The sequence below is a fragment of the Neovison vison genome, chromosome 3, assembly GCF_020171115.1.
Source record: "Neovison vison isolate M4711 chromosome 3, ASM_NN_V1, whole genome shotgun sequence".
In the NCBI taxonomy this organism is placed as follows: domain Eukaryota; kingdom Metazoa; phylum Chordata; class Mammalia; order Carnivora; family Mustelidae; genus Neogale; species Neogale vison.
Window position 1 is genome coordinate 131,097,327 of NC_058093.1, and position 241,296 is coordinate 131,338,622.

A 241,296-nucleotide genomic window follows, 5' to 3' on the forward strand; every position below is an offset into this window, starting at 1 on the left:
TCGCCGGCGTCCCGGAAGGGGGAGCGGGGGCGCGCGGAGGGCGCCGGGGGCTCGGGCGCGTCGGGGGACGCGAGGGGCGGAGAGGCGCGCGAGGGGCGTCTGAGGGCCGGGGGCGCGCGGGGTCTGGGCGCGTGCGGGAGTCGTGCGGGCGGGGTGGGGCGCCGCGGGCCGGGGAGGGGAGTTCGGCGGCCGGAGTCGGGCGGGGGGTCCGAGCCGCGTCCCGACCGGCGTCCCCCCAGCCCTGGGGGCTGCTCTGGCCGCTCGTCCCGCGCTCGTTCTTCGGCCCTGCGTCCCCTCTTCGGGTGGCCGGCGCGGAGAAGAAAATCGCGGCCCTTGGGCGCCGGCCCTCCCTTTGCCTCTGCGGCGGGGGTGGCGGCCGAGGGGCGCCCACCTGGCGCGGCGACCCGGGGGCGAGCGACCGAGGACGGCCGAGCACGCCTGCCGGAGCGGGGCCCCCTCTGGGGCCCTTTCCCCACCCCTTCTCCGGCTTCCTCGTCAGATGTGTTCCCTGACCGAAAACTTACTGCTCGCTTTAAGCCGTCTACTTCTCCATGTGGGACTTTTTAGTGCTTTATACCGTGGTTCGCTATTGTTTGTGCCGCTGAATTTCACGGTAGTGTGATGTAAAAAGTTTCCTGTTGGTAACTTGATTTCTTTGGAAATCGGATGAATGTGCCACAGACGTGTAGCAATACCAGCGGATTTTATTTTTGTCAATGAGAAGAATGAGAAGCCACAGGAAAAAAAATTCATTTCTCTTTTGATGAAAAGCTATTGAAGCTCAGTGTCGTTAAAAGAAGTATTTTTGACTTTAAACGTTGTATTTCTTTAATAGGACCTTTTAAAAAAGAGAAACAGAAGTTCATGTTCAAGTGTGAATTTATATCTGGATTACATCTCAATAAAGCTGTTAGTTTAAAAAAAGCTCAAGTAATTGATCTTAATTACTATAGATATCTAATTACAATATTCATCTAAACAAAATCTAGATTAGTAATTTAAAAATTGGATTATCAGGTAATTCGATCGGTTTTTATGCCTGAAGAGTATGTATGAGACTGATGTCATCTAGTGTGTGTGATTCACCAGACTCGATGTTCTTTTCAGTTCTTACCTGTATTTATGAATAAACCTGCACTGTTACTGTTATCCCGATATAAATGCTACTCAATTCTCAAATGTCTACTTGTAGTGAACGTAAACTAAATAGAATGGCCAGAGAGGTTAACAATAATAACAAGTAATAAGCAGCAAACTTTTCAACGCGCCCCCTCAGAAGGAGAGTGTGTGGTATGGATTAGTGGGGTCTATCATCTGATCCAAAGAACCCAGTAGCCCCCCAGGGACAATGGGCCTCATGAGCACTTAGCCAAGCAATGCACTGACTCCTCCAGCAGATAGGATCAAACCCTGGCCTTCTGAGTCTGTCTGAGCTGGTCAGCATCTTGGCTTTGATAGTTCATACAGTTGTGACCTTAACCAAGGTTCTCAGCTGTAATTTCAGATTCTGCTTGTAAAGAAGCAGGGTGGGGATGGGGGAGTGGCTTTAGAGGTGAACTATGTCAGATAGCTGTGAAGATTACATGAAATAATGCACAAAAACCACTTAATTTGGTGCCTGGTCCAGAAGGATTATCATTACTAGGTAATGTATATTTTATGAGCCAGGCATTGCATTAAGTGCTTTTGAATACATAATCTGCTTTAATTTGAACAAGTATCTATAAGTTGCGTATTATCATCTCCACATTGCAGATGATGAAAATGAGCCTTCTTGTGTATAAGTAGGAAATAACTTTCACACAGTTATTATGGGGCAGAGCTGAAATTCAGACTTCCGTCTCTCTGACTCCAGAATATGAGCTTTCAGCCACTAGATTAAAATAGTAGTAGTAATGCAGCAACAACTTCAGTGTAGAGTTACTAGTGGCTGAATACACTATTAAAATCGTCCTGTTTGCCTGAATTCCAAACACTTCTTGGCTGTAGACATGTGCTCTCATCCAAGCCTTCCTCTATCAGCAGCTCAATCACCCTTTGGGGGAAATCTTATCTTTGCTTATTAAACTCAGCACTGCTGAGAGGCAGGCCCAGGACTAAGACTGCTGTTTACACTCTTGCCCAGGATTCTCACCCTGCAGCAAGCGATGTGAACAAGGAGAGTGGAGGGGAAAAGGGGATTGACCCACCCTAGTTGGGTCCCTGGACCAGATGGTTCCTTGTGCCTGCCCCCTAAAGCCTTCTAATAAACTCCCGTTTTGCTCCTGCTAACCAATTTCCATTTCCTGCAACCAAAAAGGCTATATGATAGATACATGTACTTGCTAAAAGATAATAATAGCAAAGGGTCTTATTGAAACTCTCCTATTGAGGGAGCATGGTTCCACCTTTTCCTCCTAAAGTCATAGCTTCTACAGCCAGAAAGACCTTTCTTGGTCAACAACATCAATATCACCATTTTACGGAGGAAGAAACAAACTCAGAGATGGTATGATCTGTCCAAGATGACAAAGTTAAAAGCAACTGAGTCATGACTTGGACTGCCATCCCCGGACTTCCAGTCTGGTTTGATTTCTAGTATTAAATAAATGTCTAACCTTCCCCGAGAAGGGGGAAAAAAGGAGCCCAGACTTGAGAAAATTGGGTGGAAGCAGGATGGGATACAGTGGCAGCCTTCCACCCTCTGGGCCCCCGGGGAAAGCTGCCCAAGTGAGCAGAATTCCACACCCTTGATTTTCCTTTCTCCTTCCCATGGCCCTTCTGCTGCCTCCCACCTTCCCGTCTTTGAGAATCCTGAGCTATCCCCCACTCATTCAAGTTCCTCATTTGGTACTTACCTGTGTTGAAGAGGACCCCTCAAGATGCATGTCCTTCCCAGAGGCTTGGAATGTGACTTGGTTTGGAAGTGGCATCTTTGCAGATGTAGTTCAGTTAGTATGAGGTCATTTTGGAGAAGGCTGAGACCCTGGTCCAACATAATTGGTGTCTTTATGAGAGACGCAGAGGCAGATGCATGGGGAAGACAAGGTAAAGACACAGGGAGAATGCTCGGAAGGCAGAGATGGCAGTGAAGACAACCAAGGAAGCTAAGGAACTCCAAGGATAAGCGACAGTCAGCAGAAGCTAGGAGGAGGCAAGAAAGGATTCTTCCGGGCCTTCATAGCTAGCAAGGCCCTACCAACACCTTGGTTTTATACTTCAAGCTCTCAGAACCATGAAAGAATATATGTCTGCTGTGTTAAGCACCCAGTTTGTGGGGGCGCCTGGGTGGCTCAGTGGGTTAAGCCTCTGCCTCCAGCTCAGGTCGTGATCTCAGGGTCTTGGGATCGAGCCCTGCATCAGTCTCTCTGCTCAGCAGGGAGCCTGCTTCCCTTCCCACCCGCCTGCCTCTCTGCCTACTTGGGATCTCTCTCTCTGTCCAATAAATAAATAAAATCTTACAAAACAAAACAAAAAAACAGCCCCCAGTTTGTCGTACTTTGGGGTGGTACGTGGGGAATGCATCCAGGACTCCTAGGTCCACCCACCCCAGGTGGCTGTTTGCTGGAACTCTCCTCCCAATTCAAGCTTCTCTTTGCAGAGTCTCCCGGTTACCAGTGTTGACCGTAGGTCCCAGTGTGCCCAGACCAGTACCACATTATAACTGTTGTTTTGTCATCTCAAAATTGTTCCAGCTCAGATAATAAATTCTGTGTTCACCCGGCCTCCGTCCTAATGTGTAAAATAGTGACTCAGTTACACAACATCAAAGCTCCTTGAGAACTGGACCCAAACTGCTTCTCCAGCCTCACAGTCCACTTCTTTATATCATACTTTGCTAGGTCACACTGGGCCACTTCCCTTCCAGATAGTTCCAGCTCTGTGCCTTAACTCATGCTCTTCTCTCTGCCAAGAATGTTCTTCCATTTCACCCACCCCTACCTTCTGATTATCTCTGTTTATTGAAAATCTTATCATCAGTCAAGTTCAGATCTGCCCAGTCAGAAGTGACATCATTCTATTCAGAACCCCCACATTGGGTTCAACCTCTTTTAGAGCACTTCGCCCTAAATTGCAAAAAATCTCTCTCCTCCTTTGAATGCAGATTTTTTTTTAAGGTTTTATGTATTCACTTGACACAGAGAGAGAGCACAAGCAGGAGGAGCAACAAGCAGAAGGAGACCGAGAAGCAGGCTCCCCGCTGAGCAGGGAGTCCCATGTGGGGCTCAGTCCTGGGACTCCAGGATCATGAGCTGAGCCAAAGGCAGACACTTAACCAACTGAGCCCCCCAGGAGCTCCTGCAGATGCTTTATCTTACTCATCACTGCATTATGCTACTAGTGCCTTGAGTAAAGACTTCACACAGTAAAGACTCAAATGTTTGGTAAATAAATATGAATATTCCACTCCTCTCTCCATCTCTTTGGGGATGACTCAGTGACAAATGGGCTTTCAAAATCCCTTTTAAAGATCCACTTCCAGATGTAGGGTGGCTCATTAGACCTTCGGGAAGGGACCAACACCTGCTTTCTGGGGGGAATATCTGTGCTATTTTGATCAGCAACTAGACTCTGCTCGCTGCGAACGGGCTGAAGTCAAAGGAATGATGCCCACTTCCCAGAACAATGAGCTCTGAGGATTTTTAAGACCAGACGGAAGGTCTGTGGACACCTGTTGAGTCAGAAAGGCAGCACTGCGACACAACACCGTTCCTGTGTAACGAGTCCGCGGCGCTGCAGGCCTAGCTTCACACGATTCTATTTCAGATCAAAGATTCCTATTTGTAGACAATTTAAAGAAATACCTCACTCTTTCTTATCCTCTCCACTTCCACGATCCAGGCCCCTCTGACTGCTTAGGAATGTTTCACTGTGTAAGGTAATCCTGTTGATTTAGTGCAAAAAAATTTAGCAAAGTTGAAATTTAGGAGGTATGTTCTGTTACAGAAAATCACCCTGTATTACCCTCACCCCCACTAAGCCACCAATGCAAGAATGTGCTAGAATTCTTCCCTACAGTAGGCAGAGAGCCAGAACTTCTATGGCCTGCTCAGGGTAGTCTGAAACTGCCATCACAGCTCGGGGGGACGTGCTAGCTGTGCAGAATCCCATCTCTTTGGGGCGCCTGGGTGGCTCAGTTGTTAAACACCTGCCTTGGGCTCAAGTCATGATCTCAGGGTCCTGGGATCAAGCCCTGCATCAGACTGTCTGCTTGGCGGGGAGTCCTGGCAAACCATAAAAAGGGAAAAAAAAAAAATACTGTGCCTCCTATGGCATTGACTAATATTCTGTATTAGAATTTTGTTCCTTTAGATGTGAAGGTCTTAAGGTACAAATACCTTCCCAGAAGCAAGAGCACTTTCAAGTATCATTACCCTGTGATCCATGTATTACTATCATACTGTCATTCGATTCTCGCGTCATTTTCAACTTTTTACGTCTAGGTGTTCCCCAATTTACCTTTGCAATTCCATTCTAAGAACTTCTTCGTAATTTATAAATTCATTTTACAGTTCAATGTTTCTTAGGAAAAAATGCAATGTCATAAATGGTCATTAGATTCCCAAATTATCTCCTCTACCCAACAAAAAAGCTTGTAATACAATTCAACTATAGAATGAATATTAAATCTTCCCAGTTATCTAATATGCTATATGTTATTCGAAAGCTACCCTAGTCTATTAGCGGCAGGCTCTTGAGGAATGAGTAGCAACTGGGAACCACATGGTTCAGTGAACACATCAGGACTCAGCCCCCAGGAGGAAGGGCTTTGCAGGACCCACATGCTGGCTTCCAGTCTACGCAGGAAAACTACAGTAGGGGTCAGAGAAAAGTCAAAATTGCAAGGAAAATGTCCCCAGTGTAAGTATTGTGTTAGGTACTGGTGTGGTATTAGGTACTGGGAGTGTGTTAGGTACTGTGAGCCTCTCGTATAAGTATGGTGTAGGGTACTGATGTGGGTTGAATTGTATCCCTCAAGAGATACGACTGAAGCCCTAACCCCCATACCTGTGACTGTAACTTTATTTGAATATAGAGTCTTTGTAGACATAATCGATTTAGTACGAAATCATACTGGATTTGGGTGGGCCCTATGCCACTGACAGATTCTTGCATGAGGGAAATCTGAGGATGTGCACCTGCTCTCATTCAGGAAGGCAGAGACCCAACCACGGAGACCGGTGAGCTGTAAGGAGCCACATGGCAGCTTCGACTCATCCCATATCCAATAAGTAGTTCCTGAGCACCTAAGTCCCAGCACATAACTATGTTCCAGGGGTAGCTCTCAGCCCAGGAGATGTTTCCGCAGACGTTAGCTGAGCACGCACTGTATTCTAGGCATAGTTCTTCATGTGGTCGATAAGGAATAGGGACGTGAAAGTGCTCTTAAAGGGTTTAATTTAGTGGGAATGGGGGAGGGGAGGGGAGGGAAGAGTTGACCCTAAATAATTAAGCAAATAAACAGAAAAGTCTAGATTATAAATGTGCTACAAAGGCAATAAAATGGGTGATGAGAAAGACAGTAACTGGGGGAGGGTTGGCGGCACTTGTGTAAGAGTCAATCCAGGAGGGCTGCTCTGAGGAAGTCATCCTCACTCTGAAACTTGAAGGATGAGGATGAGAAAAAATGTAAAGGTCTCGGCAGGGACACCTTCTGGGAAAACCGCCAAGGTCTGACAGAATTTGGCATATTTGAGGAAGAATGAAGACTGGTGTGGCTAGAACATGGTAACAGGTAGGTGGGAGATAAAGGCGGAATGGGGGGGCATTGAAAATCATTTCAGCCTTGGGGCACCTGGGTGGCTCAGTGGGTTAAGCCTCTGCCTTCAGCTCAGGTCATGATCTCAGGGTCCTGGGATCGAGCCCCGCATCGGGCTCTCTGCTCCTCGGGGAGCCTGCTTCCTCCTCTCTCTCTCTGCCTGCCTCTCTGCCCACTTGTGATCTCTGTCTATCAAATAAATAAATAAAATCTTAAAAAAAAAAAAAGAAAGAAAATCATTTCAGCCTTATAGGTAAGGAGCTTTAGTTTTATTCTAAGAGTGATGGGAAGTAACGAGGGGATTTAATCAGGGGTTGGTGCAAACTGTCTCCTTGCTGCACGGAGAACGGATTTTTCTCCGGACAAGGTTAGAAGAAAGAAGAGTAGGAGCCTGGGTGAAGGGTGATGGCAGTTGGGACTGGGTTGGAGGTCACAGAAGTCAACTGCATTGATGTTTCTGGCCTTAGGAATTTATTTTTTTATTTTTTATTTTTTTAAAGATTTTATTTATTTATTTGACAGAAAGAGTTCACAGTAGGCAGAGAGGCAGACAGAGAGAGGGGAAGGGAAGCAGGCCCCTGCTGAGCAGAGAGCTGGATGTGGGACTCGATCCGAGGACCCTGAGATCATGACCTGAGCCGAAGGCAGCGGCTTAGCCCACTGAGCCACCCAGGCACCCCTGGCCTTAGGAATTTAACAGGAGAGTACAACTAAGCAAAGAGCTAGATGAAGGGGTTTTGGTGATTATAAAACATATCCAGAATTCTTTGACACTCTCCTCCCCTTGAATTTGGGCTAGTATGACTCCCTTTAAACCAACAAGGCAAATTTATTTAATATAAAGTTTAGGCAACGTGGGCATCTTCACAAAATGAAGATGTGAAGAATTGGTGAAACCTGCGTGTTTTCATACGAAGTATGAAGGACAGTGAAAAGTCGTGGCAAGACACCAGAGGACGAAGAGTTTGAGTGTAGCATACTGGAGGAGACTTAGCAAGGTGTTCAGACTTCTCGAAGTGTCCCTTTATCTTTGGAGATAACGATGCGCCTTTCCTCTGGGATACGGAGGACACCTCTGACCTGCTTCACATGTAGGTCAGAAAGTCTTTCCTGTGTTTTATGACCTGCTTTGGGGCAAAGAAAATTCTTCCTGCTTATGCCATTACTCAAATTCCTTCAGCTTCAAATCTTCAGTATGTCAAGTGTCCATATTTTGGGGTAGGATGTCCTGAACCCATCAAGAAAAGCCTAATTCCATCGGTCACCTGGGTGGCTCAATCATTGGGCATCTGTCTGCCTTTGGCTTGGGTTGTGATCCCGGGGTCCTGGGATTGAGTCTCTCTCTGTCAAATAAATAAATTAAATCTTAAAAAGAAAAGAAAAGCATAATTCCTTACCAGAACTTTTGTGTCTCTGCTGCTATCTCTTCAAAGGATATAAGCCCAAAGGGTAAAACAAGAAAAAGTTCTCTACTGACCTCTTAAATTATAATCCTGCAAATTAAACTGACAAAAGACAGAATAACAGGCAAAAAGGCATGTACATTTTTTAAATTAGTGTTAATATTTTTATGGGTATAGGGGCTTCATGGAAAAGAAGTAGAAACCCAGGGGCACCTGGGTGGCTCTGTTGGTTAAGCAACCAACTGTTGATTTCATCTCCGGTCATGATGTCAGGGTCCTGACATGGAGCCCCCAGTAGGGCTCTGTGCTGGGCTTTGCGCCTGCTTGGGATTCTCTCTCTCCCTCTCCTTCTTCCCCACTCATGCGCCCCCCTGCATGCTCTCTCTCAAAAAAAAAAAAAGTAAAAACCCAAAGAAGCATTTAGAGTTAGGCTTACATATAATTATAAATTGTAGAGAAATAACCAGGAATTGGAAGAGGGACTGGGCTCAAGGGCAATAAATTGTGGGAAGGGGACCAAGAAAGGCATCGTCATTAAGAGTAAGGATTTTTACCCAGACTCCTCTCCTGCCCTCCCCTCCCCTCCCCTCCTCTCCCCCCTCCCCTCTCCTCTCAGTGCCTCTTTGATCCTCCTGGGAAGAACACCCTACAAATGGAAATGTATATCACCTTCGCAGAGGGAACATGTGCCCTGCTTTTAGGCAGAAAAAAAAACGAAGGCAAAGAGCTCCTCCTGTGTCTGCCATTTCGGACTACCTTCAGCTCAGAAGCATCTATCGATACGCCTAAGTGGCCTATCGTGGGGTACCACATACCACATACTGACCACCTCCCAAAGTTAAAGCTGCTGCACTGGCAACAATTTTCCTCTCTTAGAATTTACTGTGCAGCTAGATTCTTGAGAATGAGACTAGTCACAGATTACAGAATACCTTAAATGTGCTGAAAGTCAGATTTATCTCAGAGGAAATACTGCAAGGGGCAGACATTGGAACTGTAAAAAAAAAAAAAAAAAAAAGGAGTCTTATATCCCTTAGCAGGCAACCCAAGACAAACACATAGAATGTCAGTAGTAATACATAAGGCCACGAGTCAATGACTAGTAAAGCATTCATACCAATTATAACTTACATGGAAGTAATTTTACTCTTTTCAGCTAACAGCAGACCTGTTTGAAAGGGAGGAGATGTGTGTTCAGGCAGGGGAAAATATCGGTCATGCAAACATCTTGTTGCGTAACAAGAAGGAACATACCTTTGGTATTGGTATGTGTAAGATTTCCTATCCTGAGTCACATCTCAGCAGTGGCCGGTTATTCATGGGACTTGAGATCAAAAGGCACTCTCTTTGAAGGAAGTGTAGAAATGTTTTCAGTGAGTGGTTTCCCCACCAGGATCCATTTTCATGGCCCTTTGGTTCTGAGTTTTGGTGGAGGTTGGGAACAACGGGTGCTAAGTACCCGCACACTGAGTGCTGATCTATGCCAGGCTTGCAAGACGAGTGGCTCCAAACCTGTTTTGCCTGAATTAACCAGCCCACCAGCTTCAGGGTACAAAAGAAAAGAGGCTGTGTGTCCGTCCTTCCACGAGGGAAAAAGGAGTTGTTTCCTCCCCATTTAAAGCCAAATGGTGACAAGCTTCAAGAAAACCAGAGAGTCTGATCTGGAGCCTTGGTAGGGGTTGTTGGGGGCCCGATGTCACATTCACACAAGAAAATGTTGAAGGATATGGACACACTAGGGCTGCCAGACGCAGTAGCAAAACAGAACAAAAGACTCACAACACCTCTGCAGTGTGGCAGGCTAAGGGTATGGGAACCATCTGTGGGCTTTGTGGGCCTGTAGACAGAGCTGGAATCAGGTGACGTACAAAGGACTCTGCCCTAGAGGGTGTTAAAGAGAAAAATTATTGTGATGCTTGTTAAGACAGTAAGGGAGAATTTCTTGTGATCAATGTAAAGACAACTGGAACGGCGGAGAGAGACTGGCTTCACTCTGAACACAGCAAAGACCGCTGAGGCTTTACAGCCCACAAGCAGAGCGAAGGTGGCCAGTGGATGGAAAATTACTCAGTGGAAATAGGACCAAGTGGAGGGAGTCTTAGAGAGTCTTGCTAAATCGTCACCATCTTGTGAGGAGACCCAAGCTACCCCCAAAGAAGCCTAAGTAGGCAAGAACTGAGGCCTCCAGCCGACAGCAAGCACCACATGAGTGCGCCATCTTGGAAACCCTCGCCCCATATTCAGCCTTCAAAGGACCCGCAGCCCAGCCCATGTCTTGCCCTCAAAATCAGAAGAGACCGCACACTAGACCCACCCAACCACACTACTTCTGAGTTCTTGGCCCAAAGAAACTGAAATAAAATGTGTTTATTATTTTAAATCACTAAGTTTTGGGGTGATTTGTTATGGAGGAGAGAAGTAATAATATACCCCATTTTACAAATAAGGAAAATAAGGCACAGAAAGGTTAAATAACTGGTTGGTGTCATGCAGCTCTAAGTGACAAAATCGGGATTTGAACTCACATCATCTGGTCTAGCGTGCCTCCTTGACATACCTATGCCTTTGCCATGGAAAGAAAGTGAGTTGTGCCGCTCAGCATGGAGATGGATGGGACCTCCCGGTGGCCAGCAGGTACGTTGAGTGGGCCCAAGTATATTTGACCACATTCATAGTCTTTTAGTTTTCAGAATTTTGAATAGACTTTTATTTTTAGAGGAGTTTTGGGTTCTCAGTAACATCAAGCAGAAAATACTGATCATGATTTTTTAACCATCAAACCTTTGCACGTATTTGAGCTTACTCGATAGCTGATAATAATTGAGTATTTAATAATAAAGATTAGTCTGTGCTCTTTACACTAAAACTATTTTTGTGAAGGAAATGTTTTCTTTTACCTGATTTACCTCTCTTCTTCATTCATTTTCACCTGGCTTTTATGATTTAATTTGTAATAGGCAGAATGTTTGATTTATTTATTATTTTTAGATTTTATATATTTATTTGACAGACAGAGATCACAAGTAGGCAGAGAGGCAGGCAGGCAGAGAGAGAAGAAGGGAAGGAGGCTCCCTGCTGAACAGAGAGCCTGATGCAGGGCTTGATCCCAGGACCCTGGGATCATGACCTGAGCCGAAGGCAGAGGCTTTAACCCACTGAGCCATCCAGATGCCCCAAGATGTTTGATTTAAATAACTGAATGAAGTACTAACATTTTAAGAAAGTAATATTCAACATCCACTTGTGAGGGTTCAAAATATATAAACTGCTTAATCTTTCAACCTTACTTATGTCCTCATACAAAAACGCTGCACACCCTGATCGTGTTCTTGGGCTCATCTGTCTTCCACATTCTCTCTTTCCGGTTGACTTCAGGGTAATCACCTTGCCATGTCCGTGGTAACCATACTTGGCAAAGAAGAAAGTATGTATAATTACATGGGAAAGGGAGTGAGGGGAGCAAACCAGTTTCCAACACTCTCTCATTCCTAAACTTTTGATCAAGAGGAGCTGGGAAGGTAGAGTTAACTTTTAACTATCTATTAATAAGTATCACAAGACAAATGCTAAGTCAGCCAACTGCATACATCTTTCCCCTTTCCCTTCATTACCCCTAGGTTGTCAACTTGAAAAAGTATGACTTCAAATGAGACCCAGAAATAGAAGAGGCTGTGCACCAGCTTAGGAGAAGCACTCGGCAAAAGACAAGTCTTTGTTATATAAGGAAATAAATGAGCGCTGATCAAGAAACACCAATTTAAATATTATCTTTCCGTCGGGACATAGTGTATACTTCATTACAAGAGCAAACCAACATCTATTAAAAATAAGTAATTTGGGGGCGCCTGGGTGGCTCAGTGGGTTAAGCCGCTGCCTTTGGCTCAGGTCATGATCTCAGGGTCCTGGGATCGAGTCCCGCATCGGGCTCTCTGCTCAGCGGGGAGCCTGCTTCCTCCTCTCTCTCTCTCTGCCTGCCTCTCTGCCTACTTGTGATCTCTCTCTGTCAAATAAATAAATAAAATCTTCAAAAAAATAAAAATAAATAATTTGGGGGTACTTGGGTGGCTCAGTCGCTAAGCGTCTGCCTTCTGCTCAGGTCATGATCCCAGGGTCCCTGCTTGGCAGGAAGCCTGCCTCTCCCACTCCCCCGGCTTGGGTTCCCTCTCTCGCTGTTTCTCTCTCTGTCAAATAAATAAATAAAATATTTTTAAAAAGTAATTTTGACTGAGCTTTTGAAATGGTTTTCTAACAGATCCTCCCTCTACAATATTGCTGAATGTGCATAAACTCAGGAAAAATCTAGCAACTCCGGGATTTAACTTGGAAAGAAAAGCCACCGAAGACCTGGGGAGCTATTAAGGAAACATCAGTGTGATTCAGATTTCCTTCTGTCATTGACTGTTTACAGGTTCGGCTGTGTTTGAAAACAGTTCTGTAGGGATGGGGGGCGGGGGACGATAGCAGCCCCAGCTGTCAGCTCTCCTTTGGCGGGTCTCAGTGAGCTCGGGACAGGTGCCCCCTGCATACAGATGCCCCCGCACACAGAGTATCTCTGGGCTGGGTCGAGGCTGAATGTCGAGTGGCAGCGGGATGAACGTGTTATTCCCAACAAACGGCTTGCGGGGGCGGTGGTTTACTTAAGTCTTTATTTCTAGGTGGTACAGAGAAATAGGCTTCACTTTTAGATAGGCTGAGGACAGACCAGCCACACACACACATAAAAGCAGAAAAGGATCGATCCAAATAGAAGGTCTTCCTATGTGGGCCTGTGGGTTGTCCCACCGTGTTCCTGAGGAAAAGGCCCAAATGCCCCTCAACAACTGACTTTCGCTCTGTCAGACCTTCCTGATTTCAGGTTCCAGGTTCCTTGGGAGTCCCTCAGTGAAGCTGCGACATCCTTAGGTAGGGGCGTTGGGGCCCCTGTGTAGGAGAGATGCTGCCTCGACTTCTCTGCAAAGCGTGCGAGGCCTGCTGGCTTGATGCGGGCGGAGAGATCCAGGGGAGGAAGGGGGCAGCCGGCAGCTGGTGAGATGTACACGCCCCAAGGGAAATGGGGGGCACCTGCCGGGGTCTGCACGTGCTCTCCAAGTGTCCTGGTGTCGTAGGGAGCGTGACATTAAACAGCAAATAAAACACATCACGACAGGTAGAAAGATCCCGAGGGACATCTACCTATTGAGTCATTTGGCATTTCCCCCAAATGTGTCACCTGAGCAGTAATCACAGGATTCTATGACTGACTGCTAACTTCTTCGGTACGGTCTGCAAGAGTCGTTTAAAAACACATCCTTAAAAAAAATGAAAAAATAAAATAAATAAAAATTAAAAAATTTAAAATTTAAAATTTTTTTAAAAAAATAATAAAAACACACCCTGCGAGACGCCTGGGTCGTTCAGTTGGTTAAACTGCTGCCTTGGGCTCGGGTCATGATCCCAAAACCCTGGGATCGAGTCCCGCCTCGGGCTCCTTGCTGGGCAGGGAGCCTGCTTCTCCCGCTGCCTCTGCCTGCCTCTCTGCCTGCTTGCGTGTACTCTCTCTCTCTTTCTGGCAAATAAATAAAATCTTTAAAAAAATATAAAATAAAAAATAAAAACACATCCGGCTTATGAAGAGGCTCGTCTTGGTGCCCAGCGACGACTGGCGCGGCGGAGCGGTCCCCCGGGAGGGGCAGCCTCCGGCCGTGTGTGTCCTGCGCTGTGCGCGGGGAGGCTGCGCTCCGCGGCGGCCCCGCTCCGGCGTCCTCGCCCGCTGCGGTCCTGGCAGGTCGGGAAACCTGCCGCGCGGGGACACCCAGAGCCGAGCGCCGCGGGGGTGCGTGCTCCCTGCCCCCTCCTCGCGGCGCTGCGGTTTCAGCGGGGACCGCCCTCCTTGGCTCTAGGTTTGGGGAATTACTTCTAGGCCCTTCCATCTCACACCGGGGCTGTTCCCTCCTCTTGCCTCGGCCGGGCAGCTGTGGGTGGTAACGGCTCTGTGTGGCCACTGGGTCCCGGGTGTCATCGTCTTGTGAGTCCTGAGCTCTGCCCACCACACCACTCCATGCACCGTCTCTTTCTTAAGCTTTTTTTTTTTTTTGGTTAAAGCCTTTCGGTCCGCCTTCTGTTCTGCCAGCGCTGTGCGATAGCACCTCTTTTTTGCACAGCCTGCAAATGGATACAATTCAGGTCTGGAGCTTGGAGGAGTCGTATTGGAGCACACATTCCAGAACCAGGCTGTCGTTCCATTTTCGGGATGAGCCCTAAGCATACTCTGCTGGCCTGGCAATATGCTCACTTGGCGAGGCTGGACATTTCTCAGAATTCTGGGCCCGGTATATTTCTAGTTGGTGGGGGGGAGGTTGGGGGGAGCCACAGAGACATCCGCAAAAGGGAAGTGGAGTGGCGGTTAGATTATTCCGAGGCTCAGGAGATCAGTGGAGAGGCCCAGGCTTTGGGGCAGCTCGCCCATTTGGTTGCATTTTCCTGCCAGCTCGCCTTGTTGGTCCCGGCGTTCTTCCACACCTCCCCGTGCTGCTCTGATGCCTGGGCCAGGTGTGTGTTTAGCTTGGAGGCGGAAAGTGCCAGATTCCACTGAATAGAGCGATGGGCATCACCAGCATAGAGCGATGGGCACTTAGGTTCCAGTCTGTCTCTGTGGGCTCCAGCTCCTGCCCCCTGACTTCCAGATTCCCTGACACTTTTCCTGGTCTGGTCCTCCCTTCCTGCCTATGGCCCTGAGACTGAAGACCACATAGCAGATAGAAAGACCCGACAGAGACCGACCGCCTAACCAGCTCCCGTGATTGTGCAGCGTCAAGCCATACAATACACCCATGTTTCTATAACAAAGAATATATATAGTGGTTTTGCGACTCTAGTAAAACCCCCACATATTTATACCACCATTCTTTTTATCTGCCCTATTTAGCTTCCCTTTTATCTCCCCTACATGTTAAAATACTTCCTGTTACTTTCTTCTTTATTAATGCCATTTCAACTACAATTTCAGAGCTTCATTACCTTCTAAAATATCTTAGAAATAACACTGTGCAATGGTATTCTCTCTGAGAACATAATTAACTAATTAATGTCAATCCGAATGCCTGCATTGAGGCCATAAGCATCCTCACAGAGGCTAAGATTTGGAAATTGAAATAAAATTCAAATTAGCTATTTTTGTTATTTCTCAAGCCATTTTATGGTCGTTAACAGGTTTTGTGAAAATACTTAAAAAATCATTAACTTATAAATCTTAAATGAGCTGTGCATTTTTCTTATCCATATTAATGCCATTCTCTCTCTCTCTAGTTTATGAATGTCTAAATTGTTCAGAAAATTGGTGTTATCTATCCTTCTATTAAACTACTTCTAGTAAGCAACCTGCTGTGATTCCAGTATTTTATCAGTGGAAGGTAAAGACCTTTTATTGGGCCAGTGAAAATCCCTCCGCAGGAGCTCATCTCTGATTGTGACATTCATTGCAAACACAGACAAGTTTCCTTCTCTCCGTATAGAATCTTTTCCACATATTTGAAACTCATTATTATGTCACACATGTCCTTCATGTGTGTGCATGTGAAACAAAGGGTCTTAATTAGGTGTTTTTTTTTTTTTTTGACGTTTTAGAAGTGGCTGCATTCTTATTTTCTTTCTCTTTTTGGAATTTATTCTTCGAAGTTCCAATTCTACTGCATAGAGTATGTTCATTGTCAATATCCATCTCAGACAGAAAACGTGACAATGCATCAGGTAATAACATTCAGAACAAATTATGTCAGAATTTTCTTTCCTATGAATACCTTTGCTTTTTTATTGTTATTTTTATTAGTATATCATGTATTACTTGCCCCCGGGGCACAGGTCTGTGAATCGTCAGGCTTAGACCCTTCACAGCACTCACCACAACACATACCCTCCCCAATGTCCATAACCCAACCACTCTCTCCCCACCCCAATATCTTTGCTTTTATGGACCACATGCTATTGTGGTCCATAAAATATTTTATGTTTATTTGTGTAAAATATTTGAATATTTTTATATCAGAAAAGAAAAAAATATTTTTGGAAAGATAAGTACGACAAACATGACCAACATATCTAAGAATCACAAGACATTTCATTCATGTCAGAAAGGAGTAAAAGAGAAAAAAAGGTCTAATTTTAATCCATCAGTGTGTGAAATGAACTGCGTGTAACACAGTATTTGGAAGCCAGTTATACCTCAAAAGCTTTTTATATTCCCCAACCTGAAAGACATTATTTAATGTAACAATTAAAATGTGACTTTCTTTACTATGCGAACTCCCTCTTAAGAGATAAATAAGAACATTCATATTAATAAGATATGCATTCTCTTATTTAATTAAATGTCATCCACAATGGAACTCATCAATTTGAAGAGGATAATGGACTTGGGTAATGTTAGAATGTTAGACCATGGCAGAAATGAAGCCCCCAGAAACCAAGAAGAAAGCCAAGACTTTCTTCTAATTTTAAAAATCATTTTCTAAATCACATACATAAATCGGAACCATGCTCATTTTAGTTCAAAGATGTTTATTTTAAAAGTAATTGGCACAGAAACAGGGCAATGTTCTATCCCACTAATTTTATAGTCCTGGAGAGCTCACTACAAACGGGTGAAAAGCATGGTCAGTAAATTCCTGAGCCAGAGCTAAATTTGTAATTAACAGAATTTGTTTAGATGGGGTGAGAGAATGGGAGAGAAATAAGTAAGTGCATAAGAAAGCGACCTTGAACCTTCCATAGTAAGATGTACTTTTAACAAATTGACTTCATTTATATGAGACATATTCCATAATTCCATAAAATATGGGCTAGCTTAATAAATATTAATGTTAATAATCAGTGATTACCAAGATTTTTAAAAATCACTGGAATTTCTGTTTTCAATGTGGATAGAAATGAAGGAATCATTCACCTTATGAATTTTATTTCTTGCCTAATGCAACAATTATTGTATATTTCAAGGAAAAGAAATCAGTATTTCAAGAGAAGATGAAAATTAAAAATTACGAAGTAATACTTAGGTCTGGAATTCCTAGTGAAATTCAAATTAATTAAAGGCAAAATGCTAATTATCTCTTCAGGAAAAGAAAGTAATTAAATTGTCCTTTTAAAAACTAAGATTATTTTTCTATTCCATTTGAAATGGACTTCAGTATTTTCTATTTTTTAAAAAAAATTATTTATTTATTTTAGGAGGGGTGATGGAGGCAGAGGGAGAGGAAGGGGGAGTCTTTAGTGGACTCTGGGACCAGCCCAGAGCCTGTCCCAGGGCTCGATCTCATGACCCCGAGATTGCGACCTGACCCCAAATCAAGAGTCTGTTGCTTAACCAACTGAGTCGCCCAGGAGCTCCAGTATTTTCTGTTTTTTTTTTTAATACTAAAATGAGTCTTTCACATATTGTGATAATATTATACATATTCGTTTTCTTGGATTAGATGCCTAGCATTAGAATCCAATTTTAATATAAAGTTAAAATTATTTGTATATCCACTTTCAATCCCCAATAGCTAAAGTATGCATGTTAGCTCTTTAACTGTCTTAATATCTTAAAATAAACAGAACAGACGCTTAAGTGCATCAGTTTGAGTATATTTGTATGTCTCTACAATTTCAACCTTATTCCTCACTCTTGGTTTTCAGCAGTGCTAACACAAGAGAAATTGTGGGTGTTGCACTAAGTGATTTTCCTACTTGAATTCAAAGACAATGATGGTGTTGTTCTAGGTTTAGGAAAATTTACGACCAGTTTAGTGTTCTAAGTTTGTACAAAAATAGTCATTGGACTTCTCATTGGTGTTTAACTTTATGAAGTAATATTATGTCAATTTTACTGCCTGAATTTTCACTCCAGAATATAATAGCAATGCTAAACTTTTAACACACACCAATCTATTTTCAGGATTGTCTGCCATGAAATTACTGATTGATCCCTTTGGTTGGACCCTGTTCACTGATTCCTTCTCTCTCTGCATAGATTTATAGACCTACCAAACATCACATAGAGCTGTTAATATGGGAATGCTATTTAATGCGGCTGCACAGCCAGTGTTACAAGGTAATGATGTTAAAATTTTAAAAGCAGGTTTCAAGAACAGGGCTAACTTCAACATTTTTTCCTTTAGAATATTGGAAAGCCTTGAAAATAATGACTTATTAAAAATATATAAAAATTCAACTTATAACAGTGCATCAAAATACACATTGTATTATGCACTGAATGTGCACTAAATATGAAAGGCTTCCTTTTAAAATTAATCACTTATTACCATGTATTATATTTTCATGCTTCTACAATACTAATTCATGGTCAGAAAGGACACTAGAAAGTTTAAGAATTTTAAAGAAACAAGCATTACAACTTTGTACTTTATCTGAATTTCAAGATAATTCTCCCTAAATGTACTCCATGTTTACTTTTTAAAAACAGCTTCTTTTGTTACTTTGATGAATGAGTTGCTTGATATTCAGTAGTTTATGAACCTCTTGGAAAGGGAACCAGCATCATGAGGCTAAGGCATGGTTTCACTAATGACAAGTGATGTCACACTAACCTTATTTCTTTCTTAAAAAGTGTGACTAAACGGGTCATTAAGGGCCCCACTGCAGACCCAGAGTATCTGGACTTCAGCAAAGCATTTGACAAGGTCCTCATGTGATATCTTTGAAGATTTGGTAGAGAAATATTAGCTTGAGGCAAGGGTGGTTTGATAGATTGAACTCTGGATGGATGATTATGATCAAGAAATGTCAGATGATCATAATCAAGGGCAAGCTTTGTCCTCAGTCCTTTGCTGATCAGATTTGTTAATGACTTGGATAAAAATATAAAGCCCCTAAGATTGGTAGCTAGTATATAAAACTGAACAGAACATTTGGGCAATTGGATTGAATTTACTAAAATGGCATCAGTAAATTCTTTGTAAGTTCTTGATCCTAGTTTAAAAAATAAAATCGGACAAGTGCGGTTGAAGGATATTTAGCTCAGCAATTTTAGTGAAAATATGAGCCAACAGCAAGATGTGACCTTAGCAAAGCTATGCTGACTTTCAGTTGCATTACTAGCACCAGAACATCCAGAGTGAAGAAGGCAATTGTCTCAGTCCACTCAGTAAGACCCCACTTGGAAAACTGTATTTTCTGGATGCAAACTGGAGCTTATTCAAGAGATAGTGGCCGGAACGGTACAGGAATTTCAAAGCATGTGATACAAGAAATAAAGAAACGGGGGGTGTTTAACTGGGACACAGGAAGACTGAGAAAATCTAAAATCGTGGTTTTAAAACGCTGGAAGGATAGATAGGAAAAGAAGGATTGGACTCATGTGTAGTGCAAAGAGGTAACACAGATCACCCCCTGTAGAGATGCGGAAAAGCTCTTTGCATAGATCGTGAGCTTATCAATGTAGAGGACTGATGGAGGTTGTTGTTTTGTTTTGTTTTTAATTTTTAAAATTTATTTTCAGCGTAACAGTATTCATTGTTTTTGCACCACACCAAGTGCTCCATGCAATCCGTGCTCTCCCCAAAACCCACCACCTGGTACCCCAACCTCCCACCCTCCCCCGCCCCTTCAAAACCCCCAGATTGTTTTTCAGAGCACCGCGTTGCAACTGCTGTTGAAATCATGGAGCCAGGTGGGAATGACTCCTGGATGCTGCAGCCAGGAGAGCAGGACTGGCGGGAATCAGGAGCTTCACAGGCAAAGTGTGGAGGCACAGGCTGCCTCCTGCTATAATGCTTGTTTTGAAGCCACAGTTTAGTTCCAATGTGACTGATGTATTAGGGAACAGTTTGAGCATAACTCAAATTGGGCGTAACACTTGCTTACGCATGACCTCATTTATCAGACCCATGCTCCTGACACCCACATGTGAACCGCAGGCTTTTGGAGAGAAAATGCCGTATTCCTATAGTGTTCATGTATTTCTTATCCATTTAGCATGTGTAAAACTGATTTCCTGCCATTTTCATTGGGTTTCTTTTCTTTCTTTCTTTCTTTCTTTTTTTCTTTTATTTGTGCCTCTAACCCCACGTCCTCATAAACCCTGTGGTTTTTTATCTTGTAATTTTGCATAGCTGATGATTTTTAGGAGAACATTTTCTAAGTTATAAATGACTCACTGTACTTCCCAATCACAAAGTTTAAAAGGAACCACAGTGGAATGATCTGGCTGTCTCTGCCTTATGTGAAATGTCTTAGACGGATCTAACATTATGTACTTCTTGGTGGGATAACTAAGTACACCCATCACCTACAAAATAGCCAGAAATAAGTAAATGGAATCTCACCAAGCCTTTCCACTTAAATAAAATGGAATCTATGTTTCCGTATTCACATTCAAGATCGGCACATCACTGTCAAGTAGCACAAGTAATACATTTCATTTGAAAACACAAACTAAAATAAAACCAGCTCTAAAAAATGCTTGCAGAAATTTGGGGAAAGTCTGGATATTAAGTTATTGTTAATTTTCCTGGGTATGATAATGGTATCCTGATTGTACAGGAGCATATCTTTTTTGGAGCTGCACGCTGAAATTGAACTAAAATGTCACAATGTGTGCAGTATGGTTGTCCATCATATTGTTCTTTCAAATTTATGTTTTAAAACATTAACAGTAGTTGAAAAATTAATATAAATCATGGGAAGCGAATGAGAGGGCTGGAAAGAGGCTGTTATTGAACTCAGGATTCCAGGTTAAATACAGTTTTTATGGTCTACTCCCATTTGAAAGTTCCACGTAAATTCTGTATGTTAGATACATCCAATTTTGTTCACTAGGAGAAAAAAAAAGACTAATTACTTCAAGTCATTATTAAAGTGCCCGGTGTTAAAAAAAAAAATGTAGCCCCCTTCATTGAATAATGAGCTTCAGGGAATTGTACTGGAAGGCAATGGAGAGAAGAAATGATTTATGTGCAACAGGCAATGGTAAAGCAATGTGTAAAGGTAAGAGAGAGATTCTAAAGAATACAGTGTTGGTGTGAAAAAACGAGTAAATGGTTTTAGAAATTATTTTTAAGAAAAACGAAGAGAAAAATCTATGCCTACAAAATACAAAATCTGAGCTCTCAGAGGAGAATTGGGTGGGAAGTGTCGGTGCCTGTTCTGGATCTTCTCTTGGGCAACAATGAGTCAGTCATGCCCCTGCTGATCAGCTCCGGTTGCCTCTCCTTCCAGTGGGATGATGTTAGAGAAACTACGGCCATGGAAGTTGATCTTAAGTAGAAAGAATTTCAGTAAAACAATTTTAATAAGACAGATTCTTCTTGTGCTGACAAAAAAGGACAATGTCATGGGGGAGGCATATCAGTTACGTGGCATGTATTACATAAATCCGACTTTATTCTCGCTTGAGTTTTAGAACCAAGTGTAAACTGCAATCCTAGCCCAGGCATAGCCCATGATTTCGTTACAGTTCCTCACCACTCAGAGAGTTTTGCTTTTTCTGTATTTTGGCTTGATCTTTTTTTCTGTTGATGGGAAGAAAATCTATTTTATTTACATAAACCCACGAACTTCACATTATTTTTTTTAAAAGATTTTATTTATTTGAGAGAGAGAGAGAGAACAAGTGAGCGAGCACGAGTCGGAGGAGGGGCAGAGGAAGAGGGAGACACAATCTCAAGCAGACTCCCCGCTGAGCTCAGAGCGGGACGCAGAGATGCAGGGCTCTATCCCACGACCCTGAGATCGTGACCTGAGCCGAGACCAGGAGGCTTAATCAACTTAACTGACTGAGCCACTTAGGTGCCCCATAAACACATGACTTTGAAATATAAGATTATCTCTCCAACTTGGAAAATGATGACCAATATGTCAAAATTAGGAGACAGACTGTTATGTTCTAATTTTTACTTAGAACAAAATTTTCACCTAATTATCTTGAGTCTCACAGAGCTACAGGCCAGAACTAAATGAATTCATACGGAGAAGAGTGAAAAACCAGGAAGGAGGGCCAGCCCTTGGTTCTCAACAGTGTTGGTGGTGAATTAGAAGGAAGGTGTGGCAGTCAGAATGGCTAAAATTAACAAGTCAGGAAACAACAGATGTTGGCGAGGATGTGGAGAAAGGGGAACCCTCCTACACTGTTGGCGGGAATGCAAGCTGGTGCAGCCACTCTGGAAAACAGCATGGAGATTCCTCAGAAAGTTGAAAATAGAGCTACCCTACGACCCAGCAATCGTACTACTGGATATTTACCTTAAAGATAAAAATACAGTGATCTGAAGGGACATGTGCACCCGAATGTTTACAGCAGCAATGTCCACAATAGCCAAACTATGGAAAGAACCTAGATGTCCACCAACAGATGAATGGATCAAGAAGATGTGGTATATACATACAATGGAATACTATGCAGCCATCAAAAGAAATGAAATCTTGCCATTTGCAATGACATGGATGGAAGTAGAGAGTATTATGCTGAGCGAAATAAGTCAGTAAGAGAAAGACTGATTTTTTTATGATTCAATTATCATATGATCTCTCTGATATGAAAAATTTAAGAGGCAAAGTGGGGGACTTGGGGATTAGGGAAGGAGAAAATGAAACAAGATGGGATTGGGAAGGAGAAAAGCCATAAGAGACTCTTAATCTCACAAAACAAACTGAGGGTTACTGGGGGAGAGGGGTTGGGGAGAGGGTAGTTGGGTTATGGACATTGGGGCGGGTATGTGCTATGGTGAGTGCTGTGAAGTTGGTAAGCCTGACGATTCACAGACTTGTACCCCTGGGACTAATAATACATTATATGTTAATTAAAAAAAAAAAAAAGAGGAAGGAAGGTGTGGGAAGTGTGCTTGGGACAGGACAGGCCCCGTGCCGGCCACATATGAGGCCAGGATGTCAGAGTGAAGGGGGAGGTGATTAGGAGACAATACTGAAAAGCCACAAGAGCAGGTGCATTTCACAAATGGATGCACACTGTATATAGTCAAGATACATCCATAATTTTTTTAAGTACCAAATGACTTCCCCCTTGCTCCCGAAAAGCTATACCTCCCTCAACTCTGACATCTCAGTTATAAGCTGTCCGTGTTTTAGAATTCTTGGTTTTATGCTTGAAGCCATCCTTAGGCCACAGACAGCATCAGTCCTTTGTCTCTAGGGGTCCATTGTGGGACGAGTACGGGGGAAAATAAAGAGGCTTATTCCACCACCACCCCCGCCTCCTTCTCTCCCCTTCGGTTATTCCTGCATTGACAGGCACACACACATACTCCATACTCTTTCTCCAAATTTCTAAAGCAAAAGCGGAAACTAGTCCCCCTCTCCCTTTTTGTGGCTTTTCTTTTTCCTCAAGGGAGACTTTGAAATGTATTTAACTAGATTCCAGCTGGACAAAATTGCTGGTTAGGTAGAGAAGGAAGCATGTAATGTGATTATGCGTGCCCCACTACTTCCTCGAAGTAGTCCTGTGTACCGAATTCCCTTAAGGAGATGTCTTGCTGTTGTATAATCCATAGAGCATCTTCTAATTACACAGCCATTTGTTCCTTCTCCTGTTTCCAATTTCACTGATTAACTTATCTAACAGTGCCATTAAAACCCATATATCATTTTTCACCATTAATCAGTTATTCATGAGTTTTATTCATCTCTGAAGTATGTTCATCAAGGAAAAATAGCCTCAATTTGCATTTTAATTGACCAGCGTACAGTGCTATCTGACAATACAAATGGTGATCTCTGTTTAAGGAGAAGCTTACGTTTAGTAAGATTTAAATGATCTTTATTTTACAGTTCTCTGATGTGATTTTCCTAAATGCATTAAAGTGGAAAGTAGGCATTGCTTGGATGTTCACTGATTTTACCAGCAGGCTTGCAACCAGATTGCAAGATAAAATATAGTAGGCACCGGTGCATGTGAATTTTAGGAAAACACAAAATATTAATTAAATACGTAAGAACATAGACAATATTTCAGGCACATTTATACTATAAATATTCATTTGTTTATCTGAAATTCAAATTTAAGTGTGTGCTCTGCCTTCTTGTTTGCTAAGTCTGGCAACTCTGAATATATACACTTAAAACAGCTACGTACAAAGTGAAAATAACTACACAATTCTCTGTTGTTAACAAAGCTTTCCTTTATTACTGCAAACTTGTTTTTAAATATGTTTTTGCTAACTGTGAAAGTGATTATTCAAATTAGTTGAGTTTTACCAGATATCTTCATCTATAAAATATAAACAGTCTTGTCTCTATATAACCTTGAATAGGGGCGTCTGGGTGGCTCAGTTGGTTAAGCAACTGCCTTCAGCTCAGGTCATAATCCTAGAGTCTCAGGATCAAGCCCCACATCAGGCGCCCTGCTCAGCCGGGAGTCTGCTTCTCCCTCTGACCTCTCCTCTCTCATCCTCTCTCATTCTCTCTCTCTCTCTCTCAAGCAAATAAATAAAATCTTAAAAAAAACCCAAAACCTCGAATAACCATATTAGTAGACCAAGGAAATTCCTGACTTTTATTCTTGCTGTTGAGATCATCAGTTACATCTTTCTGACTTTTCATTGTGTAAAAACCACGTTGTATTTACCAGCTAGTATCAAAAAGACAAGAAATAACAAGCGTTGGCGAGGATGTGAAGGAAAGGGAGCCTCAGGCATTGCTGGTGGGAATGTCTACTGGTGCAACTGGAAAAAATAGGGAGTTTCCTCAAAAAAATTAAAAAATAGAAGTACGATGTTGTCCGGCAAATCTGCTGCCGGGCAGTCACCCAGCAAAAGACTCTTACTCTCCTCTTTCCTGTGCAAAGAAGAGGGTGCATCTGACTCTGCCTGACATGCTTTGGCTCTGTTAGAAATCTGTGGTCTGGAACCCCTCAGTGTCTTTACTGAATAAACCTCTAGTCTCTGCCTCAGATCAAGTGAGGAAATACATGTTTAAAAAAAGAGTTGCAGAACAGTGATCTGCATAATAACATTAGAGTTATCTAAAAATGAGAGTGGAAACATTCTATTTCCACATACCTCCTACGTGCTTCTATAGGCGCACACGATGTCTGGAAAGATGTGCATTGGGCTGTTGACAGTGCCTATCTCTAGGAAATGCTTTGTGGGGAAGAGGCAAGAGACGGGGATTTATTTTTAATTCTTACAATTCTATACTTTTCTTGGCTTTATAATGATTTTCAAAAATAGCTCTCAAGGTAGTTTTCATGCCCAGCAGCCTCGGAACCTACTCACCATTATCTGATTTCTGTGTTTCACTCTCATCGGAATATTGGACCATTGGCTGTGACACCAATTACAGCAAAGGTTGCGTGGCCTGATGAGCAGAATTCTGTTAGCAGTCTTCCGGTGTCACATAAGGGTAAGGCCGGTGCTGCAAAAAGGAAATGGCAAACTAGGAATTCATGTGGGTGTTTTTATTTTCATTGAATGCACTTTTGACACAAAAATGTCTTGGTGTTTTTTTTATAAAGTGCCATGGATATTTGGTAGACATTGATCATACATCAGCAATCTTTCTGTGGCCCTAAGCAATGCACTACAGAATATGATGCCTTACTGCTTTCAGCTGAGTAACTGATTTTGTTTTCAATGTTTTCCCATACTGAAAAGACATACGCGGAAAACCACTGATATAAATCGGGGTTTTGGGTTCTCTATAATTCCTTATCTATATCAGCATATTTGTAAAAACAAAGGAAAACCCTAACTGTTTGACTTCAACACAATGATTATTTTTAAAAAATTTTTTTACGTTAGAGCTTTAAATAAATTCTCCATGTAAATAAAATTGCTTAAGTTTTTGTCTGAATTTTATGATTCTGAAACCTAGAGAATAGCTTCACTTTTCTACAAACTGATTTTTTCCTATAGAAAAACTGCAATACATTTGAAAAGTATTTTTCCATTAAATAAAAAAAATAAAGTATTATGTTTCAGAGTGTCTGCTGTTACTTTTTCCACCCACTAAAAAAACATTCCATTGCTACTCAAAAAATGTCCCACTTTTTTCCCAAAACATTGTCAGAAATTCCTGTGATAGTCTTTTTTTTTTTTTTAATTCTTTGCTAGGGTAAAAGGGTGTGATATGCTATGGACTTTGCCTTATGCACCATTGAATGACATTTTGAGAAAAATATTTTTGAGTAAACAAACAAAAAAAAGCATTACGTGTTTTATTTGTAACCACGGTTAAACCAAGGGTAGGTCTTTTGTTTCTGAATATGGAAGAGGTAAATTTCTTACATCTCTGGGCCAGAGTACATTCCTGTGTGTCCAACCAAGCAAACAATGTCATTTGTTGATATTCACTGTTAATTACTGGTCTTCACACAAGTCCAGCAATTGTATTACTTGGAATTCCATATTCCTTCAAGCCTAGCCAATGTTTTGCTTTGCAATGCTCTACAAATTTATAGAAAGAAATAAACCATTGTTAAACAGAAAAAAATAAAGACTTTAAAAAAAGAATTCCTTCAAAATTCTCAATAAGACTATTTTTTGTTTGTTTCTGGCTCATATCTGAACATCAGAGTAAGTAATGCATGAATTTGTGGGTTTTCCATTGTTTGTGAATGAAGCATACTCTAATGCGTTTGTTTTTATAAGCCTGTAACTTCACACGGACTGAGAGCTGTACCACACCCTAGCTAGTTTTTACTAACAAAGACACACCTTTGGAAAGTATGCAGTACCACTGTCACGCTTCCCTTGTAATAAAATCTTAGCCCTGACTAGTGATGCTCTGTTGTTGACGTAATTAATAAAGCTGTAATGAATAAAAAATAATTTCTTGCTTATTCTAATGAAAGCTCAGTCGTTGAAAATGGCCCTGGGCATTCAAGTAGGAACGGTGCTATGCCTTCATTCATTTATTGAACACACCCTTCAAAGAGATTTTTATCCCAATTCCATTGTTTCCTAATGAGCTGGAGTTCTTGAAGATGGCCAAAGGGACTGGTTTACAAATCAAATCGATAGAGTTTTACTCTCACTTTTTTTTTTTTTCCAATTTATTTATTTTCAGAAAAACAGTATTCATTATTTTTTCACCACACCCAGTGCTCCATGCAAGCTGTGCCCTCTATAATACCCACCACCTGGTACCCCAACCTCCCACCCCCCCACCACTTCAAACCCCTCAGATTGTTTTTCAGAGTCCATAGTCTCTCATGGTTCATCTCCTCTTCCAATTTACCCCAAAGCACATACCCTCCCCAATGTCCATAACCCTACACCCCTTCTCCCAACCCCCCTCCCCCCAACAACCCACAGTTTGTTTCGTGAGATTAAGAGTCACTTATGGTTTGTCTCCCTCCCTATCCCATCTTGTTTCATGGATTCTTCTCCTACCCCCTTAAGCCCCCATGTTGCATCACCACTCCCTCATATTAGGGAGATCATATGATAGTTGTCTTTCTCCGCTTGACTTATTTCGCTAAGCATGATACGCTCTAGTTCCATCCATGTTGTCGCAAATGGAAAGATTTCGTTTCTTTTGATGGCTGCATAGTATTCCATTGTGAATATACACCACATCTTCTTGATCCATTCATCTGTTGATGGACATCTAGGTTCTTTCCATAGTTTGGCTATTGTGGACATTGCTGCTATAAACATTCGGGTGCACGTGCCCCTTTGGATCACTACGTTTGTATCTTTAGGGTAAATTCCCAGTAGTGCAATTGCTGGGTCATAGGGCAGTTCTATTTTCAACATTTTGAGGAACCTCCATGCTGTTTTCCAGAGGGGTTGCACCAGCTTGCATTCCCACCAACAGTGTAGGAGGGTTCCCCTTTCTCCGCATCCTCGCCAGCATCTGTCATTTCCTGACTTGTTGATTTTAGCCATTCTGACTGGTGTGAGGTGATATCTCATTGTGGTTTTGATTTGTATTTCCCTGATGCCGAGTGATATGGAGCACTTTTTCATGTGTCTGTTGGCCATCTGGATGTCTTCTTTGCAGAAACGTCTGTTCATGTCCTCTGCCCATTTCTTGATTGGATTATTTGTTCTTTGGGTGTTGAGTTTGTTAAGTTCTTTATAGATTTTGGACACTAGTCCTTTATCTGATATGTCGTTTGCAAATATCTTCTCCCATTCTGTCAGTTGTCTTTTGGTTTTGTTAACTGTTTCCTTTGCTGTGCAAAAGCTTTTGATTTTGATGAAATCCCAAAAGTTCATTTTTGCCCTTGCTTCCCTTGCCTTTGGCGATGTTCCTAGGAAGATGTTGCTGCGGCTGAGGTCGAAGAGGTTGCTGCCTGTGTTCTCCTCAAGGATTTTGATGGATTCCTTTCTCACATTGAGGTCCTTAATCCATTTTGAATCAATTTTTGTGTGTGGTGTAAGGAAATGGTCCAATTTCATTTTTCTGCACGTGGCTTTCCAATTTTCCCAACACCATTTATTGAAGAGGCTGTCTTTTTTCCATTGGACATTCTTTCCTGCTTTGTCGAGGATTAGTTGACCATAGAGTTGAGGGTCTATTTCTGGGCTCTCTATTCTGTTCCATTGGTCTATGTGTCTGTTTTTACTCTCACTTTTCAGACTTTGGTACCTGCCCTACCTAACTGTTCTTTGAACCCAGAGAGAGGAAGTGGGACAGACGCCGTGCCTTTGGGAAGATGAGCCCAGAATTCAGGTGGTTCCCAAGCCAACACTACACCCTTAAGCCTCTGCTTCTGGCCAGGAGCCGGGCCCCACCCTCCCCTCTACCATTTCATTGTGATATTATATTCTCCCAGCAGTCACGGCCCTGTGCCGCCTCCGCCCTCATGCAGCCGTGGAAGAAAGACAAAGATATCCCTAAAATGTATTTCTCCGTATTTGAGATATATCCCCAAGACCTCTACTGACTCTTGATGAGTATGGTGGGAGTTTCACCAGGATTTGCTTATTAACTAGATGGCCACTTTCTGTCATGAGGTCACGCTCTTTTTGATCATTGCAGGTAGGTTTTACCTTTTTCCTTCATCTTTTTCTCCCACTCGCTTTTTTTTTTTCTCCCAATTTATTTATTTTCAGAAAAACAGTATTCATTATTTTTTCACCACAACGAGTGCTCCATGCAAGCTGTGCCCTCTATAATACCCACCACCTGGTACCCCAACCTCCCACCCCCCCGCCACTTCAAACCCCTCAGACTGTTTTTCAGAGTCCATAGTCTCTCCTCCCCTGGTTCACCTCCCCTTCCAATTTACCCAAATTCCCTACTACTCTCTAACGCCCCTTGTCCTCCATGCTATTGGTTATGCTCCACAAATAAGTGAAACCATATGATAATTGACTCTCTCTGCTTGACTGATTTCACTCAGCATAATCTCTTCCAGTCCCGTCCATGTTGCTACAAAAGTTGGATATTCGTCCTTTCTGATGGAGGCATAATACTCCATAGTGTATATGGACCACATCTTCCCTCCCACTCGCTTTTTATGGGCCCCGGGAATGGAAAAGTCCTGTGGTTTGGTTTCCTCTGCCTATACTTCCTTTCCATTGCCACCTGACTCAAACGAGATTGTGGCTGAAAGACATTAAGTGGTTTTGCCCCCTACTTGCCACTGGCGTGCTACAGAGCTTGTATTTGACTCAGGGTTGACTTCCCAGCCCTGCTTCTTCTGATCCCAGGAGTCACAAACCGCAAGGCCCAGAGGGACTGGGCGGGTAAGTGATCGCAAGCAGCCAGGTGGGGAATCAGCTACTACTCGGGGTCAGGTTCCCTGTTTAAAATCAGAAAGTGGCTTTTCATCCCATTTACATGAAATTCGAATTCCTTCACCTCCCTGGTCAGTCTGGTTATCAGGTCTGAGCAGAAATCCAATCCAGATAAGGGAGGCAAAGGTACAGTTCCAGACATAGAGCCAACATGATCAGCATGTCAGAGGGACACCAGGTCCGCTCAGGATCTGAGTCTGAAACAAGGCAAAAACGAATAGTTGTAAATGACAAATCTACAATTTGGCAGTGACTCCGATGTCCTTCATCCAAGGTCAAATAATGCATGGCTTGGGGGAATGCAGTGCCTCGCCGAGCAGTGGAACGCCGTTCTGCAGCCATCCGGGGCAAGAGGGAGTTTTGTAGTGCACTGGGAGCGGCAGCGCAGAAACGGGCATGATCTGCGCGAGGAGAGCAGGATGTCCTTGGAAGGCAGGCAGGTGCTGTTTCCTGGGTGAGGGAAGCCAGCTGGTGCTGGACTGGGACTGGTCTGCGCGGGAGTTGCTCGACGGCATTTCCGTAGGTGCGGGCTGCCTTAGGTTCGCACGTGGGCCCGTGGATCCCGATATACACGTGAACTTTGTCGCTGGGAACCGGCAGGCGGCCGCGGCGTGGAGAACCGAAGCTGGCGTATTGCGGGAAGAAGCTTCTGCTCAGCACAGGGACAGCCGCGGCGCCGGTGCCCTCCTTCCGCAGTGGCGCTGTCACCACTCCGGGTACCCACGCGCTCCTTAAAGGGCTGGAGAGTTTGGAGGAGGCAGGGGACTGGCAGATGGGAGAAGGCAAAATCCACTTCTACTTCTCTACATCTTTCTGGGGAAGGTTCTGGGTGTATGTCTGTCTACACTGGATTGAGGAGGAAAAATCACCCGCGCTGATATTAGCTTGGGGTCTGTTAGAGCTAAGACCAGGACAGGGTAATGATTTATTTATTTTTTTTAAAGATTTTATTTATTTATTTGAGAGAGAGAGACAGTGAGAGAGAGCATGAGCGAGGAGAAGGTCAGAGAGCGAAGCAGACTCCCCATGGAGCTGGGAGCCTGATGCGGGACTCGATCCCGGGACTCCAGGATCACGCCCTGAGCCGGAGGCAGTCGTCCAACCAACTGAGCCACCCAGGCGTCCCCAGGGTAATGATTTATTAAGTCAAGCTCTGAGCATCCTGGCAGTCAACTCCAAAAATCAATCAGTTAAAGAATCAGTCGTTGGGGTACCTGAGCGGCCCAGTCTGTTAAGTACCACACTCTTGGTTTTGGCTCAGGTTGTCATCTCGGGGTCATGATCTCGGGGTCCTGAGACCCAGCCCCGCATCAGCCTCCCTGCGAACAGTCTGCTTGAGATTCTCTCTCCCCCTGCCCCTCCTCCCCACCCTCTGAGATCTCTCTCTCTCTCTCTCTCTCAGAAAAATAAACGTTTCAGAATCTGAACTGGGTTCTGACAGAAGAGCTAGCTGCACTCCGAGACTCTGGACGATCGGTTTATTTAACCCCAGAGGGCTCAGAGTACAATGATCTTCAAAGGTCTGAGCCCCGAGCACAGACGAAGCGAGTCATTTATACCCTTCTGTTTCTGCATACTTGGTATTTTTGGTGCTCGTGGAAAGCAGGGCAGGGAGAAGAACCTGCAAGAGCCCTGGGGCAGTGGCTGGGACTCCTTTGCTAACTCGGTCAGCCGTCTTAGAACACAGATGTCCCCTTATCAAATAAACCTCGAAAAAAACCCAATCGATTGTTGGGTATATAAGATGTTAGTGGTGATAGTGTTGTCTAACAGTAACAGAACACTCAGCTCAAAAGTTAAGGGGAAATTTCCATAGCCAGCTGTCTGGAGGGACGGTGGTTCCCAGGGTCCTTAAGTCAGAGGCTTAAGACATGTTGGAGGGAAATGATTTCGTCTTTCTGCTCTGCCTTCCTTCCAGCGCTGGGCCACCTCCTGCCGTTCCCCATGGTCACAAGGGGGCTGCCGCAGCTGCAAACATCACGCGCTCCCGCAAACGTATCCAGAGGTCGGATGAGCAGTGAGGACCACAGTCCTGGCGTCCTGCTTTAGAGTGAGTGCCCCTGCAGATCCCCCCTCTCCTGTCACTGACTGGTGGTGTATCCACCAACATCCACCAACACGGACCAAGTCCCGGTGGAATGAGGAGTGCAGGTTCAGCCTCTGTCCTCACTCCAACCCAGGAATGAGGGGGGCTCATCTCCCCGATGGCTGAATGCAACCCAAGGAATGGCAGCATGACACGGGTGGGGGAAGGCGCCTCCCACAGCATTTGTCTCCATGGTTTATGTAATTCTTCCATTTGGTAAAAAGAAAAAATTATGTATATATATTTTTTAAACAAAGACTAGTCTGCATTGATATTCATTAAAATATACATGGGGTACTTCTCAGCTAAGCACTTTGGCATGTCCGTCTTAGAGTCGAAAAATAAGGACAGGTGATTAAAATCTACCATGATTAAATTCTTATTAGACAGCATCCATACACCTGAAGCTCCACATAATGAACTTAATTTATTTTTACCCTGTGTTACCGAATTTAGTTTGCTTCAAGTAAAAGGTGAACACCTTCCAAGTGAAAGATGTCTTTTTCTGCAGTAAAATAAACACCCTCACACGACGGGATCCTTGCCAGAACAGAGACATACTTCCAAGTGGAAAATCTAGTTTCATGGAATGAGTGCGTTCTTGAAACTTCGGGATACTCAAGGGCCATTGAACTCAATACTGTTTTGAAAGCCAACTCTTCAATTAAAAATAATACTCGTTCACTACCTTATTACCCCGTGTGAAGAGATGTGAGTAAGGCACGGAAGGCTGATCTGCAAACACCACACAATTTTAGTGGCTGCGATGGGGAAATCAGCTCTTTGACCTGAGTGACATGGAGTACCGGGGAGAGGGGAACACAGAGGAACCCAAGCCGTAGTCAACACAGATTTACACAGAGGTTTGCAAGCTTTATGTATATTTTGTCTTCCCTGTTTTCTCTTTTTTAAAACCCAAAAACATAATAGTTGTGGAAAAATAAACCACATCGTTAAAAACAATGCAATTTCTCATAAACCTATTTTCGTAGGAGCTTTGTGAAATTTTAAAACATCCGAGGCAGTTACTATTTGCATGAATTTGGCAAATGGAGAGTGACCTGATCTGAAGGTGAGTTTCAGTTCAGATACACAGTATCATGCTTTTCTTCTCGGTGATCAATTCTCAAAATTGGAAAGTTGTATTCTTCACAAGCCAATTATCAACAAACCTGTTTTGACTGATTATCTCTAAAGGCTGGTCTATTTTAAACACATTACTTTCCCTCTCCGGAGGACATATTGGTAAATAACAAAGCAGTGTATTTACCACATCTTTTCTTGTGTGTCACCAATTTGGTTTCCTTAATCCTGAAAACTAAGGAATGTATGTATCATTTCCACTCGACGGACGGATAGTGAGGTCCAGAGATGTCAAGCGTCTCAGCCCAGAGAAGGCGGAGCTAGATCTCATCAGATCTATTGACTTCAGTAATCTGTTCTTTTTGAGTAAGTGGATGGGCTTCTGACCAGAAGGAGTGTTGACAGAGACGGCAAAAGGGAACACTCGGCTTGCTTTCCTAAGTCTACAAATGATTGCCAGGGAAGAGAACTTTTGGAACTCTCCTACCTACTTTGATAGGTAGTACATTCTGACCCTTTCTTTCTCTCATAAAGGCAAAAGAACTGCTTCTGAGGCTCAAAAAAATATCACGGTAGTGGGCTTATCCTCAGGTTCCTTGATGTCAAGGAAAGAGAGTGCGAGCAGATGCTGAATATTTTGATTCCTTCTCCATCTTGGCAATTGATTTTCATCTCAGACCTGGTATTTACTTTTTTTTTTTAAAAAGTGTATTATTTATTTATTTGACAGAGATCACAAGTAGGCAGAGAGGTAGGCGGGGGGGGGGCAGGGAGAAGCAGGCTCCTCGCTGAGCAGAGATCCCGATGCGGGACTCGATCCCAGGACCCTGAGATCACGACCGGAGCCAAAGGCAGAGGCTTAACCCACTGAGCCACTCAGGCGCCCCAGAGCTAGTATTTACTTTAACTGGAAGAATAATGATAAGCATGCTATCTGATGAGAAGAATTAGAATATTCCCCAAAGTGAAGAGAATGAGTCATCTCAATATTATGTTCTTTAAGAGGGAGAGAAGTGCTAAATAAGTGAAAATAACAAGTGAACAAGCTTGTTTTCTTGTTTTGACGTGCTGTGGAGAGATGACTCCTACGGCAGTATCTCTGGACAAAGGGTGAGGAGTGTGTGATCTGGTTTCTGGTCCACTAACTCTATAGCTAAGGAGATGCTTCTGGCTGGATTTCAGGTTCTCTTTATAAAATGGAGAAAGCATTCGATTGAGAAGCTGGGAAGATATTTGAGTGCTACAATTTTAGGCTCTTAAACTGTCCCGGGTGTCTACAGCAGTCTGTACTGGGCCTTATTATGCTTCCATTCACCGATTAGTTCCGTTATTGATCCATTCGATACATTCCACTATGTGTCTGGTACAGTGGTTGACACTGGAGATGCATTAAAAGCTTATCTACTTTCTAGACCTTCCAGATGCACGGATGAGCTCGTGACCTAATAATAACCAGTATCAGCTGAAACCTTAGCAGAGATTAAGTTGACAGCTTGAGAGGGAATCGGGCATAGGAGGGTTAGCTTTGGAATTTGAGCAGCACGGAGGGAACATCTATGGAAAGATCTCCAGCACGTGGCTGGACTGTGTGCTCTCAGGGCATTACCGGTACAAGGGAATGGGGCTCCTGCCGCTGGAGATGCCAGAGCTAAGGCCGTGAGTTATTTTGGTCTCAGGTTCTCAGCATTGGGCTTGACATCAGGCTTTGAACCAAGAGACTCTCTAGCTCCTGGAATTTCCAGATTTTTACAGTTTTAACTTTGTGCAATGGCCCTGGAAACTGTGGGGAAAATAATTGTTCTAAGAAAAGCTCGCTCTTAGGTGCTCCTATGGGGAGAACGGCACTGTGTCATTTATTGGTTGTGTGGTCCTAGACACGTGTCATTAGCTTTTTAACTCACTCTCCTCATGTCGAACAACCTCCTCATAAAACCGTGGAGGTTAATTAAAGATTAAGTCATGGACCTGGCACATATTGTCACTTTGAGTCATAGCTATTACTAAAAACAAGCATTTTCAAAATGGAGGGTCTTTCTGTGAATTTAATAATCGTTCCATAAGCTTCTTGAAATCTTAGTGCCTCTCTACTGAACTGAATGTGTTTTTATCTACTTGCTGGGCTGTTATGGTTTAGCAACCTGCATATTAATCCGTCATCTAAAAATTGCAAGGGATTTCTGATTGTATATGAAGTACAGTGTTTAAGGTACGCAAAATAAACCTTTTCCACCTGTTGGCAGAATCACTACATATGTTTGTCCTTAACCTAAAACTTAATTAGCAACAATAAGTTCCTAAAGCTTCCTACAGCAAGCCAATAACCAAAAACTAATTACAATGAGTAGATAAAAACAGAAGAAATGTCTTTTCTTTCTGTGGGTCAGTTATATCATCAAGTTGATTATCTGTTGACTATGCTGTGTTGTACTTCATCAAGGATACGATCTGACCAAGAAATTCTTGTTTGGCTTTTCTTATCTGGAAAAGTGCTTTAACCTTTCCTATAACCCTGTGTGTGTTCTAGAAACAGTAGTTGAACATGTTATTTAAATAGAGGACATATCATAGGCTTGGCTCATTAAGGTGAGAAGGCAGAGACTAACCCAGATGTTGCCCTTGTGACAAAACTTGTAAATATTACGTCTCACCCCCAAATCAGTACTTTCTCAGGCCAGGAACTGTTCCAAGATTGCATGAAAAAAGATGAATGCACATGGTGGATAGAGCTAAAATTCTATAATTACTAAATCCAAATTCCATTGGGGCAGGGGCAATAACTAGTTTCTGTATTTATTGAAGCAGAATGTTTTGAATGAATGGAGAAATATAGAATACAAAATGGCTAAAATCTGGACATACTATCTTTCAAGAAATGTTTTGATAAAAGAAACTACTTGTGTCATTGTTAAAAGTTATCTTCTGCTATGGTAAACAATTCTTGCATATTCTATTACTGCAGGAGTTTTAAATTCCATTTATTTATTTATTTACTTATAAAGGTTTTATTTATTTATTTGACAGAGAGAGAGAGAGAGACCGCGCGCACAAACAGGGGGAGTTGCAGGCAGAGGGAGACGGAAAATACAACTCCCTACTGAGCCCGGAGCCAGATGCGAACTCTCTCCCAGGACCCTGGGATCTGACCTGAGCCAAAAACAGACCTTAAGAGGCTTAAGGACTGAGCCGTCCAGGCACCCCTAAAATTATTATTTTAGATAATATTACTTTGTAAACATTTTCTAGTAAGTAGAGCATGCAGTTAACACTTCTTTGTGAACAATCCTAATGTTTAGTTTTACTTTGCTTTCAATAATATGATGCAAACCTGCTTAAAATTAAAACAGGGAAGGTGTTACCTCAATTAAGTACTGGGTTTCTTCTCCTACTCTATGGTCTCATTTACATTGTGTGATGTGTGCTTTTCTTTGCCCCTGCTGTGTATAAAAAGTCATATAGAATATATTGGGATTCATTAACATTGCATATTTCTGATTAATTATTAAAAGTTCAATATAGTCTTGAATTTCTACTGATGTTCAAAAACTACTCAAAATGTACATCTGTGGTTAATGATATTGGTATAATTCCCTTGATAGTTAAACTGAGTTTTGCTCTTCAGAAATAACTACACATAACCAGTATAATAGTATACTTTGAATGGAGTTAGTGTTTGCCTTTTTCTTTTCTTTTCTTTTTTAAGGTTTTATTTATTTATTTGACAGAGAGATCACAAGTAGGCAGAGAGGCAGGCAGAGAGAGAGGGGGAAGCAGGTTCCCTGCTGAGCAGAGAGCCCGATGTGGGGCTCGATCCCAGGACCCTGGGATCACGACCTGAGCCGAAGGCAGAGGCTTAACCCACTGAGCTACCCAGGTGCCCCTGCCTTTTTTTTTTAATTCTTCCAATTTTTTTGGTTGAAGGATAGTTGACTTACAATATTATATTCGTTTCCAGTTATAACATAGTGACTCGACATTTATGTACATTACAGATTGGTCACCACAATAGATCTAGTTACCATCTCTTTTAGGGTTCCTCGACTCAATTCTAACTTTGTGGAGATGTTCCCCCCATATATATAACACAAATGATTCTTGGACACCAGAAATATGTCCAAGAATTCAACTCAACTCTGACCCTTCTAGCTGGAGATAGCATCAGATTCAATCCTACAAGACTGTTTCCCCCACCCCCACCCCCACCCCCATTTTCGATGCCAGTCTCCAACCTCAGGCTGTTACCTATGCTTCTGACCAATCAGCTTCAGATTCAAGGTTCCATAAGCCTTCTCCTTAGGTTCTCGTCATTTGCTAGAGAAGCTCACAGAACGCAAGGAAACACTTAGGTTTACCAGTTTCTTTTTTTTTAATACTTTAAAAAAATTTTTTATAAACATATAATGTATTATTAGCCCCAGGGGTACAAGTCTTTGAATCGCCAGGTTTACACACTTCACAGCACTCACCATAGCACATACCCTCCCCAATGTCCATAACCCTACACCCCTCTCCTGACCACCCCCCTCCCCCCAGCAAACCTCAGTTTGTTTTGTGAGATTAAGAGTCACTTATGGTTTGTCTCCCTCCCGATCCTATCTTGTTTCATTTATTCTTTTCCTACCTCCCAAACCTCCCCCATTGCATCTCCACCTCCTCATATCAGGGAGATCATATGATAGTTGTCTTTCTCTGATTGACTCATTTCACTAGCAGAATACCCTCTAGTTCCATCCACGTGGTTTACCAGTTCCTTATAGGATCCGATAAAAGTTACAAATCAGTATCAGATGAAGAGATACACAGGGCAAGGTACAGGGAACCGGTGCCGATCTTCCCTGCCCTTTCCAGGTATTGCCACTCTCCCCATATCTCTATAGTTTCACCAGCCTGGAAGCTCTCCACAGCCAGTCCGCTTGGGTCTTTATGGAGGCTTCATTGCAGAACCATGATTGTTATTAGCCGTTGGCTGTTTTGGTCTCCAGCCCCCTCCCCACCCTGGAGGTCAGGAGAGAGGCTGGAAGTTCCAATCCTCTAATCTCAGGATTGGTTCTCCTGGCAACTAACCTCCACACTTGGGTAGGGTCCAAAAGTTGTCTTCATTAAGACTTCATTTGACTTTTATGCTCTAGGCCATTTTCAGTAACTATCAATGAAGATCAAATATATCTGAGAAATATATTTTGGTCATCTGACTAAATATATATTTATTTTAAGATTCTACTTATTATTTTAGAGAAAGAGAGAGTGCAAGCAGGGGGAAGAACAGAGGGAGATGGACAAGCAGGGGCCATGGTGAGTGTGGAGCCCATGGTATTGCCAGGCTCAATCTCACGACCCCGAGATCATGACCTGAGCCGAAATCAAGAGTTGGACACTTAACTGACTGAGCTACCTGGGCACCCCAATATAACACTACCTGTTACCATACGAAGTTATTACAATATTAATGACTATATTCCCTATGTTGCACTTTTCACCCCTGTGACTTATTTATTTTATAACTGGAAGATTGTACTTCTTAATTCTTTTCAACTATCTCACCCCTCCCCCGGCAACCACCACTCTGTTCTCTGTATCTTTGAGTCTGTTTCTATTTTGCTTTCTTTGTTCATTTGTCTTGCTTTGTAGATTCCAGACATAAGTGAAATCACACGGCATTTGTCTTTTTCTGACCTATTTCACTTAGCATAATAGCTCTAGGTGACGGGGGCTTATTCTGAATCACTGTTTAAGTATTTCAGTAGAAAGAATTTTTTGGCCACATTTATACCCAACGGGACAGAGATAAAAATTCACATGGCAATTGAGAGTGACCCTTTATAGAACTGTAGAAAATGGGGACAGTTACTAGAGTTTTAACACTTTGAAAGATCTTATTATATCCTAGCAGGCACCAGTGAACAGACGTCTCGGAAAGTCTGAAAGAAACATGGGTTATGAATTAAAGACTCAGGAGGATCAAGTATTGACCATTAGCTGATAATTCAGAATAGGTTCCCCATTTAAAGGGGAAGTGTATGTTACTCCTCCTGGGATTGAATCTTAGGCTTCAGCTAGAAGAGAATACCAGGTGGTCACATGTAGAAATAAAAATTGGCCCTTGTGTCTTCAGTTCATATGTAGCTCTGATGTCAGTGAGGAATTGGCACCCGTTTTTCAGTAATAATGACACAACAAATTAACTGCAGTGGGCAGGGTTGTTAGACCTGTTACCAAGTCACTGGCCCTTAGCTCCCAAGCACCCTCTCGGCTAGGCTTTGTGACAGGGGGACTGGATCTCAGACATATCTGTTCTGCCCTGTGGGTTTTGCCCATAGGGAGGGCCATAGGAAGGTATGCAGGGCTAGGGAGGAGGGCTTCTCCTTCCTGGGGACTTCCTAGATGGGAAGCTGTGACCAACTCCTAAACAGTATTTCTTCACTCCAGCAACAGCAGCTGATTGCTGAGGCAGAAGGTGAATCCACTTTGCAGGCTTTCTAACCCTTGGAGAACTAAATTCAAAGTGCTACCCTGGGGCACAGGGCTGGCTCAGTCAGTAGAGCACGTGACTCTTGATCTCAGGGTCCTGAGCTCAAGTCGCATGTTGGATATTGAGTTTACTTTAAAAAAAAAGTACCACTTTAAGAGACACCAGCATCAGCTGGCTCACAAAAGTTGGGGGTCCAGTGTCATTGGGCACCCCCTTTCTCAGAGGTCCGGAGTTCAACTCTATGGGACCCTTTCTCAAAGCTTCTCTTCAGTCCCCTGAAAGTGAAGGAACCATCTGCTTCCCAAAGTCTTGTGACCTCCACCGTGCTTTAATATTCCCAGTTTTACCTTTTTAGAGCTTCAAAACATAGTTAACAATTCTTTACATCTAGTTATTGATCGTTTATGTTAAGTTGTCTATATTAAAATAACTTGTCATTTCTGTCTCTTGATTGATACAATTGTGTTAGGAGACAAGGGATGAAAAAGAGGCAACTCTATGAGTCAATGAATAGGGCTGGTACTTTACAAAGGTTCACATTAACTTGGAAGGTCAAGTGGCTAAAATTTATAATATCTTATGAAGGGAGAGGAATATGGAAGTACCCTAAAAATCAACTAAACTAAGTAATTTTTCTCAATTCTTATAAAGAGAGTTTGCTATATTATTTGTGAAATATTTAATTCCATAACAGAAGACAAGAGAGACAAATGGGGTATTAGTCAGGGTTTTCCAGAGAGCCAACAGGGATTGGGTCAGAGAGTTATGGAGGCCAAGATATCCTCGGAACTGTGATCTGCCAGGTGGAGAACCCAGAAAGTCACCCACGCAATTCGGTCTGAACCCAAAGGTCTGAGAATGGAGGATGGAAGTCCCAGTCTGAGTCTGAAAGACCAAGAATCAGGAGTCGATGTCTGGAGGCAGGAGAAGACGGATGTCCCAGCTAAGCAAAGAAAGCAAACCCACTCTTCCTCCGCCTTTTCTCTGCCATTCCCTTTCTATCTGGCCCTCACGGAACTGGATGATGCCACCTCATTGGTGATGGTGGATCTTCTTTTACTGAGTCTTTACTGAGTTTTACTGATTCAAATGCTAGTCTTTTCCAGACACACCCAAGTATAACGGTTTACCAGCCATCAGGGCATCCTTTGGCCCAGTTAAGTTAGTTGACACATAAAATTAACCATCACAGTTGGGATGGATGAACCTCATTTAAGTGTTAAGTGTAGCGAATACATAAGCTAATAGTTTATGAGTTGTAGGTAAAACTCAGAAGAGGTGTTAAAAATAGAAAACGAGTAAAGATGTAGCTTGAAAACTAGGAGCAGAATTCACACGATATGTTAAATATAGAGAATACGTCAGGGACATTCAAGACATATTACATATATGATAAATAGGACGAAACAAGCAAAAGTGTTTATTTAGGGAAAGAAAAATATGAGAGAGCCAAGTCAGAAGGTACAGATCCTGTCACTTCTAGGTTGACAGCTCATCATCCTTAGGTTGGTTACTCACTCAGACCGTCCTGGCCCATGGTGCTTGGGTTAAGAAATGCAAACAATACCATGGTTGTTTTGCAGGACCAGCTGGCAAGCTGGAGTTGACAGGAGAAGTACTTGCCCCTGGTTCCAAAGGAGGCAAGGCATATTCCAGATCCCGGGCGCTTCCAGCATAACCTTTCAATGTCAACTCTGGTCCTTGTGACAGAATGAGGGTGGTGGTGGGGAGAAGAACGGAGGAAGAGAGGGAGGGGAGGTGGTGGAGGGAGCAGAGAGGGAGCGAGAGAGGGAATCCCAAGCTTTAAGATTCTGGTGCTCTATGCTATGTTAATTATTCTAGCTGCCTCCCCACAGTGTCTCACTAAGAGTTTTGAATTAATAAACCATCTGATTTAGCACCTTAATTGAGACTCTCTGTTCACTGAACTGTAGGATCATCCTAGTCCATTCCTGTGCAAAGGGCAGTTGGGACTTGGTGAGGGCCTGCACTGCATCTGTAGATCAGTGTGGGATGACTGCCGTCTTAATGATACCGAGTCCTCCGACCCATGACACAGGATGTCTTCCCATTTACTTAGGTCTTAAAAAATATTTTTTCAGTTGCATTTCATAATTTTCATTGTGCAAGTCTTTTTTTTTTTTTAAGATGTTATTTATTTATTTGGCAGAGAGAGATCACAAGTAGGCAGAGAGGCAGGCAGAGAGAGAGGAAGCAGGCTCCCCGCTGAGCAGAGAGCCCAATTCGGGACTCCATCCCAGGACCCTGGGACCATGACCTGAGCTGAAGGCAGAGGCTTTAACCCACTGAGCCATCCAGGTGCCCCTAATTGTGCAAGTCTTACAATTATTTTGTTAAATTGATTCCTAAGTATTTTTGATGCTATTATAAACAATAAGCAATAAATGGAATGTTGTGAAATATTAAAATGCAATTAAGAAAATGTGATACATATAATAACAGAAGTTATTGTTGGAAGTAGGGTATAATAGCATTGGAAGATGATTTTTATTTAAGGAAAAGAATGAAAACATCAAATCATTTGCATAATAAAACTGTGACTATGTGTCCCAAACAAGCAAAGAAACCTGTATACAGAAGTCCTAAAGTAAAAGTAAAATGTAATTTTTCTCTTTTTTCACCTTTTTGTAATTTCAAACGTCTTTAATGACAATGATTACTCTTATCGTGAAAACTCTGAATATGTATTAACAAAAATCCAATGACCTTGAACTATTTGGGTGGTTAAAATAGTCAGACTGGACTATGATACATCCTTTTTGAGAGCTAATTACATGTTTATTCTTACAGGGCTAAAAATAAAATTGCTGCATTTGATTTCAAATTGACACCAGTTAATCATGTAAGATTTTTTTTTTTTTGCAATTTCTCATGCTAAGCAGCTCCTGTAACATTAATTCATATTTTGTTTAAATGCTAATCATATCTACATTCTGCTTATCAGTTTTCTGTTTTGTTTTTTTTTAATGATTTTTTCAAAGATTTTATTCATTTATTTGGGAGGGACAGTGAGCAAGGGAGACAGCAAGAGAGAGACAGAGAGAGAGATAGCAGGAGCTGGTGGGGGAAGGGCAGAGGGAGAAGCAGGCTGAGCAGGGAGCCAGACATGGGACTGCACCCCAGAACCTGGGATCAGGACCTGAGCTGAAGGCAGAAGCTCAACCACTGAGCAACCCCCCCTTATCAGCTTTTTTGCAGTATAGATTTTAATTTCTTTTTAATTTCCCTTTAAAATTTATTCATGCTGTACAATAGCTCCACAGTCAGTATATGATTAAAAAATTATAATCACAGAAAACTACATTTGACATCACAGGAAACAATTTTCATTTCTCACTGCGTAAATAATTCATATTCTGGCTGCAGAATACAGGTGATTGTCAGGACAGTCTAATTTTTGTGCTTCAGACTTTCTGAATGTTTCACGGATGTAAGAAAAAACAAACCAGTATCTCTTAGATCTCTTACATTTGCCGTCCACATTGCCTGAAAGAGGCAGATTTATAGCTGTGTACAGGAAAATGAGCTATTGCTGGAATCTCCCCCACTTGCCACACGTCTCTCCCCATCACTGCGCGCATCCTCTGAGCTGAAGCGGCGGAGAGTCCGAGCAGATGGGCGGCTGCTGGAGCTGCTACCCTCCTTCCGTGAGAGCCGTTTCCCCAGCTAATTGGAAGGGGCTCTGCAGCTGACTACCGCTTCATGCTAGAAAGACTGTGCCCCGCAATTTAATTAGTTGGTAATTCTAATCTACTAGTTTAACTAACACTTGCTTTGAGCATTGTGTCACCTGGCACAACATTTTTGAGACTTAATAGAAGAGCGCACAGTTTCCGGGCAGCGTGCCTTCATTTAGGGCACCGTTAACGGCCCCTTCATTATGTGATTTAACTATTCTATTCTCTGGAATTGTGAGGTGTTCAGCCAAACGTATTGATGCGTGCTCATTAAGACCAGTTGTCTACAAAGCACCTGCTTTCCTGAGAAAGGATCTCATTACTAACACGCAGCTAGTTCTCGCCAAGAAGAGGGCTTACATTTCTTTGGCTGGCTGGAAGCTTTATCAGACTGCCTTTTCCGTCTTTGTAGTCATTGTGCTAAGTCCAAATTCTTTCCTTCTCCTTTTGTTCTGGGATGGTCCTGCTGCAAATCACTCTCCATCCTCCCTGGGGAAGCCGGACCGTGCCCTGCCCAGCCCTGCGGCTAGATTCTCCTGCGATAGGAGCACAATGGTTCTAGTTCCTGTCCCCTTCTCAGGGGAGTCATTTAAACCCAAGGACATCCAAAAAAAGTCAGCACCTGCCCTCCACCCCGCATGGCTGTTAGCCTATACTCTACCCTTCCTCTGCTTCTGTTCTATTCTGGTCGCCCTTGTCCCTCCCTCGGTAAAGGACTCCCATTGGAATCAGTACAGCCAGGACCAGCAGAGGCAGCTGTGCTACAAGCCATTCCTTTGTTCTGAGGACAGTGAGTTCCAAGCAGTGCTCTTTTAAAAATGGAAACGCTCTCAAGGAGGAAGTCACCTGAAACTCAAAATACCTCCTGTGAAAAGAAGCAGCAGGACCTACTGTAACTACCCCGCGACCTTGGGCTTGAAGCCATGTTTCTTCTAGTGTCAGTTTCCTCCTCTGTGAAAGGTGAGCATGGGCTCAGTCCATTTCTTTAGTTTTGGAGGGTTGAGAGCATGCTTTGGGATTCAATGAAAGCCACGGACTTTCTCCTTAGAATAGCACACCTGCGCAAATTAAGAAAAAATTATAAAAAAAGCTAGGGGTGGACCGGTACTCTGGAGACCCACAGCCACTGGGTTAAAATAAAACATAAACATGCAAACTAAACCATGAACACAATCTCTAAATTCATTTTGAAGTCTTACATTCTGCAATTCCAACCTCCCCATCCGGGTTCCTGATGTGGCTTGGATGTCCTCTGCACTGATCTGTCCCTCATTCCGTATCTCTGTGATGTTGTCACCTGTTTATTTTCTTATTACATAACTGTAAAAGGTCACCTTTGGAGAAAAATCATGCAACTGTGGTGAGACATTACAGGACCCTATTGTTGGACATTTCTTCTCACTTTTCAAACTTACCTCCCTTTTTAAAAAATTATGGTTTTAAATTATGGTAAAATATACATTAAATAAAATTTACCAAGTTAATTATTTTTTAAAAAAGATTTTATTTATTTATTTGAGAGGGAGAGAATGAGGGGGGGGGAAGGCAGAGGGAGAAGACAGGGAGCCCCACGTGGGACTCGATCCCAGGACTCCAGGATCATGACCTGAGCCGAAGGCAGTCGCTTAACCCACTGAGCCACCCAGGTACCCCCAAGCTAATGATTTTTAACTGCACATCTCAGTGGCGTAAGCACATTCACAACGTTGTCTAATCCTCACCCCCCACCAGCTCCAGAACTTTTCACCTTCCCAAACTGCAACTCTGTACCCATTCAACAGTACCCCCCCACCCCCCGCTCCTGGTAACCTGTTTCATAGGATCAGTTAAATTTTAACTGACATTTGGATCACTGATTATTAAACTAATTAATTTATCCCCCCAAATTACACCATGATACAACATTGAAAACCAAAGGCAAAAATTTCATAGAAGATGATTCTAGGACAGGCAATGGTGGGGGAAAACCAGGACAAGCTGCTAAATCTGCCAAGTGTTAACGGAAATCTCCAAGCAAGTCATAAGATGCTCAGGAATACATGATGGTGAAGGCACTTAAAGCCAAAACACTGGGAGACGAATCTTTAGATGGTCTTACAATCTTCTGCTTCAGCAGAACATAATATTAAGTTTCTGCCTTTGGATACATTTATCAGAAAGCAAGTGAGAAGGAAAACATTCCTTGTCTTTTAGATAAAACCTGTACTAGAACAGCTGCTTGGACTCTGGAATGGAAGGCACCGTGTCGGGGTCCCACACATCTGGATTGCCTGCTGGTATCTTGACCTCCGGTGAGAGAGAAATTTCTATCTTTCTTAGGCCACAGATGGTTTGGACGCCATTAAAGTAGTTGGGCCAGTCTCCTAACCAACAGAGATCTACTTTATACCACATGAAAGATAAAGTTCTCTGTGAACTAGAAGCCCAGATTAACTCTGGGTAAGCCATAACTCCAACAAAAGAAGGAAAGGAAAATGTCTTTGGAACTTAGGGAGAGAAAGGGCTTTACGATTTTTATTTATTTATTTGGGGGGGCAAAGGGAGAGGGAGAGAGAGATCTCAAGCAGACTCCCTGCTAAGTATGGAGCCCAGCACAGGGCTCGATCTTACAATCCTGAGATTATGAATTGAACTGAAATCCAGAGTTGGATGCTTAACTGACTGAACCACCTAGGCACCCCAAGAGAAAGGGTTTTAAATAAAATACTGAAAAATACAATCCATGAGAGAAAAAAATGAGATATTTGACTTAACAAAAATTAAGGATTTTTGCTGAATGAAGGACACCATAGAAAATTGGAAGGTAAGGAGATGGGGCACCTGGGTGGCTCAGTTGTTGGGTGTCTGCTGTTGGCTCCGGTCATGATCCCAGGGTCCTGGGATCGAGCCCCGCATCGGGCTCCCTGCTCGGCAGGAAGCCTGTTTTCCCCTCTCCCACTCCCACTGCTTGTGTGCCCTCTCTCACTGTCTCTCTCTCAGATAAATTAAAAAAATCTTAAAAAAAAAGAAAGGTAAGGAGATCCTTTTAATATGGAAAAGTAGAACGTGGGTCAACATCTAGAAGATACAAGGAACTCTAGTGAGTCAACAAGAAAAAAGGGAACCGTCCGCATTTTCTGTGTGCCGCTGGAATTACCACAAACTTGCTGGCTTACAACAACAAAAATTCATTATTTTACAGTTTGGCAGTTCAGAAGTCCTCCCTGGGCTAAAATCAAGGTGTCTGCAGGGTTATGTCTTCTCTGCAGATTGTGGAACAAAACCCCTTTCTTGCCTTTTCTGGCTTCTGGAGCTTGGCCCCTTCCTCTGTCTTCAAAGCCAGTGACAGCAAGTGAAACTTACATGCCTCACTGTGTGACTCCTTCTTTGGTTTTTTTTTTTTTTTGGTTTGTTTTTTTGTTTTTTTTTTTACCTTTATCTTTTTTTGTTGTTTACCTGTGATTATACTAAGCCCACTCAGAAAATCTGGGATACTCTTGCTATTTTATTATTTTAAAAAGAGTTTAAGAGAAAGAGAGAGAGCAAGAGTGAGCGAGCGAGAGAGCGGGCACAGCAGAGGGGGCAGGACAGAGAGAGAGAGAGAGAGAGAGGCGCAGATTCCCCGCTAAGCAGAAAGCCTGGCACGGGGCTTGATCCCAGGACCCTGGGATCATGACCTGAGCCTATGGCAGACGCTTAACCAACTGAGCAATCCAGGTGCCCCGATCTAGCTTTCTTTCTTTCTTTTTTTTTTTTTTAAAGATTTTATATATTTATTTGACACAGAGAGAGGGACAGCAAGCGAGAGAACACAAGCAAAGGCAGAGGGAGCGGGAGAAGCAGGCCCCCCACTGAGCGGGGTGCCCAATGCAGGGCTCGATTCCAGGACCCTGGGATCATGACCAAGGCAGACGCTTAATGACTAAGCCACACAGGCACCCAGTCTCACTATTTTAAACTCTCCTGATTAGCGATCTTAATTCCATCAGCAACCTTAATGAGTACGGGAGTCCATAGGTTCCACGAATCAGGCTGTGGACATCTTTGGGGGAGCTCTTAGTCTGCCTAGTAGGTACACATCAGAACAAAGATGAGGGATATGAATTCCCAGAGAGGGGAAACACTTAGGATGAACAAATTATGTTCAGAAACTACCAGGACAATGATCTTAAGCATCATCTGGAAGTACATTCATTTTTCTATTAGAATGTTTATTAAGCACATAACATGGGCCAAATTCCCATTGAGAAGCAAAGGTGGAGAGGTCTTCAGTGGTCAGCCAAAGGTCCCTTAAAAACCCAGTCTGTCCTAGACCACCTCAGGTATCCTAAAATACTACCAGTAAAGAATGTATTGATTGTAGAGACCTTATGTATGAGAAGATGTTCTTCAGAATTCCAAGGCTTTTGTCTTCATTTCAGAGTCAACAGGACACAGTGTTTAATCTATCTGATTGCTGTGTAAGGTTACCTTCACAAATTAGGAGAGGGCTCAAAGCACTTTTTAAAGAAATTACCAGTGTTAGCTGTGGGCTGCCTTTTTGCCTTAACTGATAACCTACTTTTCCTTAGAGATACCTAACTTAATTGAGCCAACACTGAAAAAAATCTGCAGTATCAAAATGCATTCTGTAGAAGTGACTAGAATCAGTATTTTATTTACAGATCCAAGAAATATTCAGCACAGCTGCACCACCTGCCAAGGCAGGGCTGAAAGTCAGGGTCATTTTTGTAACTTCAATTAAATAGATTACAGGCAGCAGGGGCACAAATGGAGGCCATGATCATTAGAGTTGAGTCGGGAGAGGTGGCAAACATGGGCACCACCTTAAGATCACAGGAAAATATGCCTTTGTGTTAGATCTCCAAAAAGCTGGCTCTTATTTTTTCTCCCTGGAAGTAATGCTTGCCCAGAATCACATATCTGACTGTAACAGCAAGGTTATGTGACTTTACATATTGAGAATATATCTAAACATAATAACAATATTACTTTGAACTTCCATTGCACTCTTCATCCAAGGACTTTTCCATCATTAGCTAATTAAATCTCACAGTGTGAAGATGGAAATATATACTTACCTCATTTTACCAAAGGGAAAGTCTTCCAGTGGTTAGATGACAGAGTGAACAGTTACCGCAATGGGAAGGCAGTAGGGGGACGGGGATGGAAACGTCTTGCTGAATAATGCAGACGCCTGGGAACAAAGCTCAAAGGTTCACATAAGGGCCATTCATCTTATCTATCACTTTAGAAGGCTGAGTCTAAATGTCACAGATACATGGAAAATCTGTGCTCACAAATTCTCTGGACAGGACACTGACTCTCCTTACAGAACTATCTTGGTGTCTTTACAAATTAAGTTCTTTATAAAATGAATTTTTTTTAATGTATAAGGATATTTATTGCAGCATTGTTTGTAAAAGCAAAACACTAGAAACAATACAAACATCGATAAAGAGGATGGCAACTAGTGGTAACTTCGAGCATGCAATATTGAATATTGTGAAAGTATTAAAAAGAGCAGAATTGGGGTGCCTGGGTGCCTCAGTCAGTTAAGCATCTGCCTGGCTCAGGTCTCAATCCCGGAGTCCCCCAAGGATGGAGCCCACATCTGGTCCCCTGCTCAGTGGGGAGTCTGCCTCTCCCCCTGCTCTTCCGCTGCCCCTCCCCCCACTCGTGCTTTTTCTCTTTCTAGTGTGCGTGTTCTCTCTCTCAAAAAAATAATTTTTAAAACTCTTTGAAAAAATAAGGCAGAATCAACAGAGGTCTATCTATTGGCCCAATGACAATGATGCAATGTTGAACGAAGAAGGTAAGTTACTTAGTAATTTTATAAAAACATATGAAAATAGAAACTACTGAGTAATTTTACTCAGTATAAAAGAAATTCTTGTTTTTAACTTAATGTCTTACTGCTTTTCTTTTCATAACACCTTATTGAAATAGAACTCATGTGCCAAGTAATTCACAAATTTAAAGTGTGAGTTTCAATGGTTTTTAAATACGTTTACAGATATGTGCAACTGACACCACAGGTCATTTTAGAACATTTTCATCATCTCAAAGAGAAACCCCTCACCTCTTAGCTATTACTGCTCAGTTACCCCAACGACCACCAAATCTAAGTAAACTCTGAATCATTTTGCTTTCATAGATGTGCCTGCTCTGGACAGCTCATCTAAATGAGATCATATACTATGTGGTTTTCTGTGTTGGTTTCTTTCACTTGGCATAATGTTTTCAAGGTTCATCCATGTTATAGGGTGCATCAGTATTTCTTACCTTTTTTTTTTTTTTTAGCTACCTAATGTTTCATTGTATAGATATGACTTATCCATTCCACACACCCATGTCTATCCACTCATTAATTATGGACATTTGGGTTGCTTCTACATTTCAGCTCTTACGAAGGAGGCCGCTATCAACATTCATATACGAGTTTTTGTGGGTACGTGTTTTCATTCAGGGGGCACGTACCTAGAAGTAGAATTGGCCGGTCACATAGTAATTCTATCTTTACCTTTTTGAGGAACTGTTGACTATTTCAGTTCTCTTGGGTATATATCCAGGGGAGAATTGCTAGGTCATATGTTAATTCTATTATTCATCTTTGGAGGAACTGCCAGACTGTTTTCCACAGTGGCTGCCCCACTCTCAACCCCCAGCAGCAGGTGTGAGGGTTCCAATTTCCACACATCCTGGCCGACAATACTATTTCCCCTATTTTTGATTACAGCCAACCTGGAGAAGTATCTCATTTTGATTTTTTTGATGTGCATTTCCTTGATAACTAAAGATGTTCCGTATCTTTTCAAATGTTTTTGTTTTTGTTTTGGGGGGATATATGGAAAGAGTATGTTGCAGTTAGGAACAAAATATACAACTTTCTTGGCAAAAGAAAGAAAAGAAAGTTCTTTTGATCTCCTTGAATGCAGCACACCCAAAAGTGACGGTTCCCCTCGGCGCCCTCACAAATGGAGGAATAAGCAGAGGGCCGGAGTGCAGAGATCTTTTTCTGGGCCCAGACCTGTGAAAAGCGATGACTAAGTGTTCGTGCTGAGCGAGGGCCACGGTTGGAAGGTGTTCCTGGTTAGCCCCCTGGCGTCCGGAAGCATCACACCTCCAGTAGTGTATTTGTGTGGGCATGCCTCGGAGATATTGTGGGTTCGGTTCCTGGGAGAAGGCACAGGGGTGTACTGGGAGATGTGCGCTCCTTGTGTAGTGACAGCCATGGGCATGTACATGCCCGTGCTGCTGAGGGAGAGGTACCTCCCTGATGGGTATGAGGTCCCATTGTGAAGGCAGGCTGGAGAGAAATGGGTGATCCATTCCCTCGGGGCAGAACTGAAGCTGAAAGCTGCAGGGGGGATGACGGGTGGTGCATCCAAGATGGCTTAGGTGAAGGCAGAGGAGGTGTGTGAGTCACACATGTGTGGCTCACATGTGGTCAGAAGACACAGGAGATGGAAGACACGGGGAGGGTGCGGACTGAGCAAGCATCCTGCTGCGGGGGATGTTATAATGGGAAACCGATTCGGAAGAGCTGGGCTGGGGTCCTAGGTCAAGGCTATACCACCCATAGCTGCATTCCTTAGCCAGGCCTGTCCATTTTGCACAGACTTCCCTAGGTTCTGCCATTTCTGTGGATTGTTAGCAAACCTGCAGAGCAAGCGGTCAGACAGAGCTGGAACTCCGGCGGGTGTCTTAATACATTCTCTGTTAAAGTGGGTGATGATGGCTTCACACTTCTCTGTGGACTCCATTCTTGCAAAGCCATCTCCTCTGCTGTCCCACTGGTGTCTCGGAGGATTCGAGTGAGGATAGCTTGGCCAGAGGGCTTCCCCTTCTAGTTCCTGCTTATCCATTGCTAGTGGAACGATGCACAGGTATAACTTCATGGGGTCCTGCCCCTGTTCCTTTGTGGCTCTGGGCCTGTATGCCACTGGCTTTCAGTGCTGTTACAGTTTTCTGTGCCGCGGAAGGATGGTCAAAGTCCACAAAGCCACAGCTGCTGCACTTGCTGGTGCTTTTCTCCAGTATGACCTCAGGGGAGACAATCCTGCCGTATGACCAGTACGATTTGATAGGGTCCTGGTCAGAAGTGCCTGGTTGCAATCCCCGGATATAGATGTTGGTTTTGCTCAGCTGGTCCTTTCCATTGCTCCCCCTGCTGCTGCTAGGGGCACTGTTGCTTGGATGAGGTGATGCCATCTGCTGAGGCAGTGACACATACAGCTTCTTCTTGTTTTTCTTCTACTCAAAAGTCGAAATCCCGGGCCTGGAAACCACTGAGAGCAGCATCTTCTCTTTAATGTTAGGTGGCTGAGCCTTCCCACGTGTTTATTGGCCATTTAGATACCTTCTTTGAAGAACTGTCTATTCAGATTTTTTGCCCATTTTAAAATTGGGTAGTTTTTCTAATGTTGAGTTATAAGGATTTTTGTTGTTTTAACATATTTTGCATAAAAGATTTTTATTAGATACATGGTTTGCAAATGTTTTCTCCTACTCTTTGCTTGACTTTTCACTTTCTTGATAGTATCCTTAGAAGCGCAAAATTTTAAATTGTGATGATGTCCAATTTTACCTTTTTAAATTTTTGCTTGTGTTGTTGTTGCCATGTCTAAGAAACCACTGCCTAATTCATAGTCATGAACACTTATGCCTATTTTTTCCCCGAGAAAAAATAATCTCAAGTGCTTGCATTTAGGACCTCGATCCATTTTGAGTTCATTTTGTAGACGGTGTGAGATATGAATCCAAATTCATTCTTTTGCATGTGGATATCCGGCTGTCCCATTTTTTGAAAAAAACATTCTTTCCTTGTTGAATTGTTGTGGCGTATTTATTGATAAGCAATTGACCACAAATGTAAATGATTATTTCTGGGCTTTCAGTTTCATTCCATTAGTGTATATGTCTGTCCTTATGTCAGTTCTGCACTGACATACTGTCCATACTGTCCTTATGTCTTGGATGCTGTAGCTTTGTAGTAAGTTTTGACACTGGGAAGCAGAAGTCCTTCAATTTTGTTCTTTTTTTGGGTTAGTTTTGTGCAGTCTGGTTCCCTTAATTTCTACATGAATATAAGCAAATAGTATCCATATTGTTTCCATATGAATAAGCTTATTAATTTTATGAGGAAGGAGGCTGGGTATTTGACAGAGACTGCTTTAAATCTGTAGTTCAGTTTGGGGAGTCTTGCCATTTTAACAATATAAAATTCTTCCAATCAATTGCACAGGATGTCTTTCTACTCAGTTTGGTCTTTAAAAAATGTCTTTCTTTCTTTCTTTTTTTTTTTAAGATTTTATTTATTTATTTGACAGAGAGAGACACACACAAAGCAAGAGAGGGAACACAAGCAGGGGGAGTGGGAGAGGGAGAAGCAGGCTTCCTGCAGAGCAGGAAGCCTGATTCGGGGCTTGATCCCAGGACTCTGGGATCATGACCTGAGCCAGAGGCAGACGCTTAATGACTGAGCTGCCCAGACACCCCTAAAAATGTCTTTCAATGGGGATGCCTGGGTGGCTCCATTGGTTAAGTATCTGCCTTTGGCCCAGGTCATGATCCCAGGTTCCTGGGATTGAGCCCTGTATAGGGCTTCTTGCTCAGCAGGGAGCCTGCTTTTCCCTCTGCCTGCTGCTTCCCCTGATTGTTTTCTCTTTCTCTCTCTTTGACAAATAAACAAAGTCTTTTAAAAAAATGTCTTTCAATGATATTTTGTAGTTTTCCACGTAGATGTCCCATATTTGTGTTACATTTATTCCCAAGTATTTTATTCTTTTTAACGTTATTGTAAATGTACTATTTCCTTTATTTAATTTTTGGATTGTTTATTGCTTGTGTGGAGAAACAGAATTTGATTTTGTGTATTGATTTTGTATTTTGTAACCTTGCTAAAGTCTTTCCTTTGGTCTAATAGTTTCTTTGTGGATTCCTTTGAGTCTTCTACATGTAAGGTCATGTCAACTGTAAATAGAAATAGATTTACTTTTCCTTACTAATCTGGAATGTCTTTTATTTCTTTTTTTGGCAATTACTCTGAATAACACTTCCACTACAATATTGAATAGCAATGGTGATAGCAGAAATCCTTGTCTGCTTTGCCACATCTATAATTAAGAACCCTATTTATTAAATTGTGCAAAGAAAGCAAAGCTCAAATCTGTGTTGCTTTGCTATTCGAAGTGGAATATGAATATACCTTGTTTCAATTCTCCACTTTAAAATGGCATAAAATATTTATTGCCTTTCTATTTTGGTATTGGGAAGATGAATTAGAATGTGATGGTCCCCTTAAAAATTAAATATTATGTAAATTCATAGAACAAATTTATGGACCATGATTAGGACAGTTCTTAACTAGGGGATGAAACCTTTCACCACAACCATTTTTCCTTCTTTTTTTTTTTTTTTTAAAGATTTTATTTATTTATTTGAGAGAGAGAGACAGTGAGAGAGAGCATGAGCGAGGAGAAGGTCAGAGAGCGAAGCAGACTCCCCATGGAGCTGGGAGCCTGATGTGGGACTCGATCCTGGGACTCCAGGATCACGCCCTGAGCCGAAGGCAGTCGTCCAACCAACTGCGCCACCCAGGCGTCCCCCCATTTTTCCTTCTTAAAGGTCCAAATTATTGGGGTGCTGAGTGGCTCAGTTTGTTAAGCAACTGACTCTTGATCTCAGCTCAGGTCTTGATCTCAGGGTTGTGAGTTCAAGCCCCATATTTGGCTCCATCATGGGCATGGAGCCAACTTAAAAAAATAAAAAACCTCAAAGATCCAAATTATTAATTAATCATGCTTTTTAAAAAAAATCATTATTTTAGGATTTATTTATTTTGAGAGAAAGATGGAGCGCGTGTATATGGGCGGGAGGAGAGGCACAGGGACAAAGAGAATCTTAAGCAGACTCCCGGCTCAGGGCAGAGCTCAACATGGGGCTCAGTCCACTATCCTGAGACCACGACTTCAGCTGAAATCAAGAGTTGGTCACCCAACTGACCAAGCCACCCAGGCACTCTGAATCATGATCTTTATTCTTGACTAAGGCAGGCTTGGATCCGGGCGACTTTCTGGAAGACGCACAATGTTTGCCTGTCCTGGGGACCATGAATAACTTGAATAACCACAGATAACCCACATCTGTTGGCTAGTCTTTTTATGAATCCTGCTTATTTGCTCTTTTTTACATATTGTCTTGATAAATAAATTAATATCCCAATTAATGTAAAAGTGGCTTATAAAAGAATTTCTCCTTTGGGCCGATAATTCCTTCCCTCTGAACGATGAGGAAAAGAGGATCAGAGAACTCCCTTTCCCCTGGCAGTTGTGCCTGGGTATGGCTGCATCAATAGCTGGACGGTTCTGAGTCCTCTGCCTGTGAGACCTCCCGCAGGGAGCAGAAAGACTGTGTCTTGGGCCAGGTCCCTCTGAGTCCCTCTGCTGAACAGAGCTACCTCGTGGTTTTACTTGCAGGTGGCACTGATATAAAATAAAACACTGCATTCTCTTTCTAGAAAGACAAATATTTCAGTCCATACAGCTACTATAATAAAATACCACAGACTGGATAGGGATGGCTTATAAACAACAGAAACTTTTTTCTCACGGTTCTAGAGGATGGAAAGCCCAAGATCAGAGTACTAAGAAGCTCAGCGTGAGGTGGGGACCAGGGTTCCAGGTTCATAGACAGCTCTTTTTTCTCTGTCTTCTCATGGCTGAGGGGGGGGGGACGGATCTGGAACATCTTTTAGAAAAGCATGAGTCCTGGGGCGCCTGGGTGGCTCAGTGGTTAAAGCCTCTGCCTTCGGCTCAGTCATGATCCCAGTGATCTGGGATCAAGCCCAGTGTCGGGCTCTCTGCTCAGCGGGGAGCCTGCTTTCTTCCCCCTCCCCCGCCTGCCTCTCTGCCTACTTGTGATCTCTGTCTGTCAAATAAATAAAATCTTCAAAAAAAAAAAAAAAAAGGAAAGAAAAGCACGAGTCCTGGAGCACCTGGGTGGCCCAGTCCGTCAGGCATTTGTCTCTGGCTCAGGTCATGATCCCAGGGTCCTGGGATTGAGTCCTGCACTGGGCTCCTTGCTCCGCAGGGAGCCTGCATCCCCTCTACACGCCACAACCCCTGCTTGTGCTACTCTCTCTCCAATAAATAAAATCTTGGGAAAAAAAAAAAAGCATGAGTCCCATTCATGAGGCTTCACCCTCATGACCTAGTAACTTCTCCAAAGTCCCACCTCCTAATACCAGCACAATGGGGATCATAGTTTAACATACACGTTTTGGGGAGTGGGGAGGAGGGAGACACCAAACATTCAATATGGCAAAGAGGCATCCTCAAGTTTGACAGCCACTAAAATCTCTATTATTTGTAGCAACTACCTGTTATAGAGGTCCCGGGGTAAGCGCTTTCCCTGGTTTATCTCCTTTCGTCCTCACACAGTGCTATCAGTGGGTGCTATCTTTAACCCCAATTTCAACCTGTACAAGCTAAGGTTTACGGATTATAGAGGCATCAGGGTTCCCCCCTACCCAAGATTCTCCCCCTCCTACCCCATTTTCTGTTCGTCCCACCCTTTTCCTTGGTGGACGTTTTTTGCCCAACTCCTTGTAACTCTGGTACGATTATGATGCCCTGCCCCACAGTTCAGGGTGTGAATGAGTAACCCAGCATCAGGCAATCTCATAAACACTACCGGATGGGGTTTCCCATCACAGGTTTTGTATCTGGATGTTGGGAGAAATGTTCTTTCTTTCTTCTTGGGTCACTATATGGGAAGATGGAAGTCTGGACCACACTCCTCTCTTGTCCTATATATTTTCGGAGGATCGGGCCTATATTAAAAAAGAATGGGACAAACATACTGAGGGAAGCAAGACTAAGATGTTGAGAAAAAGAATATTAATATTTTTGAGTCTCTGAGGCCAGATCCTTTTCTAGAGCGAGGTAATAAATCTCATTTTTGCTTACTCCTCGAAATAAAATTTTTGTCATTTGCAACCAAGAAAGTTAATGAGCTTCCCCATAATTATGCAATTAGGAAGGCTGCAAAGCTGGTTTTAAACCATGTCTGGCTCCAAGGTTTGGGCTCTATGTAATAGTTTGTTTAGCTTATATGACTATGAGCCAGGGATTTTAAGTTAGTCAAGATACAGAAATAAAGGGTAGGAAGTGCACATGATCCCAACTGACAGACCTACTGGGTATAACCCCAAGTATTAGAATTCAAGTTCAAATTGTGAGGAAGAGCAAAATTGCACAACCTTTCCATGAAGAAAAAATAAAGTATTTCTTTTTCTTCTAGCCTAAATCACCACAGATAGTAGAATGAGTTCTTAGGAGAGTAACTGAATATTTCCTGTGACTTTCGGTATAAATATCTCTTCATCTAAGCCAAAGGATCCAGTATAGCAGACTGAGGTAATGCCAGTGATTTGTGGGTATGACCGAAAGGTCGAAGGATGGTTGATAACTAAGTGGAGCTCAATAATTAGAATTTGACCTGTGCTCCTGGATCCACATGTTTTCCTCTTTCATGTTGCATGGTTTGTGACAAGCAGATCCCAACATACAAGATCTCTACTTTTGGGGCGCCTGGGTGGCTCAGTGGGTTAAGCCGCTGCCTTCAGCTCGGGTCATGATCTCAGGGTCCTGGGATCGAGCCCGGCATCAGGCTCTCTGCTTAGCGGGGGGCCTGCTTCCCCCTCTCTCTCTGCCTGCCTCTCTGCCTACTTGTGATCTCTCTCTGTCTATCAAATAAATAGATAAAAATCTTTAAAAAAAAAAACAAAACCTCTACTTTTCATTCAGTCCCAAGCCATTCAGACCCTGCCAGCTGAACGACTGTCATTTACCACCAGGTAAAATTCAACATGTTTTCCCTGTAAGTTGGCATTTAAAGAAATATAACAAAAACTACTGTAAGTACAAGTAGAAAATTACAAATAAACATCCATACAGTTCTCCATACATGCACATAAATATCAACTGTCCATTTTTCAAGCACTCAGACATCATTTTAAAAAACCACATCAAAGTTCAAAATGACAAAACCCGAGTTGCTGACTGGGATACAGTAACAGTAAAAATGAATAATTAAAGGATACGCAGGACAGATTTGATGATTAAAAACCTCCTACATAGATCTTGGGTGAAACTGAAAGTATCAAAATAGCAGGTTCAGCATGGTTGAGAGTTCTAACCGTAGACAGAACATTATAAATCTGAACTCATGATAATGCTTTAACCTTTCCTTAGATGTGGATTCATGGAATTCTCTATAACTAAATAAGAAAGAATAAAGACAAACAGCAAAACCTTTAGTTCAAGAAGTGAGAAAAGGAACTGCAAAACAAACCTAGGGAAGGAGAAAGTTACTGATAATAAGTAAAAGTACAGTAAATACATTAGGGTATGAGTATTCTTTTTAGAGAATTGATAAGTTGAAGATTGATTCTTTGAGGAAAAATTGGCAAATCAATACTTAGTCTAATAGAAGAATGATACATAATTGCTTTGAATGTGATAAGCAGGACTTCATGACTTTTTTTGTAATTATAAAAGAATATATGCTCAACAATAACAATAAAAATTAGAAAATAAAAACAACATAAACAAAACCATTTTGGATGGATGGCTACCAGACATAGTGTGGTAGGTCATTTCACAGTGTCTATCAATATCAAATATTAATATCAAATATCAGTACTGACATAATGTTGTATGTCCATCAAATCTCATTTCATTTTGACCCCTCCCCCCTTTTTGCTTGCTACATGCTTGTTTTAAATTATAGCTGACCCCTGAACAACAGGGTTTGGGGACAGTGAGCCCTGCGCTGTCAAAAATCCACATCTAACTTTTGATTCCCACAAAACCCAGCTACCACTTGTCTACTGTTGACATGAACCCTACCGGTAACAGATAATTGATTAACACAGATTTTGTATGTTACATGTAGTACACACTATATTCTTACAATAGAGCAAGCTACAGAAAAGAGAATGTTAAGAAAATCATAGTAAGAGAAAATACATCTGAGTACAGTCATACTCTATTTATTGAAAAAAAAAATTGTGCATCAGTGGGCCCCGGGCAGTTCAAACCCATGTTGATCAAGAGTCAACTCTAACGTTTAATTTTTCTCCCACAGCATCGTCATCCCTTCCCCACTGATACCCTCAGTGTCTCATCTTTCTAAGACTTTCATCTTAGAAATATCTTTGAAAAGTTATTTCCGTTTTGTACAGTCACGTGTACTTTGACTCTGACACTTCGGATCCGCAACTGTAGCCTTCATGCCTGGGTCACTGTGGAAACTTCTCAGCTGGTGTAACTGTTCCCACTTTTTGGTCCATCCGGCACCGTAACCGGCACGAGCTCTTCCCTCACCTGGGGGCTGAGCAATGCGATCCCGTTACCGGCTCGGCCGGTGGGGCTCGGGTGTGGACGGGTGGGACTTGGTGGGACTTGGGTTAAATGTCCACACCTCTGTCCTCGCACTCTCTGATCCCCAACTGCTGTCTCCTGCCCAGCAGAGGGACACGCGGGGCGCAACCAGCGGGCCAGCAGCCCCGGCACCTCCCTGTCTCCGCCCGGGGTAACCGGGCCGCACAGAGCGGCTCTTCCGCGGCCCTCGACGGACGCACTCTGAGTCCTTGCTTCGCACGTTCGGTTTTCTCGGGCAGGAATTCCCTGACCCCATTTCCCCTCCTGGCGAACAAACCCCTACGTACCCTTCAAGGTCCAGCGCAAACATCCCCACCGTCCGGCCCGCGACCTCGCGGAGCGGCGAGGCCCCGCGGGCGCTGCAGAGAACCAAGGTCAGGCCTGGCGGCCACCGACCGGTCGCTGTGACCCGGGCGAGGAACCTCGCTGATGTCCGCAGCACAGGAACGGGTATTCTGCCGCCGTGACAGCCTTTCCAAGGCACTGAAAACATCCGTGAGAAAATGTTCTCTAGGGCGAAAACCACTGGACACATTTAACTTTGTCGTTGCTCTCAGCCCCGCTTGGATTTTTCTGTTTGTTCAGTGCGAAACTCAACAACCCTTACCCCGCCGCCCCGATTTGTTCGTTTGTTCAGTGCGAAACTCAACTACCCTTACCCGCCGCCCCGACTTGTTCGTTTGTTTCTACAGTCCCCTTCTTCTCTTCCCTTCTCGTATTTCCCTCCCGCCCCCCTGGTCTTTGGCGACTTGCCTGTCTACACGGAACTTCGGGATCCGAGGGCGCCGCTTGCCCTTGCAGGTACATTTTACCGTTAAAGTAAGTGATTTTAGTAAAAGACGGCGGTGGGGCGGTTGTGGGCGTGCGGGAATCCAAACCCCACCAAACTCTGCATTATCAATGGCAAAGTTCTGGGAGCCGAGACTTGAGACGGGCAGGGCCGGAGCCAGTTTGCAGGGCCCGGTTGGCACCCGTCGGGACCTCTGCAGCCCGCGCCCGAGCCCGCGCTGAGATGCCGGAACCCCAGGAACGTGGGTGCCGTGGCGAGCCCGGAATTCCGGGAACGGAGCACAAATGGGCGAAGACCACAACTCCCGGTGTGCACCGCGGCCGGGACGCGTTCTATTCTCGGCTTGTCTCCTCATTCTTTCCGGTTCTTACGATAGAGACTGCGGTGTAGGAGCTGCTTAGTGGTAATTACAGAGAGACTGTAAGCTTCTGTGGTTTCGCGGGGGCTCACAGTAGCTCACGGGGTGCCTCCTGTTCTTCTGGTGGTTCCCTGCGGCATCGCGGAACTCACCGTCCGACCGCCCGGGTTTCCATGGGGACACTAAGTGTTGACGGACGCTGTGGCGCGGCAGTTTAATTCTCCGGCGGCGGCTGATTGAGCGGGACGAAATGGTCTTGACGGGGCTCATCGGGAAACTCGGTAACAGGCTGAGCTGCCCCTCGCTCCGTCACCCTCCTGTCGTGGCCGCTTGCTGGGAATAGCCGTGTAGCATTCTCTCGGCCGGCCCACCCCGAGCCGGCTTCCTCTCGTCCCGGCCTCGCCGGGGCAGCCCCCGGGGACCCGTCTGGGATTTCGTGTCAACTCGGCCGTTCGCGTCCCGAACGCACCGGAGGCCGCCTGTGAAAAAATCCGGTTTATTTCCCTCTTCGCCCTGCCCTCGTCCCCAGCGTCACTAAGCGGGAGGTCGGGTCGGCCCGGGTGGGCGTCTCCTCGGAGGTGGGCGACGCGCCGCGCGGTGTTTTGACAGGGCACCCGCTGGCCGAGATCCGGGAGCGCGCGCTCGGGAACATCCTGCGCAAGCTGGAGCGCGGCCTGGTCCGCGGCGACGACCTGGCCCGGGAGAGGCCGCTGCTGCTGCACCTGCTGGGCTGGTTCGGCTTCCCGTCCGTGCCGCTGAGGGAGGAGGCGCTCGGCCTGCTCAACACGCTGGCTAAGGTAGGGTCGTTCTGAAGTGAAAGCCGCAGAGCCGGGGCTTCCCAGGCAGGTCGTTGCGGCCCTTCTGGGGAAAGTTAAGTAATTACAACTCTTCCCCCCCTTAAACTAACGAGAGATGTTGAACTTGAATTCCTCAGGGTCTGGGAGGCTCAACTTCCTTTTCTCTTGCTCGTCGCGTTGCCTCGCGCGTGTCTCTGCTGCGCTCTCTGGAGGAGCCGCTTCTGGGTTCTGGCGTGTCCTCCTCCTTGGGGATCCTCTTTGGACGCTGGCAGAGCGGTCCTCCCGCTGTTCGTTTCGTCCTGGTGTTCGGTTAAGCGTAACTCGACGTGTCTGTGTGAGAGAGCCGGCACGGAGCGCGGACAGAAGTCCCTCACGGACGTCCCCTGCCTGTTCTGCGTCTGTTTTCCGGCTCGAGGGGCCTCAGCGCGTGCTGAGAGTAGTTGTCAGGGTTCAGAGGTCAAGCGTGCGGGCGCGACCTTTCCGAACTGTCACTGTGCGGTCAGAGGGGACAGTGACTTTGGCGTCCTCTGGCTGGAGGTAGGAGAGGGTAGGCTGGGAGTCCATGGCCAGAGGCGACCCATTCAGTAAGTAAACGGGAGTTTACAGTGAGCATTTCTAGTGCTCCGTGCTCCGAGTCTGGGCTTTTCCGGACTTACACGTGCGTTACACGTCTCTATAAATCTGTTTCATACACGTGGAAGTTCATTACTTTTCCCTATGTCAATACAAGCTTTATTTTTTTAAAAAAAGGAACATCTACAATACTAAGAATAATTTCATGTTTTTGTTGCTGTCAGACAGAATGTAGAAATTTTGGTACATATGGTTGTTCTCAAGACTCTCCCCTTCTTATTTCAGTATCCGCCAGCCGTCCAGCATTTGGTCGACCTTGGTGCTGTCGAGTTCTTATCGAAACTTCGTTCTAACGTGGAGCCCAATCTGCAGGCTGAAATCGATGGCATTCTGGACGGACTTTTTATTCTTCCTTCAGAAGATGCTGCACTGTATCCTGCGTCTTACCAAACCAGACAAACTGGTAACTCTTTGGAATCAATCTGATGCATTCTGTTAAAATAGAAATGTATTGGTTCTAGTGGTTAATTCTAAGGAGAGGGACCTGAGGTTTAAAAACAAACAAACAAAAAAGAGAGAGATCATTTTCTCACATTAACATACATGAGCTTGACCTTCCCACCCCCCCACAGTTATTCAGAGGAGGGTTCATTTGTATTTGTTGCTTTTTTGGTCAAGCGGCCTAAAAGATGCCAGAGATTTTCTTTTTTGAGATTAGTTTGCCATATTACTTCTGCAGTAATACAAATGATCAACAATAACAGTAATAATGTGTTCCCATTCTAATTGCAACTGAACTTCAGAATATGTAATCACATGTGACAGAATTGTCAAAGGTACTGAAAGAGTGCTTTATTCCTTTGTTTTTGACAACTTTTTCTCTAAAGATGTTAATGAAGGTTAATATCTTTGTTTATGAAGATATTAATAAAGATATTAATGAAGGTTGAAGTGTCAGGAACTACATAATTGGAGTAAGAGAGAGGAAGGAGATGGACTAGGAAGCAGAGATGATTCCTTGAATAAATACTTTGTAACAGATTCTTTATGTATGTTGTGGATATTTTCATTCTAACAAACAGTTGTATTTGCTGAACCATAAAAGAGGGGAATCCCCCCCCCAAAAACTATCTCAGCACTTACACTTTTTTCCTCTATAGGAAGACTCTTCAGATGAACAAATTACTATAACTTTTCCAGTTTTTGAAATGACTGTAAGACTTAAAAGATTAGTATTTGAAAAAAGTAAATTTTACTTTTAGCAAATAAGGAACCAATAATACAGTAATGTATATTTTCTTATCAGAATTGCCACAACAACCTGAAATCTTAATAGGATATTTTCCTCAAGACAAAAGTAATTTCCAACAGATGGAAGTGTCTCCACGACCAATGGGTGTGTATATGTATAGAGAAGTAGATCCTGTCAACCTGGTAAATCAGAAGTTAATGTAATTTTCTTTGTTGTTGTAAAGACTTAAATGTTTCAACACTGAACCAAATGTTTCAGTTTCCTAAAATTAGGACTGTAGAGTCTAAATAGTAACATTTTATGTTATTGTAACTGCATTTGAGCAACTCTGCTGGTGGGTGGTGATGGTGGCAGTAGTTCTCCTGAGCCCGCTGAGCCCAGATTTATCCCGAAAGGTGCCATGAACTAGATACTTGTCTTGGTATTTATTCTCCAGCTCACTAAGTGCTATTGTTCATCCAGTTACTCAAGCCAAAGACTCAGGACCATTTGGGTTTCGTCATTTGTCTTTATCCCAGCATCCGCTTGATGGAAGAGTTCTGATTTAGGGCCTCTTTCTCTCCCTGGAGTCTCATCCAGGTCTTTTCATGTCCGGCTAGGTCTCTGCTCACATGTTACCTCTTTGGAGAGACCCTCCTGAGGACACCTGCCAGTGATCACTTTATGTCTAATTTTCTTCCTAACATACATCATAATCTGAAATTACATATTTATTACCTCTTTTTGTCTTCCTTGTTATAAGTTTAATGATAGTGGTGAACACTGCTTTATCCCCAGTGAGCAGAATGATGCCAAAAACTTCCTAGACACTCAGTGTGTATTCTCCGGATGAATGAATGAATCCTTTCTGGAGTCCCAGTGAAATTGATACTCTTCTATCTCCATTTTACTGATGAAGGCCCTGAGGCTTAGAAAGGATAAAACCTTTGTTCTGGGTGATGTAGTTAGGGAATAATTAAGTAAGCTGTGTCTGACAGCTTATTATTTGCACAGTTGAAATGAAAAGGCTGTGTCCAAGGGTATATCTGCTCATGTCAAGTATTCAGTTTATCTCCGTTTGGAAGCCCTCCATTAATAAAATGCTTCCATAGAAACTCTCTGGTTGAATAACAGCACGAGAAAGACCTGCAGACTTGTTTAGTTGTTAAAATATTTTACCTTTTCTTTCTGTAAAAGTTCTGTTAGACTTGTTAGGGAGCCTCAGTTTTTGAATGGTAGTTTCTTGTGTTCATGATTAAGAGGCTTCACTGAGTGACTGTGAGAGATATCTGAAGGGAGAGAGGACGTCCAGGTCTGGGAAGGTGTGCACTTGAGTGCAGCTGTGGAAAACATTAGAGACTGTTGAGATGGTGATATTTTGTTCCGTGAGTTGCAGTTTGTGGATTGATGATATGGCTTATTTTGGTCACATCTTTTTGTGTGCGGTATAAGTCTGTCCTTCACTCCACCCCCCTTTAACTTTTCTGTTAGAAAATAAATCCTGCTTGGATCTTAGCACTTTTGAAAGAAACAACTGTGCTATATTTGGGAATTTAATAATGCCGTTATCTAAATTCAGTCATTTCATGCTCTTTTCAAAGCATTTGGCAGAGGGAATATTTGCCACTTGGAAGGGTTTATGTAGATACTAGATACTGCTTCTCAGCATTGCCGCCTTAACTTGTACAACACGAGATTCGTTAAAAAATAATTTGAACGGGTAGTTCAACACTGTTGGTTTCTCAGATTTCTTTTCATCTCGAGTGGTGATATTTGATCTTCAACCTTATGGTCTTCAAGTCATCTTCAAAGAGGTTTAAACATCTAACACCATTGAGGATATTTGAACATGACTAATTAAATATAGTGTCTGATTATGTTTATATCATTTTAAATTTCTCCAAATTAAAGATCTCCAAAATGCCAGTTCCTTTTATGTTAAATTTAAGCTGTGTGTTTTGGTTAGCCACAGGGTAAAATAGAAAATGTAATTGAAGCTCTAAATGTCATTCAATATTGGTTTGTATTTATGCCATTCTAATAATATATGGTTCTGTGTAAATTATGAAAACAGAGCTCTGTGACTTATCTTGTTAGGGAACAGATTTGTAGCTGACCTTGTTTGGTATATTTTAGGTCACTGTAACATGTAACTGTAAGATGTAGTGTAAGATGTAACTTTATTTGAAGACTTGTTTTAAGGGTGAAGCTGTATTCTTAGCGTGGTGAGTCTCTCCACATTGCCTTTGATCCCTTAAATTTTGCTGTTCCATTAACAGTAAATCAGACCGTGAAGTGTTTGAAGTTTTCTACGTTTCCTTGGCTACCCCTGACTACAACTGATAGACATGTTCTCTCGTCTAATGAAAGGTATGGTACCTGATGTGGATCATGTATTTTGGTTCATTTATGGCCATTAAATCTGGTTGCCATTATTGTACATTTTCACCAGGAAAAAACATACTAAATGGCTGTGAAAGGTAGTAATGGGAATATATGAGTGATTTTCACTGTTTCAAAAAGCAAGTCAGAAACTTCCTATTTCCCATTATCTGGCTACACATCAAGATTTTGCTTTTGTTTTGTTTTTGTGGTTGGGATCTTGTATGCTTCTTGGTGGTAGGAATCATCTCTAATTGATCAGATTCTCCGATTGGCCATTGCTTAGGCCCTTAGTTAATAAAAATAGAAAAAGATTAAACATAAGTATAGTATTTTTTAGTGGACAATATATTCAGTCGACAGTAAAAAGACCAGCTTGCTAGAGTTAGGACTAGATAAACAGTTGGATGCTATTAAATGCTTTTTGATGCTGCCACTTCCATGGCATCAGTAGATTCTCTTGAAACACCGTATTGAAGAGGTAGAGTCCATGTGGGAAAGCGGCAGGGGTGGTTTTGATGTCAGCTCTGAGGCAGGCCTCAAGGAGGAGCTGTGACTTCTAGTACACACCTCTGGATGGCGGGTGGTGGACTGGAGCTGGGCTGAGAGAGGGGGTATAAATTCTTATGGTGGGAGGTAAACAATTGCCAAATCCCTCGGGAGCACATACTGTCCGAGACGGTGAGGGGTATCCTCTTGGATAAGAGGAGAATCCCAGCTTGATTCACTAGGCCAAGGAAGAGCAGTAAGGAATTTAATTTCTAGAATTACCTTTATACTTGCTCTTACATTTTCTGTCATTTAGCAGATTTCGTTGCATTCTGTGTCTTTTAACTTCATTGATTTCATTTTGAGCATGGTGATGGTCTTGGATTACAGTGGTGGATACTGTGTAGTGCCGGCTCTTGAGGAGGGTCGGTGGGGGATAGAAGGTCCGTGTGCAGTTGCCGGAGTACCACATGTGGGCGGATGGAGGAAGGACCTACCCGTGAGTTCGTGATTAGGGAAAAGATCTAGGAAGGCTGGATAGAGTCATTATGCCACTAGGTTACTTAGAGTCTGGTATACATAAACTTCTTAAGAATAAATAATGCTGTTTACTTATTTATTTATTTCGGGTAGCTCTTTAAGAAGTAGTAACCACACTTTAATTTGGAACACCTGTGAACTATTGAAGGATGTAATCATGCAAGATTTTCCTGCTGAAATTTTCCTTCAAAGGCCAAAAATTGTTCAGGTATGTATCCTCTGTAATTGTTTTAGATTTTGAAATAGAGAACTTTTTTTTTTTTTTTTTAGAGATTTTATTTGTCTGACAGAGAGAGACACAGCAAGAGAGAGACACAAGCAGGGGGAGCGGGAGAGGGAGAAGCAGGCTTTCCACCACGCAGAGAGTGCAGCATGGGGCCCAAACCCAGGACCCCAGGATCATGATCTGAGCCGAAGGCAGATGTTTAACGACTGATGTGAGCATCCCGAAACAGAGAAGTTTTTATAGTGAAACAAATTTTGGAAAGTAGGAGTCCTTGGGAAGGAATATACTATATTTGAAAAATGAGGTATTTGGTTCCTGAAATCACTTCTGCTCCAACTTCTTTGGATAGTGGTAGTTCTTCAAATAGGAGGTAGTCTTGTTTGACACATACAGGTCCAGTTTGGCCACCTTGAATTTACCTTTTATGGGTCACTTAAAGAGGAGAATAGACTTTGGAAATTGAGATTTGACAGCAGTAACCCTTCTTCTTCTTCTTCTTTTTTTAATAAAGATTTTATTTATTTATTTGACAGAGACATGGCGAGAGAGGGAACACGGCGAGTGAGTGGGAGAGGGAGAAGCAGGCTTCCTGCTGAACGGGAGCCTGATGCAGGGCTCGATCCCAGGACCCTGGGCTCATGACCTGAGTTGAGGGCAGACGTCTAATGACTGAGGCACTCAGACGCCCCACCAGTAACCCTTCTTAGCAGTGAGAACAGCATTGCCTTTTGAGTATCTAGGATGTGTAAGGCGCAGTGTTAGATGCTGTGGAAATAGAGAGTAGTGAGCAGTTCAGGTGGATTCTTTACAGTCTAGTCTGTTGTTTAATAGTAGAGCTTGGGATATGGGGTCTGGGATCGTGGTGTAGCCACAGCTGCTGATAATGCCCCAGCACCCTCATTCCGCAATCCCAGGGCTGGAGTGCGTGCCTCTGAATGGCAACTATTAATACATACTGTTGCAGTTGTCGAAAGATAGCAGAGGAAAAGCTGTTAGTTGCCAAAAGGTGGCAAAATGATTTAGCTGTTTGAGATGCTGAAGGCTTGCTGTGATTTTTAAAAAGTATGGTATAACTTAATGTTCCGAATGGGGAATAATTTGTGTGTTCTCTCAGAATAAGTACTCAGCCAACAGATTTTAGATATAACAAACACTATTTAAATTTTGTTTTGTTTTGTCCCATCTTCTGGCATTATGCTAAGTCAATTTTGCCTATTGGTTTATAGATATTTTTCAAGTTATTTTATTTCCTTTGGTTATTCATTTGACCTTACTTAAACTCCACACCCACCTTCCTTTGATCATTTTCCTTGCTCTTCTTTATTTCAGAGCCTTTTATCTCTGTTGAAACTGGCCTTCGGAGGAGATGGAAAACATCGCCTGGCGTTACAGTCAGTGTCTTGCTTGCAGCAGCTGTGCACGTACTTAAGAAACAGACTTAACTTTCACCGAGATCCAGGTTTTTTCTCTAGTAAACAAGGTATTTGTTTATTTATTCATTAGTCACTGGTGGTATTTACAGATGCTTCTGAGTACTCCCTATTATACTTACTGTGTAAATTTTCATAAACCCCTCATTCCTAAATGTAATTAAATGATCATCTTTGAAAACCAATTGTGTGTAGGACAGAACCTCTCCTGCTCCCATCCTCGTTTTTTGGTAACAGCCATTGGCAAGATGTTTTTTTTTCTCTTATGTGTACAGTGTTGTTGGCAGCTAGGGACCAGAATTCTGAGTTCAGCTATTCATGTGGGACTGTGGGCATTTTATAAAGTTACTTGTATTAGTAGATTGTTTGATTTGAAAAAGAACAATTTGTAATTTTTTAATAAATATTTGTTTAGGGGCACCTGGGTGGCCCAGTGGGTTAAGCCTCTGCCTTTGGCTTAGGTCATGATCCCGGGGTCTTGGGATCGAGCCCTGCATCAGGCTCTCTGCTCAGCAGGGAGCCTGCTTCCCTTCCTCTCTCTTTGTCTGGCTCTTGGCCTACTTGTAATCTCTGTCAAATAAATAAATAAAATTAAAAAAAATTTGTTTAACATTTGGTCTATTTAATTAATTTAATTAATTTATTTTAAAATAACCTCTGCACCCAACGTGGGTATTGAACTCACAACCCCAGGATCAAGAGTTGCATGTACTACCGACCGAGCCAGCCAGGTGCCCTCAGTTTGTATTTTATGAAAACTGTTTTTATGCAACTTGTGATGTAGAGAGTAGTTTTAATGTGTAATGGTGCCAGACTTTGAAGGGAGAAGGCACCATCTAATGGCCAAATAGAGCACTATCTGGCTCTGTCAAAACACTATAACTTAGGAATTCTGTGCACTTGCTTTGAAAGTTGAATGTTAAATTACAGTGATTTGTCATCATGCTTCACACTTAATCCCTATTCTGTTCAGAGCTTCACTGGCCCTGTACTACTTGCATACTTATGCTATATATTAATTTTATTATATATCTCAGGGTGTAGGGTTCCTCATTAACATTCTTGAGCTAGAGCATTTTGCAAATGACTGATAACAGATCTGCAGGTTCCCTATATTTAATCAGATTAAGAGTTATAATGTTGATAAAAATAGTATCGTTGAAGATTTTTTCATGTATTGAATGTTTATTTGTCTCCAACTATATGCCAGCTGATGTTCTAGGCTCTGTGGGATATAACCCTGAACAAAGCAGATAAGGTCCCCACCCTTCTGAGCTTATCCATGAGAAGGTTGGAGACAGCTAGTAAACGAGTAGACAAGTTTGTTTCAGGTCAGAAGTGCTGGAAGGAAATACGAAGGGTCATGTGACTGAAGGTGACCAGGGAACCCCAGCTTACCTGGATAGGATTGGCAGGGAGAGCCTCTCAGAGGAGGTGATCTGAAGGGTGAGAAGGAACCATCCACCTGAGCTGCAGGAACAGTGTTCCTGGCTGGTTGGGGGTCTTGGAAATGAGGTGACCTGCCTGAGGAAAGGAAGCCAGGCCGCCATGGGAGTGGATGCAGTAAGCGGGAAATGGGGAGTAAGGAGGGACTGGGGTGAGATCAGAGAGGTAGCCAGGGGCCACAGTGCTTTGGGATTTGTAGATCTTGGGAAGCGTTTCATATTTTCTTTGCAGTGCAGTGAGAAAGCTGGGGAACTTTCTTTTTTCCACTTCAGATGCCTTTATTTTATTTAATCCCATAAAAATATGATAAAATATATATAGCATAAAATCTGCCATCATAACCATTTAGAAGTGTGCAATTTTGTTGGCATTAATTGCTTTCACACTCTTGTGCAACCATCACCATTATCTGTTCTCAAACGTTTATCACCCTAAATAGAAGAACTGTGACTGTACCCCTGCTCTTCATGTCCCCTTCTCTCGGCAGCACCTCAGCTATGTTCTGTCTCTAAATTTGTTCTTGGTACCTCACAGAAGCGGAGTCCTACAGCGTTTGTCCTTTTGTGTCCGGCTCGTCATGTTCTGAGCGTCACGTTCTCAGGGGTCGTCCATGTTTCAGCTGTGTCACGACTTCATTCCTTTTTATGGATGAATAATGTTCTGCTGCGTGGCTATGCCACATTTGGCTTATTCATTTATCTGTTGAGGGACACTTGAGTCGTTCTTACCCGTTGGCTCTTGTGAATAATGTTTTGGTAAATATTGGCATATCTGAGCCCGTTTTCAGTTCTGTTGGGTATATACCGAGGAGTGGAGTGGCGGGGTCATGTTAATTCTACAGTTAGCTGTCTGAGGAACAAGGAGACTGTTTGCCACCGTGGCTGTCTGATTTTACGTCCCCCCTGGCAACCTGTGAGACTTCCAGTTTCTCCACATGCTGTCAACACTTGTTATTTTCCCATTTTATCTTATTTCATTTATTTGTCTTTAAAAGGTTTTATTTATTTGAGAGAGATCACACAAGAGAGAGCCCGAGCAGGGAGGAGGGGTAGAGAGAGCAGGGAGATTCAAGGCTCTATCCCAGTTTCTAACCCTGAAATAAAGGCAGCTCAGTACCCTGAGCTAAAGACAGATGCTTAACTGACTGAGCCAACCAGGCACTCTGTTTTCCCTTTTTAAAATCATAGTCAACCTAGTAGGTGTGAGGTGGTAGGTATTTCATTGTGGTTCTGATTTATTTCCCTGAAGACTCAGTAGTCTTAATGATTAGTGATTTGAATGACTTTAATGATTAGTGATTTCCTAGTGACTTTTTACATGCAGACCAGCCATTTGTGTGTCTTCTTTGGAAAACTGTCTTTTTAAGTCTTTGCCCATTTTCTAAATTGGATGTTTTTTTTTTTCATTTTTAAGATTTTTATTTACTTATTTTATTTTATTATTTTTTTAAAGATTTATTTATTTGAGAGAGATAGAGAGCACAGGTAGGCAGGAGGGAAAGGGAGAAGCAGACTCCCTGCTTAGCTATTGATGCAGGGCTCAATCCCAGGACCCCGAGATCACGACCCAAACTGTACACAGCTGCTTAACCAACTGAGCTTCCCCTTATTTACTTATTTTAGAGAGAGGGAGAGCATTGTGGGAGGTTTGAGGGGAGAGTGGGGCAGAAAGAGAGAGAAAATCTCAAGCAGATTCCTTGCTGAGCATGGAACTCGAGGTGGGATTTTATCTTATGACCATGAGATCGTGACCTGAGCCAAAATCAAGAGCTGGAAGCTCAACCGACTGACACACCCACGTGCCCGTGGTTTTTTGAGTTTTTGTTTGTTTGTTTGTTTGCTTGTTTTCTTGTTGAGTTTTAAGAGTTCTTTATATACCCTGATTTTAAGTCTATTTTAGATACATGATCTGCAAATATTTTTTTTTCAGTCTGTAGGTTTTCAGTTTCTTGAATGTCCTTTGATGCACAAAAGTTTTTGATTTTGGTGACGTCCAGTTTATCTTTGTTTTCTTTGGTCCTGCTTTTGGTTTCATGTATTGCCAATCCAAGATCATGAAGGTTTACTTCTATATTTTCTGCTAAGAGCTTTATGGTTTTAACTCTCATATATAGGCTTAATTTTTGAGTTCCTTTTTACATTTGGTTTCAGTTCATTTTTGAGTTCATTTTTTTTTTAAAGATTTTATTTATTTATTTAACAGACAGAGATCACAAGTGGGCAGAGAGGCAGGCTGGGGCAGGGGAAAGCAGGCTTCCTGCTGAGCAGAGAGCCCCATGTGGGGCTCCATTCCAGGACCCTGGGATCATGACCTGAGTTGAAGGCAGAGACTTAACCTACTGAGCCATCAGGCACCCCTTGATTTCCTTTAAAAAAAAAAAAAAAAGATTTATTTATTTATTTGACAGACAGAGATCACAAGTAGGCAGAGAGGCAGGCAGAGAAAGAGGAGGAAGCAGGCTCCCCACCAAGCAGCTCAATGTGGGGCTCGATCCCAGGACCCTGGGACCACGACCTGAACTGAAGGCAGAGGCTTTAACCCACTGAGCCACCCAGGCGCCCCTTTGATTTCATTTTTATATGTGCTTTGAGGTAGGGTTTCTCGTAGAATTTCGAGCAGGGGTGTGCATGACCTTTTATTCTGCTTTGGCAGTCCTGGATGTTGTAAGTCAATTATGCTGGCTAGAAGGCTACATGTAATCAGGTCAGTTAGTTATAAATCTAAATGTGCTAAGTGAATACTTGCAGAAAAGGTTGACCTTTACTTTCACCTCAGTAGAAGTGTTTCTACTATCTTAACTTTGTTAATGTTTTTTGGAAGAATGGCATATAAAAGCTGTATAATCATCACTTGTTGGCATTGAGGGATAATTTCATTCTTTTCTCCCCCTCAGATGTCGTTTCCCAAAATTCTTCTTTGTCTTACTGTCATGAAGTTAGAGTTGCTCATCATTCCCAGAATCCTTCTCCAGGAAGCAGTAGTCCCCGGCCTTCTGTGGTCGGACGCACAGGCCAGCGACCCAGAGGAGATGGCCAGGATTGGGATGCCGTGTCTTCCAGGTGAACCCTGAAAAGCCCAGTTAACGCGTGTGTGTGTTTTAATCTCAGAGGGAGATTAATAATTTTTCTCTGTCTTGTCTTTCGGAACACTACCATAAGTATTGGCCTTGTGTTGAATCAGTGGTTTTCATACTTTTTTGACCATGACCCACAGTAAGAAATCATATTACATTGAATTCAATATGCCATACACAGTCACATGCCTTTACATATGTGTGTATGTATGTTTGCATGTGTGTACGCCTGTGTGTCTGTCCCTTTCAAAAAAAGATGTTCACAAAGTAGTACTTTGATTCCATATGGCATGTAGTCAATGATATTTTCTGTTCTTTTTTATTTTATTAAAAAATAGTGAAGATTCTGGCCTCTTAAGTTGTTTTTATCAGCCACAGATGAAATGTGATCTAGTTTAAAAACATAGCTTTAAATGATAGATACATTTTGATGGTATTTCAAACCGTCATATGTAAGTTTAATTATAATTTAAATGAATCAGTATTACTATTAAAGGGAATGATGAAAGACTATAAAACATTCCTTTCCAATGCACAATTTACGGAATTTTACTTATTTATATAAATAGATATTTTTATATATCAATTTTTTATAATCAATTTAAGGGGATTGGTGTGGTATTTGTGTGTTACCTCATCCTTAGGCTACAAGCATCTTCTAAACATACTAGTTTCTTCCTTGGTGCTGTTTTAATAAATGCTCGGTGAGATGAGCCCTCATTGTTGGAGTGATTACTTACTCGTGTCACTGCTGCTGCTCCACTCGGACACTGATTCACGCTGTCTGCATGCTTGGTGTTACGCCAAGTGCTGTACATGCTTTATCTCCTTTAGTTGTCCTCCTGACAGTCCTGTAATAGATTGGTATTATCTTCATCATCATTTCAGACAAACCTGGTTTGGAAAGGCAATGAGCCTTATCACAGTTTATACAGTTGGTGAAGAGGAGGGCAGGGGTTTGAACAGTATGATCTGAGAGCCCGTGCCTAATCCTTCTGTAGGAGCGGGTATTGGTCAGACACAGTTTTCTCTTTACCCTTATAAAGCCTTTCTCCCTCATTCTCTGAGATGTATCTAGTGTGCTGCATGGTTATATCTTTTCACTCCTCGCTGAATACCTTCCTCATGGAGCTTTTAGAGTTTGAGGGAAGCCCACCTCCTTTTCATATTTTGCGTTGTTGAAATTGAAGAAATGACAGAACATGTTTTAAATTTTGGAAGTTTTACATGATCAGTAGCATTAGTGTATCTGTGATTCAGCTTCAATTATGGATAACGTTAAAAGTAAAAAATTTGAGGTCTTTTGTAAATGTGAGGTTCAGGCCTTTCTATAGCATTTTATCCCCATCCCATCATTTGACACCCAAGGTAAGAATTCTTTATGAAGAAGGTCAAGAAAGATGGGATGTTCCACTTTTTGGTATAATTTCAAAATCATGATGTGATGTTGAATATACTAAATGAAGTTATCCCTTTTTCCTCATGTTTTTCTGGCATTTTTTAGCATTCTTCAGTTGCTAACATTGGCTTACTTGGAACATTTGGTGAAAATCACAGAAAATCTAGGAAAGTAAACGATTTAGTTTTGCCTCTGTAAGTTGATTACAGAAGAACTTTGCTGTGAATTGGCTTGATCTTCTTTAGAAACGAATGGGTTATTAGTGCTAATGTTGATTGCTCTTACAGGAATTTTAAGAACATCATTTTGAAAAGCAATATATAGATGCATTTTTGGTTTCATTTACAATTTCAACTCCTCGTTATGGAATTTAATCTTATAAATTTGTCAGGGTTTCTCAAATCTGAGCAGGCTTGTTGCATGTTGTGTCCAATGTGAAGCTTCTTACATGCCAGACGGCCGAGAGTCAGTAAACCTATTTGTGGACTGTCTCCACATTCGAGGATTATCCTTTGTTTATTTTGCAGTGGAAGTAGTGGTCATGTTCCAGTGAACTCTCGGGTGTCTGTGCATTCGCCTTTGGATGTGGTACACATAGATCTGCCGGAGCTGGAGACGGAGGACACGCTCGAGCTGCAGTTCCAGCAGCTCAGTCTTCCCCAGTTCTGTGTCTCTATCCTGGAATCAGCAGTTCCTCTCTTAAGAACAGGTTAGTTTTTGAAGTTACAGTTCTTTTTATATAATTTGTCTTTGTTTTGTCTGTTTTCAGGGATTTTTCTTTTCACCTAAGTTATGACATTTAGAATCTGTATTTACTTATCTTTTAGGATACAAATTTTTCTTTTCCTTTTTTTTTTTTAAATTTTATTAATTTTTTTGAGAGAAAGAGAGAGAGCACACATGCGAGCCTGAGCAGAAGGGAGGGGCGGAGGGTGGAGCACACTCCGCTGCTGAGCAGGGAGCCTGGCACACTGGACTGGATTCCAGGAGCCCAGGATCATGACCTGAGCCAAAGGCAGATGCTTAACCGACTGAGCCACCCAGGCGCCCCTGGGATACAAATTCTTAAGTGCTTAATAAAGTCTTATTAAATGTGGATGCCGTGACCAGTGTTTAGATAGAGTATTCCCTTCCATTTATGACTTTTATTGCACAGGATTCCACTTTTGTATGGCTGTTTGAAACGTAAGCTCTGAACAAACAGTGCAGCCAGAGTAAGTTAGAGAAGGTGGGCCAGCATTAATGGAGCAGGATAAAAGACTCTTTGGCTTTCGCCCTTTGGAAACTTTTTGAGTTGCTCTCAGTTGCTCAGTTTTCCCCACTCAGTTTATAGTTAAGCCATGAAAATGTGAAAAACAACCCCCAAACTGGATTCTTACCCTTTGCAATTATTTCTTTTTCTAAGGAAAAAAAAAAAAAACCCAAACTCAAAAAACCTAGCAATCTGCGGTTGCTCTTTCTCTCAAATGTGCTGGGTAAATCTGCAAAGATATACTCAAGTACTTAAGTATACATTGTAATATAGTTGTAATTTTAGTGAAGTGTGATAGGAACAGTAATAATACTTCCAGTGTTCCAGAGACTTTAGGACTAGAAGAGCAGTTCCCGTTGGCTTTGTGTGCGTGATTTCATGCATTTCTCTCACCATCCCATTGTACCTTTCCAAAAGCGGGAATTACTACTTTCATCCCCATTTCACAAATGAGAAAACTGAGGCTTAGAGTGGTTTAGAAACTTATCCAAAGTCAAACAGCTAAAACAGCTAAAAACCTTGAACCAAGGTTCTTCTAAAGCCAGTGTCCAATGCTCCTAAGCACTTAGCATTTTGTGAGGTACAAAAAGGTTTGGAAGCAGTAACGATTTTTTTGTTCTCTAACTATACATTTTCAGTAGTTGATAAACTTGTCAAGATATAAATACAAGATAAACAGGATATGTATTTTATGATCTGTACAGGCTCAATTAAAAAAATCTATCCTATTTCAATGATTTCTCAAGCACTGTGTCTAATTTTTGCCTGTTTGGTGGTATAGTGGGGTGGGAAGCAGGGCAGAGGTCTATATTGGGGAAGCATTAAAAATGTTTCTATCCTGGGGTGCCTGGGTGGCTCAGTGGGTTAAGCCGCTGCCTTTGGCTCAGGTCATGATCTCAGGGTCCTGGGATCGAGTCCCGCATAAAATAAAGATTTTATTTATTTATTTATTTGACGGAGAGAAATCACAAGTAAATGGAGAGGCAGGCAGAGAGAGAGAGAGAGGGAAGCAGGCTCCCTGCCGAGCAGAGAGCCCGATGCGGGACTCGATCCCAGGACCCTGAGATCATGACCTGAGCCAAAGGCAGCGGCTTAACCCACTGAGCCACCCAGGTGCCCAATAAATAAAATCTTTAAAAAAAAAAAAAAGTTTCTATCCCGAGGAAACCCAAATAACCGTAACTTAGCACTGACTGAGTAACTCTGCTTCCAGGAGTTAGAAGCACATATTAATTCATGTACTAGTAGTGTGAAATAAAGAAAGGCTGAACTTTGGCATCAGAAAGTATATATGTTTGTCTGCATGCTGTACTGAGAACAGTTTTAGATTTAATGATTTCTCATTTAACCTTTTCTTAATTTGCTGTAAAAAGTCAGATTGATAATTATAAAGCTATAGCTTGGTACATAAAATTTTCTAAATGTTCTCTTGCCCTTTTGTGTTAAATTATTGCATAATTTGTTATTGTTCAATATCATAAGAGGTTTCTAAGAGGACTTGCTCCAGCTGTTCTAATGGGACAATTACTCTAGACCCTTATGATCTTGTAGTTTGCTTTACTTTTAGTCATTGAAAACTGACCTTTGGTGTGTGGGAAGTCTTGAATGAATGTTCACCTTATGGTTAGTAGAGTTCCTTTGTTATTCTGTCTCTGGAGAAAAGGGATTGCTTTGGTGGGTGTGACAGAACAGTTTCTTTGGAATTTTTTTTTTTTTTTAAGACTTATTTATTTTAGAGAGAGAGAGAGAGAGAAAGTGTGAGTGCATATGAGCAAGGGGGCAGGGCGGGGCGGGGCGGGGCGGGGTGGTTGGGTAGAGAGAATCCTTAAGTATAGTCCATGCTGAGCAGAGAGCCTGACTTGGGGCTCTATCCCAGGACCCAGAGGTCATGATCTGAGCTGAAATCAAGAGTCAGATCCTCAACTAACTGAGCCACCCACGTGCCCCTCTTTTGGAATTTTTATAGAATTTTAAGTCCATAGAGGCTTGATAACCTGTTTGAGATGGATTTTCTTGACATTTCTTCAGGAAATGCCATCATGCACATTTATTCCTTTAGTTGTCCAGTGCAAGCTCAGCTTCCCAGACCACTCAGCTGTGGTGTGATACTTACTTCTGACAAGGGCCTTTTAGTGCTAAGTTTCAGAGAATGCATTTTCTAAACCTAACCTGGTGCTTTCTTACATATTACATGTAACATGGAAAGTCTCTGGATTAGCAAAATTTTAATCTATCTATCTCACAGTATTTTTAGTTAGATTTTGCTACTTTCTTTTTGAACATCTTTCTCATTTATGAGCACATTGAATTTGTTGTAAATAGTATTGTGATTGCAACAGAGGTGTTAATGGTTGTTATAGATTGTGACTTCCCTATTCATCTATTTCAGTGATTCTAAAGACATCAAAAAATAAAAAGAGAAATGGGAGTTTGGGGGCATGACTAGAGGATTGGGCAGTATGCTATGTAGCTGTTCATTTGAAAGTTAACTTTTTAAATTCTCTCCTGTTTATATATCTAGGTAGTAGACAAGTGATAATAAGAGTTCTGGAATTGCTTGCAGAGGATCTGATACTTATTGGTGAAGCGATTTCAGAAGACATCTGGGATGACAACAGCCTTTTTGCTATAGATATGGTGAGGATCAGTAATTTCCTTGGGATATGGTAAATAGTGTTTTATTTTATTTTGGTCCTTTTAAGCTGGTTTCATTGTCTCATTAGTCTTTGAAAGCTTTCTTTCTAACCACTATGTCCCAGGCTTATTTTGTGCATTCTGGAACAAGCCATTTCACTAGAAATTCTGGTTACTTTAACTAATTATTCTGGTTACTTGTCATGGGGGGGATATATATACTGAGACTAAAAACGGGGCAATGGGGTCCTTATAGCTATTGTCTTACAATTTTTTTTTTTAGTAATTGAACTGGGAAATAATATATTTTAAAAAATGAACTTAGATCGATATTTTTCTGATTTTAACCTTATATTTTCTTGCTCATATTTTGTACTGTTGCTCATAAAAAGTCTTAGTTTTTGGCAATAAAGCTTATTAGCTCTAACCTTCAGCACATAACTAAGTAATTTCAGAATAGCAGTGTTAGTATCATTGTGGTCACTGACTGATAATGGTCAAGAGTTCTTGGCAGTTCTTTTTGACTCAGATTAAATCTCACTAAGAATATGCAGTCAGGGGGTGCCTGGGTGGCTCAGTGGGTTAAGCCTCTGCCTTTGGCTCAGGTCATGGTCCCAGAGTCCTGGGATCGAGCCCGCATCGGGCTCTCTGCTCTGTGGGGAGCCTGCTTCCTCCTCTCTCTCTGCCTGCCTCTGCCTACTTGTGATCTCTGTCAGATAAATAAAGAAAAAAATCTTAAAAAAAAAAAAAAAAAGAATATGCAGTCAAGAGGCACCTGGGTGGCTCAGGTGGTTGAGCACCAAACTCTTGATTCAACTCAGGTGATTATCTTAGAGTCACGAGGTTGAGCCCTGTGTTGGGCTCTGTGCTGAGCGTACAGTCTGCTTGATATTCTCTCTCTCCCTCTGCCCCTCCCCCCACTCAAGCTCTCTCTTGCATGTACTTTCTCTCCCTCTCTAAAATAAATGAATAAAATCTTTAAAAGAAAAAGGAATATACAGTCAAAAAATGTGCATCAAAGTCACTTGAAAGAATTCTTTTTTCTGTTAACAATTTCTTATATGGTTATATTTGTTTTAATTTATTTTTACTTTTGGGAATTGTTTTCTCATAAACATGTAATTCAGAGATGTTCCCCTGTCATCCTGTTCTCTGTTCATTTTTTCCATTTTATTTTAGTTTTTGCAAATATTAGCAAGTAAGCATGTAGATTGTCATTGCTCTTCTCACACCTTACATAAGAGGTAGTATGTCACATGTGGTTTTCCACCTTGTTCTTAGACCTTAAAAATATATCCCGTGTGCATGGAATAATAGGTATGGAGATATTTCATGTCCATATGTGGAGGTGTTCATCGTTCTGTTTTATAGGCTACAAGTGTCTTAGTGTGTGTTTATTCGCCAGTCTCCTGTTGTTGGACACAATTGCTAATACAAATTGTGTTCTGTGAATAACGTGCATATGTCATTTCATACATGTACAAGTGTGTCTCTAGGGTAGTTTTCTTTAAGTTAAGATTGTTGCACATCAAAACAGTTGTCAGAGGAAGGGTGGTTGTGGGGACCAGCAAAATGGATGAAGGGGAGTGAGAGGTACAGGCTTCTAGTTAGGGAATGTCTAATTTGTGGGGGTGAAAGGTACAGCAGTAAACCATAGGGAATATGATCAGTGATACTTTAATAGCATTATATGGTGACAGGTTGCTATACTGGTGAGCATAGCACAGAGTATATAGTTGTGGAATCACTGTGTTGTATACCTGAATCTAAATGTAGCATTACACTGTGTGACAACTATACTTAAATTGAAAAAGTATGTGTATTTTAAATCTTAGATATTGTTGCATTCACCAGCAGTTTATTGGAAGGTGTTTTCTCCTACACACACAGCAGTAGGGTTTATAGTCAAACCTCAGATTTTTGCCATTCTGGTAAGTGAGATACGGTATGTCAGTGTAGTATTAATTTGCTCTTCTCTGTGAGTAGAGCTGAACATCTTTTTGTAACTTTAAGGGTCATTTTCTTTTCTTTTTCTGTAAATAGTCCGGGCATTTATCCATTTTTCATCCATTTATTTCTTGGGTCATTGGTCTTTTGTTCTTTTAACTGATTTCTATGAGCTTTTATATATTAAAGGGACATTGACTTTCCAAGACAAGTTGCTGTTTTATTTCCTCAGGTCTGTCTGCCTGCCTTCTTTCCTTTCCTCTCCTTCCATCCTCCTTCCCTGCCTCCCTGCCTCCCTTCCTTCTTGACTTTCCTACTGATGCTTTGGTGAGTGCAACATCTTTTATTCATTTGTTTGATTTTTTGAAAAGATTTATTTATTTGAGAGAGAGAGTGTGAGCACAGATGGGAGGGGTAGAGGGAGAGGCAGAGAGAGAATTTTCAGCAGACTCCCCACTGAGCGAGGACTCCATCCCACAGCCTTGAGATCATGACCTGAGCCAAAATCAAGAGTTGGACGCTTAACCGACTGAGTTACGGGAACCCCTTCACATGTGAATTTTTATATAGCTGGCTTTGTCAGTTTTTTTTTTTTTAATCTGTTCTAGATTTTGAATCATAGAAAGATTTTCTTCACACCTTAGGAAAAACATGCTTTATCTTTCCATTTCTTGAAGTCTACTTTTTTGTCTTTCAAGAATATTTTTCTCATATAGATTTTGTACATTATTTATTGTTTATTCATATGTATGTGTGTGAATATATATTTGTGTGGGTGTTTAACAACTTCATTGATATAAGTTGCAGGTGTTTTAAAAAGTTTCTTGATACATTGACGTATGGATATACATGATATAGATTAGTTTGCATTTTCTATGTAGAATTCATATGCTTTTTTGTCTGCTATCTTTCAGTAGGATTACTCTGAGATGCTGCCATGTTGATGCGTGTATCAGTAGTTCATTTTATTACTCGATGCCATGTTCTTGGCTATTTGTATTTCAGTAGAGAAGATAGTTTTGGAGAATATGGTTTTATTTATGTATTTTTCTGAAAATGTTTTGATAAGTAATATTTCACATGAGTGATCAACATGTGTACAGGGAACTCAGGAATGTTAGGTTACAATCTATTATTTTCTTAATATTTTCTTGAATGTGTAAACTAGCAGTACGTCTCTATGTAAATGGAAATCATATTCTTTCTTACATTTCAATATGTCATAAATCATTTGTCATTTTACGCCTTCTGTCTTAAAATTATTAAGTGATTTCTTTGAAGAACTGATATTCTATCTCTTCTATTAATCTAAATTGGTAACATGTCTCTCTTTTTTTTAATGCTTGCCTTGTCAGAGAAGCAGAAGCAAAATTTATTAATTACAAAAATATATATTAATTCCCTGAGTTGCAGGTATTTTTCTCTTTATGTTATTTTGACCTAGGTCTGTCTTTGTTGTATTAAACTGTGTTAGGACTGTCTGATCCTTGTAAATAGAAGTTAGAACCTAAAAAACAAAGAAAATGCTGATGTTTACTTAATACCAATACCTGTGTGTGGAAAACCCAAACCTTAAGACACACACACACACCCCTCTTGAAAAGAGAAACACCTATTTATAATAGGTATAATACATTGTTTCAAGTCCTTCAATTTCTTTACCCATAATATAGGAATAATAGTTCTTAATCTTAGTTTTTCTTTAGTCCTTAAGGTTATCATACTATTTGGTAGTACTTTTTGAAGATTTTCACATATTGAAGGTTTTCAACAAGTGATTTTTTTCTTAGAAGTGTGAAGAATGTTTTATCGGTTGCTTCTTAAATTAACTTGAATTTTCTTGGCCAGAACATTTATCTGTAAAAGTTAGTCATTCACTTTTAACTTTTGGCTGCTGATCTTTTATGATTCAATGAATTATTTTTACTTTAAAGGTTAAATCTGTTGTAGAAGTGCCAATTGGTATGATAGAAATGTTAAATAAAACAGTACTGCTTAAAATTATATTTGATTTACTTTTACTTGTTTAAAAGAATGAATGCCTCCTAAGGAAAAAATCTCATGCCTTTGGGTATATATTAATAGAAGCAAACAATAGAATTCTTAATGTCCCTACTTTTATCAAGTTTAAAAAGGAAGATGGAAGCAGTATTTTTGTTGAGTCGTTAAAGGAACAAAATAGTGTGTTACTACCAATTCAGAAAGTAGACACCTGAGGATATGTAATCCGATCTCTAGACTTTTCCCAATGGTGTTAGTAACAGTCATGTCTGGAGCTCCATGGCTCAGTTTGTGTAAGCATAGTCAAAAGCACCCCCCCCTCCAGTCTCCTGCACTGAATGTTTTTATTTCCGGTGAAGTAAATAAAAGAAAAAAATTTTTAATGAACTGTTTTGTTAAGATTAATTTGCTAAGCACTTATAAAAGTTAGGTTGACCTAGAGTATGACATCCCTTCTTTGCTTCCCATTGAAATCAAGTCTGCTTGAACTTCATTCACATGGTAAGTTAGGTTCAAGAAGTGAGGATCTTTACCTCATGCCAACCCCTGGGGGCTGTCTGCCATTCGTTCATGCTGTGCCCTTCTCCTCTCTCGCTCCTGTCATTGCGGTGTCAAGAAAGACAGTTTTTTCTCCTCCTCCATGACTCGTTGCTTCCCCATTCCCATCTGACCTGCTGTGAGCGGGTGACTTAGCTATTCAGGCATGTTGGAGAATTGCTGGTTGGAGTTCAAGTGGGGCTGAGAGCATTGAGAGAAGGGCTTTGTACCCAGTGAGGGCTCAGTAAGGGTAAGTGAAGCCGACTGTGAATTTATAATTGGGTGAGTGGAATCTCTAATTAGCATAGGCCTCCCCTGCTGCTGCCATCAGTTCAGAGACGGTTATTTTAGTTCACCAAACATTTCTGGATTGCCCATTATATGCTAGGCACTGGGGGTGCAGGATGAATAAGAGGCAGCCCTTTTCACTTTTGTGGAAGGTAGACACTGCTGCTCTGACACCAGTAAAACCAAGGTAAGCATACAGGAATAACACTTAAAGGGGTCGTTTAAGGATAGCAGTTACTCTGTTGTAGACCCCGTCTAAGCACTCTGTGTTTATGAAGTCACTGAATCATCACGGCCCTCTAAGGCAGATAACACATGTTACAGATGAAGAAATGGAGGCTCAGTTTTCTTTTTTAGGGTCATTTTAGAGTCTAGGTTTTCAATCATGTTTTATTGCCAGGGATGCCTTGACAACACTCCCATCTTAGAATCTCGGGGCGGGGGCCACTTCTCGTAAATCATTACTGAGCTGAGTCTTAAATTATAAGTATGATTTGGCTAAGCAGTGAAGGTAGGGTTTGTCTGGCAGAGGGGAAGGGAATGACAGGATAGCGGTGGTGACAGGGAGGTGTGGCGGGGCCATGCAAGCCACACCGCATAGAACTCAAGGTGGAAGGTGTCGAGAGCCACTGGGCTGTGGGGTGTGCTGCCTGGTGCTGAGTCGTTCAGCCTCCGTTCTGAAGGCAGGATGGGCTTGCTCTTCCCCAGGAGAATGCCTGGGGAGGTTCGCACGGGAAAGGAAGGAGGGAAGGAAGTACAGAGTGTGGGGCTGGAAGTATGGGGCAGGGGTGGGGGTTGGGGGGGCTGGGCAGAGCCCGATCCAGTTACCTATTTCAGAGCCTTCACAGGATCTACCACCTATCTTGTAATGTGCAGAGAAAACTGAAAACTGAAAACTGACCTCCCTCACCCTCTCCATCAACTACTTCACAGCATTTTGAACATTTCTAGCCCAACGAATTAAAACTGTGGACCAGTTTCTGTTGTTTTCGGTCCTTTCTTTTTTTAAAACATTAAAACAACTTTTTTTTTTTTTTTTCTTAGAAGAAATGTTGGAAATGGTGAAAATTGCAAGCCTGATTCTTCATAGTACTTTCTTTTTATACTATCTCGAGAAGCATTCAACGTATCATTGGAATTATTAAGGTTACTTGAAATAGTTTCACAAATACATAGATTTTTAGAAAAAGCTCTACAATACTGAGATTTTAAATTAAGTTAATGTTGAATAGCAGATATGTTGCTTGTAGGTGTATAAAAGTATTAATGGAGAGGTGCTGTGTGGAAGTATTGCATGTCAGAATTGTAAGACGGTCTCTGTGTTTTTAGTTTGTTTTCGTCAGACTGGTAGTTATTAATATAATGGCTTCTGGTTTAAATTTTATTAATTTTTAGTTTTATTTTTTTTGGATTAGAGAAGATACCTTTAAATATATTTTGAAGTTTTCTTTTTGGTTAAGTAAATCGTTTTTATCACTGTTCCTTGGACACATGAGGAGTTGTATTCTTTGAAGTGTTCAGAGTTTATATCTTCTTATTTATGAATTAAGTTAAAAATGACTGGATAAATCCTGTAAGACCATTTTTGTTTCAGTGACAGGTTTTGCTTGATATTATATGTTATTTAGATCCTACAGACTCAACTCATATTGGGTCTTTACTCTTAATTACGCATTTCATCAAGAAAATATGACCCCTTTTATCTAATTTTTTCCCCTGAATTATTTGTTATTCTTATTTCATAGATTTTTTTATTTGTATTTCACTACATATTTAATTTTTAGCCTTTTATGCACAAAGATGAAGGTATCTTTTTATGTGTCAGTTATTTTGTTTTTTACTTTAACATGAAATCATATTTGACTTAGAGGAAAATTTATACTTTTTATAGCACAGTTAATGCATGGTCTTCTCAAAAATTTTTGCTGTTTCTTTTGTTTCCACTTAAAATTTTTTTTACTGTATAGAATATTTTTTCTTCTTTTTTACTTCCACAATGATTTGAAAAGTATCATAATTTTAATTTTGTTTATTTTAAAAATCAACACTATCAAATGATCCATGTAAATAATGTTTTCTCATCTATGTAATTTGTGTTTTGTGTATGTGTTAGAAAATATATAACATAAAATTTACCATTTTAACCCTTTTTGAGTATATAATTCAGTGTCAGTAAGTACATTCACATTCACATTGTTGTACAATCACACTGTTTATCTCCAAAACTTTTCCATTATCTCAAACTGAAACTCTGTACCCCAGACGGTAACTCTTTTCCCCAGCCCCTGGCAGCTACGATTGTATGTTTTTCTTTATGAGTTTGACTGTTGTAGGTACCTCATGTAAGTGTAGTGAATCACAAAATATCATTCTTTCTGTATCTGGCGTATTTTACTTAGCATAATATTTTCACGGCTCATCCATGTTATGTCATGTGTCAGAATTTCGGTACTTTTTTTTTTTTTCAAGAATTTCGTTCCTTTTAAAGGCTGAATAATATTTCACCATACATATATGTGGCATACCACATTTCGTTTATCTGTTCATCTGTTGATAGACACATTTCCACCTTTTGGCCATTGCGGATACTGTTCCTATGAACAGTGGTGTACATGTATGCATTCGAGTCCCTGCTTTTAATTCTCATAGATACATTATGCAAAAGTGAATTTGCTGGATCATATAGTATTTCTTTTTTTTTAAGATTTTATTTATTTGTCAGAGAGAGCGAGCGAGAGCGAGCACAGGCAGACAGAATGGCAGGCAGAGACAGAGGGAGAAGCAGGCTCCCTGATGAGCAAGGAGCCCGATGTGGGACTCGATCCCAGGACGCTGGGATCATGACCTGAGCCGAAGGCAGCTGCTTAACGACTGAGCCACCCAGGCGTCCCAGATCATATAGTATTTTTACATTTAATTTTTTGAGGAGCTGCCACACTGTTTCCATAGTGACCTGTCCATTTTACATATTTACCAGCAATGCACAGAGATTCCAGTTTCTCTACATTTTTGCCAACACTTGCAGTTTTCCATTATTTTTGATAATAGCCATCCTAATGGATGTGAAGCTGTATCTTAATGTGGCTTTGATCCTTTATATAATTTTTTTTAGGCCTTATACCTTTAGTTTTGCTTCTAATATATTTATCCTTGAATAAAAAAAATTCTGGCATACATTTTTATCCTTAGCTTACAGGTTATTTCCTATTTCTGTTTTCCTATATTCTCAGTGGAAAGGTGAGTGTGAGATCTCCAGTGCTCGTTTGTTCTACTGTCTTACAGATGCGGTCCTTTTACCAGCTTGTTTACGAGGGCATGTCAGCATGTGTAAGATGTATTTTGGTCTGTATCGTTATGAGTTGCAAGTTAACTATGTTGTAGTTTTCTCTTGGTATTTTATGTATGCCTTTAAATTTAAAGGATATAACTTCTAGTTAAATACTAAGTTACCTGTAAATATATGATGGCAGAACATTTGCCTTAAAACAATCTTTTTACATGGAGAGTTCATGCAGTTTTATATGTAATTGTTTTATAATGATCTGACTTTCCCTGTTTCATTTCTTTTGTAATTTTAGGATCAGTTTGAGTTCAAGGATGTCTCTTGTACTAATGCATTTTCCCCCATTATACCTGCCATTATGTTAACCATATAGTAAGCTTAATAAGTACTTTATGAGAGTTTTGCATGCCGATTTTTAAAAAAGATTTTATTCATTCATTTGACAGAGAGAGACACAGTGAGAGAGGACACAAGCAGGGAGAGTGGGAGGGGGAGAAGCAGGCCTCCCGCTAGCAGAGAGCTCAATATGGGGCTTGATCCCAGGACCCTGGGATCATGACCTGAGCCAAAGGCAGACGCTTAATGACTGAGCCACCCAGGCGCCCCTGCATGCCGATTTTTGAAGTTAGAATAATTAAGCAGTAGAAACTAGGAGTTTATGTTTCATTAAGCTTTGGTATTTTGTTTATTTTTATTCATTATTAGTTAGAAATATTGTTTGAAAAAAGTTTAGGTGTGCTTAGTTTTCATTTGTACTGCTTTAAATTATTTCAGCAGGTATGGGTTATTCTTTTTTTTTTTTTAAGATTTTACTTATTTATTCATTTGTCAGAGAGAGAGGACAAGTAAAAGTAGGGGGAGCGGTAGGCAGAGGGAGAAGCAGACTCCCCGCTGAGCAAGGAGCCCTATGTGGGACTCGATCCCAGGACCCTGAGATCATGACCTGAGCTGAAGGCAGATGCCTAACTGACTGAGCCACCCTGGCGTCCTGGTATAGGTTATTCTTATAGGGAGGAATAAATTCTTTTGGTTTTTGTTCTTTAGTCATTATATTTTAAATTATTCTCTGTGAAATTTTCCATACCGGATCTCTGAAATTTTTTTTTTTCCTGTTTCATGTTTAAATGTCTGCAGAAAGAAAAACTGCTCGTAGTATTGGGGTCCCTGGGAGATACCGTGTGCTACCACAGAAGTGGAGTGAGCTCGGACCAGCCAGAGATCGTGCTGGTGCACCACCGAATGGCCTTTGTCAGCGTTTCACTGTTCGCAGTCCGGGTGCTGCAGATGCTTCTCCCTGTTGAAAAGGTAAGGCAGGTGACGTTGCTTTGGGTTTTCTTGAACTGAACTGTGTGTTCAGTTGCTTAATGTTGTTTAGTGTTTAGAGTATTACAGGTAAGTGCTGTGTCATGTATTTCTTCTGATCATGTCATGGTGTACAAAGGTTACATTGAGAAAGACTAACATTTCTGAATAGTTTTGACAAATCATTTGATAGAAAAACATTAGTTCTAAAAAAATTTTTTCTTTAGGTAACTTAAAATTATAGTATAACATGTTTAGAAAAGTACACAGTTTCATACATTTTTATAAAGTGAATATATCTGTGTTTAAAAAGTGACCATCACCCCAGAACAAAGAATAGAGTATTACCAGCATTTCAGAGGTCCCTTCTCATCCATTACCTCCCCTTCTTCCCTTCATGCTGAACTCCTCCTTTCTGACTTCTGTCAATATAGATCAATTTGTCTGTTTTTCATCATTGCATAAATGGAATTCTAAGGTATGAACTGGCTCAAGGTCTTTTTTGAGGTTCATCACTGTTGTTGCTAATAGCAGTTCATTAAGTTTTTATTGCAAAATATGATTCCATTTTATAACTGTGTTAAAGATGATTTTAGTAGGTGTCCATCTTTCTTTTAAATCATCTCTCAATTTGAATGTTAGTGGTAAAATACCTCAAGTGATTCATGCACAAGTGTTTTATAGTGTACTTAGTGCAAGAAGAAAGGTGTGGTATGTTTACATAAAGGTATAATAGAAATTACTGCAACTAAAGAACTACTTCCTGTCTTTTTATTGTCCTTTGTTATAGACATTTGCCCTTTTGTCTTGTAAGATTCTGAAGAGCATATAGGCTAAACTCTGTTTTTTCATAACACTTTTAAATGCACTATATTATCACATCACCTGGGAAAGCAAGAACAAAACATCAAATTTTTATTAAAGATTTATATATTTATTTGAAAGAGAGAGAGAGTGCATGCACAAGCAGGAAGAGCAGAGGGAGGAGGAGAGAAAGACTCTTAAGCAGACTCTGCTGAGCACAGAGCCTGACATAGGGCTCAATCTCACCACCCCGAGATCACAACCTGAGCTGAAACCAAGAGTCCGATTCTTAACTGTGCCACCCAGGCATACCCCAAACATTAAATATTAAATTTAGCATTTTGCTTTAGGGAAAAGAATATCACTTTTGTTAATTTTAATTTTTAACTTTCATTCATTAGTTACTATGAAGAAGTGACTAATCTGAAGGCATTTTCTGCTTTGAGGAAATTTTCCAATGTTTAAAGTATTATTAATTGAAGAATTTCAGTCATATAAGATTATAATTGCATTTAAATTATGGAAGTCTCACTTTACATAATACATAACTGAAAAATTAGTGGTGCTACACTAACTTGTTATTAAGTATTACAAATGATCAATCTGTAGGTTGAAATATTGCTAGAAAACTTAACAATTCTATCATACAGTTTTATTTATTTATTTTTGATTATAGATTTTTTTCATTTTTGTGCTTCTTGGGCACAAGTCAATTCAAGTAGAAATCAGTGATTTGTTTTGAGTTACTTCAGTGATAGAATAATATAAAGCTTCATGCCTTTTTTACTTTCTGAAGTTATTTTTTATTTATTTGTTTTTGTTTTTGAAGGCAAGTATCTGTGAATTTTGATAGCTCTCTTAAATACATAACTTGGCACTTCATTAGAGTGGTAAATAAGGCCATGGAGGAGAAGGTAATTAGGTATTGGTTTTTAGATCATTGTAATTGCTTTGATTGATTAAGAACTTTAAAATGAGACCTAAACAAAAATCCTTTGCTATTGCTGTCAAATGTCTTCTTTTAGTTTATATGAATACAAGATTATGCTGCCCTCTGCCTGTTGCTGGTCCACCAAAAGTTGAAGTGCAGTTTGGATTCTGAAACTTCCAGCCTGAAAAGTGGTTTTTAAATATTTGAGTTGCTACTTCCCAAATATGTAATTTGGAAGTTGGAAAATGGTAACATGAATCTGTGTAGAGATTTCCTGGATTTGAAAGTTTTGACAAAATGTCCTTGAAGGCCTTTTTGAAGTTCATAATTATTGGTTTGAAAAGATTTTGGATGATACCTATGTACAGGTTAAAATGATACATTAGTAATCCTATGAAAAATAATTTATTTGGATAAATCAAATTGGTAGAAATTAAGAACTAAAAATACTGGTCCTGTGCTGGAAGCAGGATCCAGGATCCAGAGCATCTTTGGAGCTTCTGTGACTGTTTCCTAGCTCGCTGACTGAGGAGGGGAAGAGTTTATACCACAAGGCTTTGACTCTTTTCAGAGCATCACTTCTCAAAGTTGAATGTGCAAACGGGTCACCTGGGATTTTGCATATTCCCATCCTTTAGTTCTGGACTAAGACTTGAAAGTCTGTGTTCTAACAAGTCCTTTAGATGATACCGTGCCTGATTTGAGTTGGAAGGCATAGAGAGACCATATCTATGGTCTCCCCACTCGGCACACGAAATGATTTTGTTGATTGATTGTATCTAGGAGTGGTGATGGACCGGCACTGATGTATCTTCACTTTTAGTTCTGACTGACATGTGACCAGTGCTTGTATGCATAGGATAGCGTCTTTATTCTGTTGACTGCTCAGTCCGTTGCCCCATGCAGCACTAAACTTGAGTCTGTAGCATGGTGCTCTGAGTTGCTGAGATGATGAAGTTTCAGATGTAGGGACGAAGAGTGAAGATGTCAGAATTCCTTAGTGTTGGGGGGAAAAGAAGAAAGAAAGGACATTAATATTTAATAAGTGAGATATGCTAGACGTCTGCTCAGTGCTTAATTCTCACATCAGCTCTTCTTACTTTTCTGATTAGAGTTGGAGAAAGGTCTTTTAATATAAAAAAAACAGTGCCTTTGGCATTAGATCCCTGAGGATTTGATATCTTAGCATAGTGCCCAACTCACTAACTCTCCTTGGCTAATTCCTCTTTCTCTTCCTAACTTTTGAAAGGAGTAGAACCCTAGGACTGACCAAGGTCCTCATGAGACATCATTCCATTTGTGGTCTTAAATACCATCAATTTGCTGACACCTCCTGGATTTGTAGTTCCAGTACACATGTGTCACCCGAACTGCAAACTCGCATTTATTCACCGTCCTTTTTGACATTTTCACTTGGGTGACAGTTGATGTTTTCAGCAAAGTGTGTCTCAACCCCAGTTCTTCACTTCTGCTCTGTTCTTTCTACAGTCTTCCCTCTCTGGGTAGGTCGCACCTTCAATCTTCGAGTTGTTTGTTGATCACAACTAAGCAAGAATGCTTAGATTCATCCTTGATTTCTTTCTTTCACACACACCTAGATCTAGTCCCTCTGCAGAATTTGTCATTTCTTCCTTGACATCTGTCTGGAATCTGAACACCTCTCGCCATTCCCACTGCTGTTTTCAAAGTTCAAGCACCTTTCTTGCCTGGATTGTTGTGGTAACTTCATCCTTGATGTCCCACCTTCCCCCCTTGCACTGTTTCATCTTTTCCCTACAGACTGCTCTTGATGGCTGCTTGAAATTTTCCAGGGCTTCTTCCAAAGACAGGTTTTAAGATGAGCCAAAGCCTTACCTGATGTGGTCAGTTTGCCCCTGCACTGGCCTCATAGATATACTGTATCTCTGGGTCTTTGTACTTGTAGTTCCCTCTTCTACCAATGCTGTTCCTCCAGATAATCCACATGACTTCTCACTCCTCCGGGTCTTCATTTCAATGTTGCCTTATCAGGGAGGCCTTCCCCTTCTGCTCTGGAGTAGTAACACTTCCCTTCCCTTGTTCTACTCCCCACTGTGTCTCTTCCTCTCCATCTTACCCATCCCTTGTTTCCCTTCTTAGCATTACTTATCACACCTGATGTCTTATGAAATACATTGATTTACTCTGCCTTCTTCACTGGACTATTTACTTCCTGAGGGCAAAGGCTCTGTTTGCTTCCTCCTGTGCCCTCAGGATCTGGCATACAGTAGGGGAATACAGTAGGGGCCCAATAATTTTTTCCTGAGTGAGCAAATAATAGGTGATCAGGTAACTCAGTTTGCCTCTCTTTTTTCCCCACTAAGAGAGTTCTTCACAGAATCATGAAATTTCTCTTGACTTTCTAAAAGCTTCTATCTTAATAGCTAGGTTGGTTTCCCCCCCCCCCCTATGGTTAAGAACTTAAAAATTTGATTCCTTTAGTTTCTTATATTTATTTGGCAACTTTATTTCATTGAGAAGCATTATTTAGCTGATTCAGTCCTTAATCTTAGATTTTCAGGTAGTAACTAATTATCCTTAAAATAGGTTATCCATGAAATGAATGGTGACCAAACCTACTTTAATAAAGACATCATTTCAGCCAAAGTAGTGGGCTCTGCCAAATGATTTTCTCCAAACATTGAATTTTTAATCCTTTGTGTTTTTTAATTGATTCGTAGAATCCTGTCACTAAGCTCTAATTGTTAAAAAACGAGAACCTGAACAGTTCTTTCAATTTTAAGTCAGTTGATTAAGGTTAAAAAGTGTATAATATAAAATTTGAGCCTGTGGTTTTATACTAATTAAGGGTCAGTTTTCTTTGGGTGTTCTAGAACTATTTAAATATTGTTGAATTTCCCCTTTCCCTCTAAAATACAAACTAAACAAAAATTCAATATCTGTTCAAATCAATCTGCTATTATGCTTGATTTAGTGTTACTCAGTTCAACGTGTAGTTAATAAGCCCTGGGTTATGTGTTCAGCTTTGGTAGGGATGTGCTTGTCTTCAAGAATTTATTGCATTATTCTGGGGATTTACGTGCATAGCATGAAATACTCAAATCAAAAAGCCTCCTGCTTTTGGTTCAGTAGCAGAGTTATAAACAAGGTGGAGGGTCCAGTTCTGGCTGTTGGTAGTTCTGGTTGTTGGTTTAGGGAAGAAGTAAGTATCCTGTATCCCAGGCATTGGGAATGTGTTGAAGATTGCACTTGAGTTATTCTGGGCAGAGAAAAATTACAGTGAACAAGACACGGAAGTGAGTAGTGCGTTAGGGAATAGAATTTTCTTTGGAGAAGCATAGACTTTGTGATATAGAGAATGATAAAAATAGAAAGTTGAGCTAGCTACATTAAGATCATATAGTCTACCATGTTTTTCGTAAAAAATTTTTAACTTTTTTTTTTTTTTTTTATTCATTAAGGCAGGCCAACTTTTACCGGAACCTATGTCAGCAGCATTATTTCTAGTTTCTTTGGACATGCCTATTTCTTTGGAATATCCAAATATTCATGAAGCTGTTGTGGCATATTTGGAACAGCTGAATTCTGAAAACTACAGTATTTATAAACGAACTGCAGAGGCTGTTTATTCAATTGAATGTACCTGTAACTTCCTGTCTGATGTTGGGAAGGAGGTAAACAGTTTCTTAATATCTTCTAAATACTCCTTTGCTAAAATATTTGGAAAATATAACCTTTACTTTCAAATCAATGGACATATAATAACTGTATTGTGGGGGGTGCATTATTATTAAATGGTCACTTGTCAAGTTAAAGTAAGGATATGGTATGTGTGAAGGTAAACAAAGAATTTATGGGACTGACGTGCTGCCTACTGTGCTAAGGAAGCGGGTAAATGAAGACTTCAGATAGATGAATGGTGTATATTCATAGAACCAGATGTTTTTAAAAAGACTAATTATTATCAATGTCTTAATATTTAATAATTCCTTTTTTTTTTAAGATTTTATTTATTCACTTGACAGAGAGAAAGATCACAAGTAGGCAGAGAGGCAGGCAGAGAGAGAGGGAGAAGCAGGCTCCCCACCGAGCAGAGAGCCCGATGTGGGGCTCGATCCCAGGACCCTGAGATCATGACCTGAGTCGAAAGCAGAGGCTTAACCCACTGAGCCACCCAGGTGCCCCTAATAGTTCCTTTTTGAAGTGATTTACTGTCTATGAACACCATGACAATTGACATAAACACAATTATAAAGGCCATTTTAGTGCTTATCTATAGACACGTTTCCTTTAATATTTTATAAACCCTTAGTACATACATACTTACACAGAGAGCCTGATATTTTATTAAATAAAACCATGAACTAGATTGCTTTTAAGGTAAGATGAATTTAGAGGCAATGTTATAGCAATGATTATATATTGTTTATCCCTTTTAGAGAGACTATTAATTATAATTTTTAGTGTTTTTATCAATGAAGGGATTAGTGAGTCTTAAAGTAGACACTGACTACAATTGGTGTTTACTGTTTGAAAGTTCCTGAAAAATTAGGAACTAAATTCTTAACTCTTTTTGTTCCCTACAGGGGAAGCTATCTCAGCCTCTAATTTTCCTTCATTTACCCTTTTTTTCTTTTTCTGTAGCCATATCTCAGTGCCAGTGCCATCTTGTTTCCTCTGTAATAGAAGTGCAAATTGTCTTTAAATTGAATTAATTCTGTGGTATTCTGCATGGTCAGTTAATCATGCATGTACTGGCTGTCCTTTATGTTTGCAGAAGCAGTCAGGATGTAGAATGGGGGACATGGATCATCAAGATATATGAGTCCTGCTTTGAGTCTACAGTTAGTAGGGAGATAGGGCTACAAACAAATAGCCACTCGATGTAACCTTATACCTACTTAGAGGTGAAAAATGGAAACTTTCTTGGGCATTTAGCAAGAAATTTTCCCCACATTTTTCCACCTAAGCTGACATTTTTAGTTTGCTGGTTGGGAAGGTGGACTTAAGCAAATGTGAACGGTCTCAAGGTCTCTGAATAATCTAATTTCTCTTTAAATTTTACTTAGTTAACATACAGTGCAGTATTGGTTTTTGGAATAGAATTCAGTGATTCATCACTTACATACAACAGCCAGTGCTCATCACAAAATGTGCCCTCCTTAATGCCTTTCACCCATCTGTCCTCTCCTACAGCCACCTCCGTCCATCAACCTTCAGTTCTCTGTCGTTAAGAGGCTCTCATGGTTTATTTTCCTGTATCCTTCCTCCATCCCTTCCCATATGTTCATCTGTTTTCTTTCTTAATGAATGATCTTATTACTTGAAGTTGCTTAGTTAGCTGTTGAGAATTCTGTTGTACATGAATTTGACATTTACTGTTTCATTCTGCTCTTTTTTAGGGAGAGAGGAATCTCTTAGAATTAGTGGAGCTGGCAGACCAAGCCTTGGGAAGCTTTTCCTATCATCAGCATTTCCCCCTAATAAAGGAAATCATCTGCCTGTGTTCAAAGATGTAATATTCTCTTTCTTGATATGATTATATTATTATAGGATGTATTGTGTGTGTATGCACTTAGAAGCAATGAAAACAGAACTGGCCTTAAATCTTGTTACTGTTTTTTGGTTAAAATTGTTTTTCTATATGTGTGACCTCTAAATCTATACGTATTGCTCCATTAGGGCAGTCAGCTATTTTATTCAAGGGTAAACTTTAAATTCCATGCCTGTAATCAACATTAACTATCCCTGGATTTTCGTACATTTGTTTTGGTGTCCATCCAAACTAAGTATTCAAACATATTTGTTTATTTATCTTTGAAGATATCTTTAATTACTAACTTAAATTGAGGGTCTTTTAATGTTTCGTTACTTTCTACCTTTTTCTATGTGGATTTTTAGAATGCATCATGCATTGATTAATTTATTCTGAAGACACTGGGGGGCTTCTGGGAGGCTCAGTCCCTTAAGTGTGTCTGCTTTGGGCTCAGGTCATGATCCCAGAGTTCTGGGATTGAGCTCCACGTTGGGCTCCCTGCTCAGGAGGGGAGTCTGCTTTCTCTTTCTTCCTCCCTCTGCTCATCCTCTGTCTTTCTCTCTTTCTCTGTCACTCTCCTCTCTCCCAAATAAATAAATCTTAAAAAAATATTTTGAAGACATTGGAGCAGATTCCTATTTAGAATTTAGTATCTTCATTGCTTTTGAAGAGTAAATTCCATGATGATAAATATTTGTATGGGTTTTTAAAATTTATTTATTTATTACCTCACATAGTTAATGTTTGTATATGTGTGTATATGTGTTTATGTATAGTAAGAAGATCTATGATCTGTTCTCTAAACAAGTATCAAGAATATAATACAATATTAGCTGTAGTCATCATAGAGAACTTTAGATTTCCAGAATTTGTACGTTCTGAAAAACTAAAACCTTGTATGCTTTGACCAACATCTCCACATTTCCTGTGTTCCTCAGTCCCTGGCCACCACCATTTTGCTCTCTGTTTCTATGAGTTTGACTTTTTTAGATTACACATATAAATGAGATTATGCAGTGTATTTGTCTTTCTGTACCTGGCTTATTTATGTTACTTAGCATAATGTCTCCATGCTTATCTGTGTTGTTAAAAAGATTTCTTTTCTTTTTTAAGGCTGAGTAATATGCCATTGTGTGTGTGTGTGTGTGTGTATGTATGTATGTGTGTGTGTATATATATATATATATATATATATATATATATATAACTTTTTTTTTGTATTTGTTTATCCTTCGAGGGGTACTTCGTTGTTTCCACATATAGTTACTCTTGAAAAACACAGATTTGAACTGTGAGGGTCCACTTATGTGAGGATTTATTTCAATAAATATATGTACAGTGCTGTAAATGTATTTCTCTTACCATTCTTTAGATTTTTTTTCTCTAGCTCTATTTAAGAATACAGTGTATATGTAACACATATAACGTACGGAATATGTATTCATCATTTGTTTATGTTACTGGGAGGGCTTCTGGTCAACAGTAGGCTATTACTAGTTAAGTGTCTGGGGATTCAAAAGTTATACAAGGATTTTTAACTGCAGGGAGGTCAGTGCCCCTAACCCCTGTGTTATTTAAACGTCAGCTGGAGAAGGGAGTTGAGGGAAATTGGAAGGGGAAGTGAACCATGAGAGTCTATGGACTCTGAAAAGCAACCTTAGGGAGGGCACGTGTTGCATGGAGCACTGGGTGTGGCGCAAAAACAATGAATACTGTTACGCTGAAAAGAAATTAAAAAAAAAACGGTCATCTGTATTGAACAGTGTGAATAATACTGGGATGTACATGGGAGTACAGATATTTTCTTCGAGATACTGATTTCATTTCCTTTGGATTTATAACCAGTAGTGGGATTGCTGGATCATTTGGTAGTTCTATTTTTAATTTTGAGGAAACACCATACTGTTTTCCATAATGGCTGTATATCAATTTACATCCCAAATATGGGTTTTTAAAGACTTCTTTTGTACTTTTCAAGAGAATATTTTTTCCATTGAGACAGTTAAGGTCTTGGGTAAATATTAATACTGGGTTAAATAGATTGCAGCTGGAGAAATTGGAGTAGGAAGAAACCCCTTCCACTGTGCTTTTCAATCTCTTGAGTAACTCACTTACCATAGATATCTTGGATGTTTTACCTTTTTACCAGTTGGAAATCTGCTCAGGCCAGTCCATTACTTCAAGGAGAAAGTCAGAAGGTGTTTCTACGCATGTTATCTCACCCATTACTGCAAGTGAAAGTGGAAACTTACAATTGCTGTCTGGAAATTATTAAGGTAGGTTTTTTTGGTTTTTGTTTTTTGTTGTTGGGGAGAGCTAATAGTGGATTCTCTTATTTTATTTTATGTATTTATTTTTTATATAGTATTTTACTTTATTTTTAAAATGGGCTCCATGCCCAGCATAAGGCTTGAACTCATGACCCTGAGATCAAGAGTTGCATGCTCTACTGACTGAGCCAGCCAATGCCCCTGGATTCTCTTATTCGAACTCTAAAATTAATTGACATTTTGTGTGAGATACAAGAATTATTACCATAAAAATAAATGACAGTTATTAGTCAACTTTAAGACATTTTTGCTATTAATTCTCTAAATACCGAGTCTAGCAATTAAAGTGCTTTTTAAGAAAATTTGTCAAGAATTACATTTGTGTTTTGTTATTTAATGATGGAAGCATTGTAAGAAAATTTTGATTTCTACCATGTATTCAAAAGTCATTTCTGGGTGCTTTCGTGGCTCAGTTGGTTAAGCATGGGCATAAAAATACCGTCTGAATTGCTGCTTTTATTTATTTTGGGTGTATATATCCAGAAGTAGGGTTACTGGATTGCATGGTAGTTCTATTATTAATGTTTTGAGGAACTGCCATGCTGTTTTCCATAGTGGCTGCATCATTTCATGTCCCCACCAGTAGTACAGGAGGGTTCCAGTTTCTCTAAATGCTCCCCAACAGTTGTTACTTTCTGTTTTAATAACAGCCACCCCAGTCTCATCATGTTTGCTTTTAATTTACTCATTAAGTTTAAATTTCACTTACTGCATTTTTATTAATATGCTTTTTCTTTGCTTCTTTTTTAACTTTTTTTTTCTATAATAATTTTTCATTTTCTTCTTTTGCTTCTTTGGAAATTGTGAACATACTGATTTTATAATTTATTTAGATTATTCTATTATTTAGAATGCTTTCATTTATTTTGGCTATTGAATCTCATATGTTGTTCATTTCAGCAGGTGATAATGATTTTTAATTGTAAGGTTTTCTTTGGCAGGTGGTTTGTACTTTGGGAATCTCATATTCTGTAGACAGTGGTTTTATACCTACTTCTGCCTTGTTTACAGGGATTTGACAGAATTGATAGGTGCTGTACGCTGGGAGGAGTTTATTAGGGAGATATATTTTCATTTAAGTATGTCTAAATGCTCATCAAAAGAACCAGCTGAGAGGGAAGGAGGGTGGCAAGTGCCTAATTAAGAGAAGCTAGTGCCTTTGAAAGTTGAAGGCATTGGGATCTAGAATGTTGATGGCTGATTGAGCATAAGTGGGCTTAGGTATAGCAGCAAGTGGAAGGTACTTCCTTCTATTGATTTTTTATTTTCTTTGAGATTGAAAGTAAGTGCCATGTTCAGTGTGTTTGAAATAACTGGTGCGAGTAGAAGTTTGATAAGATCAAATAGCAGGATTTGGGGGTCGTATTGAGGGTTCGGTTGATTGTTTTTATAATCTTAATAGTGAAACTAATCTACTTTGCGTGATTGGCTAGCTGTTTGTGATTTTGGAGAATATGAGCATTTGGATCCATCAGGGGTTGTGGTTTTTCCCTAATAAAGGGAGGGAAGGCCTTTGGTGAAAAGTGAGCTGAGTGGCTGAAGTGAGAGCCTGCAGAATCAAAGGAGGTAAAAGCTAGAGGGAAGGAAGTAGTTTGGACTGGAGGTCAGAGAAGTATATTGTGAGGTGTTAAACGGGTAGAAACCTGTATTTATGATTTTAGAGGAGATATAAGTGGAAGCTAAGTTGAAGTGTTCCTGAGTTATGGGGCAGATAATGGTTATTGAGATGAGGATGAGGAGGTCAAGAAGCTGAGATCTGCGTGTGTGGGATAGTCCTTGCCCTCAGAAATTTAAAATAGTGGAATTGGTTTTGATGTTCAGATCCTTGAAGTGGATTTTAAAGAATTCCTTGGAATGGCTTGCCAACCATTATGAAGCTTTGGATTTTATTCTAAGTACAGTGAGAAGTTATGAATGATTTTAGGCAGGGAAATGATTTGATCTATTTACCTTTTTAGAAAGATCATTCTTCCTGTCGTGTGAGTAATCAGTTGCCGGGGGTCAAGAGTGGAAGCCAAAAGACTAGTTCCACTGTAGTAGCCCTGCTGAGATGGGATCATGTGGTGGAGATGAAGGGAAAAAAGGAATTCAGGATGTATTAAGGACATAGAGCTGGTTGGTCTGCTGATAACGGGAATAAGATACAGAAAGTGGTCAAAGAAGAGTTCTGGGGTTTGGGATTTAGCAGCTGGATTGATGGTGCTGTCCTAAGTATCAGATCGTGGATTGGATAGAACTCTTGAACCTGTTAAGTTTGAGATGCCTTTTTACATCTAAGTGGAGATTCTAAGTAGAGGGTGGAATATAATAATAGTAACAACAACAACAACAATAATGCCAGTTATAATGATGGTGATGATGGTGGTAATAATAGTGATAACGACTAATATTTATTCTATGCACCAAGTACTTTTCTAAATATGTTACATCATCTAATCATTATTAGATGAAAAGACCAATGTAGGTAAGCTGATACATTTAGTGATGAGAAAAGAAAAGTGTTTTCAGGGTTAGGTATTATTCCCATTATATGGATTAGTAAACTGAAGGTCAGAGAGTTCAAGTTGTGTGGTTTGTTTTTTTTTTTTTAAGATTTTATTTATTTGTTTGAGAGGAGAGGGAAAGTATGCACACAAGCCGTGGGAGGGGCACACAGCAGAATCTCAAGCAGACTCCACAGTGAGCACAGAGTCCACTGCAGGGCTCAGTCTCATGACCCAGAGAGCATGATCTCTGCTGAAATTAACAATTGGTCGCTTAACTGACTGAGCCACCCAAGTGCCCCAAGTTTAAGGATTTTGAGGAGCAACTTTTTTTTTTTAAGATATTATTTATTTATTTATGTATTTGAGAAAGGGAGGGAGAGAGAGAGAGAGCCTGTGCCCAAGTTGGGGGAGAGGCAGAGGGAAAGGAGAGAGAATCCCAAGCAGACTCTCCACTGAGTGGGGAGCTCGACGCTGGCCTTAGTCTCATGACCCCAAGATCATGACCTGAGCGGAAGTCAGGCATGGACAGATGCTCAGCTGACTACACCACCCAGGCACCCCAAGTGCCAGAGCTTTTATTAAACCATAGGCCAAGGCTATGCTCGTTCAAAAGGTTAGAATATACACTTATTGTCTAGCATGATTAAAATCTAAAGAGAAAAATTATGTAGTAACGTGTATGTATCTGTGTGTGTGTGTGTGTGTAACTTTTTGACCTCTGATTTACTGTTTGTGGTTAGGAGGTAGTATTTTGCAGAGAGAAAAAAAACCATTTCTGAGAGTCATTGTTGATTTTGTATTGTGTTTTAAGTTCTGTTATTATTTCAGGTAGCTTTTCTCCCTTTCTTAAGCAGTCTTTAAGAGAATACTGTCCTCTAGCTCAAACTGAGAAAAGAATTTTTGGTGATTTGGAGAGATGGCGTGGAGGTAGTGCTTGTTGTATTCTGGTGCATGGCTGCATTGATGATCAGTGTCCTACACATATGTTGTCCTCCCCTTCCTGCAAAACTTCAGGTCCATTTTTATTTTAATTTTGTTTTTCTTTCTCAAACTTCAGTAAGCAAAATGCGAAAACCCTAAGATAAATTTATTGTGTTTTTTTAAAATGTTTATCATTATGAACAACCTCAAGAGATTATGATTGTTTCAGAGGTTTGGTTATTTAATTTATCAAAACTCTGCTTGTTGGCATAAAGTAACCTAACACATACCTCATGTAGACTCAAAAGGCAAGAGAAATTTTTTTCATCCTTTATCAGTTAAAAGTTTTAGTGAAGTGAAAAGTTAAATTAGAATTAAATTGTAAACAGAAGAAAGAGGAATTCTTTGGAACAATTAGCGTCACTAATTTTTAAAAACTATTTTACAGGAATGTTTAGGTGTCCATAATGTCACTAAACCTGTGTCTTCACTTTGTAATGGAATTCATTTTCTACTTCACCCGAAAGTTTTGTATGAAATCTCTGCATTTGGCATTCAAGAGCCCAAAAATGAGGTATGGCTTAAGAGTAAATGCGAAAGACCAGTGTATTTATTAGATACTCAGTTAAATCAAGATCCTATTCTAATATAATTAGATAGTATGATGGGAAGTTGAAAAGAGACTTGCTTTTGATTTATGGGTTTGGTTGAGATTTTATTTATATAAGGAGAAATGTGAAGGAAAATGCGAGAGTCAAGATATGAGCCCGTACTTGTTCTTTTTTTTTTTTTTTAAAGATTTTATTTATTTATTTGACAGAGAGAGATCACAAGCAGGCAGAGAGGCAGGCAGAGAGAGAGGAGGAAGCAGGCTCCCTGCTGAGCAGAGAGCCAGATGCGGGACTCGATCCCAGGACCCTGAGATCATGACCTGAGCCGAAGGCGGCGGCTTAACCCACTGAGCCACCCAGGTGCCCAAGCACGTACTTGTTCTTAAAGAATTCGGATGCGCTCTTACGTTTTCCATGTGAGATATGCGCTGTCCAGTATTATAGCCAGCAGATTATTTCAGGGGAATTTTTATTTAATGCAAAAATATGCCTTTAAGGTTAAAAACAAAGGAAATCCTTAGGGAGGGAGACTAGCTGAGAAGAGAAGGTGAGACGAAGCTACAGAACACGAGCACTCGAGGGAAGAGACGGTCGTCCGGTGCGTGTCCCGCGCTGACGCAGTGTTACAGGCACGCAGGGGGCTTGGGCAGGGTCTCACTGTCGGATTCCGCGATCCGTGTTGTTGCAGGTGAACGCTGCCGCCAGGGCCATCCTGCTGTATCTGCTGCAGGGGCGACTGATGATGACAGCGGTGACCTGGAACAAGTTCATTGAGTCTCTCTGCCCTGTTATTCCAGTGCTGCAGGTACTCTGGGCGAGGCCCCGTCTCCCATCCCATTTATCTTGGGCGAGTGTGACGGGTTGAAACACGTGCAGACGGCAGAGCTGTCATGCAAGAGAGAAATGAGACGCTGTGCAGGCTCTGTGGAGCAGGGGGCTGCGAGTGGGTGGCTGTCTAGCTGCTGCAGAAGGTTCAGTCAGGAGAGCTCATTTGTCTGTGTGCACTTTATGGATCTGGGTGGGAGGTTAAGGAGTGGGGTGCAGGGATTTGGCACTGACTGTGAAAAATAAACTCAGCCTTCTGTAAAGGCTTTTAGGCAAAGCTAACGGTGCTTTTAAAGCAGATGTTATGTAACTAAACTTTCCTGTGAATTGCATCCATGTATGTAGGCGATCGGAGTGCTACTTTGATTCACAGGTTCTGGGAAGCAGGCTTCTCCAGCAGTGATTCTGGGCGCTGCGGAGGAGTGAGGGGCGTTCAGGCCAGTCCCCTGCTTCCACCTCTTTCCTGTGGGCACAGGTCTAAAGATCTGGGAAGCACCTCCCCTAGGGGTGGTGCCACTGCCAGAATCTCGGAAAATAGGAAAATCAGCAAGCATCAAGAGAGTTGATTCAATATCAACTGAAGTTGTTCAATATTATTATTATTATTATTTGTTAAAGATTTTATTTATTTGACAGAGAGACAGCGAGAGTGGGAATACAAGCAGGGGGAGTGGGAGAGGGAGATGCAGGCTTTTCGCAGAGCCAGGAGCCCGACTCTGGGGCTCGATCCCAGGACCCTGGGATCATGACCTGAGCCAAAGACAGCCACTTAAGGACTGAGCTACCCAGGCGCACCCCCCACCCTGTGTTATTTTTTTAATAAAACTTTTTATATAGGCTTCTTACCTGCCATAGGTTATTTTGACAAGTGACTATTCACCCGAATTGAAAGAAATTTAGGATTTGCTCGACAGGCTAAAACAATTCTTACTTTGAAGTTAAAGAGTTCAGCAATATGTATAAAACAAAGAGTAATTTCTCTTTTTCTGGAATCTGTTAGGGCTATGCTGACACAGAAGATCCTTTGGGTAACTCCATTCTCCTCCTGAGCAAAGGGAGTCCTGAGGCGGGCGAAGGGGCTCTCCCCTCTACCACCCGACTGAAGTCCGTGCTGCGGCTCCTGCTCGTCAGAAAGCCGTCGTAAGTAGAGCGGGATCTGCCAGGTGTGCAGGATTCGTGGGCGCATTCTCAGAAAGCGGAGTAATTCCATCATTTCCAAGTACAGTAGAACCGAAGGAGGTAAAGGAAAGTGACTCTCCATTGTAAGGCAGAGAGAGGAAACCCGTGTGTGAAACGGAACAGACACGGGGATGGACGTTTGGTGCCTTCCTGACGCCTTCCTTGGTGGCCAGGTCAGCATGCCTTCTCCTGGTGCTGGCGCTCGGAGTGCTGGTCGCTGGCACTGCAGGCGGGTTATAAAGCCACAGGGATGGGTAGATCATGTCTTCTTTCTTTAGAAATCGGTAGCCTCCTCTTCTGAACATTTGTTCTGAAAGTTAGTAAGTGTTTGTAAAACTGTAATGGCCCGGTTGACCATATACCGGAGTAAGCAGCATTTTCTCTTGCTTAATTTGTCCTCCTACTTGGGAAACTAGAAAAGCGTTCTTTTTGCCACCATTAGTGTAAGTGTCATTTAAACTAGAAGAAAAGAAGAAAAATGTATTGCCTCTCTCCCTCTCTGTCAGGGCGACGTGGATCTTGTCTGTTGCTCTCTTTAGGGAACAGTGGTCATTTATTCCCTCACCGAGAAGAGAGCAAGCTTAGTCGCAGGGTGAGCAGTGATGACGGGCAGGAGGTGGTTGCAGAGGCTGGGAGGAGCAGGCGTCCTTTCGACAGTGGATAACTTTGCTTTAATCAGACCTTACCTCAGGATAATACAGCGGCTTATTTATAAACACACGATCAGGCTGACCAATAAGGAAGTAGATAGCCATATCTAAAACACTGAGTGAACGGAGGGCGGAAGGTCAAGAGAAGAGACTACGATAGTGGCGCGGAGAGGGCGGTTTCCCAGCAGGTGCCCCGATGCAGGACGCAGGGGCAGGTGGAGTTACAGTGTTTGCCGCTCGGGAGTGGCCTCCACACGACGGGGCAGTGTCTGTACTAATGAGCCAGGCTAGTATTCTTCACCCCCAGGTTTGGTGATGTTACACAATAGAAGCTTATTTTCTGTTTACCTTTGGGGGGGCCACAGTCTCCAGGTGAACAAAGACATACTCATCAGGTAGGCCCTTTCGAGACTTAGAGATCACCTCCCAGGAGCCCAGGGCGAGGCCAAGCACCTTTCCAGTAAGGTCATTTTCTCACAACGAACTCGGAACAGTTTGAATCACGTACTAGTTCTCGTCTGAGTCATTGTGCCCTATCCCACCAGACCGTAAACTCTGTGTAGTCAAGAACCGTGTCCATTGCCGATCTTTATGTCATCAGAACTTCGTAGAGTACCTCCGTAGATACCTCGGATGTAAATGTGCTCAAAACATAACATGTTGAAGGAAATAAGTGGTGAGAATGAGTGGACTCTGTTGCCCCACACTAAACCTAAAACGTGCTGAATTTCTCTCCTTGACGAGACGCACGAGTACACGCTTTACATACTCCACTCTGGCCTTTTTGCTGGGGGCTCACAGCCCCAGAGTTGAATATAGACGGTCCTGACTTGAAATGAAAGGAGCAAAGTAAAGCTTTCTGGAGGTGTCTAGCTGTTCTCACAGCAAATGGTGGAGGGAGACGTTTGTCTGACTTTTCACACCATCTTGGAGTAAATACCAGTACTTTGAAGAGGACATCTGTTAATAAAATCACTGTAAATTTCCCTTAGATTTGGGAAGTACTTATTGGATGTCAACTGTGTGCCTTACGAGCCATGGGAGGCTGTGGGAAATTAACAGCACTTGGTGTGGACGCAGCACTGGCTGTATGGAATTGGGCTTGTAATTGGGAGGAGAAATGTTACTGGTTATACTTTATTATTGATTGTAATAAAGCAAGATTGGCATTATGCTACTCGGACTTCAGGGTGACAGGACCACACACAGGTGACCCAGCCTTGGCTGCGGTAGGAAGGACTCTAGAGAGTAAAGTTTCCTAGAGAGTTGAGTAGCGGGTGGGAGATAGCAGGTTTTAACTGTCGTCTTATAAATGATACTTAAAACCTGGAACTTGGGTTATCACTTAGAATTTTCCCAGTTTTTATGTCATTCAAGAACCTGTCAGAGTAGCAGCAAATATCTGGTTGTCTCACCGTCTCCCAACTCCATGCCCTTTGTCCACTTAATGGTTTTCATTTTTCCATTTCATCGTCTAATGACATGCAACATTTAATCTTTTTGTTTTTTTAAGGTTTTATTTATTTATTTGACAGAAACACAGTGAGAGAGGGAACACAAGAAGGGGGAGTGGGAGAGAGAGGAGCAGGCTTCCTGTGGAGCAGGGAGCCTGATGCGGTGCTTGATCCCAGGAACCTGGGATCATGACCTAAGCCGAAGGCAGAGGCTTTAACCCACTGAGCCACCCAGGAGCCCCAACATTTAATCTTTTCTTGAAATTTCTCACCTCCTATTCAACTGACTTTAATCCTAATCCAATCCAGATAAAATGGGATTTTGATGGGAGTCACAAGAATTTGCATTTTTTTTTTTTGAGAAGAATCTGTTTGACCCCTAATATAAGAAGAACATTTTCACACATTGTTGTGACATTATATTTTAGTTATTAATATGATTATTCTCTTGGAGGTTTGATCTAATGTTTGTACTCTGTTCATGAGTCTGGTAATTTTTGATTTTTAGCTAGATTGCTAGGCTTCGAGTCAGAAATTATGGATGTAATTTGCAGGTTTTATTAATTTATTGCCGTTGACTGTGATATTGAACATGGACTATGAAGTTGATCGTCTCAGTGAGTCTGTCTCTTCATTTGTAACTTGATTATTGTAACTTGTAACTTGATTATTAACTTGATTATTCTTTATTTCTGAAGATTAGTTATACTGTAGTTATACACTATTTTAGTAGAAAAACAAAATACCTTTGTTAGTAATGTCAGTATAAACATGGTAAATTATCGTGTTGATATACAATAATACTTTGTGATTATAGACATTTAAAATATAGACATTGTGTATTACAAAATGTTGACTGAAACACTTTGTTTCTTTAGGGTCCGCTCACTAGCATTAAAGCTTTTAGCGTGTCATCTCACAAGGGAAGAAGGGGCTGACACAAAGCGGCCTTCAATAGATGCCAGAGTTCTCTCCAGAGTTACTAATTTATTTATCGTGAAAAAGCCTATTGAACTCAAATTGGATGACAGAAGAGAGCTGGTTATTAAGGTGACTATAACTGTCAGGTTTATTATTTCCTGGTTACTTGTTGCATTTGTGTATCACATGTTTAATGTTACATTCTTCAGTTTGTGTACGCATCTGAGAGGAAAAGAAGTGTTTATTCATGGCTCGTTTGACATTGTGTTCTGGCTTTGTCTGGCTCCTGGATAGATTTATTTATTGAATAAATATTTCTTGGGTGCCAACTGCATGCCAGGCATTATGTCCCTTTCATTTAATATATATACTGGAAATGCAGATTAATTTGAATAGCATCTTAAATACAAGATAAGGTTAATGTAGTGGAAAGAAATTCTATGGTGGCTCTTTTTTTTTTTTTTTTTTTTTTTACTTTTTTAAAAAATTTTTTAAAATTTATTTTCAGCGTAACAATATTTGTTGTTTTTGCACTACACCCAGTGCTCCATGCAATCCGTGCCCTCTCCAATACCCACCACCTGGTTCACCCAGCCTCCCACCCCCACCCCTTCAAAACCCTCAGATTGTTTTTCAGAGTCCATAGTCTCTAGTGGTGACTTTTAAAACAAATATACTGACATAAAAACTCTTGGAAATTCTTCTTGTTCTTATGTTGGAAATAGCCTATAAAGAAGAAGGAAAAAGTTCCTATGATTAAAGTTATTAGCTTCTTCATTATGAGAGGCAAAAAATAATACAGGTGGAAAGGCGATTTCTCTTAAATGTTACAGTGGTTCTGGGATTTTGTCAGTAATCTGTTTTCTAAATCTTTGGCTCCTTATATACCTCCAGAGGCATATCATCCATTTCCCTATCTTTAGTCAGGACTGTACCCAAATCATCCTGGACCAACGGAGGATCCGATAAAGAAAGCTATCCGTTATCTTCATTGATTCATTTCTATGCTTTATAGCTTCTCTCGTGACTTCCAGGGAATAGTCTATCAGTTTTAATTGAAGTTTAGACCAACCCCCAAAGCCTGCGGTGGTATTGTATAGCCCCAAATAATACAATGGATTTTCTAAATGTTTTTCTAACCTAAGTGTTCAGGGCCACATGACAGCCCCAGCAGGAGGATCGGAGAACCTTCCCCTGACTATATGTCAGTTCCTGCTGGAGGCTTCCTGAGTACTGCCCGCTGGTAGTTGCTCCTGTGGCTTGGGTGTGATGTGGAGGAACGTGGGGAGTAGGGGTTCCGGCACTGTCTTTGTGAGTCCATGTTAGGGCCAAAAGATAGGTGGGGAAAAGGAGTGTTGTCTTTGTCCTTTTCCTGTTCCCCTTCACTGTTGGGTTTGCTACCTCAGACCTGTCCTGGTATGAAATGACAGGGACTGGTGTTGGGAGTGGCCCTATTGGCGTGCCAGGCAGCAAGTCCTAGCATGTGCTGCCTGGCCTCTGAAGAGGGAAGAACGGCAGAGGGCCAGGGGATTCTAGCTGGTGGCTTCTGGGAGCCGTGGAGAAATCTGGAGTCACATGTCTGGGGTTGCTATTCTTAGGTAACTACCTGTAGAGATGTTATGCCGCTTGGATGTTTTCTGTGACGTTCTTAAGGTGCTGATGGGTTATGAATGACTTCCTGGCAAAAATATACCTTAAAAAGAAAGGCATATTTGACATGATGGCTCTTTGTTTGAGATCCTAAGTTTTCCCTGACCTAGCACATCATTGCTGCAAATTTACATGTAAATATATGTAAGTAAGTGGACTTTGGAGCTTTTGTTCTTATGGTATGAATTATAAAATTTTATTGAACAATTGGAAGTAGATGAAAGCAATTTCTTTTTTTTTTTTTTCTTTCTGGTTTTCAGTTGGAGACTGTTGAAAAGGTATATGAAATCTTTACCTCAGATGATATCGATCTTGTTTTGAGAAAGTCAGCCGCAGAACAGTTAGCTGTGATTATGCAAGGTAATGTCTTTTAAGAAAAATGATTGCCGTACTGCTGGTAATTGGATTTTAGATAGCTGTGTGCAGTAGTATCAGGAGTTGCAAACTGCAGTTTTGGGGGCCAGATACTGGCTACAGCCTGTTTTTTATTTTATTTTATTTTTTTAGTAGTCCTTAAGAATGGTTTTTAACATTTTTATTTATTTAAATTTTTAAAAAAGATTTTATTTATTTGAGAGACAGTAAGAGCACAAGCAGGGGGAGGGGCAGAGGGAGAGGGAGAAACAGGCTCCCTGCTGAGCAGGGATCTTGACACGGGCTGGTTCCCAGGACTCCTGGATCATGACCCGAGCCAAAGGCAGACACTTAACTGACTGAGCCACCCAGGTGCCCTGGTTTTAACATTTTTAAATAGTTATTAAAAAAAAGAAACATAGAGAATATGTAACAAAGATGATTTGTGACCAGCAAAATCTACCATATTTTCTATCTAGTTCTTTTCAGAAAATGTATGCTGACCCCAGTCGAGATTACTATTATTTAACCTGTAGAATGTCATTTGATAGAATTATCTTCCTTCTAAAATAGTGATTTAATTCTAATAGTGAACTGGGTGTTCCCTTCTCAATTTACGTAGTACACGATATTTTCAGTTCGTTCCAGCTTGGGTAAAGAAATCAATCAGACAGTACTTTGTGGGTAGATAAAATAAAAACAGTGCACTGTAACTTTGTATTTTCTTTAAAGGTTTAAAAAAAAAAAAAAACAACTAGTAAGATATATTGGTAACTTTATTTGCAGTGTTGTTATTCTACAGGCTTCCATTCTTTGGGTTTTCTATTTTTCCCTATATGTGATGTATGTAATTTATTTTTAATATTTGGGAGAAATGATAATTTTGCACTTACATAAAAAGATTCTAACCTGGAACATGGGATTTACTTAATGTTCCTGCCCTGACATTAGTGGAAACTGGCGTGAGAAGAGTGATTTGAAAAAGCATATCTAACACATTTGTGGCTTTAATAATGGTACAGACTGTAGAAAATAAGGCTCTTGAAAATGTAGACAGTCTTGGCTAAGAAAATCTTAAAACTCTTTTAGAGAGGATTCTTCCAGTATTGTTAATTACAAAAATAAAGCTTATAATTTTGGTGTATACTGTATTGGCAGGTAGTGGAAACTTTTATTTTTAAGTGGCAGCCAAAGGTATTTCTAGTCATAGCTACAAATTCAATATCAGTATATGTATTTTTTTTTATTAACGTATAATGTATTATTTGTCTCAAGGGTCCAGGTCTGTGAATTATCAGTCTTACACAGTTCTCATTGTATACATGTATATTCTCAGTGAGAGTTATAGGAGAATAAATTAAGAAAATTTGTCTGTGAGAATTTGAATACTTACAACTAATCTATAAGCAACTAGACATTTTGTTGCTAGTAATATCTCCAGTATCTGTGTGTACACACACGTGTGTGTGTGTGTGTGTGTGTGTGCATGTGCATGTATGTCTTACTATATTTGGGCTGCACTAATAGAATACCACAGACTGGGTACCTAATGAAAAATGGAGATTTATTTCTCACAGTTCTGGGGGTTGGGAGTCCAAGATCAAGGTGGCCGCAGATTCAGTGTCTGGGGAGAGCCAGCTGCTTGGTTCATAGACAGCCAACTTTGCCCTGTGTCCTCATAGGGAGAAGAGGCTTCTTTTACAAGGACAGTAATTCCATGCTTCAGGGCTTCACTGTCCTGACCTAATCACCTCCAAAAGGCCCTGCCTCCTCGTATCATCTCACTGGAGATTAGGTTTCAACAAATGAATTTTGGGGGAACATAAACAGTCCATAGCAGTGAATACACACACACACACACACACACACACACACACACCCCCTCTCTCTCTCACACATACACATAAACACACAGTCATGTACATATGCTTACTTAAAAAGGTCATATTTTTCAGAAATACATGGAGTATATTTCCTTACCCATTATATTTGCCATTGAGAGTTTTGAGGTTAGAAATCTAAATTTTGTTTATTTTATTTACTTATTTAGTAAGCTCAGTGCCCACTGTGGGGCTCAAACTCATGACCCTGAGATCAAGAGTCACATGCTCTAGTGGCTGAACCAGCCAGACAACCCTGAAATCTGAGTTTTTATTAATAGAAAAATGACCGTGTTGCAAGTTATTAACATTACTTTTAGATAATTCTAAACATCTTGAGGTGATGGATTTGGAAAAGAGAAGAATTGTCAATGAAACAATATAAAGAAATTAACTTGTCATGTACCAATAAAAGAATTCATTTGTATACTTAAAATTCTAGTAGTTTTCAGGGTCTGAACTATTTGATTTAACTGTTCTTTTTTAATAGCTTTTGAATTTTACATTGTAGAAATGAGTACGATTTGCTTGTTACGTGTATAAAGTAAAAATTTAAAGTTTCCAAGTTTCCTCCTCTAATTTCAACATGGGGTGTAACTGTTTTTAACAGTTTGAGTTGTGGATACCTGCTCTGTATTTTAAAACTACAAAAAATATTCTTTAACTCTTAGTGACTTCTTCTTCTTCTTTTTTTTTGTCTACAGATATTAAAATGCATGCTGTGGTGAAAAAGTTACACTTAGTTGACAAGATAATTGAGTATTTAAATGAATGTGTAGGTCAGGATGGTGAGGTAAGACTAACAGTGTATCTAGACATTATTTTTACGGGTTGGTATTTTTATTAATCAGATCTGAAATTAAATTCAGCTGAATTTGGGTAAGTACTTGGAGATTAAGTCCTGATTAACACTAAGTATCTTGTTTATTTTTTTATTTCTAAGAGTGAGGTCTCTAAAGGAAAACTAATGTTAAATTTTTCAGGATGTGTAAGCAGAAGTATAAACAAAGCTTATTTCATTGGAGAATAATTCTTAATATTTATTTGCATTTTGTTTTATACAGTCTTGATGAAAAAGCATACAATTTAGAATAAGTTAATATTATAATATATTTTATCTCGCTTCAGAATTGGTGATGGTAGCATAACTGTGTTTTCCCTCCTGGCCAGGTCATAGAATGTTTAATTCAGCCGTGCCTCACGCTCTTGAGGAAAGTTCTTTGCGCCGACCCAGTCATGCGCATGGCCCTCTCCCAGCAGTCTTCTCTTTTGACCCTGCTATTCAGAGGTGAATAAAATAAATTCTGCTAATAATGAGATCAGTCTTAAGCTTTAAGTGTTATGCTTTAACTGTAGGTCACATTTACTTTCTGTTTCACTAGTAGAATAACAAAGTTTTTTAGTGGATATGCTGCTAAGAACATCCGTTGCAATGGAAAAGGTTTCTTTTGTGGAAATTTCCTTGTAATCCTGTTACAGAGGAGGCCTCAGAGCTGAGAAAGGCTGAATGAAGCCTCTGGTTGTTTTTTGCACATTGAGGTGGCTTTCATTTGGTGCTCAATTACCTGTTATCTATAAAGAGCGCAAGCTGCCGCTGCTGTCATTATGCCTTCTGTCCCTTATCCATGGCCACAGTCTTAGTCTGCTTGTGCCTTTACATCCTGACCTGTGGCGTGGTATCTGGTTGTGTTATTAAACTGGCAGTGGGAGTGTACACCCAGTGTGTGTGGGCGGGGAGCTAGGTCATCCCGAAGGACTCTGAGCGCTAGCTTATTTCAAGGAGTGATTCTTTTTTTCTTAACCCATTTCAGTTTGGTTGTATTTAGGTAGAAAAATTCCATGTAGTTTTGTTCTCTTTTTCTTCCTTCTGACTGTTCTCGGTAGAAAGCTTGGTAACATTTTGTGCTATTTTTTTCTGAGAAGTTTAGGCCACTGCCTTTAAATAATTCTGCAAGACGCATCTCGATCAAATGTCTCAATATGCTTAACCTTGTTAATTATCATAAGTGATATTTATGTTCCAAATATTATTAGGATATACATTAGAATATAGTCATTTTATTTTAGCATTTTTGTTTCTTCTAATGCCGTCTGCTTGCCAAGTGAAGAGGACACAGTTTATTTAATATAAGCATCGAATATAAGCATTGGTAAAGGTCCGAACCAGGTGAAGTTCTAAACAGACTCTGTGTCCAGGCTCCTGCTTTGAGTAGTGCATGAAATTTTACAATTTTTAACAGATCTGGAAGAGTAGTGGTTGTGGATCTTGAGTTTTCTTTAATCCTATTAATTATCTTGCTGATAATCTCACTCAGTAGAATTTCATCCCTAGTTTACCTTTTCTTTGTTTTCTTTTTAAATTTTTACAATTCTTATTTTTATAATTATGTTTTAAATTATTTATAATTTTGATTCAAATTATTCAAGCATTCATGAGCCCTTACTAGATTCAAAGGCACTTTCTAAGTCATCTGTACCCTTTCAGTATTAACAATTTTTCTATTTCATTGATGTTTGTGATAACTATTTCAGTGAATCTGAAAATGAATTACAGCACCTCTTATTATGGATTTAGTTCCAGGACAAAGTTTTTTTTTAAAGATTTGTTTATTTATTTTAGAGAGAGAGCACACATGTGTGAGCAGGGTTGGGGAGGGGCAGAGGAAGAAGGAGAGAGAGAGAGCATTTCAAGCAATTTCCCTACTGAGCACAGAGCCCCACTCAGGGCTCCATCCCACAACCCTGAGATCATGATCTGAGCTGAAATCAAGAGTTGGATGTTTAAGTGACTGAGCCACCCAGGCGCCATGGCAAAATAAGTTTTTTAATCAAGTTCTCTACCAGGAAACTCAGTTCCTCAGCAAATATTTATTGAGTACATGCTATGTGCTAGGTACAGCACTAGACTCTGGGATATATTGATGAGCTTGGTAAATGACCTCCTTGAAGCTTACTTACAGTATAGTTGGGGACTTTGACAAATACACAATGAAGCATAAAAATACCTATAATAGTGGATTTCCTGGTGCCAGAGGGAAGTGTTCCTGTGCAGATTGGGTGGTGGGAAAACATCAGAGAATGCTTCCAGGAAATGTGGACCCAAGCTGGAATTTCAGAAATGAATAGTTCAGTTAGAGAGGGTTGATTTCCTGATAGAGGGAGCCACAGTTAAGTGTGAGAGAGAACGTGTGTTTGAAATGGTGGTTGGTCAGGGATGACTGGATTTGGGGGGCTTCTGGGGTAAGGGGAAGACGATGAGATGAGGCATGGAGGGCAGTTCAGATAGGGCCTGGTAGGTCACGGGAAACAGCACGGAGAAGCCGTTTAAGATTATTAAACTGAGGGGTATGTGTTTTGGAAAGATTACTCTATCCACAGCATGGTGGATAGGTTGAAGGGGAATAACAATTAAATAATCTATCAGACACACTGCTTTTAATTATAAATTTTATGTAATGACAGAATCCTACCCCTGACAGAATTGCATGGTGAGAACTTAATCATTTATTACACCATCTTGCAGTGAGGAAATTGAGATCTAGAGAGATTTATTGACTTGGCCAAGGTCATAACCAGATAATGGTGGAGGCAAGAAAACCTAAACTTCCTTACTTTTGTCTGTTCGTTTTTGTTTTAAATAATTGCAGAATTTCTATATCCTTACTGTAAAGATTTGAACAGTATGAAATGATAGAAGTAAAATGCTAGAAGTTTTTAAACTTTTCTTTCCTTTCTCAGTTTCCCCAAAGAAGAATGTGCTAGGTATTGTTTGGTGTATGTCATTTGGAATGATCTTTTCTTTATAGCCATGTTATTTTTTTTTATGCTATATACTTAAGTATTGTGTTGTCTTTTTTCAACTGAAAATGTATTTTGAATATCTTCCCATGTTATTACATGTGAGTCTGCCTTATTAAAAAACACAAAATCAAAAAATCACTGTATAGTGTTTCAGAATTTGTTTGCCATATTTATATTTCTCTCAGATTTTTTCTTAAAAGATTTTATTTATTTATTTGACAGAGAGAGAGATCACAAGTAGACAGCGAGGCAGGCAGAGAGAGAGGGGGAAGCAGGTTCCCCACTGAGCAGAGAGTCTGATGTGGGGCTCGATCCCAGGACCCTGAGATTATGAGATTATGACCTGAGCCAAAGGCAGAGGCTTAACCCACTGAGCCACCCAAGCGCCCCTTCTCTCAGATTTTTAACTATGATAGTAATCATGTTTTATGATCATTTGTGCGTATGCTGTAATCAGAATTGCTGGGTCAAATAGATTTTACAGGATAAGGTTTGGTTCCCCTTCACATCATTCCCACCAGTGGTATTTAAAAGTGCTTATTTTCTTCATAACCTTGCTAAAGCTGAATATGTCTCTTTAAAAACAGTTCTTTAATGTTATTAGTGAAAGAAATATCTTATTATTGTTTTATTTTCTATTTTTAAAACAGTTTTAGTGCAGGTGATTATCTTTTCATGTATTTATCATACTCAGGTTCTTATTCTATGAATTGCCTATTTTTCTGTTGCATTTAATTTCTTTTTAGTGACTTAGAGAATTTTTATATAACATAAATATAAGCCTTATGCCTGATTTTATGTTAAGATTTTCTTCCAACCTTTGTATCCTTTTTAATGTATTTATTATTACATCTTTAGCCTTAACTATTTTATGGAAGTTTATAAAGCTTTTCTGTTACGGCAGCTGAGCTTTTCATCATGCCCTAAAAGGAAGGCCTTTCTAATTCTGAATTCAGGATTCTTTTTTTTTTTAATAAAGTCCTTTTTATTTATTTATTTGCCAGAGAGAGAATGTGGGAGAGAGGGAATGAGAGTACAAGCAAGGGGAGTGGCAGGCAGAGGGAGAAGCTGGCTCCTGCTGAGCGAGGAGCCCAATGTGGGACTTGATCCCAGGATCCTGGGGTCATGATGTGAGCCGAAGGCAGACACTTAACCACCTGAGCCATCCAGATGTCCCTGAATTGGGGATTCTAAATGGGCTTCTGTTCTTTCTCTTAACATGTTTATAGTGTTGTTTAAAAAAAATTTAGATTTTTATGTAGAACTGGTTTTGGTAAATAGTGTAAAGTAGGGATCTAGATCTATTTTTTTTTTTAATATTGTAGGCAGTTATATTGCAGTAATTTCTTAGCTCATCCTGTTCCCACTGATATGAAGTCTACTTTATCATAAATTAAATTCTTACATGTATTTCTGTTTCTTTTTAGCTCATTGATGTTTTTAATCATGTCAATCACATGCTGATACTATCCTTAAGTCAGGAAAAGTATCTCCTTTTGAAATTAATTTCTTGTTGCTACTTTCCTGGATTTGCTAACTCTGTATTATGTTATTATTCCCATGTGCTTGGTACCACCACCATACCTATTTGATTAGAATTTCATAGTTGTCAAGCACTGAGAAGTTGTAGCATAGGGAATGGTACAGAGGTGGAAACTAAGGCTTATTAATGCTATAGTATTTGACCAGGCCAATTCACTAGTAGGACATAATGGTGCTAACTTTGGATCTTATTAGTGCAGAGCAATTTCCTTTTCCATTATCTTGTAATAAGCAAGACACACGAATTAAAATGCCACCAACACAGTGTGTTCTGAAGGCAAACCCAAGTTCCATGACTATATGTTTGTAGGAATGGGCAGAAGTGATCAAATAAGTAGATCTTTGAATGAGCAAACTTTAGCTGGAGGTAAGGGACTTGGCAGATCTCCCTAGAAGCTACATTGCTTTGCTTCTTTAAGAACTGAAAGTACAGGGGCACCTGGGTGGCTCAGTGGGTTAAGGCTTCTGCCTTCAGCTCAGGTCATGATCCCAGGGTCCTGGGATCGAGCCCCGCATCGGGCTCTCTGCTCAGAGGGGAGCCTGCTTCCTCCTCTCTTTCTCTGCCTGCCTCTCTGCCTACTGTGATCTCTCTTTGTCAAATAAATAAAATAAAATCTTAAAAAAAAAAAAAAAAGAACTGAAAGTACACAGTATCTAGTGAGCGGATCTGCAGGTGGGTTTCCTGAGCCAGCAGCATACGGGATTCACAGGCTCCAGCCCAGAGCTGCTGAAGCAGAAGCTGGGTTTTAGCAAGCCTTCCTGATGACCCACGTGTGTCACTGTGTCTGCGCTCGTGTTGCAGTTCTCTGAGAATGACCTCTCTTCCCTTGGAGCTAAGATATTTTAAATTTGAAGTCCATTTTTCTAGAGGTAAAAATATTTCATGAAGTTTTGCTTCTTTTTATTTCTTAGTTTCGTTGATATTTCGTGAAAATTGTGCTGTTGTGACTGAAGTCGGAGCATTATTTTGTCTTCTCTTATTTGACGAAGTATCAAGAATGGATATGTGGTGAGCTATAAGAATTGTAAAACTTCTTTACTCTTCTTTAAGGTTTCTGATGCAATCTTATAGCAATGCATGGAAATTTCTGAATTACAAAGCTTATACTTTCCATTTTGGTTTGAGTAAGCAGTATCAAAAAGTCAAAAAGTGTATTGGCTCAGAAAGTTCCATGAACTTTTTTTTTTTTTTTAATTTGTCGGAGAGAGAGAGACAGAGAGAGCACAAGCGGGGGAAGGGGAGGCAGAGGAGAAGCAGGCTCTCCACTGAGCAGGGAGCCCAGTGTGAGACTTGATCCCAGGACTCTGGGATCACGACCTGAGCTGAAGGCAGCTGCTTAATCAACTGAACCACCCAGGTGTCCCTCCCATGAACTTTTAACTTGAGCATTACTAAGCATAAAATTAAAAATTTGCTGCAGTAATTTTTGTCATTAATACATATTTCAGTATGTACTCTGGATGTCATGTGTTTTTTTTTACATTTTATTGAAAAACCTTTGGGAAGATGTTAAGATGGTAGTATCTGATTAACACTGACCCTGATTGAGCAGGATCCAGTGGAGGGGGGGCACAGATTCACCTGCTAGTACAGTGCCCACATTATATGAGTAATTTATTATATGGACTTCCTAAGCACTAATTTACTCTCTAGAAGCAAATCTAGGTAGTAGGAAAGTGTTCTTCAAATGATAGAGCCAATTGCAACTCTTGTTTGGTCATTCAGTCAAGGAGCAAATTGTATTTGTTGGATAAAACCATGGTTTACTCATTTGTTTCTTTCCTTGTGTGTGTGTGTTTTTAATGAAATAGGTCTATTAATCCTTCCACTAAACCTTCACCATCGGTCTTCAGTTTGCCTGTCTCAGTTTTTAGAAGGTAAATGATTTACTGTTTTGACATTTGACTTTTTTTGAAGAGAACCTGTTTCAGGAAGGTTTATCTGACATATTAAATCATATGACTTGTAGTGTTTTAATGTTTTCTCACCATGCTGCTTTGGAGAGTTCAGTAAATGCATGGCCCCATCCCCATCTTTCCATCTGATGTAGTTCAGGTGTACAGAAAAGATGAACGAACTATACAGTGAATGTGTGCTTACTCTCCAGCCTTGATTCAGCAGTTGTTAACGCATGGACTTAGTTTCTTTTTCTCTCTCAATGTATTTATTTATTTGTTTATTTTATGTAATTTTTCTCTGATGCATTTGAAAATAAGTTTCGGACATAATTTCACTTGTCTCCTAATTATTCCAGCATATACCTCCTTAAATTAAGGACACTCTCCTATATAACCACTGTGCCATGCATGATCACATCTAAGAAAATTAAAAATCATTCTGTAACATAATCCAATTTCTCCAGTTGTATCCAAAATAATAATTACCTCCTAGAGGAGAGCAAGGGGAGAGGGAACAGCAAAACTTTCCGAAGGGTTGGAAATGTTCTATATTTTATTCTGAATGGTGGTCATGCAAATGAATACAAATGTAAAAATTCATCAGGCTATATATAAATTGGAAATCTATGTATTTAAAGATAAGTAAATTATGTCTTAATAAAATTATAATTAATTTAAAATAACATTCCATAATTTGACAGGACTTATTATACATACTGTAATCCTTATCATTACTGTGTAATATTCTGTTGTTGAATTTATTTACCACAGTTTATTCATTTTCCAGTCAGAAGGTATTTGGGTTGATTCTGGGCTTCTGTTCCTATATCCGCTTCTGTAAGCATGTATATGTTTCCTTGTGTAGTGTGTAAGAGTTCCTTTTAAATATATTTTTCGGAGTGAAATTCCTTGTTTGTAGACATCACCCACTCTTCATGGTCTTTTGATTTGGCTAAGTAATCAAACTCACATGACTATAATATGCCTTGCTTAGAATGAGATTACATGTGTGGATGCTGGAAGCTCTCTTGGTTTAGAAGACCCATGTGCTAGTAGGAAATAACTTCTTTAGTTAAGTGTGCCATAAGCATAATTTCCAGGACCCCACAAAACAGGTGACTTGTAAGAACCACAGCACTCAGGGTTGCTCAGAGCTCTGGCTTCCCTTCATGGATTTATGGTTTATTCCTACACCTCCCAGCCCAGATGTAAGTGTCATTTTTGCTGTAAGCACAAACCACAGCTTAGTAACATGTTGACATTCCATATCTATTTGGTCGTCCTGGCGCAAAGGGCCAGAATTAGCTCAAGATAAAATTTGTCCATAGAGAAGAACCAAGGGTTTTGTTATTCCTTTACTCAGAGTAATGTTGTCATTTTAAAAATTGTCCGTCTGGCGGATATATAGTAGTTTTGCAAACCTGTTGTGATATATTACCCTGCACTTTTCATTCCTTTCTTCCTTCTTGTTCTTGGCTTAATTTGCAGTCCATTTTCCAACTTAATAAAGAATTCCCCGTTGATCAATTGCCATGCCTTTTCTTATTCAGTGCAAGTCCTTTCAAGTGGGCTCTGTGTCCTTTTGTCAAGGCCCCCTGAGTCTATTAGTATTTTCTTGTTTTCTAGCACAAAGAAATGTCCAAGAATCACCTTTTATTTCCCTATCTGACACCTAGTGTTAGCCCTTTATCTAAGGATTCTTGGTTACTTTTGTGGAAAATTTCAATTTTTAAATTTTTAAAACTATTAAACTGTTCAGCCTGATTTATATGTAGTACCCTCCTTTAGCTTATTTAATGAGACACTTTAAATGAAAAAGCACTGTAAAGTTCCTCTGAGAAGTCTTACCCAGTTGTATTTATCTAATACTAGTCACTAATATGTGAATTAGTGGTTTGGGATATGATTTTTTTGGCAAAACGACTTTTTAACATTTGAACATGCTGGACATTACTGTCCTATTAAACACTGTTAAATTAACTTGGACTGATTTAAGAGCTGTTGCTATTGTATCTGTTCTTGGATCTAAAAATATTTCTGGGTCTTCTTGGTAACACATAGTAGTGAGGTTATTGATGATGCAGCTGTGTCCAAGTAAAAATATTAGGTTGTGATTTGGTCACTCACTGATTCCTGTGAACATAAGGCAATTCATTTAGTCTCTTTAGTACTCATTTTGATCATCTGTAAAATGGGTATCAATGCCATGCATGTAACTGAATGAATGGTGGGTCATATGCAGTGTTTGGCAATAAGTAGGCACTCGTGTTCTAGCTGAAACCCTTTATATGTGGCTCACTATAGCTGTAGGCCTTGCCCTGGGGGGGCATTAGTCATCTCTGCTAACAACTCCAGTACAGCACAGAATAAGGAAGTCTTCGAGCAAGAATTTAAAGAGCATTTTGGGGAGTTTAGAGGATGGCAAAAAAATAAGGGAAATACGATGTACAGTTTGATAACTGTTCAGAATAGGAGCTATGAGAGTGATCTCTGCATTATCGTGAGAACTAGCACTCATTTATAATAGCTCATCTGTTTGTAGTAGGGTTTAAGAATTTCAAAGTTCATAATTATTTGTATATGTTCTCTTTAGGTATCATCTGCCAGTGCGTGTAGTTGGCCACCACGCTGTGAGTCCTTACTCCATGGTTGTGCCATTATCTGCTGATTGTTTGGCCTTGAAGCCAGTCTCAGACATGCTGAGAATAGCTTGGAACTTGTCCTGGTATCATGGGAGTGATAATGTGTTGAAGCAAACGAATTCTGAACCTAAAATCCAAGAGTAAGCTGTTATGTTTAGTTAAAAAATTGTTCATATTTAACCAGTTATAAGTGACTAGTTTGGTTTTATTTTTCCTTTAGGTCAAGTGCCTTTTTAAGGTACTATCATCTGATTCTGTTTTTCCACTGAAGATTATAATTTTTACTTTTTAAAATATATTTTGCTTATTTATTTATTTTACTTTGTTTTAAAGATTACATGTGTTCATTACTTTTTAGAAACTATCACACAAGGAAATTTAAATTAAAAACCATGTGCTCTGGGGCACCTGGGTGGCTCAGTTGGTTGAGCGACTGCCTTTGGCTCAGGTCATGATCCCAGACTTCCAGGATCGAGTCCCGCATCGGGCTCCCAGCTCCTTGGGGAGTCTGCTTCTTCCTCTGGCCTTCTCCTCTCTCATGCTCTCTCTCACTCATTCTCCCTCAAATAAATAAATTAAAAAAACAAAACAAAACAAAACAAAACCATGTGCTCTATGCTGTTTTAGAGATTATATAAAGTTTGGTTAGTTATTATTTTTTTTTTCCAGAGAGAATGCACACATATGAACGGGAGTGGGGGGTGGGGGTGGGGAGGTGCTGAGAGCGAGGCAGAGAGAATCTTTTTTGTTTTTTTTTAGATTTTATTTATTTGACAGAGAGATACATAGCAAAAGAGAGAGAGAACACAAGCAGAAGGAGTGGGAGAGGGAGTAGAGAAGAAGGGTTCCTGCCGAACAGGGAGCCTCATGGAGGGTTCAATCTCGGGACTCTGGGATCATGGCCTGAGCCGAAGGCAGATGCTTAACAGCTGAGCCACTCAGGTGCCCCCAGAGAGAGAATCTTAAGCAGGCTCCATACCCAGCAGGGATCCTGACACAGCGTTCAAGCTCACTGCCCTGAGACCATGAATTTAGCTGAAACCAAGAGTCAGACCTCAATCAACTGAGCCACCCAGACACCTCAAGTTTGGTTAGTTAATGGTTATGAATCTCTAGGGAAAGTAGTCTGGATTAGAGTCAGAGTTCAGCAAGTGTTTGTATAAATGTTACCATTACTTGATGATGATGACGATTACTTTGGAATATCCTACATTCTGATCTGTTACTGCTTTCTTGTTTGAATGAAAGTTATATTTCTGTAAGCAGGAAAATGTCAACACAAATGCTTAGGATGCTAGCATAAAACTCTAATTGAGAGATGTATACCGACCGGATTTTCTTTTGGCCCTGAGTCAGCCTCTAAAATGAAGATAAAACAGAATTTTTTGAAGAGAGTTTTTAATAAACATAAATGTGGACTTTTATTTGACTGGTTTTATGTTGCTCTTCCTTTGTTTCATTTTGTTTAGATTTTCAGATGCATTGAAGTTATCCACAGAGGACACCCTTGCTCTGAAGGTGACACACACAGCTAGTGGACTGAAGGACTGTCTTCATTCCATTGTCGAGGCTGCAGTCCACAGAGAAGTGAGGGCTGCTGTCACGAGGATGAGTTTTTATCTTCTGAATGACAGATTGTCTTTGAAGAGTGGCGCTGGCCCATGTGGGGTTACCTTGAAGTCCTTGTCTTGGCACACTGCACTGAACAGGTCAGTATATTACAGCTCAAGGCCAGTTTCAAAAAGCAGGATTGAATCATATTTGGGCTTATCTCCACATTCTTGAAGATAAGAGCATGTATTCTTCTTGTTGCTATCATTAGAGAAATGTTTTTTTCAGTAAGAAAAACTGGGATTTTTATTATGCATAATAAATATCTAATAATAACAAAAAGAGAAATTTTCTGAATCACTACATTTTGGACTTAATAATAAACAACACAGTTTTTATATCCTATCATAGAAAATTTTATTTCACTATCTCACAGAAGCAGATGACTAGGATAAGACATGGTTGAACACAGTGAATGTGAGTGTTTATCGCTGTCCACATTAAAAGAGAGCCAAGACGTCAGTGAGCTGACTAATAGGTTTGGTACACCCGTGGTGGACTTTTTTATTTTGTTTTGCTTTTGTCTTGTTCCTAAGAATATTATCTCATTCTTTTTACCCTGGATTTCATGAAGTTGATTGCCGTGTGGAGATCCGTTAGTAGTTACTGGGAAGGCTCTAGCTCGTGAATGTAATGTGTTGCACCGGTAGCCGATGGCTGCATTTGAAACCAGCAAGACTGACGGGCAGCTGTTGCCGGCATTTTACATGTTACTTCATGTGACTTTAGTGTAAGATGTATAACTTTCTATTAAACATAATGTGTGTCGTTTTTAAAATGTGAGGTTAAATGAGTTTCCAAAATGTGAACTCAAAATGGATCTCTCACAATTCAGATCCCTAATTTGGCTTTTCCACTGGTATGTGTTGGAATCAGCCAGTACTTCCTTGTGAGAGAGCTGGCAGTTGAAGATCAGGATTTTTAAAGTTAGTTGTTAAAACACAGCCCTTCTTCAAAATGAAATTGCATACACTTAAGAGTTAAATAAATTATAAGAAAAATGAAGGTAATGATTATGCCAATATCATCATTTTTTGATTATTTTGCAACATTTTACTGATACCTGTGTTCTTGAGGTTATTTATATCTGTTATATCTGTGTTGTGAAAATGCCATATAATGGTGTGCTGCTGTGCGTCTGTCCATAACTGTTTGTTATGTTGGTGGCTTGCAGTTGACAAGGGGAGAATATTTACACTATGAAAATAGGCAAATACAAGAAACCATCCCACTCCTTACCTGGTTGTTAAATATTTATCAGCACACCACTTATTATAAAGAGCTAGAAACCATGATAATTCTCTTTTTTATTGTAGGTTTTTACAGGTGCTTCCTGCTTCCACTGAAGATGAGAAACTGCTAATAGATATCATACATTTTTTAAATAAGTTATTGAAGGAACAAAGAAAAAACTCATCAGTAGAACTTCTAAACTGGCTTCTAGAATTACTTCTTAGACATGTAAGTGTTATTAAGGAATTGAATGGATTTTAGATCTGACAAATGATTTATTTATAAAAATTAGTAATGCTTTGTAATGAAAAAGCCTAATTTTTATATAGCCCATTTTAGTAAAGTGGTCTTATATTGTATGAGACTGTTTACTCAAAACTTTGGAGTCGAGAAGATTTTTCCAAGTTACCTAAGGTAGAACCTATAAAGAGGGAAATCTATAAATATGAGTACATAAAAATTACATGGCAGTGAATAAGACAAAAAAACCTGTCTTCATGGAGTATATTCTAGGTTGGTGGAATGGACAGAAAACAAAGATTTTCTGCAGAGGGGAGCAGTAAGTGTGATGAGGAAACATTGATAACAGACATGGCAGGATGCTACTTTGTGATGGTCATAGAAGGCTCGCCTCTTTGACTAACATTTGGCCAGAGCACTGAGTTAAGTGTGAGGTCAGCCATATAGGTATCTAAGGGAAGAACGTTCTAGCCAGAAAGGAAGAAAATGAAAAAGCACTTAGTTGTCCGGGCCATGTTTGAAGAACAACTAGAGGTCTTTGTGGCAGCAATAGGATGAATGGAGTATGGTGATAGGAGATGAGATTAGAAGGATATTCACGGTCAAGCTCAAATAGAACCTTGTAGGCCATGGAGCTTCACCTGTATGAGAGAGAAAACTGGTGGAGGGTTTTGAGCAGAAGAGTTACATGATGTGACTTCAGTTTAAGAAGACTGTGGGTAGCAGCTGTCTCTAGAACCACAGGTGGCGTGGGTGGAAGCTGGGAGGCCTCCAGTAACCCAGGGGAGGGTGGTGGTAGCTTGGCCTAGAGTGGTAATGCGCGAGGTGGCGGAGAAGGCAGCTCTCCCTTTCTTTCCCTCTCTCCTTCTCTCTCGTACACACACCAATAGGACTGTGACTAAGTGTGGAAATTATGGTCCTGGACTACAATTTGAATGTTGTGAAAGATGAAAAGCAGAAATAGCATCACTAGCAAAAGCTAGGAGATGAAAGGCATAGATCAGATAGGAACATAAAATAAGTCCAAAATACCATAAGCAAGGTCTTATATTTCGTGACTTTGTGATTGGATTTAGTATTATGTTCTTTGATACGCCTGTGTTTTCTGAAGAACTGCACTTTTAAGTTATAGCAAGTTTTTCTTTAATAAACCTTATTTTTCATATTTTTCTCCTGCCCTTTTTTGTTTCAGATTAACTTTATTTTCAGTTTGTGTAACTTAACAACAAAACTGTTATCCAGTGGGTGGGTATTTATATGTAAGTTTTATTGGCTTCTGTATGTATGGCAAGAAATACTTTAAATATAGTTAAAAAGACACGATAAACTGAGAAAAATATTTGTAACACAAATGAGAGATGATGCACGAATTTCCTTAAAGTAAATAATTAATAAATGAAGCTTTAATAAGATGATTGAACTCCCAGAATACACAGACCTAGAAATTTTGCTCTCCTGTTATGTTCTTGAGGATGATTTCAAAGTACCATATTTACTATACTTTGATTTTCTTGTATCATTTAATTACTAAAAAAAATTAACAAAGCATTTGGAGGCAGTTATTTTCTGACCATTTTTAATAAAGCAAGTAGTAAAACCGTATGTCACTCTAGTTCCTTGTTCAGCTTTTAGGCATGCTTAAATATTTCAGATATTGGATATTAAAATATTAAAAGAATCTTATGAAGTTTTTCCTGAGGTTTTTTTTTGATAAATTGATTTTTGATATATAAATATTTTATAATTTCATAATCCTTTTAGTCTTTTTTAAAAAAAGAAAATTTCTAGAACAGTTTCCTCCTTAGGTTAAACTTCTTGTATTCTGAGAGTTATGGTTACTTTGGGTTGTGTAAAGCAGCTATAGTGGGCTTAGGTAAATCTTTTCTTGAAACTCTGTGTAATAATTGAATGTTAGCTTGGAAGACTTTGCATGTGGTATATACAGTAGGAAAAACTATGCATATTAAAACGTATTTACCTAAATTATGTAACTACAGTTAAAACTTTACATTTATTATGAATTTTATAGTATGTCATGAGTGCTGATGCATATTGAATAATTTATTGATGGTTTTGAAATTAAAATGAAATTTCTACAAAATTCTAAATGACTAATTTTAATGCAGTTTCAGAGAAGGATTTTTGGCATAATTAAATATATTTATTTGACTTTGTATGGTATTAAGGCTGTCTTTGGAAAGCTTTTACTTTGTCTCATATATTATCATCACTGGTGTTAAAAATAACAATAGAGGGAACAAAAGGTGAGCAGTGGACCTAAGCATTCACTATTAAGAGAGTTTACTCTTTGTCGTGCTACAAGGATTAAATTAAGTGTTATGTGAAGAGTAACATTCAATATAAAGGAAGTTTGAAAATAAAGTGAAATGCCTTTTAATCATCTGAAATGGGTAAAATAAGTGAAAGATGATTTAAGAAGGTCAGTAAGATAGTATTTCCAAAGGAATTGTTTTCAGTGTATGGACATACAATGAAAAAGTATATGAAAGCCAGGGCAGAAATTAGTAAAATTAGGCAGAATATTTGAATACTTGATCAGGCAGAATGTGAATAGGAGGTGTATAGAAAAGTCAGCTAACTTACCGAGGGAAGATTGAGAAACTTTCTCTTGTGAAAAATGTGTATGTTTGATCAGAACACTGATTTGTTAGTTTTAGGCACTTTAGGAATTTATGGCACCACATTAATTTTACATTTTAATGTAATGATGCTTTTGTTAATATATATAAAATAAGCTGAAAGTGCTGAGTTTGAATACCTTTCTTTTCAGAATGAGTTTTTTGATGGAAGGTCATAAAAGTGGAGGCATAATTTTTTTGGCGGGGGGGGGGAGGCTATTCAGAACTATACAGCATATGTCTGTCTTTGTCGACCGACTCGCACAGACACCTGTGCACTCAGAGTTCGTGGAGTGCATTGCATCTCCTCTTGTTGATGGCTGGTAAAGTGGATGTGATGAGTGTGGATAAGGAAAATGAGCCATCATTGTAGAAATTGTTGCTTTTTGGAGGTTGCCGGTGACAAAGTAATGGTAATGGTAGTTGGTTTAAAATTGGGATTGAATACTAACGTGTAAAGACAAAACCTTCACATCTGATTAAGCACTTGAGATCAGCAGGCATTGGTAGAGAAATATTTCCTTCTTGTGCATGAGGAATGGTCTTTCATCCCATGTTTTAGAATTGATGTTTCTGAGGTTTACTGAATCTTAATATTAACATGTGTATCTAAGATGTGTTAGAAAGGGAAAAATTGTCTCAGCAAGTACTAGTATAAACAAGCTATTAACAATGAGAATTTGGAGGAAGAATCTTAGTTTTAGTCATATACATAGTATAATATTAATCTATCAATCAGGAGTTTCTACTTAATTTTTGTGGGTATGTCAGGGTTAATAATTCCTGATTGTAATATATTTTACCAAGATGGAGGTTACATTAAAAACAGCTTTCTTATTTTGCCAGTATTTATGGGAGTTGGAGGGAAGGTGGGTATAAGTTAGCCTTTTGTTATTTGGGTCTAAGAATACTATGGAGTATGTATATTTATTTTTATGATTTTATTAAATGTGTATTTTGTTTATTTTATTCCTATATAAAACATAGAAGTTGTAGTCATGTTTTATGTAATTTTATTTGATCCAAATGAGGTACTTCTTGTCCAAGATGAAAAGAAAGCTGGAAAAAAATGTTTCTTAGGTGTAAAATGTAGTAAAGTAAGGTAAAAGCAAAACATCTGTCCCCAGTACTTTCTAAAATCTTTCAGTTGTATTCTTTATAATTGTGTGTACCTGATTGAAGTATTCTGTATGTACTGCATAATACAAACAACCTAGAATTTTCTTCCCATTTTTTTCATTTCCATAAAAAGAATGCAGTTATTTTTGAATTGACTTCTTTAGGTGAACGATTTCATAACAACAGTGATTACATTTTGATTTTATCTCTTTTTGTATGTTGTAATTTTCAGAATTGATGTGACATAATGTGGGGGACAGAATATTAACTAGCTTTGAAGTAAGGTGATTCTCAGGTTGAATCCTTGCTTTGTTCATTCATATGTCTTTGGACAAGTTACATAACCTCTTCATAAACCCCTGTTTAACCATCTGTAAAATATGAAAATGCACATCTTCCAGTTTAGTAAAAAAGTAGAATCTTGTTTTCTTTCCCTTTTTAGCACAGTGCCTGTGATATTATAGGTGATGAATAACTATACCATGTATCTTTAATGCTGTCTGTTAATAGAACATTTTTTGTTCTTAGTATTATTAAAAATAATTATGCTATATTTCTTGAGCTATATATTTTTTAAAATTGGAAAGCAGGAAGAAATTTAAGTAGTTCTAGTTTTATTTAGCAGCCTATCGAATTGACAAGGATTGCATCAGTATTAATGCTACGCATTGGCGTGGATGCTGTGGTCTTCTGCCACCCTGCTTGGTGATTTGTATTGGTACACATTTTGCAGAGGCAATTTGGCAATATATGTTGAAGGCATTAAGACAATTAAATCTATTTGATTTAATATCATTGCTTAGAATTCACATGTCTGATATAATCAGAATTGAACATTGCAGCACAGCTCAGTAAAATTAGAAATCACTGATTCTTTAGTACTTGGTCTGGTAAATCCTTATGGTTGAAAAATAATCAGATATTAAAATAATTTTTTGAAGAAATATTGATGACATTAAGTTAAAAAAGGGGTAACAGTAGTGGTTTTTTTTTTCACTTTGTCTCAGCTTCGTAAAAAATACGGAATTATAATTGTGTTTATATGCCACAGAAAGAATAGTGTGCACCAGTATACTAATAGTGACTATCTCTGTGAGGTGTGATCATGGGTGGTTTTTGTTTTTCTCTTTGTGCTTCTCCATATTATACTCAGTTTTCTTTCCTTCCTTTCTTTCTTTTTCTTTTTTGGTAAGATTTTATCTATTTATTTGACAGAGAGAGACAAAGCGAGAGAGGGAACACAAGCAGGGAGAGTGGGAGAGGGGCAAGCAGGTTTCCCGCGGAGCAGGGAGCCCGACATGAGACTCAGTCCCAGGGTTCTGGGATCGTGACCTGAGCCAAAGGCAGATGCTTAATGACTGAGCCACCCAGGCATCCCTATACTCAGTTTTCTGTAATTGATGTGCCTTTTTTTTTGTCGAGATCACATATGACGCACCTTTTGAGTTTAGAACATAACATCTCTATTAGTGCACTACAGACCAATACCTACTGGCTAGGTAATATAACTCTTAGGTAGTCCAGAACGTGGTATGTAACAAAAATCTTTATAGAAAACAACCCACAGCTCAATTAGAGAGTAAATACATTTTTTTTTACAAATACTATTTTTTAGAGTCCAAATCCACTATTAGACCTGCTGGTTCTGACGGAGTCACAGGCACGAGAGGAAACGGATGACATCCGGACTGCTGTCAGGCAACAACTCCAGAAAGAACTGATTGCTCTTTTCAATACATTGCTGCTCAGTTTCATTGCAGTTACCGACAGGTACCGTTTGTCATTGAAGGTTTGGGGACATTGATGAAGAGCCTAGTTTCCTTCTGATTTCCAAAGAATCTTACTTTTTATTTGTTTCAAATCAAGGAAGAAGGAATTCAGTAATAGTCAGTTGTGGTCTGTTTGTTTTTATTTCAGTGGAATCTCTGGTATAGACTGTAATTTCACACACACACACACACACACACACACACACACAAATACACACACACACAGTATTTTGCTCTTTCTAGGTTTTAGGTCTTGATCCTCTCTTAATTCTCTGAGCAATTATACCCATTTCTGTGGCTTTACGACTGTTTTTACATAGATGATTTTCAAGTGTTTATCTATAATTCGGACTTAAATTTTTTTTTAACTGGATAAAATTTACTATTTTAACCATTTAAAGTATACTGTTGTGGTTTTTAATATGTTCACAATGTTGTTCAACTGTCAGTATTTAATTCCAGAATATTTTCATTACTCTGAAAAGAAACTTGGTACCCTTTAAGCGGTTCCTCCTCCTTTACCTTTTATCCAAGTCTTTGGCAACCTCTAATCTTTCGTCTCTATGAATTTGCTTATTCTGGATATTTTATATAAATGGAATCAGACATATGTGACCTTTTGTGTCTGATTCCACATTGTGTCTTCAAGGTCCATCGCTGTGATAGCCCATATCAGTGCTTGCTTCTTCCTATGGCTGATTAATGTTCCGTGTACAGATATACCACATTCTGTTTATCCATTTTTCTGTTGGTGGACATGTAAGTTGTTTCTGTCTTTGATTATTATGAATAGTACAGCTGTGAACATTTGTGTACAAGTTTTATGTGAACGCACGTTTTTAAGTGTCCAGTACCTACTTAGAACCAGAATTTCTGGTTCGTATGGTAGGTAATTCTGTGATTACTTTTTCAAGGAAGTGCCAGTTGTTTTCCATGGCGGCTATACCATTTTACATTGCCACCAGCAATGTGCGAGTGTTCTAATTTCTCGGCATCTACCCTAACATTTCTTACTATGGCCATCCTTCTGGTGTAAACTACAATCATTTTGGTTTTGATTCCACTTCCCTAATGAGAAATGATGCTGAGCATCTTTTCATGTGCTTAATGATTATTGGTTATCTTCTCTGGAGAAATGTCTGCTCAAGTCCTTTGCCTGTTTTTATACTGGGTGGTTGTTGTTGAGTCATTCTGGACATCAGTCTTTTTTTTTTTTTTAAGATTATTTATTTATTTGACAGAGAGATAGTGCAAGCAGGCAGAGCAGCAGGCAGAGGAAGAGGGAGAAGCAGGCTTTCCACTGAGCAGGGAGCCCAATGTGGGGCCCTGCTGGCTTGCTTAGATATTTGCAGAGGTACCATTCCCTTTGATGGTATAGTTTTTCTTTTGGAGTGGTTAAGGTAAAAGGATCCCAGGACCCTGGGATCATGATCTGAGCTGAAGGTAGCTGCTTAACGGACTGAGCCACCCAGGCGCCCTCGGACATCAGTCTTTTATCAAATATGATTTGCAAAATTTTCTTCCATTCTGTGAGTTGTGTTTTCACTCTTTGGATAGTGTCCTTTGATGTATGAAAGTTTTTTATCTGATAAGGTCTTCCTGTGCTCAGATCCCAAATCTCTGCTAGATGGAAGGACTGATCCCACACACATGAAACATCTGAAACATGCTACAGTGTCAAAATTCAGCTCAACACCTGGCTAGATCTCAAAGAGCAGCCTCCTAACCACATCTTGTGACCAAATGGCAAGCCTTTTCTGTGAGAAACTATTAGGTACTTTGCTTTCAGTAGCTCTTGTATGCAAATACTTGACATACAGTCACAAATGGAGAGAATATAAAGAAGTAAGAAAATGTCTCCTGTAATTAAGAGAAAAAAGTTGTTAGAAACACTCACAAATGTCAATATTAGAGGAAATTTAAAGCTGTTATTATAAAATTTTCAATATAAATGTAATAGATATTAGATGAGAAGATGGACAAGATAAGTAAAAATATGTAGAACATCAATAGCAGAGAAAGGGAAACTGCAAAAAAGAACTAAATACTAATTCTGCTACTGAGAAATACAGTTTCTAAAGAATTTATTGCATGGGCTTAGCAGCCAACTAGACACAGTATAAAAGAGGATTAGTGAATTTAGAATACAAGTCAATAAAAATTTCACTACACGGGGTCATCTAGGAACCTTCTGAGGCGCTGAGAATGTTATTTTGCTTGGTGATTATGTGATTATATACATAGGTAAACCATCCTGTAGTGTATATATAAGATTTATGAATTTTACCTTATGCATTTGTGTGTCATTGAAGTACTGAAGACAAGAACAAAATGAATCCATTGGTGGTAGACTCTGGAATGTGTATAGACTCTCTTGAGGTGGGCTTATTAAAATATTAAGATCAGTAGCTCAGGAATCTACATATTAAATAAATGCCGTAGATAGTCCCGTGGGCTAGACTTTGAGAAACAGTGCTATGGATTCTTCCTCGGGTGAATGTTATTTGGCTATTGAGAGGAACTTGCATAGGGAGGATGAGGCCAGCTGGGTCTGGAGCTTGGGGAAGGTACAGGGACTACTAGAGGGAATTGATGGCAGCTGTGCCAGGTTTAACCGGCTTGCTTAGATATTTGTGGAGGCACCATTCCCTTTCATGGTATAGTTTTTCTTTGGGAGTGGTTAAGGTAAAAGGAGCAGACAATGAGAATGACTTTTATGTTAATTTAAAAAACAGAAGAACAGGGGTGCCTGGGTGGCTCAGTGAGGTAAGCATCTGCCTTTTGCTCAGGTCATGATCTCAGGGTCCTGGGACTGAGCCCCATATCGGACTCCTTGCTCATTGGGGAGCCTGCTTCTTCCTCTGCCTCTTTCCCTCCCCCCCAACTTATGCTTGCTCTCTCTTTCTCTCTCTCTCTCTCTCTTTCTCTCAAATAAATAAAATCTTTTAAAAAACCAGAATACTGTTTTTAATACTGTTAATTACAAGTGATCCTTGCACAACACAGGTTTGAACTATGTGGGTCCACATATACATGGATTTTTGGGGGATAAATACAGTATAGTATTACACATGTATTTTCTTTTATGATTTTCTTAATAACATTTTCCTTTCTTGGGGTGCCTGATTGGCTCAGTCAGTAGAGCATATGCCTTTTGGTCTTAGGGTTATGAGTTTAGGTCCCATGCTGGGCGTGGAGCTTACTTACAAAAAAATATTTTCTCTTCTCTAGTTTGCTTTTCTCTAGTTGTTATAAGAAAACAGTTTATAATAACATATCACATACAAAATATATGTTAATTAACTATGTTATCAGTAAGGTTTCTGGTCAACAGTAGGCTATTTGTTGAATTTTTGGAGAGTCAAAAGTATATGAGGATTTTGACTGCACATGGGGATCAATGCCCCTAACCTCCATGTCATTCAAGGTTCAGCTGTACTTTGTTGTTGACTCATGAGGTATATGAATTTATACAAATAACTTTTAGGCTTTGGTATGAGTTCTGTGTGTTTCTGAAACTTCAAAAACACCTGGATGGCAGGTATATAAAAATTAGGATCTTTAAATCATACAACTATACACCTATGAAACTGTGATGCAATGGGTAAACGTATAGGCAGTAGTTGTCAATTTTAGAGTGTAAAAAAACTGAGGAAATTTCAGATTTTATTCAATGCTTTGTTATACAATGATATTCCTTCTAGCAGTTTCATCTTTGTATCCATGCCTACTTATTAGTTTTAGGGATTTTGTTTTCTAATAAAAAATGTTCTCTTGATTGTTCTGTTTCTGACAGTTACCTTTAAATTATGTGTCAAAACTCATTAAAACTTTTGGTTTTAGCTTTCTGGGGAAAACAATTTCAGCTAATTAAAAATTCACTTTTTAATCTAATGATTAAAAGTATAGATTTAATGTATGTCAATTAAAGGCATTTAAAGTATGCATTTAATTTTCCATTCCAACTTTAAAATTTTATTTTTGGGTGCTAATACCAGTATCCATTTATGTACTTTTCAAAGACGTCATAGACCCTGGGTGGTATTTTAACTGTGTTTTCCTTGAAAAATCTTGTTTGAGACTGCCATTTTTCCTGGTTCATACTTTCCTGATGTGGGAAGTTGTTAGTAACCCTCTACTACCAATAAGTTAGGCTCATCACACTTGTTCTCTCATTGATTTTTTTTCCCTCCTTTACATACACAGGAAGTGCTTGGAGCTTTTTTATGTCTTCCAAACGCAGCTGGCTCTGAAACTGCTCCAGTGCCTGAGAGTCACAGACGCTCCTCACTTCTATGGCCTGCCATCCCTCGAGAGGACCTTACGAGGGATGGCCCATCTCACAGCATCTCCGGGATGGAGCTCCCATTCTCCTCTCACAAAGCCATTTGAAATTTGTGTTAAGTACTTATCAGGCCTCCTTGAAGTAAGTAAAAATTGTAAGTAACTATAACAACCAGAATTACAACTCCCAAAGAAGAGCTATTTGCTATGTATTGTAGTATTGATTGATTGATCACTCCCTTTGTGACAGGCACAATGTTAAGTGAATTATATGTATCACTGTATTTAATGCAGGTGATTATTCAGCATTCATATGATTCCTCATAATGTTAAATGTTTTAGTGATTTTTATTAATAGATAGGTAAGATCACTTTCAGAATACACTCATTTTCAAGAAAAATAAACTAAGGCTTACATTCAAGTCCTCTCATTAGGGTAATTTATTTATTCACTTATGTTATTTGTCCTTTTTATATTTATGAAATACAACACTTATGTGGAGAAAACATAAATATATAGTTCAGGTGTCGCATAGTGAATCACTCCTGATCTAAAAATAGCATATAGCCAGTACCTTGAGAATGTTTGTCTCTGCTCCTCTCCTGAAAGGTAATTGTTACCTTGAGTTTTATGGTAAACACTTACTGACATTTCTTGGTAGTCTACCGCTTAATTATGTGTTCATATTTACAACAATTCCTGATTTTTAAAATTTAGTAAAATGGAATCATGGCTGCTTTCTTTCATCATTATGCTTAGGAGAGTTATTCATTCTGCTGTCTGTAGGTAGAGTTAGTTTAATTTATTTTTCTCTACTATTCAGCACTACAGTATTGAAGGACATTTGGATTTTCTTTTTTTTTTTAAGATTTTATTTATTTATTTGACTTATTTATTTGATTTATTTTAATATTTTATTTATTTACTTATTTATTTGAGAGATCACAAGTAGGCAGAGAGGCAGGCAGAGAGAGAGAAGGAGGCAGGCTCCCCGCTGAGCAGAGAGCCTGATTCGGGGCTCGATCCCAGGACCCTGAGATCATGACCTGAGCCGAAGGCAGAAGCTTTAGCCTACTGAGCCACCTAGTCGCCCCTGGATTTTCTTATTCTAATTTAGAACAATTTTGGATCCTGCTTCAGTGAATATTCTCATCTCTTAGTGAGCAGACTTTTTGATATTTTCCTTTCTAAGTATTGTTGAATATATGGAAATTAATTGTTTTTTTTTTATATTAACCATAAACCCAGCAATCCTTATCTACAAAATCAAAGTAAAGGCCTTTAATTTTTCACCTTTTCATCATGCTGTTTATGGTAGTTTTTTCAATTAAAGAAAAATAAGATTAAGGAAGTTTCCTTCTAGTCCTATTTTGCTAAGTGGGGTTTTTTGTTTTTTTTTAATCATAGATGTATAGTGCTTTTTCTGTATGTTTTAAGATAGACAGGATTTTTCTCCTATATCCTATTAAGGTGGTGGATGCAGTGGATCCATTTTAAAATGTTAAGCAACCTTGCATTTCTGGGAGAATTCAACTTAGATTACGACGTATGATTCCTTTGTGTATCAAGAGATTTGGTTTATTCATGTTTTTAGAATTCTTCTAATTTTCTAATGCAGAGGGTGCTTTTAGAATTATTGCATGTCTTCTTTCTCATAAAACTTTATTTATTATTTATTTATGAATGAATGAGGGAGAGTGCCCCATGCACCAGAGAGAGTGTACTGTGCACAAGCAAGGGGAGTGGCAGGCAGAGTCCCTATTGAGCAGGGAGCCCAATGGTGGGGCTTGATCCCAGGATCTTGGGATTATGATCTGAGCCCAAGCCAGATGCTTAAGTGATTGAGCCACCCAGGCGCCCCTTTTTGTCAGGTTTTAATATCAAAATTAGCCCACCATCTATATATAAATTTTATGTACCTGTTTTTCCCTTTAGAATAGTTGATTTGAATTGGTGGTATTTCTACCTTAAATGTTTAGTAGAATTGGATGATAAAGCAGTCAGACCTAGAGTTTTCTTTTGGAGAAGATTTTAAATGAATTGAATGAATAAAATGAATTTAAATCTAGAATTTTGAGAGTTTTATTTTTTTGCATCAGTAAATTATGTTTTTCTAGAATTTTACGTAAATTTTTGAATTCATAGCTCTAAAATTATCCATCCGTCAGCTCATTCTTTAAATATATGTCAGATATACAATGAGGTCCTGTTTCATTCCAGGTATTAATTATTCCTTTCCTCTAGTTTTCTTGATTATTCTTATGGGTAGATTTATGTTTTATTGTTATCATTCTTTTCAAAACAATGAATTTTGGTATTGTTGATCCTCCCTTTAAAAAGTTTTTCACTGTTTTATTAGTTTCTGCTTATGCTTATTTCTTTCTCCTTTGGGTTTAAAATATGGCTGTTTTTCTGAAAATCTTTTTAATTAAAAAAAGGATTTATTTATTTATTTATTCCGGGGGTGCCTCAGAGAGAGCGAGCGAGCGAGCGAGCGTCCCAAGCAGACTCTGTGCTGGGAGTGGAGCCCAGTGTAAAACTCAGTCTCAGAATCCTGAGATCACGACCTGAGGGAAAACCAAGAGTTGGTCACTTAAACAACTGGGCCACCCAAGTGCCCTGTTTTTTCCAATATTTTAAGATGGAGTCTTATTTCACTGATTTTTTTTTTAAAGCTTTTTTCAAGTATTTTTAGCTGTCATTACTTCTTTTTTTTTTAGTTTTTTTAAAATTTTTTAAAAAAGATTTTATTTATTTATTTGACAGAGAAAGATCACAAGTAGGCAGAGAGAGAAAGAGAGGGAAGCAGGCTCCCCACTGAGCAGAGAGCCCGATGCGGGACTCGATCCCAAGACCCCGAGATCATGACCTGAGCCGAAGACAGCGGCTTAACCCACTGAGCCACCCGGGCGCCCTGTCATTACTTCTAATAAGCATGACCTTAATGTTATTTCACACATTATGGTGTGTTCCATTTTTATCACTTAGGGCACTATAGTTTTAATATGATGTAATAAATATAGCAATGATAGAACTGTGCACGGTTCTGTAAGAGAAGAGCTTCACCAGGGCTCCTCCCAGCCTTGCATTTCTGCATCAGTCCGCCGAGGCAGGGCTTAATCATAGTTGATCTAAGTCTTGAAAAAGATCCTGTGATTATTCTGGAACATGAGAACATGAGGCTTGCGAGGAACTGCTACGAGACTGTTTCTTACTTGCTTTGCTCTCTATAGGGATGTCTGCATTGTGCCCGTTTCTTCTTGCCTCCTGGGTTCTGATGACTGGGCTCTCTGCCTCCGTTCCCTTAGGGAACAGCCAAAGGCCATGAGCGCTGAGCTGCAGCGGGGCCTGAGCACTGCCACAGCGGAGCGCCCTGCTATCCGCATTGCTGTTGTCAGGCGCCTCTGTTTCCGTGTCCCCCTGTAAGGACTGGGAGCTGGCACCTTTGGCTACTATTGCTTTTGCTATTTTTATGTGACTAATACACTGTCTGACTCTAAAAACAGCTCGTTGTTTCCTTATTGACCAGATCTGTCAGCATTGCTTGTCTTGAACTTTCAGTGATAGCCAAAGATGATAGTCAGAGGTTGGGATCTTTTAACTATTAGGATGTCAGGAAAGTCTCTTAGAGGAGGCGGTGGACAGATTTTGAAAGATGACTGAACTGATTGATAGTGATGGGCCTTCTAGACATGGGATGTTTTGACCAACGTGTATCGATAACTTCCTATTCCTTTTCATGCTGCACACCTGCTTGTGGTCCAGCCATCCACCTACCACCAGATTATCCTGTACAGACAGAAACCTTTCAACCCAAACTTTGTCAAGTGCATATGGCTCTTTGTAATCTTGGATTTTGAATCTTACATCTGTTTTAATTTTTTCCCACATCTCTGAAGTTTTCATTTTATTTGGCTGTTTTCACTAAATAAAAAAGTCTATTTTAGGGGCACCTGGGTGGTTCAGTAATTAAGCTTCTGCCTTTGGCTCAGGTCATGATCCCAGGGTCCTGGGATCAAGCCCCACATTGGGCTACCTGCTCTGCGGGGAGCCTGCTTCTCCCTCTCCCACTTCTCTGCTGTGTTTCCTCTCTCGCTGTGTCTCTCTCTGTCAAAAAAAAAAAAAAAAAGTTTATTTAAAAAGTCTATTCATACAGTTTCTTCTCTCTTTCAGATGGCAATCTGTACACAAATTTTAATATTTCACTTATTTACCTTCATTAAGGAGGTGTTCTCCTATCTTCTAGACATGTACTCTCAGTAAAGAGTGACTGACTGGTCTCTTTGGTTGTGTGTCGGCTTTAGTTTGTATGGGCCACTGTTTAATTATTACATCAATATTTCATTATTGATTGTTTTCATTATTAAATCATGCTTTAGGTGATGTATATTCAGCTGTAAACCATGTTTCAGATGATGTTACCTAGAATTTTTCCCAAAAGTACATCTTGTTTTGTTAAAAAGATTTAAAAATCCTAAATCCTAAATACTCTTTTTTTTAAAAAAAAGATTTTATTTATTTTATTTGACAGACAGAGATCACAAGTAGGCAGAGAAGGAGGCAGAGAGAGAGAGGAGGAAGCAGGCTCCCTGCTGAGGAGAGAGCCCCATGCGGAGCTCGGTCCCAGGACCCTGGGATCATGACCTGAGCCGAAGGCAGAGGCTTTAACCCACTGAGCCACCCAGGCGCCCAATCCTAAATACTCTTAGCTGTAGTATAGAATTTAATATGAATTTTAGGGTAGCTATTTTAATAAAATTCTTTTTCTTAGATAATTATAAATACTAAAGAAATATACACTGATAGTTTCCCCAAACTTCAACATGTCCAGAAATGTTTGTATTTTGAGAATGGTTATGTTAGCTTAGAGACCTTACCACAGTAGTTTTTGAAAAGTCAGATCCTCTAATGTATTTCAGTATAACTCAATATAAAGTACCTAATTTACAGCATTATGTGATTTGTCTATACTCCAGTTACAAACCTGTTGGAATCCATCTCCTCTATAAAGTAACTTTTATCTGTTTCAGATCAGGGGTGTGTGTGGGTCTGCCACAGCAGTGACTGAAGAAGTTAAGTGCTAACATTATTTATATCTGGAAACTATCCTGAGTGCTTTTATTTTTAAAATTGTGTAAGAGGAGAGATTTCAGATCACACCTCATGTTTCAAATACCAGAAATTAAAATGAGCTTTCTTGGTATTAAAAGAATAAAATGTCATCTTAGTTCTAGGTGAGAAGTTGAGGCAAACGGCAGTAATGCCATTCTAAGTTTACTTGTCTTTGAGGTAATAAAAATCAACACAGCGTATAAGCTAAGGAATAGGTAAAAAGTACAATCCCTGTTTTATAATGTTCCACAGTTAAGAAAAACTTGATTAACAAATATTGATTTGGTATAAACAGAGGAGCACATTTCATGCTTTATACAATGTCTTGGGAAGAAAATCTTTTTGTCTTCACATTAAATGACAGGAAAATAATGAGATATCTGTCAGTTTTGTCAGACATTGTGGCAGAGACCCATTAAATCTTACTTGGGTCCTTTTGCATAGTTACATAATTAGTAAACATCTAGATTTATTTATTTTACTACTGGTTAAGTGTATTTTTTTAAAGAATGAAGTAAGGCTTATGAAAATACATATTGAGGGGCACTTGGGTAGCTCAGTGGGTTAAGCCTCTGCCTTCAGCTCAGGTCATGATCCCAGGGTCCTGGGATCGAACTCCGCATTGGGTTCTCTGCTCAGCAGGGAGCCTACTTCCTTCCCCCTGCGCCCCCCTCCACGGGCCACTTTGCTTACTTGTGATCTCTCTCTCTCTCTCTCTCTCTGTGTGTGTGTCAAATAAATAAATAAATAAATAAATCTTAAGAAAATACACATTGAAACAAAGTCATTGTTGGTCCAGATGACTTGCTGTATAGTTTCTCACTAAAGCCGATTCCTTTACAGAAGGGAGCTGTATTTCTAATGTAGGTATTTTATTTCTGCCCAGTGAAATTTGAATGGGAATATTTGCTTTTAGTGGTTGAGAAATGAGGCTTTTAAACCAAGCATGATACATTAAGATAGGTGAATAGACCGTGATAATTAAATCCTTAAAACCAGATATACAGAATATAATTCCATGGGTCTGACAGAAAGGTCTGATTGAAAGGAGGTAGTACTAAAGGCCTTGGCTTGTCCTTTACCATGTAGGCATGAAACTACAATATAGTTATCTCCAGTGACTTAGAGAATAATAATACTTAGATAATAATAACTGGTCATTCTGGTGTCTTAGTTCTAAGATAGTCCTTTAAAGTTTTCAACTTTTAATTATGAGAAATGTCAAATCTACACATGAGGAAGGAGTAGTAGAGCAGAGCCCATCCCCTATAGTTTTTAACTGCTGGACAGTTTCATTTTATTTTTCAGACATAATTTACACTTTTTTGGTTTATGAAAATTCTCATGTAGTTTACAGATCCCAAATCATCTTCAAATAAATTGCTTTTGTTCAATAAGCTGTACCTTAACATTTATGATTTATGTTGTCTTTTTAAAATCATATGCTGTACGTGCTGAAAAAAAATCCTAAACTAGAAAGTAGTCTCTGTTTTAAGACAAAATGACTTACTTCAGAGGATGCTGTGATGAATCAACACACTCAGAGGCTTGGGAGTACTTTTTATTGTATTGGTCAGATAACAAGTTTTTAACATTTTTAAAAAAATTATTGTTTTTTCTTAAGAGAGCCCAGGAGTGGGCGAGGACGGGCAGAGGGAGAGAGAAAGAATCTTAAGCAGGCTCCACACTCAGTGCTGAGCCTAATGCCGGCCTTCATCTCCCTACTCTGAGATAATAACCTGAGCTGAAACCAAGAGGTAGTCACTTAACTGATTGATCCACTGAAGCACCCCAGATATCAAGTAGTTTTGATTGTTTTTGCCTCAAAACATATTTTTCTTTTATAATGTGTTGGCACCTATATATAGTGAGCATTCCTTTTTTACTAAAATTTTATGAATTTTAAGTGATCTTTTGTCACTTTGAATTTTTTTTTTTTAGTTTAAGAGTTGAAAAGTGGGGCACTCAGGGTCATGAGATCGAGCCCCTCATTGGGCTCTTCATTTAGTGTGGAATCTGCTTGAGATTCTCTCTCTCCTTTGGCTTCTGCCTCTCCCCCATCACACACATGCACACTCTCTTACTCTAAAATAAATAAATCTTTTTTAAAAAGTTGAAAAGTTATAAAGGTTCTTGTTTAGCCAGTGAACAAATACTTATTGAATCCCAATTTGAGGGACAATATATGATTTACACAGAAATGTTCCAAAAGGGTATGTCACGTATTTTAAAGGATTTTTTAAAATTAGTTAGAAGGACTTTTCCTTAAATTGCTGTCACCTGATTCCGCTTATCTATTCTTAACTTGTCAGTTAAGGCATATTTCTTCAGATAAGAAACATTTCTTTTGTTGTTATTGATGGAAATGTATCAAATCCTTCAGATATGTGGGAGAGTTGAGAAAAAGTTGAGAGCCAATGATTTAAATAATGAACATATTCTTAAATGTGGAATAGAAATCTGAGATTGCTCAGAAGTGGGAAAAAGTACCATTTACATTTAAATCATAATTCTGGAAAATCTGCCTAACCCTGATAGTAGGGTTTTGTTTTCTAATTTTTAAATTTTCTTTTCTTTTTAAAACGATTTTATTTATTTATTTGACACGGAGAGAGAGATCACAAGTAGGTAGAGAGGCAGGCAGAGAGAGAGGGGGAAGCAGGCTCCCTGTTCAGCAGGGCCCTGAGACCATGACCTGAGCTGAAGACAGAGGCTTAACCCACTGAGCCACCCAGGCACCTGTTTTTTAAATTTTTAAAAGATTTTATTATCTGAGAGAGAGAGAGAGAGGGAGCGCGCGCACGAGTGAGGTGAGGGGGAGAGGAAGAGGGAGAAGCAGACGCTCCACTGAGCAGGGAGCCCAGTGTGGGGCTCAATCGCAGGACTCTGGCATCATGACCCTGAGCTGAAGGTAGACACTCAACTGACTAAGCCACCCAGGCGCCCTATTAGAGTTTTATTTTTTATTTTTATTTTTAGAAATATTTTATTATTTGACAGAGAAAGAGAGAGATCACAAGTAGGCAGAGAGGTGGGTGAGGGGGAAGCAGGCTCCCTGCTGAGCAGAGAGCCCGATGTGGGGCTCGATCCCAGGACCCTGAGATCATGACCTGAGCCGAAGGCAGAGGCTTTAACCCACTGAGCCACCTAGGCGCCCCTAGAGTTTTATATAGGTAGCAATTTCTAAGTATATTTTTCCAATAAGATATTGATAAGCTCTTTTACTTAAAGAATACTGTAACATTTGAAAAATGTGTGAACATATTCTGCATCACAGAAGTCTCCTAGGAGGATACTACACATCTTTGTGTAAGTTCCAAAGGGAGAAAATTTTAAACTAAAAATATTTAATTGTGGTAGCAACCTAAAATATACCACCTTAACCATTTTGAAATATGTAAACTGTAAGAATGTTACGTATACTTTATGTGGTTAGGATTCAAATCAGACAAGTTAGTAGAAAGTTACATGTTTATTTTTATGTACCACTCAGAGTAAAGCCACCATGACATTGTTTATCCTTGTTTTTCAGGTCATTACTTCTTTTTATGTGGAGCGTGGTGGAAATGCTATGTCCTTTATGGGAAAAGGTGTCACAAAGAGCACAATTCTTTGCTTGCTTCACTTATCTCATGAGATGATGGCCCAGGCCCAGAACTTGGTGAGAGCACTGAAAGCTGCTGTCTTCTGAACACTTGCTAGACAAGGAGTGTGTGTGTCTCACACATTTCCAGCCTACATGAAAATGTCTCTTTGCCTTTCCTTCTCAGACAAAAATGATTTTTGACTGAGATGTTTCTTAGAAGTTGTGTATTATACAAATCTGAATTTTATTTGAAATTTTATTAAAATTTGTGTGCTCTAGAGAATTGCATTTTGTCTAAATCATGGGGGGAATAGTTTTGAAGAAAAATTAACTTTTTAGGAAGAAGCTGAATTTTTTGTTTTTTTGTGGGTTTTTTTTTACCTTGTTTTTCTTAAATACTGAATGAAAGCCAAGTCTTAAGTACATTTTAACTTTGTTTTGATTTTTAAAAATTCAGTTATTTAAACTTCCTCTGTTTTAGTCTTAGAAACTTACCTAAAGGGTCTTTTCCCTCTTTTTTATTCTAGGAGTGGATGTCACTTTGGTTCTTGCCTTTGGGTAGTCACAGTGAAGAGCATAGTCCTACTCAACAAGGATTGGCTTGGTTGATTCCATTATGGGTTGATCGAGACCCAGAGGTCAGTGTGAAGGAAAAAAAAAATTTGTTATATTAAAAAAAAATGAAATAAAATAATATATGCATATACGTGAATTCATATTTTCCAAACTGAGATTATTTTAGTGACTATATCTTAAGCTATTTACTCCCTATCTTAGTTTGGGCTGCCATAACACATAACATAGGTGACTTGGAACACAGAAATTTATTTCCTCATAGTTCTAGAGGCTGGAAATAAGAGATTAAGGTGTCACCATGGTTGGGTTCTGGTGAGGCCTCTCCTTTCTGGCTTTCAGACAGCTGCCTTCCTCACTGTATACTCAGTGACCTTTCCTTTCTTTCTCCTCTTAAAAGGCCATCAATCCTATCAGATTAGGACCCTACCTTTAAGACCTCATTTAACCTTAATTACCTCCTAAAAGCTCTATCATCAAATTTATGTACATTGGGGGTTAGGGCTTACATACCATTTTAGAGGGGATATAGTTCAGTTCATAGCAGACCCTTCTCAGTGAAATTCATTAAAGTATAGATTAAAAATAGAAAAAGAGAAAGGATCATAGACTCTTTCATGTTTAGAAAGAACAGTGAAAAATTAATGGAGAAGCCTAGCCATTTTCAACAAGTTTAGAAGGAGAGCTGCTAAATGACATTTGTGTGTCATTTAATAAAATAATACCATTGCAGTACAAAATTTTATATCAATAAAATTTCCAGTTTTAGCCATTTGTCCACTTACCTCTTTTCTTAAAAACCACTTTATTGAGGTATGATTGACCTACAAAAAGCTATACGTATTTAATGTGTACAGATTCAGGAATTTGGAGATAAGTGAACACCCTGAAATCATTACCACAATCGGTGTTATAAACATATCCTTCACCTACAAAAGTTGACTCCTGTCCTCTATATTGTTTATTTTTATGATCAGAACACTGAACTTAAGATTCATCCTCTTAGCAAATATTTAAGTATATAATACTGTACTGTTAACTATGGGCACCATAATTTAGTTATGAAATATAATTAATTTCAAGCAAGCAATGATTATATTCTATTCCACTAAAAACCTTGATTTTTAGAAACACTATTTGATCTGATGTAGAGGTTCCATTCTTTATACATATTGGACTTGGACTTGTTGCTTGACCATGTTATGACTACATTATTTTTTGTTACCCTGCTATCAGTGAAACTATTTTAGAATCAGAATTCAGAAGTGAACCAAAATGCATAGCTTGAGCAGCAGTGGAACTATGGTAAACATATACCTCATCAATCTTATTTGAAACATTTTTCTTCTACAGAAATTTTAGAGCAAATACTAAATGCTTTTTAAAAAGACAGTTTTTTTTTTAAGAAATTTCAAAAAAGTCAAGTCATGTAGAAGAAACACTAATAACTTAAGGATGGTGGAACAAAATAATAGATAACCTCTTTAAAAGTGAGGAATAAACAGGAATCATGTTCATAAAATATATGTAAGCACCTGATGCTTTCTCTTGAAAGAGGTTTATGAGCTATTATTTTTATTCTTATTTATACCTGGTTTTGATTTTCTATGACATCTGCTTGTTTGAATTGTGGAATAGGATTTTTATTCATTCATAAATTTATAGAGCACTATTTTCTGTAAGTGCCTTTTATTACTTAGGATCGTCAGTGTCTTAAAAGTATGATATCTTATGTAAAATTAAGAATTTATGGGGGTGCCTGGGTGGCTCAGTGGGTTAATGCCTCTGCCTTCGGCTCAGGTCATGATCCCAGGGTCCTGGGATCGAGCCCCACATCGGGCTCTCTGCTCAGCCAGGAGCCTGCTTCCTCCTCTCTGCCTGCCTCTCTGCTTACTTGTGATCTCTCTCTGTCAAATAAATAAATAAAATCTTTTTAAAAAAAATTAAGAATTTATGTTAGGGATTTGGGTTCTTTGATTTGACAGTTTTACTTTCATCTGAACAGGTGAGGTTCACTTCGCTGGGATTAGGATCAGCACTGACCACCCTTGAAACTGGCTGTATGGCTTTGGCAAACAGTTGTCAAAACATTTCTGGTGGGCTCTGGGGAACGGTGGTGAACATTCTCCTGGATCAGTCGGAGTGTAGTATGGTGCGCCGGGAGGTACGCCTGTCTTTAGCACCATCTCCCCGTTCAGCCGCAGAGATTTGTTACGATGGTCTTTATAAACTGTATCCTCTGTTCAGCACTGTGGACTGATCACCCACTGTGATCTTTTGTCCCTGCAGAAACACCCGAATGAAATGCTATCACAGAATAAAAAAGATACTAATTCACAGTAAATACTGGAGTCCTTTATTTTGATAAGATCAAAGCTGAATTTGCTGTATTTTATACAAACTCTTCTATATTATTACACATTGAAAAGTAGTTCACAGAAAAAAAAATTACTTTTCTGTTCCTCAGTTTGTAAGTAATATCTATAAAGCTTAAATTGGATGCATGACTGTCACAATACTCTGTAGTAGTTACATGACCTAAGAGGAAAAATAAACCCTGTTTTAATTCTTTCTAAATAATTTGTGGTTTTCTGTCGTTGCTGCTTTGAAATGGTGATTAATGCCAATATTTTTAAAAACAGTAATGAAACCGTGATTAGAGGCTTATGGAGGAAACAGGAGCTCCAGGGCTCACAATTTGCTGGTTCTCCATTCCAAAATCCAAATCCTATAGTTTTCTTGTTACTTGTTTTTTAGTGGTAATGCTTAAACTTTAGCTTCCTCTTGATTTACCAACTTTAAAGACATCTGTTGACTTAACAATCAAGGTAGTTGAAAATTTCACTCTTGGGTCCCCTCTGTTAGCCCTGTTAATTCACCCTCATATCGTCATCTTCACTGTATAGATGATCAGTGTTCATACCACTAGGATTATTCAATTTGACCATCTTCAGGACGTAGAAGATAAAGTTGGACATTTGTGGTTTGTATTTCTAGTTAGGCCTCTTGCTGAGAGGAGCGTGGATGAGAGGGAAAAGGGAAGAGAGAGAGAGAGAACAGGGTACATGTGTACGTGGAATAATAGAAACATGAAAGTGTATTTCTTAACTGCTGTCACAAAAGTTTATATTTTATATTTTATAGATCATTTTTTGGAAAAATAAAATTCTGAAATAGGAGTGAGCTAAGCAGTTCTCATAGTGATGTCTTAGCATGTATTGTTGCCCAGTGATATGTTTTTTATTATGAAATTTCAATATATTGGTTATTTTGGAGATGACAACAAGGTGGCAGTATTGACATTTTCTTTTCTTTTTTTTTTTTCTAGGCTGCATTTATTCTTCAGAATCTTCTTGTAATTCCAATGCCTTCAGTAATTTTAAAGGATTACACTTGGCAGGTGGGTGACTTTAAACTTATCAAGCTAGTAGATAATTGAGATTAATTGGTGATAGAGTATGCATATATAAATATATATCTCATTACTAAAGAAACTATGGCAATAATATCTCTTACAAGAGTATATAGAAAAAAAATTTTTTAAAGATTTTCTTTATTTATTTGGCACAGAGAGAGAGAGAGAGAGAGATCACAAATAGGCAGAGAGGCAGGCAGAGAGAGAGGGGGAAACAGGCTCCCAGCTAACCAGAGAGCCCAATGCGGGGCTTGATCCCAGGACCCTGAGCTGAGATCATGACCTGAGCTGAAGGCAGAGGCTTAACCCACTGAGCTACCAATGTGCCCATGAATATAGAACTTTTCTTATAGTTTTTCAGATTTACAAATTTTTCTCTGTAATGTTAAAGGTAATTTTGGTCAGAAATAATAGCTAACATCGTATTTACTATGTATAGAAATAATAGTTAGTACAGTTTATTATGCAGTCTTCTAGGAGCTTAACAATATTTAACTTAATATTTAACTTGTATAATTGGTTGAATTCTGAACCACCAATCATTTTCATTTTGTAGATTAAGGAACTCTAGCACACGGTTTAAATAGATTTGCCCTAAATCACACCTTTGCTTTGAATCCAGCTAGTCTCTCTTTTCCACTCATTATACTGCCTCTCTAATTTAATGATAATACATAAATTTGTTTGTGGTTAAGAATGCATTAGTGTTAACATCTTTTTTCCTTTTTCTGTGTTAGTGCAGTTAAGGTCATAATTTATCTTTTTTTGGTTTTTACTGGATTAATTTTTTGTTTTGAAAATCAAGTTCAGTGGTACCTAACTTTTTTTATAGCTTCCTGCTTTTTTAGATGATTTGGAGAATAGAAAAGTGTTGCCACTGGGGAGATAAGAGATGCGCTTTCTCTCTGTATATTTATCAGTTACATTGCTACATCTCACTCTCCAGGATCCTAGACAAATCCAAGATTTCTTTCCCTTTTTCCACTAGAATGTATCTTAGGAGGAATTGCTAAACTCAGTTGAGCCTGCTGTGAGGGCAGCTTTCCAGGCAGGGACCTGAAGCCTGGATCCAGGTCGGGACCTGAAGCCTGGATCCAGGTCAAGGCCCACATCTCATTTTACTCTCGGAAGGCCGTTTTCCATAGCTGACGTACCAGCTTAACCCTGCTAGTTACGGAGTATCCTGGCCACTTTTCTACTTGTTCCTCTAATTTGTTTAACATTGTCTTCTGATAGTGGTTGATTATCCATAGTCTGTACTGTAATAAAACCATAGGAGACAAAACTGGAGGGAATGTACAGGATTAATATTTATGTTAATAGTGTAGTAGTTTGATTTTTGTCATCCAATAACTAGATTTTAAAATGTGTTTTTTTTTGGCTCAAATACAAATCATCTCTAGTCCTATTGTTAAACTAGTGACACTTGTGTTTTATATGGTTGGTAATATAATGCCAATGAATTTTTTATTGTTGAAATATAATATAAAAGCAAGAGTAATACTACTTCTGGGTTCTATTAAAGCTTTTGGGACATTTTATTAAAATATAGAAGCATATATAGATGTTCCTGTTTTTCTCTTGCTAGTTCAATACTGTACAGATCGTTTTTGTTGCTAATGACGTGCTTACTGCAGCTTTTGGTTTTATTATTCTCCACTTTTTATCACAGAATTAATTTTCTACTAAAACATTGAAAATAGTGCTTTATTTATTTTTTTTAAGATTTAATTTATTTGACAGAGAGAGAGAACAAGAGAAAGGGATCACAAGTAGGCATGGTGGCAGGCAGAGGGAGAGGGAGAAGCAGGCTTCCGGCTGAGCAGGGAGCCCAGTGTGGGGCTCCATCCCAGGGCCCTGGGATCATGACTTGAGCCGAAGGCATATGTAACTGACTGAACCACCCAGATGCCCCAAAAATATTGCTTTAACTGAGCTTTTGGAGTCTTTTGCCTTGCTTATTATGGCCAGGATAATACATTTTGAGAGCTGCTCTAATTCAAAATAGTATTTGATTATTAAACTTTTGCTAGTCCTACGCAAAATTAGAAAAACAAGCTTAATTGTTTTTTGCGTTTTTAATAAACTCAGATTTTCTTCCTTTCACTCTTTTTGATCTTTTTTTTTGGTCATTATTTTTCTTTAAAGATTTTATTTATTTATTTGACAGGCAGAGATCACATGTAGGCAGAGAGGCAGGTAGGGGGATGGGGGCGATACAGGCTCCCTGATGAGCAGAGAGCCTGATATGAGGCTCAATCCCAGGACCCTGAGATCATGACATGAGCTGAAGGCAGAGGCTTAACCCACTGAACCACCCAGCACCCCTGTTTATGGTAACTGTCCTTATTTAGCACCATAAAGAGCTGGTAGTCTCATATTTGTCCCCCCGCCTTTTTTTTTAAATTTAGTGGTACTTTACATCCCAAAGTGAAAACAGCTGTTCCAAGAAGGGAGAAAAATAGTCTTCAAATACTTTGATGGAATTTTATAATCTCCAAGAGGTTGTGGCCTTTGCCAGTTTATTACATCTAGAAAGAATGTGCTACAAATCCAGTATTCTAAAACCAGAACTGTCTTTGGTAGAATGATGAATAATCTTATTCAAAAAAATGTTTTAGGGTGCCTGGGTGGCTCAGTGGGGTTAAGCCTCTGCCTTCAGCTCAGGTCAAGATCTTGGGCTCTCTGCTCAGCGGGGAGCCTGTTTCCCCCCTACTCCCTGCCTGTCTCTATGCCTACTTGTAACCTCTCTCTGTCAAATAAATAAATAAAATCTTTTTAAAAAGTTTTATTTGCTTGTCTTTATATATATTTCACAGTATTTTGAGGATAGAGCAGGAAGTAGCACCGGTATCTAGAAGCATTGTAAATATGTTATTTTGATTGAGGTAGGTATTTCATTAATTATGTTTTACAAAGAGAACTGCTTTTATTGCTTTGCACTTTGTTTTGATGCCTGAAGTCCAAGTTGATATTCTCTGTACTGTTGCTCCACTGGGCATTCTGCAGTGTTCTTTTTGTGATTACTATCCCTTCCCAAATTCTTTCCCTACACATCCAGAATAAATTCCTGTTTCACGTCAGTATCTGGAATTGTTGTACTTCTGAGTGGTAATAATTCGTATGTACAAATAATGTAACTGGTTGGTTTTCCTTTTATTGCTGAGTGCTAGAAAGTTTAGAGCCTTCCTATCCAATGTGGCTTATCTGGTATATATGTTTTTTGGCTCTATTCCTGGTTCGGTATTTTCATACCCTTCTTTTTCTTTCTTTCACCCTGTTATACTTTTACTATCATGTTATAATTTACCTTTCCTTGTAATAGGCCTTTAATCTTTTCTGGAACAAGATGAGGCATAAATCACTTAAAACATTTTAATTTTAAAAAGTATTTATTAAAAAATACTCTCAGTAAACCATATAATCCATTTTAATTCCCTCTAATCAGCATTTAATATCTATATCAATAATTTAGATTCTTTTTCATATATTAACTTTATTGCCTTGCCCACTTTTTTTTTTTTTAAGATCTTATTTATTTAATTTGCAAGAGAGTGTGAGAGAGATAGAGGGGGAAAGCATAGAGGGAGAGTGAGAGGGAGAAGCCTCTATGACCTGAGCCATAGGCAGACACTTAGCCAACTGAGCCACTCAGGAGTCCCTGCCTTGCCTTACTTCTTACCACTTAACTTAATCTTTCTGTGTAGAATATATGTGACCATATTTTTCATATATTTTTTAAATGTTTCTCTCAGCCCCCGCCCCAGACATGATAGTGATTCATTAGTCTTTGCTAGTACATAATGATTTTGCTAAGTAAATAAAGTTAAAAATCAGGTCTTAAGTTTTTTAGCATGATTCCCCACTTCCTGTTGCAAGGATACAGAAATGTAGTGGGTATGGGCAGTGACCAGGAGCAGGGGAAGAGAAGGGGCCTGACTTCAGTGCAGTTCCACTCAGCACCGAGCACCTTCATTCGGGCCTGAAACCCTGGCTCCTGCTGCAACAAGAACTCAGTTTTTGGTGCATCAGGCCTGGTGTGCATCATAGCACTGTTTTTTGTTTTTTTACAGATTTATTTATTAAAGAGAGAGCACGTGTCCATATGTGTAGGGGGAAGGGCGGTGGGAGAGGAAGAGAGGTAGAATCAATCCTCCGGCAGACGGCCCGCTGAGCACAGAGCCGGGCACCGGGCTCTGTCCCAGGATCCTGTGTTGATGACCCGAGCTGAAGTCAAGAGCTGGCGGCTCAGCCAACTGAGCCAGGCAGGCGCGCCTCAAGAGCTGTGCCTCTGAAGACCAGTATTGTCTTCCCTTCTTCAAGGCTACCGCCTCCTCAGGCAGAGGAAACAGAATCCTTGTCCTTCAGGCTTCAGTCGGTCCTGCTCCCAGCTCTCCCTTGTCTTGTACACCAGGTCTCTACAGAGTGACTTGGATTCAGTACTCTGGCGTGGGGAAGGTTCTGTTGCTGGGTTTAGTTTGAGAACCATTATCACAAATCCATATCCCTGCAACTTCAATAACCAGGATGGGATTTTAGAGTTGAATATAACAAATTTATTGACTAGATAGGGATTATCAATGTAGTTGGTTAGACTTCATTTGTGTAAACGTTTGTTGAGCACCTCAGTTTTGGGGGCTCACATGTACCTAATCAGATTTAATTCTCCAGGGCTTATGGCCTATGGGAGAGACCAAACATGTACCCAGGGAACATTGCTATAATATTTTATGTAGAATCATGGCAACTTATGCATAGTTTTTATAATATTAAAGTTGTTTTTTCCACTTGAATATTATCACACATTTAAATGTAAAGATAATTTCATGCACTTACATATAGTGAGTTGTCAGTTTGTGGTTAAGTACACTTGTTTATGCTTTAGTTCCTTTCCACATTTTGATAGGACTTTGAATGGTCTATATGTATATTATTTTTTTTAATTTATTTTGAAAAAAAATTAGTCTTCTGTGAAAGCTGCAGAAACAGTACAATTTTTGTATACTTTTTACCCAGACTCCCCATATATTACAGTTATATCAAGTTTGCCTTCGCGCTCTCTGCTAGTGTCTTTTCTCTGAACTGTTGAGAGTTGCAGGCACAATTCTTCTTTTTTCCCTAAACACTTAAGTGTGAATGAGGACATTCTCATATAAAATTATCATAGTAATTATTAAAGTTAGGTAATTATTCAAATTTTCCCAGTTGTCCTACTATTGTCCTTCATAGGAAAGAAAGAAATAATGCCACCCTAGTAAAGATCTAAGATCAGAAATACATGTTACAGACAGGTGTCATATCCATTTTGTTTCTTTCTTCTAAAATAGGTCCTGAATCTTTAACATTTATGACCTTAGCATTTTTGGAGAGCACAGGCTATTTAGTTTTTGTAATATTCTTTAATTAAGTTTATCTGCTCTCATGATTAGATTCAGGTTATACATTTTTTTGCCCGAAAAGTGTAGAATTGATGTATTCTTGTTAGTACATTGTATCTGGAGACAGGATCATCTCTTTGTCCCATTACTGGGAATACTGACTTTGCTTACATGTTTAAGGTAGAGTCTGTTTGTTTCCTTCGTGTGGAGTTACAGTTGTAACTTTTGTGGGAAGACACTCTTGAGATTGTATTAATACCTGTTTCTCATCAACTTTCTTCCTCTAGTTTTAGCTTCCATTTGCGACTCTTGTCTGAATTCTTGTGATTCTTGTCTTGTCTGAAACAATGGTTGCCAGATAGTGACTTTCTAATTCTGTCCTTCTTTCTACATTTACTACATTTTCCTGTTAGAAAGAGCTTTCATTTCTTCCCCCTTTATTTTTTTACTTCATTTATTTATTTATACCAGTGTAGACTCAAAGGTTCTTTGCCTTATGAGTTATAGCCTGTTTCAATCCTATTTTATTTAGATATTCAAATTGTTCCAGTTTTGACTAGGTGGAGCCCCCTCATGAAGAGTAGTTTGTCCCTTTAATGTGTTTTCTTCAGTCTTTGAGCACTTCCCTATTTTCTGGTGTAACAAGCAGCCCCAGCCCGGAATCAGACGTTTGCTCAGAGAGCCGTGATCTTTTAATGGAGATGGTATTTAGGAATGAGATCTGGGTTCTAAATATGTTCATTGTTTCTGAGCAGGGGGAAGGAGTCATTGCTTCCATGTATTCATAGTGGACACAGCTGGAAACTCTCTGCGTGTGTCTTTATGTGTCTGTTTTAGATGGATCGCTGACTCATTTATAGTTACAGTATGTATCATTTCCGTATTTGATGTGATAACTACCAGTACATGTTTTTCATCTTTTAAGGTGTTCATCATGAATCATTATGAGTATTGATTTCATAAAACAATAAATACTTGGTATCAGAGAAGCAATATCATTTTATCTATCTATATTCATAATTTATATGTAGTTAGGGATTTCTTATGTAACTAGGGTCATTTTTTCCAATCTTTGCATTATATTAGAGGAGTTTTTTCTATCTGTTACATATCAAAATAATTCTTTTTTCAACTTGAAAATAGTCTTTAGTCTTTTTTTTTTTTTTTTAAGATTTTAAGTAATATCTACACTCAGCATGGGGCTCGAACCCACAACCCTAAGGTTGAGAGTTGTGTGCTTACCTGCTAAACCAGCCAGGTGCCCTATTCTCTGCTTTTAAATGTGATTTTATTTTGCTTCTCTTTTGCTTCCTTTTGAACCACAGCTTAATGGGTATTTTAGTACTGGGACACCAGGAGTAAAATATATGTTTTTAAATTAATATTATAGCTTATTGCATCCTTGAGAACAATGTTTTCAAATTAATTGGAGTGTTTTATGACATAATTAATTTGCTGTTTTCTATGCATACTTACTTATAATCATACCTGGTGATTTGAAGAGTTTTCTTCCTTTGCATACTGTCCTTCTCAGCTCTCCCTGGCCGTTTTGCAGATGATCTGGCAGCCCCAGCACTCACCTGAGGGCAAGTCTGGTAGGGATAAAGACGTGCTGAGACAGAGCAGTGAGACCATGCTGATTTCCCCACTATGCCAGAAGACAGCCCCATCAATTACTGATGGATCTGTAGAGCGAAGCCTTATGCATGCATAAAAAGCTTTATTGTTCTGGATCTTCTACTATTAGTCATCTGTGGAAAGCCTGAGTCAGATAATCTTTTGTACACATGCTGGGCTTGGCACTACTGCCCTGGGTAAAGCTCTGTTGCTAACATGCCATTGCTACTAGGAAGCTTTGGCAGGTGGAGAATGGGGATCCACGCTTAATGCTTAGGTAAAATAAATTGAATAAAAAAATAATATTCCAGATTTGATATTCTTTGAGAACTTAAAAATATTTTGAATGAATTGTTTGAATTTTTAGAAGAATTTTTAAAAAAATAATAAATATGTATAGTTAAAACAACCATTAACACTTATAATGAACTTTACTGCATCTCTTCATTCACAGAGACAGCTTTACCTCCTACTGATTTTAATTCTTCAGGTAGTTGCTTTCATATCTCTAAATAGTAGTTTGCAATAATCTTTGTTCCTTTACTGTGTTGATATGCAGGAGTTAGCTCATTTAAGTAATGTCCTGCCAATTTAGTTCTGTTACCAAACTTAGTTTCTCCATCTGCTGTTTCTGATCTTGTTACCTGTGGATGATTTCTCTATCCCCACCATATAGAAGGTAAGGAAGTTGTGGCTAGGATATCCCTATCCTTTCACTTCTGCTGATCTTTGTCAGTTTTATCTTTTATTTTGTGAATGTTGATGACATTTATATTCTCTTCTGCAACCTTGATTTATCTATAAATGGATTCTAAAAATTGAAAACTAGTAATTTACTACACAGCCGCTTACGGGGCTGTGATTATACTTCTGTATCTCTTCATCTGGGGCTGTGATTTCTCTGGTGCTCAGAAGAAACATTTTCTGATATTTATATATATATTGTATGTATACAAACATAGCTGTTTGTGTATGTGTATAATTAAAAAAAGTGGTTTGAGTGAATTTTTTCCTATGGAGTGTCTATTTAATAATTTTTTAAATTGTGAGTCTATATTATATCTGATGTTTTTTTTAAACTCTTAGTCATCCCTTTTTTTTTTTTTCAGTTAGGATCCTTTCTTGAAGAGAAAGGATCTTCAAAATGATTATACTCCTACCTAAAAACAAGTGCATGAGCAAGAAACCTGATGAGTTCTTGTGGTTTTGAAGATGTATTTAAATTGTACTCCAGTAGTTTGGGTAGTTACCAGATAGGTTGAAATCATTCCTCACAGGAATTTTACTCCATTGTTTTCTAACATCCTATACTGCTGATGAGAAATTGGACGCCCAGCTGGCTTTTTCACCTCTTTATGGCCAACTTTTTCATTTATCATCCTCTTTATCTTTGATGTCCTAGAATTTTATGGCTTTGTATCTTTTTTTCATTGCTCTTGCATGACACTCATTAAGCTCCTTAATTTGATGACATAGATGTACTGTATCTTTTGGCTCTGACACGTATTTTCATTTTTATTTATTTTATTTTTTTAAAGATTCATTTTTTTTTAGCACTCGTGCAAGAGAAAGTACGCATGCTTGTGCGCAAGCAAGGGGAGGGAGGGACAGAGAGGGAGAGAGAATCCTCAAGTGGACTCGTGCTGAGCATGCACCCTTACTTGGGGCTTGATCCCAGGACTCTAGATCATGACCTGAGGAGAAATCAAGAGTCAGTTGTTTAACTGACTGAGCCACCCATGCACTCCTATTTTTACTTAATTTAAAAATGACTTTTCTTTTTCCTTTGTTCTATCATTCCACATATTGTATGAGTCCCATATTAAGTCCCTTGAATTGATTTTATTTCCTTATCTTTTATAATTTTGCCTCTTAGTCTTTTTTTTCTGGGATATTAATCCTTCGTTCATATCAGAATTAATTTAGCGTATTTGATCTTGGTAGGCTGAAATATTTTCACACTGATTTATAGCCAAAGGAAAAAAACAGTTTTTTTGTTTTTTTTTTAAAGATTTTATTATTTATTTGAGAGAGAGAGAGAGCGCGCAGGCAGGGTGGCGGGGAGGGGGAAAGAATCTTGAGCGGACTCCATGCTGAGTGTGGAGCCCAGCACAGGCTCGATCCTACCACCCTGAGATCATGACTTCAGCCGAAACCAGGAGTCTGACACTTAACTCACTGAGCCACCCAGGGGCTCCTTTTTCTTTCTTTTTTTTTTTTTTAAGTTTTTATTTAAGTAATCTGTATAGCCAACATGGGGTTCAAATTCACAGCCCCAAGATCAAGAGTTGTATGTTCTTCCGACTGAGCCAGCCAGGCACCACCCCCGCCCTCCCACCAGAAATAGGTTCTGAAACCTTACTAAGTAGATGGAATTTTAAAGTCAACATCTCCAAAAATAAATAAATAAATAAATAAATAAATAAATAAAGTTAACATCTCTTATTATGGCTTATTTTGTATCATTATTTTCTAAATCTTTTCTTTCTATATTCATAAGAACTAGAGAAAAAAAAGGAACTTTAAAAATATAAATATTCCTTAACTTACAATGGGGTTATGTCCCAGTAAACTCACTGTTAAATTAAAAAATATTATAAGTTGAAAATGCATTTAATATGCCTATTGAATATCAGAGATTAGCCATGCCTACCTTAAACGTGCTCAGAATGCTTACATTAGCCTGCAGTTGGGCAAAATCATCTACACAAAGTGTGTTTGATAATAAAGTGTTGAATATCTCCTGTAGTTTATTGAATATTATAATGAAAGTGAAAAACAGAATGGTCGTTTACCCTTGTCATCACTGGCTAACTGGGAGCTGTGGCTGGCTACTGCCGCCCAGCAGCATGAGAATATGTTACTGCATATCACCAGCCGGGGAAGAGATCAAAAGTCAAAGTTTGAAATAGTTTTTACTGAACACGTATCACTTTGCTCCATTATAAAGTTGAAAAATTGTAGGTTGAACCTTTGTAAGTCAGGGACTATCTGTGTACTAACTGAAGGATTATGTTAATGATTCTTTATCACTAAGATAATTATCTATACTTGGAGAGTCGTTTCTCCAGTTCTATATCCCTTATGTATAATTTCTCCCTTACTTGGGAAATACTTATAACTGAAGAAAAGGTAGATTTTATTTATTTATTTACTTACTTACTCATTCATTCATTTATTATTTTTTAAAAGATTTTACTTATTAGCGGGGGGAGGAGCAGAAAAGAGAGAGGGACAAGCATACTCTCCAGAGTGTGGAGTCCGACATGGGGCTCGATCTCACAACTCTGAGATCTTGACCTGAGCCAAAATCAAGAGTCACCTAACCAACTGAGCCACCAAGGCACGCCAAAAAGGTGGATTTTAGAAGACAGCGAGTCTGTAATATACCTTTCCTTCTAGCAGTTGGTATAACCTTCAGCCTCAGCAGACCTTTGCAGAATAAAGAACGAGTAGATTTAATGAGAGCTCTTGAAGGGCTTGTTTTTGAGATTTATATAGCTTATATTCTTTCACATATTTTTATTAAACCTTCATGAATTGTAAGACTGTGGTGTAACTCATCTAGGAAGATAAGTATGATTTTTTTTATAGGTATAATTTTGCAAAAGTAAAAATTTTATGTGGTCTGTAACAAAATTTTGATATCGGTTGAGTCCTGATTTAGGACCGAGGATGTGATCTATTCTGGAGAATGTTCCATGTACACTAGAGAAGAATGTGTATTCTGTTGCTTTGGGATGAAATGTTCTGAATATATCTGTGATGTCCATCTCATCCAGTGTATCATTTAAGGCCTTTATTTCCCTGTTGATCTTTTGCTTGGATGATCTGTCCATTTCAGTGAGGGGAGTGTTAAAGTCCCCTACTATTATTGTATTATTGTTGATGTATTTCTTTGATTTTGTTATTAATTGGTTTATATAGTTGGCTGCTCCCACGTTGGGGGCATAGATATTTAAAATTGTTAGATCTTCTTGTTGGACAGACCCTTTGAGTATGATATAGTGTCCTTCCTCATCTCTTATTATAGTCTTTGGCTTAAAATCTAATTGATCTAAAAATTGTTCTGGGCATCATTATGAAATATATTTAAAACGGTGGTATTTGTTCTACTTTGTTTAATCATTTTATTTTATTGGCTTATTGAAGACTGTTAAGTAGTTGGAACTAAGCTAGTAAACCTAGCTGAATTACTTATAATTCTCATTTTGATTGTTAATTCCTTCCCTGAATTATTACAGTGAAGGCTTTACTTTGTGATGTTAAGCAACTATTGTAAATCCTGTATATTTGAGATGTTTTCTACATTTAGAATGTTATAAGTTGCCTAAAAGATAGAAGAGTTTGAAGATATGGATGTTAGGATTGACTCTGTGGTTTTGGATGAATTATTTCATTCCAGATCATTAAATAAGTGCATGGAAGGGCCACATTGCCTGAAACATATACCATGGCTGACAAACAGCCATATGACCCTGTTCTTGTACTTTTACAAGAAAAGTTTTACCTGCTTCTTCTAGAACTCAAAATTTAAAGTTATGCAGGGAGCATCATGTGCTGGTTGCTCATTAAATAACCTTATTTCTTATTAAATATGTAAATAGCTCTATGGATGAAGAGTAAGTTCACAGTATTAGGTAGTTTTATTGGAATACAACCATAACAATTCACAACCATAAAAGGAATTTAATCATGAAGTCAGAGGTTTGATTATAATGACAATATCCTTAAAAAGAAAGGTTACTGGAAATAATCTTTCTGTTTTAATTTTACCTTTCATTTGTGAATTATTTTATCTTCCTGATAGTGAGTTTTAACATCCATCTTTTCTTGGTGATGAGCAGACATGAGAAAAGGGACTCGTACATAAATATCACAGTTAATGATAAACTTCAAATATGTTTTGGCCATACCTTTCCTTATGGCACTTAGATTTCTGTTTTCTGTCTTTTATATTTCTCTCTCTCATGGTCTGTTTTAAAAATCATAACTTTTATCATTTTCCAAAAACAAAAATAATTATAAGCTAGTGACATGATTCTTTGCAAACTTTAAACATACCTGATTGCTTGGTTTTTGCCACTGGCTATTCCAGGAGAAGTAGTGAGTAGCAGTGCACAACACAGTTTGGAAAAAAAGTGCAATGAGATTAAAATCGTATAATGGCAGATTCTTCTCAGTGTCCTGATGGAAGGGTGTGTGTGGACATGTGTGCCTGCATGTTTCTCTTGGCAGAATTCATTCAGGGAGAAGTAATGTGGCAAACATTACTTAAACATAAAACAAGTTTTATCCTTGATAGTGATGAGGCTTTCATTTTTACCTGGCATATTGATAGGTGCAACAATAATTTGGAATGCAATTACTGGATCACATTATTTCAGATATTTAAATACTTATTTTATTCCGTGTAGGTTGAAAAATACTGCTTTTATTGTATTTGTGCTCGAGTATGTAATTACTTGGTTAAAACTGTAGCATTTCATAGAAGCATTGTAAACTAATGTTTATTCCTCAAGAGATAGAATAGATCAGCCTTCTGCCTTCAGAGGACTTTTAGGCAGCAAAAACTGAGAGGATGAAATATTTGCCCTCGGTCAGGTTGCTTTGAGTGTGGAGCGACAGAGGCAGGGGGAAGGATCATGGTAGCACCTGGTTGCGTTTGACTGGCCGAGGGGAATGTGGGGCAGACAGCAGGTCTTTCTGAAGAAATTACATAATGAATCAGTTTCTCTTTCTTCTTCTCTCCTTCTTTTCTTATAGGGCCCCTGTGTCCATGATGAGGATTCTGGCCTGTCACTAACAGGAAAACCTGCCCTTCAGGCTCTTTTATATCACTGCCATTTTTATGAACATTTGAATCAGATGATAAAACACTGTTACCTGGGACGGTATACATTTGATTTGAATTTTTCTGCTCTTGTTCGAACTTCAGAAGGCAGCGATTTAAATGGTAAGTACATTATATCTTTATTTTTATGAGATCTAACTTTTTAAAAACTGTTGAATACGTATGTGTTTGTTACAGGATATTTGAAAAATAGTGAAAGTACACAGGAAAATGCTTTTCTCTGGGCCTCACTACGCAAACATGACCTTCGTTAACGTCAGGGTGGGTTTTCTCCAGTCTTCTCTCTCCTGTATCTTTTGTTTGTTTTACATGATTGTGTTCATATCTATGTACATTTTTGTTCCCTCCTTCCACTAAACATTGCCTAAGCATTTTTCTACGTTATAAATTCTTCATGGAAACCATGTGACATCTGATTAATGTTTAATAAGCTATTCATGCCCTTCAGTAAAGTTTTACAGTTTTTTTCTCTATTAGATGTTTTAAACTTTTCGGAATTTTCTTCCTAGGCAATCAAGAATGAGACCCTTTCCTACTAAATTTTCTAATTTGTTTTGTAATATATCAAAAAGCTATTTGTTTTTGGTATGGTACTCATTTATCAAAATATCTTGCTGAAACCTTCTTATATTTATTTGTAGATTCTTTTGGATTTCTATGATCTTGGCATGTATAAATACTTTTGTCTCATAATAATAACTTAATGATTTTAAAAAGTAAGTTATATTTTTAAAATTAATTTTTAATAGCAATTTTTGAAAATCTTGACATAGTTTCACACTTATAGAAGAGGTGCAAGAATGCAAGAATGTTCTCAAATGTTAACATTTTACTGTATTTATTCCCCTGTGCCATGCGTATGCATATGTATGTGTTTATATGCATGTATACATATATTTTTTTCCCGAGGTATTCTAAGAGTGAATTGCAGACATAGTTCCTTTACTCCCAGATACTTAAGTGTGAGCTTCTAATTCACTTTTCTCCTCAATTCTTGAAGGAATTGAGTGGAAAATGACATTTGATGGAGATTTTGAACATTTTCATTTTTTAAGAGGAAGAGAGAGAGAAAGATGGGGTGGAGGGGGCGTAGAAGAGCGAGAGAGAGAGAGAATCTGAAACAGGCTCCACACCCAGTACAGAGCCTGATGTGGGCTTTCATTTCCTCACCCTGAGATTATGACCTGAGCTGAAATCAGTCAGACGTTTAACCAACTGAGCCATCCAGGCACCTCAGAAATTTCTGAAATTTTAAATAAATGTCCTTATTAGGAAAGTGACCTATTTCATTGTTTGGATTTCTCTGGGTCAGTGTTACTCAGAGCATGGCTCTTGAACCACCATATTCAAATCTTTTGTGATTGTGTTAAATGCAAAATTACAGCTCTTACCCTGATTTGGGGGAGTAGAATCTCTGGGAATAGGACCCAGGAAATTTCTTTAATAAGCATTTTATGCTTCTTATACACATTAAAGTTTGGGAGCTAGTGGTCTTGATAAATTGTATTAAATTAAGCCAAGCTCCATTAATTGTCATTAAAATTTTTGTGAAACTAGATTTATATATAAATTAATTAAGAATAATAAAAATTAAGCAAACTTTTTTCCTTAGTTCTTGGTTGGTTTCCTGGAACAAGTTCTTTACTGGTATCCTATAACAAGTATTCTTTCTGTTAAATGTTTTAATATGGAGGAGACTGTATTCATGTTGACAGTTTTCCTGTTGTCACAGGTTTAGATGACTCATTGAAGTTTTGGAGGGCTCCATCTAGGATGTCCAATCAAGATCAAGATTCAAGTTCTCTCTCCACCTTGGAAACAATGGTACTTCCAAAGAATGCTCGAGTGCTTCATTTTGAATCTCTGAAAAAATTTGAATTTACATGGTGGATAGATAAGACTGTATGCAGAGTATAAGGTTATGATTAAAATAGCTGTGATTTACTTATTTATTTTTAAAAAATATATTTATTTATTTACCAATTTATTATTTATTTATTTATTATTTTATTATTTTTTTGTAATGAACCAATTTATTATTTAAAGTAATCTCTGTAGCCAGCATGGGGCTCAAACCCACAGCCCTGAGATCAAGAGCCCCATGCTCCACTACTGACTAAGCCAGCCAGGGCCCCATAGCTATGGTTTTTTAAACTGCGGTCTGTGTAGAACTAGGGTCTAATGTGCTCATAGAGTTACACTGGATGTCCTTTTAGATGAATTTACAACCTTTTTTTTCACCTTATTTGATAGAACCAGAAGCATCAAAATTTAAAAATGTTTATCAGTAGTAATAGAATAGATCCCATATGATAATAATGCTTGAATACTGTGCAGTTTTGCTGAAGGGCAAAGCAATTTGGAGAGAATGGAACCATTCAAATGATTTCTCTTTGGTCCTGTAGATTTTAAGCACTTTTCGAAATACTTGCCTGAGGTAGAAGCTTGTTTTGATGATCTGAAATACCTGAAACTTATGCCTGCCTGCCTGCCTTCTGTCTTTTCATATATAAGTTGCTTTGTTCTCAAAAGTTGAGACACATTAAGTATTTCTAAGTATGACTGATGTTAGGTTTCACTTGTTTTACAAGCATATGAAACCATTTCCTCTCAACTGGAAAGCATGACTTTGAGTCGTAAAGTGTTTTTGGAACAGTTACTGTGTCGTAGACCCTGTCAGGAAGGCAAAGGCTTGGCACTCCTGCTATTGGAGCAAAAAAATATGAGAATAATAAATAATTAAAAGGTAATAATAAGATTCACTTCCTGTAGTTTCTCAACACTGGTACTTTCTGCTGCAGTTTTAGGAGTTATTTTTTACACGTAGTCTCAGAAGAGGTTGTGGGTAGTGCTGTATTGAACCTTTATTTGGAAAAGTAGAGTAATTACCCCAGTTCCACTAGATGTCATGCTTTCCTTTCCATGCTAGAAATAGTATGTATCTTCTTCTCAACAAGAGAAATAATATAATTCAATGCAAAAAAGAGCTATATTAATTTGTTATTTAATTCACAGAAGGGCAGCACTAATATGTGCTTAAAAGTAATTCTTAGGCTTCCCTGTCTATTAAAAGGGCTATCCGTAGACTAACCTTGAAATTTGTACATTCTTCAGCTCTTTGGCTTGTAGTAAAGAGGTACTCAGTAAGGAGCAATTGCTCTGATTAACTTCGAGTCATCTTAGCTATTTTGTAGATACCGAGTTGTCTTTATTCTATGCAATAATACTAAGTACTTTTGCATTTTTCTATTTTATAAGAGATAATAATATATAACAATTATATATTCTATATAGTAATAGATATTTTAATAATAACAAATCTGATACATCAGGTTTTCTGAGAAAAATTATAGAAATATGTTATTATAATCATTAAAATAGAAACATCTTTATTAGCATAAGACTCTAACTTGCTTGTGTTTGGATGTTACATATTCTTTTAGAAATAAAAACCAATGAAATCTTTTTTTTTTTAATAAAGAATTCTTATTGTAGTTCTATGTGGGATTGATTTTGTGGGGTTTCTCAAAAGATAATTATCTGTTGGAGTTTTTACGTTCTTCTTTTTTTTTACATTTCTTCTTCTGGATTTTAAGTAGAAGAGCTTTGGTGTTGGTGACTTGCTCACCAAATTGGTGACTTTTATTCACAGAAGTAGTTTCACTACCCCAAATTTTGCTAATTGTCATGTCATTCCTGTTCCAACAGGAAAAAAAAATTGGAGAATTTATTCATTATACCAGTATTTATTTATTTATTTATTTAAAAAGGTTTATTTATTTATTTGGTGGGGGAAACGCACAAGAGGGAAGGGCAGAGAGAGAGGGAGAAACCTCTGTAGACTCTGCAGTGAGCACGGAGCCTGCCGCGGGGCTCTGTCCTACCACCCTGAGATCAGGACCCGAGCAGAATTGAGAGTCAGACACTTAACCGATTAAGCCACCCAGCGCCCATGTACTATTACTTTAAACCGAAGCTGTCATACCTAGACCAGCTAATAATTTCTTAAGGATAAGAATATGTTGAAGTTACAATAAAGGTATCAGTTTAGTGGATTTAAATCTTGCCAATAAGTGTATCTGATTATTTATATCGTTATTTTGTATATTTGCCAGATATGACAAAAGATGCAATTTGTTCATTGGTTTGTTTTTCCATTTTGTCTTTCTAAGGAAAGCACTGTCTTTTGATTTGAGTTGTAATCATCGAATGTGTTGTCACTGGGTTGTTATCCATTCTGTGCAGTTAATGCCACATTAGGGACTTTAATGGTGTTGTCTAATGAATATAGTAGCTCAGTTTGGCAAACTTTGTAGGGATTGGTGCATTGCCCTTATAACTAACCATCTTTTCAGAGATGGCTTCTATCCAGCCCAGTGTCTCTTTCTCCCAGGTAGGAAGGGTCAGGCATTGGTTGGTTTTCCTCCTGAAATCTCATTTCTACTTTTTAGAAATATCCACACTAGATGGGGACTTATGCCTAGTATATACCAGTATGCAGCAAAAGCTTTCTGACCAAAATGTGCATTTTTTAAAAACTACTGTTGAGCAGAATTATGTCTGTATTTTTTTAATCTGTTTTATCAGTTGCCAAAATAAAGGAGAGGTGGTTTCTTTCCTTTTGAGCTTTTCTTTGTGAAATATGTGATTGTTTGAAACTTATAGGAGCATCAGTTTAAATAGAACTGATTTTATTTTAGTTTATTTAAACATTCAAAGAGAAGTTACTCATGGGATTCTAACTATTGCTCTTTTACAAAAGAAGAGATTAAGGCATGCAAGGATTAAGTGTCATGTTCAAGATTCCAGTACTGGTAACTGATAAGAGCATTGTTTGAACCCAGAAGTATGTTTGGCTCTAGAGCCCAGGTTGTTGACCGTGATGTTCTACTCCTTCACGACAAAGCCAGATGTGGTAGGTGCCATAACAGATGTTCTAGTCAGGGTGCAGTGAGGTTACAGCAGAGGGCATCATGAAACAGAAAGTGATTTTGTATAGGAAGTGGTAATTGAAATAAGCTTTGAGGGGTTAGTCTTTCTTAGATGTATGTACACATTTTCAGGGAACCAAAAAGATATGCAAAGTTGTCTTAGGATTCAATACCTTTTGACAAGAGTTGAAAGTCTTGTCAGGAACACGAAGCACAAAGAAAACATACTGGCATTTATGTGGTTGTGTGGTACTAAAAGCATTAGATACTCAGAAAATGTCTGGTTTGTTTGGAATATGCAACAAGGCCAAAGTTTAATTACTAGGTAGGGGTTAGCTAAGAGAGCTAAATCTGTTTTTGGTTTGAAGAGGTAAGATGTAATAGCTGTAAAGATACAGACATAAAGGCATTTCAGCTGAGTAGTATGCATGAAACGTTAACGTTGACATTATAGAAATATGCATTGGCATTTGTGTGAAGGTAGTTACGAGTTATTTTATAGAATGAGGAACAGACCAAGGACAGTTAAAGCAGGGATGAATTGAAGTAGTTTTTTAGAAGAAAAATCATTTTGGCATAGGAATTAGTGATAGAGTAGGTACATACGTCCAGTGCAGTGACCCCAGGAAAGCCTGTGGAGTCAGCTGTTTGCATGATGGTGGAGATAAAGAGGATGATATACTTTGTTTAGATAAATTTCAACCACTTGGGGATTACCCAGGATCTAAGACCTTGTGTATTTTAGTTAGAAAGACAGTATAAGTGAGATTCTAGTTCCTAAGTGTTGGTAATTTAGGCCACAGGGCAGTAGTACAATGAAAGTAAGTTTGTTGTGGTATTTTTTTGTGTGTGTGTGTAAAAATGTAATATTGATTCTTTTTTTAAAAAAAGATGTTTTTATTTATTTTAGAGAGAGAGAGAGATAGCATAACTGGGGGTGAGGGGGAGGAGCAGAGGGAGAGGGCGTAAGAGAGAGAGGCAGACTTCTTGATGAGCGCAGAGCCTGACGCCAGCCTTGATCTCAGGACCCATGAGATTGCACCCTGAGTCAAAATCAAGAGTCAAGACACTCAACTGACTGAGCTACCCAGGAGCCCCTAATATTGATTCTTTTAATAAGACTTAGATATTGATGGTTAGTAATACCTCCATGTTAGTTTTTTCTACTAGGATTTTTGTGTGTGTGACATTAGAATGAATATAATGGCTAGTGGAAATAGAATATGCATTCCAGTCTGTGTATATAGTGTATACTATTTTATAAATATTCTTTTAAAAATCATTGGAAAGAGCAAATAATATTTATTTTGTGTTTTTTATCTGTATTTTTTATTGCTTTGGTGTGCTTGAAATTATCCAGCCTAAGTAACTATAGAGGTATAGCCATTACTGTCAAGTGCAAACATTTAAGGAAATGGCAAAAACGTTTTGAGATTGATTTCAGCAACTTTATTAAGCGGGTAACTGTAACTGAAATAAGTAAAATAGGTTTGGGTCTTATTTTATATTTGTACTAAAATATATTTCCTTAATTTTGGTAAACCTGGTTATTTTTTGTAGTCAGTTTTGATATATGTGGAGAGTCAGCCTTGGGCCTTTAGAGCTCAGATGACAATAGCTTCATCTAGTTGGCTCTTGGCTGGAGAGCTGCAGATGGGTTCAGGTGTTAAGTCTACACCATTTGAGAGCAGAGCTCTTTCACAAATGAAGAAGTGGTATCTCCAAGAATCCGGGTATTTGGTGTAGGGTCACAAAGCTGATGGAGACAGGAATAGGACGATAAGCTCTAGGAAACTTGTTCTCTTAGGGCACAGGGATGTGATTATATCCTAAGCTTAAATCTTGGCATGCGAGTGAGTGGATCTTGTATCATCTTAGACTCGTTGCTTCAGTGATATTTCTCTGAGCTTCCTTTTTTTTTTGTATTGTACACAGTCCATTTGAATCGTGGATCTATATAGTCGAAGTGATTTGAAGTTCTTCTTATAATTTGGTGAGAATTAACAATTACAAATTGTGAAGTGTCCCATCTGTAGTACTGAACATGTGAAACCTGTTCCTCAGAAACTTTCCATACTTTGTATTTTGCCATGTTTTAAAAATTTGAGTCAATTTGTACCCCGTCTTTTTCATCTCACAGATCCTCATTTTCTTCCTTTGTTCCCTTAATTTTTAAAAAACCAAATAACTTACTTGGAAAACAATCTACTTTTGATGAAAGAGGATATAGAAAATATTATAAAATTACTTGACATATAGCATTCAAAAAACTTCGAAGTATCCAGTGAACACTTCCATTTCTGTAGGGCAGAATACAAAAGAAAATAGTTTTGAACATAGATGCATTTTGTTTGTTTGACAGAAATTGTGGTGTTTTTAGACCCAAATTCTACTTTGATATGGTAAACGACTTTGCTATTTGCTGCTACTTCAAAGGGACTCTGTTAAAATTGTAACTGCCTATTTTACAATGAGGCATGATTTAGAAATCTTTTTTAGCTATCAAATCTGTTTATAAACACATTGAAGCAAAGGTTATTATCTTTTTTAGTTTTTATAAGCAAAATTTGATTGTTTTACGACAGTGGTAACACCAGTTTATCTGTACTAATAGGCTTTTATTGCCTGTTACAATACCAGAAAGTTGAAGGGTAGAAGTATATATACTTCAATTCAAGGAATACTCAGTTTTACTTGTCTTATCAAGGGAATGTAAATTAAAAATCTCAAGATGTGTCATGGGGCAGACAAGAAAGAGGAAAGTGTCTAGATTGTGATTTTGTACTGAAGTCATTTTAATGAATTTAATGAATAGAGCAATGACAGAAGAATTAGACAGACTCCCTGGTATGAGGACAGCCCTGGCCCCCCACGTGGGGCTTTATGGTTACTGTGAGAGCAAATGAGAAGGTGTGTTCTCTGCTGTGAGGGGTTGGTGGGGGTTGGGGGGAGAGGGGACTAAGTACACTCAGCTTGGCTGGCCAGCATTCTGGAGGTTTGTCTGAGGGCTTCCTCGGACTTGAGTGTATTGGTGCTTCTGTGAACATAGTCCTCAATGAGAATCCTATTTAAAGTGTGACCTTGTGGTCCTTTTCTCTAAATGAGGACCTGGACTAGATCAGGCCTTTTCTGCTTATGGCATTGTGGGCTTATGTGAGCCTCCTCCACCTTCCAGAAGCTAATACTTGAATATTAAAATGAATTAGTTGTTACTTGGATTTCAAGGTAAGTAACATATTTGTGTGTATATGTATATATACACATATGCACACACACATACATACACTTACCCTGTATGGTAACTTTATGTATATATATACACATATAATATATAAATATAAATACAAATTTACCATTATTATTATACATATATACACATATATACATGAATTCGATTTATACAAAGTTACCATTATTATATACATATATACATATATATGCATATTACCATATATATATATAAACTACATATATACACACATATATATAATACATACACACACACACACACACACACACACACACACACACACACATATAAAGTTACCATACAGGATAAGTTATAATACAACTAAGTTAGGGGCTTTCTAAAATATTTTCTAAATTTGTATATCACTTCCATGGACTATACTGAGGAAAATCACAACTTTTATTAATGCTTGACTTTTGCTCACTTCTTGTGATTTTGCTTTTTTCTAATGAGCCAGGTATTCTGTGGGCCCTTAGGAACTTTTTTATCCTGCACTGAGTGCTGCCTCTTCTTGCCAGTAGGGAGGACTGGATATAGTCTATCCCCTCTTATTGCCCAAATGTTTAAAGGCTAAAACACATTCCTTTAACTTTTGCATGACTGAGACAGTCTGCCCTACTTGATTCATAATAAACTTATAAAATATGTTTCAGATGGCACACGCAAGGGATGTTTAGGGAAAAGATAAAGGATTCTAGCAGCATTGTCTTCTTAAATTTTATTATACAAAAAAGGGAGCTTATGGCAGGTGCCGTATCATCTTTGTGATATTAGTCTCAGTTATGATTGTTGTTTTCATACACAGTGAAAGTTATTTGGATGTCTGTTGAAAGGAATTTTTTTTTAACATTTCTTAGAGTCAGTTGTAGGTAAATATCATTTTTAAAAAAATAAATTTTAGGTTTTTTTCCTATTATCTGGATCTATTATTAGATAAAATAAGGTATTTAATATATAATTACTTAAGAGTATTTATTTAAACTGAAATTTATCCAGGTTTACTTTTTAAGATGACTTAATGTGCTTGGCTTACATTTATTGGCTATACCTTTCAGTTATTGTTTTGTCATACTTGAAGTGGTGAGAGATGATTAAAGTCTTAATTTGAAAGGGGGATTTTAAAAACTGTATATAAATTCCATCAACCATTTTCTTCAGATTTATATTCTCTTTACTAACAGAAACTGAAGGGGGCACCTGGGTGGTTCAGTCATTAAGCGTCTGCCTTCAGCTCAGGTCATGATCCCAGTGTCCTGGGATCGAGACCCGAGTTGGGCTCCCTTCTCTATGAAAAGCCTGCTTCTCCGTCTCCCACTCCCCCTGCTTGTGTTCCCTCACTCACTGTTGTCTCTTTCTGTCAAATAAGTAAATAAATAAAATCTTAAAAAAAAAAACCCTGAAAACAAAAATAACCTTGCTGTTTTGCTTTTATTTTGTTATACCTACATTATATGTTAAGATAAAACACCATCAGTATACAAGTTCTGAGCTGTATGGTATCTGAGTTTGAGGTAGGGTTGATTCGTAAGTTCTAGTGACAGCTCATACTGTATGTATGCGCTGACATGGAGCTCATCCAGGTTTGGGAAGTTCAGGCTATTTCAGAGAAATAAATTGATGGTAAGAAAAAGAGTGATCTGACCTCTCCAGATAAGGTATATTTCATATAGAAGGTGCCAGATACATCAGTTTGAACTTTTTCCATTTTAGGAGGCCACACAGTCTACTCATCTGTAAACCTGTACGTGAAATTGTGTTTGTCTTCTACAGAATTCATGTTATGTTTAATGTTTTAAAAAATACTGATTTCTGAAACATCGTGTCAACATACTGCCTGAAATAGTTCTTTTGTGATATGGGAAAGGTAGAGAAAAATCTTTTTTTTTTTTTTTAAAGATTTTATGTATTTATTTGACAGACATCACAAGTAGATGGAGAGGCAGGCAGAGAGAGAGAGAGGGAAGCAGGCTCCCCGCTGAGCAGAGAGCCCGATACAGGACTTGATCCCAGGACCCTGAGATCATGACCCGAGCCGAAGGCAGTGGCTTAACTTCTCTTGATTTTTTTCTTAGGCACTATTAAAATTTGTGTGTGCCATTTGAAACTTATAAAAAGAACCCCTCTTATTATGAGTCAAGTGGGGCAGACTATGACAATCATGCAAAAGTTAAAGGAGTATGTTTTAGCCTTTTAACATTTTGGTACTAAGAGGGGATAGGCCATATCCAGACGTTAAAATCCTAAATGGGCTTCAAATCAAAACTTTGTTTCTTTGAGTTACTGATTTACATAACTTCCAGCAAGCCCTATAAGAAGAAGTAAGAAGTGCCATTCAAAAAACTTACAACTCTAGGGGCACCTGGGTGGCTCGGTTGGTTAAGCGGCTGCCTTTGACTCAGGTCATGATCCCAGGGTGCTGGGATGGAGCCCCACATTGGGTTCCCTGCTCAGCAGAGAGCCTGCTTCCCCCTCTCCCTCTGCCTGCTGCTCTGCCTACTTGGGCTCTCTCTCTATATAGCTCTCTGTCAAATAAATAAATAAAAATCTTTAAGAACCCCAACAAACCTACAATTCTAGGGGCACCTGGCTGGCTTGGTTCTTAAGCGTCTGCCTTTGGCTCTCAGGTCATGATCCCAGGGTCCTGGGATCGAGCCCCGCATCAGGATCTAGGCTCGGCAGCAGGCCTGCTTCTCTCTCTCCCACTCCCCCTGCTTGTGTTCCCTCTCTTGCTGTGTCTTTTTCTGTCAAATGAATAAACAAAATCTTAAAAAACAAACAAACAAAAAACCCCAACTCTCAAGATGTGGAATGTTTTCCAGTCATATGAACTGGTGTAGTTTTGTTATTAACCTTCTTGTTTAAGGATATTTTGTATATATTACTTATGTTTCACTTTCCACGTGGTAACATTGAATGAATGTTACAAATAACATAATTTTCTTTGCTGCTTGATAGGTGGCACCTTCGTCGGGTAGTGCTGAATTTCTGCCATGTGGACCCTCAGCAGTGTCCCTCCCTGAAGCCTCACATGACCAGTTTGTGGCTCAAGGTACTTTTAGGAAGACATTCTACTTTCAAAAAGAAAAATGACAAGTCAGTCCAGATTTTTTGAAACTAAATACCTACATAAAAAAAAAAATTAAATAAGTCACAAAGCACAGTGAATGTCTAAATAACAACACCATGAAGTGGCCCAGAACATGATAGAATAAATATATCAGAAATTAACAAACCATGTGCCCTTACCTAATAAATGGAGCTTAGGTGTCTGATTGACATATGGTTTCTTATTAGTTAGGTATAGATATTTCGTGTTTGAACTGGAGAACTAATAGATATTAGTTACCTTTATTTTGCTCCCTCTTTAGGGAAACACTTCAATTTACCACAGTACTCCTCTTAAAAGTGGAGAGAATCTGGTCATAAGTATTTTTCAAGGGGAATACTTCCATTTTAAAGTCCACAAAATGGTGTTGCATCTTTATTTTATTAGAGATGCTTGATGAGTAGCCTGGGGTTTATTTTTATTAACGGTAATATATAAATTCTATTCTTTGTATTAGGGACTGCTTCCAACTCTGTTATGCTTCAAACTTTATATATTTGGAACATTACAGCTTGACTTGTGTTTGTTCTAGAGAATGTACAGGCCTTTATTCAGTAGCACTAAATTCATCACCTGTAAGGAATATACTCCCTAAAAAGAAGGTAATTTTAAACACTGAAATATAAGCATCTGCAGGGAAAAGGCTTTCTAAAACTTCAGAAAAAAATTGCTTAATTAAGGCTTTCCTCTGAATTTTTATTATAGTATTTGTTCCCTAACTTCCTAAACAGTGTCCCATTTGGTTTTTTTTTAGTAAGATATGTTAACAGTATAAAAAAAGTGTTTAATTGTAGAAAGTACTCGTTTGATCCTCTAAACAATAAAAGGAGCAAACTCAGGTTGTTTAAATAGTTGACACAGAGCATGAAATGAAATTTGATAATGAATTTCATGAACGTTTATCTCTGAAAGTACGTTGCATTACTCTTTTTTAATAACTTCATTGAGAATAATTTACATACCATAAATCACCCATTTAATAAGTGAATTCATAGGTTTTGAGTCTGTTCGCAGACTTGTGCATCACCACAGTCAATTGTAGGACATATTCATCACCCCAAGAAGAAACCTTGCCATTAACAGTCACTCTTCATCTCCTTTGATCCTTCCTAGTCCTAGGCCATTATTAGTCTACTTTCCCTCCTTAAAGATTTGCCTGTTACGGAAATTTCATAAAAAAGCAATCATATAGTATGTGTTTTATTGTGACTTTTTTTTTCACTTAGCATCATGTTTTCAAGGTTGATCCATGTTGTATTATGTGTCAGTACTTAATCTCTTTTTATTGCTACAAATCCTCCACTGTATGGATATACCACATTTTATTTACCCATTCATCAACTGATGGACATTTGGGTTTTTCCCACTTTTTTGCTATTATGAGTAATACTGCTGTGGATATTCATGTATAAGTTTTTGTGTGGACATACAGTTGTGTGGGTTTTTTTTGTCTTTTTTTTTAGTTGTATTATTCTTTATTTGGATTTTATTTTCAAGGATTATGCTTAGAATATGTATTCACGCACAGTTTTACAGGTTGCCAATCACTTAAGTGTGTATGTTTGACAAAAAACTTTTTAGTCCTTTTTGTTGAAACTGCCACTGAACAGTGCTGCAAAGCATCGAGTATATATTGTCAGTGAGCCATGATACTAGAGCAGTTACTTTGTTGTTGTTAAATACCTTCTGGAATCCCATCTCTTTAATAGAGTATTAAGATAAAATGTGATTTTTTTTTGTTTTTATTTATTTTTTGGTGATAATGAGATTTTAGTTCCCTCAGCCGGAACATCCAGCAGGATTTGCCGATAAAGCTGGTTAGTCCTTTTATTTGTTGTTTTGCTAATTCTTAATTAACCAGGAAATTAATATACTCCAAAGTGATTTAGGACAGGGTGGAAAAAAATTGTCTCTAGCATGTACATTAGGGCCACTTGAGACATCCAAGTTTTCATTTTTAAATTTAGTTCCTAACTTTTGTAAAAGAAGAATTATTTTATTTAAAAAAAAAAACAAAAAACCCTAACAGGATCACTTACAGGATCTGTAAGCTTACATTTGATATACAAAGATGAAAAGGATCATTAAAAAATAAAAATGTTCATGTATTTGAGGACTACTGACATAAACAAATGTGATAATTTCTTTAGATAAAATATAAAAGTTTATTTAAATATATTAGATGAGTTTGAATTTCTTAACCTCCATGCCCTCTCCTTTTATTGATCTTCTTCTATATCCTTGGCCTAAAAATGCTGAAACCATCAGGCTCCCTGCTCAGTGGGAAGCCTGCTTCTCCCTCTCCCACTCCCCCTGCTTGTGTTCCCTCTCTTGCTGTCTCTTTCTCTCTCTGTCAAATAAATAAATAAGTCTTTTAAAAAATAAAAAATATTAAACATCAAATCTTTTTTGATGTTACATAGCCCCAAAGTTATATAGTCCTAATTCTTCCCCTGAAGGAATTAATTACAAGGGAAAATTGAACTTTACAGTGGAGGAGCTGGGTAGATACCACTTCGATCGAATGGCTGAAGGTAACACCACCAGTAGCAGCACAGACAGGAATCCTGTTTTTCCTGCTGGGATTCACTGAAGATCCACTCATGAGGAAACATCAAACATCAGGCATTCTACAAAGTAACTGGCCTGTGCTCTAAAGGAAATAAGTGAGGGTCATGAGGGAAAGTCTTGAGGCAGATTAACAAAGATAGCTTTCTTATTAACCATCCCTTGTTGAGTTTTCTGGAAAAGGTGCACGGTCTCATGTTCAGTTCTAAAATCCAGAATCTGAAACCTCAAAAGTTTTCTCAGAATTCACTTGGTGAAAAACCTGCCTGTACCTGAATACCGTTACTGCGGAACCTGAGCAGTACTGGTTTGAGGTGGTGTTTCTTCCTTTCGGCCTCCTCCTGACTGTACATGGGTCACACCATAGAAGTACTCATTTCATTGTGGGGTATTGCCCAAGATCCCATTAAAGGTGTGAGTTAATGTACGGTACGTGTATCTTATTGTTTTTCTAAGATCTGAAATATTTTGAATTCTGAAGCATTTCTGGCTCCCAGAGCTTTAGAAAAAGAGTTGTAGACCATCTATTCCTTAATGTCTGAACACTTGAGGACACAAAATGTGCACTACCCTTCTTGTCTAGGGTCTTTCACTGTCACCCAAGGCAGACACAGACAGACAGACAGACACACACACAGACACACACACACACACACACACACACACGCAGAGTGGAAGAGTTGGATGTCTGCTTCCTTGGCCTCAGGGTTGAGATGAGTTGGGCACTAAGGCGATTCCCCAGCCATCTCTCTTTGGCATTTTCAGACTTTCAGGGACTTTCCTCAATTATCAGAACTTGTGAATATTGTGCATAACCACAAAGTAAGCACAGTTGTGATAATCTTTATGCTTGTTTTCAGTAATGGGTCAGCCTGAAACTGTATCAGCACAGCTTCCTCGTGACACATCCCTTCCCGCCGCTCTGCCCAGGCAGTGTGTGGTCACCCCACCTCTCCTTTCAGCCGTGTGTGGCCTGCTGGATGGGCTCTTGGCGATCGCTCCGGGAGACGGTGCCCGTGCTTTCCGGCAAGCCCGGCTCATTGAGCTGCTCTGTAGGTAAGACAGGCAGCTGGTAGAGATGAGTGGACACCAGCTCTGCTCACGACTCGGTGTAAGACTGCATGCGTGCTGCGAACATATCTTTACCTTTTCTTTTTTTTGGCCCATTAGATTGAAGGTTTCTTCTTGCCAGAATTTTCTTTTGCCAGAATTGTCTTGACAGTTTTAGTTTGGATCTATGACAGCACTCATATTGGTTGGTTATGTTGACGTTATGCACTCCCACCTTCTGATTTTTTTTTTTTTTAAGTAATTCAGAGGTTCTAAACCTTATCTGTCCTCCACCATACTCAAGAAGTATGATACAGTCCCCTTGGCCATTCTAAATGGAAATGAAAGAGGTCATTCATCTCCCTAGGGTTATATCAGATCGTAGCCACATCAGTTGAAAATCATTGTTTAAATTCATTTGGAGTTTTTTTCATTTTTGAGATTAAGCTCTTTGTTTTGTATTGTTTTGTTTTTGGTTTACACTTTTAATTTGAAATAACTTAGAGAAAATTTGCAAAATAGTGTAAAGAATTCCTGTGCACCCTTCACCCAGCTTCCCCTAATGTGAACATACTACATAGACATAGTCCAGTGATCAAAACCAGGAAATCAATCTTGGCATAATGCTTTAACTAAAGCAAAAAAAGTGATATTTGAATCCCAACAATTTTCTGTTAATGCCCTTTTCTTCTGTTGTACGACCCAGTCAAGAATCCCACATTGCATTCAGTGGTCAAATCTGTTTAATTTCCTCCCTTATGTGAAGGTTCCTCAGTCTTTTGTTGTCCTTCATAATCATGGTCATCAGGAAGTACTATGACAAAATTTAGGAAATCTTGGTTTTCTTCTTTCATTTAGCTAATATTAATGAACTTATGGCAGGACCTTCGGATGGTCATATTGGTTATATGGTATAATGAGAAAGTCTGCAGATCCTCAGCGAGCCTGACTTAAGGTCTTATTATAGTTCATTCACACCCTAGCATTACAGTTTTGGGAAAGTTATTTTAATCTCGGTGGTGTCATTAATAACATCTGTTTAATGGGATTCGTGTGAGGATTTAGTGCTGATGTCTAGGATACTCTCTTTATAGTATCTGCTCCTGTTCTTTCTTCCCACAACCAGATTCTTAGAGCCAGCCTACCTCCTCCTGTTGACTACTCAGTCATTTGCATTTCTCTGCCCGTGGACATTCACTGTCTGAAATACCTTCTTCTTCTTGGTCAAATCACAGTGCTTTCTTTTTCTTTTCAGGATATTAAGAAAACTCTAAAAAGAAAGAAGTATCCCTTTCAGCTCACTTTTCATTACTTATTTACCATTTATAAGTAAGCTATGGGGTGTGAGTTTGTTCTCATTTACTTGTCATCTTTATACTGTGGGACCTACAAGAGTTGGAAAGGAACCCACTAGTCAATTGACTTTTCCTGATGGATGTTTTCCTGCCTTGCAAAGATCAGAATGGAGCTTTAGGAATCCTCTGGCTTCTCAAGGGTCAGCCAGGAGTCTGCTGTGAAATTAGGCCACAGAACTATTAAAGGATCTTTTATGGCAAAGGCTTGTCATATTCTGTACCTGTTCTTTATTCCTGACTTAAAACAATTTTCCTGTTTGTTTTGCATTATTTTGGTTTTTACTTTCTAAATCAGAACTTATTTCCTAGCAAATATTTTTCCTGTTTTACAGGGGAAACTAACCACCAAGGTTTTATTCTTTGCTTTCCTTCAAAAAGAGCTTCATTATATTTTATTCTGCTTTTCATTAGATATTTTTTTGCTTCCCATGTTTATTGGATAAGATCTTTCCTGTGGGGACGCCTGGGTGGCGCAGTTGGTTGGACGACTGCCTTCGGCTCAGGGCGTGATCCTGGAGTCCCGGGATCGAGTCCCACATCCGGCTCCCAGCTCCATGGGGAGTCGGCTTCGCTCTCTGACCTTCTCCTCGCTCATGCTCTCTCTCATTGTCTCTCTCTCTCAAATGAATAAATAAAATCTTTAAAAAAAAAAAAAAAAAAAAAAAAAAAAGATCTTTCCTGTGTTCTAAAATACTATAGGCTACCTTTTTATATATAGTTACTGTCTTTATGAAAATCTTTTCTCTTTTTTTGTTTTTATTTTCTATTCGAGTATAGTTGATACACAAAATGTCACAGTACTTTCAGGTGTGCATCTTAATTATGCGACAGATTTATGTGTAATGCTGTGTCCCCTACGAGCATACTTACCATCTGTCCCGTTACATTGCCATTACAGTATCGTTGACTACTATGTTCCTTACGCTGGGCCCTTTATTCCCATGAGTTACTCATTCCCTAACTGGAGGCCTGTATCTCCCACTCCCCTTCACCCACTTTGTCCAACACCCCCACCCACGTTCCCTCTGGCAACCATCAGTTTGTTCTCTGTTCTTAAATTTAAGGGTATAGTCAGACTTCAAATACTAATTTATTAATTTTTAATAAGCAGCATACAACTCCTCTGGAGGGTTTTCTTTTTCTTTTCTTCGCAGGATTGCAGATGCCACCCTCCTAGAGAGCTGTGTCCAGGAGCTCAAGGCTCCGCTGCCTTTGTCACCCCCAATTGAACACACTCAGGCTCAGGTAAGTGTTAGGCCTCCCTCCCGCCTCATGTCTGTTTGCATATTTTTTTGCTTCAAGTGCCAGAGAGATTTCTGCCGAGAATATACTAACCGTTGGAGAGGGATGGGAATCTTAGGTGATACACGGTATGATGTGGGTGTTTGAAATAGGTTACTTAACATTCTAATCTGAGACATCTTCACATGGTGAAAGAAAGCAGTGGGGTTTAAAGATCTAGAGTCTCTTCCTGATTCCATTATTAATCAGCTCTAAATGTTTATCCACGGGTCTGGATATCTTTGAGCACCATATTAAAAAAAGAGGATGTTGTATAGACCACCTTCCCATTCTGTGATTTTAGACTACTCTCATCATTTTCATCTAAACTGAAGTTGTTAAAATACATAGTGACTAAATTCTATGTATTTTCAATATTGAATCTAATAAAAAATAAATTTATTTTTGTTAGATATTTAGATATTTACTATTTTGTTTTTTAGATACTACTTTTAAGTTCTTGCTTGCAGCTAGCATCTTTATGTAAAGTATGCTTAACAATTCCTTGAGTAGTTGTTGCTAATAGAAATGTTACCTCTAATCAGATTTTAAGAAGGGCTACAAGATTTATTTATAATTAAAGGTGGATCAGACCAGTATCTCTTGCTTTGTGGTACTGTCTTTGAGGTTTCTGAGTAGGGAAGACACCCTTTTACAAGGTTGGGTAATACAGTGTGCATCATCTTCAAAACACTTGTCCCAGTGCAGTGTTTTCACTTTTGAGTGTGTTTATTTGCGTAAGGCTGTCTCCTCCATTTTACTCTCTATCCACCCAGCAGATTTTTACTGAAGGCCTACCATCTGCCAGGATCTTGCCTGTGCAGATATACCTGCTGATGATAGACATCCGAGAAGAAAAACTAAAAACGGAATGATGTCAGAGCTGGGAGGGTAGGGCTTTCCACTTCAGGTGGTCAGGGAGGTTCTTTCAGACAGGAACATGTAACCCGAACCATGTGGGGAAGCTAGTCCTGGGATGCACTGCAGGACCCCTGAGATTGGGATATGTTTGGTCTATCCAAGAAGTATCAAGGAGGCCAGAGTGGTTAGAGCGCATCTGTGAGGGGGAGATGAGGTCGGAGGCTACAGTGAGCTCTGTGAAGGGAGGGCTTTGCCTGTTCTTACATATCGGTTATATTCTGGATGCTGAGCACGGTGCCTGGCCCATGGAAGGTGTTCACTTAGTCCTTGTGGAATGAACGAGAGCAACAGTAGCACAATTTACAGAGTGCTTGTTTGTACTAATGTATGTCATCCTCACCGTCGTCCCATGAAGTTGTAAAAGTAAATGGCTGGAAGTGTCCAGGCTTGCTCATAAACAAAGGGGCAGACCCTTCTCTCACTTCCGGAGCGCACACCCTTCCTCACTTCATCACCGCGCCTCCTGTAGGCTCACTGCTTCTCGGCTGTTTGTCCTCACACAAGATTACTCATTCATTCCAGAAAAGCTCTGGAACGTCTTCTCTGCCAGACTGTGTTCTAGATGCCAGTGTCAGATGTGAACAGAGCAAACACACTGCCCACCTGAGTTCTGTCCTCAGTACAGAAGACAGTAAGCAGCAATAAGACGTGAAGTGTTTTATCAGCGGTGTAGGAAAAACGAGGGAAGGTGGAGGGTGCGCGGCGGCAGGAGAGGGTGCCGTGTGTCGTCAGGGGCTCAGGAGAGGCCCCTGGCGGGGGCGGGGGGGAGGGGCGAGTGGAGCTGCGAGTGGAGGCGCCAAGGAGGCAGGGGTGTGGCGGGGCGGAGCGCCGGGGCTTGGGAGAAGCTCGGGCCTTCTCTCTCCGATGGGTCTCGTCGGCGCTCACCTCGCACGGCTCATCTCTGCCCGGTCGGGCTGCGAGTGGCAGAGTCAGACTTGCTGGGGCCGCGGTCGGTAGTGTAGAGTACAAAGGTGTCAAACAAGACTTCATAGCAATAAGGAAATTAAATGTTACAAACTTGCATTTTACCTGATAGGACATGTGTTAAAGAGTATTTCGTAATCTTTCTTTCTTTATAAAATTGTACAATATATGGCACTGGTATGCCCCCTTCTACTTTCACAATATTGATTCCACAGGTTAGCTACTTAAAAACTATAAAGGCCTTCTTTCTCTAAATGGAATTTGAAATTTGACTTTGAAAATACTAACTACTTTGTTTGGTGTTATTATACTTGACAGTGTTAATGTCATTAATGACATGTTTATGAGAAAAATAATACTTTGCTATGCATTCCTTTTAGATTTTAAAAATTATGATTAATATTTTATTAGTTTTTTTATTAACTTACATTACAAAGTGACTCATATGCATAGAAAGCTGATATATCACTGAATTAGACTTTTCATATAATCTGTTTTATTTTCCTTTGTCTGTTTTGAAAAAATAGGTATCATTTCTCCTAGAATACCTGTCCTCTTTGTCCAGGCTTCTACAGTCGTGTTTGCTGGTAGATCCCGACCTTGTGATTCAGGATGAGCTTCTGAAACCTCTTATCACAAACATCATTGGGGTCCTCACCATATGCACCAAAGATGTGTTAGGTAAGCCTTATTTTTTTTAGTTTTAGGACAGAAGCAAATAATATTGAGGAAAAAAGTCTTAACTCTGCACCAGATACTCACTTCAAGGTTAAATTTTATGTTGTGCTTTGCCAATGTTTTGGAAAGCTTTTATAATGTGTTTTATAGTTTGGATCTTTTTTTAAGTGGTTCCAGGAGACCATTTGAGACAAATTCCTAGTATGGTGAAGGGTCTATCCCCTGTGCTGTCAATTTAAATGAGGGCAAAGTTTGTATGTAACATTAGCAAGTGCAGTGAATTTCAGATAGTAATTATTCTTAAAAGCTATGGGTACAGCCAAATGACGTACTAATAACTTACTTGTAATAATAAGTATAAATAAGTGCAACATATAATATCAGACATTTTGATAAAGTCCTAAATTATTGAAAAATATACTCTGATAAAAATTTGCATATAGTACTAAATAGAAAAGAACATTAAAACAATATAGGATCTTTAACAGAATTAAAATATAATAATTAAAAGATTTAATGAAGTAACTGATAATTTGGCTATTGCTAAATGGCTCTTTGCCTGTTCATTTATTACTTAGTTTTTGGAATTTTATGGATTTGCTTGGTTTTAGGTAAGTAGAATGTTTTATGATGCCAGTAAATTTAGTCCTCAGTGTCTCATTAGTGTTAAAATATTCTGGTGCTAGAAGAATAGTAATTCCTTACTTGGAAATTTTATAAGTGGTCATGATGTCTTAACTAAGCAAATCAGGATAGACCATGCATTCTCTATGAGGGTGATATCATCCCCCTAGAAGCAAAAATTAAATCTTGGGGGAAAGTGGTAGGAGAAAAATCTTAGCTGTTACAATGGTTTGTGGCCCTTCAGAGCTCAGTTCTACCAATAAAATCTTATTCCTTGGTGTTTAATTTCTCTTGTTGGGTTTCTTTGATATCACTTGGGAAGCACTGATACTGAGCTCATAGAAGATAAACCGGAATATACACAATATCATTGCTAAAAACCCTAGTGCATAAATGTCATGACTGGAGGACTTCTGATTCAACACTTGATCCCAAAGTCATATGGCAAGAGAGAGCCAAGTCTTATGGCCAGATGTCCCAAAGTTATATCATGTCGCTTGTCATTGGCTGACTTGTGGATTTTTTTTTTTTTAATTGATTCTCTTGCTTTTGTGTGTGACTTGGGCCTTGAGAATTAAATAAAAATAGTATATGTTTTATTGTTATAAGAATTAATTGGCCCATCAGTAATTATGTCAACTGCTGAAAATAAAAATGTCACTGATATTTGAATGTAGACCTAGTGGCTGGTTAAGTTAGAAGTCATTTTCTCATATCTAGCAAAAGGTAAAGGTTCAGTAAAAAGTTTTTAAGAAATGAGGGTTTTTTTTTTTTTTAAAGATTTTATTTATTTATTTGACAGAGTGATAGAGAGCACAAGTAGGCAGAGCCGCAGGCAGAGGGAGAGGGAGAAGCAGACTCCCTGTCCGGGACCCTGGGATCATGACCTGAGCCGAAGGCAGACGTTTAACCGACTGAGCTACCCAGGCGCCCCTAAGAAACAAGTTTTAAAAATCTCTGGGAAAATAGCTGTGAATGATTTTATAAAGTATTGATTATCTTTCTAGTGTATATTTATATGATTTGCTAATTTCCATATGTAATTCGATACATTTTATAGGAGCAAATAAATTACATTGAAAGTTATTTAGCAAAAGTGGTTATAAAGTTAAGTTAAATGTTAATTGATTTTCAATTTTTAAACATTTTTTTAAAGATTTTATTTATTTATTCAACAGAGAGAGAGAGAGAGAGGGAGATCACAAACAGGCAGAGAGGCAGGCAGAGGGAGAGGGAGAAGCAGACTCCCTGTCCGGGACTCTTAGATCATGACCTGAGCCAAAGGCAGAGGCTTAACCCACTGAGCTACCCAGGCACCCCAATTTTTAAAGGTTTTATTTATTTATTTAATAGATAACAAGTCGGCAGAGAGGCAAGCGGGGGTGGGGGTGGGGAAGCAGGCTCCCTGCTGAGTAGAGAGCCCGATTCGGGGCTTGATCCCAGGACCCTGAGACCATGAGCCAAACAAAGGCATAGGCTTAACCCACTGAGCCACCCAGGTGCTCCAATTTTTAAACTTTTAAATATTTTATTTGGCTATCTTGAATAAAATCAGTAAGCTTAATACCTAATTCTTTTTAAGCATAAAGTGCAGATATACTGATAGTACATAAACAGATATACAGAATCTGTGGAGTTGAAATTTCATGGGGATGATGAGGAGGAAACATATGTCTGAAAAGACTCTTTATAGAGCCGAGAATGACAAGAAGGTTGAGACACACAGCAAGGATTGCTTTAATCCAAACTCCCTGGAATATGCCATTTCCAAAGAACCCTGAAATGGAAGTCCTTAGTTTGCAAAAGCTGGCGGTGTGGTCAGAGAAGACAGTCCTAAGATTGCTGCTTCTTTCTAGCCTCCATTTGACACATAGACTGAAGGAAAAAGCTGTCCTTACGATAGGTTAATTGCTATTTTCTCAGCCATAGGCAAAGGTGCAAAATCCTCTTTTGTGTCATGTTTTCATTGAGGGGCAATACTCATGGTTGTTCAGAGGAATTCTCCTTTCTTTTCTGCCAGGACCTTGGCACATTGTGCTTGCTTCTTTCACCCCTACACAAAGGTGACAAAGATAATAGGAGAAACTTTACTTTATAAAAGTAGCACAAATAATGCCATCCTTTTACAGTCTGTACAGTGTTTGATTCCTGTACCTATGGTAAAAGGTTATGTATTAAGGTTATGACTTAATATTCAGTTTGTCAGACCTTCTGAATTGTTACGGAATGTGTGTTAATGAGAGGAAGATGCAGGAGTGTGAATTTGTCTTTATGGAGAGGGGTAGGTAAGAGAGATCTTAAAGAAGCAGTGAAAAAGTTAATTAAGATAAGTTTTGGATCATGCTGAATTCGTCCTCATCTGACAGGTGCATACCTCTTAAGTGTAATGAAGGGTCTGGTGATTTGTATTTTCTACTCTTTGTGGTAATAACTTAAAATATGTTCATTAATTTTATAGATGTAGAGTTGATATCGGCTTTTTATCACACATGGACACATTTATTTAACCTTCTGGCTACATTCCTGAGGAAGGCTGCTGCTGCCTCCCTCCCGACTATTACGGTGGGTCTGGCCAAGCACTGGACAGCAGTGATCGGTAAGCAGATACTCTCACTAGGCTGCGGGTCTTTCTGCTAATGAAAGTTAAGATAATCAATATTTGCAATTTTTACATATTTTTTTCTTAAAATTAAATACTTACGCTGTGGCATTTGAAAGAGAAACCAGGTATTTACTTTGAGAAGTTTGCAGTGTTCTTGAGGAACCTCAAAAAGGCATTTTTTGAAAAATTGAAACCCAGTTCAAAAAACTATAAAAACAAGTTAAGAAAATCCTGTGGTATAATGAAGAGATATTGATATGACATGATTATTAAACAATGAGAAAGATTTTCACATGTTGGCATAGAAACCAGTCTCTTTCCTGACATACGTGCACTGTACGTGGGTAAGCCTATACCTAAAATTCTGTATATGTGATAACTTGGGAACTTATAATAAAAATAGTGTCTTGTGTCAAGACAAGGATTTTCTTATAGTACAGAAATGCTAAGTATGTAGTATAGTTAATTATTTTTACAAGATGTTTTCCATATAATGAACTAGGATAAATGATTTTTTTAAATAACTACTTATTTTTCATAGAGTCTCTTTTAAATTTTAGCATTGCAGGAAGACTTTTTTTTTAAGTTTTGTTGTTGTTGTTGTTTTTTAATATTTTATTTATTTATTTGACAGAGATCACAAGTAGGCAGAGAGGCAGGCAGAGAGAGAGGAGAAAGCAGGCTCCCCGCTGAGCAGAGAGCCCGAAGCGGGGGGGGTTGATCCCAGGACCCTGGGATTGAGTCCTGCATCGGGCTTTCTGTGCTCCATGGGGAGCCTGCTTCCCCCTCTCTCCCTGCCTGTCTCTCTGCCTGCTTGTGATCTCTGTCAAATAAATAAATAAAATCTTAAAAAAAAAAACCAACACAAAAAAAACAAAAAAAAACCATAAATGCATAAAAATAACATTTATGTTACTTTTTTAAAAAGGCTAGTTTAAATGTATTGAAAATTGAGTTCTTTAAGCTTCCAAGTTACCACTAATTAAGTCAACTTATTTTTTTCACATTTTACTTTATCATTTGATCATTCTATAGAATTAGATGGATGATAAGATACATTTTGTAATCAGAGTGGTAGTGTTGAAGTAAGTTTTATGGGAAAATACATGTTTATTAAGAAGCAAAATTGTTTGTTACCTAAAGATAGGAGTTCTGAGTTTACCTAAGAGGAATAGTGTCCATTTAGAAATCATTATTTTGTTAAAAACTGAAAGAGATTGTGTAATTGAGATTTTCTTATCTATGGTGGGGAAATTTAGTTTACCACCTGAGTCACTGCTAATGAAAGCAAGGTTGGCTCATGTGGGACACCTACACCAAGTGGGCAGATGAGGCCTGCTGCTTGTTTTGGTAAATGAGATTGTATCAGGCAGGCGGCTGGCTACCCTTTCTCATTTACTTGTTGCCTGAGGCTGCTTTCCTGCTACAGGGGTAGAGTTGAAAAGCTGTGATAAAGGCCTGTGACTGTGAAGTGTAAAATACTCACTTCCTCTCTGACCCTTTACAGAAAAAGTTTGCTGGCCCCTGCTTTCAGCCTGTTTACCTGACACTTCCCCTAGTGATAAAATAAGGATGTAGTAAATTCAGAATCTTTCTACAAAACGTGTATACACAGTTTATGTAATATGGTGCTAATCAGAAATAAGTTACTACATCAACAGCGAGCTTTGATAAAGTAATGCTTATGAAAATATAACTAATGATTGTTGCTGTTCCTTGTCATGGAGTTGTCTTTGTTCGTTTTTAGTTTCCATCACATGTTATACAAACTTAAAACATCTTTTGTCCACTTTGTAACTTGTGTTATCTATAAGAGTCTTTTCTCAGACCTGAGTCATATTTAGACATCATTTAAATGAACATAATTCTCATGAAAAGCCACTCTCACTAAATTATTTTTCTTGTATTAGTTAAGAAAATAAGAATTTCTTTTAGCCTAAATCTAGGTAGAAGTCCTTATGGTTATAACTCTTATACAAGTATAAATTCCAAATGATATAAAAGTAAAACATAACAAAATTGTAAACCAGTGTTACTGAAATTAATACAATTGAGATAACATATCAGATGTTTCTTTGATGAAATCAGTGATCATAATAGGAAATTAATAATGACTGATTCAGTGTAGATTCTTTTGAGTTGGCTTGCCTATTCTTTCTAATTTGTGTTATGTTTGCAAATTTGTGCATAACCACTCTTGTTCTGTATTCTGAACTACCACTAAATGTTGGTTCTGCACCAAGCCGCACTGTGCACTAAGTCTTGTAAGTACTGTTTAGCATCAACTTGTTTGACAACAGAAACACAGTTATATAGTGGTGATCTAGGTAATTCAGAGTACAGTCCCATGAAATTTTGTCTCGGTAAGCACTGAAATAAAAATTACAAAGTTAAAAACTCCAGAGACTTTGTGGATTCCAAAAGACCCCAGAGGGATCAGTACTCATCTATATATAATCCTCTTATTTGGGATCTTAGCAGATGTTGTGTGTATGTGGTTTTGTGTACACACACACACACACACACACACACACATTTTCATACCAAAAAGAGCGCATATAAAAAGAATGAAATGAGATTAAATCAGCTCCTTGATTCTGTTGTCTTCATATTGACTGTTTAGATTACTTTTAAGCACTAACTTCTAAATATTGATGGGTTTACTTCATTAGAAATAAAAAGGCTATAAACTTAATTACTCAAATTGATCTGATTCACTTCTTTAATATTGAAGATGTTTCAAACATTACATAGAAAGTATTCTCTCCCTCAGATATGTTGTGCACATGTGTGGGTTTGTCTACCACGTGCCCTACGTTATCTACTGCCAGCCTGCAGTTCCTTTCTGTTCTCTTGACGGAGGAAGCAAAAAGGCATCTCCAAGATAAGGATAAGGCAAACGTATGCCAGGGTCCATCAGTGGCTTCACTTCTTGATAAAACTCAGGAAAATCAGAAATCTCTAGAACGACTTAATGAAGTAATTCTTCAGGTATGTGATATCTTGACCTTTCAAAAACTTTGCTTAATATTTAAATAAATCCACTTTCAGTCTTGGCCTTGTAAAAATTTTTTTTACTCATTCAAGTTAAAAAGTAGTTAATGTTCATTATGACATTTAAATGAAACAAAAGCATGTAAAGTTAAATTAAGCATCTTGTCTCCGGTCCTGGTTTCTGATGTTGACTAGTTTCTTTAATGATTATGATGTAAAATTTCAAAATGAAATATTAGAAATCTAAATCCATCCGTTTCCCAAAATACAGTGTGTCGTTGTAGAACCAAAATGGTTATATTTCAGGAATGCAGCTATAATTCATAATGTCTTACCATTTTAAAGATATTTCTACATCTCTAAACATATATTCATCTAAACAACATTTGATTTATGTAAGTAAATTACATATATTTAAGGTGGTTTGTCTATAGAAATGGGCGGACTTTGTCGGTACATTTATGGGAAAATGCCACCTTTCTAAACCACGTTGCCTTATGAACTTATCTTATAAACTTACTTTTTGCAGTCCTAAAATATGAACCAAGAATTTTGTTCATCGAGAAACATTCTAAAATCATGAAGTATGATTTTATAAGTAGATTAACCAAAAAAACCTCCAAGTGTTTCCTAAGTTGTGTAGTCATTTTTACAAATAGGAAATTGCTAGATTTTTCAATATTAAGAATCTCCCTTTTTAATAATCATACGGTTTTATGATTTTTATCTTCTTGCTGGGAGGTGGAAAAGAATTAGACTTGTGCCTTAACGGATTTGCTTCCATTCATTCCCCTGTCAGTCAGCCATGTTTCACAAAGGCATGTTACTCCAGTTTGCTGATATGTTGCTCTCTCTTTGCTGCTTTGAATTTGGGAATTTTTGCCCCTTATCTGCCTCTGGGAGTTATGGCTGTACAGATCTTGCTGGCATGACCACTTGTGTGTTGTGTGCAGCAGTTCCCATTATGTTGCGAAGCAGACAAGGCTGCAAGAGGCAAGGATGGCTCCTGGTCCAGTAGGAACCCACCCACTGAAGGTGGGGCTCGTGCTCTTGGGGGACTTCTGTCTTCCTCTCCTTTGCCCGGAACACAGTTACTTTCAGAGCATAAGGAGCTAAGGAGACTGATACAGGGGCCTCCAACATTTTCTCCTGTCTCCAGTAGCAGCTTCAGAAGCTGGAACTCCAGCGGGAAAAGATCCTCACAGCATCGCTCAAAGTCACTTAGTCTGGGGAGGCTGTAGCCTCCCTCCCTCCACTCAGCTCTTCTTAGCTTAAAACCAAAGCTGGATAGTGTCCCAACTATCTCATCCCCATCAGAACAACAGGCTCTATTTGATTAACTGAGTCTGATTTTGCACTTTAAAGAGTATTAGAGAGGAAACTCAAATTCACACCTTTGCGGTATAAATCTCCTGACTTTGGCTTCAGTAGAGCTTTTTTCCCTAGGGAAGGGGCCTTCACTCTTACGGACATTCCTTCCCCTCCAGGGAGTGTAAATGATTTCTGGAGTCACTCCTCCTTTTCTTGCCCTCAGCTGGGGTTGGAGGGTAGTGGGGGTAGGGAGGGCGCATCTGCCCTTCTCCCCTGCCCAGGCCAGAATGCCCAGTAGCTCTGGGAGCCTTGACCACAGCCAGTCCTCCTGGACCAGGTGAAATGTAAAGACCTCCAGCCAGGCCAAACCAAAGCTGTTTTATTTCCTAGCTGTTTTCTCTCACTTATTGGTCGTGCTGTTTCAAGGAATCATGATTACACTTATAAATATGGGTCCCTGTTGGTTGATGCACCAGATTAAAATAAATGTACATAGGAAAAATTCTTTGCCACAGGAATTAAAAATTTTTTCTTGCTCCTTATTTTTTCTTAATATTTTGTAATATTATTCTATAATTATAAAAGTTATCATTTATAATCCTTTGCTGTTACCTTCTTGGCCAAAGAAAATGAGGTATCCTAGAGCCACAGGGTATCTCAATGATTTTCCTAATGACTAGCCAATTTTCCTCTCCATTTCCTCCAAATTATAAAAGATGTAAAGCCTTCTGTGTGGATATGGATACTTTAACCAATTATATAAACTGTTTCTTCTAATAAATCACACTCTTCTTATTCATATAAACAGTAGAATATAAATACATGACATTTGTTAGAAGGGCACAAGCAAGTTTAAGACAAAGAAAGTAAAGGAAGTGTCCCTGTGACATACTTATGAGGAAATGTAGGTCTCACACGAGATGGGACATTTATTAATGAGCTTTATTAAACTACAAATGCTATTATGTTTTCTTTGCTCTGCCCTATATAAAGATGATGTGTGATTTAAAATGTTAATCAAATACATAAAGCAGCAACACATAATAATAAATTACATAGGTTTCTTATTACACGTGCATGTAGATTGTGTATTGTGCCAGGTTTTATATAAAAGAAAGGAAACTACAGTCTTTAAATGGTCAGAAGAAATAGTATACTAAAATTGATGACCTTCAGAGGTTTATTACCTTACTCAAAAATATTGGATGTGCGACCCTAAGCATATCAATTAACCTCTTGTAATTCAGTTCTTAAAATGCAAATGCGAACTGAGAGGATTGTATTAAGTTTGTATAAGCTGGCCCTAGAGCTCAGTCCTCGTAACAGATTGTTATGCTATAACTTCAATTAAAAGGTCTTGGCAAAGAATCTTTTCAATGGCTGCTTTACTGTACTCCCCTATGGGGGATACAAATTGAAAGATTGCATTTGGTATTTATGCCTTAAATTATGTGCAAGTTTATTTTTTCATAATTCCATTTTGAGGAGGTTTGAGGATTTGAATATTCCCTTAGAAACTATTCTGTCTTTTGACATATATGTCCTATGAGGTATATTTTTTGGCCGTAGAGACCGTATTATCTGTTGACCATGCATACTGAACATATTTGACTTAATAGAGATTTTGCCTTCCCCAATGAGATGATTCATTTGCAAAGACATATAATATACATAATAGATTTTGCTCATAATTGAGATGTTGAATTAATTTTGCTCCTTATATTTGGTCTGATATATAAGGATAATAATGAAAGGAAAGAACAAACTCTAATTTCACATTTTAGAAGGTAGATTTTGCACAAGTGTTTAGTGAATGGTGACGTTCAAGAGTTAATCTGTTAGAAAAGGCTTATCTATTTGAGATACTGCTGTGTCAGTGAGTGTTCACTGTAATTAAAAACCCTGTTCTTTATATCAGTGCGTTTTGGAAAGGAAGTAGAGTCTTGATCTAGAATACCTAGATCACTTCATGTATAGAAGGAATTAGATCTAAACAGAACATAAAATTTAAATAAGTTACATTGAGTCCTGATTTTCTTTCTTCCTATGATTGTCCCAAAGACATGATGTTTCTTGCTTTGTATCCTCTTGATTGATTTCTCCTCTTGTGTGTGACCTGTGTCACCCAGTAGGTCTGTCGCTTCAGCTATCGGACATGGAGTCTTAGCCTCCGCCTTCTTGCCTCCTGGGCTTCCAGCGCTTTGAGCCCCGTGCTCCTGCTCACGTGCCCCTGCTCACGTGCCCCTGCTCACGTGCCCCTGCTCACGTGCTCCTGCTCTGTGCACAGATGCTCAGAGCGACTTTTCAGTCTGCAGGAAGTGCTGCATGGAAAATGGCAGAAACTAAATCCTCTACTCTGACCTTCAGTCTATGTTGAAAAATATGTGGATTTACTAGAAGTTAATCCTGCTTATTTCTTTTTTTGTTTTTAGTTTTTGGCTTTCATATCAGTTTGTGTATACATTTTAGAGTGCCAAACAGGTTTATAAGTTTTGTATCCATAGGAGACGACTTCTGTCCTTTTCCTTCATTTCCCTCTTCTTAGAGGCAGCTACTCCTGCCTCTTTTAGGTGATTGTTTTATGTTTCCCTTCCAAGTCTGTAACATGCTTGTATTATTCTGTCTTGGTTATTCCATTTTAAACATTTTCTGTTGACTTCCTGCTTTGGAACATGAGACTTGAATTCCCTTTCCAGGCCCTAACCACCTACCTGGCCACAGTGGGCTCCCCTCTCCTTTCCCTGCTATCCGACGTCTTCACGGTGGCGAGAGAGGCGGTTGCATGTGGTGGTGAGTCTGTGAAAGTGCTGCCCACAGTTGAACTTCACAGCTTCCATTTTCCTTAGACATAATTATCGTATTATTTTTTAATTTGCTAAGTTTTCTATTGTCACTGATAAGCTCCGTGCTCCTTCCCAGCAATGTCCTCTCAGTCTATTCAGACATGTGGGAACTGATGTCAGCTTCATGTTCTGGAAGAAATCACTCCTAGTTCCTTCCGACCCTGCATGTCGCCCAGTATGATCCTGGGATCTCCATTCACCTTCGTCCTGGGGAATTCCTCTACCTCTCTGCTGTTTGCTGTGTTCACATGTCTCCCAGGTTCTCCTTTTCCTGCTTTCCACGTTCATTTGGGTAGAGTCTGTTGTCTGGTACCTTGCAGAGTAAAGGTGCGTAAGAGGCTCTTTTGAGATCTGGACAGTCTTTTTCTAACCTTACATTAAATTTATAGTTTAGTCTAGTGAGGATTCTAGATTAGAAGTCATTCACTTGAGAATTGAGGAGGCCTTGTCTCTTCCCTTTAACTTCTCCTAGTACTGTGGAAAGATCTGAAGCCATTATGATGTCTGGTTTCTCTCACCTGGGAGTTTTAAGAAGTTTTTTCTGTCTCTAGCATTCTGCATTTTCCAGATGAAGTTTGTGGGTGGAGACTGTTTAATTCATTGTTCTGACCTCTCTTGAGGATTCTTCTTCTTGTTCTTTTTTTCTTTTAAAGATTTATTTGTTTACTTTAGGCAGAGCGCAGAAGTGGGAGGGGGCAGAGGGAGAGCGAGAAAAAAACCTCAAACATTGCCTGTGTGGAGTGTGGAGCCGGAAACGGGGCTCCCTCTCCTGATTTGAGATCATGACGTGAGCCAAAGCCAAGAGTCACAAGCTCCACTGACGACACACAGGTGCCCCTCGTGGGGTTCTTTCCTTCTGAACTCCTACTTCACTTCACTGGCATTCCCCCTACTTTGTGTGTTCTGTACGTTTGCAGCTCTTAGTAAGTTTTCTTCTTACATAATTTCTCTTTTCTTCCTTTTTGACTATTTTGGTTTCTGTGTTCTGGTTAGGGCTTCTCTCACCAATGTGGTCATCTTGGTGGTCTGTGGCGGTTGAAACTGGGAGATCGGAAGTAGACTGGAAGCCCTGGGCAGCAGAGCGAGCTGTCAGCTGCAGGCTGTGCTGCGTGAGGGCTTCGGCCCCCGCCCTTTGTGGCCTGCCTTTCTGAGCTCTTGCTTTCCCGAGGGAAGAATCTTCTGGTCTCCTGCCTCGAGGTGAAAACCCAGCTGCCAAGTGTTTTGCCACAAAGTAGGAGGAAGAGAGCAGGTGTCTCAGAAATCAGTTTGCACATTTCACTTAATCCTGTTTTCAGTGTAATATGCTCGCCTGCAACTGTGCCTTGTCTTTGCCTGGTCAGAGCGCTTTTAGTTCATCCTCTCCAGGGACTAAATCCCCAGTTTCTTGCAAAGGTGGGGAGGAGGAGCGGCTTGGCTGTGCGGAGTTGGGTGGGTCATGGGCAAAATCTGGTCCTCGAACTGGTTCTCAAGAGATTTTTCAAGTAATCTTCCTTCGATTTCACTTCCAGGGGAACCTGGTGCTGAGTTCCCTTAGCCGCTGGCAATTCATTGTACGAAGTGGGTGGTATTCCACCTTCTCAAGCTTTCCACTGCGTTTGCTATTCGTCTGTCTGCTTCCTGGTTTCCTGACTGTGTGATTGAGTGAGTGAGTACTCACTCCTCTGTGTCTGTCTGGGGTTTAATCCCATTTCTGTCATTTCAGTGAGATTTCATGAGGGAATAAAGGACACATTTACGTGCATAACTGTTTCCCTAGAATTTTTACCGCTGTTTTCTCCCTCATTGCTGCAGAGTTTAGATGAGTAATAGATTTCAGTGAGATCATTTTGGTTTTCCTCAAAACATTAATGCATTCAGGTTCAGTAAGGGTGTGTATAGGAGAGCAGTTTTCTTATTAGTGGTGAAGATTAAGTTTATAGGCAAATTAGGATGCTCATAATTAGCTAAATGATTATACTCCACACATATTCATTATCCGAAATAGTTTTCTGCCTTTTCCCCCAACCTTCTTCAAGGTCACATTAGCATGATCTTTATCAAGCAGCCTGGGTCTGGGCATTTAATATCGAACTCATTGGCCAGATACGGAACTGCCTGGTTAGAGGCAGCAGCCTAGGTGAGGTATTTAGGATGGAATCACACTTCCCCTGGTGGTGGGGCTGGAAGGCCCCCCAAAGCCCCCCACCCCCACAGGCTCCTCGGCTGTCACGTTGTTGGGTATAGGCTAATCAGGGAGAGTGAAGTTGCATCTGTGTATGCTATACTATATTTTACGTAAGATTGTATTTTGAGCTTGATTTTAATATTATAAAATTAGATCATTGAAAATTACTGGTGAAAGGAAAAATTGCAAATGTGAGTTATAGCTAATATTTATAAATCATATGAGGAACTTCTAGTTCTTACACTTGAATTTATGGATCCTTTGGAATTGTAATTAAACTTTATGTATATATCCACATGAGAATCTTATCACAGAAGATTTCACCTGAATGTACTCAAGCCTTTAGAACTACAGCACCTGGTAAATGAGAAATACAGAGCAGAGAAGACAAGTTCAAATCGTCACAAGGAAGCAGTCAAACCCAGGATGTGGGGCATTCCTTAGGATGACTGATCTGGTTTATTCAACAACTAACAATATGAACGGAACGAAATGAAAAACCCTGGTGGGTGGTTTGGGAGGTGTGAAAATGGCAGGTGCTCTAGATTTAGGAGCTCTATTGATAGGCTGTGAGGGCTTTATTGGGTGCTGATTCCACTAAAACAACCATAAGGAGACATTTTTGAGGCAAAAGAAAAATCTGAATTTGGACTGGATATTAGGTTGATACCAATAAATTATTAAATATGTTAGGCATGATAATGGCTTTATGATAGTGTATACTTGAATGTGACATTATATGATACCTAGTATTTACCTGAAATAGTTTAGCCCACAATTTTTTAAAAGGAGAGAGTATGTACTATGACAGATGAATGTGCCTGTAGAAATGCAGGATAGAAAGAACAACATCCTCTGAGGTATAGGAGTGTATAGGGTGGAAATTGAGGGAGGGATGTGTCTCAAGAAGAAGATAGGAGGAATTTGATGGCAGTTTTCCTATTCAGCCGTTGCGTGAGGGCCCTTTTTAATAAGTTACATATATGTACGTACATTCCCTGGTGAATTTGAGTTAAGTGCACAGTTCTTCCTTTACATGATGAGCCTTTGCAAATGACTGTTGCTCTTTTCCACATTTTAAGTTTCTTCTACAATCCCATTCACACTGAGCATTCTCAATCTCAAATCTTAATGATTTATCAAGTTCCAGTGAATTTCATGGAGTAGTTGAAACCTGGCAATACCTTTTAAATAGACCACATCTTTTATTCACAACGGTTTTGCTCCAGATAAAGTTTTTCTTCAAGGCAGTTTGGTATACATTCTTTGCAGTGCTATGAAGGGAAATCTTCCAAGGATGGCCTGAAAAGAGTTGCTGCAAATGCACTGATGTCACTTTTGGCTGTCAGTAGAAGAGCTCAGAAACATGCTTTGAAAGGTGAGCCACATGACTCAACTGCTGTGGTATATTGTCAATTCATATATTTTGCTGCTTGTTTCTTTTAATTTTCTTTGGATTCAGAATGTAAAGAACTTTAAAATCTCAGTGACTAAAACGTTTTTCTCATGCAGAAACACGGTAAACATGTATTACTTTTAAAATAAAGATTACACATGTAGATTATTTTTTGAGTAGTGATTATTAATTTAGAGACTATATAAACATTAGGGAAGCTTTTTTTTTTTTAAGATTTTACTTATTTGAGAGAGAGAGATTATGAGTGAGGGGAGGGGCTGAGGGAGAGGGACAAGCAGACTCCACGCTGAGCATGGAACCTGATATGCAGCTGATCCCATGACCCTGAGATCATGACCTGAACCAAAATCAGGAGTCGGACACTTAACTGACAGAGCAACCTAGGTGTCCCTAGTGGGGAAACTGTAAGAAGAAACACGTCACTTAGTTTCATAATAATTAAATATTAGTAACCACAGGCACATATTGCGTACTTGAAAAAAAGCCCACACCCACATAGTTTTGATAGTAATAACAACAGTGTTAGATGATCCTGCATTTTCATATATATTTCCCTTCTAGAGGATGGTGATTTTTCCTCTGTAATTGGGGAACATAGGTCTTAGAGTTAAAGAGAATAACGGCAACATCAAGCCTAGTAATTTCTGTTGTGATTTGCTATTAAAATGAATTATGCATACCTTAAACCATAAAGTAGGTTTTGGAAGTATCATACTAAATCGAAAACATTCAAGTTGTTAAACATTTTAGTTCTCTTTCTTTTTCTCTGATTTGTTAATTTCTCTCTGAAAATATCAAAATGAAGTTGCTCAGAAATATAAAGCATTATTTTTTGGAGACTTTGTTATATGTGATTTCAACTTATTTGGGAATGGAATATCCTTTTGATTGTTTCGGATTTTATCTTTCAGCTGATCTAATAGACAGCTGCATGGAGCAGATGAAACACATTAATGCACAACTGAACCTAGATTCTCTCCGGCCTGGGAAGGCAGCCCTAAAGAAACAGGTAACTCTGAATTCCAAACATCTGGATGGATGAAGGGATGACATAGAGACCATCTCTCCAGTTTCCTGTACTTATAAATGACATCAGCATTTGGTACAAATGGGTGTCTGATTTAGAAGAGAAGTATAGTTAGAGAAATTGAAGGGATTTCTACATTAGCAACTTTGGGCTTGGGGTTGTGTGTGTGTGTGTGTGTGAGAGAGAGAGAGAGAGGGACAGACTTAATTTTCACTTAAAGAGCTTAAAATGAGATTTATATATTACATGCTTTTTGTTATAAGCATTTTGAAGTGTGTATGATATTTTACCAGATAAATTGTTTATATTACAAAAGGAGGTATTTTTCTCAAAGCAACCATGGATTCACTAGGAATGAGATATAACTTAACGAGTTTTTCTACATAGCAGGCACTGTTCTCTAAGCAGGTCGTATTTATTCTCTCATGAACTGAGGTCAACATAGTCAGAAAACTAGGAACTGAGAAAGCCGGTAGTTGCTCTGTATCTGGGTGGTTGTAGAACTGGTATTCCTAATCTCTCTTTATTCCTGCCATGACTTTTGAAAGTCTCTTTCTAGCATTGAGTTTACTGGACTCATGTTCAAAATGCATGCTCATGTAAGCTCAAGATAACACAGTTTTTATATAATAGTGATGATAATAATAACAATTTTTTTTACATTTTTAAAATAATTTTTATTAACGTATAATGTATTATTAGCCTCAGGGGTATAGGTTTGTGAATTGCCAGGTTTACACACTTCACAGCACTCACCATAGCACGTAACTTCCCCAGTGTCCACAACCCAACTACCCTCTCCCTTCCCTCCTCCTCCCGGCAACCCTTAGTTTGTTTTGTGAGATTAAGAGTCCCTAATGGTTTGTCTCCCTCCCGATCCCATCTTGTTTCATTTATTCCTTTCCTATCCCACCAACCCCCAACGTTGCCTCTCAACTTCCTCATATCAGGGAGATCATATGATAATTGCCTTTCTCTGATTGACTTGTTTCATTCAGGGTAATATCCTCTAGTTCCATCCATGTCTTCGCAAATGGCAAGAGTTCATTTCTTTTGATGGCTGCATAGTATTCCATATTATTTTATTTATATATAAATATATATATATAATAGTTATATATATATATGATATTTATATATAAAATCTTCTTTACCTATTCATCTGTTGATGACATCTAGGTTCTTTCCATAGTTTGGTATTATAGACATTGCTGCTAATAACATTCAGGTGCACGTGCCCCTTCAGATCACTACATTTGTATCTTTAGGGTAAGTACCCAGTAGTGCAATTGCTAGGTCGTAGGGTAGCTCTATTTTCAACTTTCTGAGGAACTTCCATGCTGTTTTCCAGAGTGGTTGCACCAGCTTGCATTCCCACCAACAGTGTAGGAGGGATCCCCTTTCTCCACATCCTCACCAGCATCTGTCATTTCCTGACTTGTAATTTCAGCCATTCTGACTGGCGTGAGGTGGTATCTCATTGTGGTTTTGATCTGTATTTCCCTGATGCCGCGTGATGTGGAGCACTTTTTCACATGTCTGTTGGCCATCTGGATGTCTTCTTTGCAGAAATGTCTGTTTATGTCCTCTGTCCCTTTCTTGATTGGATTATTTGTTCTTTGGGTATTGAGTTTGATAAGTTCTTTATAGATTTTGGATACTAGCCCTTTATCTGATACGACATTTGCAAATATCTTCTCCAGTTCTATCAGTTGTCTTTTGGTTTTGTTGACTGTTTCCTTTGCTGTGCAAAAGCTTTTGATCTTGATGAAGTCCCAATAGTTCATTTTTGTCCTTGCTTCCCTTGCCTTTGGCGATGTTCCTAGGAAGAAGTTGCTGTGGCTGAGGTCGAAGAGGTTGCTGCTTCTGTTTTCCTCAAGGATTTTGATGGATTCCTTTTTCACATTGAGGTCCTTCAACCATTTTGAGTCTATTTTCTTGTGCAGTGTAAGGAAATAGTCCAGTTTCATTATTCTGCATGTGGCTGTCCAATTTTCCTAACACCATTTGTTGAAGAGACTGTCTTTTTTTCCATTGGACATTCTTTCCTGCTTTGTCGAAGATTAGTTGACCGTAGAGTTGAGGGTCTGTTTCTGGGCTCTCTATTCTGTTCCATTGATCTATGTGTCTGTTTTTGTGCCAGTACCTTACAGTCTTGATGATGACAGCTTTGTAATAGAGCTTGAAGTCTGGAATTGTGATGCCACCAACTTTAGCTTTCTTTTTCAACATTCCTCTGGCTATTTGAGGTCTTTTCTGGCTCCATATAAATTTTAGGATTGTTTGTTCCATTTCTTTGAAAAAAATGGATGGTATTTTGATAGGGATTGCTTTAAATGTGTAGATTGCTTTAGGTAGCATAGACATTTTCACAGTATTTATTCTTCCAATCCATGAGCATGGAACATTTTTCCATTTCTTTGTGTGTTCCTCAATTTCTTTCATGAGTACTTTATAGGTTTCTGAGTACAGATTCTTTGCCTCTTTGGTTAGGTTTATTCCTAGATCTTACGGTTTTGGGTGCAATTGTAAATGGGATTGACTCCTTAATTTCTCTTTCTTCTGTCTTGGTGGTGGTATATAGAAATGCAGCTGATTTCTGTGCATTGATTTTGTATCCTGACACTTTACTGAATTCCTGTACAAGTTGTAGCAGACTTGGAGTAGAATCTTTTGGGTTTTCCACATAAAGTATCATATCATCTGCAAAGAGTGATAGTTTGGCTTCTTCTTTGCCTATTTGGATGCCTTTAATTTCTTTTTGTTGTCTGATTGCTGAGGCTAGGACTTCCAGGACTATGTTGAATAGCAGTGGTGATAATGGACATCCCTGCCATGTTCCCGACCTTAGGGGAAAAGCTCTCAGTTTTTCTCCATTGAGAATGATACTCGCAGTGGGTTTTTCATAGATGGCTTTGATGATGTTGAGGTATGTACCCTCTATTCCTACACTTTGAAGACTTTTGTTTAAGAAAGGATGCTGTACTTTTTCAAATGCTTTTTCAGCATCTATTGAGAGTATCCTATGGTTCTTGTTCTTTCTTTCATTAATGTATTGTATCACATTGATTGGTTTGCAGCCTCGCAGCCCTGGAATAAATCCCACTTGGTCGTGGTGAATAATCCTTTTAATGTACTATTGGATCCTGTTGACTAGTATTTTGATGAGAATTTTCGCATCCATGTTCATCAAGGATATTGGTCTGTAATTCTCTTTTTTGATGGGTTCTTTGTCTGGTTTTGCAATCGAGGTGATGCTGGCCTCATAAAGTGTGTTTGGAAGTTATCCTTCCATTTCTACTTTTTAGACAGTTTCAGGAGAATAGGAATTAGTTCTTCTTTAAATGTTTGGTAGAATTTCCCTGGGAAGCCCTCTGGCCCTGGCTCTTGTTTGTTGGGAGATTTTTGATGATGGCTTCAATCTCCTTACTGGTTATGGGTCTGTTCAAGTTTTCTGTTTCTTCCTGGTTCAGTTTTGGTAGTTTATATGTCTCTAGGAATGCATCCATTTCTTCCAGATTGTCAAATTTGCTGACTTATAGTTGCTCATAATATGTTCTTATAATTGTTTGTATTTTTTTGGTATTGGTTGTGATCTCTCCTCTTTCATTCGTGATTTTATTTATTTGAGTCCTTTCTCTTTTCTTTTTGATAAGTCTGGCCAGGGGTCTATCAGTCTTATTCTTTCAAAGAACCAGCTCCCAGTTTCGTTGATTTGTTCTGTTGTATTTTTGGTTTCTGTTTCATTGATTTCTGCTCTGATCTTTATTATTTCTCTTCTCTTGCTGGGTTTAGGCTTTCTTTGTTGTTCTTTCTCCAACTCCTTTAGGTGTAGGGTTAGGTTGTGTATTTGAGACCTTTCTTGTTTCTTGAGAAAGGCTTGTATGGCTATATACTTTCCTCTCAGGACTGTCTTTGCTGTGTCCCACAGATTTTGAACCATTGTGTTTTATCATTTGTTCCCATGAATTTTTTCAATTCTTCTTTAATTGCTTGGTTGACCCATTTATTCTTTAGAAGGATGCTCTTTAGCCTCCATGTATTTGGGTTCTTTCCAAATTTCCTCTTGTGATTGAGTTCTAGCTTCAGAGCATTGTGGTCTGAAAATATGCAGGGAACGATCCCAGTCTTTTGATACCGGTTGAGACCTGATTTGTGATCCAGGATGTGATCTATTCTGGAGAATGTTCCAGTGCACTAGAGAAGAATGTGTATTCTGTTGCTTTGGCATGGAATGTTCTGAATATATCTGTGATGTCCATCTAGTCCAATGTGCCATTTAAGGCCTTTATTTCCTTGTTGATCTTTTGCTTGGATGATCTGTCCATTTCAGGGAGAGGAGTGTTAAAGTCCCCTATTATTATTGTGTTATTGTTGGTGTTTTCTTTGATTTTGTTATTAATTGGTTTATATAGTTAGCTGCTCCCATGTTAGGGGCATAGATATTTAAAATTGTTAGATCTTCTTGTTGGACAGACCCTTTAAGTATGATATAGTGTCCTTTCTCATCTCTTATTATAGTCTTTGGCTTAAAATCTAATTTATCTGATATAAGGATTGACACCCCAGCTTTCTTTTGATGTCCATTAGCATGGTAAATTGTTTTTCACTCCCTCACTTTAAATCTTTAAATTTTAAAGTGGACTTTAAATTTGGACCAAATCTCTTTGGGTCCAAAATGAGTTTCTTGTAGACAGCATATTGATGGGTTTTGTTTTTTATCCATTCTGATACCCTGTGTCTTTTGATTGGGGCATTTAGCCCATTTACATTCAGGGTAACTATTGAGAGATGAATTTGTGCCATTGTATTGCCTATAAGGTGACTGTTACTATACATTGTCTCTGTTCCTTTCTGGTCTACTACTCTTAGGCTCTCTCTTTGCTTAGAGGATCCCTTTCAGTATTTCCTGTAGAGCTGGTGTGGTATTTACAAATTCTTCTAGTTTTTGTTTGTCCTGGAAGCTTTTTGTCTCTCCTTCTATTTTTAATGATAGCCTAACTGGATGTAGTATTCTCGGCTGCATGTTTTTCTCATTTAGTGCTCTGAATGTATTGTGCCAGTTCTTTCTGGCCTGCCAGGTCTCTGTGGAAAAGTCTGCCTCCAATCTAATATCTTCACCATTTTATGTTACAGACTTCTTTCCTGAGCTGCTTTCAGGATTTTCTCTTTGTCGCTAAGACTTGTAAGTTTTACTATTAGGTGATGGGGTGTGGACCTATTCTTCTTGATTTTGAGTGGGGTTCTCTGTCCCTCCTTGATTTTGATCCTTGTTCCCTTTGCCATATTAGGGAAATTCTCTACAATAATTCGCTCCAATGTGCCTTCTGCTCCCTCTCTTTCTTCTTCTTCTGGAATCCCAATTATTCTAATGTTGTTTCGTCTTATGGTATCACTTATCTCTTAAATTCTCTCCTCGTGGTCCAGGAGTTGTTTGTCTCTCTTTTGCTCAGCTTCTTTATTCTCTGTCATTTGGTCTTCTATATCACCAATTCTCTCTTCTGCCTCATTTGTCCTAGAAGTAAGAGCCTCTATTTTTGATTACACCTCATTAATAGCTTTTTTGATTGCAGCTTGGTTAGATTTTAGTTCTTATATTTCTCCAGAAAGGGATTTTATTTCTCTAGACAGCGTTTCTCTAATACCTTCTATGCCTTTTTTGAGCCCAGCTAACACCTTGAGAATAGTCATTCTGAGCTCTAGAGCTGACATATTACCAATGTCCATATTGATTAGGTCCCTAGCCTTCAGTACTGCCTCTTGTTCTTTTTTTGTGTGTGCTGAGTTTTTCTGCCTTGTCATTTTATCCAAATAAGAATATATGAAGGAGAGAATAAAATAGTAAAAGGGTGGCAAAGACCCCAGAAAAATGTGTGTTAACCAAATCAGAAGATACCCCAAATCTTGGGGGAAACAAAACGGGGGCAAAAAGACGTTCAAAAAAAAAAAAAAAGGAAAATATATATATTAGACTGGTGAATAGAACAGAGTCACCCACTTAATTTTGGGAGTATTTTGGTCTCTTAGAAGAAACGACCTCTCAAAATTTTAAAGAAAAACCTACATATATACAAAAAAAGGGGATATGCTCCTTTTTGAGAAGATGAATGCATATGTATTTATAAATTTAGAAGTATACATATATTCATATATAGCTAAGGCCATTATAGCAGCGACCTGTGTAATACCCACTTTCTATTACGTATGATAAGAAACCAAGAAAAAGCCTCATTTAATAATTTTATTGATGCAGGGGGTTACATATTTGTCAGTTTCTTTTCTTGCCTCTTTTCCTTTTTCTTCTGTAGGCAAAGGTTCTTTACTTCATCATTGAGAAAGTCAGCCAACACCTGATATGATTGAAAACCAGTCAGTACCTGCTTCACTTTATTGAGATGAAACATGGAGCCTATTATATATCTCAGTTCCTCCATGCTTGATAGAACAGAAATAGCTTTTTCGTGGCGGATGCGCTTCTTGAGATATGGTCATCTTTCAGAGATCATTAGCTTGTCAGTCCCCTCAAAGTTATGGTGGTCAGGTGCAGTGAGAGCATACTGCATTGTAATGTGACCCAAAGGAGAAGGAATTACTGTATATAAAAATTGGAATATGCCATTGTGTTCGTATTTTTAAACTACTTTTTGTTTAAACAGGAGGACGGTTTTATTAAAGAGTTAAGCATTGCTATGCAGCTTCTAAGAAACTGTCTTTATCAAAATGAAGAATGTAAAGTAAGTAGAATGATGTTTCAAAATTTTGATAGTAATGCTGGCATTAAACAGTTCACAATTTTTATATGAGATAATATGGGGGAACACGAAGAACTCTTTAGATTGTTTTAGATGTACAGTTGATTGGTCCTTAAAGTCAGTGTTAATTCATAGAAATGGCTACACTTTGTATTCTTCAACATTGATGGCATTTCCTGTTTATGTCAGATTTTAACTTTGTTTCTTACACTTCTCGCAGCTAAAGGAAACTTTAGCTTCTTTTTTTGTGGTTTTGCGTTTCAGTTGTATTTTATTAAGATGGACTGCTTGGTTATGTTCTTTCAAAGGCAGCTGTCCAGGAAATAAGTGGCCGTTGTGTATCCATAAGGAAAGAAGAGGAGTGTGTCTCCTGTTTGGGTAGAAAATGCTTACTGCGGTCCCTGGGCATGGCCCTGTTCACTCTGGGAGGCTTTTCACCTCCACCTCTGCCGGCTCCCTGTGCTGCTTGACTCAGCCCCTCTGCCTGGGAACCACTGAGGTGTTTTGCTGTGTCTTGGGTATTGATGCTATTGTTTATTTATTTATTCTTAATTTTTTAAAAAGATGTATTTATTTATTCCAGAGAGAGTATGCTTTTGAGCATGTGTGGGGGTGGGGGAGAGGCAGAGAGACAGAATCTCAAGCAGACTTTCCGCTGAGCAGGGAGCCCCACTTGGGGTTCATTCGCAGGACCCTGAGATCATGACCTGAGCCAAAGCCAAGACCTGGTTGCTCAACTGACTGAGTCAGTCATCCTGGCACCCTGTTGATGGTGTCATTTAAAATACTGTGTTATTAACTGTTACACGGATATAGTGTCCTGAACTCTTTGATTTGCTTTGTCATAGAGATACAACACTTTTGAAGCACTAGCTTTCACACAGAAATACCGCGGAAAATGAGTACCAGAAAGATAAATAATGGGCGCTTTATTTTTAAGGAAGTTCTTACCTTTGTTTGCTTTTACTTGGGATGAAACTGGAAAAAACATAACTGGAAAATGAACATCTTGAATATACTCCTTAGGTTCTGTTAATTTGTTCAAGACACATTCCTAGCAATTTACTTTTCAAAACAATTTGACAGGAATTAAGTGTTTATACATTTCATTGAAATTCCCAATGTATTAACTTTTTACTCAAAATGAAGGTATCATTTACTAAATTTGTGATCCTTTATGCTGCATAGTGTGCTTGTGACTGAATGCACTTGACATTAATCCATGACACCTTACATTGGGAATACCCTGGAACACTTTCCAGGTAGGATCTGTTTATGCAGATTTAGGTACTACTTATAAATACAGTATTCACATTTCTATCACGTTAGCCATCTATGAAAGTGTCATCTCTCAATAAGCCTAAGCAGCTCTCCATTTCTGAGTTGTTGAATAAGGAATAAATTCGAAGAAGAGTATTTAAATTACTCTTGAGTATAAATATAGTCCTATGGGGCAAAGATTCTTAATTTCTTTTCCTGTTCCAACTTACCTGTGGAGCATAAGATATTCCCAGTGCTAACTGTTAGCAAGTCTCCCATGCCCGCCTTGCTCCAGTATCTGTGCACATGGGACGTTAAAGAGTTTCCATACTGGGAAGATCATGGTGGCTATGAGATAAACGACAGTGGGCAAGGTTAGAGGTAGGGGACTGGAGTAGGCAGGAGATGATGAGACCCCGGCTAGGACAGGTGGAGAAGGGAAGGAGTGTGGGGAGATACTGAGGAGAAAAGAGAAATGTAGAATGATTCCCAGGCTCTGCCTTAATGTAAATGCACATAATAGAACAGAGTGTAGACTTGAGAGAGTGTAACGTTTGGGTTTACACATGGTAGTGTAAAGTGTCTTTGGGGCATCCAGGGGGCAATGGCTGGTAATCAGTAGATGACAAGGCTCTGGGGCTCTGAGTGGTGATATAGCTTGGGGGTATTAGGATTTATCAGTGTAAACTGTGGAAGTTTCCCAAGAGATTATGTATGAAAATATCTGTGGAAACTGTATTTAAGAGAAGGCAGAAAACAACTGGGAAAGGAGTGCTGGGGAGAGTTTGGAGATGTCCCAGGGTAGAGAGGCTGCATGGGAATGAAAAAGAAACAGACTTTAATAGATGCCCCAGTGCTGAGGCTGGTCTTGCTAGCAACATCCGGGCAGAAGATACATGGAAGTAAGCTGAAGATTCAATAAGAGATGGAAAGTGACAGCAAGAAGAGTAGCCTTTCTGGAAACTTGGTCATGAAAGGCAGCTTTAATAACTTAGGACATAGCCCTACAAGTAGTTAGTATGTTTGCTTCTCCTAATATGTAAACTGTTTGACTATAAGCAGAAAAGAGCAACCTGGGGGCTCGTCATTAAAGAGACAGGAAAAAAAGAACTCACTGTTGGATAAAGATCCCTGAGGAAGTGGGGAGGCTGTGTGTCAGAACACAGATGGTCTTTCTGACCTCCAGCAAAAGAGGAACACCTAGTCCTCACTTCCGGGCAAGAAGGGCAGGTTGGATGGAGACACAGATAAACTAGGTGAACCAAATGACAAAGTAGAGACAGAGCTTATACCTAATTGTTTCTGTTTTCTCTATAAAACCATAGGCCTCTGTTCCAAGCTCATGGGCGTGGGGGTGTGTGTGTGTGCAGTGAATAACTTTGGGGATAACATTGGGAATGACTTCAAAGCTTAGGGAGAGGGTTGAATACTGGGAATAACTTCCCGCTCTCTTCTGCCATCGATGCTGCATAAAATTAGATAGGGTGTGTGTATTTATGTAAGTACCGACATGTGAGTGCATGGGTCTGTAAATTGCCTAGTGATTCCTGTTCACATAAGCGATTGCTGCATTTACTGCAAACGGTTAGATTGTATATGTAATATTGTTTTGGGGGTAACTGATCTTTGTAATAAAGACTATGGGTTACTTAAGAATTTATTGATTTAGCATATTATTTTAACTAAATTTTACTGTGTTCAAATTATTTACAAACAGTAGTCTACCTCTGATCTATCCAGACTTACTAGACAGATGTACACACATATACATACAGAGGAGAGAGGAGGTAGAGGGGACAGCTTAGAACTGATCAGAATGTTTACTTAACCAGAAAATTCAATTTCTTAACCGTATCAGAGTATTTATAAGAGTTTATTCAGTGTGGTGGGATGTCACCATCTTGCATGTTGAGAAGTTGTTTCTTTAACGATTTTTACTTACCTAAGTTGTGTATTGTGGCCACCCGGTGTTGAAGGGACTTCCCGAGACTGGTTGGGCTCGTGGTCAGGGCCGTCCTGGGCAAGTGCTGAATCCGCCCGCAGGGCTCCAGTGCCAGCTGGCACCAGTCAGAACAAAGACAAATTCAGTTTTTGTCTCCTTTTGTTGGTAACAGGTTTGTTTTTTTAACTTGATTTTAATTTTAGGTTTTCATACATTCAGACTAACACTGTCTGCATTTCCTTTTCACAACAGGAAGCAGCTCTGGAAGCTCATCTTGTTCCCGTCTTACACTCTCTCTGGCCTTGGCTCTTGATGGATGATTCATTGATGCAAATTGCCCTGCAGCTACTTTGTGTCTATACTGCAAATTTTCCAAATGGTAAATAGATCCCAACACTGCCTTTCAGGAGTGTACTAAACCACTAATTTTATATAATATTGCTAAAGTGGACTGGAAAAACAAATACATATTTTGAAGTGTTTTTCCTACTTATAGAACGTATCTTGGTTAGAGGGAAATTTTTTCATAGGTACTGTAAGATACTTCAATATGTGTTTGTTGAGATAGGAAGAGCCATTAGACAGCTCAGGGAAGAGAGGGGGAAGATACTTGCCTGGTTATATGGCAGTGAGAAATTGAATTTAATAGGAAAATTGAGAGAGTGAAAATTATGATGTAAAACTTTAAAAACCAAATAAAGGTCTTCAACAGATGAATGGATAAAGAAGATATGGTCCATATATACAATGGAATATTACTCAGCCCTCAGAAAGGATGAGTACCCAACTTTTGCATCAACGTGGATGGGACTGGAGGAGATGATGCTGAGTGAAATAAGTCAAGCAGAGAGAGTCAATTATCATATGGTTTCACTGACTTGTGGAGCATAAGGAATAACAGAGGACATTAGGAGAAGGAAAGGGAAACTGAATTGGGGTAAACTGGAGGGGGAGATGAACCGTGAGAGACTGTGAACGTGAGAAACAAACTGAGGGTTTTAGAAAGGAGGGGGATGGAGGACGGGTGAGCCTGGGCCGGGGGGGGTGTGTTAAGGAGGACACGGATTGCGTGGAGCACTGGGTGTGGGGCAGAAACTATGAATCTTGGAACACTGAAAAAATAAAATAAATGTTTTTAAAAAAGGTTAAAACGTCTAAAGATTTTAGAGCAGGAGCTGGCATGATGAAAGGTAGCTCTGGATACAGTTGGCCTTGTGATAACTAGTGTCCTTGGGACACCTCTTTTCATGCCTTTACCAGGTGTTTTATTGAGAAGCTGCTGAGGGCCATGCGTTGTTAGAGACTGACAGCTAAGAGTGAGCCAAGGCGAGGCTGGGAGTGATTTGAGAAAAGAGGAGGAGGTGAGAGGTGAAGTAGGATTGCTGGCAGTATTCATTTCCCCTTGGAAACTCGGGGTCATACACGTAAGGTCTGGTCAGCAAGGGCGCGAGCTTTCTTCTAGCCACCATTCAGCAGCTCAGCAGCTGGGTTCTCCAAATGTGGAAAGATATGCAGAGAAAGAACTGGAACTCAAAACAATTTGGAGTCCATCTCATCACTACCATGTGCTTGATGGTCAGACATGGGCCTCCACCCCAGCCCTGGGCTGTCTGTTCCTGGAGCCCACTCAGCTTGTCTCTCCCCAGCAGGAACCGATTTTCAAGTTTTTAATGCCTGAACTTTCACTGTGGTGTGTGGAGTGCGCCATGGCACAGAATTTCCTTGTTTTTGTTCTGTCACTGACTTTCTCGTTCTTCTGCTTGGACAGTCTCCTGTGGCTGTGTCCTCCAGCTCCCTGCCCCTGACAGCACGGCCGGTGCAGTAGACCATGTGCCCGGTGCTGCATCTGTGCCTTGTCCTTCTTCCCCCGCCTTCATGCCTTAGTTGAGGGTTTAGGGAAGGAAGCAGGAAAGAAGAATCAGTTGCTAAATATTGAGCAAAAGAAACATTTTTTGAGTCTTTTGAACTTATAATCTATGTTAGTTATATACTTAAAATTGATGTAAATATGAGATTGTGGTTAGATTCCTAAATCAAGGAAGAAACCTTTTATTTTCCTATCTCGTTTGTTTTCAGGCATCATTTAGTGGATTAATAGAAACCTTGCTGTTTGGTTACTGCTATGTAGTGTGAGTAGAGGAAAGATCACTATATTATTTGTGTCTACTTGCCTTTTATCAATTTATCTTGCAGAATGTATTTGATTCTGGTCTAGTTATACATAGGCTGGCCTCCTTGCATGGACTTCCATAAGTTAATTTTCTTTAGATTTATAGTACAGCGAGATGAATTTCTAATTCTTTATGATTATTTTACTCCCATGATAAATCTGTATGGTTGTTTAATTTATTGAGAAAACACTGGACCTGGAAAACCAGTTGACGCCACTGCTGGCTCTTGGTGCTTATGAGCTGTGTCCCTCCGAGCAAGTCACTGGCTTCTGTGAAGCTGTGCCCTTAGTTAGCGTACATAGCTGCTGTCATTTGTCATGCCCACACCCCAGCACTTTTGTGTCCTCTTTTTTTTTTTCCTTCTGTGAAATGAAGGCATTAGACCAAGTTACATTCCATTTCTAAAATTCTATTCTTCTACACAAGTCTTTCTTTAGATGTCTTTTTAAGGAACCGTTTAAAAACTTCTTGTGCATATCTTATTCTTTAAAAAAAAATAAACTTAGTGTTTTAAAATGCCCTATTGAGATCAAGAATACCTTCAGTGAGGGTGGCAGATCCTCACTGAATGTAGACTGAATGTAGGCATCAGCACTAGCCTTTAGTGCCCATATGCAGGTCATAGGTTAGTGAATAAGTCATTGATAGATTGATGGACAGATACGCTTCGCTGCTTAGGGTTGTTTTTTTGTTTGTTTTGTTTTGTTTTTTACTTGACAGAAAGAGACACAGAGGGAACACAAGCAGAGGGAGTGGGAGAGGGAGACGCAGGCTTCCTGCTGAGCAGGGAGCCTGATGTGGGACTCGATCCCAGGACCCTGGGATCGTGACCTGAGCCGAAGGCAGCTGCTTAACAACTGAGCCACCCAGGCACCCCACTACTTAGGGTTTTTTAACTAAATAGTGAAACTAAGAAGACATTGTGATAGGCTGTTTCTTTTTTTTTTTTTTTTTAAGGTTGCAGTTCTCTTTGTTGGTCAAGTTATGGACTACATCCGGTTCAGCCTGCTTATAGAGGAGCCCCTGGCGCATCTCTGATGGGGTGTATCCTGAAGTTGGCTTCCCAGATGCCTCTTGAGAACACTGTAGTTCAGCAGATGGTTTTTATGTTTCTTTCAAATCTGGCTTTATCTCATGACTGTAAAGGAGTAATTCAGAAAGTAAGTACTTAATCTCTCTTTCATATCTTTTTTAAAATTAATTTATTTTAGAGAGAGAGTGCATGTGAGAGTGGGGAAGGGGGGAGAAAGAGAGGGAGAGGATATCAAGCAGACTCCCCGTGGAGCACGGAGCCTGACATGGGGCTCGACCCTGAGACCACGACCTGAGCTAAAATCAAGAGTCGGACTCTTAAGTGACTGAGGCACCCAGGCATCCCCTTTGTATCTTGAGAAGGATAGTAAAATAATCCTTCTAATCGAGAACACGTATGAAAAATCTGGAACTCAATTTCTAGGATTAAATTATTATGATTTCAAAACATCACATTTTAAAAGATTTTAAAAAGATTAAGAAGGTTCACTTTGTTTAAAGCCAGGTGATAGATGACACATGAAAAGTGACAGTATGATCATTCCATTTCCTTTTCGTTTATCTTCTTAGCTTCTACATTATATTTTATCTCTCTAAAAATGAGGGCTTTAGAAAGACAGCTGTCTTACATTTATTTGAGATCATAAAAGTAATGTATTGGTCTTTATGTAGACCAAATTGAGCAGTAACAATTTCTGTTCAATTTACATTGTCAAAATGGTGTGTGAAGTCATAGCCGCTTCTCCTCACTTAAACCTAACTTCTTTATGACACAATAGGTGATGTTATCAGTCCTCTGGGACTCTAGTGCCAATACCTGACTTCTTATCACTGATTTTACCCTAGGGTACTTTTCAATGGATTGAATGAGTTAAACAAATTTTAGTACACATGTTCAGTGAGGTTATATTTAGATATGTATGAACAGAATCCGTAATTTGGAAGATCCTTTAGGATGTGACTATGATCACATTATCTGTTATAATGTGATCTGTGGTTTGTTTCGGTTTCTTTTACATGGACGCCAAGATAAATTATAAAAGTTAACAGCATTCATAAGAATTCAGTCTCCTTTTCCTCTATTGTGTCAGCTCCCCATCCTCCACCCACCCCAAAACACCCCACTCCAACGGCAGTCTCCAAATAAATAGCAGTTATGACTAAGGAACAGTCTTTTCAGTGGTCTGTTGGAGCTAACTCGGGCTGGCTCATGAGTGTCATTGCTGATTTTCAGGAATTTTGTGACCCAGTTGACATCACATTGCTATCTTGAAATCAGTCACGGTGGGAATACTCACCCTGCGTGAGCCGACAAGGGATGCAAATCAAGGGACCCACTACTCCCGCCAGAAGTAGCTGTTTATTTGCTGGCATAGGGCTGGATATACATGTGAAGTCCTGCTGAGCCGGCCGTGTGTGGTGCCATTAGCATGTGTGTTGTGGGAGCACAGACTGGGGGTACGGCTTCCTGCCACCTCCCTGTAGAGCACATGGGTGAAGTAGAGTAGGAACTCCCAAATGACTGCTAGTCTTGGGTCTGACATGTGACTTTGAGCTGGAGACCTTCTCTCCCTAAGCTTCATTTGTAAACTTCTCAGGTTAAACATGATCTTGATGGTGTCTTCCAGTCTCAGGCTGTGTTACTGTGCTCAAGCATATTTTGATGTATATTTCATTGGACTCTGTTTCAGGTGCGGCTCAATCAAGTTGTTTTTCCTCTGCTCTAATTAGGCAACCCCTGAGCCTTCCCCTGCTGCTTTGTCATAATGAGCCCCGGGCACTATATTTATACCTCTCCATTACTCATCCATAGGCAGAGAAAATGTAGCTAGCACTGTTGTACAGCTGAGATTCTAAAATGTCTAGTTTCTTTCCACCATATCAGTATAGGGAGTTGTCTAAAAGCATCTTTAGCTCTAGCAAAAAGAAGGAATGCTATAGAATATTTATAATTTAAGGAACTACCATATATTTCATTACTAGTGTCAACCCCAAATCTCCAATATCGTGGCAGAATCTATCTGAACGGGAAAGGCAAGGGATAAATCTAAAAAGCATTAATTTGGACTGAGCTATGAGAAGTAGCTGTGAGTGGTGGCAAGTACAGTACGAAGTGGGCCTATAGTTCTGCAGTTTGCTTGTTGCTTGGGTTGTGTTGCTAACATTTCTGTTGCTCGTTTCGTTTCCGTTTTTTATTTTTTGTTTTTTTAAATTTTTATTTAAATTCCAGTTAGTTAACATATGTAAGGTAATACTAGTTTCAGGTATAAAATATAGTGACTTAGTATTTTCTTACCATTTCATTTTTAGACTGGGAGTCCTTCTGTGTAAAAGTGTTAAATTTAAGTTATAGATTCGAGCCAGCATCTTGATTTAGGTGCAGGAGAACCCAGGAAATAGGCCAGAATAGATTATTAAGCAGGAGAGAAATGAGAGGTACTCTGGACATTTATGAAAGTTCAGTGATCATATTTCTGTACCCTGATCAAAATATCTAACTGATATTTTTGGTATTCATTTCCAAGTTTACTAAAATGGCATGTAGCCATGAGAAATTATCTGTGAAGGTAAATGGTTAAAGTGAATATAAGATGTACACAGAGATTTAAAAAAAAATTTTTAAGAATGCTTAGATTCATATCTCTTTAGTACTAGTAGAGTTGTTAACTGGTATCCAAGACTGATTTGGGTTTTGTTTCTTTTTCCTCCCCATAGGATAGCTTTAATGAGCAGCAAAATTGCCAGAAGGCAGACAGAAAGAGAAAACTCAAGAGGCCTAAAATAATCCCCAAACCGAATTATCCATCCTAAATAATTAAGAGTTGACTATATGTAGTTACTTATCCATCATCAGGAAAGAATTATAAGAATTAAAATTTGAGCACTATTTTTTGCCCTTTAACTTTTTCACTTATACTTGGAAACAATATAGATGGAGTATTTGGAAGGTAGGTGTTAGGAGGAAAGAGGGATTAAGGTTGTGGAAAGGAAGAGCAGAATTCTAGTTAATTGGTCTCCAAGGGACAAGGAAAATAATGAAAAGACTCAGAAAGAAAATAATATTCTCTCTATTTACCCACAGAGTAACTTCTTACAGAACTTTCTATCTCTAACATTGCCGAAAGGAGGAAATAAGCATCTCAGTAATCTGACCATTCTTTGGTTGAAATTACTCCTGAATATATCATTTGGAGAAGACGGGCAACAAATGATCCTGAGGCTGGATGGCTGTTTAGACTTACTTACAGAGATGAGCAAATATAAGCACAAGAGCAGCCCTTCCATACCACTTCTTATCTTTCATAATATTTGCTTCAGTCCTGCCAATAAGCCCAAGATCCTGGCTAATGGTGAGTATTCACATGATCCACAGCACACGCACATGCGCACACACAGGCATCTGGTTATACATGTGGTCATTCCTTGAGTATTCCATTCAGATTACAGCACAGAATTGTTTTATAAATAATTTGTCAGGTATTTATTAGGCACCACTGTGTACAAGGCCCTGTGGGAGGGTAAAGGCCGTTGGAAAGAATCAGGTGTGATCTCGTCCTCAGAGGTGAACCAGACGTGGCTCCAGCCCTCCAGGGACTTCCAGGAGTCTCCTCAGGGTTAACAAGTCTTGCCACTGGTGGCTACACTGGATCCAGGAGGTAGCAGGGAAGAGGAGCATGGAGTGGGCCTGTCCGGCCGCGCCCTGACTTCTCCCATCTCTCTCCCCCTCGCTCCTCTAGGTCTCTGAGCAGATGCTGCCTCAGTGAAGCCTTTCCAGACCCACCTGTCAGCATGATAGTGCTCACATTCTTCTTCCTGCCTCCTCCCCTCTCCTCTCACTCACTGTCTCCTCTGCCTGTTTTATTTTTCTCCATAGCATTATCAACCGTTGAGATACTATATGTGTTCAGCCCGTATTTGTTTATTCCTAGTCTGCCCAGCATTAGAACATTAGCTCTTACGAGGTCAAGAGGCTTTTGTCTCTTTTCTTCGCGTTTCTCTGTAGCACGTGGAGTTGTGCCTGTCACAGTCTGCACTCAGGGAGTGTCCAGTGATTGAAAGAGCCCCTGCTCCGGCTGGAGGCTTCAGAACCCACGACCACATGGTGACATTAGCCTTACAGAGACCTCATTCTCTGAGAGGTAGGACAGATGGGGGAGAGGATTCAGAAAAATTTTGAAGCAGAAGGAGGAAAATGGAAATTTCGGTTTCTGCAACCATGTGCTTTCTCTGTGAGGAGAGTGTGACTTTTATAGGGAGGGAGTTTTATAAGGTTCCATTGCATTGATTTGGGGGGAAATCAGAGGTGGAGTCTAGACTTCCACACACCTGGTGTGGAACCGGTGTGATGTGCCGACCCTTGTGTGCTCACTCCAGAGGCACCTGGGACAGCTTCTCTAGGTCTAGTTTTTAATCTGTAAAATAATCCTCTCTTGGTTTGGTAGAAATCAGTTTATAAACACACATAAACTACCAGTACAATTTATGGTACATAGTCGATGCTCCAGAGAGATTAATTCTGTTTTCCTTTCATTTTTTTACTTAATCTTTCTTTGAGGTATTTTTGCAGGACACATGGAGTTTTCTGAGTGAGTGGCAATGATTCTGCCTATTTCCTGCTGTGTATGCAATGGTGATTCTCTTTTTCTGGTAATTATGGAATTGTTGGAAATACAGGGAGAGATTTTAGAAGCTCGGTCAGCTTTTAACTTTGCGAAATGAGCTGTGGATTTGAGCTCTGCTTTTCTGTAGTTCCTCCACTGATGCTGCGACGGCTGCCGTTTGAGGTGTGTGCCTCAGTCCTCATGTGGGTAAAGTGAGGCTAGTGACAGGCCCTGCCTCATAGGGCAGTGCGATAGATAGGTGACGGGTCTGTTCCCAGGCCTGCTATCACCTATTACTCATTTTTCTCAGAAGAAGTTTTTCTTTGGGACTACTCACTACAATTTTATTATTGAGAGAGTCAGAAAAAGGATGGGCTTTAGGGAATTCAAGGAGAAGTCTACATTTTCCCCCTGGATTTATTTTTAGCATTTCTTTTTAATAGTGATGCTCTCTTCCTCCTTAGCTTAAAACAGTTGGACAAACTTTTGGTAAGGAGGAGCTTCCTCAGCCCCAGAGACATGAGATCGGGGGCCTCCAAGGCAGGAATAGGAGGCAGCAACTGTGCGGTTTTTGTATGGACCTTTGAAGGCATGTCACAGACACTGCCTCCTATTTCCCCTTGGGCATCCAGAGGGAGGGCTTAGCAGAGTCAGCTAGCTTAAAAATCTACCAGGTAAGACTGCAAAAACTCTGATCATGAGTGCCCTACCTCTGGTTTTGATGGTTAGAAATGGAGTGAGTTATGGGGCTTGACCTTACTTTAGAAGTAGAGCTAGAATACTCCTTATTTCTGGTAATTTCAGGCAAGGACTCCTCTGAAAACAATAAAATTATGCTAGATAAAATATGTCAAAATTCACTGTTAAAAAAAAAAAAAATCAAAGAACTGAAAAGATAGTGGGAAGCTCCCAGGCCAATTTTGATTGAAAGTTTATGCCTTAGAGAGACACAAAATATATATATGAAGTGTGTATTTTTTGTTTCAAGGACATTTACTAACATTGTATGCTTGGCTTCGGTTCAGACATGCCAAGGAATCTGGGAACAAGTCAAGAATGTCTAAGATGGAGAGTTCATGGGCCATTTTGTTTGTATTAAGGTAGAACTCCAAAGAACTAAGCTCTTAGGAGAAGGATGAATCAAAATTAAATTGGTCCCCCAACCCTTATTTACATTATTATAAAGACCAGAAAAACAAGTGTGAGCATGGGTACCCCAGAGGCGTAGAGCCTGAGTGGCCTGTGACCTTGGTTTGAGCCAAACCTGGAGTGACAGTGGCTCCGGGTGCTCCACACAGGCTCTCTGCCGCTCTGACGGAGGGAGGGCAAGTGCGAACTGGGCCTCAGAGAACCGCCACCTGTTTTCAAAAAGTATTAACCAGGGTGTGGTGACCTGTGACCCAGCAGAGCAGGAGCTGCGTCGACAGGAGTGAGAGCCAGCAGGGGGGACACCAGCTCGTCTGCCCAGGCTTCGGACACCGGAATTAAAGTCACAGATTTAAAGATAAATTGATTTATGCCATGTTTAGATAAGTAAATTGCCAGCCTGGAAATGTTTGCAGGCGGTAGGAAAATGGAAAATGGAAAGATTTGAAATAATAACTAAACAAATTCTATGAATATATCTGTACCGGCCATGGGAGCACAGCGTGGGGGCCGTTTACTGAGCTCTTGTGTCTGTAAGCCCATGTGTGGCTGCGGTCGCATCATGGTGTGACACACGGAATCGCATCCCGGTTGGCTTTTCTCCCAATCGGTGTGTTGTCATTAAATCTAATTTGTAATATACTGCGAAAACTATTTCTCACCTTTATGCAAAATATAGTCATAAAACAGACCTCTTTCAGCTTTACCATTAATTCAGCTCTGGTTTGTTGCATTTGTGGTTTTCATGGTGTAAATACTTTTAATATAGCTGATTTCAAGCTAGGAATACAACATGCCTAAATAAGTAATTAACTCAATTATATATTAAAGAAAGGTAATAGGTATTTAAAACTCATCATTTACTACTTAACTAGCTACATTTTACTGTTATCTAGTCTCTTGAAGTTATTTATAGGTATATATCGTTGTCCCCTCATACCTATTAAACTTTTTTTAATTAAATTTTTTAAAAAATTTAAATCCAATAATTAACATACAATATATTATTTGTTTCAGGGATACAGGCCTGTGATTCATCGTCTTCTATAATACCCAGTGCTCATTACAGCATATGCCCTCCCCAAAGTCCATCACCCATTTATCCCCTACCCCTACCCCCCTCCCCTCCAGCGACCCTCAGTTTATTTCCTATGATTAGGAGTCTCTTATGGTTTGTCTCCCTCTCTAGTTTCATCTTATTTCATTTTTTCCTCTCTTCCCCTATGATCCTCTGCCTTGTTTCTTAGATTCCACATACCAGTGAGATATGATAATTGTCTTTGTCTGATTGACTTATTTTCTTAGTGTAATATCCTGTAGTTCCATCCAGGTTGTTGCAAATAGGAAGATTTCATTTTTTTTTGATGGCTGCATGATATTCTATTGTAGATATACCCCACATCTTCTTTATCCATTCATTGGTTAATGGACAACCCATTAGTTAAAAATGTTTAATGTGCCTTTTTTGTATGCATGCTGTATTTCACAGTGAAATATATTTTTTAAATTGACCTAGTTACATCATCATTGGGGAGACCATATTAATTGATCTATATATATATACTTTATTAAAAATGCCTAAGAGATAGTAACTGGTGAAGGGAGTTATTATCAACTTACTTAGATTATAGCTTGTATGTTCTGAGTGTTTAGTACACTATGTAAAAATATCACTTGGTGATACTCAGAGAATCACCTGGGAACCACCCTTTAATTGCATGATGTGCCCTAAGAGTGCCAGCTGCCACCTACAACCTCATGTAACAAATTTCATCAGATAACTATTTATATAGGCTAGTTAGGGAAAGTTAGGGTATGGGAACATCAAGGGAAACTAGGGAAGGTGGAGGTGTGGTAAGGAGTAGGGGTAGTTGGCAGGAAAGTTCAGCACCTATATGTACCTTCCACACTATCCCTCAGCTATACAGAAGTTACTTTATGGAGCAGCTTTTTTTTTCTCTGTAGAACATTTAAAATTTCTTTAAAAACTAAACAGAATTACCAAAACAGCATTTTTGTTGCTTTAGTTATGGAATCTTTCATCCAGATAGTATTTATAAAGGCCCTAAAATAAACTGGCACTAGGGTTGAAATATTCATCAGTGAGCAGACGCACGTTTTGCCCTCAACCAGGGTACGGTGTAATGAGACGCATGTGGTGGAGTGAGGAGTCGTTCTACATGCTGAGAGCTCCCAGAGCGGCCCTTGAAAATGCTACATGTTTTTAAACATACATTGGAGAGGAAAAATAATTTTATACAATTTAATGATATATATAAAAATAAGTAATAAGATAGGTTCATATATTGGTCTGAAACACCCTGACAGTTTCCTTGGGACTGAACTTTTCATCTTCACGTAAACGATTAGGCTGCTACAGGTAATTTGTAAGTCTTGATTTCATACTCTGGCTAGCTTTGCAAAAAGGGGACATACCTCGTGTGTTGATGTGCCTTTAAATTACTTTTTCCTCTGACATATACATACACGAAAACATTTCTCTAAAATGCTTAGTCCTTTTTTAAAAAGCTTAACTAATTTCGCATTTCTTGATTATTGTTTTATATGGTAACCCATGCTGTTGATGTTCTTATAATAGTCTTTATAATTTATCATCAGAGCAAATCTGTTCTCCTGCACATCAAAATGTGAGCTGTAATTGAACAGCTCATTTATACGACTCTTTGTGTAATTACTTACTTCTCCACTATTGTTGTTTAAATGAATGTGCTGTTGTTGAATTAGGGCCAAAAAAATTAGGCTGCCACGGCTTCCCTGACTGTTCTCTGCCTGTCATGAAAATAATTTGTTTGGAGGTTGTCCTCCCCCACAGAGTCAGTGTCCTTCCCTCAGAGTCTAGTGACACCAGCTTTGTGTGTGTTCTGATGGGGAAAGAGAGGAGCTGACTAGTCCAAGATCAGAATACATTGTAATGTCTGGGACTGAACTTTTTTTTTTTCCCTAATGTGTTTATTATTAGAAAAAGTCATTAGTGTGCTAGCTGCCTGTCTGGAAAGCGAGAATCAAAATGCTCAGAGGATTGGAGCAGCTGCGCTTTGGGCTCTGATTCACAATTATCAAAAGGTCAGTTTTTAAAGTCCTTGTTCTAGCCGGGGGCAAATACCGAGGCTCTGAGGGTACATCCAGGGATACTGGCGGGGCACCAGCAAGGGAGAAAAAGTGAACTCAAAGACCTTGTTGTCTTGTGCATTTATACAATTAGTGAGCCATCAGTTGAAATCTTTTTCATTTAATTAACAGGAGGTCTCATTTCAAAAAGGTGTCTCTTTGGGGTGAATTTTCCCTGTCAATATAAATCGATTTGGCATACTAATTTAATATTAGTATAGATCATTTCTGCTAAAAGATGTATTAAGGAAAAAGGCATCCTGAAATAAAACCAGATAATGGAGTTTTACCCAGCTGTGTGAGTCCTCTTGTTCTAGCCTGTGCTATTACTGAGTTTTGAGAAAACTTGGTTCTTGTGAGGCTGTAGCCCAGGACCAGCCCCAGGGGAGCGATCCGCAGGTGGGGACCTGTCCTTGCTCTCCCTGGCCTTTGGGCTTCTCTTTGACTGCAGACATCTCGTTCCTGAGAGAAATGCCCTCGTATGTCTACAATCAAGTAGTGGCCAAGTGACAGACCACGCTGGGATCGATACCATCCCCAAATGCTGCTCGTGGCTGTCTGTCCCGTGTCTGTGCTGCTTGCTTCCCCTGCTGGCTGGTGACAGGGTCCAGGAGGCCAGAGGCAGTGCCGTGGCTTTTACGTGTGTCCCCAGGGCTTAGCACAGGCGTTGACGCTCTGCAGTTACTCTGCAGTTACAACTGGTACTGTTTGATACGCTTCATCTGAAATCTGGGCTGTGAGGGCATATGGAATATTGAAACCAAGACTGAATCTTCCTTTAAGCCTTGAGGTTAGGGGAGAAGGGCCAGGAGAGAAGCACATGGAGCTCCAGAGAAGGAGTAAGTGAGGGAGGGAAGGACGTGGGTGACACACAGTGGGATGTGCTCAGTCGTTCTTCCCTAGCTCCGCCGTCATCTTCGTAATACTCCGCTGAGGGCTGTGCTGGCAGCATTAGCACTGTGGTACCCGGATCCGCAGCTTATGGGAATAAATTTAACTAATGCATTGCTCTGTGTTACCTGCAGGCAAAAACAACTTTGAAAAATCCATCAATAAAGAGAAGAGTGGATGAAGCATATTCCTTAGCAAAGAAAAGTAAGTTCTGTTACGAAAGAGATTACGGTTAAACTTGGAAGCTATTAAGCGGATTCCCTGATTAATGAATCATTGGATACTTCACAGCAAGATGACAGTTTTCTACACTGATGTTTGAGGAGCTTTTTTATTGAAGCACTATAAAATGTGCTGATATCTGGTCCCTACTTTTCATTTATGTCACCTTTTTAAATAATAAATTGTTTTGCTAGATGAAGGTTTGAGAGATAATTTCTTAAAATATGTCTTTGATCTTTCTGCAATTCGTTTTCTTTTTCATGCACTAAACTTCCTTTGCCAGTGGCTACCTCTGTGCTGTAATGTGTTCTGAGGTGATAAGAACTGGGCCCAATTAGAATTGACCTTGAACAGAAAACTTTGATCTAACATCAGGTAGTTGAATTACAGTCTACCGAGAATAGATCGAGTTGCCCCTCTATCCTCTCAGCCCGGTGATGTGATTATGATAGGAAGCAGGGTTTTTCTTTTTACGGTTCCTGATTCATTTTAAGTGACACCAGTTTTCAGTGAGCATTATTCTTTGAACACTTTTTATGCCAAAGCACTGTACTGTGTCTTTCTTGTACTGTATTAAGTCTGTTATTAATTTGTGCTTTTATAGCCTGATTTTTTATAACTGGTTTGTGGATTTTTCAGTTTGTTTCTCACTGTGACCGTGAGTTTCTAGAGGTAGTAATGTTAGAATTTGTGCATTTGAGGGGTGATAAGTACATAAAGCAAGGCATTCTTGTGGGGCTATAGGTAATGCCAGCCATTATGGAGGTATATTGGTGTTTGTTTATACTTTTTGGCTATAAAAAGCTAAAAATAAAAATAAATAGAAATTGTCTATTCTTAAGTGCAGTACTAAATTTAATAAACTTATTTTTCCATACTCTTTATTTTTCTCTCTCAGCTTTCTCAAACTCAGAAGAAACCCCTCTAAATGCCTATTACTTGAAATGTCTTGAAAACCTCGTTCAGCTTCTTAACTCTTCCTGAGTGATGTGAGAGTCTCCTGCCTGAGACTGATGGCCGCCAGACAGGTGAGCCAACTTAGAAGCAAGCTCTGTGTAGCCACTGTTACCTGGAGACACGCTAAATCCCTGCAGGGTGCTGTGCCCTTCCTGCCTGACGAGAAACAGACGGGGACATCTCAGCTCTGTCCCTTCGTACCAGCTCTCTCTGAGTAAGAGCAGCTGACAAGAAGATGATGGACAAAGGACATGGAAAGTTTTGGGAACATAAACATTTTTACCTTTTTCTATGCAATTTGCTTTGTAAAATCTTATTTAACAGTTATTTAATAAAATATTTTTAGAAACAAAATTGACTAGTAATTGCTGCTTGCAGACTTTTATCAGTCTCATGAATATAAATTTTAGTAACTGGAAGAAGACAGGATGTTCTGATTTCCTTTATTGCCTTAAATTTTTACATGGAATTTGGCTCTTGTCAGTACAAATCCTTGTTTCTCAAACCTTTGTATTGCCCAGAGTATACACACTGGTAAAGAGATATTTATATATAAATGTCTGTAGTTTTGTCAGTAGCTTCTTTATGCAGTTTTTAATGATACTAACTGATTTCCATATGACTTGTAAACTTGCTATGTTTTATTATTTTCACCTTTAGACTTCTGAAATGCTGTGTAATAAAGAAGGAAGAAATGAATTTACGATCAGGTAGGCCTAGGTTCAAATTCTAGCTCAGCCAAAACATCACAAAGAATAAGACTTAAAAAAATCTAGCAGGAATAAGTTCTGTCAAATATTCATCGTGTAATAACTCTTAGTGAATGTTAGTTTTGAACTGAGAAATTACACCAATGTCATTTAAGTACTGATCAATTACAGCAGTTTTCTCAACCCTTTTGAGAGAAAGAAAATTGTGTCTAAGAAAAGAAAAACACATCGCTATACACATTATTTACACATATACAGCTGTATACACTCATTATTTAGGGGAGCATTTTCTAACTGAATTATGGTTAACAAAAAAATAACATCTTTAAAACGCTTTAGCAAATTGCTATCATCATGAAAACAAGGCCGGTGATTTTATTTAAGATAGAAGCATGACAGCAGAATAGATGTTAAATATTGAAATAGAAGCAGATAAATTTGTGGTGTCTGAAAATTATTGACTAGAGATCTTAACAGTAGATCTAGGAAGTTCAGAATTTCCTAGACAGTCGAAGTTAATTCAAAGAAATGGACATGCCGCTACTCTGAAAAATTCACCAATTCTGAGAGCAAGAGTCCGGAATTATTTCTACCTCTTCTCCTGGTTTCCTATATTCTGTGCCATTTTCTTGGTGTTACCTTAGAAGTTCTCACAGATGAATAATAGCATGGATTTCTTTGTAACTTTCATGTAAAGAGCTCTTCCTGTGTCACAGGCACTGTTCTCAGAATGTGCAGTATTTAGCCTGTCTGTCTAGGCTTGCTGCCTCCTTTTCTTTTCTGATTGGAATTTCTGTCTTTGTATTTGGATCTTATAGATAACTACCGGTTTTTCTACAAAAATCAGAACTCTCCAGGGAAGTGACCCTTTCCTTTGTGGTTCATTGATTGATTAATTGGCCTATCAGAGTATCCTTTGCCTCGTATCTTTGAAATCAGGAAGAGTTGTAATTGCCTCTTTTCCCTAGCAGTTCAGGGTCCTGAACACAGTACCCTGTGTGGGGGGATTTGTAGCACAGTAGCTCGAACCACTCAGAGGAGCTGATGCTCAGAGGAGCAGAGCTAATGGCTTCAGGAAAAGTCGCCCTGTCACCTGTTGGTGTCCGGAGACTCAAGCCTCAGAGGCAGGTAGTGTTCCTGGTCCTGGACGGCAGGCCTTTACATCTGTATCTCTTCAAATTGTTTCTAGCCAGCCAGGGGAGAAACTAGTAAACGGAAAATTCCCAAGGTTACCGACCTACTCTTTGAGCAGCTACTGTGGTGCTAACTTGACCTACCAGCATCAGAATCCCCCAGCATGTTTGTTGCAATGCACATTCCTGGATCCACTGAGACGGAGTCGTAGGCCCATGTCCAGAAGACTTGTTAGAGAGCTCCCCAGGTGACTTTTACGCTCACCACAGTTCGAGAACCAATAATTAATCCCGCTGACTTTACAGAAAACTGCTTAAACATGAAAATGATTCAACATTACTCAACTACTTACTGATGAAATCTGACTTGAACCTGGGTGTCTTGCATGCTAGTCAAGTGCTTTTTCTCTCACACATCCCCAGTGTGAGCAGAGATTCAGAAAACTGGTGTAGCGACGAGTTCATGCCTCATGGTCTCCCAGTTTCCTCTGGCCCTTTTGGTTGCTTGGCTTAGTTTTGCCTGTGTTCTATGCATGCACACAAAGCCTGTACCTTTGTAACCAGGGTGTGCAGGCACTGATACAGAAGCTTCTGAATGTAAGACCAGTTGAGCAGTTTGCAGGAGGAGGCAGCCTTTGGGTTCAAAAATGGAGGAAACAAGTAGAATACTTAGGAGACCTAGCTGGAGACTTTTCATTCTCTTCCTAAAATCATTTTCAAAAATGAATCACTGGATGTATTTTTCTTTGGTTTTCTGTAAAGGATGAAGTGGAAAATAGAATTTGCCTGTTTAACTGCAGGCCATCAATTTTCCTTTGTAGTATTAAATATACTCATCATCTGTAGTACTTTTTACATCATTAGTCTTTGTGGCTGTACCTTGTCTACCCCCATTTCCTGAGATCTGCTTTTTGATTCATGATGTTCCACAAATGGGGCAGATTGATGGATAGGAATAATGGATTAGTATTCCTGCTGTTCCCATGGCCAGGTGTGCAAAGGGTTCTCTTAGGGAAGGAGAGAGCTTGACGGGGTGGTTAAGGGTATTGGGCTCTGGAGCCATATGGGCCTGGTGTCAACCCTGGCTTCATCCCTGCACAACCCTGGGGCAGCCTTGAGGTCGTTTCTTCTTCTGTACTGGGGAAAAGGTTGCCTGCCTCATAAAGCTGGGGAGAGGTTGCAGTGCCCAGCATAGTACCTAGAACATAGTTGATTATCCCTTGGATGTTATCAGTGATTAATTATTCTTATATAGTTCTCAAAAATTGATCTCTCCCTCATTAAAACATTAAATCTTTTGTCTCTTTGCAACCCTCCTGTTTTTTGGGGGAGGGGAATAGGCTGGGAAGTGAGTTATGTTGTCAAAACTGAGGTTTCCACATTCCAAAAGGATTGTTGGTTTCTAGTGGGGATGTGTTCCCAGTCTTAGGTCACTGAGCTCATGGACACTCACCAAGTCATCATGGAAAGCCTAAGTCTTACAAAGCACTGTGTGGAGGTAAGGATACCTGGGTAGACGTGGTATATTTTATTCTGCTTGTCAGGTTTTCTGGATTGACTGTGAGGTGGTGAAATATTGCTCTTCCCCAATTTGACTTGAAAAATACAAGAAATATAAACAGCATCCAAAAGAAAACCGTAGCTTACAGAATCCATCATTTAGGCGATAGCCATTTTCTTCTGTCTGCCAGTTGTTGACTTGTGATCCAGACAGTCAAGGGGATTGAATGATTAAATGCTATTGTTTCTGTGAATGGGCAATTTAAGAGTTTATTCTTCTAAGTTTAAAGTTTTCTTCATGGGAAATTCCTTACAAAATTCAAATAGTAAGTCAGCTGGGACTGAGCGAGAGTATGCTGGGCCTCAAGGCTCAGGATGTACGAAAGACTCTGCCAAAACCCCAGGATTCTGAGATTTGGCAGCAAGACATGATGAGCTCAGTGTGATCCTGTTTTAAATTTTCCCAACAATATTCACCTTCGCGTTTCTTTTGCCCCTTCTGCATTTGAGAAATCTGCTTCAGGAAAAGAAAAAAATTTTTTTCTTTTAAAATAATGTTTCAGGGCGCCTGGGTGGCTCAGTGGGTTAAGCCGCTGCCTTCGGCTCAGGTCATGATCTCAGGGTCCTGGGATCGAGGCCCGCATCGGGCTCTCTGCTCAGCAGGAAGCCTGCTTCTCTCTCTCTGCCTGCCTCTCCATCTACTTGTGATTTCTCTCTGTCAAATAAATAAATAAAATCTTTAAAAAAAATAAAATAAAATAAAATAAAATAATGTTTCACAAAAGATCCATAAAGTAACATTCAATAAGTTTCTTCTTAACTAATTTGGCATGAAAGCCAAGAGAAAAATTTGTGTTTTAATGTAGACTCCAAGGAACAAAATCTTTCATGCATTTCTCCTCCTATAATGTCTTTCCCTGTGGTTTTACCTCTACCCGTGGCTGTGCGTTTGGAGCGTCTGTGTCCCATTTGGTTCATCTGGGCAGCAATTCTCCGCATTCTGGTAGCAAGCAGATTGCTTGCAGTTCTGGACAAATTCTGAAAACATGATTTCCTCAGATACTCTTTCCTTGCCTTGCCATGCAAAGAGATTATAAAAAGACAGATTATAAAATGGAGAACTACTACTTATAATCATTTTCTGATGAAACTCATAAAGATTAGATTGCAAAGAATCAGTTTATGGATATGATACCTGATTATACTTTTTATCTGTTAAGGAAAGCTGTGATTGCACAGAGTAGAAAATATAAAGTAATAATGGCTTCAGGGGGCACCCGGGTGGCCCAGTCACGTAAGTGTCAGATTCTTGGTTTCACCTCAGGTTGTGATCTCAGGGTCACAAAATTGAGCCCCCACGTTGGCTCTGAGCTCAGCACAGAGTCTGCTTGACTCTCTCTCTCTCTCTCTCTCTCTGCCCAAGTCCCCCCATGCACGGGTGTGCACACTCTCTCTTTAAAATTAAAAAATAATAATAATGGCTTTAGCAAAAGAGGATTTTCTTTTTCTTTTATTCTATTATGTTGGGTTTTCTTCCACATGTAGGAAGCCCCCGGGGGCCATTCCTATGTTGACAGCATCCTCAGGGGCTCAAGTTGTCCTTCTGTTCTCCTGTCTGGATAGCACACTTCCTTCAGCAAGTTACCTCATGAATTAACGTTAGAAAGGAAAAGGGTGGAAGAAGATGTCCACAGCTGTCTGTTGTCCCTTTAAGGAGCCTTCCTATAAAACCCACTCCAGCAACCTGCCGCCACGTCGTCTTGGACAGAACACAGTCACCTTCGTGGCCCGTCCTGGCTGTGGGGCTGCTGACGGAGTGCAGTCCTGCAGGTGTGCTCGCCGCCATCACCGGTGACTCCGGCCGCTGCTGGTCAGGAAGGGATGAGCGGCTTGGGTAGGCCACCACCAGTCTCTGTCCCACAGGCCAGTGTTCTAGTTTACTTTAGAGAAGAATGTGGTATAATTAGGGGTAAACGTATTTGCCTCCTAAATAAAAAATTAGAAAGAGATTAGATGCTGATTGAACTTATTTAATCTGCATTTAGACTCTGTGATTAATTCTAGTTGCATTTAGAACCAGAAATGTTAATGTCAGAACAAAGTAAGATGATGTTCTAGCGGGAAGGCAGATGTGCCAGGTGGAGTTTGTCCCCATGACCCGGAAACCTCAGCCATCCAGTGCTCGCTTCTAGAACTGAGCAAGAGCTGAGACACTTATTAAGCAATCTAAACCCCAGCCTCTTCTTTTTTTCTTTTTACCATTTGATCAGGAATTCTTCTGGATTTTTACTATTTTTGCTAATTACTGGTATTGACTTCTCTTTTTTCAGTTACCTCACTGCACCAGATTCAATAGCCTTTGGTAAGAGACTACTTGCTACCAATTCTCTGTAAAATATTCTTTAGTTCTTACAGAAATAAATATTTCTTACCTTACTTCTGTCATTACTCTTTAACCAAATTCTGTAATTTCAATAATGAGGCTAAGCGGTTCGAACCGTTTAGGAGCAAGTGCAGCCCAGTCTCAGTCAGCCTGCAAGTTGCCTAGTGGAAGCCTGAGGACTGTGCTGGGCGGGGGGGCGGGGTCAGCCAGCCCCCGTGCGCCCCGGCCCCACTGTCAGCCGCTGTGTTTACCAGGCAGATGGAGAGAATTGTTAAATCTCAGGAAATCTGTTCTGTGGGCGCCAATTAAGAGAGGTTCTATTACACTGTAAGCTTGTAAGATTTCTTGAAACTCAGAACTTCCTCTTGTTTCTTAACTGGCTAATTCTTGCCTGGCTCCCTATGTGTAGAGAAAGATCGCCAGAGGTTAGAGGGAATGGGTACGTTCTCGACGTTATTCCCAACTCACCCTTTACCCCCTCACCTTCTCTAGCTTGCTTACCCCTGCCCTTTCTCTCCTACCTCCATGACTTAATTCTTGAATTTTCCTCTGTCAGAGCCTCCACCCACCCTACATTTCCATTTCTGCTTTTTTGAAAGGTCAAGATCAAATGTCACATCTCCTGTGAAGCCGTGTCAGATTCCCAGGCTGGGAGGAAATTCTTTAGTCTTTGAGTTTCCACACCGTTTGGTTAGGTGTTTTTTTTTTTTTTTTTAAAGCTTTGATATCACTTAGTTTTTTCTCCTTGTATTATGCTGATTTACATACAGTCGTTACCACCATCTGCTTAGATATGGCTTCAAGATTGAGCTTTAATTTCCTGCCTCTCACGATGCCTTGCATGATGGAGATGCACAATTTATATTTATTTGAATGAATGAATATGGAAAATACTTTATTAGTAAAAGCTTCAGAATTCCACAGTGTAAATTAGGCTAAAAATTCTGTTGACTGTCAAAATATGCACAACCGTTAAGTATTTCCTTTATGAGAATAGACTTTGAAGTTCTAAAAATAAAGAATGAAAGAAAAAACCCTGTTCATGAATACTACAAACTCTTAGAATATTTTTTTTTAGTTCAGTAGAGAAAGAGAAAAAAACCAATATTTTAGATACTTTTGAAAACATAACTAGCAGCAACATGAAACAAAGATGCTAGTCTTAAACTTTCAAGATCTGTGTCTTCCTAGGAATCTTACTTGGGATACTCTTTCTGGGCGGTAGAGTATAGGTTTCAGCTTTTTGAAGACAGAACCATGAATTCTGAGAATTCCATGAGCTGCAGCACCAGTGGTGGAAGAACCAGAAGAAGCCAGTTTGCATCACCCATGCTGTGTGAGAAGCGCCAATCAACAGGTAACCTGTCCGCTTCCTTCCGGGTCTTCTCTTAGTCCCTGCCTTTGGCAGCAGCAGGCACTGAGGACTGACTTAGACCGAGATAAACGCGATACCGCTTTGCACAGAAAGAGAGCGGGGGGGCGTGGGAAAGGCTGAAAGAAAACTTTTAATAGTTTGACGTAATGAGAATCGGGGAAAATGCTTATTCTCTTAGGCATATTCTTATCCGCAGCCCATAATGCACAGCTCCATCCGCAGATAAGGACACACGGCTCCTGTGCAGAGGTTTTGAGTTTTGACCCAAATGGGGAAGGTTTAAGTGTGCAGAGTCTGAATCAAGTGGGTAGATGCGACGTGTATGGCGTTAGCTCTGTATGATTTAAAGATTTGAAATTGGTAAGAATATGGAGATGGGAACTAAGCAATGTGCTGAACTTTCAGAATGCTGATCCTCCTCCCAGATTCCCTCCTAGGAAGGAAGAGAGAGCTCCCCAGCATCCCGGGGAGCTGCTGGAGCTGCTGTGGTGGGGGTCCTTCTGGCCAGTGGCAGGACACAGCTCAGCAAGGCTTGTGAGGGAAAGCAGAAGGTCTTGGGGATTTGCTTTCGTTTTTCCCAGCTGTTGCTTGGGAAAAACAGTTCCTGCCCTTGCTCTTTCAGATCTCTGGCCCTGGGGAGCCCACTTGCAAAGTCCAGGCAGCCACACGGAATCCCTGTACTCATGAGGGGCTGAGAACACAGGTGGAGTGTGCTGACCCCCAAACAGGCCCTTCTGCTCTCTGCCACATCAGACCCCCGCGCCGTGGTGCTACAGTCTTAAAAGTGTCTCTTCCCAACTCTACCTCTCCTGACAAGGGCTTGCTTTCGCAGTGGGGAATGAGTGACCATGGTCCTTTGTTACCCTGCACTCAACTACTCCTTACTGCAAAATTTAGGAACATCAAAGACAAAAAAATTACCCAAGAGAAATGGTAACATAATAACCCCCAAATGGAAACAACCCAAAATGCCCAACAATAAGAGAATAGGTTTAAAAAATTGTGATGCAACATGGGGGCTTAAGTGGGTAGGAGAAGAATAAATGAAATAAGATGGGATTGGGAGGGAGACAAACCATAAGTGACTCTTAATCTCACAAAACAAACTGAGGGTTGCTGGGGGGAGGGGGGTTGGGAAAAGGGGGGTGGGGTTATATAAGGACATTGGGGAGGGTATGTGCTTTGGTGATTGCTGTGAAGTGTGTAAACCTGGCGATTCACAGACCTGTACATCTGGGGATAAAAATATATGTTTATAAAAAATAAAAAATTAAAAGAATAAATTTAAAAAAAAATTAAAAAAAAATTGTGGTTTAGGGGCACCTGGCTGGTGCAGCGGGTTAAGGGTCTGACTCTTGGTTTCGGCTTAGGTCATAATCTCAGGGTAGTGAGATTGAGCCCACGTCGGACTCTGTGATCCTCATGGAGTCAGCTGGAGACTCTCTCTCCCTCTTCCTCTGCTCCTCCTCCTGTGTGTTTTCTCTTTCTCTCTCTCTCTCTAAAATCAATGAATAAATCTTTCCAAAAAACTGTGGTTTATTTAGACAATGAAATGTTCCTACACAATAAAAAAATAGCAAAATGCTGATAAGCACATCATGAATAAATGTCAAAAGCATTAAATTGGGAAAAGAGGCCTGACACAAAGAGAAAACATACTGGATGCTTCTACCTGTAGGCAGTTCAATACCAGGCAAAAACTCACCTTTGGGGACAGAAGTTCATAATGTTAATCTTTTAGAGTGTGTTGACTGGCTTGTGTATCTTGATCTAGGTTGTGGTAACAGGTGTATGCATATGTAAAAAGTCTTAAAAATTGTACATGTTACTATATGTATATTATACTTCAATAAGACATGTTAAGTTTAGATAATATGATAGGCAGTAGTGAGAGGAAGAACAAAAAATATAAAAGAACGATATGTTGTTATTGGAGTGGGGAATGCAGATACCTGCTTTTAGGTAAGAAAAGATAACAGAAACAAAGGGGGACAAATTGAAAGAAGTTAAGATGACAAAAACGCGTCCAAATATATCAATTAAAAGTAAATGGACTAAACTTGAAGTGAAGGATAAACTTGAAAGATTGAATTTTAAAAATCTAATACATGTAATTTAAAACATTTAAATGAAAAGATAAAAATAAATATCAAACTAAAACAGATTAATGTAGAATAAAATAGACTTTAAGAAAAAAATTACAGGCTGAAAAAGATCACCATCATGATACAAGATTAAACTTACCAAGATGTGGCAATTTTAAACATACATCTTGTAAAATATCTTCTAAAATGTATGAATCCCAAAGTGGCAGAATTACAAGAATAAGTTGATAAAAGTGACATTATATTTAAGCCATGCTTTTGATGTTTGATAGGTTGAATATTCAGTAACTCAAAAAAGATACAGAAAATCTGAATAACAATTGATAATCTTGATCTGATGGATATATACAGTATTCTCCAATCAAGAATTAGAGAACACACAATTTTTTTTACCTCATTCCACATGAAGCATTTACAATTGATCCAGTATTAGGCAACAAGGAAAGCCTCAGTAAATTTCAAAGATAGGTCCATATAGACCTAGAACTCTTACCACTGTGCAATTAAGTTAAAATTTAATAACAAATGTAAGTATCTTTGTCTACTTGGAACTTAAAAGACACACTTCTAAAAAACCCACCAGTTAAAGTCGGAGCCACAATGGAAATTTACTGAATGATAGTGAAAGCTCTACATATAAAGACCTGTGGGATGCACCAAAAGTGAAAGTTCTCTCACTTTTTTTAATCCTAGAGAAAAATTTTTAGCTTTAAATCTGTCCCAAAGAGGAGGGCTTCCAGATTAATGAGTCAAGGGCCTATCAAAGAGGAGGGCTTCCAGATTAATGAGTCAAGGGCCTATCTTTATAAGTTAGAAAAATGACAGAATAAATCTAAATCAAGTTGAAGAGAAATTTTTAAAAAGGGCAGAAGCCAATGAAATAGAATCAAAGGTATAGAACATCAATAAAGCAAAAAAAAATTATTTTAAATAGACAAATTTCTGCCAAACATGATCAACTGAAAAAGCAAAAGGATACAAATGCTATAATGAATGTAAAGGGGGACTAAGTAGAAATGAAGTAGCAAAGAGATACACTACTAGAATATTATCAACAGTTCAAGACTAGCAAATTTGAAAGCATAAAAAATGGACAAGTTCTTGGAATCATATAGCTTATTATAATTGACCTCAAAAGTAATAAACTTTAGTAGTCTGGTAGCTGTTAAAGAAGCTAAAGTAGTGATTATAATCTACTCACAAAGAAAAAAACACAAGACTATTGGTTTTATAGGCAAATTCTAATGAACATTCCAAGGACAATCCCAATTTTATTCAAACTCCTGTAATTCTATCAAAAAAAGGAAGAATACCAGTTCAATCTATGAGACAAGTGTAACCATGGTACCAAAATCAAACCAAGACAGTATGAAAATGGAAAAGTATAGACCCATTTCTCTCATGAATATAGGCAAAAATTCTAAATGGCATTATTAGCAAATCAAAAATCTACATTCTTATCTTAGTAGATGTAGAAAAAGTACTTAAAGCATTCTACTATAATTGATGATAAAATCTCTTGGCAAATTAGAAGTAGAGGGGAATTCCTTAACCTGTAAGGATTATGTATAAAAATCATACAGCACTATCATTCTAAATGGAAAAACAGTAAACATATATATTCCCTTACAACTAAGGAATGCCACAAGGAGGCTTGCTGTTACTGCTTCCATTCAAAAAAATTTTTTTTTTTACCAAAACACATACCCTCCCCAATGTCCATAACCCCACCCCCCTTCTCCCAACCCCTCTACCCCCAGCAACCCTGAGTTTGTTTTGTGAGATTAAGAGTCACTTATGGTTTGTCTCCCTCCCAATCCCATCTTGTTTCATTTATCCTTCTCCTACCCACTTAAGCCCCCATGTTGCATCACCACTTCCTCATATCAGAGAGATCATATGATAGTTGTCTTTCTCCACTTGACTTATTTCACTAAGCATGATAGGCTGGTGCAACCACTCCATTCAAATTTTATTAGAGATTGTACATAGTGCAATAAGATACGAAAAATAGACCAAATCTTAGAGAACAGAAAGGAGAAATAAAAGTTTCACTATTTGCAACATTGAGCAAGGTGGCTGGATTCAAAATCAGTTGCATTTCTTTACATTACAAGCAACTAAAAACACATTTTTTATTATATTCGGTTAGCCACTGTGTAGTACATGATTAGTTTTTGGTGTAGTGTCCCCCAAAACTAATCATGTACTAATTCATTAGTTAAGTGTAACACCCAGTGCTCATCACAGCATATGTCCTCCTCAATCCCCATCACCCTGTTACCCCTGCCTCCCACGTTCCTCCCCTCCGAAACCCTCAGTTTGTTTCCCAGGGTCCGTAGTCTCTCATGGTTCATCTCCTTCTCTGATTTCTCCCCTTTTGGAATTCCCTCCCTTTCCCTATAGTCCTCTGTACTATTTCGTATGTTCCACATATGAGTGAAACCATATGGTAATTGTCATTCTCTGCTTGGTTTATTTCACTAAATACAATCCCCTTCAGTTCCATCCATGTCGATGCAAATGCTGGGTGTTCATCACTTCTGATGGCTGAGTAATATTCCACTGTATATATGGACCACATCTTCTTTATCCATTCATCTGTTGAAGGGCATCTTGACTCCTTCCACAGTTTGCCTATTGTGGACATTGCTGCTATGAACATTGGGGTGCATGTGCCCCTTCTTTTCTCTACAGCTGTTCTATTCTTAATTTTTGGAGAACCTCTGTACTATTTTCCACCGCAGCTATACCAAGGAGTACAGCTGTACCAAGGAGTACAGCACTTGCTATCTCTTGTCTTTTTGCTAATACCCACTCTCAGAGGTGTGAGGTGAGCTCATTGTGTTTGGGTTTGTATTTTCCTGGTGCTCAGTGATGTTGAGCACCTTTTCAAGTGTTGGCCATCTGTGTGTCTTCTTTAGGAAAATATCTGTTCATGTTCTCTGCCTTTTTTTTTTTAAGATTTTATTTATTTGAGAGAGAGAGCATGAGAGATAGAGAATACAAATAGGGGCAAGGGGTAGAGGGAGAAGCAGACTCCCCACCGAGCAGGAAGCCTGATTCGGAACTTGATCCCTCATCTGGCTTTAAGTTCGGAGGATGCAAACAAGTGATCTCAAACAGCTTTTTTTTTTCTTTTAAGATTGTATTTATTTGAGTGAGAGAGCATGAGAGCACAAGCAGGTGGAGGGGCAGAGGGAGAGGGCAAAACAGGGTCCCCATTGAGCATGGAGCCTGATGTGGGTTTTGATCTCAGGACCCTGAGATCATGACCTGAACCAAAGGCAGACACTTAACCCACTGACCCACCCAGGCACCGACCTCTGCCTATTTTTTTTTTTTTACTTTTTTTTTTTAAGATTTTTTTTATTTATTTGATAGACAGAGATCACAAGCAGGCAGAGAGGCAGGCAGAGAGAGAGAGTAGGAAGCAGGCTCCCTGCTAAGCAGAAAGCCCAATGCGGGACTCTATCCCAGGATCCTGAGATCACGACCTGAGCCAAAGGCAGAGGCTTTAACCCACTGAGCCACCCAGGCGCCCTCACCTCTGCCTATTTTTAACCAGATTGCACTGAGAGTGGAAGTTTTTTTTTCCTTTTGAACTGTAAACTGCAAACGTAGTTACTTGGAGCTTTTTATTTCATTGATTCTGTACAAACAATTCTTTAGTTTACCTTCAAGCTGTGTAATGTGTGATAGGTTTTAAAGAAGCTCACATGATACAAATGCACAGAATGAAACTTGATGATATATATTCATATGGTTTGCAGGTCTGATAGACTGTTCAATTTAAGACTGCTCTGGTCTCATTCTAGTCTCATATGAATAGCATAGGAGAAATGCATTATTTAATGCAAGACTTGGAAATAAATAACTTGGTAGAATAAGATAGAAATTGTGTGTTTTAAAAAAAAAAAAAAGGCTCCCACTGCCAACATTTTCTTAATTGAAAAAAAAAATTTTTTTTTAGGCCTTTGACTTGCTGTCATAATTTAGAAAGAACCTCTCAGATGTCATTGTTATTTAAACATACCTGAAATTCTGAGCTTCATTTTCTCAAATCTCAAAAAAAATTGCTGTGTTCTAAGCTGTGCATTTCCCCAGACTTAGCCGTGTATCCGTGCAACACACACTTACTGAACACTTAACCTCTGTTGTGGGCCTGGAGCATGAAGCTGTGAGTACTGAGCTCCTGGTTAGTCAGCTAACAGCCGTCAGGGCAGAGACAAACACGTGCACACATTAAGTGCCGGTTGACATGGCAAGTGTAATAGCCGTGTGCTCTCAGAATCCAGCCGATGGGGTGGCTCACTTTTACCCGGCTCTAGACGTCTAATGCTGGAAATGTCACTTGCTGTGCAGTTAGTATTGACTTCAGCGTGCTTATTTTATTTATTTAATTTTTAATTAATTAGTTTATTTAAAAAATATTTTTTTAAAGATTCTACTTATTTATTTGACAGAGAGATCACAAGTAGGACTTCAGCGTGCTTCTTAAAACTAAGCCAGCTCACCATTGCTTTTGGGTTATTTCTGAAATTAGAAAAGTAGTACTGTTTAAACTTATATTCAGACAAAGCCACAGGAGGTATCAAAGTACCTGAATCTCAAAGGAGAAGAGTAGACATGAAAGACATTTGGTCTGGATGGCCTTGGAGTTATGTGGAATTGAACCCCAGTATCTTCTACAGCAGGAGAAAGTGGACCCCTCCCTCACACAAAGTATACACACACACACACATCATATATGTACATATATGCATATGCACATGTATCTATATCTAGATATCACAGTTTAGAGAAGAGACCTAGAGACGGATTGATACCAAGCAATGTACACCTTCAGATCGATTACTTAACACCATGTCCAGGCCCCATCATTGCTTGGGCTCTGATGCCCTCAGCAGGGCTGGACCTTGCTCTGTGCGGAAGCTCCCACGCACGGCTTTCACCCGCAGACTCCCTAACTTGGATCCCATCACCTTGTCCTGGGCCGTGACACCCACCAGAGATTGGCTCCCACAAGTAGGCTCTTTCTGATTATACAGGGATTTTCAAACTAGTTTTACAGTTAGACGCCAAACATTGAATCACAACCTCACTCTCTGAGAAGTCTGAATTGTGTGTTATCATTCTATGACCCAGTGAAAGTTAAAGGTCTGTCTCCCCTCTGCTTAGAGCTGATAAAAGCACAGATCAAGTTAATGTGCTTATTAAACTGAAAAGAAAATGACTGCCAATCTGTTTCTATTCCATATTCAGAGAATTGTAGATCTCAAATACTCAGACAGCAGTCACTAATTTCCTTCCTTTTGCCTGATTTATTGGGTGAGATGTTTCATATATTTGAATTCAGTATGAGTTTGTGTGTGTCTGTGTGTCTCATGGAGCCTTAATATTATTCTTCTAGCATTTTAGGATAGGTAAATGTTTATTATTTAGTCTACAGACCTTTTTTTAGCATACCTTATTGGTACTTTATGGAAGAGAATAAAGAATAAATAATATTTCTCATCTAGATACCATTCTAAAATGTTAGCTAAAATGAAAACATTTGTGGCGAGGGTTTCACTTTTACTTCCACTCAGTTAGGAACTAATTCTCATTTCTGAGAATTTGAACCCACCATAAGATCTGTCTTCTGAACTCTCAAGGACCCTTTAGAATTTGGGGTTTACATTTTGGTTTGGTGTTAAACAATCTTCAGTCCTCTTTCCTCTGTGTACTTTCCCCAAGATGTCACATCACCTCTTCTGTCTTCACTCATTATCTGTAATGGGAAGACCTGGGTCTTCTTGTAAACCAGGGTCTCATTCCTACTGTTCCTTTCCACTATCCATCAACCTCCCTCGAGATCCATCGGTCTTCCTGGAGGCCTGATTTCTCACATCTTTTTAAAGCTCAGTAGTGGTCTCTCCCAGGGGCATTAATATTTCCTCTGCGTTCCATGCCATCCCCATGCCTGTGGTTTGGTCAAGTTGGCACGGCAGGAATCAAACAACCTTAGTCACTGAGGGAGCCAACAGACATTCAATCCCAGGTCGGTGTCACGGCCCAGGGCAAGGTGATGGGATCCAAGTTAGGGAGTCTGCGGTGAAAGCCGTGCGTGGGAGCTTCCCCACAGAGCAAGGTCCAGCCCTGCTGAGGGCATCAGAGCCCAAGCAATGATGGGGCCTGGACACGGTGTTAAGTGATCGATCTGAAAGGTACATTGCTTGTTATCAATCCTTCTCTGTCTCTAGGTCTCTTCTCTAAAACTGTGATATCTAGATACAGATATATGTGTATATACATAGTCACAGCACAATGTACACAAGGCAGAGATCACTAAATGTAACTTAGAGAGTTTTGGGGGTCATCTTGTCCATAGATTTCTATGGAGAGTTACAGAAATTGAGAAATAATGAACAGGAAAAGGATTGAGTTGGAAAAAGAATAAAATATGCTACTAGAGGTTCATGTTTGTCTCCTCTTCTGCAATGTTCCCACATTTTCGGGGGAATAGTTTTGCACTCTCACATACACTGACCTTGTCAAAATTACGGCATCGCTGAGTGTGTTTTGTAGTGGCAGTTCCCAGAACGGTCAGCTGGGCCTTCTTCTCTGTCTAGCCCCGCTTCCGCTTCAAGGCCTTCCCAGCATCAGATTCAGAAAACCAACCCGACCTCATTCTGTGACTCACTGAACAGTGCCTTGGTATCTGGTTATATAATTAAATAAATAGTGATGCTAACATATTTTGAGCTCTCCAGAATAAGGATAAAACTGTATCTACATAACTCACATAAAAATGGTGTAAGCCCTTTTCTTACATCCAGTGATGCTACAAGAGGGAAGGAATTCATGTCCTATCTAATGCCAGATTTCCTTAAACAGTGAAGCTGGATTGACTAAACCCAGCTCCTCCTCAGCACTGAACACAGATGAGTGGGTGAGATGAGTATTTCTACCAGACTGAGGCTCAGGCTGGCTCAGGTCCTTTACAGAGATGCTGTGGTAGGTTGTGTGGGGGACCACGATGCTCCTGGTGAGAAGCAGAGGCTCCTCACATCCCTGGTGTGGAACTTGACTGCAAAATCACCTTGGGATGGGTTCAGGGAGACACCAGAGCGTGGTGCCTCATAGAGAGGATGCTTTGGCCCTGAAAAGCGGATTTCCTACATTTGAGAGGGGGTGGGGTGGCACCTGGCAAAAGAGATTGTTCCAGAAAGGAATGATGAGCATTTGTATGATCATAATGATGTCAATCCTGATGGTCAGTTTTTCAAACTATTATCATATGTTGGGAAGATAGGAAGAAGAAGTGACTATGGATGTATGTAAAGGAAACCCCCTTCATCAACTGGAGTATGAACTGAATATTTGGTGAACAAAGTAAGGTTATATTTCCCAAGAGTGTCAGATGAGGGTCAAACAGGTTTATTGGAAAATGCCTTAGCATTTCAAAAAAATCAAGCAATTATCATTTCGTTTTCCTCTGAGTTTGAACAAGTTTTCCTTCACATGTACAAGAGAGATAATACGTGGAAGGAATGGAAAAGATGTTTAAAACAGGTAAATTAAGAAGTAACAACAGATTTATTATTTAGGGATATGGCTTAAGAAAAACAGGCAGAAGTTTTGAGAATGATTGTTCCTAGGGACCAGCAGAGCCAAGTGGGGAGGCTCAGGGCAGAGCAAGTTTCTGAGATTCCAGAACTTGTGTGGTCCAGCTCAGTCATCGACAAAAGGCTTCAATACACATAGTTACAAAGTGCTTATCTCATGTGGGTGGGTGGGAGGTGTTGGCAGCCCACACACAGGACTGGAAGCGTGGCCTGCTGTGCCGCCGAGTCAGTAAGGGAGGGCACACGCCATGCTAACTGACGGGGCATCGTAGCATGGGCCGGCTGTAGGAATTCAACTTGTATTATGAGATAGGGGGATGTCAAGGAGGTCGGGCTCGCTCCGGATCGGGGGCTGGGGACCCCATGACAGGGGAGGGACAGTGGAGAGAAGTTAAAGCTGTACTTGGTGCAGAAGCAGCAGTCGCTTGGGTTACCTGGGAGAGGGTTTGGGGATTGTTGTGGTTTGTGCAGGGACTTGGTTTTTTGTCTGTGCCTGGAGAGGGTTAGAGTGTGGCCTCGTATTTCCCTGTCCTGGGGCTGCTATCAGCCGTTTCTCAAGGATCCCTGGTTCCTTTAGAGAGAATGAGATCTAGAAAGCAAGTGGTGAGGCTGGGTCGCTGTGCACAGGGGCTGTCTCTGCTTCCAGGCCCTTCAGTGGACAGAGCCAGGGAACAGGAGTGTAGGTGGACGACTACACGATTAGCTTAGGAGCACAGAGTTCTTCTTTACCCTTTCCTTATTTTGTATGTCTCCTCCTCATAGTGAGAACCCTGGTTCCCTACCACATCAGAGTAAGTATATCCCATTTCCTTGTCCTACAACGTGAACAAAGTACATTTGCTTGTAGTAGTTTTAGTTTGATTCTTTTCATCCTTTCATTTAATTTTTTCTATTGAATGTGTAAAAATACACATAATTCAAAAGTCAAAGTCTTGTAAGCAGGTAGACTCAAAGAACTCTTTTCATATCCATATACCTCCACTGCTTCTTACCAACCCCACATATAATATTGTCATTGGTTTACAGTTGATCTCTTCTGTGTTTTTCTCTGCAAGGAAATATATATATATATATATACACACACACATATACATACACACACACACACACATAATCCCTTCTTTCTTAAGAAAAAATGGCAGCATGTTGTATATGCCCTTTTGTACTTTTTTCATTTAAAAAATATCCTGGGGGTGCCTGGGTGGCTCTGTCAGTTAAACATCTGACTTCAGCTCAGGTCATGATCTCGGGGTCCTGGGATGGATGCCCACATGGGGCTCCCCACTGGGCAGGAAGTCTGCTTGTTCCTCTGCCCCTCCCCCTGTTTGTGCACACTTTCACTCTCTCTCTGATAACTAAATAAAATCTTTAAAAAATACATATCCTGGGAATCCCTATATGAGTTCAGAGATATCTTCCTCATTCATTTCAGTACTCCATTATATGGATGTATCATAGTTTATTTGGTCAGTTTCTCATGGATGAGTACTAAGTTGTTTGTGATGTTTTGCTATTACAAATAATGCCCCCATTGTTAAAAACCTATTCCTATGTTGATTTGTACTTGCAGAGGTATATATTCGGAGTAGATTTCTAGAAGTATAATTGGGGGGTCAAAGAGTAAATGCATATGCAGTTAGCTCCTGCGCTGGGGCATTGCCTTACCCTCCCCCCTCCCCTATCCATCCGGGCATATAGGGGAGGCCTGTTTTCCTAAGGTGTTGTAGGAGAGGCTGCGAGGCTGTGGCCTACCTTCCTGCAGCCTCCCTGAGTTCTCCTGCAGCTGTCAGACAGTTCCTATGCCGTGGCTGACAACTGCCTCCACTCATCTCTGTGTCTCTCTCATCATGAGGGAAATAAATGAACAGGAGTTCAGTAGGACTAGAGGAATTTTAATGTAAAATCACAGAGGTTAAAGAGAATGGTTTAGAGAACAACTTGAAATTCTCTGCTATGAATATGACTGGAGTGTGAACTTGGGGATTCATAAAGATCCATGATGGACAAACTGTGAAGGGCACTGTGCCATTTGTAAAGTACGAACTCAAGGAAGAGCGTCTGCTTTGTGTGAGACCTGTGTTCGGAGTCGCATGGTCAAAATACACACACTGTTATCTCTCTGAAACTGACTAGCAATGACTCTATCTTGCTAAGAGTCAAGCACATTTACGTCCTTTAATGCTCACCTACCTTCATTCAGAACCTGATCGGGTCAGTCAGTACTTACTGAAGAGTTTGTATTTTCATGAATTATGCTACATAGTAGGCTCTACAACATACAATAAATAACTATTCATTTTCTTTTTCATGTAAAACTTTCTTTTTTGATTGTAAAAATAATACATTTTTACATGAAATTTGTAAAATAAAGAGATTCATGAATAGAAATACAAAGATTGCCTTTAAAGGCCATCCCAATATAACCACCATCTTGTTATTGTTTTCATTTATTTAACCCCTCAACAAAGTAATTCTCTAGTGGCAGGAAAAGTGTTATATTCATTTAAAAAAGACTTTTTCCTTCGTCAAGTGAAGGCGTACTTGTTATAGAGAAAAAAGAAAATACCACTTATGTTCTACCACCTGAAGACACTTGCATGAATTTCCTCCTAGTTTTTCTGTGTATATATTTAAGTTTTTATGCTATAATCCACTGTTAATATTGTTTTAGTGACTGCATAATATTTCATCAAGTACATGTGCATTAAATAACTACTTGTGGAATAAGTTGATAAGTAGCAGTCTTAAAATCTAAAACTTTAAATTCTGGACAGATGAAGTATTACAAAGTAATACCCTGTCTTTTTGGTTGTGCACAGCACATTTTGTTAACAGAATACCCCCAGCATAAAGAATGGTGTCGTAAGAATTGCCAGAGTGGAGTAGGAGAACTTCCTGAGTAGAATCAGTTGCAATGCTAACATGGTAGGAGAGGAAAGAATTCTTAGAATACAAATATAGGAGGGAATTCGTGGAGAAAATTATTTTTGGAATCCATTCTGTAATGGAGTCAACAATGAGTCAGAATAGTTTTATATTTGCATTTCTCCAAAACTTGTCACATGAAGGAAAGAGCAAACATAAATACTTACATGTGTTGTCCTTTTCCCTAAAAAGCAGAATTTTGCAATGGTATTTAGTTACAGGCTTTTAAAGTTTGGTTCAAGGAGCAGGACTACCCAAGCATGTAGCTGGTGTAACTTTGCCAAGAATAGCGTATCTGTAGAAGGAGACTGAGTAAGACTCAAGTCAAACTTCAAACCCTGGGCAGTAGGAAGAGAAAAGCAGACCCTCACCACTGTTCTGCAGCTGGGATCCTGGATGCAGCCTGGACCATTCCCCAGCTTTCCTTAAAGTTGTGGAGAAGAGGGAATGGCAATGTTTCATAAATGCTCTGCTGCTTGTATCACAGTCTCTTTTCCATGGCAGAGTAACAGGTGCGTCAGGAATTGTAACTCCTGTAACAACTGTAACAGTGTAACAATTGTAACAATGTAACAATTGTAACTGAGAATTGTAACCATGAATACCCTTCTTGATGGCACCTAAAATGTGAGTGAGTCCCCCCTTCTGACTCTTGGCAGGCAAGAGATTCCCAGCAGCAGAGCACCAAAGAACCGTGAAAGTTAGAATATGTTATTGCCTTCTCTCTCTCTTTCTCTTCTTTTAAGATTTATTTATTTGAGAGAGAGAGAGAGAGTGAGTGAGTGGGCATGCAGGGGTGAGGGGCCAAGAGAGTGGGAGAGAGAAAATCTCAGACTCCCTGCTGAGTGTGGAGCCTGATGTGGGGCTCAATCGCATGACTGTGAGATCATGACCTGAGCTGAAACCAAGAGTTGGGTGCTTCACCAACTGAGCCACCCCTCTCTCTCTTTTCTTAGTTGAAATTTTTATTGAGATAATTGTCATGTGCAGTTCTAAGAAATCATACAGAGAGATTTCATATATTCTTCACCCACTTTTCCCTAATATTAACATCTTACACAATAAAGTACAATATCACAACCAGGATATTGGCCTTGGTATAACCTATGACATTATTCAGCTTTTCTCAGCTTTTACTTGTACTCATTTACTTGGGGTGCATGTATGTATTGTTCTATTGTATTAAGCTGCATATGATGCATAAGCATATCATATTAATAAGAATATTGATTTAAGTTCTATACAATTTTATCATCTATGTAGGTTTTCATATCTAACCTGACAGTCAAGATACTACACAGTTCGAACATGATGAAGATCCTTCCTATTGCCTGTGACAACCTACAGAGACACTTCTCTCCCACCTCACTTTCTATTTTTAACCCCTGGCAACCTCTAACATATTCTAAAGTTTCTGAGTTTCCTAAATTTTGTCATTTCAAGAATGCTATATAAATGGAATACATTCATTATGTAACCTTTGGGATTGGATTTTTTTTTTACTCAGCATGATTCTCTGGAGATTCATCCAAGTTTTTGTATCAATAGTTTGATCCTTTTTATTGCTGAGTAGTATTCCATGGTATGGATGTACCACGTACTTAGGTCTTTTATTTTATTTGGTATTGATTGGTAAGTGGTATTATGTTTTAAATGTTGGTTTCCCAATATTTTATTGTTAACCTGTGGAAGTGCTGCTGGTTTTTAGGTGTTGATCTTGTTTACTAAAAACTTGCTGAACTCACTTATTTGAGAAAATTTTGTAGATTTCTTGAGTTTGCTACGTGGATAAGCATGTCATCTGCAATTAGCAAGGTTTTATTTCTTCCTAATCTGTATGCCTTTTATTTCTTTCTCTTGCCATATTGCAGTGGCTAGAACATCTAATATTGCATTGCATAGCAATGTGAGCAGCAGACTTCCTTTAATTTTCCTCAGTTTTAGGGGAAAACATTCAGTCCTTCTAGCTTCAGGTTTTTTGCTGATCATCTTTATTAAGTTGAGGTGATTCCCCCTTTTTCCTAATTTGCTAAGCGTTTTTAGTGTGGGCGAGTGCTAAATTTTGTTAGATGCTTTTTCCGTGTCAATCCATATGATCACATGATTTTTCTTGTTTAACTTCTTGATCTATTGAACTATATTGATCTGGTTTTCAAATGAGAAGTGACTTTGGACAGATAAAGAAGGGAATAGACTCTGTAAGACTTAGCCAAGCCTTACAAGTGAAAACTAGGGTGTTTGAGAAACCTAGTCTGAGAAACTGGGTTAAACTAAGTTTGATAGGCTTCTTCGCTGTAGGACTTGTTAGAGCCTTTAATATGGTGCACTAAGTGATCTCTAGATTTCCAAAAGGGGAATACAGTATATAAAGTTTCCCAATCCAGGTTATCTACAAAATCTACATTTTCCATAATGTCTTTGTTAATGGGAAGATGCACTTTGGGGAACATTGCCATAGGAAATAATATTTCCAATGAAAAGTTCTGAGGTGAAGAGTATTATAGGAGGAAGTCAGTATGCTATGGTAGCTCTGACACATGGAACTTTAAGCAGGTTTCCTAGAAGCTGAAGCATCATTTCATTATCTGTTGAATAGGGAATAAATCTGCTTCCTGTGATGGAAGTGAGGTGTGGAGGGGAAGAGTGTGGGCTCTGTAGTCAAATATCTTTTTAAAAAATATATTTTAATTTATTTATTTGACACACAGAGAGAGATCACAAGTAGGCAGAGAGAGGAGAGGAAGCAGGCTCCCTGCTGAGCAAAGAGCCCAATGCGGGGCTCGATCCCAGGACCCTGAGATCATGACCTGAGCCGAAGGCAGGTCTGAGCCACTGAGCCACCCGGGCACCCCTATAATCAAATATCTTTATTCAAATCCTGGTTTTGCTCACCCAGAAGGTGTGGGGAACACTGGAGAAGCTGCTTAACCACTGTGTGCCTCAAATGTAACCACTGTTTGCTCAATGGTGAGCAATGTGAGAACTAATGTGAGAATAGTGACAATACCTGTTCTCTAGGATTTTAGAAAGCTTTAATGAATGAAACATGTAAAGTGTTAAAGACATATAAGGCAGATAGTAACCATCCAGTAGTCATTACCTATGGTGTTTGTAGTTGAAGGATGAAGTGAGATGATCAGAAAAGCATCAATACTGAGAAGGTCATTATTAGGAAAAGTAGACCCAAGGGCATTTGATGGGATGAGTTATGGGTAGGCGAATCTGTGGTCCCACATTGGATGCTTCGAGGACCAGCATGGTGAGAGTGCCAGTGGAGAGATTGCTTTTAAAAATATTTTCTTGGGCGCTTCAGTGTTTGGTCACCGAATATGAGGGGTCTAAAAACAAACAAACAAATAAACAAACAAACTTACAGGTAGCAACAATGTTGAGCCTTGGCATTGGGGAAATGGATTTTGTAATCGCCAGGAATGGATGCCCTGGAGGTTAATGGGTAAGCCAGTTGAATTTGGCATTGTAGTTAAAAAATAATAGGTATTTTAATTTTTGGTTTTAACAAGTGCAGGAAAATAAGATACTGCAGTCTGTTTATGCAGAAAACTGAACTGTGGTCAGTACTGGTAAAGGAGTGACTGATTATGCAGTTGCACTGCACAGAGAGTTATGCCTACGATGCGACTTTGAACTTGGAGAACCTCTCAGCTTCTTATGTGGGGCACTGAAGTCGTAGAATGGCTCCTGAGAGGAAATTAAGGGGGAGAAAAGCATGCTAGTACACAAAACAGAGAGAAACGATGCAAGAGGGAAGAATGGAAAAGGTCCTTTGAGAAATCAATGAGCATAACTTAAAGAATGGGAGAAGGGAAAATGTGGTTGCAATAACAGAGAAGATTTAAGCAAGAGGGCAGCTTGGTAAAATGACTTAAGCCAAAGGTATAAGATTTTCAAAAAAAATGTTTCTTTCTTTGTTTAGAGACCCAAGTGTGCGGGAGCAGGGGTTGGGGCATGGACAAAGGGAGAGAGGATCACCAACAGGCTCCATACTGAGTGAAGAGACTGATGAGGTTCCATGACCTTCAGGCCATGGCCGGAGCCGAAACCAAGAGTTGGACGCTTAACCGACTGAGCCACCCAGATGCCCCAAGATTAACACACTACATTTATGGACTTGGCGTAGAATATAGTCCAATTTTGTTTTCATCTTATTTCTCATTTTTTGGCATAGTGCATTTGGATCCTAGCCTTTGGGAACCCACTAGAGCCCAGAATACTATTACCAGAAAGTAACAAGTCTAAAAACATTTGAACAGGAAGTATTTTAATGCCTTAGTATTTCAGTTAATAAATTAAATATGTGTAAATGCATTTATGTATTGCTTAACATATTTAAAATCTTTCTTCTTTCTATACCTGCCTTTTATTTTCTTTTCCTGAAAATCATCTTTTCCATTAGCCCTCAGGCTATCAGGATGCTGAACACTATGAGTGAATTTTCTCAGATAATACTGTTTATTTCTGTACCAAGTACAGAGACTTTGAATAAACCAGAGTCAATGCTTTTGAGAAGAAAAAAAGAAGTCAGTTAATCTGTTTTGGCTGTCATTGCCATCAGACTAATGGCCCCTCAAAGATGTCTCCATCCCACTCCCTGGAACCTGTGAGTATGTTACCTTTCATGCTGAAACAGACCTAGATATGATTCAAGTCAAAGACTTTGGGTTACGGAGGTTATCTTGAATTGTCCAGGTAGGCACAGTACAATCACGGGCTCCTTAAAAATGCAAGAGAGAAGCAGAGACGTGAGTCAGAGATGGGGAGACTAGGGAAGAATGGTCGGAGACGCGACACTGCTGACTTTGGAGATGGAGCGAGGGCCCTGTGGCCCACGCATGGCTGCCCCTGGCACAGATGCAGGAGACTTCCAGACGGTCCTGGCAGACAGGCTGCTTCATGCCTCCCACCTGCAAAGCCCGCACAGCTGTCCACTACTGCTGAAAGATGACAGTAAACACATTTACAGACAGTGTGACGTCAATCAGTAGAAATGAAATTCTACTTCTCTTT

The 241,296-nt window shown here is 39.5% G+C and overlaps 1 protein-coding gene and 1 pseudogene across 1 annotated transcript; one reads left to right on the plus strand and one right to left on the minus strand.

Annotated features, from left to right (window-relative positions):
* Nucleotides 1-50,157: 50,157 nt before the first annotated feature.
* Nucleotides 50,158-51,625, minus strand: LOC122901893 (annotated as a pseudogene).
* Nucleotides 51,626-59,805: 8,180 nt separating this feature from the next.
* Nucleotides 59,806-216,884, plus strand: RTTN (rotatin). The gene is made up of 49 exons (XM_044242826.1): nt 59,806-60,006; nt 60,335-60,522; nt 61,381-61,558; nt 62,402-62,491; nt 64,606-64,696; nt 65,831-65,945; nt 67,293-67,443; nt 71,733-71,898; nt 73,839-74,020; nt 77,085-77,200; nt 86,388-86,558; nt 91,731-91,943; nt 93,672-93,784; nt 95,955-96,081; nt 99,991-100,116; nt 100,842-100,958; nt 101,979-102,118; nt 105,140-105,311; nt 107,093-107,192; nt 109,771-109,859; nt 110,237-110,354; nt 115,322-115,418; nt 116,222-116,287; nt 118,902-119,090; nt 120,420-120,659; nt 121,878-122,022; nt 127,408-127,562; nt 131,768-131,987; nt 140,491-140,619; nt 141,072-141,182; nt 143,123-143,281; nt 144,446-144,517; nt 157,294-157,483; nt 159,114-159,205; nt 168,518-168,611; nt 172,097-172,292; nt 174,796-174,886; nt 177,295-177,448; nt 180,528-180,665; nt 183,445-183,662; nt 191,256-191,361; nt 192,312-192,409; nt 199,084-199,161; nt 202,634-202,760; nt 205,510-205,712; nt 208,667-208,934; nt 214,312-214,415; nt 215,486-215,555; nt 216,472-216,884. The coding sequence occupies exons 1-49, from the start codon at nt 59,976-59,978 to the stop codon at nt 216,555-216,557; spliced, it is 6,690 nt and encodes a 2,229-aa protein (XP_044098761.1). The 5' UTR covers nt 59,806-59,975; the 3' UTR covers nt 216,558-216,884.
* The last annotated feature ends 24,412 nt before the right edge of the window (nt 216,885-241,296 follow it).

Bases quoted from the DNA above. Each gene is read 5' to 3' on its own strand.
- RTTN (XM_044242826.1), top strand. From the start codon at position 59,976: ATGGTCTTGACGGGGCTCATCGGGAAACTCG. The intron at 74,021-77,084 runs GTTAGTTTTTGA...TTATATATCTAG, and splicing joins AGTTCCTCTCTTAAGAACAG to GTAGTAGACAAGTGATAATA. The intron at 140,620-141,071 runs GTGAGAGCACTG...TTTTTATTCTAG, and splicing joins TGGCCCAGGCCCAGAACTTG to GAGTGGATGTCACTTTGGTT.